At 52.1% G+C, this 271,509-nt stretch overlaps 7 protein-coding genes across 19 annotated transcripts; 4 read left to right on the top strand and 3 right to left on the bottom strand.

Moving 5' to 3' along the window:
* Nucleotides 1-1,474: 1,474 nt before the first annotated feature.
* On the bottom strand, nucleotides 1,475-10,706 carry AKAP17A (A-kinase anchoring protein 17A). Of its 3 annotated transcripts, none has more exons than XM_030837257.2 (6): nucleotides 10,571-10,706; nucleotides 8,193-8,970; nucleotides 7,419-7,567; nucleotides 4,405-4,645; nucleotides 2,460-3,409; nucleotides 1,475-2,210 (listed from the first exon to the last, which is right to left on the bottom strand). In XM_030837257.2, exons 2-6 carry the CDS (start codon nucleotides 8,952-8,954, stop codon nucleotides 2,186-2,188), a joined length of 2,127 nt encoding a protein of 708 aa, XP_030693117.1. In that variant the 5' UTR covers nucleotides 8,955-8,970; nucleotides 10,571-10,706; the 3' UTR covers nucleotides 1,475-2,185. The 3 variants fall into 3 exon arrangements, with proteins under 3 accessions (XP_030693117.1, XP_030693118.1, XP_030693119.1); XM_030837258.2 differs by having other exon boundaries at nucleotides 1,475-2,180; XM_030837259.2 differs by lacking the exon at nucleotides 1,475-2,210 and having other exon boundaries at nucleotides 2,456-3,409.
* Nucleotides 10,707-33,259: 22,553 nt separating this feature from the next.
* Nucleotides 33,260-84,829, top strand: P2RY8 (P2Y receptor family member 8). Its single transcript, XM_030837254.2, has 2 exons — nucleotides 33,260-33,354; nucleotides 83,741-84,829. The coding sequence occupies exon 2, from the start codon at nucleotides 83,768-83,770 to the stop codon at nucleotides 84,827-84,829; it is 1,062 nt and encodes a 353-aa protein (XP_030693114.1). The 5' UTR covers nucleotides 33,260-33,354; nucleotides 83,741-83,767.
* A 6,188-nt stretch (nucleotides 84,830-91,017) lies between these two features.
* ASMTL (acetylserotonin O-methyltransferase like) lies at nucleotides 91,018-119,636 on the top strand. Of its 2 annotated transcripts, XM_060292141.1 has the most exons (14): nucleotides 91,018-91,218; nucleotides 92,756-92,887; nucleotides 94,076-94,123; nucleotides 96,116-96,180; nucleotides 96,893-96,954; nucleotides 98,413-98,521; nucleotides 100,408-100,795; nucleotides 103,702-103,864; nucleotides 107,851-108,038; nucleotides 110,547-110,664; nucleotides 111,459-111,602; nucleotides 114,634-114,756; nucleotides 116,040-116,259; nucleotides 118,385-118,546. In XM_060292141.1, the coding sequence occupies exons 1-14, from the start codon at nucleotides 91,126-91,128 to the stop codon at nucleotides 118,404-118,406; spliced, it is 1,875 nt and encodes a 624-aa protein (XP_060148124.1). In that variant the 5' UTR covers nucleotides 91,018-91,125; the 3' UTR covers nucleotides 118,407-118,546. The 2 variants fall into 2 exon arrangements, with proteins under 2 accessions (XP_060148124.1, XP_030693108.2); XM_030837248.3 differs by lacking the exon at nucleotides 116,040-116,259 and having other exon boundaries at nucleotides 118,385-119,636.
* A 4,086-nt stretch (nucleotides 119,637-123,722) lies between these two features.
* SLC25A6 (solute carrier family 25 member 6) lies at nucleotides 123,723-126,828 on the top strand. Its single transcript, XM_030837243.3, has 4 exons — nucleotides 123,723-123,946; nucleotides 124,567-125,053; nucleotides 125,718-125,858; nucleotides 126,282-126,828. Exons 1-4 carry the CDS (start codon nucleotides 123,836-123,838, stop codon nucleotides 126,437-126,439), a joined length of 897 nt encoding a protein of 298 aa, XP_030693103.1. The 5' UTR covers nucleotides 123,723-123,835; the 3' UTR covers nucleotides 126,440-126,828.
* A 2,040-nt stretch (nucleotides 126,829-128,868) lies between these two features.
* On the bottom strand, nucleotides 128,869-152,834 carry IL3RA (interleukin 3 receptor subunit alpha). The gene is made up of 12 exons (XM_030837233.3): nucleotides 152,763-152,834; nucleotides 150,227-150,325; nucleotides 141,973-142,115; nucleotides 139,838-139,952; nucleotides 138,179-138,311; nucleotides 137,913-138,091; nucleotides 135,719-135,837; nucleotides 133,289-133,315; nucleotides 131,436-131,556; nucleotides 130,704-130,800; nucleotides 129,518-129,599; nucleotides 128,869-129,233 (listed from the first exon to the last, which is right to left on the bottom strand). Exons 2-12 carry the CDS (start codon nucleotides 150,288-150,290, stop codon nucleotides 129,159-129,161), a joined length of 1,155 nt encoding a protein of 384 aa, XP_030693093.2. The 5' UTR covers nucleotides 150,291-150,325; nucleotides 152,763-152,834; the 3' UTR covers nucleotides 128,869-129,158.
* A 4,149-nt stretch (nucleotides 152,835-156,983) lies between these two features.
* Nucleotides 156,984-201,441, bottom strand: CSF2RA (colony stimulating factor 2 receptor subunit alpha). 10 transcript variants are annotated; one of them, XR_009560729.1, is made up of 17 exons: nucleotides 201,359-201,441; nucleotides 194,974-195,081; nucleotides 194,369-194,511; nucleotides 193,235-193,358; nucleotides 189,856-189,985; nucleotides 189,591-189,763; nucleotides 187,198-187,331; nucleotides 186,709-186,738; nucleotides 185,874-186,009; nucleotides 183,998-184,094; nucleotides 182,127-182,208; nucleotides 181,296-181,401; nucleotides 180,815-180,900; nucleotides 179,116-179,286; nucleotides 172,066-172,089; nucleotides 171,267-171,402; nucleotides 156,984-159,613 (listed from the first exon to the last, which is right to left on the bottom strand). XR_009560729.1 is itself a non-coding variant. In XM_030837237.2 (13 exons), the coding sequence occupies exons 1-12, from the start codon at nucleotides 201,393-201,395 to the stop codon at nucleotides 181,303-181,305; spliced, it is 1,293 nt and encodes a 430-aa protein (XP_030693097.1). In that variant the 5' UTR covers nucleotides 201,396-201,441; the 3' UTR covers nucleotides 179,826-180,900; nucleotides 181,296-181,302. The 10 variants fall into 10 exon arrangements, 8 of the variants coding, with proteins under 8 accessions (XP_030693097.1, XP_060148461.1, XP_060148462.1 ...); XR_009560728.1 differs by having other exon boundaries at nucleotides 180,815-181,401; XM_030837237.2 differs by lacking the exons at nucleotides 156,984-159,613; nucleotides 171,267-171,402; nucleotides 172,066-172,089; nucleotides 179,116-179,286 and having other exon boundaries at nucleotides 179,826-180,900.
* Nucleotides 201,442-221,338: 19,897 nt separating this feature from the next.
* Nucleotides 221,339-237,743, top strand: CRLF2 (cytokine receptor like factor 2). Its single transcript, XM_060292082.1, has 8 exons — nucleotides 221,339-221,420; nucleotides 226,457-226,556; nucleotides 228,619-228,782; nucleotides 229,706-229,839; nucleotides 231,753-231,915; nucleotides 232,697-232,802; nucleotides 235,112-235,196; nucleotides 237,477-237,743. Exons 1-8 carry the CDS (start codon nucleotides 221,339-221,341, stop codon nucleotides 237,741-237,743), a joined length of 1,101 nt encoding a protein of 366 aa, XP_060148065.1.
* The last annotated feature ends 33,766 nt before the right edge of the window (nucleotides 237,744-271,509 follow it).

The raw sequence follows: 271,509 nt of genomic DNA, 5'->3' as shown, positions 1-271,509 counted from the left end.
TAGGCACGTTGCCTCTAAAAGTATCTGCTGTGTCACAACAAAAAACTACTGTCCTCTCCTCTGTGGAGCTTGGCTTGAAAAGAGAGAACAATCATGGCTTACGCCAAAACCTTCTTTTCCCCTGACACCCTCGGATGCTGTGTGTGTGTCTACGAGACACATACACGTAACGGACATCTCTTTCCATCAAATTCCTTTCCTCCCCATTTACCACCAAACAGACTTCAGGACAAGGAAAATTATCAAGGTACAGAAGGGCACTGCAAATGACCAAGGAGCCAGTTCTCCAAGGAGACGTGACAATCCTTAACTTGTACGCAACTAATAACACAGTGTCAAACACAAAAGGCACAAACTGTTAGGCCTTTGAGGAGAAAAAGATGCATCTGCTGCTACGGCTGGAGATGTCAATGCCACCCCTGTCTCAGGAACTGACAGACCCAGCAGGCGGAGGACCAGTCGGTAAGGGAGGATTGGCCTGGGCAGCACCGATTATGCCTCTACCTTCTGCTGCGTAGCTCAGTGGTTTTGGAGGTGGAATACGCATGATCAGTGGAACAGGTTTAGAATTCAGATGCCTGACTCTCGTCCACAGCGATACCTCCCCTGACCTCAGAGATGTGTGCTGATCTGACTCTCCCTCACTTCAGAGAAACCTCCTCTGACCTCACGGAGATCTCCCTTGACTTCAGAGACCTCCCCTACATACACACACGATGCCACGTGGCCTGCTCCTCAGTCCTGTACTTGCTCCTTCAAGATTCCCACGTTTCAGGGGGCCTGTCTCATCCAGCAACATATCCTGGGCACCCAGAGTGACACCCAGTCCTCCGACTTTCTCAGAGCTGCTGATGGGGCAAAAAACACTTAATGCCAGGCTGCAGGAATCCTGACACAGCTGCCCGTGTGCACCTCTGAGAGGCATCTCCAATCACTGGGCATCTGAGCACGTCCTGCACGCACACCTCGACTGGTGACAGACCAGACCAATGCCAGCGCAGAGAAGGAAAGTGCAAGTCTATTGTGCCGACCTGAGATCTTGACGATGATGTGACTAGGGTGGAGAAAGCATATAACTGCCCTCCACGTGCTGAGAACATCTGCGTTTGACTTAAAACACAGACAGACGGAGGGATCACTTGCAGCTCGGGGTCCCAGCAGGGGCACTGACACCTACCTGCTACCCCAACTCAAGGTGAGGAGAGAACCACGTGAAGTCTTTTTTTTTTAATGGCACTGTAGCTTTAAAAAGACTGCTTCCGTGAACCTGCTACACTTTTATGTTCCCGGCAAGCAAATTGAAGGAGTCTCAGGACCCGTGTTCTCCTCCAGGGAGTTACTTTACAAAAGTGACAGCATGTGAAATGAATCTTTAGAAACCAGCGATTTCAGATACGCCAAATCACGCTCAGGTCAGTGAGGCAGCCCAAAGAACTTAAAAACGCGAACACACATTAAGTATGGGAAACATTAGTTCATTGGAAAAGGATTTTATTTCACCATAAAAAGGCAAACTGGAATAAACACCATCTCTCCTAAGGCGGACGATAACAGCTATTTTTAAGTATTTCTGAGCTTCACTCAGAGAAGCCAACGATTATAAAATTTAACATGTTTGCAGCATTAAATCTGAAACGCTCCAAGTAAAAATAATTTAGCAAAACGGTTTCTTAAAAAAACCACACAGGCTAACCTTGACTAGGAACCAAAACTAATTTTAATCAACCTTTTTTTTTTTACGCTGAATTACTTGAATTTGTAGAAAAGTGAGCTTCTGGGACCCTCCGTACCACTTCCGCACCTGCCCACACCTAAAAAGACGGCACGTCTGAGTTTCCGCGTTGCAGAACGTACAGCTTCCCCGCCGATGACTTAAATGCACCAGAGCCATTTTCCTTCGGCATCCCACCCAAACTTTGTTCCCAGTCCGTTAAACTTACAAAAGAGGGAAGAAACCAAAAAACAAAAAAACACCCGCAGGGCGAGGCTTCCTCTCTTCCATGCCCCATGGGGCTGTGGCCGCCACACCGGACAGTCCATCCCCGTGACGCGACAGGCAGCTCCCGTGAAGTGACTATGAGAGGCGTCTCCGAGCAGGTGCAGGGATTCGGCGCTGCCAGCCTGTGTGCCCAGGGTGGGGTGGTCTGCAATTCTCACGGCTGGCGGCCTACGTGTTCCTCCTGATTCAGAGAGGACTGCTGACGTTAAAGCTATTGGATCAACAGTTTTAAGGGAAACGAAAGCTCGTCACCGGGGACGATGCCTCTGAACTAGACCCACGGCCACGAGCGAGAGGAGGCTGGAGGCGGTGCCTTCCTCACCAGGGAGCTCCCTGGGTGTGCTGGGGGGGGGGGTGGCGGGGTGGCGTGGGGGGCAGCGAGCAGCAGCAGGACGTGCGCCCCCCCTCCCCCCGTCCTGGTCCTCCGGGACGGCTGCTGCCTGGGCCCTCCGTGCATTACCTGTTCCAGGTGCTGCGGTGCCGGCTGGGGGAGCCCGAGCGCGACCTCTCGCTGCGTCGGTGGCGGCTGCGCTTCCTGCCCGAGCTGCCCCTGCGGTCCCGGTCCCGGCTCCTCTCCCGCCGGCCATGCCGGTCTCTGCTGTGGGACCTCCGCGACCGCTCGTGCTCGTGCTCGTGCTCGTGCTCGCGCTCGGGGCTGGCGCTGCGCCGGCGGGGGCTCCCGTCCTGGTGCGAGCGCTTCCTGTGCGACCTCCGCTCCTTGGGCAGCCTCACGTCCTCCCGGCTGCCCGCCCGCCGCGGCCGGCTGCGCTCCCGCTTGGGCCCGTCATCGCTGCCCCGGTCCCCGCTGGCCCGGCCGCGGCCCCCGCTGGGCTCACGGTTGCACTTGTCTTGCTCGGAGCGCGCGTCCTTCCTGGGCGCGCTCTGCTCGCAGGCGGCGGGCGCGGCCTTGGGCTGCTGGTTGTTGTCGGGGATGCAGGCGAGGACGCCGGGGCACCTCTTCTCGGAAGGGCCGTCGTCGGGGGCGACACGGCGAGGATCCTGCCCCTCCTTGCTCGGGGCCTCGTCCGCGGCACCGCCGTTCATGTTCTGGGCGGGACCCGCGGCCGGCGGCCGGGGCGGGTCCTCGCGCTGGGCGCCGGGCGTGGGCGTGGGCGGGGCGGCGCCCGAGCAGCCGGCCGACACGGTGTGCAGGATGTCCAGTACCGGCTGCAGCAGGTGCGCGTGCGCGGCGCCCAGACCCGCGGGCGCGCGGGCGCCGTCCGCCTTCTTGCTGAGCAGGATGCTGAGCAGACGCTCGCGCAGCTCGCGCTCCCGGCGCTGCAGGCCCAGCGCGCGCTCCTTCTCCTCCTCCACTCGCCGCAGCTCCGCCTCCTGCAGCCGCCGGCGCTCCTCCTGCTGCTGCAGCCGCAGCGTCTCCTCCCGCTGCTCCTGCTGCCGCAGCTTCACGGCCTGCGGGACAGAGGGGGCCGCGCCTGAGCTGGGCTCTGAACCCGCACGGACGCTCCGCGGCGCGCGGCTCTGCAGACGCCGGCCTGGGGGACCCGGCGGGTGGGCGGGCGGGCGGGCGGCCGGCTGGAGCCCGGCCCGCCGCACCTGCCCGCGCCCGGGCGTCCTGCCCAGCCGGCGGAGGAAAGCCCTGACAAAGCTCCTCGCCGCAGCCCCGGGGCGGGCCTTCTGCGCCTGCTGTCGGTGCGAAGGTCGCCGGCCACGGGGAACTGAGATTACGGCGCGGAGGCGCGGGGCCGGGCCTGCTCAGGGTCTTCAATATTCACCATGAAACAAGAACACGCTGCCACAGGTCTCAGCGCGCCCGCCACGCTCCTTCCCGCGGACTGATCACAACTGTAACCAGACAACAGGTTAGGGTCGCCCCGCGCCTGACTCCGTGGCCCGCCTGAGCACCAGGCGCGCCCAGCAAGGTCCGTCCACGCCCCCGGCCCGGCTCGCGGCAGTTACCGGCCTGGCCTCCAGGAGAAGCAGGTGCGGGAACCGGGAGGGCCGTCCGCACAGCGCAGCTGAGACCTGTCAGCTCTGCAGCTGCGGACCGAGGGGGCGCGGCCCGGCTCCAGGCGCCTGGCTTCCCGGGGCCACGGCGAGGACCGCGCATCTTCCGGCCTCCGCCCCGACCCCCGGCAGGCCCCGGCCCAGGGCGGCTGACCTGACGGGGCCTGAGCAGCGCGGCCACAGTGAGCCCCGGGGGTGGGCGGGCGGCCCTTGGCGGGCTCTGCCCACCCCCACTTCCCGCCACCTAACCCCCCCCCCTCCCCGTCAGGCCGGCCCTTGCGAGGCCTGGACGTGGGGAGGCCGACCCACAGCTCCGCAGGCTCCCTCAGCACAGGGCGCGGATGTGGAGCGCCGACCCGGGGACGCCAGAAGCGTCGTCCCGCGCAACGAGCCCCACCCGCGGGCCGGGCGCCGTGTCCCGCAGGCGCGGCAGGTGGTACCTTGGCGCGGCTCAGCAGCTCGGCGATGAGCCGGATGGACTGCAGGTTGCGCTGCGCCAGCAGCAGCTTGCGCTCCTCCAGCCGGATCTTCTCCTGCAGCTTCCGCTGCTCCTCCGCCTGCAGCCTCTCCAGCTTCCGCTGGCCGCGCCGCAGCTCGCGCTCCCGCTGCCTCTGCGCGCGCCTGCGCAGCTTCTCCTCCCGCCGCCTCTCGCGCTCCTGCTCCTCCAGCTCCTTCTGCTTCCTGCGCGAGCGAGACACGGGCTCCGTGAGGCCGCGGGCCGCATGCGCGAGGGCGCGCCATCCACAGGGCACCCGGGTGGCGGCCGCGGGGCTCGGCATCGCGGCGCTTCCTCCCCGGAGAAACCTCAGTCGCATCCGGGGACCCCGAGGAGCGCGGCGCTCAGGGGCTGCGACTTTCTGGCGTCATCCGCGGGACAGTCTCGCTGAGTGCGACCCCAGCCTGGAATCGTGAAGAAAGGGATGGATGGCCAGGGAGGACGCAGCGGCCGCTGAGTTTTGAACAAGAGGCACCCGGATGGCGGAGGGGCGACGACGGACGGACGGGGAAAGGGCTGCGACGCAGAGCGACGAGGCCCCTCCGCTGGCCGCACGCACCCTGAACTTAGAGCCAGCGTGCTGCACCGTCCCCAGCCCCAGCGGCAGCAGAGACACCCGGCCCGGGCTTTCACACCCTGGGAACCCGCGGGCCCTGAGCGGGAGGGAATCGGCAACGTACACAGCCGCAGGAAGGTTCCGGAAGCAGCGAGCTAAGGGCAAGACCAAACACGAGAGACTGTACCGCATGGCCTTTCATAGGAAGTAGTGGAAACGACAAAGGCACGGGGACGCAAACCCGACCCGGTCTGCCTTGGGGTGTACCCCGATCAAGGGGTCCCGAGAGGACGCACTGCCTGGGGAAACCCTGCGAGATCACTGCGTACACACTCCCTGGAGACAGCGACTGTTCCATAAACACCCCCGCACCACACCCGCCAGCCTAGACCCTAACAACATCCTTCCTCGTTCGGAAATGAGGATGCCACCGAAAGCAGGATGGCTCCAGACCCCCAGGGAAGGTCTGAAGACCAACGGATGTGTCCACCCGGCACACCCGCATCTCCTGCGAGCTTTTGTTCGCTGAGTTGCCGGTGGGGCCGGCACAGCAGAGAGGCGAGGTCGCTGCGGGAAGGACCAGACACAGAGGAGACCCCTGAGGCCAGAAGGCGGACTGTCTGCAGAAGAGCCGACATCACTCCCAGGGTGCCAGGCCCGGAGGAGGCGGCGGGAGGACCCAAGCTCATCCGGACGCAGAGGAGGGGGCGGGCTGGGCACCGAGGCCGAGCTAACACGGGGAAGCAGGACAGCTCGAGGGTGCCGGCGTCCAGGAGGCCACACACACCTGAAGGCCTCCCGCAGCAGGTGTCCGTCAAGAGCTGCGGGTCCTAGCTGCCTCACGGGCCTCAAGTGCCCACAGCTCTCAACTGTGGAGCTCATGGCCCACGGCGTGCCACGACCAGGAACGCGACCGCTACTGGGCAGTTGCACTCTGTTCCTATGAACACCGAAGGACCCAGAGACGCGCGCCCGTGATGCGGCACAGACGCCGAGGCTCCGCCTCACAGCCCTGGCCACCACTGCTCACCCTGGGCGCCTCCCAGGCCCACCGCTCATGCCAGGCCAGCCCTGCCACGCTCCGTGGCCACAGCCGAGGCGCCGCCCTGGGGCTGCGAGGCCGGGTCCTCACCAGGACGTGTCCTGCTCTGTGTCCTCCAAGGCCACTCTCAGTCCCGTTTCCCCACCCGCTTTTCCTGCCATAAGGTCAAGCAAATTGCCTTTAACGAGACCTCAGAGCTGCTTTAGGAAGGCCGTGGGGAACTTCTACACCCCCCCAGCTCGGGGGCTTGTGGTCACGGCCCACCTCGAAGAGGGAGGACAAGGCCCGTTTGGGACAAGGGCGGGTGGGTGGTCCGCACGCCACTTGCGCTTCCCGGTTCTGCCTGAGGGGGCCGTGCTGACGCTGTGGCCCGGTTCACTGCACGATCCCAACCGTCCCCGCCAAGGGCCGCCTCCTGAGGGCAGCCACGCAGCGAGCACAGCCTACACTCCCCGGACGCCCGTTCCTCTCTCTGCACCCACGGCCTTACTCCGGGGCTCCTGGCCCCCGACCAACGGCCACACCCTCGTCTGCAGCCCAGGCATCCCCGCCTCCCCGCGGGAGCCACGTGGGGCTGAGCAGAGAACAGCGGCATGGTCTGGACGCACTACCCTGGAACTGGGTTCCGGTGCAGACAAAGGAACTGCTACCCACCGAGATATCTCCGCATCTGTGTTAGTGCTGTCGGTGAAGAAGGGAAAACAAAACAGGAACCCGACAGCCAGGGCAAGAGGTAAGTCAATTCAGGCAACAGATAAACAGACTGGTGAACAATGAACTGCCCAGATCACGCACACCTAAGACTGAACAACACTCTGCAAAACACACGACACCTTGACTGTAACACACACACACACACACACACACATATGCTGGAAAGAAACACCAAGCGCACAGCAGCCGTGATGGACCAAGAAGAATCTTTCCTTGTTTTCTAAAATCCAGGTAGTATCGTTAGTCAGGTTGCTCTTATAACTCATAAAGCAAAAGATAAAAGGGGGAAAGGTCGTCCCCCGAGTTTGCCATTAGACACGTGAACCTCAGTTACTTTACAGACCTAAATGAGGCGTTTTTGCAAAAACCCGCCAACGTCATCAGTTCTCTACTTCACTTAAAAGCAGCTTCAGCCTGAACGCAAAAACCTGCAAAACAGCCAAGACTCCGTGCCTGTGTCAGCAGGACCCGCGCATGGCACTCAGGGAGGCTCGGAGGGGGAAGGCCCGTCCAGGGCACTGGGCAGGGCCACGCGGGTAGGGGGCTTGGCCCCGCCGCCGCCACCGCCGCCGCCGCCCGCACATGCGCACACGGGTGCGCGCACGGGGCCCAGGCGGGAGCCCCGAGCGGCCCGGGCCGCACGCACCTCTCCTCGGCCCTCTGCCTCTCCTCCGCCTCCTTCTCCCGGCGCTTCTGCTCCTCCCGCTGCTGCTCCAGCTCCTGAAGCTTCTGCCGCTCGAGCTGCCGTTTCCTGATGGAGGCGTCGCTCAAGTGTTTGGTCGAATCGAAAGAAACCTTCAGAGGGAGAACGGGGCAGGTTGGGGCGGGTCCGGCGACCGGAGAGCCTCCCTGAGGGCGACAGCCCCGCCCGCGCGAGGCCGGCTCCCCCAGACTCAGCGCAGGGAAGGGGCTCCCGGGACGCCCTCCCCTGCGTGGCCACGGGCCCCGAGCCTCACGGTCAGCGCTCAGGACCCCACTTCTCCCGAGAGGGGAAGGGGACCACGAACCACAGGGACAGCGCCAGGAGCACGAGCGTACCCGGAGGCCCGACGCCCTGCCCCGGTACCGGCGGGAAACGCGCCCCTCTCCCCTCCTGCCACAGGGCCCCGGGGCCCCGAGGCCGGCTGCCGCGCCTCCCCCGCCCAGGCGGCACGGGGCACAGTGCGCGGCCGTAAAAGAACCGTCGCCTCGTTTCAAGGGACGTTTGGGGGCCCGGCTGGAGCTCCTCCCAGGGCGACCGTCACCTTGGCAGCCACGGGAGGACGTTCGGCTCCCTCGCGCGCCCTGAAGACGCAGGCTCTGTGAGAGAAGCACGGGGCCGCCCGCTCCCCTGCCCGCGGCTGCCGTCCTGCAGGGCGCGGCCTGCCGCGGGGACCTTCTCCACGGGGCCCTGCCCGCGCTGCAGGGGCCCCTCCCTCACCTTGATGTTGCAGGCCACGGCCTTGCCGTCCTCGCCCTTGTACATGAGCTTCATGCCGCGCAGGGCGCTCATGGCCTGGATGAAGCCCGCGTACTCGCGGTACTGCACGTAGGCCTCGAAGTTCAGGTGGCCCCCGAAGCTGAAGGTGTGGAAGTTGCGGCCCGTCATCTCCTCGCGGTAGGGGTCCAGCATGGGGATGTCCACGTTGCGGATCTCCCCGAAGCGCTCAAACACCCGGACCAGCACCTCCTCGCTGGGCTTCTCGGAGCCCGACTCCTTCAGGGCGAACCACTTGCAGGGCAGCCCCTCCAGGTGGATGGTGTCGGGCCGCTCGCCTGGCAGCGTCTCGTTCATGTCCTTGGCGTCCCGGAAGAAGGAGTCCCAGTCGTGGCGGGTGGGGAAGTCGATCTTGAACTCGGCGGCGCGCACCTTGAGGATGTCGGAGAAGCCGCTGAGCTTGATGGTCTTGCCGTCCAGGCAGGCCAGGAAGGCCCTGACCAGGCTCTTGTTCTCCACCTCGCCCTCGAAGCGGATAAAGTCCATGGTGCTCTTGGAGATGCGCAGCGCGGAGAACTGGTGGTCGCGCACCATGCCCTTCAGGCGCTCCATCACCTCCCAGTTGGAGATGGACTTGCCCGGCTGCTTCAGCTGCGGGAGCGCCACGCTGATGGTCATTTTCGTGATGGGCTTCAGGTACAGGCCGTAGGGAGGGCACAGCTCCACCGCCTCGGACGTGTCGTGCACGATGGTAGCCGCAGCCATAGCCGGGACCTCGGGCCTGAAAAACAACCGTGCGCGACGGGTCAGGGCCGGGCACCGGGCCGAGGTGTCCCAGGCTGGCCGGTGCCGCGGGCCCGGAGCAGGGAGGCAAGTCTGCTCGCTCTCTGTACGTCAGGCACACGGGCCTCTACAGAGGGAAAGGCCCTCGGCCCGAGACGTTGGTGCTTTTAATGAGATTACACTAAAGCAGGGGAGAAAACGGGCCGACAAAACGTTTAGGCACAGCTGGCAGCCCGACTCCTCCAGCAGCGCTGACCTGCCCCCAGTACCCAGAGGCAGCTCTCCCGGGGCCAGGGCAGTGGGAGCCCAGCTCGGCGGGGTCGGTCGCTGCCCTCAGCGAACACGGGGCAGGCCGGCTCCACCCACCACCTCCACCAGAGGGTGCACACACCTCACGGGGGAGGGAAGGGACGGCCCAGGACAGGCATCTGGCAGGGTCTGTGGAGGAGGTGGCCCTGTGTTTCCACGGAAGAAACAGGAAAGAAGTTTCAGGCTGAAAAAAACAGCCAAGGGCCATCGACTTCAACTTCCCCACTGTGGGCAGAGGCACCCTCTCTGTTCCCAGATAAAGCATAAAAAGTGACCTTTTGGAAACCGGGGGAGGGGAGGGAGCCCCTCCTACCCTCCTCCCCCAGCTCTTCCCACCTGCTGGGAGACGTGCCTGCTTCCAGAAAGCCTGACCCACGGACACCAAGCCCTACAGGTGGCGGCCTCAGCCGGTCTGCCCGCCCACCCGCTAGCTCTCGGAGCTCCCGCCCCAGATCCAGGAGGAACCCCAGGGGTGCGGGCGTCCCAGCTGGAGGAAAGCCACGTGGCAGGGTCAGGGGCACTGCAGAGGAGCTCTGGCCTGGTTTGAGACCTGTGACTCCCCGCTCCACAGGACCCCAAAGGCCGCAGGGAGGGCCCGAACCAGAGCGCCGGACACCCTACCCCCCTCCCCCGCCTGCCTGCCGGGAGCCCTGGTACTCCCAGCTTCCCTGTTGCTTGGCTTCTCCTGCATCCTGGGCGCGACCCCCAGCCCCTTCGCTGCCCGGATACCCCCAGCTAACCCTACGCGGTGCCCAGTACCTCCAGCCCCTCTAACTGTCCCCCCCGCCCCTCAGTTCCCGCCTTCCCTGTCCCGGGCCGCTGCCTGTAACCCCCGCCAACCCCATTAACCTCGGAACCCCCAGCTCCCGGCCCCGCCTCCTTCCCTCTCTGTCACCGGCCCTGCCCTCACCCCCCGCACCGCACCCCCCGGTACCAGTGGCCTCCTGGGAACCCCCGTCTCCCCGGACGCCTTTGGCTCTTCTCCCAGCCCCCAGTGTCCTCGGCCCCAAGATCCCCGCAGACCTCGGCCCCTGCTACCTCGTCACCCCAGGTCCCCCTCCCCCGGCTCCTCACAGACCTAGGCCCTCGATTCCCAGACTCCAGGTCCCCAGGCCTACGACCCCCGCCCCCAGGCCGCCCGCAGACTCCCGACCTCTGGGTCCTCCGCCCCTGGGTCCCTGTTCCCGAGAGCCCCGCAGACCCCGGCCCTCTGATACCACGGCCACTGGGTCCCCGCTCCCAGACCCCCGCCCGGCTCGCGGGCGGAGGCGGCTGCGGGCGGCGCTCACCGGAGCGGGGTTCCGCCTGCGTCCCAGGCCGCCGCCGCCCTGGCCCCAGCTCTCCGCCGGCCCCCGACGACCCTGGCAGGCGCGGCCTCCCCGCCCGGCGTCGCGACCGTCCACCGGAGGCAACCCCAACGCGACCCGCCGCCACCGCCGCCGCCACCGCCGCCGCCGCCCGCCCCTGTGACGCATATCCGCTTCCGGCGCCGATGCCCGCGGAAACGGCCGCGCGGCGGCTCCCTGTTTCTCCTCCAGGCCCTGGTCCCGCCCTCAGAGGCGGGACTTCCGGAGACGACGGGGTGGTGCAGGCCGGGGCCTCCCCTCCCCCCCCCGGGCTTTGCACTGCTCATGCGCGAGCCCACCCCGCCCCCAGGCCGCTACCTGTGTTCAGGTCCAGGCGGAGGCCACACCTGGGGCAGGAGTGTGAGGCCACCTGCCTTAGGACCGGGACCAGGTGTTTGGGCCTAAATTTCTATTATAATTATGCATCACACATAATATGTAATATAATTTCGTTATAAACTATTACCTAATTACATATTATTTTATTTACTATAGGAATTGATTCGTTGCATAACGTTATTATATTATAAGGTAATTACATCTACATATGTAATACAATGTTAGTGTAAACATATAGTATTTTTACATTTTGAATGTTTTACATTTTAACATTTATTTTTCTATAATATTTATTTTTAATATCTGAAAATGACACAAATTACATATCGATTATTTTTACTTACTTGACATATACTTTATGTATTTTATCATTTTAAGGTGAAGCCTAATAATATCTAAAATTTAAATGTAAATAAGTAATAATATGCTTTAGGCGTTATATGCAACGTATTTCATATGTAATGAACTTTTGCATAACTACATGTTACATATATTTTATGCATAATAATATACATATAATTTTATGATATAAATTAACAAATGACAATTTATTAAGCTCCCACTTTGTGCCAGGCGCTGCACAAGGCATGTGATTCTGATGCCCCAAATATGTCACAAGTCCCCACATTGAAAATCCAGGGTTGGGGGCTTCCCTGATGGTGCAGTGGTTAAGAATCCGCCTGCCAATGCAAGGGGAACGGGTTCGAGTCCTGGCCTGGGAAGATCCCACATGCGGCAGAGCAACTAAGCCCTGCGCCACAGCTACTGAGCCTGCGCTCTAGAGCCCATGAGCCGCAATCACTGAGCCCGCGTGCTACAACTACTGAAGTCCGTGCGCCTAGAGCCAGTGCACAGCAACGAAGACCCAACACAGCCAAAAATAAAAATAATAAGTTTATTAAAAAATAAACAACCCAGGGTCGGAGAACAAGAGCACAGACCCTCTGTTTTTCAACACGGAAAGTGCCAAAGCATTTGCTTCAGAAGGGGCGAGAGTGGGTAACTCCACCCTATGTCAGGTGGAGTTTTGAAAAGAGGCTCCTGGGTTTTTGCTGGGTGTCTGCTATGGGTGAGATATGTAGTCGAATTAAATGCTACCCATATAGTCAAATATAATCATGACATCCACCTGACAAGGAGGAAACGGAGGCTCCAGGGTCCCCCAGGTAGGGGGGTCCCTCTTTGAACACAGGCAGGCTTCTCAGTGGGGTATGTATCTTTTCTGCTTTCTTTTGTCTTCTTCTGGAGAACGTAAAGGTGTTTGGTGTTCCCTTGAAAGCCGTTCTCCCAAAGGCTGCTTGCATGTGGATGGCTTGCTTATTTCCCTGGAGAACTGTTAAATTTGGAAACTGCTTTTCCGCTGTGTTCTACCAAGCAATTTGCAAAGTGAATTAAGAAATGAGGTATTCACTTCGGGAGCGGCAAGACTAAGAGATGATTGTAATAATTTGGGAAATGTTCAAGGAAAATCCTTTTACAGTTTTGAGCAAAATGTTCCTCCAGGGGATGTACCCCAGAAACAGAAAAACAAAGTTCCCAATTACCTGTAGCCTGAATCCTTTGTCCTGGCATGGTATATGCGTGGGTATATAAATCCCTCTCGTTGAGCGTGACGGGGACCTGGGAATAGGATGAGATATCGCTCCCATGATTATATGGCAATGGTGAAGGAATTCTGTGGTTGTAATTTAAGTCTATAATCCACTGATTCGAGCTAATGGAAGGAGAGATTATTCTGGATGGGCCTGACCTAATCAGGTGTCGGAGTCAGGGCTAAGACGTCGGAGAGCTTTGAAACAGCAGAGAAACTGCCTGGTTGCCTCGAGGGAGCAAACTGCCTGGTGGAAAAATACCACTTGGCAGGGATTGGCAGGTGGCTTCTGGGAGATGACGGTCTTAATGCCCCAACACAAGAAACTGAAATTCTTCCAACAAGCACTGAGCTTTGAAGAGAGCCCAAGCCCCCAGTGAGACCCCTAGCCCCGGCTGACACCTTGATTTCAGCCCGGTGAACCCTTGAGCAGAGGACGCCATTAGCCCGGGGCCTGGACGCCTGACTTAGGGAAACTGGGAGATGGTAAACATCTGTTGTTTATAGCCTCTACGTTTGGAGCCCTTTGTTACCCAGCCATACATGACTACTACATCTGGAATCAACATATGGATCCTCAGCCCTCCTTAATCACAGAAAAACATGCCTCTTTACCCCACGCAGAAAATGACCTCCTCTCGTGCTTAAATAAGCAGTGATTTTCTTATCATCACTCGATTCAGTTTTTAGGACTGCTGTAACACATTACCCCAGACAGCACAGAAATGTACCCCCTTCAGACCAGAAGCCTGAAATCAAGGTGTGGGCTGGGTGGGTTCCTTCTGAGGGCTCCAAGGAAAGATCTGTCCCAGGTCCGTCTCCTGGCTTTGGGTGGTTTGCTGGCGATCTCCAGTGTCCCTTGGCCTGTGGCAGCTTCCCTGCCATCTCTGCCTCTATCCTCAAAGGATCGTCCTCCCTCTGTGTGTGTGTCTCCGTCTTTTTCTCATAAGGGCCCCGTACACATTAGATTAGACCCACCCTCCTCCGCTGTGCCCTCATCTTCATGTAACTAATTACAGCTGATGCAGAGGTACTCAGGTTCATGCTGGATGTAGGCATTCAATGAGGTACTGCGAGAATTGAGAACAGTAAGCTGGACACCTGTTTCTGAACCCAGAGCTACTCCAATTCTGGCTTCCATCTAGATTCGGATACTTCCCTCCAGGTTAGACACCTTCCCCCCTCTGTATCAGCATTCCTTTCACTTTGAGCCATATCGAGGGACCCTGTTAATCCATTCCTTCGAGAAAAGTGCCTGGTGTTAGTATGGGCATCTATAAATGTATGTATATATGTATGCATACATCTATCTATCTGTTCATCCATCCATCCACCCACCCATCCATCCATTCATCTACCCATCTACCCATCCATCCATTGACCCATCCAGCCACTCATCCAACAACCCATCCATCCATCCATCCATCCATCCACCTATCCATCTGTGTGTCCATTCACCCTCCACCCATCCACCCATACGTCTGTCCATCACCCATCCATCCATGTACCCACCCACCCATCCATCCATTCATCTACGCATCTATCCATCCATCCATTGACCTATCTGTCCTTTCATCCAACAACCCATCCATCCATCCATCCAACCAACCATTTGTCTGGCTATCCATCCATTCATCCACCTGTGTGTCCATTCATCTGTCCATTCATCCTCTACACTCCATCTGTCTGTCTCTTCATCCATCCATCCATCCATCCATCCATTCATCCGTCTATCCACTCATCCACTGGTCTACCCACCCACCCACTCATCAGCCTATCTGTCCACTCACCCATCCATTCACCCATCCTTCCATCCACCCACTCACCCAACTGTCCATCTGCCCATCGATCCACCTACCCATCCAGCCATCCCTCTCTCCATCCACCTCACGGATCCATGCCTCTCAAGACTTTATTCAAAACAACCCCTTTCCACCAGGTGGCGCACCCACCTCCTTAATGAACACTGGCAAGAGCTCCACCATATTAATCCTCTGGTCTGGATGTGAAGCCAAGGTCTGAAGGGTCATCCATCCTCAGCAAAGTAGTCATTTCCCATGAACATTCCCCTATTTATGGAGTCCACCTTCTGCCACTCAGTCTCCTGTTAGATCATTTCTTATTTATTCCAGAACTTTCTACGCAATGTATCATGCCGTAAGCAGCACAATAGAAAGAAAAAGGCACCCCACCATTGAAGACTCTGCAGAAATGCACTCTCACCTCTGCTGGTGCTGGCGGTACAAATTAGCCTGATGTTCAAAAGTAAATTCCACAAAATCTCTCAAGTACCATGTTTAAAGTGCTCACATTCTCTGAGTCTCCAGCCTCAGTGTGGGTAATTCAGACTATAGAATTATTCCCCACAGATATACAAAAGCATATGTGTAAGTTCTGCATACGTGCGCGTGTGGCCACACACACACATATAGTATGCGTATATAAGGTACATATGTGTGTATATACATATATGTGTGTGTGTGTGTATATATATATATATATATATGTAGTCCCTGTAGGTATAAAAGGCATATGTGCAATTAATACTTCTGGCTGCATTAGAAGACCTGACATTGGAAACAGCCCTAACGCACACACACAGGACGCTGGGTAAGCCGTGACAGCAACCTCTATGCTGAGTCAGGCACAGATATACTCACCCACTCACTCTCTGAGTGTTACATGAAGACCTCATGCTGCAGATATGTTACACGCCCCTGCTGTTGTGATGATACGGTGGTACTCAACGGTGACGTCAGACTGTGGGATCAGTAGTTTGGGGTGGGTGACTGCATCACTGTCGAAGATGGAGAAAGGGGATTAGGTTGGGATAAAGGACTCAGGGATTGATCAAGGGTGTCTGGTTGGGTTACAAGGGTCAGGGGTGGTGGGATAAGAATGACTCTGAGGTCCCAGGCTCTGGCCACCGGGTGAGGTCAATGACATGCACTGAGGGGAAACCAACAGAAGAAGGTGCAGTTTGGAAGAGGAAGGAGGCAGGTGGGTCCAGGAGGGTTGACTTAGCTTAGAGGTGCCTGCAGCCTTAAGGGAGCTGTCCTGTAAACTCAGGAGCCCCGGGTGAGTCTAGAGCAGGAAAAACCATGATGTTGGAGGTGCATCCCTGGTACAGGAGAAGATACTGGGCACAATTCAACCATCCACCCCCCAATTCATCCATCCATCCATCCATCCATCCATCATCCATCCATCCGTCATCCATCCATCAGCCATCCATCATCCATCCAGCCACCCATCCATCCATCCATCCATCCATCCGTCATCCGTCCATCACCCATCCATCACCCACCCGTCATCCAGCCAGCCAGCCAGCCACCCATCCATGCATGCACGCATCAATGTGTGACAATATGCACAGAATATTGTCCACTAGGGAAACTCACCTGAGCCTCAGCATCCAGTATTATTGGTACTCAACCACGTGGCTGTCCTTTAGTCTCCAGCCCCCTCCAGACGTTCAGGATACTAATGTTTGTAGTCTCCATCTTCTCCTGGAGTTTGGAACTGATATGGCATGTCCCAAAGTCCCCATCATAAATCGCATCGTTAAAGGGTCCAGCAGCCAACGTCCCCAAGCAGACAAAGACACGCCTATGAAGCAGGACACGGCAGGGGCCTGGAGGTCACCTCTCGAGAGTAGAGGGCAAAGACAGGCCTGTCTCTGGGTCAGGTTAAGTCTTCACTACGCACAAGCAAAGCACAGGAGTGCTACAATTTATGGCAGTGCTTTGAAGGAAGATGAGAAAGGGTGACATAAAGCCTGGGGAGGGCGAGGGTGGGGTCCCCTCATGAGAACAGGGCGAGAGCTTTAAGGGCAGTACAGCAGGGCTTGTGGAAGGTAGTTGAAGGGAACGTGGCCTCCTGGTGCAAAGAGGCACCCTCTGCACAAGCCCAGGCAGGAGTGGCCAAATGTCCTTATGGGACTTTCCCTGGGGGAGATCAGAGAGCCCTCCGGTGGGGTCCCCAGGACAACGAGATCCTGGCGGGTCCAGGAGAGGCTGAACCATACACCAGCCGTCAGCACCCAAGTGGAGGCTGCGGTTATATCTTGCTGCGTTAAGATCGATTTCATCTCCCACTTCCCCTCGCCTGTGTGGTCCATCATACGATCGCAGAGGGACACACAGTGTTTCCTGGAGCAGAAGGTTGGTTTAGCAAGGGCCCTCCCTCCTCACTCTGTGCAAAGATGGACTATATTTTCAGGGTGGTTGTTCCCAGTCTGTAGGCATGAGTAAAGTGTCTTCATGGTTTGGTGCCTTCCCCATTATTTCTCAAGAACGTTCCTTAAATCTCTACATTATTTCCTCCCCAGATCTGCATAATTAGAGCTGGAATTTTTTTTTCTTTTTTTTAGTAAACGGTACCAGCCTCACCTCTCCAAGTCTTTGGAAGGAAAGGTATTATGTGTGTGGTTCTCTCGGAGACTTTCTCCCACCGTCCCTTTCTCTTCCCCCGACTGCACTACAACACGTTAATCATCTGTGAGCTTGGGTTTGCAGATACAGAGACCTAAGGGGTGGTCGACAGGAGACAGACACCACCCCAGTCACTGGAAGTGGTCTGGAGGTGAGGTCACCAGGAGAGATGATCCGTGTCTAGCCCTGTTAATGATGAGATCACAAGAATCAAATACACTCCGTGAGAAAGGACCCAGGGTACCACGACAGGTTACCTAAGGTTGCTTAGGAACAGGGGGAGTGGGGAGATTTCATTGACAACATAGACTGATGAGAAAATGCTGCTTCCTGTGTTGCAGAGTCCGGGAATTCATTAGCTGTTGATGTGCAAGTGATATTTTAAGGAGATATGCTATGGGGGGTGGGGTCTTATATGCTATGGGGGGGCCTTATTTCCTGTGTGAGGAGGAGAAAATCAGATGTTGTGAAGATCAGAGCAGAGGGCAGTCTCGGAGCAGGAGATAAAGGTACAAAACTGAGATAAAGGAGAGTCCCTCCTTTCACAGAAATGACGTCCTCAGGTCTGTCACCAACGTGCGGGCCTTCCCTTTTCTCTTTAGGGTAACTGGGGTGTAATTCAGAACAGAGTGGAAGGTATTTGTCCGGGATGAACAGAACCAGGAAAAAGCATGGGCTCCAGAGCCAACTGTGTAGCGATGGTCAACTGGAAGTTTCCAGTGGCAGGTGACAGCTGGGGGTGGGGGAGGCCCAGGACTGTGGTCCACACCACGAGGTCCCCAACAAGTGAGGGCTGCCAGACAGACTCACAGACAGGGCCCAGTCCTGAGAGGTCGGCGAGAGAAGGACTCATCCTCGGGGACTGGGCTCTCGCCTCCTGGAGCTGGACCCTGAGGGCGACGGCGGGAGTGGGTAAGCGTTGTGTGGACTGAAAAAAATGCAGAACCTAAAAGTTGAGAATTATGTTTTATTTGGTGGACTTGCTGAGGACTTAAGTCCGGGAGGCAGCGTCTCAGAAGGCTCTGAGGCACTGCTTGCAAGAGGTCGGGGAGGGGCCAGGGTATCTAGGGGTTTTTGCAACGAAGACCAGGTGGTCAGAACATTAGAAGGTCCCAGTTAATTAAAGAAAATCAGGCATTTCAAGTGCATGAATTTAGCGCGTTTCTATGTATGGGGAGATGCAAGAGTCTGGGCTCATCGAAATCATTCCTCTGATGTGCACCTTAGCTGTCCGGGGCCAGCATCCTGTTTTTCTCCATCCTGAGTCCCCCCAGGGTGCACCGTTGGGAGTGGCTGTTGTGGCCTCATGGCCGCAACATCCTTTATTTACTGAAAGGGCAGGCAATATTTTTCATTCACGGTTGCAAGAATCCCAGCGACCAGTGAACTGAACGAGGGTCCAGTGTTAGAGCACTGGCCACCTTTGTCCTCTCCATCCACCCACCCATCCTTCCTACATTTCTACTGGCCCAACTTCGATGGATGAATGCTCATCAAAAATATTCTCAAAGTCTCCTTCTTCACCCATCTCATCTTAGGTTGAGAGAATTGCCCCACTTGACAAAATTCTCTTGACCAAGGGACCATCAACCTCTCATAATGTTTTACTTCACCTCATGGGTCCCATCCTTATTTAAAACGCTAATGTTTTGTTCCTTGTGGATTTTTGCATCAATTTTTATTGTTGTCAGTGATCACATGACATGAGCATCGTTACGCTGAAGACTGAATTTGGGGCACAGTAGTTTTCTTTTATTTTGCCCCCCCCAGGACGTGCAATCAACAAACCCAGGGAAACTCTCACCAGTAGTGCTGGGTTTTCCCCCCCACAGCTGGGTTGCCAGCCCTGTTCAGTCACCCAGGTTTGCTCAGAGGTGGGGCTCCCCAAGGTAAGGGGATAGCTCGGGCCGGCTCTTCATTTCCTGCCTTTTTTCTGTTCCATTTGCACCTCATTGCTCACTGGACATCCTGTGGACATGACTGACATGCAGAATTCCAGGGATGTTTAGAGCTGGAGAAAGTGTTACCCGCCGCGTTCCCCTTCTCCCTCTACCCACTGTGGCCAGGACCACCACGCCTGGCTCTCTCCATAAACCAGCCAGTTCCCTAGCATTCACTGTACCACCCTCTGGTCCCAGGCAGCTGCAGAAACGCAAGCTGGCTTTATGATTTTCTTCCTTGCGCACGGAAAGCTGTGAGGGTAAGATTAGCCTGGACGCAGGAACAATGGTATCTGCTCAATCTTCTTGTCGGCAAACCGAAAGCTGAGCACCACCTTCTCACTGGAAGACTTGTCCACGGAAAGTTAGCACCTTCCAGAAGCTCAGAAGAGCGAGCCTTTTTGGTAATGAACACCTACCAGCCTGGGTATGAAACAGACAGCAGCCCCAAGCCTGCCTGCCTCTCCACAAAGGCAGCAGCAAGAACTCAGCCACCTGCCCTGGTCCAACGTCCCGTTTTAGCAAACGTCATCATCGTGTTTCCCTGACACCTTCCAGGGGTGACTGCGTCCCCGGACAAACACCACAGGGTCCGCATCCCAGAAACAGCCTGTCTGTGGGACAGATGTCCCCCCCGTGACCAAGCCTGGACCCCACCGCAGTTTGTCACCCGAACCCGTTGCATTCCATCAGTGTCTACGCAAACCAGCCGACGCCAGTAGATAAAAACAGACAAGACTCCACCTCATAAGGCTGTGGATTCACTCGTGGTGGCTGACCGAATGGCCGCCACTTCTGGGTCTGCGTTTCGGATGCGACGTGGAAAGGAAGAACACGGACTCAGGGCACAGCGCGCCACACGAGCTGGTCCCAGGACCTGCTGGATTTTTGTAAATATTCGCAGGCTCATTCCCGGTGGTTCTATCACGTGGACCACCTGCATGGTCTTGTGACGTTCACTGCCGCAGTGACCATTTGCAGAAGCGCTGGACGGCTGCCCAAGGCGTATTAGGAGTGCAGACAACGGCCCTCCTTCCCCACCCTGGTCCCTAAGAAGCTTAATTTAAAGCCAGGTAGTTTTCTTTACTGCGGTGACCCACAGAACATGTAACTCACCATGTAAAACGTACAGCACATTCACAATGTTGTGTAACCACCACTTCTCTCTGGTTCCAGAACCTTCTCATCCCCCTAAAGGAGACTCTGTCCCCATGAGCTGTCACTCCCCATCCCACTGCCCCAGCCCCTGGTAACCAGGAACCTACTTTCCAACTCTGTGGGTTTGCCTGTTCTAGAAACTTCTTATCAGTGGAATCCCACACTGTGTGTCCTTCTGTGTCTGCTTCTCTCACGCAGCATCCTGTGTTCAAAGTTCATCCATGTTGTAGCCTGTGTCAGAGCTTCAGTCCTTTTCATGGCTGAGTTTTCACCCCAAGGAAAGAAAGTCAGTTATTTTTACTCTAAAGAGAGCAGCAGGGCATTCTTCTGGTTTTTTAAACTGGGTTTGTTTTCAGTAGATGTTCTGGGAACAGGTCAGAGCAGAGAGCATCTGCCTACACACTTTCAACTAGCATGGGCCCGTGGACCTGTGGGGCAGGACGGTACAATCTTTCCAGGTGTAGAAACCTGCCCAGTGCGTTAACTATCACTGGGGACTACCACGGGTTTCAGAGCTATCCCTCTAACCACCCAAAAGAGAAAGGGCCCTTCTTAGGGATGGGAGCTGGGGAATTTTTAGGGACCAGATAGCGTTTGTGCTTCGCTTTGCATCTCTGCATTTCTCTTGGGTCCTGCTGTGATCTGCTCCCTGCAGGCAGGTTTTCTCCATTCTCCATGTGGAGCAAAGAGGCAATCCCTCCACCTCTCAGCATACAAGGGTATCTATTTGTGACGGTTACTGTTATGTACCCACGTGGCTGGGCCACAGTGCCCAGATATGGGGCCATATATTATCCTGGATGTTTCTCTGAAGCTATTTTGTGAGTGAGATGAACTTAGAGTAAAGCAGACTGCCCTCCCCGGTGTGGGCGGGCCTCATCTAATCAGTTGAAGCCCTCAAGCGAATGAAAACCCATCTTCCCTGAGCCAAAAAGGAATTCTGCCAGCAGATGGTCTCTGGGCTTCAGCTCCAACCTCAGCTCTTCCCTGGGGTCTTCAGCCTGAATATCTGAGACTTGCACCCCGACAATTGCGTGAGCCAATTCCTTAAAATGAATCTCTCTCCATACCTATACATCTGATGGGCCCAGTTCAAGTCACGTGTCTCACTTCAGCGTCTGCCCTGATGCCATCGGTAGGTCTAGCCAGAGGTCCTGCCCCCTTTCCAGGGGCAGGATCCTGGAAAGCACTGTCGGGAGATGACAGGACAGCCCTGACTGTTCCTGCTCTGGGAGGTGGGGGCCAATCCTTGGTGTCACCCCGGTGAGCAGGGCAGCATCCTCTGCTTGCCCCCCACCCCCTAATCCCACCCCCTACCTGCTTGTGAGCAGAGACCCTGCCTGAAAGATGCAGACATACAGGGAACCCAGAGAACCGGGGAAGCCCTGCAGGGCGACTGCTGATTGTTCAGAAACACGGTAGACCCCACAGCAGCTGCTCCTTCTGCAGATCCAGCACGAAGATGGGGGACAGGTGGTCAGAGATCCCCGCCTCTTATCTAAGTGCCAGGGGAAGGGTGTCCTTGGGACTGGAGTGATCAGAAAAGTTACGACTAGGAAGGACAGCATGGAGAATTCTTAACAGGCAAATTAAAATCAAGAGCCAGGGCAGTTAAGATGGGAGGCCACCCATCATTAAATCCATCAGGAAGGGTCAAACTCCGGCGGAATAGTGAGGTAAAAGGATTAAAAGATAATTTAATACCGAATATATTATTACATGAATGTGATATAACATATGTATGAGTTACACGAATATATATAAAGTATATGAATATAGTATACATATGGTGTTTGTGTATATACACACATATGGTGTATACATAGATTACATTATCTATGTGCATGCCATATTTATTATTTCATATCTCTACACATAGTATATTTGCAACATAAATTCCATGAAGAAAACCAATAAAGCAGAAACAATAATCAAAAAAAAAAAATAAACAAAAATATCCCTGTACTGAATACAGCTGTGCAAAGCAAAGCACCCCTCCCCCAAGGGAAAAGAGACCCAGAAATTCCTCTTGGTAATTTTTCTTAAATACTGAAGATAAAGAACATCGTCTAGAACCCAAGAAAAATAAACAGATTCTTTACAGAAACAAATCCTCAGTCATCCCCAGAACCAAATACCCAAACATCTGAAGCACCAGGTCTCTCCAGTTTTTTTGGGGGGGGGCGGGGGCAGGGGCTGTCTATCTAGTTTTGACAGGGAAAGGTTTTCCACCCCAAAATCCTGTGCTGGAAAAGGTGTCATCTTGGAAGCACAAAATTGCAGGCATGATTCAAAACATGCTCCTAATGTTCCCTTTTTGGAAAAAAAAAAAAAAATCTCATAAAACTAACTCTGGCCAAAGAAGAGAGGAAGTGAAATCTAAAATTTTAGAGTGGAAAAGCTTTGGTACACAATAATTGGCAGTTTGCCATAAAAAATAAAGAGTTTAACAAAAAACATTTTAAATGTGTAATATATAAAAATACACAATGCATTGGCATAATTACATTGTAATTAATAATTAATGGTAATGGAGTAATATTATACATATTAGTTGTTATGAACTAATATGAACATTATATGTTTTTAACCTTTTTAAAATTGAAGTATAGCTAATTTACAATGCTGTGTTCATTTCTGGTGTACAGCAAACTCATTCAGTTTATATATATATATATATATATATAAAATATATAGTTCCTTGTGCTATACAGTAGGTCCTCGTTGTCTATCTTATATATAGTATATATAGTAGTGTGTATCTGTTAATCCCAAACTCCTAATTTAGAACACAATGTATTTTTAAAGTACAATATAGAAAACACTGACTTTGAAATAAAAGATGTAAAATGTTTCAAGAAATATAGGATCTAGCTCTGGAATACCCGACTGTATTCTCATCCCACAGACTGGGGTCCACAGTGGACTGGGGTCCGCTTTTCATGATAATAATAATTTTTTTAAAAACAGGATTCCGTACAGTTACTTCTCACTGCAAATGCAACTGTCAGCAGGGAAGGGTTGATATTTGCAAAACACTGAAATAATAATTCCTGAACATAATTGAAGCAAGTGTAGCCTGAGAAATGGAGGGCATGAAACAAAGTAATAATCCTTTCAACAGTAAATGCAAAGATGTTCCATTCTAGGAGCCCAGACTGTGTTTTTCTGTTTGTTTGGTTTGTTTTTTGTTTTTGCGGTACGCGGGCCTCTCACTGCTGTGGCCTCTCCCGCTGCGGAGCACAGGCTCCGGACGCGCAGGCGCGGCGGCCATGGCTCACGGACCCAGCCGCTCCGCGGCATGTGGGATCCTCCCGGACCGGGGCACGAACCCGTGTCCCCTGCATCGGCAGGCGGACTCTCAACTACTGCGCCACCAGGGAAGTTTATCTCCATTCCTACCGCCAATTTTCTCCAGTGGGCGTTCTTTTTACAATTAGAAGAAAAGTGATTAAGAAAAACTGAAGCAGAGGCAGCAACAAGGCAATAAAGGTGAAGCCCACAACGGGGGAAGAAAACAATTTTGGAAAGGCACAACTGATGTGAAAGTCTTAGAAAATGGCAGCTATAACTAGAAAGAATCATTTTTTCCACTCGTTGCCCCACGTACTTGGAAAATACCACAAACTTTATACAGCTTCTTTTTTTATGCTTTTATGTTTTTGTTTTTATTTTATATTGGAGTATAGTTGATTGACAATGTTGTGTTAGTTATACAAGTTCTATTTTATTTTTTTAAATAATCTAAAAAGGAGTGGATATATGTCTTTTTATAACAGATTCACTTTGCTGTACACCTGAAACTAACACAACATTGTAAATGAATTATACCCCTATAAACATTTTTAAAAACTGGTTATGCAACGTCTAATGTAACACCATAGATCTTCCCTCCTGGCTTTATTATAGTAAATTAATATAGATACCCTTGTATTTCACTTTGATGACATAAAAGGATACACAACTCCTCCTTCCTTGTATTGAAAAACAGAGAGAGTCCCAGGGAGGTTTCAGAATTCAGAAAGATTCCCTGAAGGATGAGTTTGGACCTGCTTCCCATGGATGAGTGGGGTGAAGTTCGGCTGACCGCAGAGATTGCTGATGTCATGGGTGGGGGGAGCCCCACTTCACGGGGTGTGCAGCCAACTTAGAAAGGTCCCTTTGCCACACGGTGTTGAAGGAATACATCCCATCATCCCAGCATTATTGGATTATCTCCCAATGTTAAAAAAAAAAAAGTATATGGTGTTTGCAGGTGGAATTCCTGACCCAAATGTCCTTCCTAATTGCATTGCAGATCCAACCTCAGGATCAACCCCAAATGTCTCGCCCTTGACATCTTCCTGCTTCCTTACCCCTCCCCACTCCAGCCACACACACGCTCAGGGTCTCCTTCCCCATAAAACATCCTGAGAAATGACACCACGTTATTACAGAAACTAAACAGCACGTATCTTCCCAATAGGGTGACTGTTCCCTGATAGGGAAGAGCCACCCGCAAAACAAGGGGGAGTGTCAGTGCCCTGGTCCCGAAACCGAAGAATCCTTGGAGACCAGGTGTCTTGTCCATAAGGCACCTGGGGGCCTGGGGCTGTTTCTTACACCTTCCCTGCCAACTGGGTCTGATGTGCACCCTCCAGGGGGCTGTGAATCCCGGGAGACGACTGTCCTCTCTGGGGTCACAGCCGCTCCCCAGACGGGGACGGCAGGAGTGTGAGTGAAGTGTGACCCTCCCCGGAGCCAGGTGGGACCAGGCCAGGGCCCCCGGGGGTGGTATGGCCCCGGTCACAGGACAGAAGGGCCGACAGGAGCCCTCCAGTGCATCTGCCACAGCCAGGGTCTCTCTATTCGGCTGGTCTCCAAATCTCCATTCACAGCGATGGTGACCGCACGGAAGCTCAGCGACCCCAAAAGCACGCTGTGCCGGGAGATCAGTGCGGGACAGACCAGGAAGGACAGTGCGGGCAGACTCGCCCTCTTAGGGCAGACTTCTCAGCCTCAGCACTCCTGGCATCTGGGGCTGGAGGACTCTCTGATGCGGGGCGTGCTGGGCTCTGTGGGGTGTGCAGCAGCTTCCCTGGTCTCCACCCACCACGTGCCAGGAGCATCCCCTCCCCTCCGTGCTGACAACCGGGAATGTCTCCAGACGTTGTCATATGTCCCCTGGGGGCAGTCATCCCTGGGTGAGAACCACAGCCGTAGATAGATAGATAGGTAGTAGATAGATATAGAGAGACAGGCAGGTAGATGAGGTTCTTTGCTCAGTTTCTGAGCTGCCGAAAGCCAGGAGTCTGACGAGGAGTCAGGGAGGGGTCCCTCGCTCTGAGCAGTTCTGTCTTCGCCTTGATGAGAGGGAATCAGACAGATGAAGAGTGGCCCAGCACTTGCCCCAGAGGAAAACCCCAAACCGCACAGGAGTGGGTGCTTTCTGTGGGTGGGTCCACAACCCCCGGATTGCCCCAGAATTAACCCATTCACAACCACAAAGCAAGCCCCGGTCCAGGGGAGACTCCGGCGTAACCCCATGGCCCCTCCACCGCAGGTGAGCCCTGGAAGCTGAGGCTTCATGTCAACCTCCAGAACTTCTCTGTGGGACGTAATGGAAATAGTCTTTGCAGAGGTAATTCATGCAATGATCCACATGAGGTCCCCCTGGAGGAGGGTGGCCCTACCTCCAATGCCAGGGTCCTTCTAAGACACAGAAGAGGAGAGACCCAGAGACAGAGGAGAAGCCCCGGGAAGACAGAGGCAGAGACAGGAGGGACGCGGCCACGAGCCCAGGGACGCCTGGAGCCCCCAGAAGCTGGAAGAGGCAAGAAGGACCCTTCCCTGGAGCCTCCGGAGGGAGCACGGCCCTGGGATACCTTGACCTCAGACGTCTGGTCTCCAGGACTGGGGGAAGATGGATTCCAATCATTTTAAGGTGTCCAGCTTATGGTCATTTGTGGCAGCTGCCCCAAGAGACTCACACACCGGTATTATTTAAAACGTGCAAGATTTCGGGTCTTTTGGACATGTAGAGAAATCTGGGGTCTGGAGACCCCAGGCCAGGAGACCCAGAGGGCACGCACGGGCCTGGCAGGTGAGGGTTTGCTCTCTCGGGGCTGTGTCCTTGGCTGGGAGCCCGCACACATCCCGATAGGCCAGCCAAGTGCAGGTGGGCCTTGGGCGTCCCACAGAGCCTGGTGTTTGCTTTTGGTTTCAAGATCAGCATTGCAATGTCCCAAACCCTCATGGGGAGCTCACGCTGATGGGGCCGTATAAACTAAAACTGGGGTGAGTCAAAAGCAGGTTATTTATTTTCCATCCATTGTCAGTTTTACTTTTTGTTTCCAGAGAGCGACCTCCAGGGTCCCATCAGCTCTGTGTGCAGCCTGGCTCTGCTCTGCAGGACCATACGAATGCCAGAGAGACCTTATTGCCGAATCAAACACTCCCCCATCCCAACGGTGGGCTCTGGGCTCTCAGCTCGGGGTGGGAGGGGGCCCAGTGGGAGACCTGAAGGTCCTGGTGCAGCTGACATTCCCATGAACGGAGGCCAGTCCGTCTGATTCTTTTTATTTTTTTTAAATTACAGGGAAATCCACATAGCATACAAGTAATCCCTTTAAAACGCACAGTCCAGAGGCACTTAGCACTTTCACAGTGCTGTGCAACCACAACATTTATCTAGTTTTAGGACATTCTCATCCCCCCCAAAGAAGACTCTGTCCCCATTAAGTCATCCCCCTTCCCCTTCCACAGAAAGCACCACGAACCCACTTTCTGTCTCTGGGGATTTGCCTGTTCTGGACGTCTCCTATCAGTGGAATCACACACTGTGTGTCCTTCTGGGTCTGGCTTCTCTCACTGAGCATCGTGTGTTCAAGGTCCATCCACGTTGTAGCCTGTGTCAGAGCTTCACTCCTTTTCATGGCTGAGTCATATTCTACTGTATGGATGGACCCCGTGCTGTTTATCCAACATCCATCCACCCACCCACCCATCCATCCACCCATCCACCCATCCACCCATCCATCCATCCATCCATCCACCCATCCATCCAAGGATCCATCCATCCATCCATCCACCCACCCACCCATCCATCCATCCATCCACCCACCCATCCATCCATCCACCCATCCATCCACCCATCCATCCATCCATCCATCCATCCATCCATCCATCCATCCATCCAAGGATCCGTCCATCCATCCATCCACCCATCCATCCATTCATCCATCCATCCATCCATCCAAGGATCCGTCCATCCATCCATCCACCCATCCATCCATCCATCCATCCAAGGATCCGTCCATCCATCCATCCACCCATCCATCCATCCATCCATCCATCCAAGGATCCGTCCATCCATCCATCCATCCATCCATCTATCCATCCATCCAAGGATCCGTCCATCCATCCATCCATCCACCCACCCATCCATCCATGGACACTTGGGTTGTTTCCACCTTTGGGCTGTTGTGAATCATGCTGCTTGAACAACACAGAGTCATTGGCTCCTGGGTCCCAGTTAATGGGGCCGAGAGCTTTTTGTGACACCCCCTAAAGCTGGAGGATCACTCACACACCGAGACCGCCCAGCCTGGCCTCACGCCAGGGCTATGGGGAAGTGAACCAGTTTCCCTGGGCCTCCCGTACCCATGAGCTTGTTTTTTCTCTTGAGGTTTTGTCAGTACCAGCCTCTGGAGGGAAACAACCAGCCCAGAAGTTGAGGACCTGATGTTGTGGTGTGAGCTGGAGGGTGTGTCCCTTCCTTTTCCTGTGCATTCACCAGATTCTCAGCACCATTCGGTCCACCCAGGGCTGCACAGAGACCAGGAGGCCGTGGGGCAGGGACCCACCTTCCTGAGAAGCCAATCATGGTTTCTGTAGAACCGGGGCCTCGCTTCATTGCCTCTTGGGGTCGGCTTTGCTCTGAAAGTGGGGGTGGGAACAAAAGTGCAGGCTTGGGACTGTGACCCGGCATGTGGGTCTGCTCTCTGTGGTTTGGATGAGGAAGTGTGGGCAACTGGATTTCCCCCAACACATGCTCAGGGCACTCGCTCAACCCAGATGGCATCAGCGTCTACCCTGGGGGGTCTGACCCTCTCCAGTGGCAGATCACCCTTCTCTTCCTGCACCCCATGTTTGTTTGCTGGAGACAGGACCGCTGTCCCAGCAAGCCAGGATGGAGCGCAGACCCTTCACCTGCTGGAAAGACCCCAAGAGGATGGGTCTTGGGGTTTGGGGGTTTGTGGGGCTTGGGTGGCTGCCACATTGCCATCCTGTCATCCTAAAGTGTTTTTCAGCAACTAAATAATCTCACACCACGTGGAGAATGGACTTCTCTCTCCCCACTCTAACCGAACAGGGCCCTGTAGGGGAACAGATCCCCACCACCACCACCCTGCAATGTCCTCCGCATGCCTTCTCATTTGTAGAAAAGCTTTAGCCTCCGAGGCCGTCCGAGTTCCAAAGAATACATTTAATCAGAGAATGAGAAAATGCAGGAAGAAAGGAAAACAGTCAAGCAAGACAAAATTATAATAGTTGGGCCATAAAACAAAGTCAAGGACTTTAGTTCCTCCTCAAGGGCTGTAGATCATATTCTGAGCTGTATCCTGTGGGCTGTTTTGCAGATACTGAAACCTCCACCAGGTGGGAGAAGTTACCTTCATATGCTGCTCGCCAGCATGGAGACGCCAGACCAGCTGGGACCAGAAGGTTGATGATGTGGACTCCCGATGACCTCGCCACCAACCACTCAGAGGAAGGTCCACCAGCTGATCACACAGCCCACAGCTCCACTCCCTCACTGTCTTTAAAACCCTTTCCCTGAAAGCCATCAGGGAGTTTGGGTCTTCTGAGCACCAGCTGCCTGGACTCCTTGCTTGGTGCCTGCAATGCATGCTGTACTTTCCTTCACCACAACCCAGGGTCAGTAGATTGGCTTCACTGCACGCAGGCGACTGGACCCCAGTTTTGTTCGCTGGGGACAGGATGGGGCACACCTCTCAGATGAAAACCCTAGAAGATGAAGATCAACCAGGGGGGGTCCAGCATCAGGCATGCAGGTGGCTCCAGTGGGGCTGTTTGTCACCCTCCTAATGCCTTTTGGGAATTAAGGGGCACCAGGGGCCATTTGTCATGGAGCCTCTGAACTTCCCAGAGCCGGTACCTTGTCTACACTGCGGCCAGTCCTGGGGTCCGTCTGTGTTAGAGGCAAACCAAGAAGCAAGCTGAGGATGTGGAGAAATCGGAACACTCATGTACAGTGGGTGGGAAGGCGAAATGGAGCAGCCACTGGGGAAAACAGTCAGCAGATCCTCAGGAAGATGAGTCCATTTTCCCCACCAGGCACACACAGACCACGTCCCACCAACACGTGGGGTTCACGAATGGCCCTATGTTAAACCCCCGCGTGTGGCCTCTGCGCAGGGGACTTCGCCGTTCCACCACAGGGGCCACAGAACAGGGCTCCAAAACTCAGCCCTCAGACCTGATCTGGCCCTCAACTTGCTTTTGTAAATAAAGTTTTATTGGAACAGTGCTGGGTCCACCACACTGTTGTGGTGTCAGCACCACATTGTTCATTACAATGGCAGAGTCCAGTGATCTCAGCAGACGCCACATGGGGCTCAAAGCTTAAATATGTACCTGCTTCCCCGCTACAGACAAAATGTTCCAATGTGTGTTCACCACAGGTCTACACTCCAGGGCAGGGTCTCTGACGCCTTCAGCCCATTCTTCAGCCCATCAGGATTCTGAGGTATTGGCTGCATCATTTAAAAAACTTCTTTCTTGGCATGGGTCTGCCTTAGACCTGCATACTTTGGAGCTGATGGGACAGCGGATTCAGGTAAACTCCACCTGGTCTGTTTAGAGATGAGAGAATTGACCTTAGGATGGTGAAGTTAATCACTCAGCATCCTCTGTATGGCCGGGGCAGCATCCTGTAGATAACGATCCCATCCACCATCTCCTGGACCAGGTGGTTCTTTCTCCACACGACTTCATAGGACCTCTCCACCTCACGGCCACACCTGGGCACACCTGAGCCCTGCGGCCCAATCCACCTGCCCCCTTTCCCACGCACGGTGCCCATTTCCCATGAGGAACTCCATCATGGCCCCTCCAACCTGACCACCTCCGCAGGAACCTTGTAACGGTTTCCTGAAATCAGCCATGGACACCAGGGAACAGTTCCTCTCGAATCTGCCTTCCAGTGAGTCAGCCCCCTTAGAGGTTGAACTTTGTCCTCCCCAGCCCCACCTCCCAAAAGTTACTTTGGATTCCTCAGCCTTGATGAGAAAGGATGGTTTTGAAAATGGAAATCATGTGCAAACTCACCAGGTGGAAACTTTAGATATCAGGGGTGATGGGCAGAATTGTGTCCCCCTCCTCAAATTCTTTTTTTTTAATATAAATTTGTTTATTTTATTTATTTATTTTTGGCTGTGTCGGGTCTTCATTGCTGTGTGTGGGCTTTGTCTAGATGCAGCGAGTGGGGGCTTCTCTTGTTGTGGAGCACGAGCTCTAGGCGTGTGGGTTTCAGTAGTTGTGGCACACAGACTCAGCAGTTGTAGCTCGCGGGCTCTAGAGCACAAGCTCAGTAGTTGTGGCGCATGGGCTTAGTTGCTCCACGGCATGTGGGATCTTCCCGGACCAGGACTCAAACCCGTGTCCCCTGCATTGGCAGGCGGATTCTTAACCACGGCGCCACCAGGGAACTCCAGACACAGGGTCTTTATGGAGGTGATCAAGTTAAGATGAGGTCATTAGGTTGGACCTGATCCCATAGGACTGGTGTCCTTATAAGAAGAGGAGATCAGGACACAGACACACACAGAGGGACGACCACGTGAGGACACAGGGAAGAGACGGCCGTCTACACGCCCAGGAGAGAGGCCTCAGGAGGAACCAGCCCTGCCCATGCCTGGATCTCAGATTCCAGCCTCCAGGACTGGGAGACATAAATGTCTAACGTTTAAGCCACCACCCGTCTGTGGTGTTTGTTATGGCAGCTGAGCTGAGCTAACACAGACGCTTTCAAACACAAACCAGAGAATAGCGCACGGAAGCCCATATACCTTCACCCAGTTCCAATCATTACCCACAACTTACTGACCTTTTAAATTCTCCTCTGACACTTATGCCCAGCACATGTGCACCATTGTCCTTTCTTTTCTTCCGTTTTACATTTGGGCCATTTAAAAAGAAACAGGGACTTCCCTGGTGGTGCCCAGAACCGTAGCAGCCCGGGGCCAGGTCCTCTCTGAGGGGCCGACCCACCACCATTAGCTGTGAACTTGCAACATGGGAGAACCACAGTCTATAGAAGGATGATACGTATAAATCGATGGATGGACTGATGGATGGTAGATACAGATAGATGATAGATACACAGTGAGATGCTGGATGGATAGATAGATAGTAGATAGGTAGGTAGATAGATGGATAGTTAATAAGTGGTGATAGATACAATGATGGATGGATAGGTAAGCAGACAGATGGATGGATAGATGGACAGATAGATAATAAGCGGTGATAGATGCAAGGGTGGATGGACGCATGCATGAATGGATGGATGGGTAGGTAGGCAGACTGATGGATGGGTGGGTAGACAGATAGAAGAATGGGTGGAAGGTTATGTGTGTGCATGGGCAGGCAGATAGATAAATAAATGATTGATAGAAAAGTGACTGATACATACATGTGAGATAATAGGTAGATGATACATAAATAGATACAGATAGATGACAAATAGAAACACAGATAATAGACAGATATGACGGATGGATAGATAGATAATAGATATCAAAGACAGAAGACAGATGATAGGTAGATAATATCATCTGATATCTAAAGATCACTGATAGGTAGATAATAGATAAATATAGAGATAGAAAGATGGATGGATGGATGGATGGATATATGTCATCAGGCAGGCGTATTGATGGATAGATATAGATAGATAATAGATGATAGATATAGAGATAGAAGATAAATAAGTAGAGAATTGATAGGTAGATAATAGATCAATATATAGATATAGACGATAGATACATGATAGAAAAATACAATTAAATGATAGATAAACATAGATACAGGTATAGAATGTAAATAGATGATTGATCGACAGACAACAGATGCCTAGGGGTACATACATCCTCCATACTCTGTAAATAGATGATCCTGGATTTCCCCGGGAACAGCGTTTCCATATTCGCGAATTCACCATCCCCATGACTTCCCGGCACACAACCTCTGAGAATCACCACCCTCTTTCCCCCTTCCAAGTGACCCCGGGGCGCCAGGGCTGGACCTTGGTTCGGGGGTGGGGTGTGGGGGTGGGCTTTCGAGCAGCTGCCTCTTTCCGATGACAGCGCGCCTGGCTGTGAAGTCATCATCCTCACCTGCGCACGTGCGCCCCGCCGGCCACCCAGCTCCCTATCTGCCCTAGAGGACGCGGCCCGGGAGGCGTGAACCCCGCTCCATCGGGGGTGGGTGGGTGGATGGGGAACATGTGTCAGGGGCACGCCCCCCCCGGCCCCCCCAGGGCAGTGTCCGGGCAAGGGTCACCGGGCGGGTCACCTTCTGGCTGCAAGACCAAAAGAGGTCGCCAGGCACCCAGCTTTCGCCTGCAAGAGGAAGTCAGTTCGCTTAGCATAATTTTAAAACGTAAAAAAATTTAAAATCCCAGGCATTTATTTGTTCCGTCTGGGAATCCACTTCAGGTCACCGCCAGCTACACCATCGGACTGGGCCCTCCCTCCCGGCCCGGTCTGCAGGCAGCAAACCCTTTCGGAGAGGCAGGGTCTCCCCGCAGCCGCCTCGGGACAGGACGAGCCCTGAGGTCGCAGCTCTGGGGGCCGGCACCCCGCCCCCGGCAGGGCGCGCGCTGATAGGACGGGGACCGGCGGGTTTGGACTACGGGAGCGAGCAGACAAACAGACGTTACACAGGAAATTTCAAAACGGGTTTCCTCTCCACCTGCCCTGGGTCTCCACAGCAGCCTCCGGAGCCCGGCAGGGGGACCTTGGAGGATTTGCAGCCGGCGAGGGTGCAGCCGGCGCGTCATGCCCCGCGCGCACCTAGCCCGAGAGACGGCGGGGATGCTGGCACTGGGGCTGCGCCCCGACACCCACCCCGGCTCCTTCGTGGGCAGCGGGACGCCGCTTCCTGACACCAGGCCCTGAGGCACAGCTGCTGCGTCTTCCGATCCAGTCCCGGCGGCGTCTACACTGCAGACGCGCACCGCTACAGCAGCCCCGGCCGTTCCAGGTGCGTTCAATGCCTGCTCTTTATTGACGTGCGTTGTCTGCAACAGGGAGGGTCGCGGAGGGGGGGGGGTCTTACGGGGTGAGAGCCTGGGAGGCGGGCTGCGTGCGTTCTCGTCTCCGCGGTGCAGACAGAACAGGAAAACCTGTAGAAAGACACGCACGGCCACTTGGCGGGGAGACGCTCGGGACACGCTCTCCTGTGCAAACTCCTTCAGGAAACCGCACCTGCGTACAGGTGAGCGCTGAAGGCGGCCAGGCACGAGGGAGGACGGGAGGCTGAGCCTGGAACGGTTCCGGCCGCTGAGGGCCCCCCGTGAGACCTCAGATCAGCTCTCAGGCCCCGGCTCACCCAGAAACCCGAGTTCTAGGTGCATTTTACAAACCGTCCCAGACGAGCCTGGGAAGCAGGGGCGCCGCACGCGCGGGCTGGCGGCGGCCCCGGGGATTCGCTGCCGTGCACACCAGCCGTCTGCACCCTTCGGATCACGCCCGGCCGAGAGGAATTACGGAGCGTGTGGTTCCGCTTCCAAAGCGAGGTGGGGTTTTTTTCTGCCGTCTGTCATGGTGTCACGTGCGCTCAGCGTGTGCGGTCAGAAGCGGGGCCCCGGACAGGAGCCAGGAGGAACCAAGACCCGGAGGGCCGCCCCCGCATGGCCGCGTAGGAAGCCCTTTGAGCGGCTGGATTTGAAGGGAGCAGCTGGGCCGGACGTGCGCGTGTATTCTCCGTTTAAGATGCTTCCACGGCGCGAGAATGGTGTTTTCATTTGCTGGGGCGTTGCCAAGGCCAGCGTTGGTGGAGGGAGGGGCCTTCAATCCCTGGGCGTTGTCCCTGAGTCCCGGCGACCCACTCCCCCTCCAGGAGGAAGCGGGCCGTGGGAAGAGCCAGGAGGACCCTCCAGACCTGGGCTGTAGTTTCTGAAATATCCCCGCTCAGCCACACGGACTGAGGAGGGCGCAGGGGCAGGACCACCCTCGACAGGCCACCTGAGACCCCCGGGCAACCCTACGGAAGCCTGTGCTGTCACCTTAGGGACAGGGCAGGGGGTGTGGGTAGTGACGGGTTAGCGACAGAATGGCGGTCCCCAGGGTGCGGCTTCTCACCCAGCCCTGTGCCTGTCTGCTCCCCGCCCGTAGGTGTGGCCACCAGCCGGCAGAAGCGGGGGCCTGCCGCCCACACCCCTGTTCTGGCCCGGAGGCAAGGGGCTGGGCGTGCGGGATACGGGGAGCCCCATGCTCCCCTGACACCTCGCCCTGCTCCCTGACCGCTGGCAGCTGTCCAGGCCCCCGGCGCCAGCCACAGACCCACGCGCCCCAGGGCCAACACTGCACCGCGGGGAGGCATGACCTGGCGAATGAGCACACAGAGGGGCTGCAGGGTGGGCTCCCCCAGTGCGTCCCCTGGGGTCAGCACTGGGAACCCCCAGGGAAAATTCTGCAGCCGTGTCCACACCCTCCTGGCTGGACAGACAGACCCATGGATGCAGGGTCTGCCTTATTCTAGGGAAAGCCATGCTTTGAAAGGCAGCTGGTGACTGGGTTTGCTTTTGAGCCATGCAGGGAACTCGGGTGGCCATGTTCCTGCCGGGACCTGGGGGAGGGTATGTACTTGCTGTGACCTCTGGAGGCCACGTCTGTGCCAGGACCTTGGGGGGCCACATCTGTCCTGGGCCCTCGGAAGACTGTGTATCTGCTGTGACCTCAGGAGGCCTCGTCTGTGCCGGGACCTTGGGGGGCTGTGTCCATGCTGGGACCTGGGGGCCACATCAGTGTGGGCGCCTGGGTGAGGGAGCAACGCCTGCCGTTCTGTGCAAGTTTTCCCGCTGGGGGGAAGGTGGCCAGGCCTGAGGGGCTGAAGCTGGCTCTCTCCGTCCCAGGCTCCTTGGCAAAAGGAGGGCAACATGCCAGAGCCAGGGCGTCTGTGGATGGGTGCTGTGAACCAGAACTGTGTGTGCATCGACCCCAATGCACACGCTGCCCGTGGACCGTCTCCTCCAATCCTAACCTCGCCGTCATCATCCCCACATCCCAGGTGGGGAAACTGAGGCTGGAACTCGGCCAAGCACACGGCGCCTCTGAGGGGCCGAATGGGAAACTTGCACTGACTTTTGCCCTCCAGGGCCCTGTTACCTAACTCAGTGTCCAGCCGCTGGCCTGGACAGTTGATGCAGGCAGTGGACTAGGCACCCTGTGCCTGTCGTGGTGCTGAGCACTTCCGGGGAATAGAAAGACCACACAGGGAGATGCAGGCCACGAAGGTTCAGGGCGGGAAGGAATCCAGGAGGCCTTCCTGGAAGAGGAGGCATTTGCCGGGGCTGAGTGGGACAGCTGGGAGAGCAGGGCTGTGGCAGAAAGGATGTCATGAATGGGAGCCGGGGGGGGAATGGGGGGTGTGTTCTGGGTGGAGGGAGGCTTGGGGCGCATTGGACAGAATGGTCCCGGGAGGATGGTGAGACTTTAGCGGCTGGCCCAGAAAAGCTGTGGAAGCTTCCGACATGGCTGGCGATGCTGGACTGTGCTTTGGAAAGAGCTCTGGGCAGGGCCATTGTGCCGGAACAGGGGGGTCAATGGGGTCAACGGTGTCCTGAACGGAAAACAACTTAGGGGTGGAATCTGTGCTTTGCTGACCGATGACGGGGCCAGACAGGAGGTAGGGACCGAGGTGGCGCATGGCTGGGGAGAGGGTGGTGTGGACCAGGCAGGGCAGAGGGGCGGGCCGGGCTGTGTGTGTTCCAGGTGGTGCTGGCCTGACCCCCAGGGAGGCTCATGAATGGGCAGGGGGCTGAGAGTGTGGACCCTGGGCTTTGAGTAGTCATGGGGGTGGCTGGGCGTTGTTTATGGGGGCGCAGCATGAGCATGGGACCCCTGACAGAAGGAGGGGGTGCAGGAAGAGAGGGGCGAGGGGGTCTTGGGGAAGAATCAAGGGTCACATTTACAGGGTCAGGACCCATCTTCTGTGATGTGGCACGAGTGACCCTGGGGCTGGGTGGTCCTGTTGTGCAGTGTGGGATGTGGAACAACCTCCCCGGTCTCCACCCATCAGGTGCCAGGAGCTCCCTCTCCCCCAACCAGAAATGTCCCCAGACATTGTCATATGTCCCCGGGTGGGAGGGCAAAGTCACCCCTGATCACTCACCACTGATAGATGAATAGATGACAGATAAATGACAGGTAAATAGATAGATAAATTAGATGATCGATAAATAGACAGATGATTGATAGATAGATGATACATCAATTGACATGACTGATGGATAGATAGATGAGTAGATGTTAGGTAGATAGACAAATAGATTATAAATAAATTAGGTAGATAATAAATAATTGATAGATAGATGGTAGACAGACTGACAGCTGATAGATGGGTAGATAGACAAGTAGGAGATTTTTGATTCATAGATAAATACATAGAAAATAAATGATAGATACATAGATGATAGATTGACGGATGGATAGATAATAAATTATATAGACAGATAAATACAGATACATACATAATAGAAAAATATAGATAGATGATAGATAAACAGATGATAGTTTGATTAATTGATTGGTAGATAATAGATGGATAGATAGCCAGATAGATAGATAGAAGGCTCTCAACTCACACTACTGGCATTTTAGACAGGATAATTCTCGGGGTGTCCTACACACTGTAGAGTATTAAACAGGATCCCTGGTTTCTACCCACCAGATGTCAGTAGCAGCCCCACAAAGTATGACACCCCCAAACTGCCCCCAGATATTATCAGGTGTCCTTTGGGGGGCAGAATTGCCCCCAATTCAGGACGACCCGGAAAAACACAAGAAGGGTCAAGGGACAGTGCAGCCAGAGGGCTGGGGGGAGAAGCAGGGCCAGGTCCCATCTCCCGGGTCTCAGGGAGAGAACCGGGCTGGGTCAGGGCATCCTGGGCCACTTTCTCCCTTGTCTCAATCTTATCTGTGCGCTCCTGTTCCTATAAGATAATAATTAAAGTTAAAAAGACCCTGTGATAGGCACAGAGATCATGTGTATAGGATAAACAAATATCCCTCTGGCAGGCCACATCCCAGGGCAAATGGGTCAGGATTTAATCCCCACCAGTCCACAGGAAGGGCCCCGGCTTGAGCATGTGTCATCCCCGTCCCGTGGGATTATCTGCCCAAGAACCAAACATGGGCTCCAACAAGTGGCATTTTTCTGACAAACCAGGACCAGTAGCAAGACTCTTTGTAATATCCTGTGCTATAAAGGGAACAGAGGAAGTGGGTGGATTAGGTGATGCAGCTCCCAGCTGCCTGGTCACTCCCTGCCGCAGGCGTTGCCCATCTGCCACTCGCATCTTCTCCTGCGAGTACCCTGCCACTGGAGGCGCCGGTCTCCAGGTTTTTACGTGAAACATGCACGTGTGCCAGCGGTGGGATGGGCAAGGCCATCTCTGCACTCGGGACGGGGCAGACCAGCCAGCAGGCACGTGGTGGGATAGGATCAGAGATAACCCCTCAGGCACAGCCACAGGAAACAAATGGGCTGGGTGCCTGCATGAGCTGTGACCTTGTAGGTGAGGGGCCAGCATAAATCAGCATGAGTTCACTGACGGTTTGTTGGATGATGGATGGGTGGATGGGTGGATGGATGGATGGTAGATGGATGGATGGATGGATTGATGGATGGATGGATGGATGGATTGAAGGATGGATGGATGGATAGACGGGTGGGTGGTTGGATGGATGGATGGGTAGATGGATGATGGGTGGTGGATGGATGATGGATAGATGGGTGGATGGACTGATGGATGGATGGATGGATGGATGGATGGATGGATAGATGGGTGGATGGGTGGAGGGATGGAGGGATGGATGGATGGGTGTGTAGATAGACAGATGGATAGATGGATGATGAATGAGTGGACAGATAAAACAGGAGATGAGACTGGTTCCCCGTGAATTCCCCTGAATTAGTTTCCTGGGACAGCCATACAAATTACCACACACTGGGCGGATTGAGACAACATAATTTTATCCTCTCACGTTCTGGAGGCCGGAACTCCAAGATCAAGGTCTCTGCAGGGCTGCGTTCCCTCCGGGGCTCCAGGGGAGGGTCCTTCCTGACTCTTCCGACCTCTGGAGACTCCAGGCGTCCCTGGCTTACGATCAGCTCCCTCCAATCTCTGCCTCTGTCTTCCCACAGCCTTCTTCTGTCTGTGTGTTTCTGTGTCTCTCTGTGCGTCTTCTAGTCTTACAAGGACGCCAGTCATATTGAATTAAGGCCCACCCTAATGACCTCATCGTAAACATCTTAATTACATCTTCAAAGACTCTATTTCCAAATAAGTCCACATTCTCAGGTATTGGGCTTCAATACATCTCAAACAAATTCTCCACGAAACCCTGTGCTACTCATCCTAACCAGAGGAGGAGAGAGGGTGCGTTGGATGTGTGGAGACCCGGGGCCCCGCTCAGGCGGCCCCCACTCTGAGTCCCTCTCTAGTTCACGGACCCCTGGCCGCAGACTGCCTCATGGGGTCATTGTGAAGACTGTTCAACACTGGTGGCGAGCAAGGCCCTGACAGATGTCATTCTCCTTGGGGAGTTCATCCCAAATCATGCGGGATTCCCAGTAGGGCCATTGTTGGCGCTCAGATGGACTCGTGGAACCCTCATGTTGTCCCTCAGAGAGCACTGTCTAAATCCCTTTACATATGGGGACACTGATGCACCAGGCGGCTTCGTGGCCTTCTCAAAGCCACCCAGGCCGTGGGCTACACTGCCTGCTATCGTTCTGCCTATGACGATGATGATGATTCCTCCATGCACGGGGATTCTGAGCCTTCTGTCTGCTGACAGTACTTAAAGCTAAAATACCCGTCCACTTGGGCGTGCGGGTAGCGTGCTAGCGCTAGGTAGGGGTCGTGTCTGCGCAACGTGGCGAATGCAGCCAACACCACTGAATGATTCCCTTTGAAATGGTGAGTTGTATCTGCGTTTAAAAAAACAGACAGAGGAAAGAAAATAACTGTCCGCTACGTTAGCCCTGCTCTTACTTCCTCATCCCGGGCTATAAACTCTCTGAAGGGGGGTTTGAGCTTCCGAGAGCTCTGGAAGGTTCTGAGTCACACTCACAGGAAGCCGGTAAAGGGGCGTTGCTGAGATCCCCACCACAAGGTGCCTTTCCCCGGCCTCGGCTGGCTGGTTTCCTTCACTGAGCTCACTCGTCTCCCTTCTAAATAAACGCGGCCGTTGCCATTTCTAAACAGTCATGCAAATGATGGATGGCCAGGTTTCTGCACGTGGGGCTCTGTGCAGCCGTGGCTTTGATTCCGGGTTCCTGAGGTGCCTCACAGCCAGGTTCCCTGCTGGCTGCTCTGTAAAAACATCTGTGTCCACGTTGCCAATGATTAAAACGGACCGTGCAAGAGAGATGATGGGGGACCGGAGAGGATATCGGGGACCAGAGACACTGCTGGGGACAGGAGAGAAGATTAGGGGCCAGGAAGATTCCTAAGGAGCAGAGAAAATATCAATGAGCAGAGAGAATATTGGGGATCAGAGATATTATTGGGGGACCAGAGAGAAAATATTGGGCACCAGAGAGATTGTTGGGGGACCAGACAGACTATTGGGGACCAGAGATTACTAGAGGACCAGAGAAAATATTGGGCCTCAGAAAGATTACTGGGGGCAAGAGATTATTGGGGACACGTTGCGAACATTTTGGCCTCATGCCCCACCATCAGGGGATCTCACCTGGGTCTCTGAGACAGCAGAGCACACTTTCCCCTGAGAACATGAAAAGGCCGTGCCCGTGCAGAGTGACCCCAACTTGGAGGATTTGATCTCTGCCCGAGCGCAGCGCACGGATTAGCTACAGACCCTCATTTTCCACCGAAAGTGGTTTCCATTTTACCCAGAGCATCAGAAAACTTCCTTAGTGCCTATCCTTTGTCCTCGGACTCTGGGGGGCGGGGGCCCATCAGCCCCAGGCCACGTGCCGGGGCTTCCCGTAGGGGAGGGACGGGGGCTGGTTGCTCCCCCACGTGAGGGCCGACATCTGTGGTGCTTACAGCTTGTCCTTGGAGGTCTCTGCCTCCCCGGATGTCCAGGTTCACACCCACCAAGCACAAGCCAGCTCCCACTCAACACCGCCACACTCACCTGTCCCCCAGGTGTGCACGGAGCCCCTACGCCACCTCCTCGCCGCTCACCTAGCACCAGCCCACGGTCTCCACGCCATCCCCTTACAGTCTGCGTGTTAGGTGTGCGGTCACCAGCTGTCTCGATTTGCCCGGGAAGCAGGAAGCTCCAGGGGGGTAGAGCTTTGGGGGCTAAAATGGGGACAGTCCTGAGAAATGGAACTAATTGATTACCCTGGTGTAGGGGATTGAAGGACGTCCCCAAGCACACATCCATGTCCTGACCCCCAGAACCCAGGAACGGGACCTTATTTGGAAACAGGGCCTTTCCAGATGTGATGCAGGGAAGGGTCTGAGATGAGGTCCTCCTGGAGGAGGGTGGCCCTACATCCAATGACCGGGTCCTTCTAAGGGGCAGAAGAGGAGAGACCCAGACACAGAGGAGAAGCCCCGGGAAGACGGAGGCAGAGACGGGAGGGATGCGGCCACAAGCCGAGGGACGCCTGGAGCCCCCAGAAGCTGGAAGAGGCAGCAGGGACCCTCCCCCGGAGCCTCTGGAGGGAGTTAGTTTGGGGTCACTTGCTAGAGCAGCCCCAGGACACTCGTATTCTAGACTGTACCCTGGAAGGAGACCTACAAGGCCTGTGACCACCAAGCCTCCTGGCGCGTCCTGTTGATTTTACTCATGTCCTATGATGGGCCCTGAGTGAGAGGGTCCAAAAGGAAGGCTGGAGGAGAAGACCGGCCCTGAGATACTCAGGTGCCCTTGGGAGGGTCCCTGCGCCTCCCGGCCTCAGTTCCCCTCCCTCCCTGTGCACCGTGGTCTTGAGTCTTTCTGCCATTGCTCCTGGCCCCGCCGTCCTACACTCAGTCCTAACGGTAGTGACCGCAGACTGATCCTGAGATGCCCACGCCACCTGGGGGCCATAATGAAGATCGGACCACCAGCCACTCCTGCCCTCCCGCCCAGGATGGCCCGGCCATGGTCAGGGTGACCCCACGCAGGGGATCTATCTAACCGCAGCTCATGGACGCCCACCTGGGTAAACAGGAACATGACTCCATCTCAGAGGCTGACCGTCGGTGACATTGAGGGACACTGGGGCTTCCTCACGTTTCAGGGAACACCCAACAGTGTTGTCATGGAAAATCAGAGTCTGTTGTATCGAATCCAGTGAATTATGACCCAGGCCAGCTTTCTTGTCCTCAGCACTGTGGACATTTGGGGCTAGATGGTGCTCTGATGTGGGGCGTCCTGTGCACTGTGGGGTGCTGAGAAACATCCCTGGTCTCCACCCCCCAGATGGACCCTCTCCCAAGTTGTAACAACCAAAAATGTTTCCAGACATTGTCAAGTGTCTTTCTGGGTGGCCAAGTCACCCCCAGTTATCAACCACTGAGATAGATAGATAGGGAGACAGATGGATAGATGGATGAATATGTAGATGGATAGGTGGATGGATGAAAGGGTGTAGAGAGAAATGATGGATGGATGGTTAGACATAGAGATATGGATGGATGGGTAGGTAGATAAATGGATGCAAATACAGATGGATAGACGGATGGATAGATAGATAGATAAAGAGACAGATGATAGGTAGATACTTAGATGATACATAGACGGATGAATGATAGATACATGATGGATAGATAGATAGTCAGATGATAGATAGATGTCAGATAGATAGGTAGGTAGACAGACAGATAGACAGATAGAGTCTTTCATGCTAGGTCAGGGTTTCTCAGTCTCGGCACTCCTGACATGTGGGGCTGGGTGACCCTCTGATGTGGGGCGTCCTGGGCCCTGTGGGGGGCGGAGCAGCTTCCCTGGTCTCCACCCACCAGCTGCTGGTAGGACCTCCCCCTCCAGACTTGTGACAACTGGAAACAACTCCAGATGTTGCCAAGTGTCCCCTGGGGGACCAGATTGCTGAAAGCCCTCGATGGGTGCTCAGCCTAGTTAAAGCACAATATCAGCTGCATCTCGTGGGCTGACTGCCCCCGGTTTTGAGGGATGCCAGGACTTCTAACAATGACCAGAAAATCAGTGTTAGCTGGACCGAATCCAATGTACTTTGACCATGACCAGCCCTTGGTCCTTCCCCCAAAACCACAGGGAGTCTGTCCGGGGCTCTGCCATGGGACTGAATCAGCGGCTCCCTCTGGCCCTGTGTGAAGCCGTGGTGGTGGGAGGTGAGAACCACGGGGCCACCTCTAGCATCATGACATGGACCATGCATGGTCTGGCCTCACCGTGAGGAGGTGTGTGTGTGGCAGGGACCCGTGTGGCTTTGCATCTTCCATGCAGATCTTGACACAACCCCAGCTGTATGTCTGACCACGGCCACCCCATGACCTAATGACTTAACCTCAATTTCCTCTTCTGTTAAAGAAGAAAAACACCACTTTCTCAGCACAAGGACGCTGTACTAATAAACGAGCCTCTATAGATATAAAACTCCACAAACGAGAGGTGTCCACCCATGAAACAGGTTTACCGGCTATCGATGGTGTGTCCTCAGCTCCTCCGAGCCTCGGTTTAGCAATCCATACAATGGGTATACCGGCACTCTTTGGTGTTGAAAGTTGAATCAGCTCCGTGCCTCCATCCCAGGACACACGGTAGATTAGGCAACGTTGATTATCAGCTCAATGACGATTTTCTGGTGTTGAGGCTTGGTGGGGTCCCAATGTTGGTCCATGAGTGATCGGTCTGTAGATTGTAGACGTCAGATCCTGGAAATTCTCACCCTCCACGATCACGGGATGGCTTCTGGGATAAGCCCAGCTCCCCCATCCAGGATAACCTCCTCCAACTCCCCACTTTCTAAACCTTCCTGGCTCTGCTCAGAGGCAGGTAGTAGGTTGTGCATGAGAAGGGGTCGCCAGTAGCCTCGTGATGGTGGGACAGGGCTCCTTGGACCCACATGGCCTCTGGTTTGAACCTTCCCCAGGACAGATCTTGGCTTTGCCTGACTCCCGGGGCCCCTGAGTCTATGATGCTTCCAGGAAAACTGCATCTTTTGGTCACCCTGTCCCTTCCGCTGCCCCAATTCACGCCGTTGCTTTGAAGTTACCTGGTTCTGCCATTGATTGAGAGTCTTGTCACTGGAGTCCTAGGGGGCATGGCGGGAGGGTAATGTGGGTGTTCTGGTGGGAGGTGGGAGGGTTCTCTTGAAGGCGAGGGTCTCAGAAGTCAGAGAGAGACATGTGTTTTCCCTCTGCACTGGGAGGAATCAGGAAGGTCGTCCAGGGTCTTGCTTCTGTGAACTTTCAGGTATAAGTCAGGGTTCTCCAAACAAACAGACTCAGGTGGGTAATTTTATGTGTCAAGTTGATGGGCCACAAGGTGCCCAGGTATTTGGTTAAGTGTTATTCCAGGTGTGTCTGTGAGGGTGTTTCTGGACAAGATGAGCATTTGAATGAATGGACTGAGGAAAGCAGATGGCCCTCCCCAGGGTGGGTGGGCCTTGTCCCATCCTCCAATCAGCTGGAGACCTGAATAGCACAAAAGGCTGGGTAAGGAAGAAGGAGTTCTCTCTACCTGACCATCTCTGAGATGGACTTTAGTCTTCTCAGAATGAGACTTACATCGTTCACTCTCCTGGGTGTCTGTAAGAGAGTAGATGGCATATCCTGGGACTTCTCACCCTCCGTCATCATGGGACCCAGTTCCTTATTATACACACCCTATTGGCTCTGTTTCTCTGGAGAATGCTAATACAAGAACCAAAAGGATGGATGGATGGATACATAGATAGATCGATCATGGATGGATAGATAGACAAGATAGCTGATAGATACATGATAGATAGATGTATATATCTATATTTATCTATAGATTAGACAGATGATCGATAGATAGATAATAGAAATAGATTGAGCGAGAGGTAGATAGATAGATAGATCATGGATGGATAGATAGAGAAGATATAGGATAGATACATGATCGATGTATACATCTGTAGTTATCTACAGATTAGATAGATAGATAGGAGAGACAGAGAAAGATTTAAGGAACTGTCTCATGTGATTGTGGGGCCTGGCAAGTCCCAATTCTGTAGGGTAGACCAGTAGTCTGGAGACTCAGGGACGAGGTGATGCTGCAGCTTGAGTCTGAAGTGTGTCTGAAGGTAGAATTCCCTCTTCCTCGGGGAACCTCAGTCTCTTTTCTCTAAAAGCCTTCAACCAATTAGATGAGGCCCACCCACATTATGGAGGGTCATCTGCTGTACTCAAAGTCCACCGATTTAAATGTTAATTCCATCTTTAAAAAAAAAATACCTTCACACCAACATCTAGACTGGCATTTGACCACATATCTGGATACTGTAGCCCAGCCACACCGATACACAAAATTCACCATCTTGGTTTGGTAGCAATCCACATGGATAATGTCTGGTCCGTGGGGCCATGCTCAGGGCTGACCCTGCCTCTCACAGCCTGGCCTGGGTCCTGGGGTCAGACCAGCCCCCAAGTCTCCTCTGTGTCCTCCATCAGGCCCCCAGATCTGATATCCACCCTGGGTTTCTATGACTAGCTCCTTACTCCTCAGGCTGGGCCCCCAGGTCTCCTTTCAGTTGCCCCTTCCCAATCCTCTTCTGTAGCTGTGGAACTCACAGGGCCTACCCATGTCCCAGGGAACCACAAGTGTCCAGAAAACAGAAATATCAAGGACTCAAGTGTAACACTCATAAGTCACTGGGCCATGGTGACATGGCTGAGCTTCTGGTCACCATGGCAGCAATGGGGAGAGGTCTCTCAAGGGTCCTTGAGGATCTGGGGTGGGCGACAGCCTCACATTCACCCAACGGGCATCTTTGCTCGCTAAGGAGGTGAGCCCTTTTCTCCTTTCTGTGTGACAAACCTCCCATCTCACTGTAGAGGGGATAAGGGCATGGGGAACCTGTGTTTTGATGTCTTATACAAGTCCTTGTGTGGACGTGTTTTTTTCCTTTCTTTATCCCTCCAACATTTTTTTTTTAAACTATTACTAGAGTGGAGAGAAAGAGCCAACACTGGCTACAAACACAAATACAAACAGTAGTTAACGTTTCTGAACTTCTAGACTTAAGTTCTAAAAGGATGTCAAAACTCAGGACACCATTACATTTAACCATGATGTCAATCACCTCAGAGACAGAAATCTAGCTCCTGAGAAACTGCTTTGTTTTAATAACAGAAAGGCATTTTTTTTTTTTGAAGTTTTTTTTTTTAAGCTTTTTTTTTTTTTTTTTTTTTTTTTTTTTGTGGTACGCGGGCCTCTCACTGTTGTGGCCTCTCCCGTTGCGGAGCACAGGCTCCGGACGCGCAGGCTCAGCGGCCATGGCTCACGGGCGCAGCCGCTCCGTGTTATGTGGGATCTTCCCGGACCGGGGCACGAACCCACGTCCCCTGCATCGGCAGGCGGACGCTCAACCACTGCGCCACCAGGGAAGCCCCAGAAAGGCATTTTGTATGTAAACTGATGGGCAGACCTCTACCAAAGGAAAAGCAACACTTGCAGTTTATGGAGTCCCCAAGAAAGATGTTGAAAAGTCTCTCACTCCAATAGCTGCCCTACACATAGGGTTTGCTTCTCATAAATATTTGAACTGTTTAGGATGTAGGAGTTATCCCCGCAAACTTTATTGAGATGTAAGTGACATATAACATTGTCTGAGTCCCAGGTGCACAACACGATGATTGGGGTACCAGTGTGAGGGAGGAGGGTTTAAGAAGGAAACAAAGATGCTTTGTTCAGTATCAATCAACATGGATTTCTGTTATGAAGTTTAGAAATGGGAAACAATAAAAGAAGCCCATACTTCTTTTGGACCTCAGAAACAGAAGGGAAGTTTTACACATGGAAAACAGGGAGCCTTGTTATGCTGCTGGGCGGGATGTAAATTGCCAACAGCCACTCTGGAGAAGTGTATGGTGTTTCCTGAAACATCTAAAAAACAAAGCAACAGAGCCTAGGGCACTTCCACTTATGGTCCTATAGCTTAGGGAAATTAAAATCAAAAAGACACAGCCACCCCACAGTGGAAGAAATGGAGAAAAATTACAACCCCTTCATTTGCAAACCAGTCTTCTTTATTTTTTTTTTCCTAATCTCACTGAGAACCCTCTGAATTTTGTGGTCAGAGCCAAAGTGAAGAAACCTTTATTTATGCCTTTGGAGATTCATCAGCTGTATCGAGAGAGAGAGGGTCAATCTTTTGACCCCCGCCATGGTGAACGCTGGGAAATTCAGTAAGGGGATAGGCTGTCTGGTCGTGAACACCCCAAGGTAAATGGAAAGGCACCTTGTGGGATACTCATCACTCCGTTCACAGAAAGATAAAGATCTGCTTCGTATGATCTTACCAATTATGCAACGATCAGCCCCCTGGTCTCCACTTGTCACACAGGAAACCTAGCCCTTCTCCACCGTGAGGCCGTGCCTCTGCATGGTAGGAGATGGGGCCTCAGATTCTGTGTCTGCACAGCACAAGTCTCCAAGGGTTCACAGACACAGATAAACAGCGAGAGCCTGAAGCAAAGTTTCATGTAATTCATTCAGTGGGAAACCGACAGAATAACCGTCTACCTAGCTATGCATCCTGCTGATGATGTGTGCATGCCAGAAAATCTCTGCCTTAAATGTGGGAGGGTGTCATGAGCTGAACTGTGTCCCTGGAAAATCCAGTTGTGGACGGCCACATCCCCAAGACCTCAGAATATGACTTTTTTGGAAATAGGGTCTTTGCCGAGGAGGATCTTTTAAGGTCCTTTTGCAGAATAGGGTCTTTTAAGATGAGGTCCCTAATCTAGTAGTGCTGGTGTCCTTAGAAGAAGAGGAAATTAGGACACAGACACACACAGAGGGATGATCCTGTGAGGACACAAGGAGAAGACGGCCGTCTACACGCGCAAGAGAGAGGCCTCAGGAGGGACCAGCCCTGCCCACACTTGGATCGCGGACGTGGAGCCTCCAGGACTGAACGAATAAATGTTTATTGTTTGAGCCGCCCTGTCTGCTTCATTACAGAAGTCACCAGACATTCTACAGCTGGGACTAGTTCCTACTCAGCCTTGAGTCTACGATCACTGTGTCTTTCTTCTCTGCTTCCTGTTCTAACTTGTTATTTCTCAGCAAGAGTGACCAGTCCCACGGAGGAGAGACCGACACCGTTGTCTGCTAGAGGACGCCTTCTGTCCGGAGCCACCCTCGCTGGCCTCCTAATGAAATGTGGCCTGCGCGTGGCTTCCAGGAGGACCTCCTTGTATCCACGGCCCCTGACAGCTGGAGCCTTCTCCGGAGCAGACGGACATGGACCACCCTGTAGAGTTCTCTCTCCCGTCAGCTAGTGAAGCTGGGCACCCCAGGGGACAGAGACCATGGAGAACAGTACGTGGATAGCCCTTGGCCTCAGGCCACCCAGGATTTCCGTATCTGTGCTCTGGACCCCACAGACATAATGATCATCTCCATGCAGCCCCCAAACAGAACATCTCCTGAGTCTGCAGGAAACCTCACATGTTTCAAAGGATGAGACACATTCAGGATACACTCTCTGACCTTCGTGGAATTAGGCTGGAAACCCGTGAGCTAAAAGATGACTGAAGATTCTTCGACTGCTGGACATTTCTGAATAACCCAAGGGCCAAAGGAGGAATCATGATGAAAACAGAAGAGATTTTTCATGAATGATACAGTAGACAGAATAATGTTCCCCGAAGATGTCCAGGTTCTAAGCCCCAGAACCTGTGAATATGTAACCTGACATGGCAAAGGAGCCTTAGCAGATGTGATTAAGTTAAAGATCTTGACATGGGAGATGGTCCTGGATTATCTAAGCTGCCTTAATGTCATCACAAGGATTCTTATAAGAGGGAGGTGTGACTCTCAAAGTCAGAGAAGGAGATGTGATGACAGGAACAGAGAAAAAGATATTTGAAGATGTTCAGAATAGAGAGAATCAGAGAGGAGAGAAGAAGCTATTCTGGCTTTGAAGGTGGAGGAAGGGGCCACTAGCCAAAGAATGGAGGTGCCTCTAGAATCTGGAAAATGCCAGGAAACTGATTCTTCCCCAGGGCTGCCGGAAGGAACAGCCTTGCCAACACTTTGAGCTGGTGAAACTGATTTCAAACTACTGGCCTCCAGGACTGTAAAGAAAATAAAGTTCGGTTGTCTTAAGCTTGTGGCAATTCATTACAGCAGCCACAGAAAACTCACAGAAATGATACTGAAGATACAACAAATCAAAACCTATGGGATGAAACCAAAGCAGGGAAAACAGGCAAATTCATGGCCTTGAATGCATTCACTGGAAAAGCAGAAAGGTTGCAAAGCCATGGCCTAAGATTCCATCTTAAGAATCTAGAAAGAGTTTCTCTTTTTAGATCAAACCCAAAGAAAGTAGAAGGAGCGAAATGATGAAGATAAGACCAGAGATCAGGGCTTCCCTAGTGGCGCAGTGTTAAGAATCTGCCTGCCGATATAGGGGAAACGGGTTCAAGCCCTGGTCCGGGAAGATCCCACATGCTGCAGGGCAACTAAGCCTGTGAGCCACAACTACTGAGCCTGCGTGCCACAACTACTGAAGCCCGCGTGCCTAGAGCCCGTGCTCCACAACAAGAGAAGCCACCACAATGAGAAGCCCGTGCACAGCAACGAAGACCCAATGCAGCCAAAAATAAATTAAAAAAATAAATTTTTTTTTTTAAAAAAAGAAAAGATCAGAGATCAGTATAACAGAAAGAAAAATGTGCACAAGAGAAAAGCCCACAAGAATAGTATCTACACCACGGGGTCCTTTTGAGTTGAACAAGATGCATCTGTTGGATGCTGGCTGATAGTAAAGCCTGATGGACACCCACTCTTTAGAGTGAGAAGTTCCAAAGAAAGCCACACCTAAGTTCTCCAAGGGTACATCACCACCCTGCTTCATGTGACACCCTCCAAAAACGTATGTTTGCCACAAACACAGTGACATTCTGAAGCATCTGCCTTCTGTCTACACCCATTAAAACCAGAAAGAAAAAAATAACAGACAACCCCTGAAACACTTTTGAGACCCAGGCTCAAAGACTAATTTTATTTATTCTAGTGTTTTTATTGTGTTCAGTGTAATACCATATAGTCATCGAGCTTTTTAGTAAATAGTAAAGCTAGTCCTTTGAAGTAATCAGCCTTGTCCCAAGAGCAACTTTTCACTCCCACTCTCTGCTGGAGTTTGAGCTGGTCAGTGGAAAGCAGAAACATTCTCATTAATATTCTCTCCCTCTCCAGATACTGTTCAGCTGGGATGGATGTCCGTCTCCAGCTGTCCAGATCCATGCAGGGTTCCTGAGGCTCTGAGCTGAATGATTCTATGTCCCTTCTGAAAAATGCCCCCAAATCACACTCCCTCACTTAACATTTTCAACATTTCCACATGCATTTACAATCCCATACAAATCAAAATAATTTCATTTAGGAACGCCTTTTTGCACATAGGCCGGCACCCCTTGAGTCCTGGGTTATCCCCTGCCTCTTCCTGCATGAAGGTTTAGGGCAGTGGAGTTTTCATGCTGGGATACCCAGAGCACCAAAGATCGTCTTGGTTTTTAGAACAATCAAGGTCAGATCCTATACAGTCCAAGAGGATGATACTAGTATTGTACAGACCTATGTTGGAAAGTCTTTAATTCATCAGCTCATCCGACTCGTGACAAGCAAAATCGTTTTGTTTTAATCAAGATTCTCTACAGTTCAAGTGCAAGTCCAACATAGAGAACAAACTGGTGGCTGCCAAGGGGGGAGGGATTTGGGGGAGGGATGGAATGGGAGGTGGGAGTCCGCAGATGTAAGCTTTTATATACAGAATGGGTAAACAACAAGATCCTACTGTAGAGCACAGGGAACTATATTCAATATCCTAGAGTAAACCATCATGGAAAAGGATATGAAAAAAAAAGATGAATATATATATATATATATATATATATATGACTGAGTCACGTTGCTGTACAGCAGTAATTAATACAACACTGTAAATCAAGTATACTTCAATTAAAAAAAAACAAATGCAAGTCCAAGAAAATTGTAGAATTCTGGGTGAATATGAAAAAGCAAGCCCTCCCCCAGGACAGATGTAGAACAACAACAAGCAAAGGAGATGCCCACCTTCTTAACATCCAACCCAGGTGTCACAAACCCAGAGGGCCCCACGTCCACACTCCTGGAGGTACCTGTGTTTTGAGGGTTGGGGGGCTGACTCAGACGCAGGTGCTCAGGGCCCCAGGCAGCGGAAGCTCCCCTCCTCCCTCCATGACGTTGCAAAGAATGGAGAGGTGCCAGTTGGACACACCAACTCATTTCAACATGGCGGGATCATCTCATCTCCTTGTGATTTTCAAGATTCATGGGTTAATCTCAGGGAAGAAACTTTTGCACCATCTCCTTCAGATCTGCTACATGTTACCCCAAGACTTAGCAACCACTTACTTGAACAAGTTACAGTCTACTAGGTCTGGTACATGAAGTTCTCATCCTTTATGAGCCTATAAACTGTGCAATACATTCAATGCCTATTAAAAGCTAAAGTGAGACAAATGAACTTATTTATGCGACAGAAAGAGACTCACAGACTTAGAAAACAAACTTACGGTTGCCAAAGGGGAAAGGGAGGGGATAAATTAGGAGTTTGGGATTAAAAGATACAAACTACTATATATAAAATAGATAAACAACAAGGACCAACTGTTATAGCAAAGGGAACTCTATGCAATATGTCGTAATAACCTATAATGGAAAAGAATCTGAAAAAACATAGAGCTATATGTGTATAACTGAATCAGTGTGCTATATACCTAAAATGAACACAACGTTGTAAATCAACTATACTTCAATTTAAAAAAAAAGAAAGAAAATAAATAAATAAATAGAAGCTAAAATGATATACTAGAGATCGGTTCAAGATGGCGGAGTAGAAGGACGTGCTCTCACTCCCTCTTGTGAGAACACTGGAATCACAACTAGCTGCTGAACAATCGTCGACAGGAAGACACTGGAACTCACCAGAAAAGATACCCCACATGCAAAGATAAAGGAGAAGCCACAGTGAGACTGTAGGAGGGGCACAATCACAGCAAAATCAAATCCTGTAACTGCTGGTTGGGTGACTCACAAACTGGAGAACACTTATACCCACAGAAGTCCACCTACTAGAGTGAAGGTTCTGAGCCCCACGTTAGGCTTCCCAACCTGGGGGTCCAGCAATGGGAGGAGGAATTCCTAGAGAATCAGACTTTGAAGGCTAGTGGGAATTGACTGCAGGACTTTGACAGGACTGGGGGAAACAGAGACTCCACTCTTGGAGGGCACACACAAACTAGTGTGCGCATCAGGACCCAGGGGGAAGGAGCAGTGACCCCACAGGAGACTGAACCAGACCTACCTGCTAGTGTTGGAGGGTCTCCTGCAGAGGAGGGGGGTGGCTGTGTCTCACCAAGGGACAAGGACACTGGCAGCAGAAGTTCTGGGAAGTACTCCTCAGCGTGAGCCCTCCCAGAGTCCACCATTAGCCCCACCAAAGAGCCAGTTAGGCTCCAGTGTTGGGTCACCTCAAGCCAAACAACCATCAGGGAGGAAACGCAGCCCCACCCACCGGCAGACAAGCGGATTAAAGTTTTACTGAGCTCTGCCCACCAGAGCAACAGTCAGCTCTACCCACCACCAGTCCCTCCCATCAGGAAACTTACACAAGCCTCTTAGATAGCCTCATCCACCAGAGGGCAGACAGCAGAAGCAAGAAGAACTATAATCCTGCAGCCTGTGGAACGAAAACCACATTCACAGAAACATAGACAAGATGAAAAGGCAGATGGCTACGTACCAGATGAAGGAACAAGATAAAGCCCCAGAAAAACAACTGAATGAAGTGGAGATAGGCAACCTTCCAGAAAAAGAATTCAGAATAACGATAGTGAAGGTGATCCAGGACCTCGGAAAAAGAACGGAGGTGAAGATGGAGAAAATGCAAGAAATGTTTAACAAAGACCTAGAAGAATTAAAGAACAAACAAACAGAGAAGAACAATACAGTAACTGAAATGAAAACTACACTAGAAGGAATCAATAGCAGAATAACTGAGGCAGAAGAACGGATAAGTGACCTGGAAGACAGAATGGTGGAACTCACTGCCACAGAACAGAATAAAGACAAAAGAATGAAAAGAAATGAAGACAGACTAAGAGAACTCAGGGACAACATTAAATGCACCGACATTCACATAATAGGGGTCCCAGAAGGAGAAGAGAGAGAGAAAGGACCAGAGAAAATATTTGAAGAGATTATAGTCGAAAACTTCTCTAACATGGGAAAGGAAATAGCCACCCAAGTCCAGGAAGCGCAGACAGTCCCATACAGGATAAACCCAAGAAGAAACATGCCGAGACACATAGTAATCAAATTGACAAAAATTAAATCAAAGAAACATTATTGAAAGCAATAAGGGAAAAACGACAAACGACATACAAGGGAACTCCCATAAGGTTAACGGCTGATTTCCCAGCAGAAACTCTACAAGCCAGAAGGCAGTGGCACGATATATTTAAAGTGATGAAAGGGAAGAACCTACAACCAAGATTACTCTACCCGGCAAGGGTATCATTCAGATTCGACGGAGAAATCAAAAGCTTTACAGACAAGCAAAAGCTAAGACAATTCAGCACCATCGAACCAGCTCTACAACAAATGCTAAAAGAACTTCTCTAAGTGGGAAACACAAGAGAAGAAAAGGACCTACAAAACCAAACCCATAACAATTAAGAAAACGGTAATAGAAACATACATATCAATAATTACCTTAAAAGTGAATGGATTAAATGCTCCAACCAAAAGACACAGGCTCACTGAATGGATACGAAAACAAGACCCATGTATATGCTGTCTACAAGAGACCCTCTTCAGACACATACAGACTGAAAGTGAGGGGGTGGAAAAAGACATTCCATGCAAATGGAAATCAAAAGAAAGCTGGAGTAGCAATACTCATAACAGTGAAAATAGGCTTTAAAATAAAGACTGTTACAAGAGACAAGGAAGGACACTACATAATGATCAAGGGATCAATCCAAGAAGAAGATATAACAATTTTAAATATATATGCACCCAACATAGGAGCACCTCAGTACATAAGGCAAATGCTAACAGCTATAGAAGAGTAAATCAACAGTAACACAATAATAGTGGGGGACTTTAACACCTCACTTACACCAATGGACAGATCATCCAAACAGAAAATTAATAAGGAAACACAAGCTTTAAATGACACGGTAGATCAGACAGATTTAATTGATATTTATAGGACATTCCATTCAAAAACAGCAGATTACACTTTCTTCTCAAGTGCACACGGTACATTCTCCAGGATAGATCACATCTTGGGTCACAAATCAAGCCTCAGTAAATTTAAGAAAACTGAAATCATATCAAGCATCTTTTCCAACCACAATGCTATGAGATTAGAAATCAATCACAAAGAAAAAAAAAGTAAAAACTACAAACACATAGAAGCTAAGCAGTAAGTTACTAAATAAGCAAGAGATCACTGAAGAAATCAAAGAGGGAATCAAAAAGTACCTAGAGGGCTTCCCTGGTGGCGCAGAGGTTGAGAGTCCACCTGCCGATGCAGGGGACATGGGTTCATGCCCTGGTCTGGGCTGATCCCACATGCCACGGAGCGGCTAGGCCCGTGAGCCATGGCCGCTGAGCCTGCGGGTCCGGAGCCTGTGCTCCGCCACGGGAGAGGCCACAACAGTGAGAGGCCCGCGTACCGCAAAAAAAAAAAAAAAAAAACCCAAAAAACCTAGAGACAAATTACAACGAAAACACAAGAATCCAAAACCTATGGGATGCAGCAAAAGCAGTTCTAAGAGGGAAGTTTACAGCAATACAAGCCTACCTCAAGAAACAAGAAAAATCTCAAACCACCTAACCTCACACCTAAAGGAAATAGAAAGAAGAACAAACAAAACCCAAAGTTCGTAGAAGGAAAGAAATCATAAAGATCAGAGCAGAAATAAGTGAAATAGAAACAAAGAAAACAGTAGCAAAGATCAGTAAAACTAAAAGCTGGTTCTTTGAGAAGATAAACAAAATTGATAAGCCTTTAGCCAGACTCATCAAGAAAAAAGACAGAGAGGACTCAAATCAATAAAATTAGAAATGAAAAAGAAGTTACAACGGACACCACAGAAATACAAAGCATCCTAAGAGACTACTACAAGCAACTCTATGCCAATAAAAAGGACAACCTGGAAGAAATGGACACATTCTTAGAAAGGTATAACCTTCCAAGACTGAACCAGGAAGAAATAGAAAATATGAACAGACCAATCACAAGTAATGAAATTGAAATTGTGATTAAAAATCTTCCAACAAACAAAAGTCCAGGACCAGATGGCTTCACAGGTGAATTCTATCAAACATTTAGAGCAGAGCTAACACCCATCCTTCTCAAACTCTTCCAAAAAATCGCAGAGGAAGGAACACTTCGAAACTCATTCTATAAGGCCACCATCACCCTGATACCAAAACCAGACAAAGATACTACAAAAAAAGAAAATTACAGACCAATGTCGCTGATGAATATAGATGCAAAAATCCTCAACAAAATACTAGCAAACAGAATCCAACAGCATATTAAAAGGATCATATACCATGATCAAGTGGGATTTATCCCAGGGATGCAAGGATTCTTCAATATATGCAAATCAATCAATGTGATACACAATATTAACAAGCTGAAGAATAAAAACTATGTGATCATCGCAATAGATGCAGAAAAACTTTTGATAAAGCTTTATAAATCTTTCTATCACCCATTTATGTTAAAAACTCTCCAGAAAGTGGGCATAGAGGAAGCCTACCTCAACATAATAAAGGCCGTATACGACAAACCCACAGCCAACATCGTTCTCAATGGTGAAAAACTGAAAGCATTTCCTCTAAGATCAGGAACAAGACAAGGATGTTCACTCTCACCACTATTATCCAACATAGTTTTGGAAGTCCTGGCCATGGCAATCAGAGAAGAAAAAGAAATAAAAGGAATACAAATTGGAAAAGAAGAAGTAAAACTGTCACTGTTTGCAGATGACATGATACTATACATAGAATCCTAAAGATGCCACCAGAAAACTACTAGAGCTAATCAATGAATTTGGTAAAGTTGCAGGATACAAAATAAATGTACAGAAATCACTTGCATTCCTATACACTAACAACGAAAGAACAGAAGGAGAATGTAAGGAAACAATCCCATTCACCACTGCAACAAAAAGAATAAAAATACCTAGGAATAAACCTACCTAAGGAGGTAAAAGACCTGTACTCAGAAAACTATAAGACACTGATGAAAGAAATCAAAGATGACACAGATGGAGAGATACACCATGTTCTTGGATTGGAAGAACTAATATTGTGAAAATGACTCTACTACCCAAAGCAATCTACAGATTCAATGCAATCCCTATCAGATTATCAATGGCATTTTTTACAGAACTAGAACAAAAAATCTTAAAATTTGTATGGAGACACAAAAGACCCCGAATAGCCAAAGCAGTCTTGAGGGAAAAAAACGGAGCTGGAGGAATCAGACTCCCTGACTTCAGACTATACTACAAAGCTACAGTCATCAAGGCAATATGGTACTGGCACAGAAACAGAAATATAGATCAATGGAACAGGATAGAAAGCCCAGAGATAAACGCACACACCTATGGTCACCTTATCTTTGATAAGGAGGCAAGAATATACAATGGAGAAAAGACAGCCTCTTCAATAAGTGTTGCTGGGAAAACTGGTCAGCTACATGTAAAGGAATGAAATTAGAACACTCCCTGACACCATACACAAAAATAAACTCAATATGGATTAGAGGCCTAAATGTAAGACAGGACACTATGAAACTCTTACAGGAAAACATAGGAAGAACACACTTTGACATAAGTCACAGCAAGATCTTTTTTGATCCACCTCCTAGAGTAATGGAAATAAAAACAAAAATAAACAAATGGGACCTAATGAAACTTAAAAGCTTTTGCAAAGCAAAGGAACTACAAACAAGACAAAAAGACAACCCTCAGAATGGGAGAAAATATTTGCAAATGAACCAACAGACAAAGGATTAATCTCCAAAATATATAAATGGCTCATGCGGCTCAATATTAAAAAAACAAACACCCCAATCCAAAAATGGGCAGAAGACCTAAATAGACATTTCTCCAAATAACACATACAGATGGCCAAGAAGCACATGAAAAGCTGCTCAACATCACTAATCATTAGAGAAATGCAAATCAAAACTACAATGAGGTACCACATCACACCAGTCAGAATGGGCATCATCAAGAAATCTGCAAACAATAAATGCTGGAGAGGGTGTGGAGAAAAGGGAACCCTGTTGCACTGTTGGTGGGAATGTAAATTGATACAGCCACTGTGGAGAACAGTATGGAGGTTCCTTAAAAAATCAAAAATAGAATTACCGTATGATCCAGCAATCCCACTACTGGGCATGTACCCAGAGAAAACCATAATTCAAAAAGACACATGCACCCCAATGTTCACTGCAGCACTATTTACAATGGCCAGGTCATGGAAGCAACCCAAATGCCCATCGACAGACGAATGGATAAAGAAGATGTGGTACATATATACAATGGAATGTTACTCAGCCATAAAAAGGAACGAAATTGGGTCATTTGTAGAGACGTGGATGGATCTAGAGACTGTCATACAGAGTAGAGTAAGTCAGAAAGAGAAAAACAAATATCATATATTAACGCATATATGTGGAACCTAGAAAAATGGTACAGATGAACCGGTTTGCAGGGCAGAAATAGAGACACAGATGTAGAGAACAAATGTATGGACACCAAGGGGGGAAAGCGGCAGGGTGGTGGTGGTGGTGGGATGAATTGGGCGATTGGGATTGACATGTACACACTGATGTGTATAAAATGGATAACGAATAAGAACCTGCTGTATAAAAAAATAAATAAAAATTCAAAAATTCAAAAAAGTAAAATCAAATGACATACTAGGGGCTTCCCCGGTGGTGCAGTGGTTGAGAGTCCGCCTGCCACTGTGGGGGACACGGGTTCGTGCCCTGGTCTGGGGGGACCCCACATGCCGCGGAGCGGCTGGGCCCGTGAGCCATGGCCGCTGAGCCTGTGTGTCTGGAGCCTGAGCTCCGCAACCGGAGAGGCCCACGTACCGAAAAAAAAAAAAAAAAATGACATACTAGCTGCAGGGTTTTATAAATCCTTAGCTGTACAAATATTCCTTTTCGTTCAGTGTGTAGGAAGATCTTGACTGTAATGCACCTCATTCAGGAAGTAAAATCCCATACATTCTTTTCTAACTTTATTGTTTAATTATTGTGCATCAAGGTCCATGATACACTTCTGTTGCTCTGATCACTTTTCAGCCGAGGACCACTCGCTCGGAAGAGACCTTTTAGCACGTAGGCCCTGATGGTACAGGAAGTGAAACCCGTGTTGATGTGTCAACGCTTACACCTATTTTTGTTGCCGTGAGTTGGATGGGGTGATATACAAAAGATTTTCCGACATAGATTTCGACAATACTAAAATTAGACTCTAAAAATGGTAGAAATGAAAAGACAATTTCACAAAAGGAAAGATGTGAATTTTTGAAAAAAAAAAAATTTAAAGAAGAAAGAAAGGAATACTGTGAAATGCCCCAATCTTTAAATAGAGTTTCTCCATGGGCTATTTCAATGGATGATGGAGTATATAGCACCGATACAGTTAGAATCCACTGCATACCCTCACAATTGTCACCCAGCAGTTGTATTTTGAAATAGCATGGTTCATGATTTGTCAGAAATTGTTTGCATCCTTTAAAACTTAAAATGTTAGCTGTCAACACTGAAATTCTTTTAGCATGCGCAGAGAACGTTGTTCGTGCTACTTCCCTGGGGGCCATAAAAAGGACCACAGACTGGGGGCTTAAAACCGCAGAAATGCATCCTCCCCCATCCTGGAGACCAGATGTCTGAGGTCAAGGTGTCCCAGGGCCGCGCTCCCTCCAGAGGCTCCCGGGGAGGGTCCTTCCCGCCTCTTCCAGCTTCTGGGGGCTCCAGGCGTCCCTCGGCTTGTGGCCGCATCCCTCCCGTCTCTTCCTCCGTCTTCCCGGGGCTTCTCCTCTGTGTCTGTGTCTCTCCTCTTCTGTCTCTTAGAAGGATCCTGTCATTGGATGTAGGGCCACCCTCCTCCAGGAGGACCTCATCTCAGACCCTTCACTGCATCACATCTGGAAAGGCCCTGTTTCCAAATAAGGTCCCGTTCCCAGGTTCCAGGGGTCAGGATGTGGACACGTTTGGGGGGTCACCACTCAGCTCACCCCACCACTGGAGGCTATGAACCCCGCTTTGCTGGGTGGAGGCTACTGATCCAGCCTCACTGCTGAGGGGCCAGCTGGGGACAGGGCTGTCCCACAGCGGGGACCCCCCGGAGGGGCCTTGGGGGTGGGCATGGCAGCTGGCACAGAGGCCCCAGCAGGATGTCTGCAGGGGAAGGGGGCAGGGCCCACTGAGAGTGACAAGAAAGAGGAACTGTGTCCCCAGCGGGGCTCGTCCCCGGCCGACTGTCACCAACACAAGCTCCATGTTACCAGCAGGGAGGGACCGAGGGAGAGGGGCTTAGAAGCAGGGTAAATAAACCCATTCTCTTTGCAAGGTACACATGGGGACATAGTTCCACCCATCACACGTCTGGAAATGGCTTTACTTCCAAATCCAAAAGTGAAAGCTGAACGGAAACTCACAGACACGCGAAGGCCTGCAGCTCCCGGCCAGCAGCGCTACCAACGGCTCCGGGGTCAGACATTTTGCGCTAGTAGGAGTCACCTCCCAACACAGACAAGCCTGGGCCAGACCCAGACACTGGAGGACAGTCCCACACCCTGCCATGTTGCCCTGTGGTCACGGGAAAAGGTCAGGGTTAAAAATCCCCACCTCGATAAACAAGGGGGGGGGCAGTGGAGGGAAGGCCTGGGAGTTTGGGGTTAGCAGGTGCAAACTGTCGTATATGGGATGGATCCACAAGGCCCTCCTGTAGAGCCCAGGGAACTGTATCCCATCTCCTTGGATAAACCATCACGGAAAAGAATATGAAAAAGAAAATGTATATGCAGACATATATACGTATATATGTGTACAGCGGGGTCACTTTCCTATACAGCAGACGTGGGCACAGCATTGGAAATCAACTACAGTCCAATCAAAAAGTAATAATGGAAAAAAAAATCCCCACCTCAACAGGACAGAACAGCCCGGGCTGCAGACGGGGGCCACTTTGGGCCCACACGCCCGTGGCTGCCACCCAGAGGGTGGACCGGCTGCAGCTCACCCTCCTGACGCTGGGGACTCTCCCGGGTTAGTCCTAAAAGTCGCTCCTCCCTGGAAGCCCCTGCAAACCCTGCATCCTGGCTGAGGGAGCTCGGCGGGGCCAGAGACACAGACACACGCAGAGAGTGTCCTCGCCGGGCACACGGGGAGCAATGGACCTTCTGGGGCGGTCGGGGAAGGCTGGGGAGGGGCTGACCCTCAGACCCCCAGCCGCCTTCTGCGGATGCCGTCATGACCCCAAATGCTGCCTCTGAGCCTGGTTGGATCCGGAAACTCCTGAACATACAGCAGCACCCACAGCATTTAGGGTGTCTCCCTCCTGCCTCCCCATCACCCTTAGAAGGACTCTGTGCTGACACGGGGCCACCGAGACAACCCGGGGTCATGTCCCAGCCTCGGCCGCCCCTGACCAGGCAAGGCCCACATGTGCTCGGGCAGCTGCATCCTGTTTCCAGGCTGTGCACCGCTGACCGAGGGCTTACACGGGAATCAGTGCAGAAATTCCCTTTCTCTTCCCTCACCAAATCTGAAAAGCTCCATTTTAGTTTATCTTCTTTTTTATTGTATCTTATTTTAGTTTACTTTTTTTTCTTTTTTCATATTCTTTTCCATGATACGTCATTACAAGATATTGAATATAGTTCCCTGTGCAGGGTCTTGTAGTTTATCTATTTTACAATGTATAGAGGAGTGTGTATCTGCTAATCCCAAACTCCTAATTTATCCCGCCCCCCCCCACGCTGTATTTTACTTTAAAATTTTAAATTTTACCTTGCTTTATTTTATCTTATTTTATTTTGTTTCTGTGGAAAGAACACTTAACATCTACCCTCATAACAGATTCTTAAGTGCATAATACAGTATCGTCATCCGTGGGCCCAGTGCTGTACAGCAGGTCGCTAAAACTTGTTCATCTTCCCAAACCGAGACTCTGTCCCCATTAAACACTGACTCTCCATCCCCCTCCCCCAGGCCCTGGCCCCCACCATCCTACTGTCTGTCTCTATGAATCTGACGGCTCCAGGGAGCTCCTAATAAGTGGAATCACAGAGTATTTGTGTTTTTGCGACTTTATCTCGCTGAGTGTCAGGTCCTCAAGGTTCATCCTCGTAGCCTGTGTCAGAATCTCCTTCCTTTTTCACGCTGTATAATATTCCACAGTATACAAGGACCCCATTCTGTGTATATCCGTTCATCAAACAATTAAAAATAGAGCTACTGTGTAGTCCAGCCATCCCAGGTCTGGCTCTATATCCCAAATAATTGAGATCAGAACCTCAGAGAGAGATCGGCACCCCCATCTTCACAGTGGTAGGACTCACAGCAGCTAAGACGTGGAGACGCCCCAAGGGTCCCTCCAGGATGAACCCGTGTCAAAGTTCTCAACCTCTGAGTAATCCCTGGGTGATACGCGTGCCCTGCGCATCCCGGCTGTCCCTGGGCTCCCGGGCAGGACGGTCAACCCCATTGCTGGTCCTACAAACTTTAGGGAAGCAGGGAGGCTGGACTCCACCCACGGCCATGGGAAATGTCCGTGGTTCCCACGGCCAACAGGGGCACCAGCGTTGGCTTCCAACTTCCCTAAACTCTGTCATGCGGCCCCACCCCCATCCTTCCCCACCCACAAGACCCTCATCCTGTGCCGGCCACTTCCACGGCCGCCTGCTGCTCTCCTGGGCCCGCCGGACACTCTCTCCTCTTGGTCTTCACCGTGGACTCTCAAAAGCGATGGCAACCCAGGAGATGCAGGCTGCTAGCCTTGGGGGGCATCCCTGATCACAGCCCCTTCTCCAGGCAAGATGCCCCGACCATACCGCGCCTCCTTCGCCGGAGGCGTCCACGTCCCATAATCCCCAGAGCCTGAGGGTATGTTTTGGTACTGGGCGCAGGGGGCTGACCTATACCATTCATGAAAAATCGCTTCTGTTTTCATCATGATTCCTCCTTTGGCCCTTGGGTTATTCAGAAATGTCCAGCAGTCGAAGAATCTTCAGTCATCTTTTAGCTCACGGGTTTCCAGCCTAATTCCATGAAGGTCAGAGAGTGTATCCTGAATGTGTCTCATCCTTTGAAACGTGTGAGGTTTCCTGCAGACTCAGGAGATGTTCTGTTTGGGGGCTGTGTGGAGATGATCGTTATGTCTGTGGGGTCCAGAGCACAGATACGGAAATCCTGGGTGGCCTGAGGCCAAGGGCTGTCCACGTACTGTTCTCCATGGTCTCTGTCCCCTGGGGTGCCCGGCTTCAGTAGCTGACGGGAGAGAGAACTCTACAGGGTGGTCCATGTCCGTCTGCTCCGGAGAAGGCTCCAGCTGACAGGGGCCGTGGATACAAGGAGGTCCTCCTGGAAGCCACGCGCAGACCACATTTCATTAGGAGGCCAGCGAGGGTGGCTCCGGACGGAAGGCGTCCTCTAGCAGACAACGGTGTCGGTCTCTCCTCCGTGGGACTGGTCACTCTTGCTGAGAAATAACAAGTTAGAACAGGAAGCAGAGAAGAAAGACACAGTGATCGTAGACTCAAGGCTGAGTAGAAACTAGTCCCAGCTGTAGAATGTCTGGTGACTTCTGTAATGAAGCAGACAGGGCGGCTCAAACAATAAACATTTATTCGTTCAGTCCTGGAGGCTCCACGTCCGCGATCCAAGTGTGGGCAGGGCTGGTCCCTCCTGAGGCCTCTCCCCTGGGTGTGCAGACGGCCGCCTTCTCCCTGTGTCCTCAGAGGGTCGTCCCTCTGTGTGTGTCTATGTCCTGATCTCCTCTTCTTATAAGGACACCAGTGCTATGGGATCAGGACCCACCCTAATGACCTCATTGTACCTTCATCCCCTCTTTAAAGACCCCGTGTCCAAATACAGTCACATCTTGAGGTCCTGGTGGTCAGGATGCCAAGATACGAATTTTTTGGGGGAATACAATTTAGTCCATGGCAGGGGGAACCTCAGAGAATATATCCCACTGCTTGACAACCAGGAGCCCTCTTATCCCAGTGCAATGAGTAGGCTTTTAAATAGTTAATATTAGCAGTTTTTGAAAAATAAACTAATATTAAATATATTCAAAGGACGCCACACTTCAACTCATTACAGTCTCTCAACATAAACTAACAGCTCTTAGGAAGTGATTCCTGAATCTATTTGGGTGAGACTTTTTTTAAAACTTGTTTTTCTAAAAAGACATATTATAAAAATATGTAAAATCCACTCTAGTGACCCATTCCACCACCAACCCCAGGGACCCCACCGTGAAAAAGAGGAACCTTTTCCATCCACGGCGGCTCTGCCCTCGGGCTCCGAGTTTCGTAACCTTTGTGCACTTAATTACATCTGCAGATGACAAGTTACCGTTAGAGGCAGTCTGCTGCGTCCCTGGAGGGTTGGGGACTGTGTCTGTTGCAGGGCTGGTTGGGGGACAGACAGGAGGGTCACCAGCAGAGTGGGGAGCTGTCTTGTTCCGTGTGGACCTTTCTCCGAAGGGGCAACCTCCCGTGCCCCGGAGCGAGGGTCCCCAGCACCCGGCTCAAACAAGCTGCAAGGGGCCTGCTCACCCAACACCGCCACCCTCCCAGCAGCCACCGTAAGTCACGGGACAAGGTGTGGGGGTGGGGGGAAGACAGTACAGCGTCCCCCAGGGGTGAGCCGGGAGGCAGGGGGACGCGTGTCTCCATTTTAACGGTGCCATTTAATTGCGGGCCAAGGGCTCACGTCACATCAGCTCACTTTAGGGCTGTGTTATTTTAACCCGGGCACCCCAAAGTCCTAAAAGTATTTGTGGGGTTTGCCGAGAGAGGACAGAGGCTGCAGGGGAGTCATGAGACTAGGGTGGCGGTGCTGGCAATGGTTGAGACTTCCATGGAAAACCCCCATTCTTCCACATCCTAAGGTGCTATTCTTGTCATTTCTGTTGATATGGAAACTGAGGGTCTGCGTTAATAAGGAACTTGTCCAAGACTCAGATCCAGAGAGCCGCAGAGGTGGGTGCCGGTGGCTGCACGCACGTGGCTACCGTGGAATGTCCAAGCGTTGGCTGAGGCACGAGGTGGGGGCTCCGTGGGCGCCCTCCTCTGGAATTCCGTCCCGAGTGGGGACGCGCTGCTTCCTGGTGGGTGAGTCGTCCCTCTTGGTGGCAAACAATAGAAACTTGGCTCATGCTAGCCGAGGCCAACGTGGAAATTGTCGAATTGGATAATTAGGAGTGTCAGGGCAGCTTCAGGCATGGCTGGATCCAGGGGCTCAAGTGGTTGTCCGCTCCCGTTTTCTCTCTTGTCCCAGATTTCAGCTCCGCCATCCTCTGTCTCCCTGGCAGGCGTTAGTGGCCCTGGAGGAAAGGCCAGTCACTCCATGGAGGGAAAGAGGGTCCCGGCAGCCCCAAACCCCCATCTTTACGGAGCAGAACTCACAGGGAAAGGAGACAGCCTCTCTCTCCCAGAACCTCTAGAGGGTTCTGACTGGCCCTGCCAGGGTCAGATGACCAGCCCTGGACTGATGCCTAAGGACAGAGTGAGGGAGATCCGTGATGTGCCAGGCTTCAGCCACTTCTCACTCTTGTGTGATTGACAGTCCCTCGGACCAGGGGCTCAGAGTGGGACAGGTTCCAGGGGAAGAAGGAATAGTAGACACCAGGTCCCCTGCAGCAGGGGGATGCTAGGGGGGGGTTCTGGACACCAGGTTCACTGCAGGGGGGGACGTGAGGGGGGTTCTGGACGCCAGGTCCACTGCAGGGGGGAGTGACATGGGGGGTTCTGGACACCCTTCCGCTGCAGCAGGGGGATGTGAGGGGGGTTCTGGACACCAGGTTCACTGCAGGGGGGACGTGAGGGGGGTTCTGGACACCAGGTTCACTGCGGGGGGGGGCGGGGGGACATGAGGGGGGTTCTGGACACCAGGTCCACTGCAGGGGGGAGTGACATGGGGGGCTCTGGACACCCCTCCGCTGCAGCAGGGGGATGTGAGCGGGGTTCTGGACACCAGGTTCACTGCGGGGGGGACATGAGGGGGGTTCTGGACACCAGGTCCACTGCAGGGGGGAGTGACATGGGGGGCTCTGGACACCCATCCGCTGCAGCAGGGGGACGTGAGGGGGGTTCTGGACACCAGTTTCACTGCGGGGCGGGCGGGGGGACATGAGCGGTGTTCTGGACACCAGGTTCACTGCAGGGGGGGACGTGAGGGGGGTTCTGGACACCAGGTTCACTGCAGTGGGGGGACAGGAGGGGTGGCTGGTTAACTTGTCCGAAGTCACAGGCCTAGGGCTGGTCACCTTCTACGCCACCCCCTTCCTTCTGTTTGTCCATCACGCCTCCATCTGTCCATTCACTCTGCATTTATGGAGACCGTCCTCGTGTCATCTATTCCCTCACTCTTCATTTATCAGGAACGTCCTTGTGTCCGACTTAAACTCAGGACAGAGCTGTCCATGTCCCACGCAAGGCCCTTCATCCCTCTGTGCGTCGGTTTCCCCATTTGTAAACGGAAACCAGTAGGGGCTTGTCTCCGAGGAAGGGTCTAGGAGGACACGTTTGCACACGTGCAGGATGATTCTTTCCAAGGAGCGGGAGACGCAGCCCGAGGGCTCAGGGAACGGTGGCCCGAGCCTTCCACGTCACCCCCCGGGTGCAGGGCCAGGAAGGATGCTGTCTGTGGCCTTGGTACAGAAGGAAATGAGAACAATGGCAGCCCCTGGGAACCTCGGTCCATCCACGGTGGCTTCCAGGACGAAGCTTTGCGTAATCAGCGAAGATGTTCAGGCCACCCCTTCCTCCTGTTCAGGTCGTGGCTGGGATTCACTCAGCCGTGGGGACCACAGAGCTGAAGACGTGCGCGGTCAACTCCAGATACGCTGGCAGTGACCCGAGGGGTGAGGACGCTGGGGTACAGGGACGAAAGCCTCAGAACTAGGAGTTCACGGGGCAAAGGGCCAACTACACACAGGGAAGCACAGCAGAGGCGTCCTCAGGCTTCTCCCTGCGATTTATGAGGAATTTTTAAAAATTGAGCTATAATTCACACAACATACAATTAACCCTTTTAAAGTCAATAATACAGGGGCACTTAGCACATCCACAATATTGTGCAACCATCACCTCTGTCCAGTTCCAGAAAATTCTCATCCCCCCAAAAGGAGGCCCTGTCCGCACTGAGTAATCAGTCCTCATTCCCAACTCCCTGCGGACTCTGGCAACCAAAAATCTGTTTTTTGTCTCTGTGGATTTGATGATACTGGACATTTCACATAAATGGAATAATAAAATATGTGTCCTCCTGCGTCTGCTTCTCTCACTGAGCATCGTGTGTTCAAGGTCCATCCATGCTGTAGCCTGGGTCAGAGCTTTGCTCCTTTTCGTGGCTGAGTCATATCCCATCATGTGGATGGACCCCATGCTGTGTATGCACCCACCCACCCATCCATCCACCCACCCATCCATCCATCCATCCACCCATCCATCCACCCATCCATCCATCCATCCATCCACCCATCCATCCATCCATCCATCCATCCACTCACCCAACCATCCACCCATCCATCCACCCATCCATCCACCCATCCATCCATCCATCCATCCATCCATCCATCCATCCACCCATCCATCCATCCATCCATCCATCCACTCACCCAACCATCCACCCATCCATCCACCCATCCATCCACCCATCCATCCATCCATCCATCCATCCATCCATCCATCCATCCATCCATCCACTCACCCAACCATCCACCCATCCACCCACCCATCCATCCATCCATCCACCCATCCATCCACCCATCCATCCATCCATCCATCCACCCATCCATCCATCCATCCATCCATCCACTCACCCAACCATCCACCCATCCACTCACCCATCCATCCACCCATGGACACTTGGGCTGTTTCCACCCTTCGTTGTCAATACTATGGCTACGAACATGTGTGTACATGTTTCCACGTGGACATATGCTTTTATTTCTCTTGAGCTTCTACCTAGGAGGATAAGCGCTCGATCACATGGTAACTGTACATTTAACTAATTGAGGAAACACCAGACTGTTTTTACGAGGCGATTTGTAAACAGTGAGGAGTTGAAGGGGACAGGATGAACTCTATCCTCGGTCCAAGTCCCCCGGCTTCCCACCTCATCTGGGGCCACCCTTCACACTGGAATTGTTGGGCCACCCCTCACTCTAGCCTGGCTCTCAGACCCCAGACTTGTATTGAAATGCTGACCATAATAATCGATGTATTAAGTAGTTTGTCCCAGGAAGGACCACATAAATCTATGTGTGTGGGTGACCCCATCAATCTCAGAACGGTCCTTTGCCTTATCACCACCCGTTTCTTGGGTTGAGACATGTCCCCCCAAATTCACATCTGCCCACAGCCTCCAAACAGGACCTTACTTGGAAACAGGTCTCTGCAGATGTGATGCAGTGAAGGGTCTGAGATGAGGTGGCCTCCTGGAGGAGGGTGGCCCTACATCCAATGACAGGGTCCTTCTAAGAGACAGGAGAGGAGAGACACAGACACAGAGGAGAAGCCCCGGGAAGACAGAGGCAGAGGCGGGAGGGACGCGGCCACGAGCCCAGGGACGCCTGGAGCCCCCAGAAGCTGGAAGAGGCGGGAAGGACCCTTCCCTGGAGCCTCTGGAGGCAGCGCGGCCCTGGGGCACCTTGACCTCAGAGGTGTGGTCTCCAGGGTGGGGGAGGATGGATGCGTTAAGTCCCCCATTTGGAGTGTTTTATTCTGGTGGCCCCAGGACACGGACACATATTGACAAGTTTCCACTCTCTCCATGGACACTGGGGATCCAGTCGCCAGCTCGCACTGTCTACTATAAACCAGAGCCCCTGCCTGCACCACTGATGTATCTATCTTTAACTGTCCGGCCCAGCAAGGAATCCCAGGCTCGTGGGCACTGCCACTCCCTGCACCCGTGACTCAGCCTGGAATTAGCCCTTTCCTGAGCCTGAGTTGTCACCCTCGGGCCCTGCATCTCCTTCTGGGGTTGGTGACTCAGCTCTCCTATGGAAAGGTGGTACCCCACTGACCTCATCTCTTCCCCAGTAAACAGCTTCCAAGCCCCACCTGGTTTTCCGTTTACTCATTTCCAGACCTAACCCTTGCGGGGGGAGGGGTGGGTCAATGTGTGACCGTGCATCTCAAAACATGTGCGTTCATTTCGTTTATGAACCAGACACACACGGGTGGTCAATCCTTCTACTAATGCTTAGCAAAGTGCAACGTCTTTCTTATGTTCCAGATGAAAACCAGAATTCAGTTTGCAAGCCCTGAAATGTTCTTCTCAGGCCCCCATGGGTCATCTTGGACCCTCTCTGGAGGATGGGCTTCTTCCTTGGAGACCCTCTCTCCAGGCCGTCTCTGATTCGCCGGGTACCCTCGTAGGTTTTGGTGTGTGGTCTGCTCAGCCCGGAAGACCCCCATCTCTGACCTTCTCCACCTGTGCCTGGGGGCTTGGGGGCAGAGAACCCAAGTGGGAGGCGTGTCTGTGAAGTTTCATGTGTGATGCAGCTGACTGTCCAAGAGGGCTTATTATGGTGACTTCATTTAAAATATCCTTTTTGCAGGGGGGCACAAAGCACTTCCTAAAAAGTCGCCCTGACATGCATCGGTGTCTGTGCTTATCGCCATTTTAGGAGAGCTTTTCCACTTTACCAAGAGAGACGTTTCCACGGCATCTCCAGAGCAGGAAAAAGTATATGTCACACCTCGGGGTTCTGGTCACCAGGGGTCTGAATCGAGACACCAAGGATGGAGCCCCTCTTGGGGTTCAGGCAGGAGCGAGATGACAGCGGTACCTTGGTCCCTTCTCAAAGGTTCCTTAGATGGTTTTCTCCCTGGCACCTGGGCAGGTCACATTGATAGCAGTTGGATGAAAGGAATCACCGCGAATGATTAAACGGTTGTATGGCTAGCCAGTAACCTAGAGAAGGCATTTGAGTGACCACCTTTAAATAGAGGAGAGCTATTAGTAAATCAAGGGTGTACACCTCTCTCTCTGTAGGTCTGTCTCTATCTCTCTGACCCTCTGTCTCTACTGATCTGTTAAGCAAGTCTGTCCACATTGTTCACACAGCTGGCGTTCTGGTTCACCCACGAAAGAAGCGCTTTTGAATCTCACAATACGTGCCACTTGCAAACTCCTATTTCCCAGCAGGGCCCCAGCCAACACCCCCCAGGCCGGCTCTTTTCTCTTCTTTACATTGTCACTTCACGTTCATTACCGCTTAATTAATGCATCCGCGTCAGGTTGCTTCCTGCCTCACAGACGTAGGCTAATTGTGCAGGTGTGACTCAGCCCAGACGGCGGAGAGGCGCAGCTTGAAAATGGAAACAAAACAAACCAAAAACCCCATTGTCATGCAAAAGGAAAGCAGAGGCTTCTTGCTTTGGGCAGAACGTGGTCTCTGGCTACTTTGGTGTTGCCCAGAGCTCGGAGAGCGAGACACAGGAGGCCAAGAACACTGGAGCGTGCAGGAGGTGGATGAAAATCACCTGTGTGTAGACGGCCAGCGGCATGCAAATCACCTGTGATGGACTGTGTGCAGATTGTGTAATCAAAGGGAAAATAAACGGAGGGACGGAGATAAGAGCTCCGCTTGTGTGTTTGCGCTTAGCGGGGAGCGTCCTCGCCCTGCGGTCTGAGGGTTCTGCCGAGAGCACAGAGGGACAGATGCCCTATCTGTCCTCCGTCGCCCACAGCTGCCTCGTCTCTGCTGCTCCGTCCTCACTTTGAAGCTGGCAGAACCTAGCATCCCTTTAGGGGCGAAACAGCGGTAATGGGAGTCTTGTAGCTACAAAGACGGGGAATCTGGAGGGTGTGGAAGCTTGAAGGCATCAGGTCCCACTCAGGAAAGTGTGGTTCCCGCCTCCAAGTGAGCAGACGGCCACAGAGGATGCAAGCACCCTCTTATAACGCCCAGCGTGGAAGAGAGTTCCCATTTCAGATCCTCACTGGCGTGTGGTGGTGGTGTTTGCAGATCTTAGTCATTCTGATAGCTGCCAGATGGTATCTCGATCTCGTGGTGGTAATTTACAATTCCCTGAGAGGCTACCAACGGGGAGCGTCCTTTCCTGTGCCTCGTTGCCATCTGTACATAGTCTCAGATGAAGTGGAGTCTTTGGCCCGTTTTTATATTGGGTTCTTTGTTTTTCTTATTGTTGATTTTTAAGAGCTCTTTGTATATTGTGGATTCCAGTCTTTTTTTTTTTTTTCAGATGTGTCTTTTGCAAATATGTTCTCCCAGTCTATGGCTTGTCTTCTTATTCTATTTACAGGGTCATTTGCAGAGCAGACTTTTTTTTAAATTTTGACAAAGTCCAGCTTATCCGTGATTTCTTTCATGGATTGTGCCTTTGGTGTTGTATCTAAAAATATCTGATTGAAATATGCAATCAGATATTCAGATTGCCATGCCCAAGATCATGTAGGTTTCCTCCTGCATTACGTTGTAGAAGTGTTATAGTTTTGTGTTCTACATGTAGGTCTCTGGTCCATTTTGAGTTAATTACTGTGAAGTGAGCAAGGTCTGTGTCTAGATTCCTTTTTTTTTTTTTTCCATGTGGATGTGAGTTGTTCCAACACCATCTGTTGAAGAGACTCTCTTCACTCCATTGTATTGCCTTTGCTTTTTTGTCAAAGATCAGTTGACCATATTTATGGTGTCTACTTCTGGACTCTCTATTGTGTTCCACTGATAAATTTCTCTATTCTTTCACCAACACCACACTGCCTTAAACAAAAAAATTACCTAGAATATTCCTAAAAGGTCATGATTCTCTTTTTTTAATTGAAGTATAGCTGATGTACAATATTATATGTTACAGGTGTACAATCTAGTGCTTCACAATTTTTAAAGGCTATACTCCGTCTATAGTTATTATAAAATATTGGCTATATCCCCTGTGCTGTACAGTATATCCTTGCAACTTATTTTATTTTTTTTAACTTTTTTAAGGGCTTAGAGAAACTTTACTTCTCTCTGCTGCAGGAAAACCCACCATAGCTTATCTTTTTTTTTTTTTTTTTGTCTTTTTCTATTTATTTATTTATATAGTTGCGGCACCTTCGCTGCGGTGTGTGGGATCTTTAGCTGAGGCATGCATGTGGGATCTAGTTCCCGGACCAGGGATCGAACCCGGGTCCCCTGCATTGGGAGTTCAGGGTCTTATCCACTGCGCCACCAGGGATGTCGCCACCACAGCTTATTTTATACACCGAGGTTTGTACCTTTTGCTCCCCCATCCCTGTATTGCCCCTCCCCGCTTCCCTCTCCCCCCATCTTGCTTCCTGTAGCGTTAGAGTAAGTTTTGAAGTCAGGCAGTGTCAGTCGTTCAATTTTGTTCTTCTCCTTCCATCGTGTGTTGCCTATTCTGGGTTTTTTGCCTCTCCCTATAGACTCCAGAATCATTTGGTCTAAATCCACCTCTTGTAACGCGGTGTTAGGATGGCAGGTGTCTCTGCGGTGCCCCAAACAAGCCCCTTAAGGCAAGGCTTACAGCCCCAGTTGGGGAGACAGTCAGGTTCGGGTGGGTGAGTGAGCCCAGGGACGTCTCAGATACAATTGCTTTACAAGAGTTTGGGATTTTACGTTGTGTTTTCTTGGATCCCACCATGCATTTGCTCGGCAGACACAGAGCCTCTGCAAAGAGCAGACATACTGACAATCCCTGTGTGTGACGGCACACGAGGAATAGTGACAATACAGCCTGGGGCACAGAAAATAACAAACATTGGGCTTCCCTGGCGGTCCAGTGGTTAAGACTCTGCGCCCTCAGTAAAGGGTGCTCAGGTTCGATCGCTGGTCAGGGAGCTAAGATCCCACATGCCTCGCGGCACAGCCAACAAACAAACCAACCAGAATTCCCATCACATATCAACAGCTGCTACTATCATGCTAACAAGACAGAGTTCTGAGTGGGCCAATGGCGGGTCAGTCTTGGTTTCCGAAAAGGAAACGCCAGTGTGAGAGCATGAGAGAGGCACTCAACCTCTGTGGCCGTTATGAAGGTGTGACTTGAAACTTCAGTCAGATGCCACTTATCACCCATCAGATGGAAAAGATGAGACAGGCCGCTGACAGATTTTCGGTGACAACTTGAGGAATGAGTTCCCCACCTCCACCCCCTGCCCTTGTTCTATTTTCTGCAAATTCAAATTGGCACCGTGTGTGGGAAGGGTATTTGGTGATGGCCTTTCTGCTTCAATCTTCTGGAAGACACTGTAGAGAACTGGTAGCATTCCTTCCTTCAGGCTTTGGTAGAATTCATCACGAGCCCATCTGGACCTGGTGCTTCCTGCTTTGGAAGGTTATTAATTATGGATTCAATTTCTCTCATAGATATAGACCTATTCAAATGGCCTATTTCTCCGGGTGCCTTTTGGCATATTACGTCGAGGAAGTCGTCCATGTCATCTAGGTAATCAAATCTGTGGGCATAGAATTGTTCATGTTATCCCTTGAACCTCCTTTTAACGTCCATGGGATCGGTAGTGATGTCCCCTCGTTGATTTCTGATATTCGTAATTTGTGTCTTCTCCCTTTTTTCCTTAGTCAGCCTGACTAGAGGTTTATCGATTTTATTGATCTCTTCAAAGAACCAGCTTTTGATTTCTTTTTTTCTCCTCAGTTGATTTTGTTTTCAATTGCATTGATTTCTGCTCTCACTTTTATTATGTCTTTTCTTCTGCTCGCTTGGGATTTAAAAGACTCTTCTTGTTCTCGTTTTCTAAGGAGGAAGCTTAGAGGGTAGGTTTTAGATCTTTCTTCCTTTCCAACACATGCATGAAATTTAAAAAGTGCACACCCTTTGTTTCAGCAGCACTACTCCTAGGAATCTCTCTTAGAAGACGTTACCACATGCTCGCACAGAAATGCTTGCAGAGGTGTGAGTCAGCACAGGCTGAAGTTCAGGGAATCCCTCCGAACGCCCACAGCCTGGGGAGCAGGGTGAAATACCCACAGAGCATTCCAGCGTGGAAAATGGCAGAGAGGAACTCTATGTAAGTTCGAAGTGGGAACGTTGGGACAGGTGATATGTACAGCATGCAGGTGAAAACTCCTACCTGTGTGGGTGCATGCACATACACGTGTGTGTGTGTCATGTACACCGAGACATGTCTGCAAGGATGCGACACAGCAAACATACCCCAGTGGTCACCTCTGGGCGGGGGGAGCAGGGAGGGGCCTTGTCCTGCAGGGGAAAAGCATGAGGTCAGACACAAATACTGCTGTTTCTTTTTATTCCTTGACCCGGAGCCAAGATGTGCTGCTCTATAATTGGAATGTCTAAACGCTTAAGCAACGTTGTGCCTCTTTGGAGCCTGGAAGCTCAGTAGAGCCCACCTCTGCCCCTTCTTGGGCTGTGGGAACTCAGGAAGCTGCATAGAAGAGACAGCTTTGACCCTGGTCTTGTTGGGATGAGTTGGGGTCCAGTGGGGAAGGACCAACAGGAATGCAAAGGGAGCCCTGTACGGGGGGAGGTGCAGGGTGGGAGGCTTCTGGTATGTACCTCAAACGCATCTTGTCCTCAACCTCCTCCCTGCCCCTCTGCTTCTCCAGCTCCTGCCCTCTCTGGTCAAGCTTCTCTCTTGGCCTATAATTTCTCTGCAGTCTCTCTAGTTCTTAGGATTTCTCTCCCCAAAAGATAGAGAGGTAGAGATATATATATATAGAGAGATCATAGATAGATGATAGATACATGATTCATAGATAGATAGATAAATGATAGATACATGATAGATAAGCAGATAGATGGATAAATAGATGATAGATAGATAGATAGATATAGTAGACAGGTGATAAATGAAGGGATGGATAGATAGATAGGAGAGAGATGATAGGTTGATAGATACTTAGATGATAGATGGATAGCTGGAGGGATCATAGATAAATGATAGGTAAATAGACAGATAGATACGTAGATATATAGATACATAGGTACGTAGGTAGATGGATAGAGAGTCTCTCATGCAAGTCAGTGTTTCTCAGCCTCAGCACTACTGACATCGGGGCTGGATGACTCTCTGATGTGGGGCGTCCTGGGCATTGTGGGGTGTGAAGCAGCATCCCTGGTCTCCACCCGCCAGGTGCCAGGAGCTCCCCCTCTCTCAGCTGTGACAACCAGAAATGTCCTCAGACATTGCTGCATGTCCCCTGGCGGGGATGACAATGTTGACTGGGTGAGAACCCCTGGGGTCCGTCCACTATCTCTTCCCCCCTCAGGACCCCTCATATATCGAGATGACCTGTCAACAAAGACTCTTGCTCCAACAAGTTTCAGTGTGTGAATGGGGACCACGGGACCATGTCTTACTGGCCATGCCAGTAAGTTGGCCCAAAGCTGAATTCTCCTTGAAGCCAGTGTGACTCTGCCTACAAACATACACCTGTACCCCTGTCCCCACCAGGGCTGGACGGGATGCTGTGTCTGGGTCCTGGGGGGTGTCCCCCAGCCCTGTGGGTCTCTGGAATAAGGGGTGCTGGGGGGAAGCTCACCCACTGTGGGCAGGAGACCTGACCAGGAGAGCCTGGAGTATTTCTTTAGTCCTCGGGCGCAGCTCCACGCTGGCTGGAGCTTCCATTCATCCTGGGCTTCAGCAAAGCTCATTTATATGCCCTCCCCCTGAGAGTGTTGGCCAAAAAAGGGGGAGAGGTCACATCAATATATGTTGATGTTGCTTGCCATGAAGTTTTTACATCTTTCGCTATTTCTATCCCTCCTCCCCGCTAGCGACGTCACCCCTGAGGCTGTCGGCTGTGTCTTCGTGTCTCTCTGTTTCCTACGATCTCATCCTTTCAGGCTCCATCTTTTCTTTGAGATCCCTCCCTCTCTTCTATTTTGCAGGATCATTGCTTTGGCTTTCTGAAGTCTGTCAGCTCAATCCTTTCTCTTTTCCCTTGTGCATTTTTCTCTGGGGCTGCTGGGGGGCTTCAACAACACAGATTCAGCGTCTCTCCTTTCCGGAGACCTGAAGTCCGAAGTCAAGGCGTCTGCAGGGTTGGCTCCTCCTGGAAGCTGTCGGGGAGACTCTATTCCACGCCTCCCTCCCAACTTCTGGTGCTTCCTGGCCACCCTTGGCATTTTTTGGATTACAGAAACATCACCTCCGTCTCTGCATCCATTCCCACCTGGCTGTCTCCCTCCTTCTGTGTGTTTGTGTCCAAATGTCCCCTTAAGGACACCGGTCATAGTGGACTCAGGTCCCACCCTGCTCCAGTGAGATCTCAGCTAAATCTAACTAATTACATCTGCAAAGACCCTCCTTGGAACTAAAGTCACATGCTGACCTACAGGGAGTTAGGACTTCAACCTATGAACTTGGGGGGAGACGGAGTTCACCCGCAACAACCACAGAGTTTCCTATGTCTTCTGTGAGTTGCCCATGGTCGACCAGAAAACCCAATGCAGCTTCCTCTGCCGGGCAGCTCCAGAAGCATCAGCCAGGTCCTGGGGTTGCTGGCAAGAAGGGGGTCTTCCACACGAGGCTGGTGGTGAGGGCGCACAGCCTCCTGGCGTCCCGACCCTTGAGGGAACGGCCAGACTTCCTGGGCGTGATGGTTAGATTCCAGACCAGCCTTGTGTTCCCTCCACCTCTGCAGCATGGGTGCCCGGGGTGGGCGGAGGGGGTCTTCTCTCCAAAAACCAAGGCCTCAGCCTTGGTGCTGGAGGGGATGTGGCTAAAACTGGAACCCTCACCCTGGGATGCACTGAGGTCAAAGAGCTCTTAGACATAATCTCCTTGATGCCTGAAGTTGGCTGAGTGGGGGTCTGCAAAAAACATCTCCACGTCCTGGCCTCCAGAGCCTATGAGTGTGATTTGTTTGGAAACAGGGTCTTTGCAGATGTGATGAAATGAAGGATCTGCAATGAGGTTCTCCTGGAACTGGGGTGGCCCTGCATCCCACGACAGGGTCCTTCCACAAGTGTGTCAGGCAGTCGGTGACCCTGAGCTATTCTTTAAAAGCCTACTGATTAGTACTGATTATTGGCACCTATGTAAGGATTCTGGAAAGACAAGTGCATCAAATGTCATGATCAAATTCCAGGAGAAACTCCCCTGTTATGAGCTGAGCTGTTTATCGGGCTCTTGCCCAGTGGGAGGGTGTGGTGAATTGAATGGTGTCCCCCAAGATTCACGACCACCCAGAACCTCGGGAAGGGGTATTATTTGGAAACAGGGTCTTTGCAGATGTGATGAAGTGAAGGGTCTGAGATGAGGTCCTCCTGGAGGAGGGTGGCCCTACGTCCAATGACAGGGTCCTTCTAAGAGACAGAAGGTGAGAGACACAGACACAGAGCAGAAGCCCCATGAAGACAGAGGCAGAGACGGGAGGGATGCGGCCACAAGCCCAGGGACGCCTGGAGCCCCCAGGAGCCGGAAGGGGCGGGAAGGACCCTCCCCTGGAGCCTCTGGAGGGAGCGCGGCCCTGGGGCACCTTGAGCTCAGACGTCTGGTGTCCAGGATGGGGAGGACGGATGCCTGTTATTGCAAAGCCCCCAGCTTGCGGGCATTTGTTAGGACAACCCAGGACACCCCCAGTTACTGACCTAGTTAATATTTACGGGCACACCCCAGTTTATGACATGCTTCACCATCCCTGGGTCACTTGGTACCCTGGCAACCCTCAGAGGATGAGTCTCTATCCCCGATGTGACACAGGAGGACACTTGAGTGTTTGGGTGGGGAGACCCCACGCCACTCGTTTTCCCAGCACTTCCCACATCGCTCAGCTGTTAGTGCAGCGTGGCTCCGTCATCCTGAGTCTGTTGAACAAAATCTGTGGGGCGGGAGCTGTCCCGGGTACGAGAGGAACCAGTGGTCCCTGCAGCGATCAGCCGGGCAGGGCTGCTCAGCCCATGTGCATCTCAGGAGTGAATATTCTACGTACCACGAGGCGCCATCCACTTGGAGGCTCCGACATCACCAGCTCTCCGAAGCCGTGGCCCTTGAACGCTTCGGGGCTGAGGCTCCCGTAGCAGAGCACCACAACCCCAAGAAACCCAGAAGGAAGCCTAGTCCACGCTGCACAGGGCCGGGTCGCGGCTTCCCAGGGTCCAGACCCTCCAGTCCCCGCCACTGTGAGTTTAGCCCCCGCACTCGGGAAACACTGGCTGTGATGGTTGAAAGGATATGGGGGGGCGGTCCCCAAACGGCACTCATCCCTTTGACTCAGGGGTGCTTTTCACCTCCCCACCTGAGTAAGACCCACCTCAACAGAGATGGAAGGACCACTGTACTCAGCATCTCCAAACTTCACGTCGGGAGTGGTCCCAGGTGACCGATAAGCAGTTTGGTTCACAACAAACAAAAAGTGGAAACCCAAGTGTCCATGGATGGATGGATGGACGGGTGGATTGATGGATACACAGCACGGGGTCCATCCACACAGTAGAATATGACTCAGCCATGAAAAGGAGTGAAGCTCTGACACAGGCTACCATGTGGATGGACCTTGAACACACGATGCTCAGTGAGAGAAGCAGACACAGAAAGACACACAGTGTGTGATTCCGTTGATAGGAAACGTCCAGAACAGGCAAATCCACAGACACAGAAGGCAGATTAAGGGCTGGGGGAGGGAGATAGGGAGAGACTCTTAATGGAGATGGGGTCTCCTTTCGGGATAATAAACACTTTCTAGAAACAGATAGAGGCGATGGTCCCAAAACCATGTGAATGTGCTCCGTGCCACCAAACGGTCCACTTTAAACGTGGTCACTCGTGCGACACGTGAATTTGAACTTAATTTGTAAACCTGTATCCATGTGCGCTGGGGCAGGGGAGTGTGGGGTGATGGCCGTGGTGTGCAAGGTTTCTTTTCGAGACAATGAAAATGCTCTGGGATCACGTGATGGGGGTGGGTGCACATCTGCAAATCTATGAAAAACTGCTGCAGTGTGCATTTTTTAAAAAATTTTATTTTATTTACTTATTTTTGGCTGTGTTGGGTCTTCGTTGTTTTGCGCACAGGCTTTCTCTAGTTGTGGCGAGCAGGGGCTACTCTTTGTTGCAGTGCGCGGGCTTCTCATTGCGGTGGCTTCTCTTGTTGCGGAGCACGGGCTCTAGGCGCGCGGGCTCAGTAGTTGTGGCTCGCGGGCTCTAGAGCGCAGGCTCGGTAGTTGTGGCGCACGGGCTTAGTTGCCCTGCAGCATGTGGGATCTTCCCGGACCGTGGCTCGAACCCATGTTCCCTGCGTTGGCAGGCGGGTTCTTAACCACTGCGCCACCAGGGAAGCCCTGAAGTGCCCATTGTAAATGGGGGAACTTGATGATCTATAACTTACAGCTCAATAAGACTATTAAGAAAAAAGAGACCAAGACGGGGGGCGGGGGGCCTGCAGGGGGATGCACGGGAGCCCTGGACACCTGAGACGCAGCTGAGTCTGTGTCTCAGAACAGCCTGCGGTTTCCTGCAGAGAACAAGCCAGAACTTCCCACCCGCCGCCTCCAGGCCGCCTGCTTCGGGCAGCCCTGTGTCCGGTGCCTTTTGCAAGAGCCACCTCTGCTCGCCCAGCGCCTGGGGAGCGTCTGGCGGCCACCAGTGGCTGTTCGTTGCTCGTTTCACAAAATTTCCATCCTGTCACCGCCCAGACCTCCTCCAGGTCCAAACCACAAACGCCGTGGGTTTCAGAGAAGCCGGCATCTGTTAGAGGTGATTTCTTTATTAATCAGCCGTGATCTCTGCAGCCGGCGGCAGGCTGGGCTTCCGGAGCCCCAAGGGGGCTGCCTGCCCTCCCCTGAGATGGTACAGGTGAAAGCACGGGGGGGCCCACGGCGGGGGGAAGGCAGCAGCTACAGGGCTGCAGAGGGTGGCCGGAGCCTCCTGACATCCACATGGGTTTTCTGCAACCCATGCAGGGCAGCCGCGTGTTATGCAAATTCACACTCTTTTGAAGCTCCCACCTGGAGGTTAGGACAGATCAAAACCCCTGGGGGGTGGGGGTGGCATTCATAACTGTTTGAGCAGAAATGGAAAAAGGCCTCCCAAATGCCGCCCCGCCCTCGGAATTCCACTCGAGGGGGATGGGTTCTCTGTCTGAAGCTCTGTCCCTCATCGATCTTCTCAGACCACCCCCCCCATCCCCCGGGGACACACAGCAGCCTCCCAGGTCACCACCCCCGCCCCCCCGCCCCCCCCCCGGTCTTCTGTAAATTATCGGCATCTCTCCCTTCCATGGGTCCCGCTGCAGCACCCACGGGGATCCCAAGAAGTACGGCTCCCTTTTCCTCCTGAAGCCGAGGATGGATGGAGGTGGGTGGCTGTGAGGAGGGGCCCGTACCCACCCCCCGCAATGACCATAGGATGGCACCTGGCCGCGAGCCAGCAGAGCAGAGCGCTTCCCACTCAAAGCGAAACCCCGGCCATTTTTAAGTGGGTTTGCGGAAGCTCGCTGTGCACACACGCACCACAGGTGGCACGGCTCCTGCAGAGGAAGAAAGACCAGGGCAGGAAGGCTTGAAAGGGGAGTTGCAATCAGATCAGAGTCGAAGGCTGGGTCCTGGCCTCGCCGGTGGCTCAAGGACCACGTTTCCCGCTAACAGACATCCAGGGATGGACGCCCCTGTGACCATGTCGGGACAAGTCAAACTGCAGTGCGGATGGGAGCCGTGGGTGTCTTAGGGTCCTGTGCCCGGCTGAGCCCCACGCCCTGATTTCAGGAGCCCCGGCATCGTACACACTCGCGGTCAAATGCAGAAGGGACAGCCTCGGCCAACGGCAAAATAGCAACGTGGTCATCCCCGGCGGGATCTCGAGAAGAGAAGTAAGAGGTACGGTGAGAAACACAGACCTCGAAACCCCAAGCCGATGGCAGAGTCTCCTCTCGTGGGGTGTACGCTGGGCTCCAGGGAAAGACCCCCAGGCTGGCTAAGACCCGGCCAACTTTTACACGACGTGCTGTTTGCACAAGCTTGCAGCTCCGGTTTCCGAGTCCCAAACCCTCGGGGGCAAAGGGCTTCTCCAGGTGACCCCAGCCAGAAGGAAACTCTGGATTCAAGTGGAGCGAGTCAAAACCCAGGTGAACCCATCAGGGAGACCTAAGAGCCAGATGCGGGGTCCTGTGAGGTGCGGTGCAGGGAATACACACCTGTGGCCACCGCCGTGTCACCACCACAGCTCGCATGCAGCCACGGGCTGAGGCCATCAGTATAATGTCTGTCTGGGTCAGTTCGGGCAGCTATCACAGAATATTGCAGACGGGGCAGCTTAAACAACAGACATTTACTTCTCCTAGTCCCGGAGGCCGGATGTCTGGGATCAAGGTGCCAACGGGGTCACGTTGTGGTGAGGACCTCTTCCTGGCTTGCAGACGGCCCCTTACAGGAACATGGCATCCTGGGCAGATCCTCAGCACAACAGCACACCTAACGGTCCCTTACAGCATCCTTAAGCCACGTCCTTGACCCCCACCAGCTGTCCCCACCCCGTGGACTCCAGGTCAGGTGGCCCAACTTAAGTGCCATCTTTGAAAGTGAGAAAACGCACACACCACGCTTCTCTTTCTTCCTTTTGTGTTTGTTTGTGTGTTTTGTTGGGGTGTTTTTGTTGCTGTTTTTCCTACTTTTAAGTGTTAAAGCTCTTTTGTCCGGCATTCGAAGAAAGAGAACTCCGGTGTCCTCCAGGTCGATAGGGCAGCAAAGCCGTCACCCAGACTTTGAAAACCAGCAGAAGTGAACAGTGCGCCGCCTTTGGTTTGCATTTACATAAGAAATTAGAAAGAAAGTGAAACGGGGACCCGCTGTGCCCAGAAGGCGGGGTGTAGGCAGCCCCAGGGATCCCTTGTCCCCGCCGGGCCCAGGCCCGGGCCCTCCCTCTCTGCGGGTCTGAGGGGCCGGCAGTCAGGAGTGGGGTGTGCGGACAGCTGGGTGGACTTCTCTGTCACGGGGCGGGGGGCAGATCAGCGGGAAAAACAGAAGTTCAGGAGTGCGAGGCTCAGGTGCCAGCAGCTCAGAGCCCACTGGCTCCGGAGGGCATCCAGGGCATCTGCCCACACCTCAGTTATGCCCATATTTGCAGGAAGGACCCGGCGTGTTGGGACCTGGCATCGGCATGGCTGCCCGGCCGGGCTCTGGGGCTCTGGCTCCAGACTCTGCTCCGTGAGCTCTGAAGGGCAGGCTTGGTGCTCCCCAGCGGCTCCAGGCAAAGAACAGGGGCTTTCACGCCATGAACGTGGGCAGGAGACCCAGCCACTTGTTCCCAGCTGGTTTTGGATTTAACGTTTCTGAGAAAGCGCGGCGTGAGGACCTGGTGGGAGGTGCCGCCGTGGGCAGGGACCTCCCACCTCTGTTATCCCGAGCGCTCTATGGAAGGGTCTGGAAATGCAAACCCACTGTCTCTTAACAGGAGGGTCAACATAAAGGTAACGAGCATCTCGTCATGGTCCCCCAGCCCCAGGAGGGCCCTCAGGACCATTGGCTCTGTATCATCAGGGCTCTCCGGAGGAACAGAAACCAAAGGATGGAGAGCTATAGAAGTATGTATCTATACACGTGTATATTCAATTGCATGTATGTGTACACATGTACTACTGCACAGATGTGTACGTATATCTATACATAGACATCCTATGATGTGCATATACACACACACATGTATAACCTATGGCATATATACCCTACTGCAGTTATATACATATTTATGTCTACATATATACACATAAATTGTATACACATACTTGTGCAATTGAATATACATGCACATGCGTGCAATTGTATATACATGTGTATATATATACACACACATGCATGGATATGCCATAGGATATATCTCTGTGTGTGTATACACACACACACACACACACACACACATATATTGGGTTGGCCAAAAAGTTTGTTTCGGTTTTCCCATAAGACCGTACAGAAAAACCCGAACGGACTTTTTGGCCAACCCACTGTATGCAGGCAGTAGGGTGTGTACGTGTATATACACGTGTGTATACATGCAATATGATATATATGCGACCAGATACGTGTGTATATACACACACACGTATATACACACCCATACATACAACTATATGCAAGAGGATATATATACACATAAGTGTACACGTGTATACACACACACAAGCCTATATTTGCACATATACGTACCTACAAATGTAGAATACAATATATACAGAAAGATATTTATCTCAAGGAATTGGCTCACACTGATTGTGGGGCTGGTGAGTCTGAAATCCGCAGGGCAGGGGGCGGGGCTAGAGACCCAGGCACCAGCTGACCCTGCTGTCTGGACTCAGAATTCCTTCTTCTCCGGGAAACCTCAGCTCCTAAGACCGTGACCTGATGGGCAGTTTCCCCCACTCCTGTGACACATATTCTGATTGCATCCTCCTTTGCCCACGAAGAGCCCGTCCTATGCTTGGGAAAAGCCCTGGGAGCTCACGGGGGGGGTCAAGACAAGAACAAAGATGCCACACACCCGCCCGACAGCCGTTCCGTCTTCCCCATGGTTTGCAGGGAATGGGCTGCCAGCCGCACGAGGTACCTGGGCCTCTCCATGGGCTCCTGTATTGCTGTGCACTTCCCAGGAGGCAAGGAGGCCGCTGGGGTTCCAAAACCACATCCGGCGGGGATGGCGGGGACGTGGCACCTGGAAGCAGGTGCTTGCAAGACAGACACCGCTCCCTTCAACCGTGGTCCCCGGATCCCTCGGCTGGGAGCAGCCCGGGGGAGGCTCCTCTGTGGGATCATTGGGGAGGAGCAGAGGATGCTCTGTGTGGTCTGGCGGGGGGAACCCCCAGGACCCCCCATCAGGGCTGGAGCCGGGCAGGGGATCCACTCCCCTTTGCAGTTCGGGAACGTGTCACCAGCACACCTCCAAGCCCCTTTTCTATCTTCATGTCCTGCTGGTGCTACCGGTGATGTCACAATAAGAGGATTATTGTGACATCACCGGGGAGGGAGGGAGGGAGGGAAGACGTGGGGATGATGTCTCAGGGGCCCCAACATCCACCACCACCCCCGCCCCAAAGGAGCAGCCACAACGGGTGTTCTGGGATTGGGGTCCCGAACTTGGAAGGGAGTGGGGCTGCGGTGTTGGGGTGATGAGCGGTTATGGGCCAAAGGCAGGAGGCCAGGCACAGGGTGACAGTTACTATCCTGCTGGGACCACGACGCCAGCAGCACAGCACACCTGTGTGGTCGGGGAGGGCAGCCTGCGATACCCAGCACAGCCCTGGGGTGGGGGGACCCTGACTTCACTGTGTGCCAGTGAAGAAATCGGGGCTCAGAGCATCCGAGGGAAGCTACTTTGCAGGTTGGAAACAGAGTCATTCCCTTGGTAACTTTGTAACCTTGTACCTCGGCCTCACCGCCCTGCATCCTCATGGCCCCAGCATTGAAGCCTCCGCACCGTGCCTCACAGCACGCTCCCCATGCTTCCAAGTCACAGGAAGGAAGCAAGTTGCCAGGGGAGGGGCAGGAGTGCAGTGACCCAGGTGCAGCTGGGCTGTGGGCAGTTACAGGAAGAGTCCTGTGTCCTCTGGCCCCAGCAGACTTGAGCCCACACCTGCTGCCTGCAGGGACAGGACACAGGGTCTCCACGTCCTGGTGTGGGGTCTCTTTCCCCCCCCCCACCCGGTGCAGGATGGAGGGGCAGGTTTGTGACCCCCATGCTGGGTCAGGAGCCTGGCAGCCGGTGGTGGGTGTTTTCATATGGTTCCTTGTAGCTTTTGTGGGTGATGCAGCCCTTGAGGATTTAGCATCTATTGGGTCTGGGATACAGGTGGAGGGTGGGAAGAGGGACCAGAAGGGAGGGAGGGCCAGCAGAGGAGGAACCGGGAGCTCCCCGCCCCTCGGGCGCCGGGGACCCTCCCATCTCTCCGTCCCTGTGCGGGCAGACCCCGTTGTCCGCCCCTCTCACCCCTGGCGCCCCTTTTCTCTTCCAGATCGGCCCCCTGACCCCCGACTCCAGGATGGACATGAACGTGACGCGTCCGGACAACGCCACCCTCCTGATGCTGCGGGACCCGGCCATCGCGGTGGTCCTGCCGGTGGTGTACTCACTGGTGGCCCTGATAAGTATCCCTGGCAACTTGTTCTCCCTGTGGGTGCTGTGCCGCCACATCGGACCCAAGACACCCTCGGTCATTTTCATGATCAACCTGAGCGTCACGGACCTGATGCTGGCCTGCGTGCTGCCCTTCCAGATCTACTACCACTGCAACGGCAACCACTGGGTGTTCGGCGAGCTGCTGTGCAACGTGGTGACCGTGGCCTTCTACGCGAACATGTACTCCTCCATCCTCACCATGACCTGCATCAGCGTGGACCGCTTCCTGGGCGTCGTGTACCCGCTGGCCTCCGCCCGCTGGCGCTGCCGCCGCTACGCCGTGGCTGCCTGCGCCGGCACGTGGCTTCTCCTGCTGGCCGCCCTGTCGCCGCTGGCCCGCACGGACCTCACCTACGCCGTGGAGGTGCTGGGCATCGTCACGTGCTTCGACGTGCTCAAGTCCAGCATGCTGCCCAGCGTGGCCATGTGGGCGGTGTTCCTCCTCACCCTGTTCGTCGTGCTCTTCCTCGTTCCCTTCGTGGTCACCGTGGCCTGCTACACGGCCACCATCCTCACGCTGCTGCGCTCGGCCGACCGCCACGGGGAGGCCCGGAGGTCCCGCGCCGTGTGCCTGGCGGCCGTGGTGCTTCTGGCCTTCGTCACCTGCTTCGCGCCCAACAACTTCGTGCTGCTGGTGCACGTGGTCAGTCGGCTCTTCTTCGGCCGCAGCTACTACCACGTGTACAAGCTCACGCTCTGCCTCAGCTGCCTCAACAACTGCCTGGACCCCTTCGTCTACTACTTCGCGTCCCGCGAGTTCCAGCTCCACATGCGGCACTACTTGGGCTACAGGCCCCTGCCCACCGGCAGCCCCGAGGGGCACCTCGAGAGCCTCGCCTCCGGACGCACGCTGTCCGTGCGCTCCGTGGAGGGTCTGGACGCCGCCGGCCGGCCCAGCGTCAAGCGGCAGGAGAGCGTCTTCTGAGCCGGGCGCCCCTCGGGGGTGGGGGCGGGGCAGCCGGGAGAGGGCGGCGCGGTCCTTCCCCCGCCCTGCGACAATCCACCCGCGGTCCCTCCGGGCACTGGGATTTGGCCGCGTGCCCGTGGACAGGCCACCTCGGGCCCCGTGCTCTGGGGGCCCATGGGTCCCTGCGACATCACCTGGTTCCCCCGACATCACCTGGTTCCCCCCACCCCCCGGAGCCAAGCAAACACGGGGGCTCCCCGGCAGGGATCAGGTTCTCCTTAAATATTCCCAAGCCACAGCCCCCAGACCGGAAGGTCGTCCGTCCCGGAGGTGTGGACCGAGGGTCTCTGGGCGGATGACAAGTTTCTGAGTGTTCGCAGCTACAGCTGCACCTCCCTGACCCGCCTCGGGGTTCAGCTTGCCTCAGGGGGCCCCTCCGGCCCGTTCTCTGGCTCCGCCTCCGAGCTGAGAACCCCGGGCCACGGCAAGTCGTCCTGGGGGTCTGGAGAGGCTCCTGGCCTGACCCGTGGGATCCTTGGAGGACCAGGGGAGAGCACTGACCACACGAGCCTGTAGCAGGTCTGCTCAGCACCTGGGACACACCTGTGCCAGCCCCACTACCTGGGCTGCTTTGGGAAGATAAGGGGCCCAGTCCCCGGACTGCCCAGGATGCTAAACCAGCAGGTTCCCGGGAGGCCGGGATTTGCCTGAAAGAACAAACTTTGGGGTGCTTTGCACATCACGAGGAGATGCACAGGACTGAGCTCAGGGCCCTCTTGGGAAAGGAAAACAGCCCTGCAGCCTATAAGATGAGACCTTGGAGGGGCTGGCAGGCGGGGGCTCAGGGACCTCCAGGGTGGCTTGGCTGTGGGGCAGGTGACGTCCCCTCCGTGGGTCAGAGATGCGGATGGGGGTTGTGAGCTGATGTTCTGGAAGCACCTGGTCACATTGGAAGAGAAGCAGACATGTGCACGCTGGGGTGAACGGTGTCTCGCCAAAGTCCATGTCCGCTAGGAACCGCAAAGTGTGACCTATGGGATCAGGGTGGCCCTACATCCAATGACAGGGTCCTTCTAAGGGGCAGAAGAGGAGAGACCCAGACACACAGGAGAAGAACCGGGAAGACAGAGGCAGAGACGGGAGGGACGCGGCCACAAGCCCAGGGAAGCCCAGAGCCCCCAGAAGCTGGAAGAGGCAGGAAGGACCCTCCCCTGGAGCCTCTGGAGGGGGCGCGGCCCTGGGACGCCCTGACCTCAGACGTCTGGTCTCCAGGATGGGGGAAGATGCAGGTCTGTCCGGGGTTTTAGCCTGCAGTTTACGGGAACTTGTTACGGCTGCCCTCAGCCGTCTGGTCTCCGGGCTGGGGGAGGGTGCAGTCTGTCCGGGGTTTTAGCCTGCAGTTTACGGGAACTTGTCACGGCTGCCCCAGGAGACACACACACTCTGAAATTCTGAGGCTGAGCCTCTGGCTTCTGCTTGGGTGGCTGCAGGAGGGCCCATGCCTGGTGCTGGCTCCCAGGGTGGGACCTGCTTTGTGGAATCCAGTCCCTCGGCTTGGAGGTGCAGGCTGGAGGGCCCCTTCACCGTCCTCCGCCCCAGGCCACGCAGCTGGGGCATCTCCACAGAGGACGGTGTCCGAGCCAGCGTCTGTGTTTACAGGGAGCTGCGAGCCACCCTCGGGAGCCTCAGAGGGACAGCCGGACGTGCCCCTGGGGAAGGACTTGAGCCCATGGGTGCAAGGGACGAGAAAAGGGCACGTGTCCGGGACCTGGATGGTCCGTGCATGGCGTGCTGTCCCCCCACTCTTCCCCACTGTCCCAAAGGCGAACCCTAGAAAGGCAGGTCAAGGGAGCAACAGTCTGGGGGTGGAAACCCTGAGCCGGAGAGACAGTGGCACCCACGTCTGGGCGTGGGCCTCCAGCTTCTGATGCTACAAAAGTGTGAAAAACCTCAAACCACCCTCACAGGACGTTTTTCTGCTGCTTTGTGATTAGGCGTCACAGTTTGAATTCAGAGGAAGCCAGTCTAGGTAGTAATACCCTCCCCCAGTGGCTGTCACGTCCCTCCAGCCTTTGGGTCACAGAGGGCTGTGCGAGCCCTTATTTGGTTGACGGCCACTCCGCCATCCAGGGCTGTCGACGCCCCCATGACTTCTGCCTTCTAGGGGCCCCCAGTTCCACCGAAGTTCAGGAGGTCCGACAGGGTCTTTCGAACTGCTGGGAATTTCCATCCAGAACTTCAGGTGACCGTCAGCCTGTCCGAGAGGTCCATCAGATCACCTGAAATCCCAGGGCGGGATTTGCCCCTCTTTCGGCCTTTTAATAATGGTGTGTGTGTGTGTGTGTGTGTTCTCCCCACACACTCCTTCAATCTGTTGCCCTCTTAAGCCTCCCGTAAGAGGATAACACATTCGCATGTACATAGACATGAGCAAAAAACAAGATGTGATTCTGTGATTCAGCTCTTGGGAGGGTGTGGGAGGAAAAACGCAGAGACCCATATCCCTGACTTCTCCCCGTGTGCTGGGCGGACAGGTTTCTCCCTCGGACTCCTGAGACCCCTGCCTGACCAAGACCCTCCCATCTCACGGCCGAGCCGTCCCATGACCCTCCCACCAGGCTCCCTGGAATTTCAAGGATGGCAGAATCATGGTGTTCTGGGCTCCTGGCGTGAACCGGGCCAGCAGAACACGAACGGGGCACGGGTGGAACCCAGGATTGGTTGGGGGGGATGATGGGGCTTTGGCTTTGTTGAAGGAGATCCTAAAATGCTGAAGGTGTAAATGAAAATGGTCCTGGGCGGAGTGCTACGATGGTTGATGCTTGCTCTAAAATATGACAGCAGATACAAGCATGCATATATATACCTGCGTGCACACCCATATATGCACACTTCACACACACGTGTACACGTGCATGCACCCACGTCTCTGTGTGTGCACGCGCGTGTGTGCATTTGTGCCACGCATTTGGGGACTGGATGAACGAAAGCTGCCAGAATGCCGATAGCTCATAATGCTTGAGCCTGGGTGAAGGGAACACGGGGTTTCATTATGTCAGTCTCTTTACTTGAGCCTGTTTTAAAATATCCATGCTCAAAACAGGTGGTTTGTTGGAAACTCTCGCACGGAGACGTTGATTTATTTTTTCTTCCAGCGTCTGATCTGTCTTTGGAAACCTATACGGTTCTGTAATGCCAATGAGATTCCTTAGTGTTGTTAAAATACCTCTAGGGTAGGAGTGGATGTAAATAAACGTGCAGGGCGGGTTCCTAAGTGGGATGAGATTACTGCTGTGGGACTCACCGATAAAGGCCACAACGGTGGCCCGGAGCTGGTGAGTTAGCCAGCAGGGAGTCGAACCCAGCACCTGCCTCAGAGTCCCATCCCACACCCGTGGGGACCCAGCTTTGGCTGGTAACCCCTGCCGGACATCCCTGGCTAAATCCCTAGTTTACAGTGTGTCCCGTGCCAACCACCGTTCCTTTCTTGCCTTCCTCGTCACCTTGTTGATTTTGTCTGTCACCAAGACCCTCCTACAGCGTAAGTCAAAACCATCAAGACATCCGTCAGCCTGCTCCCCTCCTTGTCCACAATCCTGAGAAAGATGGAAGCTGGAACATCTAAGGAAAATGAGAGGATCGCAGACTGGATCCCAGAAGAGCACGGGGAACACGGGCGAGATTCCAACCCTGATCCCTCCTCGGAAACGGACCAGTGTCGGTTCTTCGTTATGGCGGGGATGTTGGGGGTTAACGTGACGGGGAAGGATGGGGGAGGTGGCTGAGGAACCTCAGTACTATACTGACAAGCGCCCTGTACACCTCGAACTTCCTCAGAATAAACCGTCTATTTTTGTAAGCAAGATGTTCAGCTTGTGCAGTGAACTGAACGGGAGCCTTCGGGGCTGGTTCTGGAGGTTCGGGGGGGATTGACCCCATCGGACAGTGATCCTTCATTAAATGTTTTTCCAGTTTGCCTTTGCAATACCTTCTCTGATGTCTTCATCCAGATAAAACTCAGTGACACCAGCATCGACAGAGGAGAACCAGTAAGGGGGCCTCAAGCTCGGCTGGAGGGCGAGCAGTTTGACACCTTTTCTGCTGTGCAATTTGAAAACAAGTATTTATGCCTCCACCCCGACCTTTCGAGCTAAATATTCATTGTCACTTTATCACTGATGACTCAGTGATAAAGATGCTTCCTGACTGGTTGAACTTGTACATTTCCTTGAAATGCCTAGAATTAGAAAGAAGAAGAAGAAAAAGAAGAATGATTTCTAACTCCAGACATTGGAGGGAAACGTAAAGTTCAACCAATCAGGAAATGACTCCCCCCAAATGGGTAAAGTTTGGGGCAGGGTGAGTCCACACGGTGAATCAGAACTCACTGTGGAGGGGCTTCCTGGTGGGTGGTCAGCCTCTGATGGGTTAACCAAGAGGGTGTTAGGGTGGGGACCTGGGGGGCTTGGTGCACAGGGACCTGGTTTGCACGACCATCTGACGCCTTGTCCTGGATCACCCAGCACAGAAGGTTAAGGGGGAAAAAATAGGACATTACGATGCTATCAAAACATACATTAGGGGGCTTCCCTGGTGGCGCAGTGGTTGAGAATCTGCCTGCCAATGCAGGGGAGGCGGGTTCGAGCCCTGGTCTGGGAGGATCCCACATGCCGTGGAGCAACTAGGCCTGTGAGCCAGAACTACTGAGCCTGTGCGTCTGGAGCCTGTGCTCCGCAACGGGAGAGGCCACAGCAGTGAGAGGCCCGTGCACCGCGATGAAGAGTGGCCCCCGCTCGCCGCAACTAGAGAAAGCCCTCGCACGGAAACGAAGACCCAACACAGCCAAATAAATAAATAAAATTAAAAAAAAAACATACATTAGGATGTCATGTTGATATATACCACATACCATGATATACCATATATATATACAGGCACATGTACATCTACGTACACATAGGTATGTATTAGTTTATATATATGTGCGATGTATTAGTCAGGGGTCATTTTGGTTGTCACCGTGGTGGCGAGGGGTGCTCCTGGCACCTGGTGGGGGGACACCAGGGATGCTGCTCCACAGCCCACAGTGCATAGGACGCCCCGTATCAGAGAGTCACCAGCCCCCAATGTCAGTAGTGTGAGGCTGAGAATTCTGACTAGAATGACTCTATCTGTCATCTATCTATTAATTATCTGTGTATCTATCTATGTATCCATCCATCCACCCATCCATCCGTCATATCTATTTGTCTCTATATTAATAAATAATCTATCTCTAGCATTTATCCATCTAGCATTTATCTAACATCTATTTATCTATCTACGATGTATGTATCTGTGGCCATCCATCCATCTAACTGCCCATCCATCCATTGTATCTATCAATCATCTATTCACCTTATCTATCCATCATCTATCTATCTCTATCTATCTATCTATCTATCTATCTATCTATCTATCTATCTATCTATCTATCTATCTATCTATCTATCTATCTATCTATCTATCTATCTATCTATCTACTCTATCTATGTATCATCTATCTATCTATAGCCCTGGCACACAACGAGGGGCGATTCGGTCCCCCAGTGGCTAGGACATGCGCAGACGGTCGGTTATCCCCAACTTGGAGGGCAGCTACTGCCATCTAGTGGACAGAAACCAGACATACTGCTAAATACCCTGCAATCGCCCAGGGCTGCCCCACAAAAATGAATGACCTGCCCCCAAACAGCACTAGCGCTGAGGCTGAGAAGTGCCGCACGCCCACTGCGCCCCGTCGACCCCATCTCCGCCCCCCACCGCGCCCCGGGGACCCCTCATCTCCGTCCCCCACAAGACCCGCGGGGACGCCTCCACCGATTCACACGGACACTCCTTTATTTTCCCCCATCGCCCTCTTAGTGCTCCCAAGGTGCCCCTTGGTCTCCGGGTTCTGAGGACCTGGCGACCGCCCTCGCCCCAGGCCCCCAGCCCGCGCCCAGCTCGCGTCGCCGGCCGCAGGGCGGGGACGGGGCAAGCGTGGGGGCGGGGCTTCGTGGGTGGGGCGGGGCTTCGTTCGGGGCCGGCACGGAAGCGGTCCGGAGCCTCTTCCTCCGTGGTGGGGGGGGGCGGGCCCTGGGTGGGGCTTCGTGGCGGGGCGGGGGGTAGGGGGTGAGGCCTGGGCGGAGCTCCAGTGGCCGGGGCGGGGCTTGGTTGGGGCGGAGCCGGGGCGGGGCCTGGGCCGCGGTGGTAGGCGCCTGTCGCTGGGTGCGCGGCCTGGGGCGTGCGGTTCTAGGCGCGGAGTCGAGCTTGGGTCGGGTCGCGGCGGCACCATGGTGCTGTGCCCGGTGATCGGGAAGCTGCAGCACAAGCGCGTGGTGTTGGCCAGCGCCTCCCCGCGCCGCCAGGAGATCCTCAGCAACGCGGTGAGCGGCCTGCGCCTGGCCTGGGCCGGGGTCTGCAGGGCCGGGGTCTGGGGCGGGCCTAGTGACCCGGGCCTAGTCACCAGGGGCCTAGTGGCCCGGGGGCTAGTGACCAGGACTTAGCTGGGGGCGGGGTGGTGTCTGCAGGGCCGGGGCCTAGTAACTGGGAGTGTCCAGTGATGGGGGGGGCAGGGTCTAGTGGCTGGAGACAGGTGACCGAGGGTCCTAGTGACCTGGGCTTAGTGGGGGTCGGAGGCACGGGGGTCGGTTGGTCTGCAGGGCCGGGGCCTAGTGACTGGGGGGGCCTAGTGTGTGGGGGTGTGTGCAGGCCGGGGCTTCATGCTGGGGCCTCATGACAGGGTCTGAGGTCCAGAGTCTGCAGGGCTGGGGCCTAGTGACTGGGGGTCTGGGGTCTCTGCAAGGCTGGGGCCTTGAGGGAACCAGGGGGCAGGACCCTAGTGACCGTGGTCCAGGCCTGTGGGCCGGGGGGAAGGAGGAGTCTACCTGATCTGGGGGCCAGCGTCTTCCAGCCAGGGCCTGGAGACCTGGTGCCCTGCCGGCCGGGGTCTGTGGGCCTTCAGGCCAAGGCCAGGTCTGTGGGCCTGAGCTGTGTCTGTCCAGGAGCCGGGAGGGAGCAGACAGAGGCTCCAGCGGAGGCTTGGTCTTGGTGGGGAGGCCCTGCCTGGCGGGGGGGAGTGGGCTGGGGTAGGGGTAGGTGCCGGGTAAGGGGTGCTGCCTGTACCTCCGGGGGAGGACGGGCGGGTGCTGTGCTGTGTGGCGTGGGAGGGTAGGGGAGAGGGGAGTGGAGGGGGCCCTGGCAGGACATGGGCGGGGAGAGGAGCGGTAGGTGCAGAGTGAGGGGTGCCGGCTGGGGTTGTACAGAGCCAAGGGGGGCTCACAGTGTGGTCCAGGGGGACCTGGGGGTGCGGGAGGCCCGTGATGGAGGGGAGAGCGCTGGGATGCAGGGAAGGTAAGAGCCAGCTGGGTGCTCCACGGGGTTCCCCGTGGGGATGGGAGTTTTATCCTCTGTGGGTAAGACCCGCAGTCCTGTCCCCCATCCCACTCTGGATGTCGCTGTGTCCATGACCTGTCTTCCACAAGGGCTGCCTGGTCACACGTGTTAGGGGACCAAGTTAAAGCAGCCATGTTCATCCTCGCGCAGCCCTCGTTAGTGGCATTTTTGTGGCATTTCCTGCAGGCGGTGTCATTTCAGTAGTTTGACCTCTGTGGAGGCAAAGCCTTTGGGACTCTCTGGGAGCCCTTTGACCCCTCGGGGCTGCGGGCCCCAGCATCGCAATCAATACAGCCCTGCTGGCCTCTGCATGTGCAGAGGTCTTCCCGCCAGCGCCCCCGGGTCCTCTGCAAGTCCCGCACCCCCTGCGGCCGGGGGCTGGCGCTGGGTCAGCACCCAGTGTCTAGACCAGATAGTCAGGGAAGGTGGGCTGCACGGGGAAAGGCCAGTTCCTGCAGAGCCTGCACATCTGTCAGCATCCTCAGGTTCCTCCCATAAACCCTCCTGACCCCTTCTGTCCTGTTGCAGGGCCTCAGGTTCGAGGTGGTCCCTTCCAGGTTCAAGGAGAAGCTGCATAAGGCCTCATTCGCTACTCCGTACGCATACGCGGTGGAAACAGCCAAGCAGAAGGCCCTGGAGGTGGCCGGCAGGATGCACCAGGCGAGGGCTCCTGCTTCTGCTTCTTCCTGGGTCTCCTGCTAGGAGGGCATCTTCAGGTTTTAAACATACGTGTTATCAATAAGTGCCGTTAGTCTAGCGTCTCTGCGGCTGAGGGTCCTCGTGTTGTGCACTGCTGTTAATTTATGTGATAGTATCACTTATAGAACATAGCTTACCTCCTACTTTGCTAGGATGTAACATATTATTGCAATTCCCATCATAGTATCATTTACGATAAAGAATTGATCTACCTGATCTATTACTAGGTGTTACCATGTCATATGCTATTGTAACTAATATAATAGCATCGTTTATGATATAGAATTAATGTAGTTTATCTGTTACTAAGTGTTACTATATAATATATTGTGATATTTAATATAACAGCATCATTTATGGTACAGAAATAACCTAGCTTATCTACTGCTGTTCCTATATAATATACTATGGTATTTAGTACGTCAGCATCATTTACGATATAGAAACAATGTAGCTTATCTATTACTGTTACCATATAATATACTATGGTATTTAATATAACAACGTCATTTATGATATAGAAACAATACAGCCTCTGCATTACTATGAGTGTTACTATAGAATATATCATTGCAATTAACATAACAGTATGACTTACGATATAGAACTAACTATAGAATTAATGTACCTTATCTATTACTAGGTTTTATTATATAATATACTCTTGTAATTAATGTAATGGTATCATTTATGATATGGAATTAATGTAGCTTCTCTATTGCTGTGTGTTACTATCTAATATACTAATTAATATAATAGTGTCATTTATGATACAGAAGCAGAGTAGCTTACCTGTTACTATGTGTTATAATAATACCTAATCGCAGTTAACATATAGGACCCATATATTCAAGTTAATGCTGTAAGAAGTATTGGTATAAATAAATGAACATTGATGGACTGATTTCCGGCCGTGGAAAGGTTAGAATTTAAGTGCAGCCAGAGCAGAAGGTTGTGTGCAGGTTTCCAGTGAGTGTCTTGGGGTCACGTCTTCCTTGCTTGGTGTGTCGAGGACACTGAAATCTTGCTTTCCAAAGTGAGACTGGATTCGCAAGTAAGCAGCGACGCCGTGTCATGTGCGTCATGGCATGACAACGTGTAAGACGTGCAGAGTCCTCCTTTCTAAAGCTGAGTCTGGATTTCTTGCAGAAGGACCTGCGGGCCCCTGACGTTGTCATCGGAGCAGACACCATCGTGGTGAGTCTGCTTTCTGGCTCTCCGTGTGGCGGGCATGTCCTTGGTAACCGAAATCAAGGCCTCGGCAAGGCTGGTTCTTTCTGGAAGACCTAAGGGAGGATCCGTCCCAGGCCTCTCTCTCTCTTTCCCCCCCTCCCCACCGGCTTCTGGTGGTTTGCCTGAAATCCCAGGTGTCCCTGGGCTTGTGGCCGCATCCCTCCCATCTCTGCCTCCGTCTTCACGTGCCTTCTCCTCTGTGTCCCAGTTTCCTTCTTCTTATAAGGACACCAGTCATCATGGATTAGGGCCCACCTACTGCAGTACGACCTCATCTTAAATTTTCTTACATCTGTAAAGACCCTATTACCAAATAATGTCCTGTTCACAGGGCCGGGCATCAGGACCCCGGCATATGTTTTGGAGGGAAATGGTTCTCGCTAAGATAGGGGTTTTGGCCACTGAGGGTTGGACTTTTTGGTGGGAGGTCACAGTGATTGGTACAGTAGCTCTGCCATGCTGGTGACAGCCCTCCGTCTGGGACCCTCGCTGGCCTGATGACAGGCATCTCCCAGGGATGCTGGGCCTCATTGGCCCAGACCAATGAGGTCTCCAGGCGAGGGACCACCTGTTTGAAAGAGTCTGGAGTTACTGTGTAGAGCAGGGAACTGTACTCAATATCTTGCAGTAACCTGTAATGGAAACGGATCTGAAATACATGTATGTACATATATATATATATGTGTACGTATGACTGAACCCCTTTGCTGTATACCTGAAACTTACACAATATTGCAAATCAACTGTAAAGAGTCCAGGGTTGGAAAATGCCAGATGGGGTGATCCCAGGGTCTGCCTTGCCCTCAACGTGGCATTTGTTTCTGTGCAGCCCAGGTGGATGGGACCTACCTGTGTGCAGGTGAGAATCAGACATCGTTTCTGGTTCATGGTTAAGGCTGCATGGAAGTAAAAGAGTGAACGGTGCAGGTTCTTCAAAATGTTAGTTGAAGAATTACAATATGACCCAGCAGTTGTGTTATGGGCTGAACTGTGTCCCCCAACCCGATTCCTATATTGAAGTCCTAGTGCCCAGGACCTCAGAACATGACTGTATTTGGAGATGGGGTCTTTAAAGAGGGGATGAAGGTAAAATGAGGTCACTAGGGTGGGTTCTGATCCCACAGGACTGGGGTCCTTATAAGAAGGGGAGATCAGGACACAGACACACACAGAGGGATGACCCTTTGAGGACACAGGGAGGAGACTGACGTCTACACGCCCAGGAGAGAGGCCTCAAGAGGAACCAGCCCTGCTGACACCTGGATCTCAGATTCCAGCCTCCAGGACTAGGAGAAATAATGTCTGCTGTTTAAGCTGCCCCGTCTGTACTGCTCTCGGGCAGCCCCAGCTAAGACATCTACGCTTAGGTACATGCCCCAAAGAATTGAAAACAGGTGTCCAGACAAATATTTGTACGTGAATGTTCATAGCATTATTCGCAACAGCCAAAAGGTGTGAACAGCCCAGACATCCCCCCTTTGATGGACGGATGGGGTCCATCCACACAGTAGAATATGACTCAGCCGTGAAAAGGAGTGAAGCCCTGACACAGGCTACAGCGTGGATGGACCTTGAACACACGATGCTCAGTGAGAGAAGCAGACACAGAAGGACACACAGTGTGTGATGCCATTGACAGGAAACGTCCAGAACGGGCAAATCCCCAGAGACAGAGAGCGGGTTGGGGTGTCAGGGGCTGGGGAGGGAGGTGGGGAGTGACAGCTCACGGGGATCGAGTGTTCCAGATGATGAAAAAGTTCTGGAACTCAACAGCGGTCCTCGCCCAGCCCTGGAAATGTACCACACACTTGAGTTCAAAATGGTGAAATTCATGTTATACACATCTCTCCTGCTTTAAAAAAAAAATATATGTGAATCTAAACAGTGGACAGTGCCGCTTGCACAGACCAGCCCAGGGAGCGGAAAAGGACGCTTTCTCTCCCGTTTCTCTTGCAGGCGGTGGGAGCGATGATCCTGGAGAAGCCTGTGGACAAGCAGGACGCCTACCGCATGCTGTCAAGGTGGGTGGGCCTTGGCCGTCCTACGGGGAAGTAGCCCTGCATCCGACAGAGCCTGGGCCCGGTGGAGGGGCCGGGCTTCCTCGGGGTGGGCTGTGGGTGTCCGTGCATCACCTCCCCCGTCTCCCACCGGCAGCCCCTCCAGGTCCAGGTCCGAGGATGGGCCGGTGCCTCGAACGTCCGCTGCGCTGGCTTCGCCCTAACGGGCTCGTCCGGGAGCCCCGTGTCTGCCCCTCCTCACTTTCCTCATCCTGACTCCCCCTGGAGCCCAGTGCCCCCGAGCTCCCGCCATGGGAAGCAGGCCCTGTCCCTCTCAGCGTCCCGGAACCCTGCCCCCGGGCGGGAGCGGGGGCCACACCACTGCCCACCTTCAGGGTGTCTTCCTGGCTCAGCACCCCCGCGTGTCTGCGCCCAAGAGAGTGAAGGGACCCGAGAAAGAGCCACTGAGAGCTGCCAGGACCCGGGTCCTCCCGGCGTGGCCCAGGTGCTCCGTCCTCGCATCCCGTGAGACGGCCCGGCCATCCCCCAGCCCCCACTCCGAGGGCACCGAGCGCCCTCTCGCCTGGACCTGCGCGCTTGCTGCGGGAAGGTTTCCCCGGAGGCCGCGTGGCCAGGGCCGGCAGGTGGACCAGGGGCTCGCGCCCGGTGGTGGCAGGGATGGCGCTGTCTCGGACACCCCACACGGTCGCCTGCTGGGCCCCGTCGTGTCTTGCAGGCTGAACGGGAAGGAGCACAGTGTGTTCACGGGCGTGGCCATCGTCCACTGCTGCAGCAAAGGTACCACGGCCACCTCCGTCCCCGTCCCCACCCCCACCCCCGGAGTCGGGCGTCGTGAAGGGAGCCTGGGGTCCGCGGGGGCGGCTCTGTCTTTGCTCCCCGTGACCCTGCCTTCCCGTCCTGCCTGGGAACGTCAGGGTCCCACGGGGAAATCCTGGGGTGCACCCTGAGCGCCCGATGGAGACGGTGCTGGGGGGCGGGGGCTGTCCTAAAAGCCCGTCCCATGCGACCGGCCCAGACGCTTTCTCTGAGGTTTTTGGTCTGGAAGGTGGAGGAGTTCGGCCCCTGTTGGCGAGGGTTTTCTCTGTGTGTGTTTTGGCCGAGCCCTGTGGCTTGTGGGGTCTTAGTTCTCCGACCGGGGATCAAACCCGTACCCACTGCAGTGGAGGCGCAGAGTCCTAACCACTGGACCGCCAGCGAAGTCCCAACGGGCTTTTTTTTTTTTTTTTTTTTAATGCACAATTTTTAAAGCTGCTTAAAAGATATTTTAGGTCCAGGAAGGACCCTGAGGCTGACTTTGAGCTCTTGGGCTCCCCGAGCACATCCCACAGGTGGGTGACCACGCACCTGTCTGCTAATTAGTGATTGGGTTACTCTTACCGTCTTGGTCTGTCCTGGACTTTAACCTGTGCTCTTTGGGGAGAAAGCACTTGCTGGACAGTGTGGTTCCTTTACCTGGGGCTTGAGACCACAGGCATCCATCCTCCCCCATCCTGGACACCAGACTCCTGAGGTCAAGGTGTCCCAGGGCCGCGCTCCCTCCAGAGGCTCCAGGGGAGGGTCCTTCCTGCCTCTTCCAGCTTCTGGGGGCTCCAGGCATCCCTGGACTCGTGGCCGCCTCCCTCCCATCTCTGCCTCCGTCTTCACGGGTCTTCTTCTCTGTGTCTGTGTCTCTCCTCTTCTGTCTCTTAGAAGGACGCTGTCATTGGATATAGGGCCACCCTCCTCCAGGAGGACCTCATCTCAGACCCTTTGTTCCATCACATCTGCAGAGACCCTGTTTCCTAATAAGGTCCGGTTCTGAGGTTTTCAGAGGGTGTGACGTTTGGGGGGCACCGTTCACGCCAGGACGGCTGGTGTGGAGCGCCCTCACAACTGGCCGCCATGCACAGCCACTGTACTGTGTGCCTGGGGCTTTTCCAGCCCCACAGCCGAAAGCCTCGTGTAGACTGCAGCATCACCCTGTGGTGACTCTGCCCACGACTTAGCACAGACACCAGAGGCCCGTGTCATCCGGCTCTGCAGGCTGCAGCTTTCTCTCCTGCTTTTGCCAATTCTGTTGCCCTCTTTTCTGTTTTATTCTTTCTCTTTGCCCTTGCCTAAAAGGAACCGTTAACGACCGTGTGTGAATCCCACGCAAAGCTCAGGCCAACTTCCCCCAAAGGCAGCGGCTAGAACCTGGGGGCGCGGGGGCCTGGCGCCGGCCACATACCCTCACTGCGGGGTCCTTCCTTGCAGACGGCCGGCTGGACACGGAGGTCTCGGAGTTCTACGAGGAGACCACGGTGAAGTTCTCAGAGCTGTCAGAGGAGCTGCTGTGGGAGTACATCAACAGCGGAGAGCCCATGTGAGTCTCTATTGGGAGCTGCGGCGCCGAGTCCCCACTGTGGGCGGCGGATACACTGGGCGCGCGGCTCAGCCTGTGTTGGGGGCCAGGGCTCCTGACGAGCCCAGTGCCCCGGTGCCTGGAAGGTGCTGGAAGCATGCCTTCCTAGGGGTCCCCGTCCCGTGGATGCTCCTACAGCGCAGCCGGCCCTCCCAGGGCGCCACGCCCGCTCCCATGATGGTTGGGCAGCCGGGGCTGGTCCCTGGAGGGCAGAGGTCACCATGACCCCAATGTCACTGACCGCCCCAAAGTGCGCCGGGTCCGGGCAGCTGTCTTCTCAAGGTCACGGAGGCTCAGCTCGTCCTGCAGCCTCGCTGGCTTCACTCCCCACCCCCGCCGGGGCTGGGCTCGGCGCCAGCTGGTGGCTGGTGGCCTCGCCACGGGTCTGACGGTGCCCCGGGGACCAGCCTCCCCATGTATCTTCAGGAAGCGGCTCACTCAGGGTGCTTGCGAGGGGCCGGGCACCGACAGCCGTGGGGAGGTGAGCACAGAAGCCCTGGGCTCCTGAAACCGAGGGTCCGAGCGTGTGTTCTGCTGGTTAAAGCCGGTCTCAGGCCTGCTCAAGGTAAAGGCAGGGGAGAAGAGTCTCCCTGGGGTATTGATCTTGTGGAAGCAGCCCCAGCAAAGGAACTCCCCGACCGGCCTGTCCTTCTGGCGGGCGTGGGAGCCCCCTTTGCAGGGTAGTAAGGGAGTGCTGTGCGCCCAGCCCTGTTCTCACCATCTTCTGTGATGAGTCCTCACAGGAGCCTCAGATGTGGGGCATCCTAGTCTGCTTGCGGTCCTAAGAAAGCGCTACAGGCAGGGAGCTTGTAAACAAGAGACTTATTTCTCACCGTCCTGGAGGCTGCAGGTCTGAGATCCTGGCGGGGCCAGATTTAGCGTCTGGTGAGGCTGCTTCCTGGTTCATAGATGGTGACTCCTCGCTGTGTCCTCGCCTGGAGGAAGGGGCCAGGGAGCTCCCTGGGGTCTCTTTTAGGAGGACACTAATCCCATCCACGGGCACTGCACTCTCATGACCTCATCACCTCCCCGAGGTCCCACCTCCTGACACCGTCGCGTTGTGGGTTAGGAGTCCGCAGGGCGCCGGGCTCTGGGTGGTGACGGCTGTCAAGAGCGGAGCTGCTGGGTATCGGGGTGTCTGATCAGGACAACACACCAAAACGAGAGGCAGGGTCAGGCCGTTCACCGCTGCAGCTGCAGCGGGACCAAGAGGCCGAACCAGAGGGCATGCCAGCTCCCCCGTCCCCTCTCCCCCAGGAAAGGGCCCGGGCGAGGGTTGGGGGGGGGGTGAGCGCAGGCGTGAGGACCGTGGGGGTGGGTTCACTGCCGGGGGGGCGCCCAGATCACTGCCCCTGTCGCTTTATGGACCCGTGCCTGGCACAGCGGGAGAGGCGGGGGAGTCAGGGCGGAGGGAGGGGCTTCACGGGCCCCTCTTCCCCCGTAAGGAGGTCTCAGCAGTGGCGCCCGGGGAAGACCTGGGCCGAGGACCCACATGAATGGACATCCGAGGGACGGGGATGCAGGTGGCAGGAGAGTACGGCCGGGGGCCTGGGTCCTTGACAGCAATCCCCCTCCCCTCAGAGAGCCTGCTGGTGGCCATGCGCCAGGCCTGGGGTGGGGGGCAGCTTCCTGAGTGGCCGCCAGGTGCCCCTCGTCACGTCCCAGGGGCGGGACCGAGGGGTCACTGGGATCTGGGCCCGGACGCCCCAGTGCACAGCCACCCGGGTCCAAGGTTGGTGGGTTCCCCTGCAGGGGTCCTGGCTGCAGGTCTGCTGACCCCAGGAAGGTCAACGTCGCTGCCATCTTCTCTACCTTCCTTCCCTCCCCGCTGTGGTTCCCTGCCCCAGGGACAAGGCTGGCGGCTACGGGATCCAGGCGCTGGGTGGGATGCTGGTGGAGTACGTGCATGGGGACTTCCTCAACGTCGTGGGCTTCCCCCTGAACCACTTCTGCAAGGAGCTGGCACGGCTGTACTACCCGCCCCGCCCCGAGGACCTGCGGCGGGTCAGGCGCGACTCCATCCCCGCCGTCGACACCTTCGAGAACCTGAGTGACTCGGAGGCAGGTGGCTCAGACCCAGGTCAGAGCGCCAAGGGCGGCCGTGGTGGCGAGCAGGCGGATGGAGACCGGTCACAGGCTCCGCGCGCGCTGGATGCAGCCCTTAACGGGGCGGACAGCCGGCCCCCGTTCCCCACAGGCCTCCTGGAGCTGATGGACGGCTTCAAAGCATCCAAGGTACTTGTGTGGTTCATGACCACATGACCCCAACACAGGGGAGCCCAAAACCGCAGGCATCCATCCTCGCCCATGCTGGGGACCACAGCTCAAGGTGTCCCAGGGCTGCGCTCCCTCCAGAGGCTCCAGGGGAGGGTCCTTCCCGCCTCTTCCAGCTTCTGGGGGCTCCAGGCGTCCCTGGGCTTGTGGCCGCGTCCCTCCCGTCTCTGCCTCTGTCTTCCTGGGGCTTCTCCTCTGTGTCTGTGTCTCTCCCCTTCTGTGTCTGCCATTGGATGTAGGGCCACCCTCCTCCAGGAGGACCTCATCTCAGACCTTTCACTTCCTCACATCTGCAGAGACCCTGTTTCCACATAAGGCCTCATTCCCATATTTTGGGGGTCAGGGCATGCACATATCCTTTTGGGGCCACCGTTGAGCCCATAACTGTGGTCTGTGCCTGGAGGGGGCAGGGCGGGGTCTGTGCGGGTGTTTGAAGGTAAGCAGGCCTCACGTGACCCCAGCGAGGGGCCACATTATGTCCCCAGTCCAGGGAGGTGGGGCTGGAATGCCGGCCGTGCGGCCGCCTCTGGGACCCTGCAGCCCTGCTGGCCGGGCAGCAGGTGGATGGTGGCCCCCAGGACACCAGCTGCCTGCAGGGCAGGCCAGGTCAGTGTGTGTGTCCTCATCGTCCTGTGGCCTCGGGATCCTGGGCAGCCGTCCCAGCCAGAGGGTGTCCTGGGCAGGGGAGGGGGCAGTGCTGGGCCAGCTCGATGCTTCCTGGAACCACCAGGTACCTTTGACCACAGGTTGCCCTGTGCCCACGTGCAAGGCAGCTGTGTGCAGGTGCTTCAGGGAAGCCCCAGGCCCGGGGCCCGATGGGAAGTGGGTTGGGCAGCGGCCCATCCAGCTGGCCTCCACCACCTCTCTGGCTCTTGCGGACGCACTTGTGCACCCGCCCAGCTGTGACACGTTGCCTGGCCCACCCCCTTCCCCACCAGACCCTCTCCTGCAGCTCTGGGCTCCTGGGGGTTGGAGCAGGGGGCGGCCTTGCTCGCGCTAGGGCCCCTCAGGGGTAGCCTCAGTGGCTCGTGGAGAGACAGGACACTGGCTGGGGAAGGACTGGGGGCCTGACCTTCCCCCCCTCCACCCCGGCCACCTTCCTGTCACCTCCTCCTCAGGAGAGGGGACCTGTGTGCCTAGGACAGAAGGTGGTTATGCTGCGTTATAGGTCAGATTCTCTGATCCACCTGGAGATGCTGGTGCAGACAGCGCTGCTGCAGCCCGTCAGGCTGGCGCTCGGTGGAGCTGTGCTGTGCTTCCACGGTCTGTCGCTCTAGCATCTGTCCATCCATCCGTCTATCCATTTCATTTGTCTGTCGTCTATATCATCAGGCTATATATACTGTCATTATCGTCTGTCTGTGTACCTGTCATCTGTCCCTCCACCCTCTGATCTAGGTGTAATCTATATCCGTCGTCTATGTATGTCTATTGTTTACCTGTGTCTGTTGTTACTATCATCTGTCTACCTTCTGTCCATCCATTCATACATCTGTCTCCCTACCTATCATTTATCTCTCCACCAATCTATCAATCATCTCTCCAGCTATGTATCTGTGTTTATATCTATCATCTATCTATACACATCATTATATATATATATCATTATCTGTCTTCTCTGTATCCACCATTAATCTAGCTATCATTTACCTATCTGTTTCTATCTGTTATCTATATTTATCTATCTACATCATCAATGTATTATCTATCTATATAACTATCATCTGTCTATCCATCCCTCTACTTATCTGTGTATAATTTATATCTATTGTCTCTCTATATCTGTTATCATCTGTCTTCTCTCCATTGTTCATCCATCCATTTTCCTATCATTTGTCTGTCTCTATCTGTTTATCTATTTATCTGTCACCTGTCTCTCCACCTGCTTATCTGTCACATCTATCTGTATCTATCGTCTGTGTCTCTATCTGTTTATCTATTTATCTGTCATCTGTCTATCCACCTGCTTATCTGTCATGTCTATCTGTATCTATCGTCTGTGTCTCTATCTCTGTTTATCTATTTATCTGTCATCTGTCTATCCACCTGCTTATCTGTCACGTCTATCTGTATCTATCTTCTGTGTCTATTTTTATTCCTATCTATGTATCCACCCATTTATTTATCATCTCTGGCTATCTGTATATATCATCTACATGTCTATTATTATCACCTGCCTACCTGTCTATCCCTCCATCCACCCATTTACCTATCTATCACCTGTCTGTATCTGTCACCTATCTACATACCTCCCCATCTGTCCATCCACCCTCGTGTGACACGGGTCTCCTTACAAAGGTCTCCCAATGGCTGACCAAGCCGGGGTCTGCTGCGGGTCTTGGAGCAAGTGTCACCCACCCCCGCCCAAGGTCAGTCATGGTAGTTCTGGACGCAGCTCAGGTAGGGCCCTTTCCCGAAGTGCCCCTTTACTCGTCCCTGGAGGTGTTCGCGTTACGACGAGGTGAGAGCTCCAGGGAGGTTTACGGTGTCACGTGAGGGTGTGTCCTGAGCAGCGTGGAGCGTCCGTGCCCTGCGCAGAGGCCCCGTCTCCACGTGGTCTCATCCTGAGGTCCTGGGACTTGGGGCATCGACATAGGAACCTTGGGGGGACACCACACAGCCCCTGACAGCAGCGCTTTGGTCTTTCTCCGCTGGGACAGTTTCTCTGCTTGGTGTTCATCGACTTGGTCTTACCTGGAGCAAACCTTGTACAACCTGGAGCCTAAACCCACTCGCCTCTGCAGAAGTTTCCCTTGATGAGCTCGATGTTTTTGACCATCCTGCCGTCCCTCTTTGGAGTCCCTGGGAATAAAGAGCAATTGATAAGTCACGTTGTACGTCTAACTGTAACTGTTCTTCACGGACAGGTTCTGTTCACGGCTTGCAAGCTCAAACTGTTCGATGTGTTAAAAGACCAAGGCCCCCTGCAGGCCGTGGATGTCGCCCGCAAACTCAGCACCTGCGCGGGCAGGACTGAGCAGCTGCTGGATGTGTGCGCGGCCCTGGGTTTACTGGAGAAGACGTGCAGAGGTGAGGGGCTTCCTGGGTGTCTTTCCAGCAACTGTGCCTGCGAGACCAAGTCACCAGGTGGCAGTGGCTTCTGAGCCGAGGCAGGGAGGACAGACCATGCGTCATCCCTGTGCCCCAAGAATGCCCCAGAGGGTCAGGAGCGGAGGATGGATGGAAGGAGCAAACGCGCGCGCGCGCGTGTGTGCGTGCGTGTGCATGTGTGCGCGCGCATGTGCATGTGTGCGCGCGCGCGTGTGCGTGTGTGGTGTGCGCGTGCGTGTGCGCATGTGTGTGTGCGTGCGTGTGCGTGCGTGTGCGTGTGTGGTGTGCGCGCGTGTGCGTGTGTGCGTGTGCTTGTGTGGTGTGTTAGGAGACAGGCTTCTTTATGGGCTCAGAGGGCCTGTATCAGCCAGGGTTCTCGAGAGAAACAGCCCATAGGGTTTGCATGTGTGCACAGCATAGATAGCAGTTTATTCTTACTTATTTGTTTAGATAGGCAGACAGATGAGGTGGATGGATGGATAGATAGATATCGATTGATAATAGAGATGATAGATAGGTACGTGGATGGATAGCTAGATGATAGATGAACAGATGATACGTGGATGGGTGAATGGACAAGTAGGTAATAGATGGGTGGGTGGATAAATGACGGATAGATGATTGTTTGGTTGATAGGTGGGTACATAGGTATGTAGATAGATAAGCAGATAGATGGATGAAGAGGTAGAGGATAGAAAGATAGCTAGGTTGATAGGTGATACATAAATAGATGACAGGTGGATGGATAAATAAATGGATGGATGGGTAGATAATAGGATAAGTAGATGGATAGATGATAGATAAATAGATGATGGATGGATGGGTGGGTGGATAAATAGGTAGTAGATTGATAGATCAATAGATATAAATTGATAATAGAGATGATAGATAATAGATGGGTGGATAGACAAATGATAGATAAATAGAAGGGTGGATGGATAAATAATAGATGAATAGACAGATGATAAAAAGATAGATAATAGATATAGATACATAGATACATACACAAATGCTAGATGATAAGTAAATAAATAGATACATAGATGGATACATGATGATGGATATAGATGATTAATAGGTGGGAGAGATACATGTAGATGATTGGTAGGTCGTAGATGCTAGGTAGATAGATAGTTTGATAGGTGGATACTTAGGTATGTAAATAGATAAGTAGATGGATGAACAGGTAGGTGATAGAAAGATAATAGAATAGATATGATGGATTAGATAGATAATAGAATAGATATGATGGATTAGATAGATAATAGAATAGATATGATGGATTAGATAGATAATAGAATAGATATGATGGATGCATAGATCAATGAGAGATAGATGATAGAGATAGATGATAGAAAATACATGATAGATGGAGGGATGGGTGAATAGATAATAGATGGGTGGATGGATAAATGATAGATGAACAGAGAGATGATAAAAAGATAAATGATCGGTATATAGAGCATGTATACATGCACAGGTTATAGACGATAAATGAATAGGTGGGTGGTAGATGGATGAATAGGTGATGTTGAAGACAGATGATTACTAGATGAGAGAGATACATGTAGGTGACTGGTAGGTAATAGATGGATAGGTAGATACATAGATAGAAAGACAGATAAACGAAGTAGACGGCATATGTGGTAATTGGACGGATGAAGGGTGACAGTGTGGGTTTGCTGGGTGCACAGAGCTCTCGAAGGTGTTCTCAGAGCAGAGGGTGCTACGGATGGTCCTTGAGCAGATGGAGAGAGGCAGGGGCTCAGAAGACCCCAGAGCAGGAGACACAGCATCCCTTCTGTGGTGAGCAGGGAAGCAGGGTGCTGGCGGAAGCCCCCCAGAGCCACCCCTCATACGAGAGGCGGACAAGTACACGCTAAAGATTTGGGTCGCAGGATGCCGAACATCCCCCCAGCCAGAGCATCTTAGTAATGTTCTCCTCCATTTTTAAAAATATATATTTACTTATTACGTTTGGCTGCGTTGGGTCTTTGTTGCTGCATGCGGGCTTTCTCTAGTTGTGGCGAGCAGGGGCTACTCTTCATTGTGGTGCGCGGGCTTCTCATTGCGGTGGCTTCTCTTGGTGTGGAGCACAGGCTCTAGGCGCACGGGCTTCAGTAGTTGTGGTTCACGGGCTCAGTAGTGGCTCGCGGGCTCTAGAGCACAGGCTCAGTAATTGTGGCACGTGGGCTCAGCAGTTGTGGCGCACGGGCTTAGTTGCTCTGCGGCATGTGGGATCTTCCCAGACCAGGGCTTGAACCCGTGTCCTCTGCATTGGCAGGCAGATTCTTAACCTCTGTGCCACCAGGGAATCCCCTCTCCTCAACTGAAAATAATGACCAAATGTGGAGAAAGGGTCCAAGGTCCGGACTTCCAGTCCCTGCTACCTGGCAGACGCCCTGCAGGGTCCTCAGCTGAGCCCTGCCAGCCACTCCTGTGCCTCTGCACGGGGCCTGGGGTGGGGCGGGCGGGGTGGGTGCTGCCCGTCAGAGGACCCCAGGCCTCAGAACTCAGAGCTCTCGGTCATTAGGGAACACTGCTCAGCGTCTGTGACAACCTAAATGGGAAAAGAATTTGAAAAAGCACAGATACGTGTCTACGTGCAACTGAATCACTCTGAGTGCACCTCAAACCAACACAACATCGCTCACCAACTATACTCCAATATAAAATAAAAAGTTTTTTTTAAATATATATTTATATAATTAAAGATAATAGTCTTTAAAAAAAAACGTGTGAGGACTTCCCTGGCGGTTCAGTGGTTAAGGCTCCACGCTTCCACTGCAGGGGGCCTGGGTTCCACCGCTAACTAAGATCCCGCGTGCCGTGTGGTACCGCCACAAAAAGGAAAAAAAGAAAATTAAGCAGCAGTAAAAATCCAGTTTCTAAAACAAACAAACAAAGACAATATGTAAAGTGCCAAATGGGGCTTCCCTGGTGGCGCAGTGGTTAAGAATCCGCCTGCCGATGCAGGGGACACGGGTTCGAGCCCTGGTCCGGGAAGATCCCACATGCCGCGGAGCAACTAAGCCCATGTGCCACAGCTACTGAGCCTGCGCTCTAGAGCCCGCGAGCCACAACTACTGAAGCCCGTGCGCCTAGAGCCCGTGCTCCGCAACAAGAGAAGCCACCGCAATGAGAAGCCTGCGCACCACAATGAAGAGCAGCCCCCGCTCGCCACAACTAGAGAAAGCCTGCGTGCAGCAACGAAGACCCAACACAGCCAAACATAAATATAATTAATTAATTAATTAAAAAAGAAAATGTCAAATGGACAGTTAGTTTCAATAAACTTTTTAAAAGTTCAGAAAAGGAAAACCGTAGACACCATGCTGTTCTGTCCGTCCGACGACAGACGGTGTTACGTGGGGCTGTGGAGGTACAGGGGGTCTCAGCCACCGTCCCCTCTGCCTGCAGCCTCCAATTCTGCAGGTAGGGGTGTCCCGGAAGGGCCCTTGGGGGCCGGGCCGGATGGACAGCCCGCCAGGAAGTGGGAAGAGAGCGGGCCGCCCCGTACCCCTCAGGGCTCCGGAGAGGCAGACCCCGCGGGATATGGACAGATGGGTCCGTGCCTTTGGGCTCCGGCGCGTCTGAACCCCTGCGGCTGGCCGCTCGGTGCTTCTCTGCTCTCAAGGCCGTCAGCTGATGGGATGAGACCCACCCACGTTACATAGGGTCACCTCCTTTACCCGAAGTCTGCTGACGTGCAGGTGCGAAGCACATGACCAAACCGCGCCCTCTCCCCGACGGGGACGTCTCACTGGGGACTGTAGCCCGGCCAAGTGACCATCCCAGGGGCTTGGAGGGTCACCTCGAGGAAGAGCAACACCCTTGCGTCGTTCTCTGGGCCGCCTCTGGGCGTCCGTGCGCTTGGCACTTAGTCAGATAGACATCCCGATGACGCTGGGCGGTGGCTCGCCCCGTGGTCAGCTGAGCCGTCACACGACGCCCCGTCCTTTCAGGTTACAGCAACACGGAGGTGGCGACCCTGCACCTAGTGTCAGACGGCGAACACTCTCTCCAGGGCGTGGCCGAGTACCATGACGCCCACGTCTGGGGCGTCTTCACACGCCTGGGCCTGGCCGTGCGGGAGGGGGCAGACCAGACCCGCGGGGCTCTGGGGGCGATGGAGGAGGAACGCCTGTCCCAGGTACTGTAACCCCCGTGTTCCTTTTCACGCCCCGTCTGTGCTGCGAAAGGACCAGTGGGCGCGGAAACATCTCAGATTCTGGCCGACGTGGGAATCCCTGCGGGAGGCCGCCGTGGCAGGGAGGGTGCGGCTGGCTGGTCACAGCTCCTGAAAAGAGGGCTTTTCTAAGAAGGGGCTGCCTTGACTCAAGGCACCGTGTTTCCTACGTGGAGTTGCATTGCACGGACTCCTTGTTCTTAGCTCAGCGCAGGGTGTGCAAAGGGCTTCCCAGCCCTTCCCCCGCCCCCTGGCACCCACGACCCCTGTTCACCGTTGTGTGGGAGGGAAGGAGTCTCAGAGGGTCTTGGAGGGTCTTGGGTGATAATCTGAGGGTCTTGGGTGGTCTGGGGGGTCTCGGAGGGTCTTGGAGGGTCTCGGGGGGTCTTGGAAGATCTTGGGTGGTCTTGGAGGGCCTCGAGGGGTCATAGAGGACAGTGTCCTGGGAGATGCTGAGGTCCCCAGGCCCGAAATCTGGGTGAAATGGCAGCAGCACCATCGTGGCCTCAGGCAACGAGTCCGGCCCCCTCGGGCCCCGGTCTGCACCCCCCGCCCCTTGGGATTTCAGCTGACTCCCTGCCCATCCCTCGCCTCCTGACCACCCTCAGGAGCCCTAAGAGTGTCAGGCCCAGGCGGGTCCCCTGCACGCTGTCCTGCCGGCCTCCTTCTCTGCCCCAGGGACTCATTCCCTCCCACCCGGGTGGGGCCCGAGCACACGTGGACCCCATCGGGGAGCTGGGCGGGGAGCCCTGGTCTCTGTAAACGGTCAGATCAGATCATCCTCAGTGAGGTGACAGCTGAGGGGGCAGGGGGTCGTTACCCCCTAAGTCCTCCTGGTTTGGTCCTGTGAGACCCGAGTGGGGAGTCGGCAGTCTCCCAGGAGGAGACCCCCTGCAAACTGGAAATCAGACCCAGAGAGTGCTGTGTCAGGGTGCAGTGGAGCTGCCCTCCTGGCAACGCTCCAGCCTCACCGCCTAGGTGGACACAGTTCAGACCCAGTGCCCCCTCCCACCCTCCTCTACCCAGGCCCCTCCCACCCTGCTCTACCCAGACCCCTCTCGCCCTCGTCTCCTCTACGCCGGACCCTCCCCGCCCTCCTCTACCCCAGGCCCCTCCCACCCTCCTCTACCCCGGACCCCTCCCACCCTCCTCTACCCCAGACCCAAACCACCCCTCCTCTACCCCAGGCCCCTCCCACCCTCCTCTATCCCGGACCCCTCCCACCCTGCTCTACCCAGACCCCTCCCACCCTGCTCTACCCCAGACCCCTCCCACCCTGCTCTACCTAGGCCCCTCCCACCCTGCTCTACCCCGGACCCCTCCCACCCTGCTCTACCCCGGACCCCTCCCACCCTCCTCTACCCCGGACCCCTCCCACCCTCCTCTATCCCGGACCCCTCCTACCCTGCTCTACCCAGACCCCTCTCACCCTGCTCTACCTAGGCCCCTCCCACCCTGCTCTACCCCCGGACCCCTCCCACCCTGCTCTACCCAGGCCCCTCCCACCCTCCTCTACCCCAGGCCCCTCCCACCCTCCTCTACCCCGGACCCCTCCCACCCTCCTCTACCCCAGACCCAAACCACCCCTCCTCTACCCCAGGCCCCTCCCACCCTCCTCTATCCCGGACCCCTCCCACCCTGCTCTACCCAGACCCCTCCCACCCTGCTCTACCCCAGACCCCTCCCACCCTGCTCTACCTAGGCCCCTCCCACCCTGCTCTACCCCGGACCCCTCCCACCCTCCTCTACCCCGGACCCAAACCACCCTCCTCTACCCCGGACCCAAACCACCCCTCCTCTACCTCAGGCCCCTCCCACCCTCCTCTACCCCAGACCCAAACCACCCCTCCTCTACCCCAGGCCCCTCCCACCCTCCTCTATCCCGGACCCCTCCCACCCTGCTCTACCCCGGACCCCTCCCACCCTGCTCTACCCAGGCCCCTCCCACCCTCCTCTACCCCAGGCCCCTCCCACCCTCCTCTACCCCGGACCCCTCCCACCCTGCTCTACCCCGGACCCCTCCCACCCTCCTCTACCCCGGACCCAAACCACCCCTCCTCTACCCCAGACCCCTCCCACCCTGCTCTACCCCAGGCCCCTCTCACCCTCCTCTACCCAGACCCCTCCCACCCTGCTCTACCCAGACCCCTCCCACCCTCCTCTAGCCCGGACCCCTCCCACCCTGCTCTACCCCGGACCCCTCCCACCCTCCTCTACCCCGGACCCAAACCACCCCTCCTCTACCCCAGGCCCCTCCCACCCTGCTCTACCCCAGGCCCCTCCCACCCTCCTCTACCCAGACCCCTCCCACCCTGCTCTACCCAGGCCCCTCCCACCCTCCTCTACCCCAGACCCCTCTCCATGATCCCTTGCTGAGCTCCCCACCCACACGAATGCCGAGTGGAACCTCATCCCGGGTGCAGGACGGCCTGCGCTCCGGGTGGGTCTCCTCAGACCTGCTTCCACCACCAGAGCAGGGAGCTGACGCTGCAGTTCATGAGGGCCAAGCACAGCCTCAGCAAACTGACCGCCCACCACGTGGCCACGGCCTTCGACCTGTCCCGATTCGCCTCTGCCTGCGACCTGGGAGGTACACTCACCACCCCCCCCAGGAGTCGGGTGCAGAGGGCTACGTGCTTTTCTTTTGTATTAAATCTAGGACACCTTACCTGCTAATGAGACTTGCAGAATGGGTTTATCTCTACAAACCATCTGAGGACCTAAATATATCCAGGGTGGGTGCGGGGGCTTGAGCTGATATTCCCAAGTGCTGGGAGGTCCCGGGGATGGCCCAGGACCCCCGTAGAGGTTATGGGACCCTTCCTGGTGGCTGCCAAGTAGGGGAGGGCCTGTGGAGCCCGTCTGCTGCCATTGCGTCAGGTCTAATTATGCCACACACACCCTCCACCCCATCCCAACCAGTCCTTTCCCCAGGACAGTGGACGGAGGAGGAGGAGTTGCCCTGCCCAAGAGGTGTAGTGGGATTGGTGTCCAGGAGGGCTCCTGCGCTGCCAGCTTGCGTTTCCCCACCCTCTGCTCGCCTGTCCTCCTGGTGGTCCAGAGTGGCTGCTGTGGCACCAGCCATTGCGTCGGCATTCCCGCAGCAGAAAGGGGCAGGGAAGAGTACGGCTCCCTAGAGCTTTGCTGCCAGGATTCCCCACGAGTCTGTGCCCACCCCACTCACCTGCTCTGGGCCAGCACCCGCCCACGAGGCCCTGACTTTGAGACACCAGTGATCTCCCCACTGGCTGACCTCATTTCAGGGCACAAGCTCAGGCCGCATCTGAGAGCATCGTTTTGGTTTTGCCAGATCTGAACTCTGGAGACACTCCAAGGGCTTCACACATGCCAGGAGGGTCCAGAGTCTGCCTTTGCTTCCCGCAGGCTGCACGGGCATCCTGGCCCGCGAGCTCGCCCAGGAGTACCCGCGTCTGCAGGTGACGGTGTTTGACCTCCCAGAGGTCACTGAGCTCTCTGGGGGCTTTCAGCGTGGCGGACGACAGACAGAGCGGATCCACTTTGTGCCAGGTTAGCGTGGCTTCGTGTCCGCCGGGCGTCAGCATTTGGGTGACCTTATTTATCTCGTATGCAGAGCGGGTGTGTGTGTGTGTGTGTGTGTGTGTGTGTGTGTGTGTGTGTGTCGGTATACGTGTGTGTGTGTGTATCCATCTTCCTCTGTGTTTCTGTATGTCTGAGTGTGTACATTTCTGTTTGTGTGTTTCTGGGTCTGTGGGTATGTATCTGTGTCTGTGTGTATGTATGTGTATATATGCACATTTCTGTGTGTTTCTGTGTCTATGTACATGTATATGTATGTATCCGTGTGTCTGTGTGTAGCTCTGTCTTTGTGTGTCTGTATCCATGTTCCTGTGTCTGAATATGTTTGTATCTGTGTATCTGTATATCTGTGTGTATTCTCTGTGTGTCTGTATGTGTCTTATATCCATGTTTCTGTGTGTTTCTGTGTCTGTGTGTGTATATATACTGGTGTGTCTGTGTGTCTGTGTGTGTCTCAGTGTCTCTGTGTGTCTGTCTCTATACATGTATGTATCTGTGTGTCGATGTGTTTGTATATGCGTATGTGTCTTTGTGTGTACGTGTATCTTGGTGCGTGTTTGCACATCTGCACACAGGGGCGCATCTGCAAACCCCGAGAACAGGAGTTTGAAGTTCTCAGCGAGGGGAGTAGCCGGGCGGGAGGACAGGTGGGGATGGGCACGGGCCAAGATCAGCGTCTGCAGATGTCGACCAGCGACCCAGGCCTCACAGGGAAGTGACACGGGGGCTACAGCAGGAGGGCCTTGGGGTGGATGTGAGGAAGGACTTCCCGGCGGGGCCGGATTGAAAGGAAACTCTTGGCATCTGGTGACTCATCCACACTGCGGCCGGCCTGAGGGTGGATGTGCTAGACGGGCCTGTGCCCCACGACCACCTGATACTTTCCTACTTAAAAAAAAAAGAGCCAGTCACCCTGCTGTGGACTGAATTGTGTCCCCAAGTGCCTATGTTGAAGCCCCACCCCCAGCATGACTCTTATCTGAAGGTAATTAAGGTGAAGGAGGTCACAAGGGTGGAGTCCTAATCCCGCAAGACTGCGTCCTTAGAAGGGACACCAGGAACATCTATCTATCTATCGTTTATCCATCATCTATCTATCTATGTATGTAGCGTTTGTCTGTCATCTGTCCATCCATCATCTATCTGTATATCGTTTATTTATCTATCATCTATCCATCCATCCACTTAGTCATTTATCAGTGTATCTATCTGTCCATCCATATCTATTTATCCGTCTATCCATCCAACTATTATCTATGTATGTATCATTTGTCTGTCTCTGTCCATCATCTATCTACCTGTGTATCGTTTATCTATCATCTATCCATCCATCCACTTATTCATCTATCAGTGTATCTATCTGTCCATCCATATCTATCTATCCATCCATCATCTGTCTGTCTGTCCGTGCATTATATCTACCATCTAGCTATCTATCCATCCATTCATCCATTTATTCATCTATCATCTATGTAACTATCAATGTAGCTATCTATCCATCTGTCATATCTATCTATCTTTTATCTGTCTTTATATCACTCATCTATCATTTATCTATGTATCATCTATTATTTATCATCTATGCATCCATCCACCTATCATTTATGTCCTATCCTATTTCTCTAATATCTCTTATCTGTCTATATCATGTATGTATCCATCATATCTATTATCTATCATCTATTTATCACATGTCTATATCTATCTCTCCATCCATCATATCTATTATCAATCTATGTATCATCTGTGTATCTATCATTTATCTATTATCTATATCTATCTATTCAATATTTATCAATCTATCAATCATTTGTCTACCCCTCTGTCTTTATATCAATCATATATCTATCATCTATCTACCTCTCTATTATTTATCATCGATCTCTCCGTCCATCCATTCACCTATCACTTATCTGTTCTTTCTATGTATGTATGTATGTATGTATCTATCATCCATCTCTCCCCACTGTGAGGACACAGCGAGTAGGCCACTACCTACAAGCCCAGCAGAGGGTCCTCCGCAGGAACTGACCCTGCCAACACCTTGATCTCGGATGTCCAGCCTCCAGACCATGAGAAATCAGCGTGTGTTGTTGAAGCCCCTGTCGGTGGGACTTTGTTGCTTCTGCCTGAGCTGACAGACACACCCTAGAGCTTCAGACCCAGGAGCAGCACGATGGGAGCTGCGCTGCTGCTTCACCACGTATAGGAAGGGGAACCACGAAAGCAAAAGAGAAGGAAGTGCATACTGCCCACCTCTGTGCAGCTGTCTGGGGCCGCCCCGTGTACGCTTGTCCGCACCCCCGTGTTTACTCTCCCCTCATGCCAATTCGAAGTGTTTGCTTGCTTTCTTGTTTTGTTTTGTGTGTGTAAATGTGAGCTGCATCTAACCCTTTGTGGAACGAGGCAGGGTTAGGAGTCACAAATAGCAAAGGTGCTGTGTCCACAGTTACAGATACACATTTGGTAGATGGCAGGGACAAATGACCCCAAACTGGGGGCTTAAAATGACCCGAATCCATCCTCCTTCAGTTCTGGAGACCAGACCTCTGAGGTCGAGGTGTCCCAGGGCCGCGCTCCCTCCAGAGGCTCCAGGGGAGGGTCCTTCCCGCCTCTTCCAGCTTCTGGGGGCTCCAGGCGTCCCTGGGCTTGTGGCTGCCTAGTTCCCGTCTCTGCCTCCGTCTTCACGGGGCTTCTCCTCTGTGTCTGTGACTCTCCTCTTCTGTGTCTTAGAAGGACATTGGATGTAGGGCCACCCTCATCCAGGAGGACCTCATCTCAGACCCTTCCCTTCATTTCATCTGCAAAGACCCTATTTCCAGAGGGCCCGTCCCCAGGTCAGCCCTTGAATGTCTCTTCTTTGGAGAACACAGATCTCCCCACTGCAGGCAGCGTCTCTTTCGGTTTCATCCCTTGTAGAATGTGGTGCAACTCCTTTCTGTCGGGTGCAGGACCAGTTCCTGTGGCCCTAACGGTTCAATGCCATTTGTTTTTAAACCAGGTGACTTTTTCAAAGACAGCCTCCCGGAAGCAGATCTGTACGTCCTTTCCAGAATCCTGCAGGACTGGCCGGATGACAAACTCCACAAGCTACTGAGCCGGATCTCAAGCAGCTGCAAACCAGGTGAGACCACATCGTGTACTTGCCTTTTTCAACACGTAAAGACAGTTTCCAATGTTAAAAAAAGCATACATTTTATAGAGGAAGCTCCCCGTCCTCCAGCCCGCCGTCTGGTGCTCAGTTTACTGGCTCCCTGAGGACGTACCCGATTCTCGGGTGTCAGTGATGCGTTTCGGAACTTTATGGTGCCAGCGTCTGGGGCTTGGGCTCGTGGACACCCCCCCCCCACCCTAGCCGTGTCCCTCCCCAGGCCCCGCCGGGCTCAGGGTCTCCCTCCTCCGATGATGATGATTTTCCGGGCTGCTCTGTGGTACCCAGCCTCTCCCCACGGCGCTCGGGGCCAACGTGGGTCATCGGGCTCGTGGAGTCGAGGGCAGCAAGCCGCCCGGGCCCCTCCCTGGGTCCCCACGTCCAGCGGCGCAAGACGAGCTCTCTTTCCACGTCCTGCGACCCTGGCGTCTCCCGGGGCACCTCCACTGCCTCTTCTGTGCGGTTATGAAACAAAATATTCAACAATCCGGGGTCATCTTCAACTCCCAGGAAAACGACCCCCATTCCCGATCTTTTATTTGGGACAAAAACCAGAGCGAGGGTCGAGTCCATGCAGGCGGTGTCTACAGGAAGTAACCACGTGGCAGCCGTCCTCGGGCCCCGTCTCCTATAGCCGTGACCTGTTCCCAGGACCCGTGCGGTTCAGTACGACTGCAGCCCCTCCCCTGGGGTCTGAGCCCTGCAAGCTGTGACGAGCATCTCCATCCGGGGTACCCAAAGGGCCGTTTCTTTTTTTTTTTTAGTTAGATTTATTTATTCTTTTTTTAGACTGTAGTTGCTTTACAATGCTTTGTTAGTTTCTGCTGTATAGCAAAGTGAATCAGTTGTATGTATACATATATCCCCTCTTTTATTTTATTTAATTTTATATACACTTTTTGGCTGCATCACGCGGCATGCGGGATCCTAGCTCCCCATCCAGGGATCAAACCCGCACCCCCTGCATTGGAAGCGTGGAGTCCTAACCACTGGACCGCCAGGGAAATGCCTAGGAAAATATTAATAAAAGCGTGGAAGGCTAAGTAAATTTTTTAAATGAGCCAGTTTTAGTCCCCCAAACAACAGTGTAGTTAAGGCATTCTTGTTGGTCCCTGTAGCACAATGAAGAGGGTCCCCCCCCCAAATTCATGTCCACCTAGAATATTACTTGGAAGCAGGGTCTTTGCTGATGTGATGAAGTGAAGGGTCTGACATGAGGTCCTCCTGGATGAGGGTGGCCCTAAATCCAATGACAGGTCCTTCCAAGAGACAGAAGAGAAGAGACACAGACACAGAGAAGCCCCAGGAAGACAGAGGCAGAGACAGGAGGGATGCGGCCACAAGCCCAGGGACGCCTGGAGCCCCCAGAAGCTGGAAGAGGCGGGAAGGACCCTCCCCGGGAGCCTCTGGAGGGAGCGCGGCCCTGGGACACCTTGACCTCAAACGTCTGGTCTCCAGGACTGGGGGAGGATGGAGGTCTGTGGTTTTAAGTAGTTTGTTCCGGCCGCCCCAGGACACCCACGCAGCCTGTGAGATGCAGGTTTTCGTGTGGTCACAGGAGCATCACACGGACATTCGGGGTACCCTGTCCAAGAATGTGGCCCCAGGAGGGCCGGTTCCTGTTTGCTCCCTGCTGTGCCCCAGCCCGAGAACAGAGTCCCCACATAATGGATGGAACACAGTTGAGAAGGAAGGAATCACGAAACAGGGGTGCCCCCGGGGGCGAGGAAGGGCCAGGAGATGTGAGAGCTGGATTCTCACCCGCCTCAGAGACAGGCACTGAACCTGGGGACAGTCAGTTCCAAGTTGCCTTTATGCTGCGAAGGGTTTTGGGGGGCGGGGGTGGGGGGGTGGGCATGGGTGTGTTGGAGCTTAGACCTGCTGGCTAGAACCGCTTGTTAAATGTTCAGCACTCCTGCCAGCCAGCTCATACCAAGCTGTCAGCGTGAAATTGGCAGTGGAGGAAATCCTTAGAGCTCAGAAATTGGCAGGCACGGGGAACCAGGGCTTCCCTCCACCCCCGTAGCTGGGATTGCAAAGGTTGCCTGCACCCTGGGGACAGTGGGGGTCACAGATAAGAACTGAGCGTGACCTCCTGGGAATTCCCTGGCGGTCTAGTGGTTAGGAGTCTGCGCTTTCAGTGCCGAGGGCGCGGGTTCAACCGCTGGTCAGGGAACTAAGATCCTGCCAGCTGCACGGCAAGGCCAAAAAAAAAAAAAAACCCTCAATATAGGGCTTTTGGAGCCGCTGAGTTAATAAACCCGTGTATCCGTGAGTCTGAAAAACATAAAAACTGACAGAACGAGCGCACCATATGATCCCGCTTTTTTTTTTGGCGGTACGCGGGCCTCTCACTGCTGTGGCCTCTCCCGTTGCGGAGCACAGGCTCCGGACGCGCAGGCTCAGCGGCCATGGCTCACGGGCCCAGCCGCTCCGCAGCATGTGGGATCTTCCCAGACCGGGGCACGAACCCGCGTCCCCTGCATCGGCAGGCGGACTCTCAACCACTGCGCCACCAGGGAAGCCCGATCCCAATTCTTTTTATTGAAGTATAGCTGCTGCACAATGTTACACGTTACAGGTGTACAGTATAGTAATTCGCCATGGTCAAAGGTTACAGTCCATTTATAGTTACTATAAAATATGGACTCTATCCCCTGTGCTGTACCATACATCCTTGCAGCTGACTTTATACCTAATAGTGTGGAGCTATGATCCCAGTTTTGTTAACTTCACGTTTACTTAAATGCCTAGAACCCAAATGAGATTTTGCACCAAAATTCTCCCAGTTACCGTCACCGGCAAGCAGAGCTGGGGCTCGGGTGCCACCACCTGCTTTGTGTCTCTTCTCGGGGTCCCCCCCGGTAACCCAAACAAAAGGAAGGAGCAAGCGCGAGCTCCCTCCTGCCCCTCTGCTTTCTGTCCCAAGGCTTGTCTTCTCCCGGCTTGGTTCCCCCTTCTTCACAAGCCCTTCTGAAAATACATACACAGAGAGCTGGACAGATACAGGTGTGTGTACACACGCACACATGCACACTTTCTACTTCTCAAGGCTCTCATGCAGGTTGTCCCCACCGACAGTGCAGCTCCACATATAAACACCACTCTATATGAAACAGAGAACCAACAAGGACCTACTGTACAGCACAGGGAACTCTGCTCCAGTACGTTGGAATAACCTATAATTGAAGAGAATATAAAGAATATATATTTATATACATAATGTATAACGGAATCACTTGTCTGTACACCTAAAACTAACACAACGTTGCAAATCAAGTATAATTCAAAAAAAAAAAAGATAATCTCGCTGAACCAATTAAACGTCAGAAAAAAACAAACCGTGCTCCTGGCACCGTCGTGGCCGGTGCTATCCCTGTGCCACGCAGGTCCGCCAGGGACACTGCTGCCAGGGAAGTCCCGGTGCGGTTCATTATGGCATCAGGGAGGCTGCAGCTGTGTCCCTACATTCAGAATCCCTGCCGTCCGTGTCTTCCTGCAGCGAATCCCTTCAGTGGGGAGCTCGGGGCACCCGCAGCCTGGGTCCTGAGACTCTTTCCCCACCCCGTCTCTCTCTGTCTCTGTGTCTCTGGCTCCCCAGGCGGTGGCCTCCTGGTGGCTGAAGCGGCGGCAGAGGAGGAGGGGGCGTCGCAGAGCCCCCGGCTGCGGACCCTGAGTGCCGGGCAGCCCCGGAGCCCCGACGAGCACCGGCGCCTTCTGCAGCGACACGGCTTCCAGGACGTGCGGGTGGCGCGCGCGGGGGACCTGCTGTGCGTGGTCCTGGGCACCCGAGCTGCGCCCTGAGGGTCACCGGGAACCCGGCGGGGCCCAGCACCCGGAAGTGAAGGGTTCCTGGAGAGCAGGTGTCACCGGACACATTAAAGGAGGCGGAAAGCACGGCTGTCTCCGCGCATCTGTGACGCGCCCGGGTGGTGGGATGCGTGGGCGGGGGGGCCCCGGGGCCGGCGAGGGATGCGCAGGCCAGGCCAGGTCCCCAGGTGATGTCAGCATCTCCCTCGCTCCCTCTTAGCTGGTGACTAGATCTTGGCGGACCTAGACCCTACTTCCCAGTGTTTCACTCCTATTTTCAGTGCGTTTGTCCTCTGCCCTCCCGGCCGCGTGCACCTTCTCTTACCTTCAGGGCGGCGGAACCTACCTCTGCCCCCGTCCATGGTGAAACCGCGTACAGGAGCTCACGCGGTGGGAGGTTTATGGGGTCAAGATGCTTGTTTACTGCAAACGTTCTCCAGGTACCTGGGTGAGGCTGTGTCTCTTCTCTTAATGACTAGGCGAGTACAGTGGTGACTGCATAGCAATGTATACGTTGTCTGTTACGTGTACACCATTATTGTTAGGAAAAAATGCCCCGAATGTCAGATGGGGTCCTTTCAAACAGGCCCCCTGTGAGTGTTGACATTCACCTGTGCTTTCCAGCTAAAACCACCACAGACTCTTAGATACATAACTTCCAAGAAGAGAGACGTATGTATACTTTTCTAGGTGTAAGGATATATTTTAGGGGCTTCCCTGGTGGCGCAGTGGTTAAGAATCCGCCTGCCAACACAGGGGACACGGGTTCGAGCCCTGGTCCGGGAAGATCCCACATGCCATGGAGCAACTAAGCCCGTAGGCCGCAGATACTGAGCCTGCGCTCTAGAGCCCGTGAGCCACAACCACTGAGCCTGTGAGCCACAACCACTGAGCCCGTGTGCCACAAGTACTGAAGCCCATGCACCTAGAGCCTGTGCTCCACAACAAGAGAAGCCACCGCAGTGAGAAGCCTGTACACCGCAATGAAGAGTAGCCCCCGCTCGCCGCAACTACAGAAAGCCTGCGCTCAGCAACGGAGACCCAACAGCCAAAAATAAATAATTTTTTAAAAATCCCTTATAAAAAGAATATATTTTATATATTTAGAGCATATAAACTATGTATGTCATATATAAATGGATAAGTATATATTTGTAACGTATAATATATACACACACACTAGTATATAATTTTGGACGGACTCCAAGTTTTAAAAAATCACAGATTGTGTCTCCATGTGAGACACAGACAGAGGAGGGAGGAAATGAGACACTGGCTATAAAGGGAGCTGTGCCATCCCGATGGAGCGCCGGCAGCTCTCCTGAGTGAGAGGGACAAAGGAGAGGGGTCACGGCCCCTCCATCCGTCTGGCCCCGGGGTGGACCTGCAGCCTCAGTGAAACTGCAGCTAGGGTCGCAGGAGACCGCCCACCGGGTCCCCTCTGCCCGCCGCGTCCCTTCACCTGGGCAGGGCGGTGCTTGGCTGCTGGCAGGGCCACATCCCCCGCGCGGTGGACCCGGGGTGACGCCGACCCTGTTCACTGGGGGCCACTCCCTTCAACCCGCTTCCTACCCGGGAGGAGAGGTGAATCCCTGCAGGTGACCCTGCGTCAGCCAAGGGCACCGTGTTGCAGCAGGGCTGGGTCCCCAATACCAAGCGACGGGTACAGGGCATGTGGAACGCCCGTGCTCTGGCCGGGCAGGGAGCCAGCCGTCTTGACACTGGGTTTGCTAGAAGAAACTGCGCTTGTAACCAGAGGTGTCAGAGCGCCTGCCTCGGCCGGGGGAAGGGGGGTGGTACCCGACCCCCCCTTAGTCCTGGCTACTGGGAGCCCTGCGGGCTGCGGGCAGGGGGGCTGCTACAGGCAGGGCTCTGACCCACGACTGTTCCCGTAAACCAAGGATGCGCCCGAGGGCCACGCCCAGTTGGAAGAGTAACTAACGGGCAGATGACGCTTGTGGAAGCAACGAAGGGCCCATGGCTTCCTTGTACCGCTCCCTCTCCTTGTGTTGGAACAGTTTGCAGTAAGAAAAAAAGATAAGAAACTAAAAGGTGAGAAAAGAAAGTGTGACTTCCACACAACCTGTCTCTTCATTTCTTAGAAATACATGCAAAAGCAGGACTTTTAGGGAAGCTGGCGTAAAACAGCACACGGGCGTGGCTGCCCGCACGTGCCTGTGTCTTTAAATCAACAGGGATTTCTAGGTTGGAATTGCCCTGGACCCGACCCCCGCCTTCCGGGTCACATTCATTCATTCATCCATTCACTCAGGAGATGTCCGAGTGCCCACTGCAGACGGGGCCTGTCTGAATGCATCACTGGGTGACACCTCTGTCCTCTCCACTTGTCTGGGGTGGACGGGCAGTGGGCATAGGGGACGATAAGGATGACACCCGAGACAGCAGCGTGTGGTCCCCCCCAGGTCCCCCCTGCAGGGTCCCTCCACCAGGCAGGCGCCTTCCCTGAGCAGCCCCCCGCCCCTCACCAGACCAGTTCACTTAAAGGCCACGCCCCCCAATGCCACCCTCATCCCTTCTGTGACTCACTCTGAGCCGTCAGTGGAAACCCGATCATCTTTAAGCACCTCCTCCTTTACCTTTCGTTAGGCCAGCCGTTTTTCAGATACCCAGCTTCTAATACTGTCCAGGTCGCAGTAAGACTTTGGGGCAGCGTGAGGAACGGGGGGCCATACCTCGGCCTCCCCACCCCTGCCCCTGGGGATCCTAGGACATAACCCCTTCCTCTCCCCGCCGCAACCCCACCTCTCAGCCCCCTTTTTCCCTTTCCAATCCCCGGTGCGCAGTCTACCTCCTTCACCAGGTACACGGTATTCTTGTGCGTGGTCCTGCCGCCCTCCCGGGTCAGCCTCTCTGAAGCACGAGGGGTGGGTCACCCCCGCTCAGTCCCACCCCGACAGAGGCACATATGCACTGGTTAGACAGATGGGTCTGCGTCTAAGGCCCGCATGAGATGCTTTTTAAAGAGAAACGCGTTCTGAACCCCAGTTAGCAATGGGGAAGAGGTCACAGCCATTCATTCCTCCCAACAGCGAGGTGCTGACCTGCGCGGGGGGTGGGGGGTGGGCGCTGGGAATGCAGGTGGGGCACAGGGAGGGGTGTCCCTTGCCTGGGGGAGGGGAGCGGGTCGCTCAGAGGTTAACCGCTCCCACCGGGGCGGGAGAGGCTCTCCAACAGAAGCGCCTACTTCCAGGGCCTCACAGCCGGAGCCTGCAGGACCAGCTTCGGCTGGTTGGCCCCTGTCGGCCCAGCGGGCAGTGATAACCATCACAGGCTCCCTGCACGCCCAGACAGGTGGCGCCTGCGTACAAATGCAGACAGGAGAGATGCTCTCTTCACCTGGGAGTGCCCAGACGGCGCCAGCACCCTGTCCCTGCCCAGAACCCACGGCCGCCCTGTCCTCTACCCCAAAGCCCTGCGGTTGCTGCCAGCGGGAGCCGGGCAGGGCCCCCCAGCTCTGTTCTTTCCCCCAGTCCCGTGAAGCCTCAGAAAGCGCCAGAACATCAAGCCCCCCCCGACACACACACACACACACACACACACACACACACACACACACACACACACAATCCTCGCCCAGTGCTTGCCCTGAGCCGCCCCACCCTCTGCAGCGGCACCAGCCTCACGTCCCGCCTCTTACCTGCTTCTCCACGGAAGTCATGAGAGGGCAGAGCAAGGCCCTGCAAGGACACCGGGGACCGGGGAAACGAATGGCAGGCTCCGGGTGCCCTGGGCTCTGGTGGGCCCGCCCCTGGCATCCATCCACCCAGCGTCACCGGCTGGAGGGGATGCAGGAAAGCCCCTCATGAAAATATGGGGGGTGGAGCAAAGAGAAAAAAGAGGAAGAGAGAAAGAAGAAACAGGCAGGGAGCGAAATAAATGAAAGGACGCATCCTTGCACCAAGAAAAGGATACTTTGTTGACCTGGGTGCTGAGACACCATTGCACTCACTTAGTGAAAATTCACAGAACAATACACTTACGACTTGTGCCATTTAGTTATAATTCAATAAAAAGTTCACAGCATTTCAAAACACCTAGGTCTCAGACTTCCTGGGGGGGAGGGGGGTAGATGTGCTCCTGCGGGGGAGATATGTGCCTGTCTGCGTGTGTATGCAGGTGTGCGTGCAGGTGTGCGTGGGCATGTGTGGGCACGTGTCTATGCATGGGCACGTGGATGCATGTGTGAGTGAGCGTGTGCAGGCAGCACATGTGCCCCTGTCGCTCTTGGAGCCGCCACGTCGCAGCGCGCGGCATGGCAGAGGGACCCGAGTCTGAGGCCCACTGGGCCCCGGGAGGTCAGGGCCCAGGGAAAGCGGCCGGGTGGGTGGAGAGGGACCCCCGGGACCCCCCAGTGCCCGGCGCGCCCAGTGCACCCGGAGTCTCGGGGTCAGGGTCGGGGGACCCCACGGCAGGGCGGGGTCCTCCGGGGGCGCTCCTACGGGCGGACCCGGGGCCTACCGGGCAGGGGACAGGCAAGCCCTCGAGAAACCGGGCCTGGGGGGCTCGGAGCGGCCTCCTACTCCGGCCCTGACCCCGCGACCTGTCGCTCCTCCCGCGGGGTGATCCCTGGGGTCGCGGCCGGGACTCGGGAGTCTACAGGAGTCATTAAGACGAGTCCGGGGTCGCCGCCGGTCCTCAAAGGTCAGCGGACTTAGACTGGGGGTCGCGGTCGGGACTCGGGAATCACCGGGACGACCCCAAGGGTCCGAGGGTCCGATGCCGGGGCCGGGGCAGGATGAACATCGGGCGTCGGACTCAGCGACCCCTGGCCTTCCCCTTACATAACCGCCGTCTATCGCGTCCCCCTGGCCCGGCGTGACCTTCATAAGGTCAAGGCGGCCGCCGCGCCCCCCAGCCCGCAAGGCGCATGGGCGGGGCCCGGCTCCCTACATGCCCCGGGCGCGGCGAGCGGGAAGGGGAGGGACGTCGGCGGCGGCTCAGCCAATGGGCGCGGCGCTCGAGGGCGAGGGGCGGGGCGCAAGCTGCTCCCGGCAGCCCGTGGGGGCGAGACGAGAGGGAAGGGGCGGGGCTTGTGCGGTGGCGCAGCCAATGGGCTCGGCGCGCGGGGGATCGGGGCGGGGCGTGGGCGCCTTAGCGGCTGCGCGCTGGCCACCCCGTCTTTTCGGTCCCGGCGGCGGCAGCGCAGACCAGCGGTGCCCACGCTCTGGCTCTCCGGGCCTTCCCTCCACTCTCTTCCCGCTGCGTTGCCCGCCTCGCCACCATGACGGAACAGGCCATCTCATTCGCCAAGGACTTCCTGGCCGGAGGCATCGCCGCCGCCATCTCCAAGACGGCCGTGGCCCCGATCGAGCGGGTCAAGCTGCTGCTACAGGTGGGAGCCGGCTACGCACACGCGGACGCCGGGCGAGGTGCGAGGGTCCGGGGCGCGGGGACAACGGGCCGGGCAGGCCGCGTGCACCGGAAGCGGGAGGCTGCGCCGCTTTGTCCGCGCGCCGCCGGCTTCCGGGGATTGCCCGGGCGCGCGTCACGTGGGCGCTATCGCCTGCGCAGAAATGGGGCCGCGGGCGCGTGCGCACTGGGCCTTGCGGCACAGTTCGGGGAACGCATGCGCATGGAGCAGCCGCGTGGACGGGCCCCGCGGGGCGAGGGCCGTGACCTTGGGCGGGTCACGAGGGCAGTCGTCGTGTCCTTCATTGGACTTCCGTTCTTTTCCCCTTTTTATTTCCCTTTTGCTGTTCTGAGTCAGAATAAGCTGTTTTTGTTGCGGGATTGTTAGAAATGTAGCGCTAATGCAAACATCGTTGCTAGTTTGTTGTTTGTAACACTTGTAGGGACCCGTAGTGACCAAAAGATGCTTTTTTTCTGGTAGGACGTTTGGCCAGCTTAAAGGCCCCATGCACATGTTATCTTACGAAGACGACACCTTTCGTTAGGGGTTCTTGGGGGCGTCTGACTTAGGCCCTCGTGTAAAACCCCTGTCTCTGCCCCCAGGTACAGCACGCCAGCAAGCAGATCGCGGCCGACAAACAGTACAAGGGTATCGTGGACTGCATCGTGCGCATCCCCAAAGAGCAGGGTGTGCTGTCCTTCTGGAGGGGCAACCTGGCCAATGTCATCCGCTACTTCCCCACGCAAGCCCTCAACTTCGCCTTTAAGGATAAGTATAAGCAGATCTTCCTGGGGGGCGTGGACAAGCACACGCAGTTCTGGAAGTACTTCGCCGGCAACCTGGCCTCCGGCGGGGCGGCCGGAGCCACCTCGCTCTGCTTCGTCTACCCCCTGGATTTCGCCAGGACCCGGCTGGCGGCTGACGTCGGCAAATCCGGCACGGAGCGGGAGTTCAAAGGCCTGGGAGACTGTCTGGTGAAGATTACCAAGTCTGACGGCATCCGGGGGCTGTACCAGGGCTTCAGCGTCTCTGTGCAGGGCATCATCATCTACCGGGCCGCGTACTTCGGCGTGTATGACACTGCCAAAGGTGAGTGCGCTCTGCTCTCGGGGCTGACTGGACAGGTGCTGGGCGGGGGGCTTCAATAGCATGTCTGTGGACTCCCAGGCCTGGAGGCTGGAATCTGAGATCCAGGTGTGGGCAGGGCTGGTTCCTCCCGAGGCCTCTCTCTTGGGCTTGTAGACGGCTGTTTCCTCCCTGTGTCCTCACAGGGTTGTTCCCTTTGTGTGTCTGTGTCCCAATTTCTTCTTATAAGGACACAAGTTCTATGTGATCTGGACCCACCCTGATGACCTGATTTTTTTTACTTTAATTCTCTCTGTAAAAGCTTTTATTTCCTAGTACAGTTACACTCTGAGGTCCTGGGGTTTGGGGCTTTAGTATATTTTGGGGGAGGACACACTTCACTCCCTGTGAAGTAAGTTACTCTGGTTGTCGGGGCCCAGGCCCGCTGGCACCTTTGCAGTGGAACGGGTGTGAAACCTTCCACTTGCCAAGGCCCGTCTGTTTCCCTCTAGAGAGGCCCCTGCCGCCGGGTACTGGGTTGGTCTCTGGGGCCATCCTCCCAGCCTGCAGGTGGCTTCCCCATCTCTGGCTGGTGTGCTGACCCCAGTGTGACCAGTCTAGCGTCACCTGGTGCTGGGATTCCCCGCGTGGAGATCCCGGGGGCCTCACGCCCACGGTGACCCCGCAGGCATGCTCCCCGACCCTAAGAACACGCACATCGTGGTGAGCTGGATGATCGCGCAGACGGTGACGGCCGTGGCGGGCGTGGTCTCCTACCCCTTCGACACCGTACGGCGGAGGATGATGATGCAGTCGGGGCGCAAAGGAGGTACCGTCTCCGTCCTGCTCCGGGCCGCCTGTGCTCTGGGGGTGGGGCATCGCTGAGTGGCCTGGCGTTCGGCCCTTCGGAGGTGCACAGCCAGCACGTGAGGTGCTCCGTGCCGGGCGGAGGGGGGGGTGCAGCATTTGGTCCCAGAGGGAAGTAGCTGGGCTTCGTGGGGGAGGCCTGGGCCGGGTGCCTGCTCCTTCTCTGCTCTTGATCCTCGGGTGTGCTGGGCCCTAGGGAGGCTGGGGCTCGAGTTTGTGTTCGATCCCACCCAAACTGTGGGTGTCCAGAGCTTCCTTTTCCTGCGGTCGAAACGCCTAGCCACCCAGGTGGTGGCAGCTGGGGCCCCGCGTCGGCACCGTGTCTCTCCGGGGCCTGCTTCGCGCCTGTGGGATCCTGTCCGTGACCCCCGCCCTCTCCCCGCAGCCGACATCATGTACAGGGGCACCTTGGACTGCTGGCGAAAGATCTTCAAGGACGAGGGCGGCAGAGCCTTTTTTAAGGGCGCCTGGTCCAACGTGCTCCGCGGCATGGGCGGCGCCTTCGTGCTGGTCCTGTATGACGAGCTGAAGAAGGTCATCTAGGCGCCCTGCCCACTCGCCACGGCGACCAACACCTCCACATGGAGGAGTACCTGTTACGGACCATCGACCTTCGAGAAATTCCAGTGTCCTCGCGGAGGGCTGGGGCGGCCCCGCAGAGGGCTCCTCGTGACCGTCGGCCCTGGGTCCATGTATTGATTACGGGGGGAGGGTAATCGTGACGTCTTCGTGGGTCCACAGGCGGTGAGGCACCTCTACCCGCCAGACCTAGATTCCAGGTGCTTGTAGGACCGACTCGTGTTTAAGTATTTATTTAAGAAAATCTTGTCTCCATTTGTACTTAAGCACTATTCTCTTTTGCACAGCCGAATATTTAGTTATGTTCTATGTCAGGCGTTCTGCTGCGAAACAATAAAATTAGGACACACGGACGCTGGTTTTGTTTCTGAGTCGAGCGGCCTCGTGGGGTGGGAGCAGGAAACAGCAGGGTCTCAAGCTGGGGAGGGGGAGGCCCTGGCTCCCCAGGGCCATCTGTGGCCTGGCCTGTCCCAGGGGCCGCCCTCGGGTGCTGAGGGGAGCACGCAGATGCGGGGACCCTGGGGCTTCCTAACCTGAAGTTCCCTTGCCCCAGTGCCCGCCCTTCCAGGCCTGTCACTGGGGTTTAACCACAGAGAAGCCCCCCAGGGTGGTAGCAGCTGTGTGTCCCGTGGGCCACCCCTGCCCTGGGCTCACAGGGGAATCCCTTGCAAGGTGAGTGCGTGCACCCTCTCAGGTGTGCCTGACCCCCAGCCCCAGGCAGGCAAGCATCCTTCCCCCCCTTGCAGCCGTATCTGCAGGAAGCCTGATGTCTCCAGCACGGAGAGAACTTGCTTTGAGCGTCTCTCCCAGGCTGGCCCCAGGGTCCTGGTACGTCATCATGGGGGAATGGGGTGTATTCTGGGGCTTGCTCTGGGTGTTCTCAGGGTCCGGGACTGTGCCTGTGGGGTCATCACCAGTCTGAGGCCTCACGGTCACACACACACAGCCGCCCAAGAACAGAACTGTCCCCTGGGTCCACGTGGAGCTTCCAGCACCAAGTGACCTTGAAGAGGTCAGACGGGTCCGCTGCAGGGGCTGGAGAGGGGAAGCCAGCTGCAGGCCACAGCAGGACCGCCTCGAGGGGAAGCCAGCTGCAGGCCACAGCAGGACCGCCCCGAGGCCGGCTGAGTTCATCGGAGAGCAGAGCTTCCATCTCCAGCCCAGGGTGAGGTCGGTCAGAGAAGACGAGCTGGAGCTGGCTTTCCCCAAGGTTACCTTGCTGGAGCTGGGTGGGGGACAGGACCGGCACCGGCCGCCATACGCCCACGTGGGTCCCGCCAGCCCCGGCTCCACAGAGGAGTCCTGAGTGGAGCTGGGTGGGGGACAGGACGGCACGGCCGCCACACACCCACGTGGGTCCCGCCAGCCCCGGCTCCACAGAGGAGTCCTGAATGGAGCTGGGTGGGGACAGGACGGCACCGGCCGCCACACGCCCACGTGGGTCCCGCCAGCCCCGGCTCCACAGAGGAGTCCTGAGTGGAGCTGGGTGGGGGACAGGACGGCACGGCCGCCACACGCCTACGTGGGTCCCGCCAGCCCCGGCTCCACAGAGGAGTCCTGAGTGGAGCTGGGTGGGGGACAGGACGGCACGGCCGCCACACACCCATGTGGGTCCCGCCAGCCCCGGCTCCACAGAGCAGTCCTGAGTGGAGCTGGGTGGGGGACAGGACGGCACCGGCCGCCACACGCCCACGTGGGTCCCGCCAGCCCCGGCTCCACAGAGGAGTCCTGAGGAGCAGCCTGGGCTTCTGACCCGCCTGTGCCCCAGCCCTTGGGGTGGAGTCACTTAGAACTGGGACATCGTCTGTCTGTCTACCCAGACCTGTGCTGACTGCCGGGGTCACACCTGGGACACGGTTCCACCCATGTGCATTTAGGCCCATAGACTGCGCCATCCTGCAGACGCAGCAGGGATGCCTTCCGCAAAGCTAGCAAGTCTGCATCTGCCGTTGGGGTTGAATTCTTTGCTACAGAACTTGACATGTTAAGCATGTAAACAAGGGAACGAAATTAGAGGTCCTCCAGGGAAGCCTTGCCTCTTGGAGACTCGGGTTCCCGTGGGCCAGGCAGTGCACGTGGGCGTACAGGTGGGTGTCTTCACTGCCCACCACGACCATGTCTGGACGCAGGGCCACACCTCTGCGCCTGCGGGCCCCCAAGGCCCACAGGCCACACTGCCCTGACACCCCCTTTCCTGCCGCCTTGACGCCTGTCTCCCGTGTGCCTTCCCTGGGGTCGCACACATAGCCAGGTGAGGGATGTAGACACCACCCCCCCCAGCCCCGCGTTGTCACACAAGTGATTTAAGGGGCTTACAAAGGGGAAATGCAGCAAGAAAACAGTTCAAGACAGAGAAACCAGGCAGGCAGGGCCCCTTAACAGACTTGGGAAGGAGCAAACGAAGTGGGCATGTGGGCGTGCGAGCACCGGCCAAGTCCAGGAGGCTGGAACGTGGGGCTCAGCGGCGCTGGGGGGTGACCCCCACTTCCAGGGGTCACGGATGAGGAAAAAAGCCGTGACATGAGACATGAGCCCAACACGTTTTGTTCTTTCTTCCTCGAGGTGACCCCGTGTCAACTGCACCGGGCTTTTCCATCCCTGACCCCGCTTGAAACATCCACGACCTGCCATGAGCAGGCTGTGCGCCCTCTGCCTGGCGGAAAACCGGGCCTCTGCACCAGCTTCATGTTTCCCCCAGAACCTGCACCTCGGCCACTGGACACTCCTCCTGGCTGTCTTGGTCGGGGTCCCAGGTCATCTGCGGGGTGAGGGAGGCGAGGTGAGTGCAGAGCCACAGTGGGGGCAAGTGCACCCTGGAAAGCCCCAGGGGCAGGGCCAGCGCAGAACACACGTCGGCGGGAGGCTCCCCAGGGGCTCCCGGACCCGCATCTCGGAGTGGCCGGCTGTGTCACAGGACCGGAGCCGGCTCCTCCCCTGCCCATCACATTCCTAGGCCACCCTCCAGGGCCAGCAGTGCCCTGCTCCCTGGGTGGGGCTGCAGGCACCTGGCACCAGATGTGTCCCCGGCGGGAGACCACGTACCGTCCTTCCGTTCTGAAGTTTGCCATTGATATGGTCTTTCATGTGAGGGATGGGAGGGAACAGCTTCTGCATCACCGAGAACCTCGGAGGAGAGAGAGACACCTGTTCTGAAACCCGCACCCACCAGCGGAGGGGAGATGCGGCGTCCACTAGAGCCCCAGCGAGGCCCCGATGTAGTAGGAGTGCAGCCTCCTTTGGGAGGGGTCCCTGCAGGAGACGTGCGGAAATGAGAAAGCGAAGCCCTAGCAGAGCTGCATCTGCTCAGTCAGCTGCACCGTACCCACCTTGGCACCTCTCCCGAGACCCCATCCTATCACCATGGCAACCTTCCCACCCCACAGCCTCCGCGCCGAGCCGGTGGTCCCCTCCCTGGGTCGGCGTCCCATCCGCTCCCAAACCAAGCCCCTGGGCGGGGCGGCTCAGCCTGAAGCGGCTGGGAGGGGTGGGCGTGAAGCCAGCAGCCAGACGAGGCAGGAGCCGGCGCTCGGGGCGGGGCGGGGCGGGGCGGGGCCTGTGCCGGGCGCACCCTTTCGGCTCAGCACGCAGGCCTGTGGAAGGGACCGCAACCGGCCTGGCTGACGCTGCCGCGCGCCTGCTGCCTGCCAGGCTGGGGAGGGGTCCCGGAGCCCCGTCCGGAGGAGCTACCTTTTCTAGGGTCGTTTTTACGGCTGCCCCAGGGAACCAAGACGGCCGCCCAAGAGAGAGCCCGGCCAGCCCCCCTTGGGAGACAGGAAGATGCCTGGTGCTCAGAGGGGCCTGGAACCTCAACCTCCCTTTGCGTCTCAGCTCAGGCTCTTGGCACCCAAAGAAAAATATTCTTTCTAATCACTAGAAAGATTATTTCTAGTCGGCGTCGGGGTGAGGTGTGAGGGAGCGAACAGCGCGGGCATGTGGGGACCAGCAGACCCCCCACACAGGTGCTGGGGAGGGAGGGGCCCGCAGGGTGCTGCACGGGGGACCCGGCTCCTTGGGTTCCGCGGGCGGCAGGGACCAGGTGGCAGAAACCAGGTTCTGGTTGGCAAAAGACCGCTGGGGCGACGAGAGGCGGTGGCTTGCGACTGGCGGGGGAGCGTCCCGCAGCGCAGACGCACGGGTGCACGGGGCGGGGCGGGGGCGGCGGAGAGTGCCTGGCCTGCGGATCGCACTCCAGAAAACGACCGCGCAAACCAGGGGCCCGCGGGCTCACCTGCAAAACCGGAGCACGAGCCCCATAGCCAGCAGCGTCCCCAGCGCGATCAGCAAAGACGTCAGCCAGACGGGGAGGCGCGCGCCCTCCTCACACACTACGGAAGAGGGGCGGGACGCGTCGGGCAGGTCCCGGGAGGTCCGGGGTCAGCACCTCCACGGGGGCTCGGGGAGGAGGTGGCCGGCACGGGGGTCGGGAGGCGCGTGCAGGAGCGCCGTCCACCTGGGGACAGCGGCCACCTGCGCACCGGGCCGGGCCCCTCGGGAATCCCTCCCAAGTCGCCAGAATCCCGATGCCCCCCGACCACCGACCGACACTTGGAGTTGGGGGCTGGTAGCGCCGACCCCTCAGATCAATTCGGGTCGCGGGCGGGGGGGGGGACGGGGGGTCAGCCACGCCCATCGGGAGGGGCGGGGCCGAGGTTGGTCTGTTCCCCACCTCCCTCCCTCCCTGCCACGCTGCGTCCTGGGTGCGCGCTGCCCTAGTTCTTGAATTTAATATATGGATTAAACATCATGGATTTTTCGCCTCAATTTCGATTCTTTTTTTAAACTGCATTAAAAGGTTTGTCTTGTAACTCAGAGTGTTGGCGATAGCCGTCTCCGCGCGCCTGGCGCAGCGCCATGGGACAGCTTGGACACACCATCACAGACGGCAGGGAGGCGGTCACAAACCCAGGGACGTCGGGAGCCCCCAGAAGCTGGAAGAGACAGGAGGGACCCTCCCACTCACCGAAGTGTTGGGGGACACTCCACGGACCCCAAGGTTTGTAATGGGAGAAGGTGGCATCCCTGGCCCTTACTTGCACCGTGTAGGTCCCAGGATTGTTCAGCTCCAAGAAGGCTTTATAGATCTGCAGTTTAAAAGAAAGTAGAGGGGAAAAAAAAAAAAAAAAGAAAGTAGAGGGGAAAGTCCATTCGCAGTCCGTGGCAGAAGAATGGGGCCTTCAAGGGGTTGAGTGGGTCCTCCCCACATTCACGTGTTGGGGTCCTAACACTCAGCGTCTCAGAAGACGACTTTATTTGGAAATAGGGTTGATGCAGATGTGATGAGTTAAGAGGAGGTTGGATAGGGTACAGTGGACCCCTAGCCACTATGACTGGTGTCTTTATAAAGAGGGGAAACTCGGAGACAGACACGTGCATACACACAGGGAGACACCTTGTGGATATGGAAGGGATACGGCCACAAGCCTGGGGATGCCTGGAGCCCCCAGAAGCTGGAAGAGGCAGGAAGGACCCTCCCCTGGAGCCTCTGGAGGGAGCGCGGCCCTGGGACACCTTGACCTCAGACGTCTGGTCTCCAGAACTGGGGGAGGGTGAATGTCTGTGGTTCTCAGTCACCCAGTCTACGGCTGCCCCAGGGAACTAAGACGGCCACCCAAGAGAGAGCCTGGCCAGCCCCCCTTGGGAGACAGGAAGATGCCTGGTGCTCAGAGGGGCCGGGAACCGCAAGCTCCCTTTGCGTCTCAGCCCAGGTTCTTGGCATCTAAATAAAAATATTCTTTCTAATCACTAGAAGGTCAGTATTCGTGGTGGCCACCGCCAGTGAGGTCAAGGAGAGTGGTGGCATCTTGGGTGTCAGGCAGAATGGAGCCTGTAGAACATTCAGTGGGGTCCCCCCAAGAAGAGTCGTACCCCCAGAACCTGGGACCTTATTTGGAAACAGGGTCTCTGCAGAGGTGATGCAGTGAAGGGTCTGAGATGAGGTCCTCCTGGGGGAGGGTGGCCCTACATTCAATGACAGGGTCCTTCTAAGACACAGAAGAGGAGAGACACAGACACAGAGGAGAAGCCCCGGGAAGACAGAGGCAGAGACGGGAGGGATGCGGCCACAAGCCCAGGGACGCCTGGAGCCCCCAGAAGCTGGAAGAGGTGGGAAGGACCCTCCCCTGGAGCCTCCGGAGGGAACTCGGCCCTGGGACACTTTTATCTCACTCAGACGTCTGGTCCTCAGGACTGAGGGAGAATGAAGGTCTGTTGCCCACACTGTGTGGTCCTCTGTATATACACACACACATATATCTAGTATTGATTTGAATCATATCCCCTAAAACAATAGATAAGTCCATATTCTAACAGCTGGTACCCGTGAATGGGATCTTACACGGACAAAGGGTCTTTGCAGATGTGATGAGGTGAAGGGTCTGAGATGTGGTCCTCCTGGAGGAAGGTGGCCCTACATCCAATGACAGTGTCCTTCTAAGACACAGAAGAGGAGAGACACAGACACAGAGGAGAAGCCCCGAGAAGACAGAGGCAGAGACGGGAGGAAGGGGCAGAGACAGAGACAGAGAGAGACAAAGGAGAGACGGGGGCCATGGGGTCTGTGGCCGGTAGTTGCGGTACAGAAGCAGCTGCCTCCGCAGGTTGGAGGCAGTTAGGTAGTGAATTAGGGCGTGGTGACACTCCCACCGAATCCTGAGGGATTTGGGGGCCGGGGGGTGGACCTTTAGGGCAGCACCAGGCAGGTGATGGCATCCGGTCTATGGACCGGGGAGCTTCATCTCAGAGTCACTGGACAGTAATAGACATAAGGAGCCTGGCTTGGGATGCCAGACTGGGGCGGGGGCGGGGGACACTCACCTCCTGTTTGTAGGCGAGCTCCGTACCCTGTAAGAGAAAAGCAGAGCATGGGTGCCTGACCCCATCCCCAGGAAGGGCCTTCATTTGTCAGAGCATTTTCACGTTTACAGAAAAGTCGAGGATAAAATAATCAGTCATTGGGTAGAAATAATAAATAGAGTACTTCTGTACACAAAAATAATAAATAGAGGTAATGAGTATAACATATCGATGAACTAAACGGTACCTGGGGGAGGGATAAATCAGGAGTTCGGGATTAACAGACACACACTACTCTCTATATATAATAGATAAGTAACAAGGACCTACTGTAGAGCACAGGGAACTCTACTCACTATCTTGTAATAACTTACGATGGAAAAGAATCTGAAATATATATATATAACTGAATATATACAGTTAATATGTGTACGTAACTGAATCACTTTGCTGTGACCTGAAACTAACACAACATTGTAAATCAACTATGTTTCAATTAAAAACAAAAAGTTTTTTAAGTACCTAGTCTTTTATGAAAAAAATAAAAGTGATAGACTTGATTTTTTTGAGCCGTTTTGGTTAACAGAACAATTGACCATACGCTAGTTGAGTCTAAATAATAAATATAGTACATAAGTCAGTAGACAACAATAGTAAACGTAAGTAAATTGTAGAGTATAAAATACCAACTACCTCAGAAATATTTGGTCTTTTTAATCAGTAGACGACTTTTTTTGAGTGGTTTTGGGTTTACAGAAAACTTGAAGATAAGCAGTAATTGAGTATAAATCACAGGTATATAAATACATTGACATAATGAATAAATATAAGTAAATAACTGAGTATAAAAATACCAATGAGCTCAAAACTACTTATTTTCTTTTAATTTATGGACTAATTTTTTGAGCAGTTCTAGGTTTATAGAGTTGAGTATGAAGTAATCAGAACATGAATATAACTAATAAATACAAACAGGTAAATACACATAAAAGATAAATATAAGTAAATAATTGAGTATAAGATGCTGATTAGTGCAAAAATATTTGGTCTTTTAAATTAATAGATTTTTTGAGTAGTATTAAGGTTGTGGAAAAATTGAGTATAAGCAGTGATTGAACATAGATAATAAATAAATGTAATAAATATAAGTAAATAATTGAGTATAAAATACTGATGGACTCAAAGTGCTCGGTCTTTTTTTAATTAATAGATTTTTTGGAATAGTTTTGTGTTTATAGAAAAATTGAGTAAACAGCAAGGTCCTACTGTAGAGCACAGGGAACTATATTCAATATCCCGTGACAAACCGTCATGGAAAAGAATCTGAAAAAGAATGTATATATGGGTATAACTGAATCACTTCGCTGTATAGCAGAAATTAACACAACAGAGTAAATCAACTATACTTCAATAAAATAAAAAATGAGTACAAGCAGTTATTGACTATAAATACATAAACAATAAATAATTACAAGTAGACAATTAAGTACAAAATACCACCTAGCTCAAAAATAGCTGGCCCTTTTTTTTTTAATCTATTGACTCCATTTTTTTGAGCAGTCTTAGGCTTATGAAAAAGTTGAGTGTAAAGTATAAATAAATGTAACACGTACAGAAAAATAAACATAGTCAATAACTATGTCAGTCACTGAGTATAGAATACCGGTGATCTCCAGCATATTTTTTTAACAGTAGCTTTATTCAGGTATGATTTGCATACAGCAAAGCACACCAGCAGAGCATATAATCTGCTGACTTTGGCAAACGTGTGCGTGAAACCGGCACAATACAGGAAACGTGTCCATCACCCCCAAATTCCCTCCAGCTTCTCCTCCATATGCCCTCCTCCCTGCGCCCCTGCCCCAGCCCTCAGATCTGTCCCTACAGAGCATCCTGCGTTTTCCTGTGTAAATCGTTTCTTTTATGACACTTTCAAACATACACAAGGGACCCTCCAGTTCTTGGTGGCTAGGATTCTGCTGCGTGGCTATATTTTGTTCATCCCTTCCCTAGGGTTGTGTCCTGTTTAGGGACCATTATACACGTAGGTGCTACAAACACTTAGGTCCCATCTTTGGGGGGCTACTCGTTTCATTTCTCGCAGGGGAATTGCAGGCTCTGTGACATACGGTCAGACAGAGTTTCACCAGGTGGCTGTTTCAACCTTTTGCTCTTTTTCTGTAGGGTTATCTTCTGCGTGTTGACAGGTAAACATCCCTCCTCTACCCCAAACCTGACGAAAGTATGCAAGCATTCCCTTCCATATTCCGATTCCTTTCCAACGTCAGCGGTGTCACTCAAACGGCCAAACACTTGGAGTTTTGCTAAAGCTCATTTATTTTACAGTTCCTCTGTTTTTTTTTTTGTTTTGAATGTTTCACCTACCCCCAAAGCCCCGGAGTCCAGGGGGATGTAAGAGTATAAGAGATGCCCACCCTGGAAACCGCTTACCTTCTGTATCTGCAGTTCATACTTGAAGTCATCATTAAGGTGACTCCTCACTTGCCACTGCATGAACGAGTAGCTTTGGTTACACCACCTGCTAGTGATGTTGGGAGCAGCTAATACCTCTAGGGAGAAAAAAAACCACTTTTATGAGTAAAGCACATCAAAAAAGAATTTCTCCCCCCCCCCCCCGCCCGGAGATACTTTTAAAAGAGGCCTCCTACAAGCTGGGGGGGTGGGGGGGGGAAAGAGAGGAAAATGTCATTCCAAGGTTAAAAAGTATCAAGAGACAGAGACAAGTGAGAGAAAACTGTTGGGATGATTAGGGTCACGGAGCCTGCGGACCAGTTCAGACACTGGCCCGGGGGGACCCCTCACCCACTCGGAGGCCCTTGCAAAGCTTTCTTCCCGTCTGTGCAGGGACACCCCTCAGAGCAGCGATGTTCTTTTCCCTCTCGGCGATTCCAGTCCCTGGGGCTACGCTTCTCCAGCAGGGGGAGCAAAGCGCGGTCCAGCTGCAAGGTCCCGCCCTCCTGCCCACTGGACCAATCGGCTCTGCTCAGACCCCACCTCCAGGGCAGCTGGCCCCTCCCCGAGCTGCTCGGGGCCAGTCCTGCCCCCAAGACTTTGGCCGCCAATCCCACTCCCAAAAGTTCACCCGGAATCTTCTGCCCCCGCCTTGGACTCTGACCGGGACCCACCCCCTGCTTCCTTCTCACCTGCCACCCCCAGCGTGGGACCCAGCTCCTCCAGGACCCTCGGGCCCCCTCTGTGGGCTGTCCCAGGGCTCCGCCCTTTGCCCTCCGTGGGGTGTTGTGCGTCCCTGATTCCGGCTCCATCAGTTTCCTGAGGGACGGCGTCTAGGTCTACAGGTCTGACCCCCCGCCAGGACCCCACTGGTGTCTGCCCAGGCTCACCATGGGGTGGTCCCCAGTCCCGGGTCCCTCCACTGATGTGCACTCAAACCTCCGGCCACCTCCACTCCCACCGCCACACGGGCTGGCACCACCCCGCCACCCCTGCTGGGAACCAGGCCGTGGACACCCCACGTGGACAGCAGGGCTGGGGCCGGAGCACAGTGCGGAGTTGCGGGCGGGGCTACACGTGTAGGGCTGCACTCGCCCAGGGGCGCGTGGTGTGTGAGGGACGTGGCATCAGAGTGAGGTTGGCTCCGGGCCGGGGGGACACCACAGACAAAGGCAGGAGGCCCATCCCGGCTTCTGAACCGGAGGCCCCCATCTTCTCCCCTTTTGCACCCACCTCTCCGCTCATATGCTTCCCTGCTACACGTGGACCAGCCAGGGTGGTGACGGGCCAGGTTTCATGGGGCTTGAAGCTGTCCTAGTTTGGGGGGCAGTGGGGTCTAATTTAAAGTAAAAAGTATTGACAGAGCTTTGCTAAGATGGGTTTTGTGTCCTGAAAACCTGCCGTCGATAGATTCAAACAAAAAGAATAACTATTTTTGAGCTATTTTTGAACACAGGGCCTGGAGAGGGGCGACCGGTGTGAGACCCCCAGCCTCACGGTGCAGCTGTCCTCGGTGGATGGGGGGCACAGCGCCATCTGCTTGGTGTGTTCTGCAAATGCTTCCTTAGGTCCAGGGAACACAGAGCAGCTGCTGTGAGCTAGGTGTCTGTGTCTCCCCAGATTCACGTACAGAAGCCCTGACGTCCAGTGGGACGGTTTAGAGGCAGGGCCTTTGGGACACAATCCGGGGTTAGATGAGGTCCTGAAGGTGAGGCCCCCATGATGGGATCAGTACCCTTATAATCAGAGCAAGGGGGTGTGGGATGAATTGGGAGATCGGGACGGACATACGTACACTAAGATGTGTAACACAGATACCTAATGAGAACCTGCCGTACAGCACAGGGAACTCTACTTCGCGTTACAGCAGAAACTAACACAACACTGTAAAACAACTCTACCCCAATAAGAAATAAGAATAAAAAAGAAGTGGGGGAAGAGGCACCAGAGTTCGCTCTCCACTGTGTGAGGACACAGCAAACACGCAAGCCAGGAAGAGGGTCTCGCCAGGAACTGACGTGCCCACGCCCCGACCTCCGACTCCCAGCCCCCAGGACTCTGGGAGAGGAGTGTGTCATCTAAGCGCCCAGCCTCGGGTATTCGGTTTCAGGACGGCAAGCAGCATCTCCACGGAAGTACGGCACACGAAGCAGGGTCACATTTTCTTACTCACCGATTTTGGCTAGTCTATCACTCGTTTCAGAGCAGGGGATTTTGGAACCACTGCCGGTACCGTTCACCAGGAAACGCGTCTGATCCTTGGATAACACAGAGATGTTGTGAAAACGGCACTGGACGTTTGTCCCTTGCTCATCTGCTCTGTACTGGGAGCACGGCCACTTCTCATAGGAGCTGTGAGGGGTGCGGCTGCGTCATGAGCGGCCCTGAAGCCCCCGCTCCAGCCCGGGGGAGCCCCGGCGAGCCCAAGGTCACACCTACTCCAGGTTCTCCAGGTAGAGATGGTACTGCACGTCCCTCGGGGCCTCCCGGCCCACCGCCCAGCTGCACGTCAGGAAATCCACGTCGTGAACCCAGCAGGTCAGGTTTTCTGCAGCCGCCCTGGGATTCCCTTCTGGGCTTGCAAAGAAGAGGGAAAGAAAACCAAAACTGAGTCCTGGATAAACACCAAGGTCCTACTGTAGAGCCCAGGGAACTATATTCAATATCCTGGGATAAACCATCATGGAAAAGAATATGAAAAAGAATATTTATGTATAACTGAGTCACTTTGCTGGGCAGCAGAAATTAACACAACGTTGTAAATCAACTATACGTCAATAAAATTAAAAAAAAATTTTTTTAAGTGAGTCTCTTTTTAGTGATCCTTGTGAATTCTCACGCGGTTCTAAGAAATAATAGAGGGGCTTCCCTGGTGGCGCAGTGGTTGAGAGTCCGCCTGCCGATGCAGGGGACGCGGGTTCGTGCCCCGGTCCGGGAAGATCCCGCATGCCGCGGAGCGGCTGGGCCCGTGAGCCATGGCCGCTGAGCCTGCGCGTCCGGAGCCTGTGCTCCGCAACGGGAGAGGCCACAACAGTGAGAGGCCCGCGTACCGCCAAAAAAAAAAAAGAAAAAAGAAAAGAAATAATAGACACATCCATGCAGCGCTTACCGTTTCTGCAGTGGTAACAACTCCCCTCCCTGCAAGGCTCCCCGCCCATGGCCCGCCCCCCGTGACCCTATATACCCTTACCGGACCCCTCCTGCCCCCAACCCTGCCCACCCAACCCTAAGCCTAAGAAACGCCCAACAGTCTTCTGGAACTTTCTTTCTTTCTCTTACTAGCTACTCCTCAGCTAAAGTCCGTTGCCATCAGAACCCTACTTTTAAGAAGTGACATATTTTGGATGAAACCTGGATCAGCTAGAGTCACGGAAGACATTTTTGTTTTTTTTGGCAGTACGCGGGCCCCTCACTGTTGTGGCCTCTCCCGTTGCGGAGCACAGGCTCCGGACGCGCAGGCGCAGCGGCCATGGCTCACGGGCCCAGCCGCTCCGCGGCATGTGGGATCTTCCCGGACCGGGGCACGAACCCGCGTCCCCTGCATCGGCAGGCGGACTCTCAACCACTGCGCCACCAGGGAAGAGCCTTTTTTTTTTTTTTTTAATGAAAGAGGAAAAGAAAAATCCAACAACATAAACTGTATTTCCAACAATTTGGAGCCAGAGTTTATCTTCCTCGTTTCCCCATTCTCAGAAGAGCACAGTTTTGTGATATTCCAACTCCCTGACAAAGAGCGCAGGAGGTGTTCAGACTTGCTACTGGTGTTCTCTCTGTCCAAACCGTATATGGGATCAGACAATCTGTTTGCTTGGCATGAGGAAAATGATAAAACTCTGTTCTCAAACTAAAAAGACAAAACAAAACAAAAAAGCAAAAACACAAAAACCAACAACAACAAAACCGCTCTGTGTTTCTACAGCTCCGTTCATTCAGGCAGGTGCCGTGTGTGAAATTGCGTGAGACCCTCCGAGATGGTCTTTTTCCCACGAAGCTATGTCCCTGGAGACCCATCCAAGGTAAAAGCCATTATTTTGGTATTCAGAGCACTAACGGATGATTGAAAGCAAAGAACACCCTGAAAGAGCATCTTCCCCTTACCTTGACTAGGATACTGAATCCACGTGGAGAATGGCTGACCTTTGGTCACCCTGATGCTGTAGTTTGTAGCTTGGCATGACAAGTCAGGAATACTGCAATACGTCCTTTTCCGTGCCTGAGAGAGACAGAGCAATCTATTATTGCTCTGTCCCTAATTATTATTACCAATCATAATTAGGGGAGAACTAATAAAACACTGAGACTTTAGATTTAAAAAAGAAAGAAAGAAAACTATAGGTTTTCTTTAGTTTTCCTCAACATCCAAAGCCAGAGTCTCAGTATGCAGAGAGAGAGAGGGAGAGAGGGAGATGAAAATGAGGAAATCACTCACCAAAAGGAAAAAAGTATCCTAGAAGGTTCTGAGACAGAGTTGGCAGAATGCCTTGATATTTTGAGAAGATATTTAGCCATTTGGCCAAGAAGGTGATGGTAAAGTAGTGATGGACAAACTGGGCAAACAGATAAAACCTTAAGGAAATGGAAATGATTAAATTTAGGAGAAACAAACATTTGTGTAAGACAGGAAAGAAAAATCCCCATTAACCACATGGCTCAGGTGTGAATAGTGTTTATATGGTTATAATAAACTGAATATTTGTCGAGAGAGGAGAGAGTGTGAGCTGGGGATGGCAACTGCTGGGGAGGTGAGTTGTGCATAGGAAATAGAGAGTGAAGCCTCCCGTCCCTTAGGAGAAAAATCAACACATTTTGGCTAAACGGAATGAATCAAGAATTTGTGTTATAGAGAGATGCAGAGGTCTAGAACAACAGCATCAGGTGTAAAAAGGTAAGAAGTGATGTCTCACTGAAAAGTTGCTATTTTGTTATAACGAACCCCGTACGACTATTTTCCTCTTTAAACTCTGTGCAGGTATTGCTTTGATTTGAAAACAAAAAACAGAAAACAGGAAAAGAGGGCTTCCCTGGTGGCGCAGAGGTTAAGAATCCGCCTGCTGATGCAGGGGACACGGGTTCGAGCCCTGGTCCGGGAAGATCCCACATGCCGCGAGCAACTAAGCCCGTGCGCCACAACTACTGAGCCCACGTGCCACAACTACTGAAGCCCGTGTGCCTAGGGCCGTGCTCCGCAAGAAGAGAAGCCATCGCAATGAGAAGCCCATGCACTGCAACGAAGAGTAGCCCCCGCTCGCCGCAACTAGAGAAAGCCCGCGCACAGCAACGAAGACCCAACGCAGCCAAAAGTAAATAAATTAATTAATTTAAAAAATTTTCTCGGTTCTTCTGCAACATTTGTTCTTGCAGATAGAGTTTAGGGTCAACTGGCCGAGCTCCATTAAAATCCCATAGGGGTTTGTCATGAACTGGATTGTGCCCTACCCCCCCCCCCCCGCAAAAAAAAACCCCTCATATATTGAAATCCAAGCCCTTAATGGAAATGTATTTGGCGTTGGGGGTCCTTAAAGAGGGGATGAAAGTAAAATGAGATCATTAGGGTGGGTCCTGATCCCATAGGACTGCTGTCCTTATAAGAAGAGGAGATCAGGACACAGACACACACAGAGGGACGACCACGTGAGGACACAGGGAGGAGACGGCCGTCTACACGCGCAGGAGAGAGGCTTCGGGAGGGACCAGCCCTGCCCATGCCGGGATCTCAGATTCCAGCCTCCAGGACTGGGAGACACATGTCTGTTGTTTACGCCGCCCCGTGTGCAGCAGCAGCCCAAGCGGACTAACATAGGGTGTGATTGGATTGTACTCAGTTGAGAGTCATTTGAGGGAACCAACGTTCTTCCCAAGGACGCGGACAGGTGCGTCCTTCTCATGAAACATGCTCAGCGGTTGGCATTCTCACCACGGCCTCTGCCCATGAGACGTGTCACAGTTCTCACGCCCTCCGAACCCTCTGATACAGGAGGGGATTTGAGTGGGGGGCAGGGGATGGTGGAGGGGGACAGCGTTTCCCGAGGTCTCACTTTCAACTGGGCTTGGTTCTCTACCTGCAGTATCTCAGCCCATTTCCACACCAACCCTCTCCGGTGGGTACCATTCTGGATGTCTTACAGATCAGGAGCCCCAAGCCGCAGTGCCCGTAAAGGACCCCACATTCCACAGCTGAGCCCAGGAGTAGAACCCGTGTCTCTGTGATGCTATGTACAGGGAAGACGGTTTACCTTAGTGAAAGCTTTTGAATTGATGAAACACATAATTTCGGAAACGTTTCCATGGAGGTCCCAGGTCAATCTTTTTCTTTCTGGCTCCATCCTTAGGTTCTTAATTGGTGGGTCTGGATCGGAAATGTCTATAGGGTAAGGGTCTGGAGAGAGGCACACAGCGCTTAAACTTTGTCCTACTCAGTTACCCCTTGGGAAGCTGAGTTCCACACGGAGAAGTGGTTGCCTGAAGCAGGCAGAGGCCCCGAATCTGTAGTACCTTAGCGAGCTCACCAGCTCACCCTCCCAACAATGGGGGGAGAGAGTCAGAAAAGCAGATCACTGCTGCCGTCCGCGTTGATGGGAAATGTACCTTTCTTAAGCATGTATGTCAAAGAAGGTCGTTTTCACTGAAAACCAATTCAGGCTGAGAGAGTTGGCTCAGTGTCTGCTCTACAGACTGAGAATTCGGAATGCTTTGCAAGTTGCAATAGAAATTTTAATGTAGGGACTTCCCTGGCGGTCCCGTGGTTAAGACTTCGCCTTCCAATGCAGGGGGTGCGGGTTCGATCCCTGGTTGGGGAGCTGAGATGCCACATGCCTCGGGGCCAAAAAACCCAAACATAAAACAGAAGAAGTATTGTAACAAATTCAATAAAGACTTTAAAAGTGGTCCACATCAGAAAATCTTTAAAAAAAAAAGAAATTTTAATGTGATATATTAAAAATATATAAACTTATATACAAGTATATATAATGGAATATATATTTTCATAAAGTAGGAGACCTGATCTTTACACAATGATATTTATGTTCTTACACAGAGTGCCAGAGGAATTCTCATCTTCTTGGAAAACCACTCAAAATGCGTACATCTAAATACATTTTGAAGTGCAATCAAAGCACATATATATTCGTATGATGCTGTCAATGGGGACGGAGGTCAGAGTTTGCAGACCAAAGGATTCCACGTGTTTTATCAGTGACTTGCTTCATGAAGCAATCACATAGGACCAACAACTCAAAGCTATAAAGGTCCATCAGACATTTCTTCAGCTGTTATCTGTGACCCCTCATTTAGAGGATTTCGCAGAAATGATTATAAACCGCAAGCACTGTGATCAGTTATCAGGATCAACAACCTTAGTTTGACAAGCAAGACCAAATCCTATGAATATCCTGGTTTCTGGCATTACGGTCTCCCAACCTATAAGGATAATTTATTCCTTAAAACACAACTTCCCTAGGGAAATTTCTTACAAGTGAAAATGTAATTTTTAATGGATTCTTATGCCTCAGAATTTATATTCACTTCTTCCAAAACAACAGTAAATATCATTAAAACAGCTATGAGTGATGCAGTAGAAAATATGAGTTTTAGCGTATTTTTATTACATTTAAGTTTGTTTTTAGTTTTTATAGCTTTATTTACAACTTTAATTATTTTATTTTATTTTATTTATTTATTTTTTTTTGCGGTACATGGGCCTGTCACTGTTGTGACCTCTCTCGTTGCGGAGCACAGGCTCCAGACGTGCAGGCTCAGCGGCCATGGCTCACGGGCCCAGCTGCTCCGCGGCATGTGGGATCCTCCCGGACCGGGGCATGAACCCGCATCCCCTGCATCGGCAGGTGGACCCTCAACCACTGCGCCACCAGGGAAGCCCACAACTTTAATTATTTTAAAATTAAAATTTGAAAATAATCTTCATAATCTAACATGAAATGTACTTATATAAAATTATATATATTTATATAAATAAGTCCATATATATTTAAATCACATGACGAGGGAGTTTTCTGTCACTATGTTTTCCATAAAATCTACCTGTGCTCCCTTAGAGTGGTTATTATCTACCCAATTACAGTTGTGCTCACAAATAAAAAAGAACTTTAATGCCAACAGAAGAAAGTAAAAGCAAATCTGTAAAGACAAAATGAAACAAAATCAATGCAAATACACATAAGAGTGTTTACTGCAATATACTCGTGACCCTCCAGTACTCTGAAAGAAAAGGGACATAGTGTTCTCAACACTAGAGCTTTTGAAAAACTATAGATGGTGGGAAATACTCTTCCAGTCATGGTAAAGTAGTCTCAGATGTATCTCTCACCATGAGTCCCTAGAAAATGGCCAAATATATAAAGCAACTATTTTTAGACTTTCTGAAAACGAAGACAAACAATTCTGAGAGTGTATTTTGGGGTGGGAGACATTCACAATCCAATGGGACAAGGTGGAGATTCCTTGCTGAACACTGAGAAGTCAGTAAAGACCCCAGAAGAGTCAGGCCTTTGTTGTCGGAGAGAAAAAGCTAAAGGTGACCCACCTTGAAAAACTTCAAAACAAGGCGACCCACCAATAAAGGAACGGCCTGCTGAAACAAAACTCACCATCTTTAAAGAAGGCAACCAAAGGAGACCCTCACCAACCCATCCCTCACAATATCCAGCACCCAATAAAAAATGACTAGACACGCAGAGAAGCAGGAATGTGTTGGCTGTGACCAGAAGAAATGTCGGGTCATAGAAATCGTCCCCTGAGTGGCTGACGATGAAATTAACAGAGACGTCCATTAAAGCAGCCACTATAAATGTGTTAGAGGACTTGAAGGAAAACATGAACACTATGCAGTGAGGAATGGAAGATATAAAGGAGGAACCAAACAGAATTTTTAGAGGTAGAACATATAGCATCTGAGATGAGAAAATTCACTTGGATGAACTGGAAGACAATGGCAATGATCTACGCTGAAGCCCCCAAAGAAAAATATTTGAAGAAATTGTGGCCAAACATTTCCTAACTTAATGAAAATTATAAACCTACAGGCCAGGAAGCTCAAAAACCCTACCTAGGATACACAGACACACAGGTACCAACAAACACAAACGCTAAGACACATCATCCTCAAATGCCTTTTTAAAAAGTGGAATCAAGAAAATCTTACAAAACCAACGGAAAAAAGGCACCACACCTATCAGAGAACAAAGCTAAGAATTTCTGCTGATTTCTCTTTAGAAACAATGGGAGACAGAAGGTGACAGAACGACTTCTCCCCATGCTGCAAGAAAACAATACAAATCCTGGTCAACCTAGAATCTATATCTTAGCGATAAATGGAAGGTGAAATATGAAGACTTTTTATAGTGACAAAAAGTGAAAGGTTTTTTTTTTGTATTTTTGTATTTGTTTGTTTTTTTGCCAGAAGAGCAGGTCTGTAAGAAATGTTTTCAAAAAAGGCTTGTGTGGCTGAAGGAGAAATCAGCAGATGGACACTCACGAAGGAATGTGGAACCAAGGTGAGCAGAGATGCAACAAAAGCATACCAGAAATAGTAGGAATGTAGGCAAACTGGAAAGCTTTCCCATTTTTTTAAGGTTTTAAAAAGATAATTCTTTAAAAGAAAATATTGTATTGTGTATTGTGGGCTTATAGAGACGTAGAAGTACATGTGTGACATGGCATAAAGGATGAAGCAGGAAGTAAATGTATACTGTTGTGAGATTCCTATGTTCTGTGTGAAGTAGAATAACATTATTTGAAGAGAGTATGTACTGAATGAATCATCCCAGAGGAACCACACAAGCCATGGAACAAAGAGGGCTAGCCCAAAAGCCAACGGTAGAGAAAAACACAAAAACAAGAAAAGCACTAAAAAGTAACTGAAAAGAAGTCAGGAAAGGAGGGGCGACAAAAAGAAAAAAAAGAAAAACTGAAAAAAAAAAAAACCCAGCAAACAAGTAGCAAAATGGTAGAATTAAAGTCAATCATCTTAATAAGTTCATTGCATGCAAATGGTCTAAACACTCCAGTGAGAAGGAAAGGTTTTCAGACTAGACTTTAAAAGTACCCCACAGTACGCTGTCTGCAAGAAAGGTACTTTAAATATAGTTTAAATGGCAATAATAGGAAAGCATATTTTATGCAAGCTCCAATTGTATAAAACCTAGGATTTTATCCCAGGATTTTATTTCCGGGGGTAAGAAGGGACCATTTCAAGCGATTAAATGGCCAATTCATCCTAATATATGTGTTCTCAACAGTCATTTTGAAAATACATGAGGCATAAGCACCACCTCCCTGTCTAATAGAACAGATAGACAGAATACGGGAGGGATATACAGGACTTGAACAAAATATCAACAATTTGACCTAACTGACATTGTGGGGACATTCTAACCAATGACGGCAGGGTGCACATTTGTTTTTTGTTTTTTTTTTGTCGGGGGGCGAGCCGCACGGCTTGCGGGATCTTAGTTCCCTGACCGGGGCTGGAACCCGCGTCCCCTGCAGTGGAAGTGCAGAGTCCGAACCACTGGACCACCAGGGAAGTCCCAGGATGCACATTTTTATGAACTACAGACAGAAGATTCATCAAAATAGACCGTGTACTGGCACGGGAAGTGTCAGTCCTTTTAAAAAGGTTTAAATCATTCACTGTGTATATATTCTCTGACTACAATTCTCTCTTGATTAAATTCAAGATCAGTCTTTTAAAATCTGGAACACACCAGATATTTGCAAACAAAACGACATACTGATAAATTACCATGTGCGTCTTAGAAGAAATCACAGGAAATGTAGAAAATATTTTGAACTGAATGAAAATGAAAGAAAAAAAAAGTGCGACGCAGCTACAGCAATGCTTACAGGGAAATTTATAACATTACATGTTTAGGTTAGGAATAGAGTTTAAATTCAAGAATCAGTTTCCACATGAAGACGTTAGAGAAAGAAGAACAAATTAAACTGAAAAGAAATTAAGCCTAAAGCAAAATCCCTAAAAAAAAATAAAGGGAACAAAAAAAAATCAGTGAAAAAGAAAATGGAAAAACTATATAGATTGTCAAGGAAACCAAAAGCTGGTGCTATACAAGAGACAATATAATGGAAAAACCTCTCTCTTGCTACACTGATCAAGAAAAAAACAAAAAAAGACCAATTTTAGGAATGAAAGAGGGGACGCTGATACACATCCTGAAAGACGTTGAAAGAAGAATTGGGGGTAATTTGAACAAAAGTTATGCCAATACCTTCAACGATGTATGACATGAACCAACTTCTTGAAAGACACACATTAGCAGTACTGACATAAGTGGCAAACCTGAATAACCCTGTAAGTATTAAAGGAATAGAATATATAATGAAAAAGCTTCCCCGAAAGAAAGCATCAGGCACAGATGGCTTTGCGGCTGAATTCCACCAGCAATTTAAAAAAGAAATAGTAACAACGTGCGGAAACTTTCCGAAAACAGAGGAAAGGCGGGAAACATATTCTGACTCACTTTATGAGGCCAGCGTTATCCTGATACCAAAATCAAAGCATTAGAAGTAAACTGAAACCGAAAACGCCTTATACTCCTGGACACCAAATTCCTTCACAGAATACTAGCCCAGAAAATCAGGTAAAGTACAAAAGTGGTAACACCTCCTGACCCAACGGATTTACTCCAGGAATATTATAAGGCTATTTTAACCATCGCTATAATGGGCCCCTTTAACAGAAAACTGGTGATCGTATCCATAGAAGCCGGAAAACCTTTTGACCATGTTTAACACCCCTTTGAGACGAAAAACTCTCAGCAAACTAGACAGGGACGAAAACGTCCTTCCCCTGATAAATCTGTGAAAATCCTGGCCCTAATTCAGACTCAGTAGGGAAGGACTAACCACTTCTCCGTACGATTCGAACAAGACAAGGTGTCTGGTTTCAACGCTTCTATTCCACCGTGTCCTGTACCCACGGCCTCTCTAATGCACTTTGACCAACGTTGTAGTTTTAGGGCGCTTTGGGGGGAAATGTTAGAACGGTACAACACGCTCCCTGCTTCCTTCAGCGTTTGGCTCCTAGAAAGCTACTCACTTCCTGCCTGTGGTCAGTGACCCCAGAATGCCCATGGGCCTGAAGCCACCACAAAGGTGGCAGCGGCCTCAGCCCCGTACAAGTGGGGTAAAGACGGGGGGCGGGAGTGGGAGCCTCAGGCGTGGAGAAAGCCCCCTCCCCTCCCAGACCTCCTGCATCTCCCGGCCCCTCTGGTCACCAGGTGCGGCCATGTGACTGACTTGGAGTCCAGGAAATGGACAGAAGCAATGTATGGTCCTTTTAGCTCAGACCTGTAAAAACTCCCGTGTGATCCGTCTACAAGCTCCTCCAAGGAGATGATGGAGCTTCCCAGGTCCATCCGTATGTAAGGGTCCCGGGTCTGTACATGGAACAGAGCCCCCTGGGATGGAGTGAACTGTGTCCTTTCCCCAGCCCTCCCCAAATCATGCTGGAGTCCTAACCTCAGAACGGGACCTTAGCTGGAAATAGGGTGAGTGCAGATGTAATTAATTAAGATGAGGTCCCGCTGCCATACTGTGGCCCTAACCCAATCCGACTGGTGTCCTTATTAAGAGGGGAAATTTGGGTACAGGTGCACACCCGGGGAGAACCCCCTGTGAAGACAGGAGGGAGGCAGCCACAAGCCCAGGGACGCCTGGAGCCCCCAAAAGCTGGTAGAGGCGGGAAGGACCCTCCCCGGGAGCCTCTGGAGGGAGCGTGGCCCTGGGACACCTTGACCTCAGACGTCTGGTCTCCAGGACTGGGATAAATAAATGTATGTCACTCAAGTCCTCCAGACTATGGTATTTTGTTAAGGCAGCCTGAGCTGAGTAAGCCAGCAGTCCCCAGAAGAATGATACCTATGCCCTAACACACACACACACACACACACACACACACACACACACACTCTCACACCATCTGAACTCCACTACTCTTTGAGGAAGGAACGAACTTCTCATGGTTAGGCAATGCTGTGGCCAACACAGCGGCACAGGGCGCGGCGCCTGATGCAAGCACCCAGCGTCCGTGGTGAGGGGGTGCACTCTGCTCCCGTTGCCTGAAGCGCTGCTCCACATGTGCGTGTTGTGTGAGCTGGACAGGAGGCTTGCTCACTGTCCCGGGTCCACCGGTCACTCAGCGAAGCCCTGATGGGAGGGGCTTCTCTGCAGACCCTCCCCAAGGCAGCATGCCCGCCTGGAGGGCACCATATCTCTTGTACTCCTGTAAGCATCCAGGTCTTTGCACCCCGAGTTGGGCGCCCTCACTACTGGGCGCCCTGGAAACGTAGACTCTCCGGGGCCGAGGGCATGGCTCCCCTGGGGGTTCTGCTGCCTGGTGGTGGGCGCTCTCCACCAGCAGCAGACTGGCTCTGCACCCTGCCCCACCTGGGATATTCTCTCCCAGCCACACCTGTCACCCGAAGTCAGCCGGACACTGACAGTCAGAGGTGGGCACGGCAGCTTAAGAACCTACATCACTGTCTTTTCACCTCCTTATCGTGTGTCACGGTCGAACTTCACTATCACGTCGCGAATTGTTTCCTACCCAACACCACCGTGCTTGAAGATGGTGGGAACTTCCTGGACGCCACGGAGACCCTGGTTTGCACCCTACCCCCCATAAATCTCCGTTACAAATGTGAGAAAAACAGGATGGAGTTGCCCCAAAAGCATCTTACTCGTTGCTCATCTGCCTGTCCAAGCTCCAGATGACGCATCTCTCATGACACCTGGATTTTTATCTCCCGGTCCCGGAGGCCAGGATGCTATAGGATTGGTTCTTCCCACAGACTCAGAGGGAGAATCCGTTCCAGCTGGAGAACCTCTGCAGCTTCTGGGAGCTGCCCTGCCCCAGTCCTAGGCGTTCCTGCACTTGTGACTGCATCACCCCAATCTCTCCTCTATCGCCACCTGGCTTCTCCCTGTGTCCATGCCTGGGTCCAAATCTCCCCTCCTCATAAGGACACCCATTGTTCTGGACGGGGATCCACCCACGTGACCTCATCTTAACTCAGGGACGTCTGTAAAGACCCTATTTCCAAATAACTCCGGTTGACACGTTCTGTTCGTTAGGACTTCAGCGCATGAATCTGGCGAGGACCCAGTTCAGCCCATCACCCTAATGTTTGCACGGGGTTCTTCCGACCCAGAGAGAGGGTGACAATACATCCAAGCACACTGCCGGGTCCCAGCGCCGTAGCTACACCCAGAGCTCTGGACGTAGTGTCTTGACCATATCAGGATGAACATCCTGTCTGTGAGGTACCAGTTTTGCAAGATGAACCCGCTGGGGTGACTGAGGGGAAGGCTACGTGGGAAGTGTCTGCACTATCTCTCATGGCAGCCGAGTGACTCGACCGTGACCCCAACGTAAACAGTTTCACTGAAAAGCAACACAGCCCCAGGGACCCACAGACCACACGCGGCTTTTCCTCCGGCTTTTCCTACCGTGGTCCGGTGGCAGCAGGCTGGAGACGGGCACCAGGAAGACCGCCAGCCAGACGAAAGCCATGGCCAAGGCAGCTCCCACAGGAGGGCGGGCACCAGCTGGAAGAGAAGAGACAGTGGCCGTGTGGGGTGGCGGCAGGGAGGAGGCTGAGCCCCCAGGGCTGTCTTGCTCCGAGCGCAGGGAGCTGCTTCCGGGAGGAGAGCCTCCCGTGCGTGAGCACGTGTGTGTGCATGTGTGCACGTGTGTGCATGTGTGCGTGTGTGTGTGCACGTGTGTATGCACCCGTGTATACCACATGCCTGTGTGCATGTGTATGCATGTGTCTGCACGTATTACTTGTGTTTATGTGTCTGTGCACTGTGTGTGCACATGTGTGCACGTGTGTATCTGTGTGCATATCTCTGCATCTTGTATATGTATCTGTGTGCGCTGCATGTCTCTATATGCATATGCACGCATGTGTGTGCACACATTACATGTGTTTGTGTGTCTCTGTGTGTGCTGTGTGTGCATGCATGTGTCTCTGTGTGTGTGCACACATTACACAGGTCTCTGTGTGTCTTGTGTGCGTGTATGTCTGTGTGCATGCATGTGTGCATGTGTGCATTGCGCACACACATTACACAGGTCTGTGTGTGCATGTGTACATGCATTCCTGTGTGTATGCAGGTCTGCACATATGTGTCTGTGTGCGTGCGTGTGTGTGTGCGTGCGTGTGTGTGTGTGTGTGTGTGTGTCAGCCTCTCTAAAAAGCTCCCGCCCTGGGGTTTGAGCTCACCCTTGGCTCCAGCCCCATCCCGGAACCCAGAAATCACCTTCCACGCAGCACCAGGAAACACTGGGCTCACAGAACAGTTGAAGGAAGTTTAGTTAAGAGCATGAAGTACAACGCAGTTTCCTGAACAGACCGAGTTACGGTCACTAAATCCCGTGCTGTCTCATCATTCCTGCCAGAGCTTTTCCCCAGGTCCCCATGAAGCCCCCCTCTGAAGGCCGGCTCTCCTAGACCCTCCCCCGGGGGTCCACCTTCTGCACCTTCCGGGCCCCAGCGGCAGGGTCTCCCGATGGACCCCACCCATCCCCCCCCCCCACCTGAGTCACTCATGCAAATGCCCTTGGCGCCTGGAGGCCGACCTGGGGCTGCCACCCAAGCAGAGCCTTGGACCCTCATCTGCCTCGGGGGGCCACACCCTCAGCAGGGCCTCAGGCTCTCTGTGCCAGTCAGGGTCGCCCAAAGACCTGACCGCCACTCCCCGCCATCCCACCTGGAGCGTCTTGGCTGGGATTGGGGGGGGCCCAGGACGCACCCTACCTCCTTCAGGGCCTGTCCAGCAGCCCCATCATGAGACCCAACCCGGACTCCATCCATCTGGGGTCTCACCTGCTCCCCCATCCAGGTCTGGGGCTCCCACAAGATTCCCCAGGACTGACCTGGTCCCCCAAAAGTGCCAACTTTCACACAGATTTGACACCAGAAGCCGACACCCAGGGTCCTTCTTGCCAAACTGGGTGGAGGGAAGCCCGAGAGACCCCTTCCCAGGACAAGGCAACGGGTCAGATCCGGAACTGCCCATCACGGGGAGGTGTCCCGGGACAGACGCCAAACCATCTATCTGTGGTACAGGGATGAGGGTGAGGAGGGCCAGGCGTCGGGCACAAAGCTTCAGGGGAGGTGCCTCCCAGCCGGGCCTCACGATCCAGAGGAGTAAACGCCGCGCTCACAAAAGGCCCAGACGTGGATCCACGGGGAGAAGAATATTGGATGAGCACGGCCTCGGGCTCCTCTTTGATCGATGAAGACGGGCCCCCGTGGGCGTCGAGGCAGGGGTGGGTGTCTGTTCCTGGCGTCTGCTCAGGTGAGCCGAGCCCCACAGGTACACACGGCTCCAGCCCCGCGACACTGAGCCCACCCACAGGCATCTCTCCTTGCTCGGAGAAGCTCACGTCCTTTAAACACCCACATTGCATGAGGGTCATCGACGTATCCTGCTGCCCCCAGATCGCAAAGAGAAGAGGCGTCCCTGGGCAGAGTCAAGCCCCCAGAGGCGGGGGATGGGGCCAGGCTCAGCAGGACCGGGGCGAGGGAAGGGGCCTTGGGGCTCTGCACCCCGGCAGCTCGCCTGCCTGCGTCTGGGGGCAAGTGTGAGCCTGCAGGAGTCGGGGGCACTGTGATTAGGGGGAAGCCTCTCGTCCGGGGAGAGCCACTCCGAACCGTGCATCCATTCGGCCAACGCACAGGACCCGGCGCAAGACACAGAGGTGGTCAAGACCCCCGGGCACCCAGCCTAGTACAGGGTGGCACCGCGGTCGGATCCCGTAACCGGGGTCCGTGACACACTCGGCATCCTTGGGCATAAAGGCTTTGAATCCGTTGTGTGTTGCCCCGGATGACACATCTCAGCGGCCACGAGCCACGTTCAAGTCCTGGGGGTCCCGCCCCCGCCCCCGGGGCTGGCGGTCAGTACTGAGTCTCCAGGGACAGCAGTCGAGGCCGCTGCCTGCCTCCCGCCCCCAAGCCCGGCCCCGGGGTCTTACCTGGGATGCAGGCACCCTCTCCTGGTGCTGGTCTAGCTGGCCTGGGGGTGGGCCCCAAGCTCTCCTGGCTTCTCAGCTGTGTTGCAGGCAGCCTCCCGAAAGAGAAAGAACCTTGTTTCTTCTCTCATCAGTGTTTTTATAGCCTCCGGGGTCAGCCCCACCCCTAAAAACTAAGCCCCAGTGAGCCGGGGAGGCGGGGAGAATGCATTGAGGGTGTGACCAGGTCCAGGAGCGCTCTGCACCCCTCAGCTCAGAATTACGGTCTGGGGTCAGGAACAGGACTGCAGCTGTGTGCTCTCCTGGAAGGAACACCCTTGCTTTCAAAGTCTGCTTTTCCCGTTCTCACTTCTGTTTGCAGGTTCCTCTTTGTCACAATCCTAGTGGCTTCCCGCCATTCACCCGGCTTGGGCAGTTTCCCGGAGCCGTGTCCTGGGTAAAGCTGGTCAGCGTGAATGGCCGGGGCCCTGGCCCCTTCCTTCGAGGTCCCATTGGAATGACCGCTCGTGCCCAAGGGGACAGGGAGGTGACCCCGGGCCCCCGACGCGCTGGCTGCACGGGACTCACGCAGCTCTCAGCCTGGTCCCTACCAACGTGCTCCCAGGTGACCTTCCCTCACCCGGGCCCTCCTGGGCATCCCTTGCCTTCGCCCTACACCTGGCATCTGCCTGTCGCCGCTCCCAAGCCCCAGCCCCACGTGTCCGTCCCTCCACCCTCTCCCTTGAGGCAGGTCCTCTTGTCTCCTCCAGTGTTTCCTGTCTACTCCACAGCCCCAGTGCACACCCACCTGGACTCTCAGAGCCCGGGTTATTCAGAAACAGGGCTGTCACAGGTGTAGTGGATTAAGGTAACACAGACTCCACCTGCAACCGGCTGGTCCCTATGTCCCATGGGACTGCTGTCCTTATGAGAAGGTGGCCCCCGGGAGACAGGGACCCAGGGAGGACACAGCCACACAAGGACAGAGGTGGGAGCCGCCTGGCGCCCCCAGAAGCTGGAAGAGCCGGGAAGGACCCTCCCCTGGAGCCTCTGGAGGGAGCGCAGCCCCGGGGCATGTTGAGCTCGGACGTCTGGTCCCCGGGGCTGGGGGAGGGTGCAGGCCTGTGGATTTAAGCCGAGCAGCCTGGGGTCCTTTGTGACGGCCGCCCACTTCCCGTAGAGCACGAGTCTCGGTGGCTGACCAGCGCCTCTGACAGACAAAAGCCACGTCTCCCCAAGGGAAGGACCAGACGCCCATCCCCTCATCCCTGTTCAAGGCTGGTGAGCATCTTGCTAAGACCTGAGGCGACTGTGAAAGGCACGCTAGGCAGTGCCCACTCTTGGTGGACACCTCATGTCTGCCCAGGGTCCCTCTTCGTCTGGGACTGAAGCACAGCGATGCCGGGGCAGGGGGTGTCTAGGCAGATGCAGTGCGGGGCAGGGGTGGGCACAGATGACAAAGCTGAGGAATGACAGTCCAGAGTGGACTTCACCCACGGGGCTGAGCCCAGGCTGGACCCCTTTCCTGGCAGTGCGCCCCCAGATGCTGAGGGGTGACGTTCAGATGTGGGTTCTGACTCCTGGGTCTGGGGCGGATGCCCCACGACCCTTCTTTCTTTTCTTTCTCTTTCTCTCCCTCTCTCCCTCCCTCCTCTCCTTCCTGCCCTTTTAGTTTTCCCCGAAAAGCCCAAAACCCCAGTAGAAAAGGAAGACACAACAGAAAAGCACCGCAGGGCCTCCAGGCCACAGGACAGGTGCTCATTAGCTCAGCAGATCCAAAAAAGCTGAGCCCTGACTGTCCGTGGGGATACTCAGCCCCAAGGCAGCCCAAACGTGCGGGCACGGCACAGACCCCGGGAACCTTGCCAACCGGAGGCCCTGGGCGTGCGTACGTGGGGTGACAAGAGGACAAACAGGGGCCACTGGTGTCAAGTCTGTTCCATGAAGGCCACACCCCCAAATCCCCCCGCAGCCCCGCCGGTGCCGCTATAACCCCGGGGAAGACTTGAGGTTTAGTGTTTGGGGGGGGGGGGTCTCCGGATGGGGGGTGGGACCAGGTGAGGCAGAGGATGGTGGCGCTACCCAGAGGAGGCGACAGAGGCCCAGGGGCGCATGCGTGCTGAGCCGTCTCCCTCCATGGGACCACAGACCCCTCGGCCGCCCACTCCGGGGCCCCCGGCTCCGCCCCCATCAGCGGTTTAGTGCCGTCAGACAAGCAATGACTAATTTCAGAAAAGCCCCCACACACCCGGGGGCTGGCGGCGTGGGGAGTGTGCGTTGTGTGCCTGGAATCCAGCCCTCCATGTGGGGAAGGAGCTACGGGGAACAGAAATGGGGAACCGGGAAAGGGGGTGGGCAAGGCCAGGGCACGGAGCAGCTGGGCTGGGAGAGACCAGAATAGCAGCCTGTCCAGCCAGCGCCTAGCACCTGCCACGCGACCCGGGGGCATGGCCGGCTCGGCGAGGAGGGCGGGGTCGGCAGCACCTCCGCCCCAGGAAACCCGCGGCCCCCTGGACGGCAGACGACAGCCCAAGGCCGCATGCCCGTTGGGAGACCGGCCGCCGGGGGGCTCCTAGGGACCTGCCGAGGGGCGGGACGCCCCCCCGCGGGATGCAGTGGATCAGTTCCCGGGGGGCTGCTTCCCTGTGGCCATGGTCACCGCCCAGCAACACAGCCCCTAAACCCCCTTCCCACGCGGCCTCCGGCTGGGCCCGCGTACCCAGAACGCAGGCCACGGCACAGAGCTTCGACCGGCCCGTGGACATAAAAGTGATGGGCTCCCACCCTTATCATCCAGGCGCCCGGGCTTCCCATCCTCCCAACAACGTTTATGAGACAGGGTTTGGCCATGAGATGACGCTTTTTGGCTACATGTCCTTCAAACACCACAGTAAAATGCTAACAATACTAGTGACTGTGATTCTATGATGAAATAGTTGCAGGACCACCTTAAATCAAAGTAGGCTCACATATTTAAGAGAATATATGTACACAGTGCTATATATAGGATGGATAACCAACAAGGACCTACCGTGTAGCACAGGGAACTCTATTCAATATCTTGTAATAGGAAACGAATCTGGAAAAGAATATATATGTGTAACTGAATCACTTTGCTGCACACCTGAAACTAACACAACACTGGTAATCAACTATACTCCAATATAAAATAAAAAGTTTAAAAGTAAATAATAGGGACTTCCCTGGTGGCGCAGTGGTTGAGAATCCGCCTGCCAATGCAGGGGACATGGGTTCGAGCCCTGGTCCAGGAAGATCCCACATGCCGTGGAGCAACTAAGCCCGTGTGCCACAACTGCTGAGCCTGCGCACTAGAGCCCTTGAGCCACAACTACTGAAGCCCACACGCCTAGAGCCCGAGCTCTGCGACAAGAGAAGCCACCGCAATGAGAAGCCCGCGTACCGCAAAGAAGAGCAGCCCCCACTCGCCGCAACTAGAGAAAGCCCGCGCACAGCAATGAAGACCCAACGCAGCCAAAAATAAATAAATAAATTTTTTTAAAGTAAATAACAACTAAATAAAAGACTACATGTATATAGTATATTATAATCATACAGGTGCATTAATGTATGACTTACATGGTGTACATTATTAATGTTTGCATCAATGTTACATAGCGTTCATGTCTATGAATTAACCTTGGTGTATAAGTGCATTCGTATACATTAAATATTAAAGATGTGTTTATTTATTTAAGGGAAAACGTTCCGTCTGTCTGTCTGTCGCTACAGACACACGCGTGTTCCCGGCGGGGTTCAGCCCGTCTCCCTGGGGCCTGCGTCTCACACACCCTGTTGGGTCCAGCGGGTCCATCCTGAGGGCAGAACCTGACCTTCCTGGGGCCACCATATCCAGCCCCTGGGGGGCCCCGGACCCACTTCAAATCTATTCTGGTTTAGACGCCAACATCCACTCCTGCTCTGAAGCGTTTCAGGAACCTCTCTCTCACGGGGAGACTTGTATCTAGTCTTCCGTCCCGAAAAACGTGCAGAGAGAAATTCTTGTCTCCAGGGAGTCCCCCCTCCCCCTCCCCGCGCTCTGCCTCTAAACCGGAAGTCCCTCGATTTTGCACGACCTTCGGGGAAGCCAGGGCGGGGAGTGGCGGGGGGAGCGGGGGGTGTGTCTCAGGCAGGAGGCTCCAAACCGCAGCTCACGACCTGGGGTTGTTAGACCTGCGCGGTCTCCTAGGAGTTTCGACTCGCCCAGGAAACAACAAGAGTCGGAAGTCGATGCAAAACGCAAGAGGTTTATTGAAGGCCGGTGCACCGGGGTTCCTTGGTCCTCACGCAGGAGGTCGAAGAAGGAACCCTTTTGGGCGCGAATATGTCAGTTTTATAGGTTCCCACTTCCCCGTATGTAAATTATAGATTTGGTTGTGTTCTCCTGCTGATTGGTCCCGGCTTAGGCTCGGACCAGAGAGGGAACTTGTCCCCAGCTGCCTGATTGGTCTTTAACAGACACCTTTTTTACATTTTGTTATCTCCCTCCTTCTCCCCAGCTGTCTGATTGGTCTTTGACAGACACCTTTTTTACATTTTGTTATCTCCCCTCCTTCTCGGAAGGGGGCCGGACATCCTGGAAATTCACCCATTGTCTAAGAAGCCCCTATTGTCTGGAGAGTTCTTAATCATTAGCTGGAACAATGTCCCTCGAGTCCCACATTCCCCCCTTTTTCTTGTGACTATTGATTCCAATCATGGAATCTCAACCTTCTGTTCGTAAACTTTGGTACTGTTGTCTTAACATTAGAACTTGTACAGTACTGATACGTTCTCTAATAAATGCTATCAAGCGATTTAGAACACATGGTCCAAAAGTTAAAATCAACAATAAAACAATAAGAGGTCCCAACAGAGTAGAGATTAAGGTGGTAAACCAGGGGGACTTATCAAACCATGATTGAAACCATCCTTTTTCGTTCTCTCTCTCCCTTTGCCTTTTATCTAAGCGTTCCCTTAGTTTATCCATGGTTTTGGTGATGGTTCCTGAATGATCAATATAAAAGCAACATTCTTCTTTTAGAGCGGCGCATAATCCCCCTTCCTTAAGAAACAGCAAATCTAGGCTGCAACACCATTTCTGAAAGTGAGGTGAGTGATTCCTTTAGTTGAGTTATGGAACTTTCTAATGCTCGAAGGTCGATGTCTACAGCCTATCTTAAACTTGCATAATACTGGGGTTGTTGTATGAGGGCTGTGGTTCCTGTTCCTATCCCGGCAGATATTCCTAGTCCTAGAAGGACAGCCAATGTGAGGGTTACAGGTTCTCTTTTGTTTTTTGTTTTTCCTACATATTCATCTAAAAAGGATGAGTCTGAATGGTAGATAAGTCTAGGGACTAATTGCACTAACACACAAAAGTCAGCTGAAGTATTAAGAACCTCTAAAGAGACATAAGGGGTGAGCCCCGTGTTACATGTCCACCATCCATCTTGAGGAGGTACAAGATATCCTGAGCCTGAAGGGAGGCTAAAATCATGACAAAGGTGTCTATGGGACTGGGGAGGTGTTCCTATACAAGTACCATTTCCAAAAACCGAGGACAGGGTTAATTTACTGTTCCCTTCTTGCTTCCATCGACATTGGTCTGAGGAAGTAGAATTAGTATAGTTGGAGCTATATCCTATAGCATCATAATAAGGGGGAGGGGCAGCATAGCAAAGCCAACATGATTTTGTAGCCTCTGGGTTTGTAGCATTGAGAACCGTAAAGGCTGCCTGCACCAAAGAAAGCATCCTATCCTGAGGAGTCCCAGGCTTAACTGTGGGTTCTTTGGATCCAGAGGTTTCATTAGCCTCATTCTTTGTTGACGTAGTTGAAGGGGCCGGGGGAAGCAAAGGGGGGCCAAGTATGGGATTTGGGCCTATTGATATAGGAGCAGGAGTCTCAATCTTTAGCTTAAGGGTCATTAATATTCCTAAATCATATCCCCTCATGTAAAATCTAACGCCCCAAGAATGACCATTTATCCATTTTTTATCTCTTTTTCCGGGATTACTAAAGGAAATTTTAAGGGGATGACACCATCCTGAACATTTACTCCGGTGTCCGGTATCCTCATTATGAGAATAATTAGCCGTTACAGTAATAAAATCCCAAGTTGAGGTGGGTTTCCAATTAGTATCCCCGGTAGTTTCACATCCCCAGCTTTTGCAATAAAAGTTTTCAGTTCCACCACATTTATAATTCAGAGATCAAGGGCGGTGGAACCCGGGGCATACGTAGAAAGTGAGGATACCAAGCATCATTCTTTTGCCTGCATTTTTGCAACCCGGCCCAAATCAATCAGTTTCCGAAACTTTGGAAGGGGCAGTGTTCATATCATGAGAATCTTCTGTATCCCAATAAGGTGCTCCTATAGCCAATTTACAAACATCAGGAAAAAGATCTGGCCACCAGGTCCAGGGGGGTGCAGTATGACTAATGGACCAGGTTACATCTCCAGTCTGAGAAATTACCTGCCAATTTAAACGTTGGGGGAGGTGAGGGCTAAAATCACTTACAGTCAGTAAAGGCAGTAAAACCAAAATTATAAGTCTTAGCTTCGTAGAAGCTTGAGTTTGAGCGGGTTGTCGGTTCTTTGGGCCCGCCATCCTGATGATGCCGTCGCTGGTGCAGCCTTCACATGTGAAGCATGGATCCAGGCAGCGATGCCGTCCACTTTTATGGCCGTTGGGGTGGTGAGGAGGACGGTGTATGGTCCTTTCCATCGAGGTTCCAACGTCTGGGTTCGATGCCGACGGACGTATACGGAGTCTCCGACTTGGAAAGGATGAGTTTCTCCCGGTGTTCCCGGTTGGTAGGCCTTGGCGAGTTGGGACCATATTTCTTTCTGGACCAATTGGAGTCCCAGTAGCCTAGCATATAAGTCAGTGTTATTTTGACAATCAGGTTTTATTTCTTTTCCTAAAGTGAGGAGGGGAGGCGGGGCACCATATAATATTTCAAAAGGAGTAAGATGGTATCGGGAAGGTGTATTTCTAACCCGGAATAGGGCCAAAGGAAGGAGCACCGTCCAATCGGTACCGCCAGTCTCCAAGGACAATTTAGTTAGGGTCTCTTTTAGAGTCCTATTCATTCTTTCTACCTGACCTAAACTTTGGGGTCTATAGGCACAATGTAATTTCCAATCAGTCCCCAAATATCTGGCCACATCCTGACTTACCTGGGCGACAAAGGCTGGACCATTATCAGACCCTATTACCTTTGATGCTCCAAATCGAGGAAAAATTTCTTCTAAAATCTTCTTGGCTACTACAGCAGCTGTTTCTTTCTTTGTTGGGAAAGCCTCTATCCATCCTGAAAAAGTGTCTACAAAAACTAAAAGGTATTTATTACCGTACCTTCCAGGACGCACTTCGGTAAAGTCCACTTCCCAGTAAGTTCCTGGGCGGTCCCCCCTGAGTCTCTTTCCAGTTTCAAGTTTCCCTTTGTGAGCATTTACCTGTTGACATGGGACGCATTCCTGCACAATTTGTTCAGCTAATTTTGTCATTCCAGGGGTTTCGTACCCGGCTTTTTGTAACAAGGCTACCATCTTTTTAGTCCCCAAATGTGTCCATCTGTGCATCTGTTGTAACATGGATTCTGCTTGCTGAGGGGACAAAGTTCCTTTTGTTGTGGCCGGGATGATTTCTTCATCGCGGCCTGGTTTTTCAGGAACTTTATCTGACAGTCCTAGAATGACTTCTCCCGATGCTATTTCTCGGGCCACTTGGTCAGCCATATTATTTCCCCTAATTATTGGGGTATTTCCTTTTTGATGTCCAGGGCAGTGGATGATACTGACTTTAGTAGGAAGCATGAGTGCAGTCAACAAAGCCACGATTTCGTCTTTGTTTTTAATTTCTTTGCCACCTGAAGTTAGTAGCCCTCTCTGTTGGTAAATGGCACCGTGGATATGAGCGGTAGCAAACGCATATCTACTGTCTGTGTAGATGTTTACTTTTTTATTCTCTGCCATCTCTAATGCCCTCGTCAGGGCAATTAATTCAGCTCGTTGGGCTGAGGTCCCTTGTGGTAGCGCCGCTGCCCATGTGACTTGTTTTCCGTCTACTATGGCTGCCCCAGTTCGACGCTTACCTTCCTCCAGGAAACTGCTCCCATCCGTGAACCAGGTGAAATCAGCATCAGGGAGGGGCAGGTCCATCAGATCTGGCCTACTGCCGTGTGCTGCGGCTAGTACTTCCTGACATTCATGTATGATGGTGGAGCCTTCCAAGTCAGGATCAGGTAGCAAGGTGGCTGGATTGAGTCCTGTGGCTGGAGCAAACTTGATGCGATCTGAGTTTAGCAACAGGGTTTGGTAATGAGTCATCCTGGCATTAGTTAGCCACCTATCCGGTGGTTGACGGACTACATTTTCCAGGGCATGAGGAGCTGTTATCGTTAGATTTTGTCCTAAAGTTAGTTTGTCAGCATCTTTGACTAGAACGGCCACTGCAGCGATTATCTTTAAACAGGTGGGCCATCCTGATGCCACAGGGTCCAATTTTTTTGACAAATAAGCAACTGGGCGATTCCAGGGACCCAATTTCTGAGTCAATACTCCTTTTGCAATGCCCTTATTTTCGGCCACATATATATGAAAAGGTTTGGTTACATCTGGCAGTCCTAGGGCTGGAGCTGAAAGTAAAGCTCGTTTGATTTGGTCAAAAGCCCGTTGTTCCTTATCGCCCCAAACGAAAGGAGTGCTGTTTTTGGTTAGGGGGTACAATGGGGCTGCCAGCTCAGCAAACCCTGGAATCCATAGTCTACAGAATCCGGCCGTCCCCCAAAATTCTCTAACTGCCTGGCGTTTTGGGGAGCCGGAATTTGGGCCACCGTATCCTTTCTGCTCTCCGTGAGCCATCTTTGCCCCCCTTTTAATAGATACCCCAGGTAACTGACCTGTTGTTGGCATATTTGTGCTTTCTTGGCTGAGGCTCTATATCCCAGGGTTCCAAGTTCCGTTAACAGTTTTTCAGTACCCTTGATACAATCTTCTTGGGTCTCAGCAGCTAATAAAATATCATCAACGTATTGGAGTAATGTTACCTGGGGATTTGATTCTCTATATAATGCCAAATCCTGATGGAGGGCTTCATCAAAGATGGTCGGGGAGTTCTTAAATCCCTGAGGTAGCTGTGTCCATGTCAGCTGACCAGACATTCCCGATGTTGGATCTTTCCATTCGAAGGCAAAGTAGGGTTGGCTCAGGGGAGAGAGTCTTAAACAAAAAAAAGCATCTTTAAGGTCCAAAACAGTATACCACGTATGTTGAGGTGGAAGAGTGCTCAGGAGGTTGTAAGGGTTTGGAACTGTGGGGTGGAGGTCTGCCACCCATTTGTTTACCTCTCGTAGATCCTGCACCGGCCGATAATCATTTGTTCCTGGTTTCTTTACCGGCAGGAGAGGGGTGTTCCATGCTGATTGACATCTTATTAAGATGCCCAAGTCTAGTAGCCTCTGTATATGGGGACGGATACCGTCTTTGGCTTCTCTACTCATGGGGTATTGACGGACCGTTATTGGGGTGGCAGTTGCCTTGAGTTCCACTAGCACCGGGGGCTGATTTTTGGCCATCCCCATTCCGGCAGTTTCTGCCCAGGCTTGAGGGAACCGAGTTACCCAATCAGTAACATTAACTCGTGAGGATGAAGGCTGCTCGTATAATTTATATTCATCTTCTAATTTCATAGTCAATATTTGAAGTAACCTTCCCTTATTATCAGTTATGGTGGGACCTTCTGGCTGAAAGTGGATTTGAGCCCCTACTTTGGAGAGTAAATCTCTTCCCAGCAAAGGATAGGGGCATTCCGGAATAATCAAAAATGAATGGGTTACTCGTCCAATCCCAAGATCTACTGTCCTTCGTGTGGTCCATGAATATTGTTTATTCCCAGTGGCTCCTTGTACCCATGACCTTTTAGCTGAGATAGGACCTTTTGAGAGGAGAAGGACGGAGTGCTGGGCTCCGGTATCTACCAAAAATTGAACAGGTTCCCCCTCCACTTTAAGAGTTACCCGGGGCTCGGGGAGAGGGTTCGAGCCCTGATTTTCCTAGTCTTCTTTCAATGTTAAGATTTTGTTTTTGGTTGGCCTTCCTCCATTCTTTTTCTTAGGGCATTCTCTCGCCCAATGTCCTTTTTCTTTACAGTAGGCACATTGGTCCTTGTCTAATGGCCGCCTTCTGTCTGCCGTTCGCCCTTCCTGCCTATTTCTATCCCCTATATTTCTTCCTCCAACCACAGTGGCCAGTATCTTACTTAAATTCCTCTCCTGTCTCTTATCCCGTCTTATTTCATGGGCTTCCTGCTCTTTCTGCTTTCTTTCTTCCTTCTCTTCCTCTGTTTCTCTTTTGTTATATACTTTATCTGCCTCTTTTACTAACTCCTGAAGCGAAAATCCCTGCAAGCCATCTAGCCTCTGTAATTTCTTCTTAATATCAGGGGCCGCTTGATCTATGAAAGCCATTGCTATAGTAGCCCTATGTCCCTCCGAAGTTGGATCATAAGGGGTAAAGCGTCTAAAGGCTTCCATTAAACGTTCCAGGAACACAGTTGGCGATTCCTGGGGCCCCTGAGTTACTTCCCTTACCTTAGCCAAATTAGTGGGCCGTCTGGCCGCTCCATGGAGACCCGCCACCAGAGCCTGGCGATACATTTTCAGGCGCTCCCTACCTTCCGGGGCATTGAAATCCCAGTTTGGCCTGACGAGTGGGAAACCAGCATCAATCTCGTTAGGCAGCTGGGTAGGTTGCCCATTGGCGCCTAATACATTTTTTCTGGCTTCTAAAAGAACCCGTTGCCTCTCCTCAGTCGTTAGGAGAGTCTGGAGCAGCTGCTGACAATCATCCCATGTGGGCTGGTGGGAGAAAACAAGAGATTCTATTAAAGCGGTAAGGGCCTGTGGATTTTCGGAAAAAGTTGGGTTATGCATTTTCCAATTATAAAGATCTGCAGAGGAAAAGGGCCAATATTGGAGAGGTCTATTCCCTTGGCCATCGGGGGGGCCATATTCTCTAAGAGGTAGGGCAGTGGAGTCCGGGGAGATAGCCCTCCGGCTCCTAGTGCCCACTGAGGGATCCCTTTCTTCTTCCATCATGGATGGTTCCCTTGGTGCCGAGGGCAGTGGAGCTGGGGGTCCTCTAGGTGGTAGGGGATTCGGGGCCGGAGGATAAGGGGGTGGGGAATCCAAAAGAAGCAAATCGGACTGCGGGTCAGGATAAATCGCCTTCGGTAGATCTGGGGCGTCGGGTAGCTTCTCCGTGTTGGGGTTTTTCTTTAAGGCTAATATCTCCGACGCTGCTGATGTATGCGCGGACGTACCTGTTGAGGAAACAAAGGGCCGGACCCACGGAGGTGGGGAGAGAATTAAATCTTCCCAGACCAAGACATATGGTACTTGGTCTGGATGTCCGTGGGGATCTATATTAAATATCTTAGACTTCAGCAGCTTAATCTTGTCTAATAAAAAGGATCCTTCGGGGGGCCATCCTATCTGAAATGTTGGCCATTCAGAGGCACACACAGTCTGCCACTTTCCTTTCTTTACCTCTACCGAAAAATTATGGGCTCTGGCCCGAACTTCGGTCCAATAGCTTAGGGTAAGGGAAAGAGGAGTCGTCATAGTTTGTCCCATTGTCGTCCGTCAGAGAAGAAGAATAGACCACAATACAGAAACAGTTAAAACTCCACGAAACACATATACGTATGGGCCACCGCGAGCTCGCTTCAAAACCGAAACTTCTTCAGATGGCAGTTATCACCAAGGGAACTGCCGAAACCGAGTGAAGGGGAGACAGAGTTTGCCTCTCCTTCCAGATGAGCCACCAGGGCGTCCCCTAGGGCTCATGGACGCCGGCTATTAGCACGTCTGCCTAGCCAGAGGTCCGATACAGATTCCATAATAAGCCGATTCTTACGGCTTTCCTCCTATAATGGCCCACAAAGAACAAGGGACAAGCAGACAATCAAGCTCGAGCTTACCTGGTACCTCCAACTCCCGATGTTCTTGTGGTCCGGGGCGAGTGGAATCCCGGACGAGCCCCCAAATGTTAGACCTGCGCGGTCTCCTAGGAGTTTCGACTCGCCCAGGAAACAACAAGAGTCGGAAGTCGATGCAAAACGCAAGAGGTTTATTGAAGGCCGGTGCACCGGGGTTCCTTGGTCCTCACGCAGGAGGTCGAAGAAGGAACCCTTTTGGGCGCGAATATGTCAGTTTTATAGGTTCCCACTTCCCCGTATGTAAATTATAGATTTGGTTGTGTTCTGCTGATTGGTCCCGGCTTAGGCTCGGACCAGAGAGGGAACTTGTCCCCAGCTGCCTGATTGGTCTTTGACAGACACCTTTTTTACATTTTGTTATCTCCCCTCCTTCTCGGAAGGGGGCCGGACATCCTGGAAATTCACCCATTGTCTAAGAAGCCCCTATTGTCTGGAGAGTTCTTAATCATTAGCTGGAACAATGTCCCTCGAGTCCCACAGGGTCACCCCACCCCGCCCCCCTGAGCTGCGCCGCACCTCCCTCGCTGGCCGAGGCCGAGCTCTGCAAAGCTGCAAAAGGGCGTGGTGGGGTGCACGTCGGGACCTGCAGTCCTGCCGGTCTGAGAGCCCAGGGCAAGAGCGAGAAGTGAACATCACAGGCTGAGGGGACTTCCCTGGCCGTCCAGTGGCTAAGACTCCGCGCTCTCCATGCAGGGGGCCCGGGTTCGATCCCTGTTCAAGGAACTAAGATCCCACACGCGTGCCGCAACTAAGACCCGACGCAGCCAAATAAATAAATAAATATTTTCTTAAAAAAGAAAGAAAAATAAAGAAATTCGCAGGCTGAGGCACAGGGTACCCCGTGCGCTCTGAGGTCCCCAGAGACCCTCCAGGGCCACTTCCCGGCACAAGGCTGGGCCGTGCCCTCGGGGTCAGGCCGGGCTGGTCTCCGGGATTCTCCCGAGGGGAGGGGCTGCTCTCATGACCTTTCCCAACAAAAGCACTTCCGCCGTGGTGGCGGAGCGTCTTCCTGGAGGAGGGGACACGCCTTGCTGTAAGATTCCTGGCCTGGCGCTCCGGTCACGGACACGGCGCGGGTGAGCTGTACCCTCTGCGTTCTCGGGGAACCTGCAGACCTGTCCTCCCAGCTGCTGCTTCTGGGGGCCCCGGCACTTAGGGACCACCAGCGCCCTGTCCGCTGGGGGTGGTAATCTTTGCTGCACTTTTTAATAACTCTCCAAGTTCACATCCCTTAGAGCCTCAGAACGGGACCTTAGTAGGAAACAGGGCCATTGCAGATGGGATAAAGTCAAAGATCTGAGCTGAGGTCCTCCTGGAGGAGGGTAGCCCTACATCCAATGACAGGGTCCTTCTAAGACACAGAAGGCGAGAGACCCAGACACAGAGGAGAAGCCCCGTGAAGACAGAGGCAGAGACGGGAGGGACGCGGCCACGAGCCCAGGGACGCCTGGAGCCCCCAGGAGCTGGAAGAGGCGGGAAGGACCCTCCCCTGGAGCCTCTGGAGGGAGCGCAGCCCTGGGACACCTTGACCTCAGGCTTCTGGTCTCCAGGACTGGGGGGACGATGGATGCCTGTGGTTTTAGGCCCTCAGTGTGTGGTTGTTAGAGCCGCCCTGGACTCTGCTGTAAGAAATAACACTCTTTTTCTCTCACCGTGCACCCCTACCCCCTCCCTCTGGCCTCCTGAAACCTGCCCGGGTCCCCGGCCCCATGCCAGGGAAGCTTACCCTTCCCATAGGGTGCCTGTCCCACCGGTGCACAGGTCCGCTCTGGAACCTGCCGGTGGCCAGCCCAGGCTTGGGCTGACTTGCCAGGTTCTGATTTTTATTGTAAACCCATCCGTGTACATAAGAGTGTGCCGGGGCCAAGCCCATCCGTAGCCGGAGCTGATGCTCCCACGAGAAGCCCGTCTTTCCAGGTCCAGGTTGTCTCAGGTGGCGTCGTGGCCAGAGGCTCTCTGGGGTGATGACACAGGGTATCTCGGGGTCACGGGTTCCTCGGCCACAGCGATAGCGAGTGTTTCCTCCACTTAGACCTCATCTTTTCTATTTTCTCTGAAGCACCGCACGTCTTTTGAAAGAGACGCCTTCTTAGCTCTGGCCCAACCCCAAACATGGAAGTTTCTAAATGAAATCTTCCTTATCAGTGGCCGCAGCCTTTCGTGAAACGCCCGTTTCTTTGTAGTGTTGTCTTCGGTTGGGCTCAGGGCGTCCCAGGAAATCGGAGCGGGCGTCTCCCTCTGTGTCTGGGGCGCGACTCTGCTGTTTGCTTCCCTGGCCAACAGCCTGAGCGAGCCCCGCCTGGGAGATGGGTCTCTTCTGCGTGTGGACGGAACCCAGCCTGGATGTTTAATGTGGGGTTGTAGAGACACGCCACCGAAGAGAACTGTCCTCAGCTGGGCGTTTTCCATCCTCGTCCTGTCTGTACTCCCTTTGTCCTTCTTCCCCCCGTGGCTGGAAGATGGGCAGGGAGATAGGTGTCTTTGTTGTTCATATCGAGTTTTGGGGATGCCCCATGTTGGCCACCTTGGGGGGAAGTTTGTGATTATTTTCCTCAATGCCTTCGCTCATTCTTTCTTTTTTTTTTTTAATAAATTTATTTATTTATTTTTGTCTGCGTTGGGTCTTCGTTGCTGCGAGTGGGCTTTCTCTAGTTGCAGCGAGCGGGGGCTACTCTTCGTTGTGGTGTGCGGGCTTCTCACTGCGGTGGCTTCTCTTGTTGAGGAGCACGGGCTCTAGGCGCACGGGCTCTAGGCGCACGGGCTTCAGTAGTTGTGGCTCACGGGCTCTAGGCTCCGCCACATGTGGGATCTTCCCGGACCAGGGCTCGAACCCGTGTCCCCTTCATTGGCAGGCAGATTCTTAACCACTGCGCCACCAGGGAAGTCCTGTCACTTTTTAATTTTACTAAAAATACACCACGAATATCTTTCCTTAGGCGCAGAAATGAATCTACGTCTCCTTACAATTTCTGCACAGCCCACACCATTGCATTCATACAAGTCCGTGAATAAACATCCAGGCGATTTTTCGTTTTCTTTACTTATCATAAACGGTTTTCCCTGAAAGGGAGAGAGGTCACACCCGGACAGGGGAGGGTCAGGGCGGAGCACAGATGCCAGCTTCGAAGTCTGCACGTGGTAGTGTGACAGCAAGGATGGGGCCGTCTGTCCTAAGTCGGAGGCTGTCTGTCTGCCCCCCAAGAGGCGGCGAAAACCCATTCCTCCACCTGGGTTGCAGGCATCTCGGAGATGAAGATGCCCGTGATGTGTTCGTTCTTTTCTTTCTTAAAAACGGCTTTACTGACGTTTAACTCGCGAGCTGCAGAATTCATGCTAAGCGCACAGTTTGACGGCATTCAGCACATTCCCAGTGTTGTGCAACCATCACCTCTGTCTGGTGCCAAAGCCACTATCATCCCCCCAGACGGAGGCCCTGGGGGCCCTACACATTCCCAAGCCCCCCAGGACTCCCCAAGTCTCTCCAGGTGTCCCCCAGGGCTGCATGCTATAGGAGAACCCCAAGACGCTCCATCAGTGATTCTGGTCCTTGTGTATGCAATGGTCCACAGACGTCCGCAGCGGACATGGGATGCCCCCACCTTCCTCCACACGCCCGCAGCCCCTTGGCTGGGTGGTCTCCTAGGGATGCCCGTGCCCCAGGCACTCCAGGTGGTCACCTGGCATTCAACACATGCTGCACAGGCGTGGCGAGCCAGCCGGCAAAGGGGACAGAGCCTGCATCTGCAGCCAGGGCTGATGCCACCGCCCTGAGTCGACCCCTCGGGCCAGACACCACCCCCCTCGGGGCCTGGGAAGCTGAGAAACTGGGGCCGGGAAATGGGCGGGTTGCTCACCGCTGCCCCCGTGTGGTGGCTGTGACCATAGCCAGCCTCCATCGCCCGTGCCTGGACGGTCACCCAGCAGGTGGTTCCGAATTGTGACACCAGGGACAGCCCCTAACCGGTACTGAGCTCACAGTCGCTTTGCCCGGCGGCGTCCTCAGGACCCGTCTTCCAGACACGCGTGTGCTCTCTGCAGAGACCCCTGGCTTTGCCTCTTTCTTGAAAGCCTCTTCTTTTTAATCAATAAACTAATTTATTCATTTTTTATTGGCGTATAATTGGCTTACCATGGTGTGTTAGTTTCTGCTGTACAGTGAAGTGATTCAGCTCTATGTATACCTGTATCCCCTCCCTCTTGGACCTTCCTTCCATCCCCCTCCCCCATCCCGCCCACCTAGGTCATCACAGAGCACCGGAGCTGAGCTCCCTGTGCTATAACGCAGGTTCCCACTAGCTATCTGTTACCCACGGTAGCGTATTTATGTCAATCCTAATCTCTTTTTAAAGTTTATTCTTTGGAGCACAAAATAATGACTGCCTTTTGCGGGAAGCGTAAAGCCCGCAAGCACACGGGAAAGTCAAACTCCCCCCGACCCGGCCATCAGGAGAGAACCAGTGCGGACATTGGGCCACGTATGGGGCTCAGGCAGCAGACGGGCCATCCCTTTAGCAGCCGCCCCCTGCCCTCATTCCCCTCCCTCCGCCCTAAGCAACCTCAAATCTGCTTTTTGAATCTGGGTTTCTGGCCATTCTGCGTGCACGGGGTGACAGGCGTGGGCCCTTTTGTGTGTGGCCTCCGTCATGCTGTTCTCGAGGTTTTTTGGGGGGTGGGGGTGGGGGGCGGGTGTTGCCTTTTACAGAGGAATTTCAGGCCCATGCTGGACAAAACCGCTGCCCTCACCACCAGCCCGATCAGGACCACAAGGAAGTTCTTCTCTGGGAAACCTGATGGGACAGAGGCGCAGAGGGTCAGGAGTGACCGGGTGGTCAGGTTTGCACACGTCGGCTACCAACCCGGTATCAGACTGTGGGGCGGGGGAAGCAGGGCTGAGCAGAGGAGAAGAGAACTTCCAGACACAGGGGCCTGAGGAACGTGGGAATCTTGGCAGTGAAGAATCGATTCTTCTGCGATCCTGTCCCACCCCACCCCACCCCTTTTCACTGTCCCCATATTTCCCACCCTGCTGCTCACAAGACAGGACCCACCAATTACATTTCCACGAGGGCACAGCTAATACCACACAATGCCTTCCTTCTCAATGGATATTAACTTTCAATACTGCACTACATAACCAAAGGAATGAATGTGTAATTGTGAAATGTCAAGGATGAGAGAAAGGTGTGTGTGTGTGTGTGTGTGTGTGTGTGTGTGTTGTTTTCGTTTTAATTGCAAATGAGGCTTTTCTGGGGGAACTCTGACTTGACTCGTGTAGCCTGGACCCCTTCTTCAAGCCATGAACCCACTGCCTATGGGGAAGGAGGCTCAGACATGGATTTGGTAGCTCCTCTCTGGGGAAGGGGTGGGGCAGCCCTTCTTTTAGGCATTCAGCAGGTGCATACTTAGAGCTCATGCCCTGTTGGCTGCTAATGAATCCCGAGGGAGCCCTGGAGGGAGGGACTGGGTGGATCCCGACCTTGTGGGTTTTCTGCTGGTCCTACAGGGCAGGCACGAGGCTGCATGAGGTGCCCTGTGGGTCTGCCAACCTTGAGCTTACGGGGCCAACCCTTGGCATTTCCTGCCAGGAACCAAGCCAGCCGTGCTGACAGATGGCAGCTGTCAGATTTTCAGGCAACTCACTTTGTGATACCCCTCCCGGCCCCCTGAAGGAGGGAGGCACTCTGGAGGTCAGAGCCCCCTCATGTGGGGAGAGAAGTGGGGACACCCTGGCTGACCCCACGAGGGTGACATCCCTGGGGTGGGGGGTGACGGGCAGCCAGAGCCTCAGAGACCTCCCAGTGAGACCGAGGCAGGAGTGACCCACAGCAGCGTGTGTTCCTGTGGTTGCAGCTGGGTGGGGGGTGGGGCCCTCCCCATAGGGTTACCCCAGAAACATGGGAGGGCGCGTAGGGCCGCAGGACAGGCTGCAGGTTGTGTGTTTAATCAGAGAGCTTGCGGGACCCACCCTGGGGCCCCTCTGCTGGGAGGGGCCCTGCAGTTGGCTCAGTGGACCCCCGTAAAGATGTGTCCCCATCCTATACCCTGGGAACCGGGACCTTATTTGGAAAGAGAGTCTCTGCAGATGTGATGCAGTGAAGGGTGTGACGAGGTCCTCCTGGAGGAGGGTGGCCCTATATCCGATGACAGGGTCCTTCTAAGAGACAGAAGATTCCTTCCTACCAACCAACCTCTGTACTGTTACTATTCTATAGGAGAATGGTTTCCAGGAACACATAATCTTTTAACAGTTCAATTATTAATGTGCAAGTTTTTAATTTATAGAACAAGCATTAAAATTGAACTTACAGTTACCTCCTCGCAAAATGGAGATTCAATGAGATAATGCATATACCTGACTGTTTTGTAAGCTCTTAATGAAGGTGAAACTATTTGAAATAAAAGAGAAACTGACCCCCCCCCCCAAAAAGAAGGAGGGTCAAGCAGCAGGATTCAGAGGAAGGGCCCCTGCTTCCCTCCCCCCTGGCCAGGCATCGGTGGCCTCGGGTGTTCCCGGGAGACTCACCGAAGTGCTGCGTGGAGCTCCATTCACTCCAGATTTTATAGGACACGCGCTTCACACGCATGCGGGCGGTGTGCTCTCCCATCACGGCAGAATCGGGCATTCGCTACTCATTTTTATCACCTCCTCTTTGGAAAACCTTTAAAAGAAAAGAGGATCTTGTGATGGACTTTGGTGACAAACGCCAGGCTGGGAACAGGGCAAAGGCAGAGCGTGTGCACATCGCAGGAGAGCATCCTGACACCCGGCGGACACCTGGGACCCGCTTCCTCGGTCCATATTCCCCTCCCTCCCCGCAATGGCAGGGCCCTAAGGGGCTTTGCCGTCTTGCACCTGGGTCTCACAGCTGTCCGTCTGTGCCCACATCTCGGGCAGGGTCCCCATGCCCTTGGGAAGTGAGGTTGGGGTTATTCTGATTCTTTCTACACAGAGGACAGATCCTTCACTTCATCACATCTGCAAAGGCCCTGCTTCCAAATGAAGTCCCATTCTGTGGTTCTGGGTGGACATGACTTTAAGGGGGGCGCTTTCAGGTCGCTACACTGTGTACTGAGAAGGTGTCAGTAGCTCCATTGGGAAGAAGGACGTTGCTCTCTCCTCGGGGCGGGTGACAACAGGCTCCTTGAGCTGAGTCAGAGGCATTTGGGAAATCACAGCTTCACCATCGGAGACAAAGCCCGGTGACCCCTAAAGGGGCTCAGTGGGACCCGGGGCTGAGCTGTGCTGGCTGCCCGCTGAGGGCTCAACTTTGAGCATCTAAAACCCAAGCAGGGAGGCTGCAGAGAAAGGAAGGGGTACTTACGGGGTCTCGCTTAGAGAGGCTGCCCTGTAGACAGAACAAAGGAAAGATGGTAAGTGGCTCTCTTCTCAGCCTTGTCTGCAAATGTGGGAACCCCCTCGGAACCCCAGGATGGGTATGAAATTATTTTAAGCAGAAGATATTTGGGATTCAACAGATGCAGGAAAAATAAGGCTTCTCGGAGTTTCTCTTATCAGACTGAAAGCAAAAACTTCTGGGAGTGAAACATGCCATAAATTCCCTCTGGGACACTTCACTCCCAGGAAAGGGTTGAAACCATCATAAATTCTGTCTCCAGGGAAGTTTTATGGCCTTGAAGACAGTACCACTGTACTGGCATAAACAAACATTCTCACAGACTTTCTTATGCACCATTTGTTCTCCTAGAAATCCATCTGTCTTTCCTAAAGATACCCATCTGTAGGAAATTCCCTGGCGGGCCAGTGCGCTTTCCCTGCTGTGGACCCGGGTTTGAAAGCAAGCCATTTTTTTTTTTTCCCATTGAAGCCTCTTCTCCCTTCTTTCCTTTCCCCTATTCATTTAGGAGGAAAAGTTCCTAAGTTCAGCTATTTCAAAGTGAGTTCTTTTGTGCACTCCGTACGGATAGGAATCAACGTTGCCTTTTTTGACGGGGCCCCTGCTCTAACGGGACTTGCTTTCCGAAGAAAGCAAATGTGGATGAAAACCCTAAAGGTAAGAGCTAACAGTACAAACCCCTCAGAATAAAAAAAAAAGCGGAATCTTTACAACTTTGGGCGAGGCAAGCCAGTTTGCTAGGTACTACAATGTCTTTTGTCTTTCAATGACAAAAGAAAACAAGATAAGTGAACGTCTTCAAAAAGGAATGAGCAGGGCTTCCCTGCTGGCGCAGTGGTTGAGAGTCCGCCTGCCGATGCAGGGAACACGGGTTCGTGCCCCGGTCCGGGAAGATCCCACATGCCGCGGAGCGGCTGGGCCCGTGAGCCATGGCCGCTGAGCCTGCGCGTCCGGAGCCTGTGCTCTGCAACGGGAGAGGCCACAACAGTGAGAGGCCTGCGTACCGCAAAAAAAAAAAAAAAAAAAAAACCAAAAGAAAACAAAGATAAAGTTGCTAATTTCCTGACACTTTCAGACCAGAGGAGGATTTTAGAACCTAGAGCCACTAGCCAGATGAAGGAGATGGGTGTTTTCTTCCTGGATGTTTGGACATTTTAGACCGGTGCCCCCCCGGGGCCTTGAGGAAACATTTCTGGACTGTGGGACAGCATTTAACGTGACGACCCCAGCGAGGCCTCATGTGTAATTCACTGTACGTCTGTTCGTCGTCAGTGACAAGATAAGAAAACAAAACCTCTTTGGGGGGGGTCACAGGAACTCTTGTCAAACCTGCACCTTCATCAGAGAGCTTGAACGACGTTCGTTACGGGGTACCATCTGCTATAGGTTTTAGACACACTTGAACACACTGAATGTACAGTAAGATGAATTTGCGGGGTAGGGGATGTTTAGGGTGTTACGAAAATTTAACTTCGCCCACAGGTATGATATAGGATTCAAAAAGGCTCTTGTTATAAATTAAACCAGCAAAGTTGTAACCAAATTCCCAGGGAGGGAAGAGCCCATAAGACGGTATCACTGAGCTGAGAAATCATTCTTTCTTTTCAGCTAAAAGCTACTGACAGGGACTTCCCTGGCGGTGCAGTGGTTAGGACTCTGTGCTTCCACTGCAGGGGGTGCAGTTTCCATCCCTGGTCGGGGAACTAAGATCCTGCAAGCCATGCGGTGCAGCCTCAATAAATAAATAAATAAAGCTGCTTTTTGGAATCACGCGGACGTTTTGATATCTAAGGGTAGGCATTCTATCAAAGCTCATATATATATAGAAACAAGCAGCGGGAAGGTTACGAAAAAGATCATAACGAGAGCTGCTAAGGATGCTGACGACCCAGCACCCTCAAGCGCTGTTTGTGGGGATCTAAAATAGTGCAGCTGCCTTGGAGAACAGTCTGCCATTAACCTGCTCGAGCTGCCATAGCAAATACCATTAGTCGAGGGGTTTAAACCACAGACGTTTATTTCCCACAGTTCTGGGGCTGAATGTCTAAGATCAGGGCACTGGCATGGCTGGGATTCTGGAGAAAACCTTCTTCTTGTCCTTCGGACAGCCACCTTCTCACTGGGACCTCACGTGATGGAGAGAGGGGCTCTGGTGCATCTTCTTCTCTTTTAAGGACACTAATCTCATCATGGGGGCCCCACCCTCATGACCTCATCTAACCCTAATTAATCACCTCCCAAAAGCCTCACCTCCTAACACCATCCCATGGGGGGTCAGAGCTTCAGCATATAAATGTTGGGGAGCACACAGCAAAAAGCAGGCAGTTCTTAGACCTTATAAAGCCAGACATACAGTTCCTATGCGGCTCGCGAATTTCACTCTCAGGAATTTACCCCAAATAAAGGAAGAATCCCTTCCACAGAAAGACTTGTACCCAAATGTCATACAGCGGCTTGATTTTTTTGTCACCCCAAACTGGGAATGACCAAAGCGTCCATCAATGGGAAAATGCACCTAGCAACTGTGATACAGACGTGCGCTGGGTTGGAGTGAGATTCATCTATGAAAAGCACCGAGCTCCCCGTATACTCAAGGGCGTGGACCAATCTCAAAACACGCTGAGCTAAAAGAAAGCCAGACCACAGGATTCATACCGTGGGCTTCCCTCTCTAGGAAACTCGGGAGATGGTGCATCTCATCTACAGGGGCTGGGGTGTCCCCTGGCTGAGGGAGGGACAGGGAATCCAGAGGCAAGCATTCCACATCGTGCTTGTGACACGGGTTTGTCCACTTGCTAAACCGCACGAGGCTGCACGAAGGATGTTCAAATCATCCCTCCGTCCGGCAGATTTTCCAGAAGACCTTAGAGTTGTTAGCTAGGAGATGTTGAATTAGGAGAGATGTGACTGCCCCCTCCCCACTCACCACACCCCTCCCGGGATTAGAGAAGGAGATCCCAGCCCTGGTAGATGTTTGTGCTGCCCTCAGCAATGGGGTCCCCGGCTGCCCTGAACTTTTAGGACCGCACAGGGTGATGCGGGGTGGGAAAGACCCAGTGCGCAGTGTCACCACGCAGAGTACTAACCCCACGGGCTGGCTGGTCCCAGGGACCCTGAGGGCTGCATCGCCCTGAAAGCTCAGGGATGGAACACCTTGAGGGCACCCTGGGGAGAGACAGGCCCTGCCCCTGCAGGATGGCCTGTGGGTCAGTGAGTCAACAAGTCCACGTCCCGTTTCCCCCTCTGACCTGGACGCCCACGATGGACCGGGGTCCCTGGCGTGGACCCCAGAGGCACCAGGCTTCACCCGCGGCCGGGGTCTGTCCCCTGTGTCTCAATGAGAGGGGCGGCCTCCCCGGGACCCTCAGGTCCTGCAGGTCAGCCACTGCCCGCTGGGGACTCCACTGAGAAAGACAGAGACAGAGAGACGCCGCCGGAAATAGTGCAAGTTGGCGGTGACTCAGTTTGTACTGCGGTCTGTCCGCAAATGACATTTCCTGAACTGTCACTACTCTGTGTTCCTTCCGTGTTTCATCACCTAAAACAGAGAGTCTGCCGAGACACGGCTTTCCTTCCAGAGACCCTGATACGCTTTGCAGATATTCGCCTTTTATTTTCCTGCTGTTCCCCTAGCCTCTCCCCCCTGGCCCTTTAATATTATGATCATCCTCGTTACTAACGGACAAGTTTTTCAGCAGGTTTCGGTTTTCGGAGACGCTCAGCAGAAGGCACGGAGTTCCCATGGACCCCTCTCCCACCCTCTCCCAGGTTCCCCTGTTACCCTCCTATTATGGAATATCCTGCGTTGGGTGGTGCATCTGTTACCATGGATACGTTGATACTGATAACATTGTTCTTAGCCGGGATGTCGTGTAGCCACACAGAACCGGTTCCCTGTCGGAACCAGGGCTTCCAAAGCCCCAGAACCCACTTTTCTATTTCTTTTTTTTCGCATATGAAACAGAGAAGTGGCAGCTGCCACGGGGAGAGGATTGGGCTCCAGACTCTACCCTCATCCCGCTTTCCTTGCCCTCCTTCCGCACCCCCAACCCATCTATGAATTGCTTTTTGTGTTTCAGCAAGAAGTGGGGCCCTTTACTAATGAACTCAGCCGTGTTCCTTCCTTAGGGGGTTTACAACCATCCGGTGTTTTGTGGTTTGTGAGCAGTGACTGTGCTGGTGACAGAGGAGGGTCCGTTCGTCTGATCTGGGTGGCCGGGCTGGACTTGAAGATTTGAGCTGGCGGGGTGGGGAAGGGGCTTCTGGGTTTGCTCCCTGAGTCCCTGAGGTGGGTGGTCACGGGTCCCTGGTCCTGGACACCCTCCCCCCATGTGAGATGCCCCGGCAGGTCTTGTCTTGTAGGGCTGGACCCCTGTGTCCCTGTGGGGGGGGTGATGCCTGGTCCCGGAGACTACTGGGCCCCTCCTCCTGTGGGTGGGTTCCCGCAGCACCCCAGCTTCTCCATCCCAGGGAGGCCTCAGCCCCCAGAGCACTGGGGTCCCCGGTGCAGCCCTGAGGAGGAATCAGTGTGCTGGGGTGAGGCAGGAAAGTGCATCCTCAGGGCTCTAAGAAAGTCAGGAAAATCCTGGCTTTATTCCGGGCTCTTCCCTCCCCACCCCATACTAGCCCCTCCAGACCCAGTACAGACAAAAGTCTCAGCACAAGCCCCTCCCCTTCCACCCTCCCCTCCCCAAGCCTCAGGGCTCTGTTCAGGGACTTTGTGGGCCGCCCTGTGGAGGGAGGAAGCAAGCACTGTCTTCAATCCCATTTCACAGATGCGGCCCAGAGAGGGCAAGCAGGCTGCCCAAAGTCACACAGCCTTGACGGCATATCCCCTGTGCGCACTTGGGGACTGTTGCCTGGAGTTCCGAGTTGGCACTCAGCGAAACAAAGAAAGCATTGCTCTCTGAGCAGGTACGGCAAACACCCAAAGACCCTGCAGGGCGGGTATGGCCCAGTCACTCAGTGCCTGTGGGGATGTGCAGAGGGGTCCCCAGAACGGGGTGGAGGTCATTTATGACACTGGGGGATCCACGTAGCGCGATGCCGTCGTGAGCAGATTCTCAGCCTCACACTGTTGGGGAAACATAATTAACCCCAAGCCTCCTGCGAACCCAGGAAACCTCCCCACAATGACTGGAGGGGAAGAACACAGTTTTATCACTGAAGGAGCCCAAAACCAGGAAGGGACGCCCATCACAGGCTGAGACCTGGCAGGGACCGGCAAAGTCCCACCTTCTCGCACAGCCCGGAGGGGACGACCAACCCCAGCCTCCTTGTCGGGATAAACAGTCACTCTTTCCTGAAGCAACAGGTCTTGACTGCCCCGCGGGCCGCGCAGCGTTTGCCCTAAACCCCCTGGCTTATAGGGGCCCATCTACGGTAACCAGCTGCCTCTCTCCGGAGAAAGAAAACACACGTCTCCCAGCTTTAGCGCCAGTAGGTACGTGTGCAACTTGGAGCGAGGTCGTCCTTGCCCTGATGTCACAGAAGAGAGAGTTTAAGTTATCTTTCTTGGCCTCCCACCTTCTGAGATGACCCACACTCTGTCTGTGGTGTGTGTTTCTCTCTAAATAAAGAAAAACAAATATCATATAATATCACTTCCATGTTGAATTTAGAAAAATGGTACAGATGGACTTATTTGCAGAGTAAAAACAGAGTTACGAGATGTAGAGAACAAACGTATGGTTACCAAGGGGGGGTGGGGGTGGGTGGGATGAACTGGGCGATTGGGACGGACATCGGTACACACTACTATGTATAAAATAGGTAACTAAGGAGAACCTGCTGTAGAGCACAGGGAACTCCCCTCAGTGCTCTGCGGTGACCCGAATGGGAAGGAAATCCAAAAAGGAGGGGATAGGGGTATATGTATAACTGATACACTTAGCTGCACAGCAGAAACTCACACAACAATGTAAAGCAACTCTACTCCAGTAAAAATTAATTTTAAAAATAAATAAAATTATTTTCCTTCATTTTAATTTGTGTCTGTCCTTACAAATCTCATTTACCTGACCTTCACCTCAGAGAGGGCATGCACTGGGGTTACCGGCCAAAAGCGGCCTGTGTTTGGAGGGCCTGTGAGCTAAGAATAAATTGTTACATTTTTAAAGGTTGTTAAAAAAAAAGGAGAGAGAGAGACCAGATCTGGTTGACAGATGCGCGTGGCCTGCGGAGCCTGGAATGTCTGGTTTTCACAGGAGCGAACGTTTGCGGACGCTTGGGGAAAGTGGATGGAGGTAGGGCTGTGGGTGCAGGTTGGGGGCACTTTGGGGCAGGGCTGGGGGTTAGGGGTGCACACAGTCGGGAAGGAGCCTCTTTAGAGGGGCGTGTGGGCAGAACTGTGTTCCTTCCAAAGCGGTAAGTCCACCTCTGGACGCCCCAGAACCTCAGAAAGTGACTTAATTTGGAAACAGGGACTCTGCAGAGGTGATGGAGGGAAGGGTCTGAGATGAGGTCCTCCTGGATGAGGGTGGCCCTACATCCAGTGACAGGGTCCTTCTAAGACACAGAAGAGGAGGGACCCAGACACAGAGAAGCCACGTGCAGACAGGGGCAGAGACGGGAGGGAGGCGGCCACAAGCCCAGGGACGCCTGGAGCCCCCAGAAGCTGGAAGAGGCAGGAAGCACCCTCCCCTGGAGCCCCTGCAGGGAGCGCGGCCCTGGGACACCTTGACCTCAGACGTCTGGTCCCCAGGATGGGGGAGGACGGATGCCTGTGGTGTTTAGCCCCCCGGTCTGCGTCATTTGCTGCTGCCGCCCCAGGACACCGTCCATGCTTCCCCCCAACCCCGGCCCTCCCGCCTGTACATCCAGACCCAGATTCTCCTCCAAAGGTCCCCATTTCCCGCCACGCAGCCATCACTGCCCCTGCTCCCTGGTCCCCGGCAGTGTGGAGACCCCTCGCCCTGCCCGGAATCCCCTCTCCGGCCTCCACGAGAGCCAGCACTGGCTCAGCTTTAGTTTTTCCCGGGAGAACCCTTTCCCCCCAGCACGGGGCTGAGAGCTCACCGTCAACTACGAGGTGCTTCCGAGTCCTCTGCCCCGGATCACGTCACTCACACGCCGTCCACGTCCTTCCCTGCTGTCCAATGGTCGGCTGCCTCAGCAGGAGGAGCGCTCCGCTGGGGCGGGACTTTTCTTCTGTCTCCGCCTTCCAGGGCCCCTTGGTACCCCGTGATCCTAGGACAGAGCCCGGGGCGTGAATCTGTGCCCGGTCAGTCTCTGCTGACCCAGTGCCTCAACTCTCTATATAAGGAGGCAACTTAGGCAACTACACAGCTGCCCCGAGGGGGCTCCCCAGGAAGCACATGCTCACCCTTTGGCCTCCCACGGGGAGAGGATGCCGGGGAGACGGCTGGTGTCACTGGGACCAATCCCACCACCCCAGCTGTGCCAGCCTCACACATCCTGTTGGGCAATGCTGTGGCCTGAAAGTTCCTGAAAGTCTGCCTCTGCAGCCGCTGACCCCTCGTGTGAGCACAGGGGCACCATTGTGCAAACCACACAGTCACCGGGAGGGTCCAGGCCGGGCCTCCCGGGTGGCAGAGACGGGAGCGTCGGGGAGATGATGGGCTGGGACGTTGCAGCCGATCACCACTGGGGCCACAGAGGATACGGGGGCATTAGGTCCTGAGTGCCTGGGGCATCAGTCCAAGAACTCGTTTTTTTCCCATTAGAATGACCTTAGTTTCTTTTTTAATTTTTATTTTATATGGGATTCTAGTTGATTTACAATGTTGTGTTGGTTTCAGGTGTACGACAAAGTGATTCAGTTAAATATATATATATTTTTTCAGATTATTTTCCACTCCAAGTTATTACAAGATATTGAATATTGTTCCCTGTGTTACAAAGTAAATCGTTGTCGCTTCTCGATTTTATGTATAGTAGTTTGTATCTCTTAATCCCAAACTCCTGATTTATCCCCTCCCCCACTTCCTTTCTCCTTTGGTAATCATCACTTCGGCATCTAAAAAATAAATGAATTTATATACAAAGCAGAAACAGACTCGCAGACACAAATAACTCATTTCTCTTGAGATGTGACATCCGTGCAGTAGGATGCTCAGCTGCTCTGCCTTTCATGCGGGTGTGTGCGGTCTGCTGGGCCATCTTCCAACGCCTACAACCGGCTCCCCAAGACTCCAGACCTCACTCCCTGCAGACCCCCAGGTGGGAGCCCCGGGCAGCCCGGACTTCGGAACGACTGGCTATAAATCAGGGCTTCCCATGACCCGCCTCCTCAGGCTTGATACTTTGCTAAAACTGCTCACGGGACTCAGGCAAAGACGGGAATTGAAAACAAAGACTTTGCTGGCTTACGATAAAGCATGTAACTCAGCTGGTTTTGACTTAGGATCCAAGTCAGGTGGGAGGGATGCACAGGGCAGGTATGGGGAGGGGGCACAGAGCCCAGTGGGCCAGGTGCGAACTCGGAGGAGTGAGGGCGGCTCTGAGCTCGCCCATCACAGCCGCTCAACCAAGCTTCCCTCCTTGGGCTCCGTGGGGTGGACAGAAAAATGTCCCCAAAGAGGTCCACATCCTAATGCCTGGACCCTATAAAAATGTTGCCTTCTGACAGAAGGGACTTTACAGGTGTGATTAAGTCCCGGATGTCGATCTCGAGATGGGGACATGGTCCTGGATTACCAGGTGGGTGTGACATCACCCACAAGCATCCCTGTAAGAAGCAGGCAGGAGGGCTTACAAGCTATAATGAGTAGGCGTCCGCTGTGTCGACTCGGCAATTGTGGTCCTGTTACAGCAGCCACTGGAAAGTCATTCCTTTCTGAACTGCAGCCAGTAGAGAAAGAAGGAGGATGTCAATTTTCTGCCAGTGGAGGCGGGCGGCGGCACAGACCCTCATCCCAGCCCCAGCGGCCAGCAGCAGCTCCGACCCCTCCCTGTGAGGAAGGGGTGGTGTTTCCCTGGAGCGGCTGGAAGGCGCATTACGTGGTCAGGGTCCACGGGCCTCGAAACATCCCTCCAACTACAAAGCATCTTTGCAAAACATCACATTAGTTTTCAGAGTAAAAAACCAAAACAAAACAGAACAGAAAGGTAGAAAAATGCTCAAAACAATTTAAAAAAGCTACATTCACAACAATTAAGCAAAACATTGAAAAAACATTAAAAGAAATTGTAAAAAAAACCCAACGACTTCCAGAAAGTGCCGGGGATGCAGACACCTGGAGCTCACGCATTCGCTGGGGCTTCTGTGACTTCTTCCACGGCTAAGACCTCTTCCTTGTCACCTTTTCCCGCGTCATGTGCAAATTTCTCCCAGAGGATCTGCTGGGGAGAAGGATGGGGGTGTCAGGAGCCCCGCGAGCAGTGGCCATGGGGGGTTTAGCTAGAAATCCGAGACGGCTCTCTGCGTCAGATCTTGTAGCTGGCAGATGAGCTTGTGGGAGGGACATCTGAGCCTAGGGTACCACATATGCTAGGGCCACCCGGAGCTCAGGGGTAGCGGGACGTGTCTCATGCTGGCCCCCTAGGGTGGGCGGGCCCCTGGAGGTCCCAGGGACCCGGAGAGGGTGTGGGTCGGTGCTCCTGAGAGGAGAGCTGCCCAGTTCAAGAATGCAGGTGAGCAAGCTGACAGCTGGGGGATATGATGCCAGACAGCGGAGTAGGCAGACGTAGCGCCCGCCGTACGGAGAGGCAGATGTGATGGGTGCACCCAAGGGGGGTGTCACGTAGGGGGCGTCTCCCTTGTCCCTTGTCCTTTTTCATCCTCTCTGGGAGCTGTCCGTTCCCGGAGATCTGGTCTGACCCCTTTCACTCTGTCTCTACCTCTCTCTTTCTCCCTCCCCGTCTTCCTTCTCTCCTTCTCCCCGCACCCCATTTCCCCAGACACAGCTCGCAGGTAAAACCCCAGTCCCTGACCGCTGCAGAAGGCCAGGGAGCAGGACACGGGATGGCAGCCACACCCTGTGGACCCCTTTGGGTGGACACAGTTGAGATTCTGGGGTCATTGTCCCCTCTCCTCCATCCTGGCTTGCCCCCCACCCCATATGTACCTGGTGGTCGATTTGATGGCTATCGCTCAATTTATCTTTGATCCGTGGAATTGGCGGGAATAACCTGTTCATCCCTAGGAACCTGGTGAGACAAGAAACGTGTGAAAAAAAGACCTAGACGCCCACTTTCCTTCTTGCGCCCGAAGGGGACGTGTTGTCATGTCACGTGCAAACACGCCGTGCAGGCTCATTTCTTCAGAACAATTTCCTTTAAGAATCACAGAAGGACCAACTCCAGGCTTAGACCATGGAGAAAATGGAAGACTCTGTGAGGGTCTTTCTGGAACCTTCACTCACTCCCTTGGACACAGGGATGGGAGTGAGGGGCATGTCCAGTCTCCGGCAGCTTGGAGGAGTCTGGAGTCTCTTGTGTTTAAAGACCAGGAGGCTTGTCCAACCTTGAAGCCCACGGTTCCAGATTGGGCCACCTTTGTCATGCCTTTTCAATGCTATCTCTTAACCAGCATATTCCGTGGTCCCGCAGCACCCCAGTCCGCTGCATGTTCACAGGGGCGTTTTCTTTCTCACCACACGAATGGTACCTCCAGTCCTGTGACATCATCAGGAGAGCTTGTGCTGAGTTGAAAGATAGTCTCCAAAGATATATTCACCTCCTGACCCCTGAAACCTGGGGGCGGGAGTTTATGTGGAAACGAGGTCTCTGCAGATGTGATGAAGTGAAGGGTCTGAGATGAGGTCCCCCTGGATGAGGGTGGCCCTACATCCAATGACGGGGTCCTTCTAAGACACAGAAGAGGAGAGACACAGACACAGAGGAGAAGCCCCAGGAAGACAGAGGCAGAGACGGGAGGGAGGCGGCCACGAGCCCAGGGACGCCTGGAGCCCCCAGAAGCTGGAAGAGGCGGGAAGGACCCTCCTCTGGAGCCTCTGGAGTGAACGTGACCCTGAGACACCTTGACCTCAGAGGTGTGCTCTCCAGGATGGGGGAGGATGGATGCCTGTGGCTTTAAGCCTCTGGCTTGTGGTCACTGGTTCCAGCAGCTACAGGAAACTCACACATCTTTTCTTTAAGATAAGTCTTCTGTGTAAGGCACGAGATCTGTCCCTGTCACCACAGCCAGTGGCCGGGGTGCCCAAACGCCTCTTTGCTCCCAGGTCCAGTGTCCCTCACAGTTGCTTTCACAGGGCAGACCAGTGTCTCGCCTGGTCCCAGGGGACATTTAGCACAGGACGCCCGACCAGGACAGGGGCATCAGGACAGGGGCCGCAGGTGGACGCCCACAGCATCCCCACATCCTGCAGGAGGGTCTCCAGGTGCAAAATCTCTCCATGCTTTGCAGAGGGCGTCATGCCGTACGCATGCAGGTTTAGTCTGCATGCTCATTGCAAAGCATTTGCCCGGTGGCCACAGACCCTGTGTGATGCCTGGGTCACACAACAGGAAAGATGACTGCGGAGGTGCCCGTGGACAGGCTGACTGCAGTGGTCTGGGAGCCGGGGCTGAATGACTTGTGCTGGGGGAAATGAAAATCAGAGGAGGAGAGACCTTCTGGGAACTCCAGAAGCTCCAAGGGGCTGAGGGCAGGCAGAGCTCTGAGCACAGCAGGGCTGTGAGGGGCGCCCGGCAGGAGTCTGGGGGCAGGAAAGACCCTTGTTGGTCTCCTGCCACTGACGGACGCAGCCTCAGAGCTGTTTCTCTCCTGTGTGTTTTTCCATCTCTCCAACTTCCTTCCCTTTTTCCAGACAAGTTTTCCTCCAGAAAACCCACACGCCAATTGGCTGCTAGGACTGCCTGGGATGTTTGCAGGCTGCCCTCTCTTTTTTGCCAGCCGATTGGGGCTGCCTTTGGAATAAACACCGGCCCCCTCCGCTGACCACGGGGATGCCCACCTAGGACGACCTGAGGTTACCTTTTGAAAAGGCAGCTGATGGTCAGGCCACAGACGAAGGTCCCCAGGACCACCAGCAGGTAGACGTGCACCAGGCTGGATTCTGGTTCCGCAGAGCCTGGGGAGAGAGAGGGGAACACGCCAAGTACGCCGGGGGCCGGGGCATGAGCGATCGCCACCCAGCCAGCTTATGTCCTCACTAGCTCACGGAGGAGGAAACATGCCCAGAGCAGGACGGACGTCTAAGGAAAGGACCCAGTCCTGCAACTTCCACAAAAAGATATTCGTGAGACAACACGACCCCGGGATCACGTCCAAAACGCATAAAGCGATTTTAAGACACAGCAACCCAAAGACCGAGAATTCAATTTAGAAACGGACCAAAAAAGGATGAATACACATTTCCAGGCATACGGTTTTAAACAAAATGGCGTCCCATCTCTTCTTAAGCTCTAATTTCGCGTGTCATTTAGGATAAGTGCTCTTTACAGCACATTATTTTTCTAATAAGGCACATTTTGTCAGTGAGTATTTAACAAGCCAATGAGAAATCCCAATTCTACCAGGATCCTCATAACCTGATGGAGGGGCCGCCATTGTGAGATTTTTCAGTAGGAACAGATAAAATGTGACCTATTACACAAAGCTGTCGTTGTTTATTTTAAGCGATACGTTAATTGTCAAAAGCGCGTATTCCGGAGGGGAAATGAAACCAGAAAAAGCCACACGGATGTCAGCCAAGTCTGTTTAGAACTCTGTTCCGGGAAAAGTCTATTCTTTTTGTCTATTCTTATTTTTTTGGTGGTGGGGGCATATTTTAAACCCATTTGTAAAGTGGGTTGTCAGTGTTTTTGTTCTTGGCGTCTCAGAATACTTTATATGCTCTGGAGGCTTGGCCCTTATCAAATGATTTGAAATATTTCCTCCCTTTTCATGGGTTGTCTTTTCACTGTCTTGAGCGTGTCCTTTGATGCACAAGAGTTTTCATTTTTGATGAAGTCCGCTTTACCAATTTGTTTCTTTCATCATTCCTGCTTTTGGTGTCACGGCTAAGAACCCGCTGACAAGTGCAACATGGCAAATCAATTCCTTACGGTACTCAGCTGTCGCTTCCAGCTTATGAAATATCGCTGAATCCTTATTTCATTTCATAAATTCGACACCGGCAGGTATCAAAGGCATTGATCTTGGATCAGAAAAAAACAACCACAAAAAAAAAACGTATGCATACTGTGCTTGCTAAAACACTGAAGGTGTTTGAGACTGGATGGAAGGGAAGGTAGACTCTTAAGTATCAGATTGGCTTTAGGGCCAAACCATTATATTCCTGCCAGCTGACCAAAGTTAGAAGGAGGAAGGTAGTAAAATCTGTCAGGCTAGGGCTTCCCTGGTGGCGCAGTAGTTGGGAGTCCGCCTACCGAGGCAGGGGACGCGGGTTCGTGCCCCGGTCCGGGAAGATCCCACATGCCGCGGAGCGGCTGGGCCCGTGAGCCATGGCCACTGAGCCTGCGCGTCCGGAGCCTGTGCTCCACAACGGGAGGGGCCCCAACAGTAAGAGGCCCGCGTACCGCAAAAAAAAAAAACAAAAAACCAAAATCTGTCAGGTTAGCCCTCCCCCGATTAGAAAGAAACAGAGCCAGTTTGGATGTGAGCTGTATCCCGATCAGAGGTGGACCGTGAGGGCTGTTTGGTGTGACCAGGAGGGATGGGTCATTTCCTGGTGGGGCGGAGGCTTAGGAAGGCTCTTAGTTATTCTTAAAGGGTCCCTCTCACGAGCCCTTGCTGTTGCCAGGGGAACAGTGTTGCGGGGGCCGGTGGACAGGAACCCCTCCCAGAATGGCTCAGAGATGAATTCAGGATGCCAGGATCTGTCTGGTGATGATCTCGGGACACGTACCAAACTCAGTTGGCTGACTCCAGGCACCCCAGTGGGCTTTCCGGGCATCTGCCGTCCTGATCTTCACAGTATGTTTGGCTCTGAACCCCGGTCTCGGAAAGCTGTATTTATTCCCCGAGTCACCAGACACCACAATCTTTGGAGAAAACAGAAAGTTAGACAGAGTTGTTGCCTGTGTTGAGAAACAGAATGCGGGTGTCTTTTCAGTTGCCCAACTGAAGTGAAAGATTCAAAGCCACACTCTCCCAATCTGGGCATGAATGTGGTATTTTACGTCCTGAGAACTTGGGAGGAATGCTTAAGGGAATAATGAAAATGAGTGATTCTGCCATTTTCCGAGTAACCACTCCTGGAGTTGCTAGGATCGTAAGTATAGATGGAGAAATGATTCAAGAGCTACAGTGGGTATGAACCCGCCCATGGATGGATAATGCCCCTGTAAATGATGTTAAGAGGACCAAGTTCGACTTCCTCATTGGACAGAGGAGGATACTGAGGTCAGAGTGGTGGTGAAACTTAGAAAAGATCAACAAAAATTACTTTGATGATCAACCTTGAGAGGAATTTTGGAAGAAGACATCATCCCCTTGACACTCCAAGGAATATTTCCTTGACCAACATGGATAGAAGAGGGAGACCCCATCCAGGGGCCTACTGGGGGGGTGCCCCTATATCACTGACTGGACGGTACTCTAGGAAACCTCCATCCTCTGGTTTTTACCCCGTCCCCATCCTGGCCACCGCTGGACGAAGTTTGCAGTTGGCATGTGTCCATTGCCCAACATCGTACGCTTAAGCTACAAGGGTGATATTTTGGGTCAGAGTTGTAACTCACCAGTTGATTTCCACTGCTTCCGGTATTACTCTAGAAAAAAAAAATCCAGACCAAAATAGAATGTTTATTTCTCTCCATTTTGAAGGTTTTTCATGGGTCTCATCCAATCTCCCCCTTTGAGCACAGTCAGGAAAAACGAAAACAGTCAGGGTCCAACAAAGGGTTGAGCTCCTACTGTCCCCCCTAACCTGCAGTGGCCCCCAAATAGAAGGATGGAACATGCCCACAGGAGGGAGGGTGCCCCTGCTCATGGCTCCTTCTAGAACCTCGGCTGGTTATGGATCCTGATAAGAATTCAGGTGGGCTTGGAGCATAGGTTCCTCCTTGTCTACACTGGGTCCAGGTGGGCTTGGAGCAGACCCTGAATTTTCCCAGATGTTCACCCATTCTGAGCCCACCTCATGTGCCCCAGGTTCTCATGGTGGGTCATGGGGGTGGCTGCCAAGCTTCTTGAGGTGTGGTGCCCTGCTTGGAGCAGTGTCCACTCACCTGTCTCTGGATGTCCAGCTGGTACTGGAACTCCCTGATGGACAATGTTTTTCGGGTCCTGGGCTTTTCCCACCGGATGAAGCAGTGTGATTCGTTGCAGTGCACGGTGATATTGTTGGGTGGGTTGTATTGCTCTGTAATGAGAACCCAGCAGACACCTCTAATCCAGAATGCTTCCCCTGGACCACAGAGAGGAGACCCAGTTCTGCCTTCACAACATTGATGGTGCCTCACCAAGGTCACCGGGAGGCAGGGGTGGGTCTGAGTGTCGTCTCTTGGGGAAGATATCAATCATCAGGCCGCCATGTGCAGAAGGGAGGAAGTTGCGGTTCAACAAGACCTGGGGAGACTTTCCTGGTGGCGCAGTGGTTAAGAATCCACCTGCTGATGCAGGGGACATGGGTTCGAGCCCTGTTCTGGGAAGATCCCACATGCCGCAGAGCAACTAAGCCAGTGAGCCACAATTACTGAGCCTGTGCTCTAGAGCCTGTGAGCCACAACTGCTGAAGCCCATGCACCACAACTACTGAAGCCCGCGCGCCTAGAGCCCGTGCTCCACAACAAGAGAAGCCACCACAATGAGAGGCCCGTGCGCCATAACAAAGACTAGCCCTCGCAACTAGAGGAAGCCCACGCGCAGCAATGAAGACCCAACGCAGCCAAAAATAAATAAAATTTTAAAAAAAAGAAGACCTGGGGAGGTAGGTGGTGATGGGTTTGGAGGGCAGGAGAGAGGCTGGTTTGAAATGACTTTAGCCTTAAGAGGCCTGGACTATCCTATGGGATCAGGGAGCCTGCAGGTAGAAAGAGGGGCTGGCGTTCAAGAGAAGACATTGTTTGGCATACGGGAGTATCTTCAAGAGACCAGCCTGGAGCAGAGCGCTAGAAAGAAGAGAAAGAGCTGGCAAAAAAAAAAGAAGAAGAAGAAGTAAATTCACAGCGGTCCAGGATGGGTGGAGGGGCTTGGACTGTCACATTCTAAGGAGAGAAAGAGGAGGTGGCATCTGGGTAGATTCAACTGGGTGTGCACTTGTCCTTGTAGCAGGTTACCCAAAGGGAGGGAAGGAGGGAAAGATGGGGGCTTGGAGGAATTGGGTCCACATGGAGCTAGCAAAGTCATGGTTTCCAAATGGGGGAGTTGATGCATGTTTGAAAAGGTCAAGGAACTTCAGTGTCCTTCATCGGTGAACAGATATCCAAACAGTGATCCCATGACGGTGCATGCCAGCAATCAACAGCATGGGAGTTCTGTATCTGACTGCATTTTGATGGGCATCTGTTCCATTCTAAAAGCTGAGACTCAATTCTGTTGTTGGAATCTTTGAAGGTCTGTTTGGACAGCTTGGCTGTGTGAAGCTTCTCTTGTGACTGTGAATCTCATGGACTCCACTTCCACATTGAGTAGATCTGATCGTCTTTAAATTTAGAGATGAGATGCTCTATCCCTAGGATACTTACACTGGATTTTCCAGCTCAGAAAAAAGTAAGGGATATAACTCCTCTGGCCTATTGTTGTGATCGGGACTTAGGATTCTGCACCCAGTTCTAATGTGTGGGACTTCCCTCCGACCCCCAACACCACCAAGCAATTCTCTGACACCAGCTGGGTGTCCTACAATTCAACTCAGTTCTGACACTATCTACCTGGAGGTAGCGTCAGATTCCATAGGTGAAGGGCTCAGTCCTCCCACTTCAAATGTCAATCCCAAGTCCAGGTCATCACCTGTGCTTCCAACTGACCTGCTATAGATCAAAGATTCCCCTGACCTCCTCCGTGGGTTTGATTCATTTGCAAGAGAAGCTCTCAGAACTCAGGAAACATTTTACTTACTAGATCACTATTTTACAATAAAAGGACATAACTCAGGAACAGCCAGACAGAAGAGATGCATAGGGCAAGGCATGGGCAAAGGGTGTGGAGCTACCATGCCTGCTCTTCTCGGGTGGCTGTCTCTCTAATTTGTGGACATGTTTGACTGAGTAATTAAGGATCTTGAGATGAGGTCATTCTGGATAAGATGAGCTCTAAATCCAATGACTGGTGTCTGTATAAAAGGAAGGAAGGGAGATTTGTGATATACCAGGAAGATGGACATGTGGACAGAGATTGAAATGATGCAACCATAAGCCAAGGACTCCTGGCCATCACCAGAAGCTAGGAAAGAGGCATGGGAGCAGAAGTTCTTTCAGACAGTCCGGAAGGAACCAACCCTGCCAATGCCTTGATTTTGGATTTCTGACCTCCAGAACTGCAAGACAATACATTTCCATTGTTTCAAGCCTCCCAGTTTGTGGTCCTTTGTTACAGCATCTCCAGGAAACTTACGCAGATTTCAACGCAAATTCTGTCGGACCTACTAGGCAGTGGTTAAATCACAGGTGGTTGCTCTCACCTATTTCTTTTAACAGCAAAACCGAATCGAAGAACTGGATTCCTGCTTCTTGGCTGGTACCGTTAACCAGGAAGTAACTGTACGAAGTTAATCCCGAGAGGTCTTGGAGGTGACATCCCACGTGGGTTCCTGAGTCTTTTAGGTAATGAGGACATTCTCTTTCGATTTTTTTCCTGTAAGATTCCAAAGTGTTCAGAGAACAATCAGGGCATATTTCGTTCTTCACTGTATTTCTCAGGGTTGTCTACATGAGGTCAACACTTACTTTGAGTCTCTTATATACAAAAAATATTGAACGTCATTGGGCGCTGCTTGGCCCTTGGCCCAGGTGCAGTTCATGAAGTCCGCATTGTAGATAAGACAGGAGAAGTTTTGGGCAGCTGTGCCCTCCCCACCTGGGAAGAGACAGAAACAAAATAATTTGTACATGGAGTTTAAAGGGGGATGGACCGGATAGCTTCATGGTTCAAAGAAGAATCAATACCAATTCTTCTCAAACTCTTCCCAAAAAGAGAAGAGGGAACACTTCTAAACTCATTTTCTGAGGTCAGCGTCACTCATCACTCTGATACCAAAGCCAGACAAAGACACAAGAAAAGAAAATTACAGGCCAATATCCCTAATAAGCATAGATGTAAAAATCTCCAACAAAATGTTAGCAAACCACATCCAACAGCATGTTAAAAGTCAAATTTATCCCTTGAATGTAAGAATGATTCAACATATGCAAATCAATCAACGTGGTGCACCACATTAACAGAGTGAAAGAGATAAACTACATAATCATCTCAATAGATGCAGAAAAAGTGTTTGACAAAATTCAACATCCATTCAGGATAAAAACTCTCAACAAAATAGGTATAAAAAGGATTTACTTCAGCACAATGAAGGGCAAATATGAAAATCCCACAGCTAATGTCATACTCAATGGAGAAAAACTGAAAGCGTTTCCTCTAAGGTCCTGTACAAGACAAGGATGCCCACTCTCACCACTCCTATTTAACATAGTACCTGAAGTCCTAGCCAGAGCAATTAGACAAGAAAAAGAAATAAAGTTATTCAAATCAGAAAGGAAGAAGTAAGATGATCTCTGTTTGCAGATGATATGATCATATACGTAGAAAACCCTAAGACTAAACAAAAAAAAAAATATTGAAACTAATACATTTAGTAAAGTTGCAGGATACAAAATCAACATACACAAATCAGTGGCATTTCCACACAGTAACAATGACATAGCTGAAACAGAAATTAAGAAAAAAAATCTCATTTACAATAGCCACAAAAAGAGTAAAGTACCTAGGAAGACACTTAACCAAGGAGGTGAAAGGCTTGTAAGTTCAGTGTTGCAAGACATTGATGAGGGAAATGAAAAAAGACACAGATAAATGGAAAGACACCCTGTGTTAATGGACTGAAAGAATTAATAGTGTTAAAATGTCCATACTACCCAAAGTGATCTATAGATCAATGTGACTCCTATCAAAACCCCAATGACATTCTTTAAAGAAAAAGAAAAAACAGTCCTAAAATTCGTATGGAACCACAAGACTCCAAATAGCGAAAACCATCTTGAGCAAGAAGAACAAAGCTGGAAGCTTCATGTTGCCTGATCCCAAGATATATTACAAAGCTACAGTAAGTAAAACTGTACTATGATGGCATAAAAGTAGATGTAGAGATAACTGAAACAGAGTAAAGAGCCCAGAAATAAATTCCCACACTTATGGTGTACTGATATTTGATAAACCTGCCAAGAACACACCAGGGAGAAAGGATTAGTGTCTTTACTGAATGATGATGGGACAACTGCCTATCCACATGCAGAAGAATGAAATTGGGTCCTTATCCCACACCACATACAGAAATCAAGTCAAAATGGATTAAAGACTTAAATATAAGACCTGAAACTGTAAAACTCCTAGAAGAAAGCATAGGGAAAGAACATCTTGACATTTGTCCCAGCAATGATTTTTTGGATTTAACACCAAAAGCACAGGCAACAAAAACAAAAGTAGAAAACTAGAATTGGATCAAACTAAACACTTCTGCACAGCAAAGGAAACAATCAACACAGCGGAAAGCCAACCTATGGAATGGGAGAAAATATTTGCAAACCATATGTATCTGATAAGGAGTTAATATCCAAAATATATAAAGAGTTCAAGCAACCCAAGAGCAAAAAACAAATAATCTGATTAAAAACAGTCAGAGGATCTGAATAGACGTTTTTCCAAAGAAGACATCCAAATGTCCAACAGGTACCTAAAAAGATGCTCAACATCACTAATTGTCAGGGAAATGCAAATTAAAACCACAATGAGGTATCACCTCACACCTGTCAGAACGGCTCTCATCAAAAAGACAAGAAATAACAAGTGTTGGCAAGGATGTGGAGAAAAGGGAACCCTTGTGCCCTGTTGGTGGGGATGTAAATTGGTGCAGCCACCATGGGAAACAGTGTGGCGATTCCCCCCAAAATTAAAAATGGAACTATCATATGATCCAGTGATCCTTTTTTTTTTTTTTTTTTTTTTTTTTTTTTTGGTACACAGGCCTCTCACTGTCGTGGCCTCTCCTGTTGCGGAGCACAGGCTCCGGACGCGCAGGCTCAGTGGCCATGGCTCATGGGCCCAGCTGCTCCGTGGCATGTGGGATCTTCCCGGACCGGGGCACGAACCCGCGTCCCCTGCATCGGCAGGTGGACTGTCAACCACTGCGCCACCAGGGAAGCCCTCCAGCGATCCTTTTTATGAGTGTATGTTCCATGGAAATAAAATCTGGATCTCGAAGAGATATCTGCACCCCCATCTTCACTGCAGAATTATTCACAGAAGCCAAGATATGGAAATAAACTAAGTGTCTGTGTGGACAGATGAATGAATAAAGAAGATGTGATACACATACACAAACACACACACAAGGAGGAATATTAGTCAGCCATGAAAGGGAGGAAATTCTGCCATTTGCAACAACATGGATGGACCTGGGGGGTATTATGCTAAGTGAAATAAATCCGACAGAGACAAATACTATATGATTCACTTACATGTGGAATCTAACGAAAACTCATAGAAACAGAATAGAATGGGGGTTCCAGGGGCTAGGGAGGGTGGGGGAAATGGGGAGATGTTTGTCAAAAGGTACCAATATCCAGCTGTAAGATGAGTAAGTTCCAGGGACCTAACGCATAACATAGTGACTATAGTTAAAATACTGGATCGTTCACTTGAAAGTCACTAAGAGAGTAGATCTCCAGGGTTTTCACCACAAAACAAACAAACAAACAAAACTACTTGACAGGATGGATACGTTAATAGCTCAATTGTGGTAATCATTTCACAAAGTATACGTGCATCAAGACACCAAATGTGGGGATTCCCTGGGGGTCCAGTGGTTAGGACTCTGCGCTCTCACTGCTGAGGGCCCAGGTTCAATCCCTGGTTTGGGAGCTAAGATCCCACAAGCTGCGCAGCATGGCCCAAAAGATAAAAAAACAAAAAACAAAAAAGCCACCAAATGTACCTCTTAAATACGTGCAATTCCTATGTGTCAATTCTATCCCCACACAGCAGGAAAAAGTGGGGGACTGTACCCTGATGCTCATGTGGGAAGGAGAAGAATCGCCACCATGTTTTCCCTACCTGGGTTCAGGTAGACCAGTGTTTCTGAAATTCGTCTTTGGTTGATATTTACTTCGACAGTGAGCGTGACTCCCCCATGGAGAGAACAGTCCTGAAAGGTGCACTGACATTCCTTGTCTTTGACCTGAAAAGATGTCACCAGCCAGTGAATTAAGAATCAGTCTTCTTTCGTTACATCCTGGTTGTTTGCTCCTACCCTGACCCTGTGATGACATCCACCTCCCTCTGTGACATCTCCCCCAGGTACCTTCTTTGGCAAGACGCCAACTAGCAGCCTTCATAAGGTCAGAATAGAGCTCGCCTTTTCTTTTTATTTTATTTTATTTATTTATGTTTGGCCGCGTTGGGTCTTCGTTGCCGTGTGCAAGCTTTCTCTAGTTGCAGCGAGCAGGGGTTACTCTTCATTGCGGTGTGTGGGCTTCTCATGGCAGTGGCTTCTCTTGTTGTGGAGCACAGGCCCTAGGAGCGAGGGCTTCAGCAGTTGTGGCGTGCAGGCTCAGTAGTTGTGGTGAACAGGCTCTAGAGCACAGGCTCAGTAGTTGTGGCGCACAGGCTTAGTTGCTCTGCGGCACGTGGGATCTTCCTGGACCAGGGATCAAACCCATCTCCCCTGCATTGGCAGGCGGATTCTTAACCACTGTGCCACCAGGGGAAGTCCCAGAGCTCACCTTTTAATATGAGAGCCCTCATCCCTTTAAACTGTATGGGAACTTCACACCCTCTTTTATGGGATTGACTTTTCTTGTCCTATCTCATACCCACCCTTCTCTCACAGGTGTCACGTTTACATTGTATCCAAGTCAGTCTGTTTACTTTATTTCCATTGAACAGGCAGAGCTAATGTTATTTCTCTCTCAGGATTAAGTCTTGCAGGTGGATCAACTGAGCAAAAGGCTGCCATTGCAGGCAGCCAGGAGCCCCCAGGCTAATTGGAATAGGGATGCCTGAGAGAGGAATGGGGTCCTCTCAGGGAATCAGCCCTCTGGACGCATCTTGGACACAGCAGCACTTTCCTGGTGCACTTCGAACCATGAGTCTGTGATGTGTCCCAGTGTCACGCGTATGTTTTTTATTTGTCCTGCTTGACGAGAGCTCTACAAAGAACAGTGATCGAGCACATCCAATCCAGCTTACCTTTTTTTTAATCTGTCCCTTCTCCCTGTGAATCAACACACATTCCCCGTAGGTAGCGTTTTCCTGGCAGTCCCAAGTTAATTTTGTCGTCTTTGGGTCAAACTTCATGTTTAGACTGGAGTTCTGTTCCACGGTTGGAAGATCTGAAACATACAGCCTCAGGAGTCAGAAACTACTCTTCTCCCGTCTCCATTCTCCCTTAACCAATGCATCTCACATCTTGTGAGCAGAGATCAGGGCTGGGAATCACTGTGCCCCTACCCCTCTCACATCCTCATCACCCCCTACCCCTTTCCCACCTCTCCTTCCTGCCCTTTCTGCAAGGGGAGATGTCCACTGTGGAAATAAACGAAGACAGGAAGCAGCAAAGGCTATTTATCCAGATCCTGCCATAGTAAAGGGAGTCGGCCACCATCACCTGTGTCTGCAGAATGGGTGGGGGGGAATTCACATCACCAGCAGGGGGAGCACAACAGGAGGTGTGATGCCGGTTGACCATTGCATATGAGGATAAAATGAAATGAGATGCAGGCATTGGGATGTTTCCCCCAGAACCCAGGGTCATGGGAATGGGAGCAACGGGGAGAGGGGAAGCACATTCATACGTTTCTCCCATTGGTCCTGGGTCAGGAAGAGTGAGGGTACCAGCAGCATGGAGAGTAGAACGGCCATCACCAGGGCACACGGGGGGCTGACCGAGGGACGTGAAAGTGCTGGGGGAAGAGAAAATCAGCTTTCATGGGGGTCTGGACATGGAGACCAGGGGTGTTTCCCTGGCGGGATGTCCAGGGAAAAAACACAGGACTCTCTCCAGGGTGATGGTCAGCATGGTGACCTGGCCAGCCTGGGTCACTGTTGGCTACAGGGGGTCCTCAGGCTTCAGTAAGCCTCAGAGATGGCCCCAGAACCAAGAGCCTGTCCTCAAGCCTGAGCACCACGTCCAGCCTTCCCTGTTACCGCCTGAATCACTTTGGGCAAGTTGCCCACCTGCCTGGTCTGTAACATGGTGGCAGGGCTTGGGAGGCTGGGGGATAACTCCCAAGTCAAAGGCAATGAAAGGCCATGTACCGCGCCCGAGGATGGGGTTCCTTCATGCAGTGGGAGACCCTTGGGAGACCCTCCACCTGACCCTTCAGCATCCTTTCTCCAGAGCCTGAGGACGAGGGTCCCTCCATGCAGTGCATTTGGGGAAACCCAAACCCTGAGTCTCCAACGTGGTTATCAGAGTCTGTGGATGGGAATCCCTCTGGGCAGTGTCTTTCTCGCTGCCCTGAGAGACTGTAAGCCCCCAGCCATAGCTGTTTCTCTATCCCCAGAAATGCATCCCCAGCATATGGGTATCAGGGCGCTGGATACACATTTTACAAATTGAGTGGATTATTTCTCCAGAGCAGACTGTGCTAAAAGCAGGTATAGCCCCTGGAGCAGCTGCTGAAGTTGGGAACAGAATAGCAGGGATGGTCTATGTAAAGAAAATATAAGCCATTTATATACATTATTATATAATTCCCCTGTGCATTAATTATAAAATCTATCTCTTCATTTATAATAGAGATCTTCATATAAAATTGTAAATATAACGTGAAATATATAGAAATAATCCATGTTTGTGTGAATATGAACAATTTTATAAATAATATTGATACATAAGGACATTCTGTGACTTATTTATATTATCTTTATGCCAGGAGACTCTCTCTCTGACAAGCTTGCTTCACACTTTGATCCCTTTGTTATTCACACCCGATGAGGGAAGTTGATAAATGAGCAGAAAGACAGACACAAAATCAGACAGACGTCACGAGTTTGTAGGCGCTGAGCCTGACGTGGATGTACAGTTCCCCACAGAGCGTGGAAACCGGGGAGCTTTTCCTGCCCCCCAAGAAAACTGTGTTACTTTCCTTGTGCTCCTGTAACAAATTCCCACAAACTTGGCATTTTCTGTTTTGATTTTTTTATAAATTTATTTTAATTTATTTATTATTTTTGGTTGTGTTGGGTCTTTGTTGCTGCATGCGGGCTTTTCTCTAGTTGCAGCGAGCGGGGGCTACTCTTCGTTGTGGTGCACGGGGGTTTCTCACTGCGGTGGCTTCTCTTGTGGCGGAGCTCAGGCTCTAGGTGCGTGGGCTTCAGGAGTTGTGGCGCACAGGCCGTTTAGTTGCTCCGCGGCATGTGGGATCTTCCCGGACCAGGGCTCGAACCCGCGTCCCCTGCATTGGCGGGCGGATTCTTAACCACTGCGCCGCCAGGGAAGCCCCAGACTTGGCATTTTAAAAACTCCGCACTTCATCTCTTGCAGTGCTGCAGATCAGAAGTCTGACAGGGTCCCTTTGGGGTAAAATCAAGGAATTGGCAGAGAGCTGCTTCCCTGTGAAAACTCCACAGGGGAACGCGTTTCCTTGGCTTTTCCAGCTTCCGGAAGCCACCTCCTTCCTGGGTGCATGGTCCCCCTCCATCTTCAAAGTGCATTACTCCAGCCTCTTCATCATCACAGCACTGCCTCTCTCTTATAAGGACACTTGTGATGACACTGAGCTCAACCAGATAATCCAGAATAATCCACCATCTCAATACTTTTCACTTAGTCCTGTCTATCATGTAAGGTAACGTATCAAAGTTTCTAGGGATTAGGACGTGGGTGTTTTGGGGGACGTTTTCTGTCGACCATACGGGGACCAGGACTTGGAATTCGTGGCTCAGGTGACCCATGAATCCATGGTTGCCACATCACGGTGATTATAAGATGCTTTGGGGGGCTTCCCTGGTGGCGCAGTGGTTAAGAATCTGCCCATCAATGCAGGGGAAGCGGGTTCGAGCCCTGGTCCGAGAGATCCCACATGCCGCAGAGCAACTAAGCCCGTGTGCCACAACTACTGAGTCTGCGCTCTAGAGCCCGCGAGCCACAACTACTGAGCCTGCGCTCTAGAGCCCGCGAGCCACAACTACTGAAGCCCTCGCGCCTAGAGCCCGTGCTCCGCAACAAGAGAAGACACCGCAGTGAGAAATCTGCTCACCGCAACGAAGAGCAGCCCCCGCTCGCGACGATTAGAGAAAGCCCGTGCGCAGCAAGGAAGCCCCAATGCAGCCAAAAATAAATAAATAAATTTTTTTTTTTTTTTTACAAAAAAGATGCTTTGGGGAAAATTACAGCCCCTTTGCTTTGTGTCTCATTGCTCTGACTCTCTCTTACTAATCAGACTGGACTTGGGGAGAGTGGAACAGGAAATACGTGTTCAGGTTTCCTTTATGATATTAACACATTTTTTGAGATCTTAAAATATTTTTTAAAACTTGAGTGTTGCAACAATTGAAAAGCGTCATTAGGAACAAAACAGAAAAATAGGAACAGTCAGTACACAGAGAGACAAGGAGGAACTTTCAGTGCACGTGACTGGGTAAAGGAACCAATCTGAAAAGGGCTTGTAGTGCATGATTCCAGCTCGACGACAGTCTGGACAAAGCAAAACCGTGCAGACAGCAAAAGCATCAATGGTTGCCAGGGGTTAAGAGAGGAAGAGGGATGAAGAAGTGGAGCACAGGGGATTTTTAGGGCAATGAAACTACTCTGCATGACACTATATATAATGATGGATACAGGTCATCATGCGTTTGTCCACACCCATGAAATGTGCAACACCAAGACTGACCCCTAATGCAAATTATGAACTTGAGTCAAGAATCCTGCGTCCAACTTGCTCCATCGATTGTAAGACATGCGCCACACTGATGAATGGTGTCCGTCGCGGGAACTATCTGTAGGGGAAGTGGGTACGTAGGACTCCCCTTACTTTCCACCTAATGTTTCTGTAAACCCACAACTGCCTTACACAAAGTCAATTAACATTACCAAAAAATAGTACTGCAAAAGCACCATGCTCTATTCCGATAAAGCCACACCCCACAGAAGACACCTGGTCTTCCGGCTGGGTCTGGGGTGGCACCTGCGACTCTGCTCACCGTTTCCCCAACAGTGTCTTTGGTTGTGGTGATTCATTATCTGGTGTTGCTGTGACTTGGAAAGTGGCCTTTCCTTCTCTGGCGCTGAGTTCTGCCAGTGCGCACCTCACCTCTCTGCGCTCCCAGAAGCCCATCCTTCTAACGCTTCATCCTCTCCTGGAGGGCCCTCTCTCTCTGCATTTTATGGTGCACGATCATATTTTCTGTAATTTCCTTGCATTTATGGAGTCTATTGGTCTAAACGCAGCCTCTGTCTCTTGGTGTTTTAGTTGACTGGGGGCTGCCCTAAGAAAGGACCACAAGTTTTCTTCCCTCCCTCCCTCCCCCCTCCCTCCTGGCCTTCCTTCCTCCTGGCATTTCCCTAATTCATTCCTTCTCTATCCAATCCTGTCCTGCCTCTGCTTTTTTTCCCACTATGCCCAGCACGCCGACCCCTTGGACCTCCTTCTCCACATTCTCGTATCTCCCTCCTGGGCTCCAGCCCCACCAAGGGGGCTCCTCCATCTTCCGCCAAGGCTCTCAGACCTACAGGACCCGCCATCAGCGGACCGCTGGCCCAGCTCCTCCGTGGCCTGTGTCACCCTGGGTGACTTTGGCATCCATTGTACAAGGGGGACCTCCCGACTTCCGTGAGCCATCTCCACCAGCAAAGACCCCTTCACCCCAGCTGCCTTCACACGCCCAGTCCCCCTGGCCCGTTATCATCTGGACCCTGCCCCCGCTCGGAGACGTGTTCAGGAGTGTCCCGAGCCTGCTGGCGCTCCACAGGCACCGGACACCCTCTCCTCACACCCCAGCTGCCTCTGCTAAGAAGCCGCCAGCACCTCTGCGTTTAATTCGCTGTTTCCATGATCGCGCCTCCTTTCCCACCTCCTCTGTTGAAGGCTGGACTGGCTCATCTATTGGAGCCGGGAAGGAAGGAAGGAAGGAAGGGAGGGAGGGAGGGAGGAGGGAAGGAAAGGAGGGAGGAGGGAGAAAGGAAATAGATTCCCTGAACCTTCACCATCTCCTCCTGGCTGGGTCCCAACAATGGAGGACCCCACCCACTCCCTTTTTCAGGTGTGCATACCTGGGCCACCGCACACCTGGAGACAAGCACCCAGCCTCAGATTCCTGCCCCCAACTCCCCCCCGCTCCCTGGGACCTCACTTGCTATCAGAGAGGAAATAAAAACCACAGAGCCGACCTGTTCCAAGTTCCCCACCCGCCTGACATCTCCTGCCCTTCTCCCACGATGGGAAAGCGCCCAGCTTCCTCCACGTGCGAACGGGACCCCGGACCAGCCAGCTTTCCTCTGGGTCTTGTCCCCGTCCTCTGTGCTGGGGCCGGGGCACCCAGAGGCTCCGAGAGAGGACCTTCCTGGGTCAGTGCACGCCCGCAGCGACTCTTGCCTTGATTTTCACATCCGCAATTTGTGCACTGCCCTTGCGGTTGGAGCTGAGCCTCACTTAACAGGGCGGGGGATGGGCCGCGGAAGGGCCACGGCCCGGAGCACCTTAGTCCTCAGCGGTTACAGCACCTGCGCCCATCACCTGGCCCTCTGTCCCGTCAGCTTCCTGGGTGCACTTTTCTCCTCCTTAGTGCGTCGCATCGTACCTGCCTTGGGAAGCGGGATGGACACGCAGCGGGTACCCAAGGATACACACTATCTTAGACTGATCGACACCCTACAGCACAGTTCCCCATTCAGCTTCCCTGAACCGAAACTGCCTTCGCTTCTTGCTCATTGTGATGGGGCAAAACCAGAAACTTCTGTAAACCTGACTTAAAAAAAACAGCCAAGTTCTCACACACCACAGAGGGACACAGAAATCCACCCAAAGGTCGCTGCTTTAGATCAGCGGTCCATCGCAGCCCCCGGCTCTTGGTCGAGGATGGCGAGAAACCTCCAGAGGACAGTTCACGCAGAGCATGAGATCATCAGTGCTATGATGCACCATGTGCAGACAGAGCCTGGTTTAATGCTCACCCCCGTCCTACGAGGCAGCTCCTGGTACCCTCACAGAAGTGGCCGGACGGCCAAAGCCCAGTGAAATCTCATTCTTTCATTTGTTGCCTTGATTGTTTTTAAAGTCGCGGCAAAATTCACATGGTATAAAATTCGCCCTTTAAAACGTACAGCTCAGCAGCACTTAGGACATTCATAATGTTGTGTATCCCACCACCTCTGTCTGGTTCCAGAACCTTCTCACCCCTCCAGAAGGAGACCCCGTCCGCATGAGCTGTCACTCCCCAGCCCACGCCCCCAGCCCCCAGACACCATGAACCCACTTTCTGTCTCTGTGGAGTTGCCCGTCTGCTTGTTCCCTGTAAATGGAATCGTGCCCTATTTTGCCTTTTGTACCCACTTTCCCTCTTCTTCTGGTTTTCACCAGGCTGGGTTTTCTTTCCTCTTTTAAAGATTTCAGCTTTACACAGATGTCAGCTGGAAAGAAGGCGCTGAGACCTTGTCTCAGAACAACATCTCTCAAATTCGAGGCACACAGGAAACACCTTGCAGGGGCGTGGGTCCACGGGGGACCCTGGCACAAGCTGGCATTTTGATCTCGCTGTGGTTCTGGGGTGCCACGTATCACCATGATCGGGCAACACACAGACACAGAATGCAACGCCACCCTCTTCAGCAGCACCTGTAACCTGGGCAGGCCACCCGCTCTGCAGGACACACAGCTCCACGAAGGCGTCCCACCCGAGCCTTTGGGCTAAATCCAAGCCATGTCCCAGGCACAGGCTTGTACAGAGAACTCCACACACACTCACTGCAAGCTGGCTGGGTCCCTGGGACTCACTCAGACCTTACAATGCAGCTTCACGTGCTACGAGACGTACCCATCACCAGTAACCATCTTCACCTGGGTGCCCTTCACCCAGCAGTTTTTATTGCCCACCCTCAAGTTCTCGCCCACCTGGAGTGCCAGCTGCCCGGAGCAGCAACAGAGGCAGGAAAAGGTCCCCTAGTGACTTGACACTTTGGAGGACCCCAGGATCAAGGGGACCGGACTAGCCCACCGTACCACGCTCGCCCCTGCCAACCTGTGTTCCTCCATGCTGCTGCCTGACGCTCCCACATCTGGCCGCTCTGACAACTACGTCTCTTCCTCGTCCGAAAGCAAGTGCCCAGATTGCGCGACGAGAACATTTCAGCTCAATATCTTCCTCTTTTTTTTTCCTCCTTGATTCCCTCCCCCATCTGTGGTGTTTCTCATTACAAGGAATTGGGAAACCTTCGTGGTGGAGTTGCCCCCCTTCACCATAGATACAGAGAAGGTCACCCTCCTTAAAGTCCAAGCAGTGGCTCAGGAGGCTGCCCAGACCAGCTACCAGGTGGGCCTCTCGTGTCACTGCCCATTTTCATCCTTGACGTGGAGAAGGTCATCCTCCTAACGGTTGGACCAGAGAGATCACCAGGTCTGCTCAGAGTGGACACCATGGTGGGTCTTCATGTCTTCGGTGGAGAACACCCCCTTGCTCACATTCACAACCAACCCAGTTCTGTTCAGTTCAATTCATCAGAACTTTGCTGAGTATCCCAGGGATTTAAAACCAGCCAGAGTGGGTAGGAAGTGGCTTTCCAGCTCATGATGGGGCAAGGCTGAACAGAAGGGTCATGGGGGCTGGGGACACAAACGCAGCACTGGATGTCCCCAAGGAGGGTCTGTCACATGAGGTGGTGGACAAGAGTGGGTGTGGGGTTTCATGGGGACTACATCCTGGGTGTGAGGGAGAGATGTTGTCTCCCAAGCTCGCTGGGGCTCCGGGGCTTCAGAAATGCAGGGATGCTGGTACAGATCAGAGTTAGGGCAAAAGAGGAGGTGCTGGCAAAGGGGATGGAGCTGGGGGAAGGCTCAGTCCTGCCATGTTTAAGTGGCCTCCCTGATGAGCCCCGAAGGGGAGGCGGCCATCAGGGAGTTGGATGTAGGGCTCGGCCTCAAGGGAGAGATCTGAAAATCTGAGCTCCCTTCCGGGCAGGACTCCTCTTCCTGATTCTTACAGGATTTGAGTGGCGGCAGAATGAACATACTTGGGTAGTAAAGGGTTACCTCAGCAGCCCTGGGTGGTCCACACCCTGCCCACTGCAAAGAAAGGTCTGACCCTTGACCAGCTCCTGGCAGGTCGCCTATGAACCCTTGGAACATCCTGCCTTGTTTGCCTAGAGTCTTGGGTCACATCCAGTGGTCTGTGCTCCAATGTAAGTTATGATGGGACTGTGGGTCACGCCGTATCCAGACCTCGGGAGGGGCTGAGTAACTCAGGTCAGCCGTGTGGACGCTCCGTGCTACGTGACTGACCCCAATACAAAGCCTGGACGCCACGGCTGGCTGAACTTTCCCGTTGACACATACCCCATGCCTGTCATCAGGTATCATTGCTGGGAGAAGTAAGCCCTGTCCAGACAAACCCGCAGGGAGCCGACACTGAGACGCCTAGTCCCTCCTGGACCCTGCTCCCTGCATCTTTTGCCTTTGATGACTTCAGTCTGTATCCCTTTGCCGTATGAAACCAGAGCTGTGTGTATAACGGTCTTGCTGATTTCCGTAGGTCCTTCTAGTGAATTGTAGAACCTGAGGGTGGTCTCAAGGACCCCGACACACTACCTGTTTACCGTCGTACAGGCCGCTATGTCTGGTCAGGCATGACACACACAAGAGAAGGTGAATAACTAAAGGTCTGGACAAGCGACACCGTGATGTTTCTCGGGACCCCCTGGTGTTCATCTTTTTTTTTAATTAATTTTTATTAGAGTAGAGTTGCTTTACACTGTTGTGTTAGTTTCTGCTGTACAGCAGAGTGAATCAGCTGTATGTATACATATATCCCCTCTTTTTTGGATTTCCTTCCCATGTAGGTCACCACAGAGCACCGAGTAGGGTTCTCTGCGCTATGCAGTAGGTTCTCATTAGTTATCTATTTTATACATAGTAGTGTATAGATGTCCATCCCAATCTCCCAATTCATCCCACCACCCACCTCTCCCCCTTGGTATGCATACACCTGTTCTCTACGTCTGTGTCTCTATTTCTGCTTTGCCAGTAAGTTCATCCGTATCATCTTTCTAGACTCCACATATCTGTGTTTCTCTTTCTTAGTTCACTCTGTAGGACACTCTCTCGGTCTGCTTTTCATCTTCTGTGCTTTTCCCTGGCTTTTTCAGATTCGCTCAGAGTTCCCACCAGGGTGTGGACAAGGGGAAGGAGAGTAAAGGAGATGCTGCCTGGTCTTGGGTGTCTTGTAAGGGTCCTTCTGGGACAGGCTGGGGAGAGCATGCAGGGTGGGGCGGGGGCGTGGGCGCCAGAGTCCTCTCTAGCGACCACGAATTTCACAGGGCTTCTCACCATTAGACTGTCACTTTAGCACAATGCACTGTGTGTTCTCGTTTTCACTTTCTCTATTTGGGGCTTGGGTGTTTTGTTTTGTTTTATTCTGACACAATACATTTTACCCTTTATTAGAGGGTAAGTGTAACCTTTGTCATAAGTCACATTCTGAGAGCTGAATGTGGGCCTGGATGGGCACACTCCAGCCTTCCAGGAACTCACAAAGGAGGAGGAAAGGTTAAACTGTTCCCAACAGCTCCGGCCCTCCGGTCCAGTACTGCTCCGGGCATCAGGATGGGGTGGGTTGGAAGCACCCCAGGGCCCGGGGACGGGCCACCAGGGCTGGGGACTCAGCGGCCATCACTCGTGCCAAGGAAGCATGAGCCCTCACTCCTTCTTTTTTTCGAGAATATTTTGGGTCTTCTGGATTCCTTGCATTTCTGTGTGAATTTTAGGATCAGCTGGTCCATTTCTGCAAAAAAAGGCAACTGGGCTTTTTGAAGGGATTGCATTAACTCTGAAGACCACGTGTGCGATTTCAGAGTGTCTTAAGAAGATGAAGGCTTCTGATGGAACACAGGATACCTTTCTATTTATTGGGGTCTTCTCGTCCCTTTCAGCAAAGCTTCGCAGGTTTCAGTGTATAGATCTTCCACTCTTTGGTTCAACTGATGTTATTATTTATTTATGGGTAAAACGACTCGACAGTAAACACGGATGTCCTCTGCTCTTTCGGATGCTCTTGTACACGGGCTTGTTTTCTTAACGTCACGTTTGGATGGCCCATTGCACACGGGTGTTGACGTGTGCAGCTCGTATCCTGCAGCCAAGCTGAATCTGTTTATTGGTTCGAGGAGTTCTTTAGTGGATTCCTTAAGATGGTCTATATATAATAGCCGTCTGCAAATACATAGAGTTCTACTTCTCTTTTCCGATCTGCATGTTTTGAAAAGATTTTTTTTTTATTGAAGTATAGTTGGTTTACAATGTTGTGTTAGTTTTGGGTGTACAGCAAAGGGATTCGGCTATTATATATACATATTCTTTTTCAGGTTCTTTTCCCTTACCGGTTACTACAAAATATTGAGTACAGTTCCCTGTGCTGTACAGTAGGTCCTTGTTGGCTATTGCATCTGTTAAGGCAAGTTCACGTGCCTGACGCACAGTGAGGCCAAACAAGGTCACACAAGGAGACGAGGTGCCTCGTGCCCTGAAAAGCCCCGAGCTCCCCGAAGGTTCTGGCAAAGCACTTTTACGAGCCAGGTGAGGGAGGGGTGTCGCAGGGTATGTGATCAGCTTGTGCACAGTTGTCTGACCCGCGGATGGTGAGGCAGCAGGGTGGTGTCACAGCGGTCAACGTTATCAGTGCTCAGGCTCCCGGAGGCCTGGGGCTGTGTGCGCATGCTCTCCAAGGAGTTAACATCCACCATTTCGTAGGGAGGTTTTCACATCTGCAAAAGAACTTGGGGAGGGCTTCCCTGGTGGCGCAGTGGTTGGGAATCCGCCTGCCGATGCAGGGGACACGGATTCGTGCCCCGGTCCGGGAAGATCCCACGTGCCGCAGAGCGGCTGGGCCCGTGAGCCGTGGCCGCTGGGTACGCGCGTCCGGAGCCTGTGCTCCGCAACGGGAGAGGCCACAGCAGTGAGAGGCCCGCGTTCCAAAAAAAAAAAAAAATTCAAAGAAAACCCCGCCCCGCAAAGCGGCTTTTCCTAAAGCACGTTTGGGGCAGCCAGTCCGGAGTCACAGCTGTAACAGAAATGATGACGCGCCGAGTGTCTACGTTGGGATGGTTTTTACTGACGTCACTCCCTGCAGCAGGTCCCCTGACACTGGTTAATCAACGGGGCCACGGCGATGACTCACGGGCCTGCAGCCAGTTCTGCCCACACCCTGGCTGTGAGACACCCACACCCACTGAAGCCCGACGCTCCCCCCATAAGAACACTGAGGTGCCAGGCGCTGGTGGGGAGCCTGTGTCCATCGCATCACCTGGCAACAGGATCCCGAGGTGTGCCTTCAACAGGGACGGATGCTGGGGGTGTACTTACCACCCAGTGTGGACGCTCCCCTTCCCCCCACCGACATTGGGGAGCTTCATGGGGCCCCCAGCTCGCAAAGCGCTTCCCGCATCTAAAGCCCAGTTGCTGATACACAGAGCCGGAGATCACAGTCGTGACAGCAGACGGGTGAGGACCCGTCTTCCGCCTTCCTTTTCCTCGTCAAACCCGCCTTCCTGCAGGATTAAATTCTGCTTTACGCTATTTCACACCAGACCCGCCCTCGGGCCCGTGGAATGTGCTCTTTAGACAGGTTTGCTGATGTTCCCAATGGGGAGGTGGGAATTTTGCTTTCCTACCCCCAGGAGACACTTGGTGATGTCTGGGGACATTTCTGGTTGTCACAGCTGGGAGAGGGGGTGCTCCTGGCACGTGGTGGGTGGAGACCAGGGATGCTGCTTCACAGCCCACAGGGCACAGGACGCCTCACATTGGAGAGTCACCCAGCCCCAAATGTCAGTAATGCTGAGGCTTAGAACCCTGACTTAGCCTCAGAGACTTTATCTGTCATCTATCCATGTATCTGTGTGTCTATCTAGCCATCATCTAGCCATCATTCATCTATCACCTCTATCGATCATGCATCTATCCATTTATCAGGCTGTCACTTCTCTGTCTGTGGCAGTGGTTCCAAACCAGAGATGACTTTGCCCGCAGGGGACAAATAACAATGTCTGGAGACATTTTGGCTGTGACAGCTATGGGGGAGGGGAGCTCCCGGCACCTGCTGGGTGGAGACCAGGGAAGCTGCTGCACACCCCGCAGTGCCCAGGACGCCCCGCATCAGAGAGTCCTCCCGCCGCAGATGCCCGTGGGGTGAGGCTGAGAAGCCCGCCCCAGGTGCTGGGTGAGTCTATCCGTTTGCCGACACCTGCCCCGCCCCCCCCAGTCACGCTTTTCCTGCTTCCCCAGACTCTCCTCCTGGGCAGAGAAGGGGGGTGGGAAAAGCAAGTCAGCCACTCTTCCAGAGAAAAACAGATGTGAGGGCAGGAGCTGCGTAGAAGCAGGACCTCTGTGAGTGAACGTTCTGGGGAGGGTGTAGCCCGGCAGTTGTAGCATCTCTGTTCCCAGAAGTGGGAGCAGGTACTTGGAGGCACATTTCCAAATAGCTCCACCTCGTCCGAACTTCCAGAAGGAGTGTCTTCAGGCCACAAGAAGGCTGGGCTGGGCTGCTTTTCTTCTTTTTTTTTTAGGCTCCGGACGTGCAGGCTCAGCGGCCATGGCTCACGGGCCCAGCCGCTCCGCGGCATGTGGGATCCTCCCGGACCGGGGCACGAACCCGCGTCCCCTGCATCGGCAGGCGGACCCTCAACCACTGCGCCACCAGGGAAGCCCTGGGCTGCTCTTCTTAAATGCCTAGGTTTGTGTTGTTTAGTTTTTATTTTAGTTTTATTTATTTTATTATTGTGATGATTTTTTTTTTTATTGTGATGATTTTTGACACGCGGCATGTGAGATCTTAGTTCCCTGACAAGGGATCGAACCCGTGCCCCCTGCAGTGGAAGTGCGGAGTCCTAACCACTAGACTATCGGGGAAGCCCCTATTTTATTATTTTTTTTAATTGTAATATAGTTGACTACCAATATTGTATGCGTTTCAGGTGTAGGGCAAAGTGATTCGGTTATACATATGTTTTTTTTTCAGATTCATTTCCATTATAGGTTATTACAAGATGCTGAGTCTAGTTCCCTGTGCTATCCAGTAGGTCCTTGTTGGTTATCTATTTTGTATATAGTAGTGTGTATCTGCTAATCTCAAACTCCTGATTTATCCCTCCCCCACCCCCTTTTGCCTTTGGTAACCATAAGTTTGTTTTCTATGGCTAGGAGTATTTCTGTTTTGTAAATAAATTCATTTGTATCATTTTTTTAGATTTCACATATAAGTGATGTCATATGGTATTTGTCTTTCTTTTTCTGACTTACTTCACTCAGTATGATCATCTCTAGGTCCATCCATGTTGCCTCAAATGGCATTATTTCATACTTTTTCATGGCTGAGTAATATTCCGTTGTGTATAGGTACCACATCTTCTTTATCCACTCCTCTGTCGATGGGTTGTTTCCATGTCTTGGCTACTGTAAATAGTGCTACAGTGAACATTGGGGTGTGTGTGGACCTTAAACTTTTGCAACTGCTTTTCCTTATGCAGGTAAATCGGGCCACCCCAGGAGCAGGGAGCACCCATCACTAACCTGGCTTCAGGAATTGGCAGACAACTTTATGTGTCTCCTCGTGTAGACTAGGGTTCTACCTGGAAGGTGAGACTTGCTCAGAGAAGAAATAAAATGGTAGGATGAGTTCCTGAGGTTTTCCCTGAAGGAATGAGCATAGTGTCCACCATCTCCTTGGCTGTCTAGATGACAGATACAAAGGTGACACTGATTAAGGTGTTCTGGAAACTTCCACCCCACCCTGACCAGCAAGGCAAAGGAGGATTCGGCCAGGACCAGTGCACTGGAAGAACCCTGCCAGGACCAATGCACTGGAAGAACCCTGGGGCCTCACTTGCATCTCCGGCCCCTGTTTACCTCTCGACCAAGATTCTTCCTTGCCTTGGTCTCTTCTCAGGTGTGCTGAAGCAAGGAGAAGCTTCTTCCTCTCCCTGGAAGACGCACCCGAGACACAGAACATGTCAGATTGCACAGAGCACACAGAATCCTTCCCTTCTGCCCTCACTCCATGGAGCGTGGTGGGCCTTTGCCGTTACACTTGCTCCTCAGGCCAGCAGCCAGCACGCCCCCATAGCATCTCCTGCACCTTGAAGATCAGCTGACCAGTGTCCTGGGAGCACATCGCTGCTCCGTCATCACATGGCTTCTCCTATGAGCGTCTCTGTGTCTTCTCTTCTTATAATGACACCGGTTATACTGGATTAAAGACCCACCCTCAGAAGCAACCTCAATGTCCATCGACAGACAAATGGATAAAGAAGATACGGTATGTATATACAAGGGAATATTACCCAGCCATGAAAAAGAATGCAATGATGCCATTGGCAGCGACATGGATGGACCTAGAGGTGATCATACTAAGTGAAGTCAGACACAGACAAATATCATACGATATCACTTATACACGGAATCTAAAGAAGATGATACAAAGGAACTTATCTACAAAACAGAAGCACACTCCCAGACCTAGAAAACAAACTTACGGGCACCAAAGGGGAAAGGGAGGGGAGGGATGAATTAGGAGTTTGGGATTAACAGATACACACCACTGTACACAAACTAGATAAACAACAGGACCTACTGTACAGCACGGGGAACTCTACTCAATATCTTATATAAAATATAAAAAAACAAGGAATTACCATATAGCACAGGGAACTATTCATATCTTGCAATAACCTATAATGGAAAATAATCTGAAAAAGATACATATATATAAAGTTTAAGGTCGGTAGACATAAGCAAGACCCGTTCTTAAAAACGTTAAGACTCTTCATCCCAGCCTTCTGCCCTATTTTACAGAAAGAACTGAAAACCCTCACCAGAGGTGAAAAGAACAAGAAAATACATCGAGCAACATGGCAAGACAGAGTCAAAACCACGTAGCGCATACTTTGGACCGAAGAAAGCCAGGGCAGGACCCAGAGGACAGCGTCCCCTGCCCAGCCCGTTAGGAGAACGTGCTGGACACACAGTCAGAAATCCCCAAACAAAACCAACTGGGACCCACACCCTCCAGGATGCCTGATGGAAGATGTGACCTCCTTGCTTTCAGGTCCTGCCTTTGAGCTACATTTCGCTCCAGCATCCTGAGAGGCAGGACTTAAGCCTGCTGCTGGCCCATGACTCTGGGTCCCTTGGAGGGGTCGCTCCTGGGGGACGGCTCGGACACTGCGCAGTGGTCCTGGGCCACCTCGGAGCTGCCCTCATGAGACATTCCGGGGCTCCAGACGTCCCTCCTCGCCCCGGGGCCTCCCGGGTGTTGGACTGTGCACCCCAGGCTCTCAGCTCGGCCTCCCTCCCCACTCCCACCCCCGACCACCACGATGCCCAATTCAAACTTCAGTTTCACTTTTGAGCCCAGCGCTCCTGCACCTGGTTTGCAAAGAGCGCTACTGACCCCTAGTGACCAAAACTTCCCAATGAAAGCACAAACCCCAGGACACGATGCTAGCTAGCCAGCCGGGCTCCTAGCCCAGTGAAGTAAAGAGCTTTCAGCACAGACCTACCCTCCCAAGTTCCGCCCAGCAGGACCTGAGTGCAAAGGCCTTCCTTGTAGCTCAGGAGTTGCTGAGTCAGAAGGTGCAGGAAGTCCTGGATGCTTCGGTGGCTGGGTGGGTGGTCAGAGCTGCTCTGGCCAATGTCCCCTGGTGTGGGTTTAATTGTCCCCCCGAAGATATACTGAAATCTGACTCCCTGGTACCTGTGACTTTGACAGCACTGGGAAATAGGGTTTTTGCAGATGTAATGAGTTGCGATGAGATCCCTAGGGTGGGTCCTTCATCCGACTGGACCAGCGTCCTTAAAAGAAGAGACAAATTCAGGTACGGATGCGTCTTAGAATTCCAGTGGAAGGACACTGCTGACCTTTACGTCCGGTGTTCCCTCTGCACCCCTCCATGCAAGGGTGGACAGCTCAGACCCCAGGGCGACCCCCCTGAATCTTTCTTGCCCAGCTGTCTCGTTGCTGCCCTCCCTTCATTGGAAAGGTCTCTCTAGTTTGGGGATCAGCGAAAATATAGGGTGTTTTTTTAGGGGGTTGCATCTTTTGAAATACTTACCTGTCACCCCTTAATTATTCAACCCCAAAGTCTTCCAGGGGACGCTGAGAACTGGGCTTCTACTGGGAATCGGTCTGTTTCTGATGACACTCACCCCGCCATGGGTAGACCCTGGTCCCTGTGGACGGAGGGCTCAGGGGTTCAGGGTGAAGTTTGGGGGCAGGCACTCTGGGCAACACCTTCAGGAGGAGCATCATATTTAGGGTGCTCTTGGCCCCAAGAAATGGTAAATGCTGTCAAGCTGCCCGCCAGGGAGCAGGGTGGCATCCTGTCCTGGGGTTTGCGCCTTGATTGGGAAGTTTTGGTCACTAGGGGTCAGTAGCGCTCTCTGCAAACCCGGTCCAGGCGCGCTGGGGTCTGAAGAGCGGCGGGCAGTGAAGGGGGCCTCCCTCGTCACAGGACTCAGAAACCCATCTTTGGCAAAGCAGGGGCGGTGCCCCATCGTGGATGGCTCGGCGTAAGCAGTGGGGGATTGGGAAGTGCCCCTGCCTCGTGGGAGAGGTACCACTGGGCACAGGGGTCATGCTGGACCGGTGGGCTTCTCAGAAGCCTCAGATTCTCTTTCGAATGCAGTAACGATTCTTCCCGGGGGTGCCCTGTGAGGCAACCCAGAAGAGAAATCGTTGGCCGTTCCGTTTTCGGGTTTCCAACCCCAGCCAGACACCACGCCGCAAGGGGCTGGTACGTGACAACCTGAGTGCCCAGAGGGAAGCTCTCGCCCAAATCTGGAGCCCGGGAGAGGCCACCGGGCCCAACCAAGGAGGCCTCCTTTCATTTGCATTTTTTCTTCCACTCCAGGCACTACCTCACCTGCAGGGGGGCTGCAGAACAGGCTCGGTAACAGTTTTGGGTTTTTTGGTTTTTTAATTTAAATAGGAGAATAGCATGCTTATCTCCCGGGCTTATCTCCATTGTTGCTGCAGTTTCGGAAACTCCCTCCCAGCCCCCTGGGCTGTGTGGAGCTGCTGTTCCTGGAAAAGCAGGTAACCCGTGGGCAGAGGTCAGATGCACGAGAGATTGCGGGGTGACGGGGGAGGGGTTCACAATGGAGAGAGCGCCCCGCACCCCTCAAGAGTGCGAAGGTCTGAGAGGCGCGGTGACGGCCTCGGCAGGTGCGCGGCTGTGTCGGGGGGTCTGCGTGGCCCTTCGCTCTGTGCCCTCCGGCTGCGCCCCGCCCCCAGCTCACACACCCGCGGCCTCTTTTTATCACTGGGCTGTGATAAGGTGTTTGTTGTTGGCTTCCTCTTGTGTTTCTTGTTTTTGAATCTTGTCGCGGGAGAAGGAACAAAGATAAATTTTCAGCCTTCTTGCACTTTCGATCCTGCGTCTGCTGGGCACAGGCAGCTTTAGGGTTACCCGATTTCTGACGATGCCCGGGCTCACTCCAGAGACCACCCCCCCATCACCTCAGATATCCATCCCTAACCCCAGAGACCCTCAGGCTCACCCCACATTTCTATCAGTCACCCCAGGGGTTCCCCCATTCACCCCAAATTTCCATCCCTTATCCACAGTCCCTGAGGCTTGCTGACAACTTCCAGGATGGGAGAGATGGAGCTTTTCTACGGGGAGAGGGCTGTGTGTCAGCAACTCAGCGTTAGTCTCTGCTTGAAAAATCTCGGTCTAGAGCCTGGGGTAGGGATGCTGCTGACACTCACTGTGGGTGGAAAATAAAACTATTCTCCACAAGGTGCTGAGGTCTAAGCGGAATTGAGAGACCACCACTCACTTTGCCCTCAATCCTTCTTTCCCTCCATCCCCTAAACCTTTTAAGACCTCCCTTTTCCAGGGGACCAGCAGAGCAGGGATCGAGGGGTCCCGGGACCAGAAGTGTCAGCATCCCACGGGGCAGGTTAAAAACGCAGAGCCTCAGGTCCCAGCCAGGTCCACTGCTCGGAACCTGCATCTTCCCCAGACCTCCTCTCCGCGTGATTCAGACGCACCTCACTGTTCGAGAATCTCTGCTTATCCCAAATTAGCTTTGGCATCTCCTGAATTCTGTATTTCCTGCCCAGCTTCTTTGCAGAGTTTCTCTTTCTGTGAAACCAAAGCGGAGGGTAGATTCCTGTGTCCTAGACGTGGCTGCAGAGACGCACTCTGCTGCTTCATGATCCCCGGTGGTGGAGTATTAACCGCTTACTGTGTTCCCCGAGAGGGCTGCTCTGTGGGATTTCAAGGTCCTTCCTGGGGGACAGTGAAACGCTTCTGAGATGTGGACAAAGCATTGACAGAGAATGTCAGGGACTGCTTTGTCTGCTCACTAAAAAAGAAAAATAGGAACCGGAGGAGGCAAAACCAGAAAAATCCACGTCTCCCTTTGCCCGACACACATATTGGGTTCTTTGGATGAACACAGCTAAGCCGTGTACACACCCTTAATTGCGTTTTCCACCCGGGGTGCTTCCATGTAAATGAAATGGACGAGAGAGCTGGCAGCCCAAGTACCCGAAGCCACAGGGATGCGGGTACCAGGGCTGCAGGCGTTTTGGGTGAGGGGGCAGAAATGCATCAGCAGCAAATTCAGTGGGATTGCCCCCATTTTCCACCTGCCGTCCTATCTGAGGCACAATCTGCCTCAGATTGTGCAACGTGCAAAGGTCACGTTTTCTCCCCCAGTCTCGGGGCATCATTGCACGCCCCCCCCCCCCGTTAAGGGATCAAGGGAGCACTTGATCCCAAGGTAATTTCTGCAGCCTTTCTAGGCGCTTAACTCTGGTTAATAACCGCGGCGTTTCATGGTTCATACCTGCTTAGATGCACCTGGGTCGTGGGCTCCAAGGAGCTCGAAGGAGCTTGCAGCTGCCGGGCCCTGCAAACTGTCCCAGGACCAAGCTGGGGAGGGCTGTGTGTGTGTGTTGGGGGGGGGGGGCGGGTAGTAGGAACACAGCCTCCCAACTTTTCCAAACCAGGAGAGCAAAAGTTTGTAGGGCCGCCCCGAGATTCCAGAAAGCCCTTTCTGAGCCCGTCGATTAAGTTCTCCGTGTGCTTCCAAAGGTTACAAAAGCGGATTTCACTAAGTCAGCCTCGGGGGGCGATCCCCTGGAGGGCTGTTTCTTGGGGTAAGATAGCCATTTTCAGGGTAAAGAATTTCGGTGTCAGGAGGCCGACACTCAGTTTACAGTTATTGCATCTTCGGCTGTAATTTCAATCACTTCTATACACGAACGTTGAAATGTACTCCGAAGTGTGTCTCCTGATCTTTTGGAGGAAGGGCTTACGGTTTTATTTTTTTTCGTGCCCACTTATAATGCTGATAAAGTAGGCGAGAAGGCAAAGGGCCAAGACGTCTCTGTGGCCACTAGGAACCTGCCTAATGCTGACAGAGGAATATCATGGGTGTTGGCTGCCACGTCAGGGAGAAGGAAGGACCCACATAAGGATCAAAACAACAGCGGAGGCAAGATGTGATTTCCTGGGAAAAGGAATGTGCATTTTCAGGCATTTCAGAGCATCAAACTGCTCACTTGCCAGGGGCAGGTCCAAGCAGTGAACATGCGACAGGAAAGCAGACGTGAATTTGGAACAGAGCAAGGGAGCACAAGCAGGGGCTCATTTCGAAACGCTGACCGATTCCCAAATATCCCGGCGTCCGGGAATGAGGTCTGAAACGCTGAGGCACAGGCTGCTGGGTACGGCTCTATTGCATCTTTCCACGGACAGGCTTTGGGCTCGCTGCTCTGCATTTTCACACATGCTCCTGGCACGTGTGCCCTGACACAGAGATGCGTGTGCCCTGACACAGAGATGCGTGTGCCCTGACACAGACATGCGTGGCCACCATTGACCCCTGGCCCCTCCCATCATGGGCCAGTGAGTCAGGACCCTGGGTGGTAGGGATATTCATAGACGACACACCACTGGGCTGGCTCTTGACCACAGAGTTAGACACGGCTGTGACTGGAGAGTAGTCCACACATCCCACACACGCCCACAAAGGCATCCCCGCCCAGCTCCCTGTGGCCAATCCCGAAAGACATTTGCCGCAAAAGGGAAGCAGGAGCCACGAAAAGTGGGAGTGGAACGATACCGTGGCTGAATGTGGCTTAATGTCACACAAAGCTCAGTGCCAAATAAGGGGCAATTGTGCCTCAGGCGTGACCTATAAAGTCACTTTTCCGCTGTGTTACAAACGTCAGAGACTTCAGGGTTGCCGGCTTTTCCTACTGTTGGCCCTTCCTTCCAACGTTGGGTCCTTCCTCTAAAAGAAAACTCTTTTTATATTTCAGAGGCAGAACGTATACTTGTAAAAATTTATTTTTAATTGTGATAAAAACACACAACATCAAATTTCCCATCTTAACCATTTTTACATGCACAATTCAGGGGCACCAAGTACATTCACCTTGTGTGACCATCCCCACCGTCCGTCTCCAGAACTTGTTCATCTTCCCAAACTGAGAATCTGTCCCCATGAAACACTCAATCCCCATCACCCTCCCCCAGCTCCTGGACCCACCATCTACTTTCTCTTTTTAAATTTATTTATTTATGTTTGGCTGCGTTGGGTCTTCGTTGCTGCGCGTGGGCTTTCTCTAGCTGCGGCGAGCGGGGGCTACTCTTCCTTGCGGTGCGCGGGCTTCTCACTGCAGTGGCTTCTCTTGTTGCAGAGCATGGACTCTAGGTGTGTGGGCTTCAGTAGTTGTGGCGCGCGGGCTTCAGTAGTTGTGGTGCACGGGCTCTAGAGCACAGGCTCAGTAGTTGTGGCGCATGGGGGCTTAGTTGCTGGGATCTTCCCGGATGATTTTAACCTGAAGACAGTTGAAATTCGACAGATGCAGGGGAAAAAAAACACCTCTTCTTGGAGCTTCCCTGTCTGAACAAAAGTAGCAGTTTCTGAGAAATAGGGCTCCACAAATTTCCCTTCAGGGAGGATCTGCTCCCAGAAGGGAAAAGGTAATAAAATCCACCCCCAGCCCCTTCTCCAGGGGAGTTTATGGCCAGGAAGGAGGTGGAAAGAGCACTCATATCTGTGCACACAAACATTATCCCACATTTTCTGATCTCCTGTTCGTTCACCTGAAAACCCACTTATCTTTTCAAAAGACGTTTGTTTTCCCCTAAGTGTCCTTTCTCCACCTCCCCATAACCTGCTAAGTTAGGTACATAAACCCCAAATTCTAACCATCCCTTTGAGTTACTGATCATTGCGTTTCTCCCCCGTGTATGCACGCTGCACGTGTAACTTCTGCTTTCTTCTTCCCTCTTCGCCGATCTTCTGTCAGTTTAATTTGCAGGGGCCTAGGGAAAGAACCTAAGAGGATAGAGAAAAAAGATTTTTTTTTTTCGCCCTTCCCCTACAGTTTCACCTTCCCCCACTTGGATGTTTCCATCCCTGTAAGAGTCAATCCTCTTTCTTAGCCCAGAATCCTATAGAACCCTGTGCTCCGCCAGCGCCTGCCCCTCCTGTCCCCCTCCCTGTGATGGATTTATTCCCTTTCCCGTATTTCTGTTCAGCCACGTGAATGACCTCTGTGGAGGGTCACCCACCATCTTGAACCTGAGGGCTCATTGCCAGGACCTCAGGCTACCGAAGCATCTAGGAGCTCATGAGAGAATGAGGCTCGTTTAACCTGGAAACCAAGGTAGCGTTGGCCATCCTCAGTTATCTGAACGGGGCGCACACAGAGATGGGTTTTCTGTGTGGTCAGAGGACAGGCTGGGTCGGGGGAACAGGTGGACTTCCTGTGCATTGCAGCCGTTCGGACACGAGACGGAATGTTCTGTCCATAACAAGCTTGCTGTCCCTACCAGACTTAGGGTGACATCTGTATGAGTTTCCTGGTACAACTGTAACAAACACCACAGATGGCAAGCAGGTTGGGGGGGATTGGCGGGGGGGGGGGGGCTTACTGTCTGACAGTTCTGGACGCCGGAAGTGCCAAATCAAAGTGTCAGCAGGGTGGGTTCCTTTTGAGGGCCATGAGGGTAAATCTTTTCAACGTCCTCTCTGCTAATTCTAGGAGCCTCGGGGGTTTCTTGGCTTGTAGATGGCCATCTTCTCCCTGTGTCTTTACATGCTCCTCCCTTTGTATGTTTGTTGGCATGCCCAAGGTCCCGTTTTAGCAGGACACAAGTCATATTGGATTAGGGCCTACTCAAAATTTCATCTTAACTTGACCATCTGCAAAGACCCTATTTCCAAATAAGGTCATAGGCATAGGTTCTGGGGGTTAGAGCTTCAATATGTATTTAGGGGGAAATTCAATCCACAATAACATCTTTCAGGGACCTTGAGAACCCAGACTGGATGATTCTTCCATGATTCTACCCACCCATCTGTCCATTCATCATTCACCCTTCCAGCCAGCCAGCCAGCCATCCATTCATCCACCCATATGTTCCTCCATTTGTCCCTCTGTCAGCTTTCAGGATTATACACTTTCTGCGTGTCAGACACAGGGTGGACACCATATGCACCCGGGATGTGTAGACACAGACCAACAGAGTCCTACTAAGCCCATCATCATTGCATGACTATGCCAACACGTTACATTTAATTAGGCCTCCACTTAGCTAGTGTTGAACTCGTAATTTCATTTATGAGACTTTATCACATCACACATAAAGACCTTTTCCTTAGCCGAATTGTATTTCCTCGTTCTAGGAGAAGTCCAGGAGAACTGCTCTGGTTCCCCCATTTTTGCCCATGTCATTGGTCACTTCCTCCACCCCTTCCTGGTATTTCTGTGCAAAGCCAGGCTGCGTTTGGGGATAGGTGGGATGGAGCAGGGCAAGACAGGAGGCTGGGATGGGCTACAAAAACGTCAGCTCTTCCAAGACTCACTTGTTTATGAAGGGAACGTTACTCAGCAGAGGCAGGCCCTTGTACTCAACGTTGTAACTCTCTGGCCAAGAACACACCATGCAATTAAGAAGTGAGTTTTCTTTGGCTTGTGATATAAGTAAGCATTGTGCACTGGTCCATGCTCTACACCGATGGTGTCTGCTGGCCCGTCCTCAGACAGAGCTGTTAACGTAACCACATGCGGACAAGGCATCCTTCTCCCAGATCCAGATGCGTAGGCCCCCTGAGTTCCACTCACGCCCCCTCCGAAGCCAATCCCTCCGTTTCCAAGGTTCTGGATCAGTACAGCTGCCCATCTTCAAATCTCTCCTCAAACAAATGAAATAGCAAAGAGCTTCCCACATGGTTCTGTGCTGTAAAAATGCCGCTGTGCTACGTTCATCGCTCCCAGACCTCTGCTGTCTGCTGAGCGGGGAAACCCTTCTGTCATGCAATAGTTCTCAATACACAGTAAACCCCGACACGCTTTCACTGAGATTAAAGATTGCTTTCGCTGAGAGCAAAGCACGCAGCTCACGGCTTTCAGCTGCCCCCCCCCCCCAACCCGTGCCTTTTTGACATTACATCCAGCAGCGCCGGGCAGATTCAGGAACAGACCAGTGCCAGAGTAGAGGTGAGAGGTCGTGTCACGCTGCACATTCTGACACGATTCGGTGTGGCAGAAGCTGGACATTTAAGGCTGGTGGAACCAACACTGTGGTTCATTATCATTGCTGCGAACCCATCATATCTTGACTTCATGTAAGAAAGAGCTGTCTTTTATGGAAATCACGTGGAACCTGATCAGACAGAGATCGCTATTGCGGAGAAATCTGGATGGGTGTGAATTCTTTCCAGCTCCTCCCAAGGGGGTTCGTTGTCGCTTGAGTCTGGGCTGGCCCGTGGCTTGCTTTGGCCAATCAAAGACAGCGGAAGTGACCGGACCTTGTGGAACGTTCCATGCAGTCAAGTCTTCCGGTCAGGGAAGGGACCAGTCAGGCTGTCAGCTACTACTCAGTCCAGAGGCCAGGTGTGTGAGCAAAGCTTCTAGAACATTCCCACTCAATCAGTCCTCCCGCTGACGATGGATCCAGCCGACACTGAAGCTTCTGAGCATCTGAGTCCCAACCAGTCTGTGAATCGGGAGGCACGACAAGCTGCTGTCCATGGGTGCCTCTGAGCTTTGGGGTGTTTGGGGCTACAGCCACAGGTCACCCAAATCGTTCCCACACGCAGGGGGAGTGGGCAGAACAGAAGAAAGCACAGGAACACTGACGTTTCCAGCTCCATTCACACCCACGTCTTATAACCTCCCTCCTCTTTGCTTTTCTCGCTGCTGACTCACCCTGCACCTCTGATACGGAGAAGAGCGCACGGCACAGTACCCGTTTGTGGCTTTGAGCGCAGAGGGCGGACAGTGGGAAGGAGACGGCGTGCGGTTTGATGTGTCATCTCCACGAGACATGGCCGTGGCCTCCGAGATTCACGTGCAGTTTGTTTCCATTCTGGAATCCAGAAGGGAGGGGACGGCTCGCCTGCCCATTTTCTCCCCCCCCCGCCCCCGCCCCGCCCCGCCCAGGTTTATGCGCCCGCGAAGGGCAGGACCAGAGAACGCAAAACCTTCCCGCGCAGTTCACCGAGGTAGCACAACCCCGGCCATCATGCTTTTCCCACCGGGTCACCCTTCTCGGAGCGGTCCAGCGTCTCAGAGCCGTAAAACATGGGGGGACAGCCTGTCACAGTTTTCCAGGGAGTGCGAGAGAGCACCGCGGCTTCCGAGCCTCTCTTTGTGCCTCTTGGGTCCTCCCGAAGGGCAAACACTCTTTCACGTCATTGACCCGGGGAGCTGTGAGAACCCATCTTCGGGGACCACTCATCTCTGTTCCCATAAAATCCTAATCTCACAGGATCCCCATCCCTACTGCAGAAGCACCACGGTGAGGCTTGGCTTTCTTCTCCGACCTCAGAGTGGCCTCCCAGGCCTTTTCTCCCCGTGTGGTCTGCCTGAGTATTTCCTTTTGTAGGTAAAATTTCTGAAATGAACAGTTCCTTCAGGGCAAGGTCTGCTCTGGAAAAGAGCTAGAAGCTCTAGCTGCCCTGGATGGCGGGAAGGAGGGAGCAGTGGGGGGAGATGAAGGGATAAGGGGCCCCCCCACCAAAGGGAAGCTGGGGGATGCCTGGAGCCCTTTGGCTGTCCTGGCTGGGGGCGGGGGGATGGGGGGAGGGGAGCTCCTGGCACCTGGTGGGTGGAGACCAGGGAAGCTGCTCCGCCCCCCACAGGGCCCAGGATGCCCCACATCAGAGCGTCGCCCAGCCCCGATGTCAGGAGTGCTGAGGCTGAGAAGCCCTGAGCTAGCATGAGAGGCTTTCTATCAATTATCTATCATCTATCATCTATCTATCTATCTATCATCTACCTACCATCTATCTCACTATCATCTATCTACTTATCTATCATCAATCTGTCATCAAGGTACATGAGTATATATGCATGTCTGTGTCTGTCAATCTATCATCTATCACACTAAGGTGTCCACGTCGTAATCCCTGGGTAGTAGACAGACTAATGTCCCCAAAGATGTCCACGTCCTAATTCCTGGCAACTGCAAATATGTCACCTGACAGGACAAAAGACCTTTTGCAGGGCTTCCCTGGTGGCACGGTGGTTGAGAGTCCGCCTGCCGATGCAGGGGACACGGGTTCGTGCCCCGGTCCGGAAGGATCCCACATGCCGCGGAGTGGCTGGGCCCGTGAGCCATGGCCGCTGAGCCTGCGCGTCCGGAGCCTGTGCTCCGCGACGGGAGAGGCCACAACAGTGAGAGGCCCGCGTACCGCAAAAAAAAAAAAAAAAAAGACCTTTTGCTGATGTGATTAAGAATCTGGAGATGGGGACTTCCCCGGTGGTCCAGTGGTTAAGACTCTGTGCTTTCACTGCAGGGGGCCTGGGTTCAATCCCTGGTCAGGGAACTAAGATCCTGCAAGCCGCCACGGCACGGCCAAAAAAAAGAATCTGGAAATGGAAAGAGTGTCCTGAGTTATCCAGGTGGGCACAAGGGCCCTTACTTGCAAGAAGGAAGCAGAAGGTTCAGAGTCAGAGAAGCAGAGGTTGGTGTCACGTGGGGACATGAGCTGAGGAAGGTGGGCGCCTCTAGAAGCTGGAAAGGCAAGAAGACGGATTCTCCCCGGAGCCTCCGGAAGGAGCCAGCCCTGCCCGCACCTGGATTTCAGCCCAGGGACAGCAGTGTTGGACCTCTGACCTCCAGAAGGATGCCCACGGTGGAAGCACCCCTGATCTGGCGCCAGGAAGACCCGAGTCTCAGCCTGCCCTGCAACACGCCACTGGAAGTCAATCGGCCGCTGTCTGCTTCTGGGAAACTGAGTTCTTAACTCTACAATGGAGCAATTGGTGTTTACTCTGCCCATCTCCCGCTGCCCACAGATTCTGTCAGTGCATATCTGTGAAGCGGCTTTGTAGTTTTGACATGATTTTACAACCACAGTTATCACGGTGGGTGTTATGTTGCGTTAGAGTCACCCACTCCCGGGGGCACATTTGGAGGCAGACATGGGGGCCATAAACTGGCCACTGGGGATCAATCCAGGCTTGCTTCTGTGGGAAAAAGCCCACCTACAAATCTCCCTGGTAACATCTGGGAAACGATTCTCCTTGGGATTCTGCACGTCCCCAAACTTTGTCCTTTATGGATACCATGCTGTCCCCTGCTTGCTTGAGGCCATTGGGAGGGGGACCAAGCGTCCCTGCTTCTGGGTGAGCAGCCAGGAAGCCTCAGCAAGACGAGGGCTGCAGGACCGCGCTTGGACCTCGACCTCCAAACGCAGGATTCTCACAACCCAGCAGAGGGTGAGAATCCTGGGTGCAGATCATATCTGATACTGTTTCAAGTGAGATGTATCCGGCGGGGCTGCAAAAGTGCTCGGCGGGGCTGAAAAAATGATCCTGCACTTTTTTTTTTTGACAAGAGTCATCTGTTAAAATAAAGCATGGCTGTTTCCTGTAGTCATTTCCCGAGTTTCTTTTCCACATTTTAAAGACGGGGTGACCTGTGTACGATGAGCTGAGGCGCTGACCTTCTGCTCACTGCTTTCTCCTCCTTCAAGCATGAGGCGTATCCTTCTGCCCTGGGCAGCCTCAGCTCTCTTCCTGCTGGGACATCTGATGGCTTCAGAAGAAACGGAGCTGAGTAAGTCAACGCTGGCGAACGTAGCCATTTGTCTGCCTGAAATGCCCTTTCTTTGAACATCTCAGCTCTCTTCTTTTTATGGTGTCTTTTGCAACTGCAGTGTTTTCTTTGTCAAAGTGACAAGGGCTTACACAGGTTCCTGAGTCTCGGGCAAAGCTCCATTTGCCTGTTGCAAAGGACCCACTCTTTTTTTTTTAAATTATTTTTTAAAATTAATTAATTCATTTATTTATGGCTATGTTGGGTCTTCGTTTCTGTGCGAGGGCTTTCTCTAGTTGTGGCAAGCGGGGGCCACTCTTCATCGCAGTGGGTGAGCCTCTCACTATCGCGGCCTCTCTTGTTGCGGAGCGCAGCCTCAGTAGTTGTGGCTCACGGGCCCAGTTGCTCCGCGGCATGTGGGATCCTCCCAGACCAGGGCTCGAACCCGTGTCCCCTGCATCGGCAGGTGGAATCTCAACCACTGCGCCACCAGGGAAGCCCCAGGACCCACTCTTGACTGAGCTCAGGATTAGGTCTGAAGGGAAAAGAATCAATAGAAGAGCTCTTGTCTGCAGAACTGAGAATCTCGGCTGCTTTGCTGTTCTGTCTGCCTCCAAAGAGGTGAAAGGCTTTTGTCTGAATTAACATTTCCCTTCCCGTGGTGAGATCATGCCGCCACAGTGCCCCCAAGAAAGACAAGAGCCTCCCCAGTCACCCGTTGTCCGCGGGTCACCCTTGAATCCCATCCCACGGCTGGCCGCGCCTTCTGAGAACGATGATCAGCGTCACCTTTGCCCTCTGTCCGCAGAGCCTGGTTCCTGGGGCTTTTCCAGAGAATTGTTTCCAGGCTGCATGATCACCTTACAAGCTTTGTCAAAAGGCAGCAACAGGAGGGGGCGGACGGGAGGTATCTGGTCCCCTCTTGCACTAGACAGCTTCGATTTGCTTTCCAGCTCAAGGGAGGCCCGGATGGGAGCAGGTGGTGGCACGTTCGTGACATGTAGCTTCTGAACTGTCCCCAGGCGTCACCCCGTGCTTGACCGTCCACGTCCGAGCTGGCCTCTCGCCTACCTGGTTTGGAAGGGTCCCTAGGGGCCTTCTTTGCTGCAGCCCTGGGGTTGCAAACTGGGTATCAAGTGGACACAGTGAGGAGGGTGAGAGAGCCTGGATGTGGGGTGTCCCCAGGGCTGGCACCCACATGATTCCCTAGCTCTGTGTGATGCCCGGTGCTCTGTTTCCACGTGGCCGAACCGAGGACTCCGTCTGCCAGCGACAGAAGGCAGAGGGAGGAGAGATTTGGCTGCGATCGGAGCTCCCTGTGGTCACAGATTCCTTGAGACCCATAGCTTCCTTCTGACAGCCCCCCTCTACCTGCCACCACTGCGCACGTGGAGTTTGAGTGAAGAAAGAGCCCTTTAGACCAGTTCTAGATTCTGACCCACTTGAAGCACATCCGTGGGCAGAAGTAGGGGTTAAGGTCGTGGATGCACAGAGGGTCCCACCCGAGGCGGTTCTCATCCCTCTGTGAAGCCGGGCTCACTCAGAACCTTTGTAGGAACTTCCTGGAAAATGCAGAACTTGCTTGACGAAAGGCCTTTGTGGTTTGCCTGCTTTTCTTTTGCCCGAGGTCATCACAGGTGTGTGAACACCTGCGGTCCCACTGGGCACAGTCTTAGAAAAGCCTCGCCCCATCCCACCCGAGGTCCCGGAGCTGCGCAGGGAGGTCCCTCCGGGGCCATTTCCATGCCGTCGATCCATTTTGAACCAACAGATTCAGACTTCACGACTCCATTGGGGATTCAGATCATATTTCCACATAAGGCTACTGTGTTTCTGTTGGGGCTAGTGATAATACGCCTTTGCCCCGAACACGCCTAACCCTCGTGAACGCTTGTGAACCGGCGTCAAAAGAAGCACGAGGAAATCGACACCCAGAGACACCCCCCCACCCCCACCCTTGCCTTGGTGCAGACAACCTTTGTCACCAGGGCTGTCCTGGTACACTTTGCCATTTACACCTTCATCTCTTAAAATTTCCGAATAAGTTCATAATATCCCATAAAATCAGCACACACTTTCTAAGCAACAACGGGTCCTGCTGGCCCTGAGCTCTCTCCGTTCGGGAGCCGACATTCAGGTGGGAACAGTGAAGTCACAGGAATGAGATGGTATCTCTCAGGGGCAATGGTGCCACCAGGATGGTTAACCACCGATGGCCCAGGTTGGCGGTAATTTCTGGAGAGATGGAGGTGTTTCTGATGGTACTGGAGAAATAGAATCAAAACTGGCATTTCTCGCCAACCCAGAATTCTTCTCCACCAAGGTAGAGATAAGAGAGACACGGTTTCATGACTGAACAAGCATTGAACAAGCCTGCGCTCTGATGCACATGCCTTTTGAGAAAGAGGTTGACAGGACACAAACCCTCTTCTAGAGCAAGGTGGACACCAGCCACTGCACCCGCATTCTCAAACGGGAGGACGTCCCGGCACCATTTGTAACCATAATTCTTCCTAAACTCACCTTCCAGGTGGAGGGACCACCTGGGTCAGATCACTGGCTTTCTCCAAGGGAAAAATTAACTCCTGTCTTTATGACTGAAGGTGCTTTTACGACCTGGAGCCAGACTCTTAGCCCCTCACGGAAATGGGGCTCCACACCGTTCATGTTTGCTCTTCAAGGAGTTGGCTCCCTTGAGAAGGTTGTGCCTAGGTCCCAAATCTGGAAAAAGCTCACTAACTTCGAAAAGTCTCTACATATATTTCAGAGGGATGAAGAAAAAACGTACACATTTTATTTATTTATTTTTAATATATTATGAGGGCTTCCCTGGTGGCGCAGTGGTTGAGAGTCCGCCTGCCGATGCAGGGGACACGGGTTCGTGCCCCGGTCCGGCAAGATCCCACAGGCCACGGAGCGGCTGGGCCCGTGAGCCATGGCCGCTGAGCCTGCGCGTCCGGAGCCTGTGCTCCGCAACGGGAGAGGCCAGAACAGTGAGAGGTCCGCGTACGGCAAAAAAAAAAAACAAAACAAAAAACATATATATATACACACATATATATATATGTGTGTATATATATATATATATATATATATATATATATATATACACATAATGAGTTTTGGGACTGCCCTGGTGGCGCAGTGGTTAAGAACCCACCTGCCAGTGCAGGGCACACGGATTCGAGCCCTGGTCCAGGAGGATCCCACATGCCGCGGAGCAACTAAGCCCGTGTGCCACAACTACTGAAGCCTGTGTCCCTAGAGCCCGTGCTCCGCAGCAAGAGAAGTCACCACAGTGAGAAGCCCGTGCACTGGAATCAAGTGTAGCCGCCACTCGCCGCAACTAGAGAAAGCCCGCGTGCAGCTACGATGACCCAACGCAGCCAATAAATAAATAAAACAAATAAATAAATAAATTTATAAAAAATATATATTATGAGTTTTAAAATTGAGATAGAGTTGATTTATAATATTATATATGTTTCAGGTATACAACATAGGGATTCATAATTTTTTAAAAATTATACTCCATGTAGAGTTATTATGAAATATTGGCTATATCCCCTGTGTTATACAATATATCCTTGTAGCTTATTTATTTTCTATGTAATAGTTTGTACCTCTTAATCCTCTACCCCTATCTTGCCACTCGCCCCCTTCCCTCTCCCCACTTGTAACCGCTAGTTTGTTTTTGTATCTGTGAGTCTGCTTCTGTTTTGTTACATTCACTAGTTTGTGTCATATTTTAGATCCCACATTTAAGTGATATCATGTGATATTTGTCTTTCTCTGGCTTACTTCACTCAGTATGATCAGCTCTAGGTCCATCCATGTTGCTGCCAATGGCATTATTTCCTTCTTTTTTATGGCTGAGTGGTATTCCACTGTACATATGCACCACATCTTCTTTGTCCATTCCTCTGTTGATGGACGTTTAAGTTGCTTCCATGTCTTGGCTATTGCAGGTAGTGCTGCTATGAACATGGACGTGCATGTGTCTTTTCAAATTAGAGTTTTTGTTTTTTTGCGATAAATGCCCAGGAGTGGAATCACTGGTTTCTATGGCAGCTCTATTTTTATCTTTTAGAGAAACTGCCGTAGGGTTTTCCACAGTGGCTGCACCAATTTGCATCCCTACCAACAGTGTACCAGGGCTCCCTTTTCTCCACACCCTCACCAACATTTATTATTTGTGGTCTTTTTGATGATGGCCATTCTGACAGGTGTGGAGCCTAAGTAGCGTGTAAAGCAAACATTGAAGGACTCACTTGACCTTGAGCTTTTCCTCGACTCGTCATGTGTGGTGTTCTGAGTAAGACAGTGACTTTGGTGGATGGGGGACAGTGTCCAGTTCCTCTCTGTGTGCCCACAAAACATGGTGCCTCTGGACACACAGTCAGCACTCACCGTTTACTCTTCACACTAACCGGTAATCATTACCTCTTGCCAACGAGAGAAGAAAGTCCGCTGTAATCTTGCACTGACTGTTGTCTCTCAAAGTGATTGAGTTTTCTCACCGACCTTCATAGATCCTGCAGTCTTACTGACATAAGTCATGACCGGTTTGTTTGTGAGAATCTTGGCTTTCTCTGTCCCTTTAAAGCACTCTATCATTCTTGTATTATAAGTATGAAACACGTAACAGACTCTGGACACATAGTAAGAATATAAAATATCTTGTTGATAATTACAGATAGATGACATAGGTAACAGATAGATGATGACAAGATAGATGATAGGTAGATAGACGATATAGATGATAGATACATAAATAGATAGTAGATAAATAATAGCTAGATGATGATGGATAGATACATAGATAGATAATAGAGATAGATAATAGAGGTAGATAGATAGATGGATAGATAGATATAGATATCATGTTGAAATGATAATATTCTGGATATATAGGGTTAAATAAAATATATCATCAAATTTTTTTAAAAAGCACTATATCATTCTTATAACATGAGTGCTGACATCATTTTACAAATTTCAAGCTCTTTCCAGCATTGCCTCGAAGTCTACTCTATGTGTGTCTTTTTACCCAGGAGAAACATTGCAGCTTCAAATCATCAACTTCAATTTCGAAACTGTGAAGGTTACATGGAACGCAAGTGAATACCCCGGGACTAATTTGACATTCCTCCAAAAGTAAGTGCCCTGAGGAAGGGAAAACCATGCCCATGGCTAAAATATTTCCTCTTCTAAGATGTCAACAGCTGGGAGGCCCAGGACGCGAGCGTGTGAAGGATCAGAAGGTGCAAGTGTGCATGTGTGTGCTCTCTAGCTCTCAGGCCTCACCACAGCTGTAGCCACAGCTTCCAGACCTTCTAACGGAGTGATGACTGACTCATGCTCGAAACCACCTAGATTCTTTTTTTTTTAAATAGATATTTGATTATATCTTTTTTCTTTTTTTTAATGAATGAATTAATTTATGTTTGGCTGCGTTGGGTCTTCCTTGCTGCGCACAGGCTTTCTCTAGTTGCGGCGAGCAGGGGCTACTCTTTGTTGCGGTGCGCGGGCTTCTCATTGCGGTGGCTTCTCTTGTTGCAGAGCACGGGCTCTAGGCATGTGGGCTTCAGTAGTTGTGGTTCGCGGGCTCTAGAGCGCAGGCTCAGTAGTTGTGGCGCACGGGCTTAGTTGCTCCGGGGCATGTGGGATCTTCCCGGACCAGGGCTCGAACCCGTGTCCCCTGCATTGGTAGGCAGATTCTTAACCACAAGGGAAGTCCCGCATCCATTTCTTTAATCATAAAGGAGATAATTCTTCGTCTCATCACTGCTTGGGTTTGAGATCTTAAGGATGGAGTATAAGCTGGTCTCACACTCAGTCCTATAGGCTTCTTCTTAATATTGCAGGGAAGCCTCAAAGATATACCCAATCTTGGGACATCCCTATTAAAAATGTCTCCTGGAAGAGATAGTTAGGGAGTTTGGGATTGACATGTACACACTGCTACATTTAAAAAGGATAACCAGGGACTTCCCTGGTGGCGCAGTGGTTAAGAATCCGCCTGCCAATGCAGGGGACACGGGTTTGAGCCCCGGTCCAGGAAGATCCCACATGCCCCGGAGCAACTAAGCCTGTGCGCCACAACTACTGAGCCTGCGCTCTAGAGCCCGCGAGCCACAATTACTGAGCTCGTGAGCCGCAACTACTGAAGCCCACGTGCCTAGAGCCCGTGCTCCACAACAAGAGAAGCCACTGCAATGAGAAGCCCGCACACCGCAACGAAGAGTAGCCACCGCTCACCGCAACTAGAGAAAAGCCCACGCGCAGCAACAAAGACCCAATGCAGCCAAAAGTAAATAAATAAATTTTATTTTTAAAAAAAATGATAACCAACAAGGACCTACTGTATAATACAGGGAAGTCTGCTCAATGTTATGTGGCAGCCTGGATGGGAGGGGAGACTGGATACATGTATATGCGTGGCTGATTCACTTTGCTGTGCACCTGAAGCTATCACAACACTGTTAATCAGCTCTACTCCAATAGAAAATAAAAATGCCTCTTTGAGTCAAGGGCTGGGTTACTCTGCAGGTCAATTACTTTCCTAGGGCGGCCGCAACAAAGTACCCAAAACTGGGCAGCTTAAAACAAGGAAAATTCATCCTCCCCCATCCTGGAGACCAGATGTCTGAGGTCAAGGTGTCCCAGGACCGCGCTCCCTCCTGAGGCTCCAGGGGAGGCTCCTTCCTGCCCCTTCCAGCTTCCGGGGGCTCCAGGCGTCCCTGGGCTTGTGGCTGCATCCCTCCCGTCTCTGCCTCTGTCTTCCCGGGGCTTCTCCTCTGTGTCTGTGTCTCTCGTCTTCTGTCTCTTAGAAGGACCCTGTCATGGGGTGTAGGGCCACCATCATCCAGGAGGACCTCATCTCAGACCCCTCACTTCATCACCTCTGCAAAGATCCTATTTCCTAATGAGGTCCTGTTCCCAGGTTCCGGGGTTAGTATCGATACGTAGGCATGCCATTTGGAGGGCCACAATTCGAGCCCTACAAGATCCATTCAAGGGGGGTAAACATTTGAGAGAGGGGTACTTTTCTGTTTCGACAGGTCTTGCTGTAGTTTTGTAAGGGGAGGGGGTCATTGAAGCGAGTGACGTGGTACCCAATCTGAGTCAGTGACAGAGTCATGGAGCGAAGGAACGGCCCTTAAGTTGTTATTTTTAAGATGCTACATAGCTGAATTTTTCTCTTTTTAAATCACAGGTTAAGCAGCAATGAGGCCTACAGACCGTGCTCCAAGTACACCCTTCAACAAGGTTACACTGCCGGGTGCCTCTTGGAAGTAGAGAAAGATGAAGTTCTATATTTTTCCATCAGGAATGGAACACACCCTCTTCTCAGCAAGAGTCTGTGGATCAGCAGTTACCGTACGTGCTTTAGTACCTTGAGGGTTGACTGTCCATTTTGGATTAGGATACATCATACAAAGGTAGTGAAACCCTCTCTCCAAAGATTCATGTTTTGGTCTGGATTTCTGTGAGGCAGAGTTTCTTTTTTTCCCCCCCTGTTTTGAGGGATGGGATGTCACAGGTCCATCTCAGAATCCCATGAGAGCTATGGACCCCCTCCTGAAAACAACCCCTCATAGACATTGGATAAGTCTCCTCGGGCTGCCATAAAAAATGATCAGAAATTGGGTTGCTTAAAGTAAACATTATCTTCCAGTTCTGGACACCAGAAATTCTACAGTCGAGATGTGGGTGGGGTTGGTTCCTTCTGGAAGTTCTGAGGGAGAATCTGTCCAAGCCTCTCCCAATTCTTGGGAGCTGCTCGTAACCTTGGGCGTCCCTGGGCTTGGGGCCGCCTCCTCCCGTCTCTGCATCCGTCTTCATGTGGCTTCTCCTCTGTGTCTGTGTCTCTTCTCTTCTGATAAGGATGCCAGTCATACTGGATTAGGGCTCACGCTACTCCAGGATGACCTCATCTTATCTTAAACAATTACACCTGTAATGATCCTCTTCCCAAAGATTCTGAGGTACTAGGGTCCAGGACTTCAAAGTGTCTTTTTCTGGTGGGACACAATTCATCCCATAACAGATACAGAAAAGATTTTCAAGCAATTTCAGAGAGCTCTTTCCACGAGACACCTAAGGGTCCTTGGAGAGCTGGCTAAAAATTCTATTGTTAATGTACTAAAGACAAGGAAACCCCACATCTCATAAGGTATCAGAGGAAGGATTGGAACAGTCAGAGGAAAGTGAATCCAAGCCCAGCTACCACTGTAATTTCAGAGATGTGGAATGTTTATCTTGGCAGAGGCGTTAGTCATTGTGCTATTTCTCCTTCTTAGTGAAACCCAGATCCCTGAGTGATCTGAGCTTCCAGTGGCATCAGGGAGCAGTGACAGTGACTTGCTCTGACCTGTGGTACAAAGGCCTCGTGTATGAAATCCAGCACAAGAGCACCTTTGACGCCGAGTGGCAGGTGAGGGCAGGGACGTCTTCTCGGGCCAGGTGTACGTAAGTATCCCCAAGATGCGAACAGTGGAGAAGCTGGAGAGACACAGAGACAAAGATACTGAGATTGATTTTAAGGACTTGGTCATGTGATTGTGGAGCCCGGTGTATGTGACAGAAGCAGGGGGCACTCATCCAAAAAGGGAGAAGACGGACAAATGGCTGGAATCAGTAGAATAGAATCACTGCTCATCAAAGAAATACACATTAAAATGGAGGGATACTTGGCTTCCCTGGTGGCGCAGTGGTTAAGAATCTGCCTGCCAATGCAGGGAATATGGGATCGAGCCCAGGTCAGGGAAGATTCCACGTGCCATGGAGCAACTAAGCCCGGGAGCCACAACTACTGAGCCCACGTGCCGCATCTACTGAAGCCCACGTGCCTAGAGCCCGTGCTCCGCAACAAGAGAAGCCACCGCAATGAGAAGCCCGCCCACCACAACAAAGAGTAGCCCCCACTCGCCGCAACTAGAGGAAGCCCGTGCGTAGCAACGAAGACCCAACACAGCCAAAAATAAATAATATAAATAAATTAAAATTAAAAAAAAAATAGAGGGATACTGGAGTTCTCCTAAATAGCTGATCATAAAATGTGATCATTTTTAATGATGTTGAACACCAGGAAACTTTAAGACCTCCGTCCTTGTTGTGATCAATTAATTCCCTTTGCAGAAATCAATCCTCAGGGAATAATTCAAAATGTGGATGAGGCTCTATGCACGAAGACGTCTATCGAAGCATTATCTACAATAAATACACGGACTTAGGGACCACCTATGTGGCATACAGCAGGTGAATAGTCAAACAAATTATGGTGCATTTATAATAAAATATTTAAGAGCCATCAAAAGGTATTTTGAAGAATATTTAGTGATAAAAAGCAATGTGTACATTAAATATTGTGTTCAATGAATACCGTACCCCCGGAAGGAGAGAAATGGTATCAATTTGTTAATGGTGATTGTATTTTGGAGCTAGGATAAAGACGGGTTTTAAGTGTCTTATTTTGCCTTTGTGTGTGTGTATGTGTGTGTGTGTGTGTGTGTGTGTGTGTTTTCTAAAGTCTCAAATGTAAGCATGCATTACTTTTCTTTCTTTTTAAATTAATTAATTAATTTATTTTGGGGCTGTGTTGGGTCTTTGTTGCTGCGTGCGGGGTTTCTCTAGTTGCGGCGAGCGGAGGCTACTCTTTGTTGCGGTGCACGGGCTTCTCATTGCGGTGGCTTCTCTTGTTGCGGAGCATGGGCTCTAGGCGCACGGGTTTCAGTAGTTGTGGCACGTGGGCTCAGTAGTTGTGGCTTGCGGGCTCTAGAGCGCAGGCTCAGTAGCTGTGGCGCACGGGCTTAGTTGCTCCGTGGCATGTGGGATCTTCCCAGACCAGGGCTCGAACCCATGTCCCCTGCATTGGCAGGCGGATTCTTAACCACTGTGCCACCAGGGAAGCCACAGCATACATTACTTTTATATTCATAAAAAAAGTTACTTGGGAAATATAGCCAATATTTTATAATAACTGTAAATGAAGTCTAACCCTTAAAAATTGTGAACCACTATATTGTACACCCGTAACATATAATACTGTACAGCAACTATACTTCTATTTTAAAAAATTACTTTTTTTTTTAAAAGAAAGAACTTAGTAATTCTTCAAAAGCGTCTGTCATCATGTTTGTCATAACGAATTTTTTTTCCTTTTTGGAGGGAGGTGTAGAGGTGCTGCCACATTTGTTTTTGCTGCTGTTTGGAGGATAAACATCTGGGCAGAGAGAGGAAGTGAAACAAGAGAGGGAAATCCTGCAAGAGGGAATCTTGTGTGAATCCCTGGTAGAAGATGAAAAGTCTGGGTCAATCATGGGTCATCGTGTCTGTTTTTCCCTCTAGTCCAAGGAGGCAAAAACCTGCAATGTCACGCTCGACAGTTTGGATGATGAGAAGTGTTATTTCTTTCGGGCCAGAGTGAAAACGCTGGAGTCCAGCTACGGCTCTGACACATACCCAAGTGACTGGTCAGAGGTGATACGCCAGCAGAGGGGCAAGCTAACAGGTAATGTCACACAGCATCGCTGCACAACATGGTCCAGCACCCTACGTTGGGGGGAGGGTGGAATGGGGCACCTGAAAACACGGATGACCCCAAGTCCTGCTCCAGAGGTCACGGTGGAAGAATTCCTCTTCTAGATTCCATCATTATTGGACTAATTTTCATTTTTACTTCATAGCAAGAATAATGTGTCATTTATGAATGTGGTTCCATGGATATAGATACAGATGCATAGAGAGATCTATAGATAAATAGGTGATAGATGGATAGATTGATAGATGATAGATGATGATAGATAGATGACAGATATAAATAGGTGATAGATAGATGACATATATAGATAGATAGACATAGATGGATGATAGGTGATAGATAGCTAGATAGATGGATAGGTAAGTAGACAGATATATATCGTAGATAGATAAGTAGATAGGCAGGTAGGTAAATAGATAGATGATAGATGATAGATAGATAGATGATAGACAGATAGGTAGATAGATGATAGATAGATAGATAGATGATATAGATATGGATAGACCAAAGAAAGCCCTGATATCCTCAAATACCCCTGGCAGTGAGTTAAATATACACTCCCTCCTTCCTGATGTTTGCCTGTCCAGTGTCACCATCTCTCTTTCCAGGACATTTCACACCAAAATCAAGATTTGCTGACCCTGACATTTACAGAGGAAAAAACAATGTGGGTGGCTGGGTTTGGAGTGTGATCTAGTATTATGTTGAAATTATCTTGATAACTTACAGCCCTCATTCTGTTTTGCTTTAGATTTGTGCCAGGAAAAGAGCCTTTTCCCAAATTTTATTTTATTTGCTGGCATGGTCACCTTCCTGATAGCCTCCCTTCTCCTTCTGCCTTTATGGAAACTACGGAGGTAAGGATGACCCTGACAGAATCCTCAGACACATGGGCTTTGGTTCCAATATGTCCCTGAACTGGGAGGGAAAAAAAGAATTGTCTGATATGATTATTTAGCTGAATATCACTTTCTCTATAATACACACTTTGCCAGTGGTATATGACAAGAAAATTGAGAGGGAAATAATGCCAAAGGTGCAGAGATATCTGCAGAATTCATTGACAAATATTCTCTTGGAGACAGTAGGATATAAGAATGCTCATTCCTATGAGAGCGTTACCTTGCTTCAAACACACGCCCCATTGAGCTGTGTCCTCCTGTCATGTTACAATGACAGGTACTTAAAACACTTTTAATTTTTATTGAGATTTATTAAATGAGACAATTTGGTGAGTGAGGTGAGAAGAACTGGACAAGAAGAAAGCTTGTCTGCTTTGTAAATCCATTTACAGATACAGCAAAACAATATTCTTTGAGACCACAGAAAGCATTTCAAAAATATGATATTAAATATTTCTCCCCATTAACCTTCCGTGCAATAATTTAACAACCGCTATTTCCATCTTTCTTTAAACGTACTTGTGCCCGGGCCTTTTACTTCTTGATGATGTTTGAAGGCACTGATGCCCAGGGCCGTGGGTGCCATCTTTGTTTCTTAGGATGAGGTTTCCATAGCAACGACTGGAGTGATGCATAGAGAAACGTGGACCGCCATTCTGGACAACTCAGGCTGGGTCTGAGCTAGGCTAAGTTAGACAAGTTCAAGGACGTCCCGTCATGGTTGGATACAGCTTCTCTTGATTCTTGCAAATCGCCCCATTTTTTCTTCAGTCTGCTCTTCTCTTTTTGACCAGCTCAAACAGATGCCTGCAATATGGTTCTCTGCAAGGGAGTAGATGAAGCAATCAGATAAGCGTGTTGACAGGTGACATGTCTGATGTTTTTAATACAAAACTGAAATCATCCCTGAGGGAATCTGAGGGGTACACTTCTTGGAAAAAACTAACACTTGTCCTGTCTTCAAGGAAGTCCCTGTTCACGACGAGTGGTGAAATCAACTGTATTATTTTCCTGGGGTTGCCATAACAAAGCACCCCAGACGGGGGGGGGCGGGGCTCAAACAACAGACGTTTATTTCTCCCAGTACTGGAGGCTTGAATCTGAGGTCCAGGTGCGGGCAGGGCTGGTTCCTCCTGAGGCTTCTCTCTCCTGGGTGTGTAGACAGCCCTCTCCTCTCTGTGTCCTCACACGGTTGTCCCTCTCTGTGCATCTGTGTACTAATCTCCTCTTCTTTTAAGGACACCAGTCACACAGGGTTAGCATCTTATTAGATGAAAACCTCTTAGGTTCTGTAACTGGGGGCCTGCGAATTAAACTGACCAAAGACAGAGTAACGTAAGAAAATGCATGTTTCTTTACTGATGTAATGTTCTTAAGCATGTGGAGATTCGTAGAAAGGAAGTGAACACCTAACAAGGCAGTTAATTCGGGGGCTTCTGTACCATTTTAACAAAAGGTGATAATTTGTGGAGAAGTGGAAAAGGAAGACAAATGAAAAGGGAGTTTGGATGTGGGTAACTAGTGGGAGGGTGACTAAGAAATGTGTGGGGGAAACTACAGGCAGATAAACGTTGTCTGTGTGGAAGCATCTTGGTGCCTCTCAGTGACTCGTCCATTTCCAGGTAAAGGGGGGGGGGCACCTTTACAAATGGAATTTTTTTTTTTTTGTAAAGAGGGAAATTTGTGGTCTGCTTTTAGGTGGGTGGGGGAGGGCAGAGGGCTTCTCCTACCTCTGCTGTTTCTCAAGTGCCTTCACCTCCAAATACACAATATCCCCAAGTGGCATATTTTGGGGTGGTGTATCCTGTTCACATTCATACCCCATGTCTATGACCTCATTTCACCTTAATTACCTCCTAAGAAGTACGACCTCCAGATACGGTCAGATTGAGGGGTTAGGGTTTCAAGTTATGAATTTGGGGAGGTGGGGACACAATTCAGTCCACAGTGTCAACAGAAGTAGTGATTCCTGGGTAATAAGCATTGCTCTTTGGCAGAGACGGGCTCCATGCCCCTAATATCACATTCTTGGTGAGGGCTTCTCGTGGATGCTGGGAGCAGGGTACCTGCGAGGGTAGGAGCGGGGCACATGTTTTGAAACTGGGGTCGCAGTTCCGCCAAGGTGTGCAGCCTCTGGGGTCACAGTCTGCAGCCATCCCGGGCCCCTCATGGCGGGGCGGTGGGTGGGGTCTGTCCGCCTGGACGTCCACAGCCCTGCTCAGGGGCGCCAGCCTGTCTGACCAGACCCTCCATGTCCATTTCAGGGTTAAGAAGGTTCTCATGCCCAGCGTGCCGGATCCCAGATTCACCTTCTCGGGGCTCTTTGAGTCTCACCAAGGTAACTTCCAGGTAAGCGTCATGTCCTTGGGCCTGAGAAACAGGCTTGCTTTGTGCCGTCCTGCTACCCCCCTGTGCACCACGTAAAACCCCGCTTCTATTCCAGCAGCCTCTTTAAATGCCTGGGAGCCCTTTTGCATTTGAAAGCAGCAGCACGTTCTTTTCTCTTTGGGTCAGAGAGAGCAGATCCAAGGGCCTCCGAGGGTGGCTTCTCTTGAAATCAGCCCCGGAGATCAGTGGCCCCCACTACGGGATTTTCCAGCCTAATCACTTTCTGATCTTATCAGGAAGTTGTGTTCTTAATCTGTTCTCTCTGCAGAGCTGACAACAAAACCTACACTTCCTTTTTCAAACTTTATGGTTGTTGTTTCATTCACACGACAAATGCTTAAGGAGTTGGGAGGAATGAGACGGAGGGGATCAGCACCGCGTCCCCAGGAGATTGCCAGCAGTGGACACCCAGGCGTAGACTTTACGGGACCATGGGATCAGAGTTATGCCAGTTCCCTGCGGCTGCCACAAACGGCGGGGTTCAAAACATCACACATTCATCCTCCCCCATCCTGGAGACCAGACATGTGAGGTCCAGGTGTCCCAGGGCCGCGCTCCCTCCAGAGGCTCCAGGGGAGGGTCCTTTCTGCCCCTTCCAGCTTCTGGGGGCTCCAGGCGTCCCTGAGCTTGTGGCCGCCTCCCTCCCGTCTCTGCCTTTGTCTTGGGGCTTCTCCTCTGTGTCTGTGTCTCTCCTCTTCTGTCTCTTAGAAGGACCCTGTCATTGGATGTAGGGCCACCCTCCTCCAGGAGGACCTCGTCTCAGACCCTTCACTTCATCACATCTGCAAGGACCCTATTTCCAAATAAAATCCCATTCCCAGGTTCTGAGGGTTAGCACTGGGGCATATCTTTATTTTGGAAGGGATGCACTATTTAACCTTCCAGAGGAGCAAGAAGGTGAATTTTAAAACTACTTATAGGTGTAGGAGAGGGAAAGAAATGGAAAGAAAACCCACAAAAACATGCCTCTATCCTGTTAAGTTCTGTCCCTGATACCTGCAAATTAAATGGACCAAAAAAAAAAAAAAAGATTAAGAAGAGAAAAGGTTTATTTTGTATGCACATGACAACAAGTGAAAACAAAGGGTGATAGAGTGTGGAGGAGACACCAAGTAAAAGAAAAGGGGTTGGGGACTTGGGGGTGGCAGGCAAGATATGAGAAGGTGACTAGGAAATGCATGAGAAATAAGGGTTCTTTAGTAAGATTTTATGCGGACTCAAGTTCTCCCAGGTGCTAAGTGTTGTCTCTGGAGTTGGAAGGGTCAGGGTGACCTTTTACAAATGTACATTTCCTTGCCAAAAGGGACAGTTATGCCCTGCTTCTAGGGAGGATAAACGGAGAGCAAAGAATCCTCTCTGCAGCGGTGCATTCTCCATTGCCTGCAGCTGAAAAAGCGGCATATTTAGGGGTGTCCCAGTTCCTTTCAAGGGAGAAGAGAGGGGGTTACAGCAGAGTTTAGGACAGGAAATCTGAAGCTTTTCAATACTTGGGGCTAGAAGAAGGAGATGGGGGAGGCTGGGCCGGGGAAGGGAGATGTTATAGGGAACAGAGGAGTCACCCGGTGGAATACGGTCCCCTGGAGCACCGTATTCCAGATGTGCTCCCAGCCAGCATCAGGAAATCCCAGGGCACCTGTTAGGATTCAGCATCTGGGCCCCCTGGACCTGCTGAGTGACAGTCCTCCTTCTGAAAAGTCACTCCCATCTCAGAGAACATACCTGCGGGGTGGGGGCGCGGGGAGGAATCTGTGTTTCCTGTTTTGGGTTCCGGAAAAGCCCCTCAGGCGGTCCTCATGTGTGAGGAGTGACCACAGGCCAGCCGCTTTGAGGCTGATGACAAAAGGCAGGTCTGGGGCTTCCCTGGTGGCGCAGTGGTTGAGAGTCCGCCTGCCGATTGAGGGGACACGGGTCCGTGCCCCGGTCCGGGAAGATCCCACGTGCCGCGGAGCGGCTGGGCCCGTGAGCCATGGCCGCTGAGCCTGCGCGTCCGGAGCCTGTGCTCCACAACGGCAGAGGCCGCAGCAGTGATAAGCCCGCGTACCGCAAAAAAAAAAAAAAAAAAAAAAAAAAGGCGGGTCTGAAACCACAAGCTCTATGCCAAGATACTAAACATGAGAGCTTTTTTGTTCTGCTGGGGGTGGCATCACCTCCGGAGGGAGGCTGCCAGGGTCCCGGGGATGCACGGGCCCCGAGGGGAGGGGTTTGCCGCACGGAGCCTGAGTCAGTGTTTCATCCTGGCAGGAGTGGATCAAGGACACGCAGAACGTGGCTCATGTGAATAAGATGGAAGACGGGGAGTGGGAGTCTCTCCCGGAAGAGGCCGTGGTGGTCCAGCTGGCCGAGATGCCCAAGACAGTGGTGACGAGCCCTGTGTACCGGCAGACAGCGGAGGAAGAGGCCACCGGGGAGCCCGGCCAGCTCCCTCGCCAGCCCCCCCAGGGCGGCGAGGTGGTCTCTCTCGGGGATGTTACGTTTGTGATGAGTGACAACTCATACGTGATGTTCTGAGGGGGTGCAAACTCAAAAGCCAACATCAAAATCTACGTTAACATTGTAGGAACCCAGGACAGCATCTCAGGGGCTAAAAACCGCTGTGAAGGGAACTCCCCGGAACCGAGGATGCTGGTGTCTGGGGTCACCCAACATCCCACCCATCTAACCAATGCATCCCATGCATGTCGATATCCAAGGGCTTGAAGGCGGATTCCCTATAGGCGGCAGACCGTTGGGTGGGCTTGTTCTTGCTGTCACCTGGCACATTGTCACGGTTCACTTAAATCGTAAGGAAGGACAGCCCGCGGCCTGAGCCCACCTTCCTTCGCACGTGCCCACCCAGTCCTGCCCTTTCGCCATTACTGCTCGCACCTGAGTGGTTCCTCAGGTCTTTTGCTACGCGGCACCTGTACCCAGCAGGTGAGGCACGGCACCCCCAGGTACAAAAGGGATTCTGCGTTACCAACCACAACCAGCCACCCAGCTCTTGATCCAAAAGGGAAAAACCCTCTTTGCAAGCATTGAGGCATTTTACTAAGCAGACTGTTTTAATTCCTGAGTCCACACTCAGGACATCACTCCTAAGAGACATTTGAATGTAAAAACCCTGCATGAGCATTTGAGACATTCCCCGCTGAGTGTGCATTATTATTATTATTTTTTATATTGAAATAAAAAGAAAAAAAAGTGTTGGCCTGAGAACTACGGTGAGATGTAAACATCTTGCTGATATGTGTGGAGATAGTGGACAATGTTAGTTTGATGCCCTCAAGCTTCACGTACAGGATGTGTCTAGATTTCTAGATTATTGAGATCTAGTTGTTTTTTTCTTTGTTTTTTTTTTTTTCAGGCTGGCACTGAGTTTATCTTGTCTCTCTCTGCAGGGTGCAGTAAATAAACTTGATCAGATATACCTGGAGTGTGTGTGTGTGTGTGTGTGTGTGTGGTGTTGGGGATTTATAATTTAACAAAATCTCTCCCCACCCCAGAAAATTCCTCCACAAAGATAGAAATGGAAAGAAAACACTTTTATTAGTGAACAAACACCAAGCCAGGCAGCCCGCTAACGGTTGGCAAACATAGAAGGACTCTCACCCTGTTTCTGAGCTCAGCAACCCGGTCCCATTCTCAAGACAACATTGCTAATTGTCTCCTCTCTGTAGGATGTAGGTGTTGCAATTTGGGGCCAGGTTTCCAGCTGCAGTAAGGCCACTCTCTTCCCTGGAAGCTGGGAGGTGGGCCTTATGTGATTGTTCCCCTTTGGGAAGGTCATTCCTGGGTCAGAGCTGTGGTGCAGGGTTGGAAGTGGGAGAGCAGGAACCCCAGAAGTCACCTTTCCCCGAGGAAGATTTCATGGTGGGCTGCACGCCTGGACCTGGGACCTTGTTTCTGGGCTGTGAGGGGCTTTTATTTATTTTTTTAAAGTAATTAATTAATTTATTTATGTTTGGCTGCGTTGGGTCTTTGTTGCTGCGCGCAGGCTTTCTCTAGTTGTGGTGAGTGGGGGCTACTCTTCATTGCGGTGTGAGGGCTTCTCATTGCGGTGGCTTCTTTTGCTGCAGAGCACGGGCTCTAGGCGCACTGGCTTCAGTAGGTGTGGCACATGGGCTTAGTAGTTGTGGCCCGCGGGCTCTAGAGCACAGGCTCAGTAGTTGTGGCGCACGGGCTTAGTTGCTCCACGGCATGTGGGATCTTCCCGGACCAGGGCTCGAACCCGTGTCCCCTGCATTGGCAGGCGAATTCCCAACCACTGCACCACCAGGGAAGCCCCACCCTGGGGCTTTAATTGTGTCTCCACCATTGAATCTTTCGTGTCCTGGTCCATGTTTCTTTGCTCCAGAGTCCTCGAGTTGGGAATCATGCAGTGTTTCTCTTCTCCTCACTCACTGGGGTGAAAAGAGGGGGTCTCACACACTGGAGCCCCCCGGAAGGCTTGTGTCCCCCTGCCCAGAGGTTCTGATTCAGCAGGTGCCTCTGCAGTCAGAGCAGCTGCGCTTCTACAAGCCTCCCCAGGAGTGGCTGGAGGGGAGATGGCATGGCCGGTGTGTGCACCACACTCTGAGGAGGGTGTACAGCAAGATGCCGACTGAATCCTGGAAGACAGAGGAGGGCTAGTCTGTGCTGCTTGGACGCTGAAGCCCCCTTCTCGGGAGCAAGGTGCCGGCACTGACCAGGGAAGCAGCCCTCCGTCTCCCGGGGACCTGAGGCTACAGGTGACCCTCCCCTGGGGTCACAGAGCCGAGATGTGTGGTCATGTGGAATCCCCTGCCTATACGTTCCAGGTGGGCACGAGGCCCTCTGCTTCAGACCAGGCTTTTCTGGGGGAAGTGCGTGGAGGTTTCCAGAATCTAGTCCCATCAGCGGGGTAAGCATTCGATTTTCCTGAGAGTTGCCTCCATGTGGGTTTTATTCGTGACGCAGGAAACAAGTTGGCTCCACAATCATCACTGAGGTGGACAGATGTTGCATTCATCAGCTAGGGCTGCTGTGACAAGTAACCCAGACCGGGCGGGGGGTTGGGCTTAGACAACAGACATTTGCCTCTCCCAGTCCTGGAGGCTAGAATGTGAGATCCAGGCGTGGGCAGGGCTGGTCCCTCCTGAGGCCTCTCTCCTGGGCGGGCCCGTCTTCTCCCTGCGTCTCCAGTGGTCATCCCTCTGTGTGTGTCAGTGCCCTTATCTCCTCTTCTTATAAGGACACCAGTGCTATGGGATCAGGACCCACCCTAGTGACCTCATTTTCCCTTCATCACTTCTTTAAAGACCTTATCTCTGAATACAGCCAATTCTGAAGTCCTGGGGTTTAGGGCTTCAGCATAGGAATCTGGGGGGAGACACAATGCAGACTGGAACTATCTAACCAGGTCAGCCTGTGGTCCACCTACCTGCCCGCATCCTTGGCCTGACCCCACTGGCCCAGGAAAGCCTCTCTGTCTACCTGGTATGGCAAGAATTCAGGCCAATATGCTTCACTCCTCCCTCTGGGCAAGCAGTGGAGCCTTGGGAGGGACAGACAGCCAGGCCCTTCAGGCTAGACGCTGCCTGGTCTCCTGAGAGGGGACGGTACAGCTCAGCACCAAGGTCTGGGTGGGATTTCATTGCAGCCACTGGAAAACCAGAGGAAAACCCCACTTCTCTTGTCTCCACATTCAAGAAGTCTTATCTGTCCAGTCACCCAGGAATCCCTTTTCCAGAAAGGCCCTGAGATGCTCCAGCGCAGGCTTGGGAGCTGGAAAGGCTCGTACCAAGATCAACATATTATATGTACACTCGAGGTGGTGGGTATTTTTTAAAAACCTTCTTTTCTCTTACCTTCGAATGTTCTGCTATCCCTGTTGACATTTTCCCCTCTTGATTTTGCTGATCGGAAAACAACCTTGGATTTGGATGAAAGAATGCCAGTTTCCACTGGATGACAGTGTGGCTTTAACAGTCGAGGTGGGATAAGCGGGGCTTGGGCAGTAATGACGGAAAGAATCTAGAAAATGATGTTACGTGGTGATAAAATATGAAATATACTGGACGGTCCATCCAGCAAGTCCACTCTTCTGGGCTTTTACGTAAAGAATAAATAGTCAGGATCTCGAAGAGACATCTGCATCTCCATGTTTATAGCAGCTCTATTTACAAGAGCCGAGATACATAAACAGCCTAAGTGTCCATTGACAGAGGAAGGGGTAAAGAGAATGTGATATCTACCCATCTATCTATCTAGCTATCTATCTATCATCTGTCTACCTATCTTTTATTTATCATCTATATCATCTATCTACCTACCTTTTATCATCTATATCTATCTATACTATCATCTATCATCTATCTACCTACCTATCTTTTATCATCTATATCTATCTATACTATCATCTATCGTCTATCATCTATCTACCTATCATCTATCTACCTATCATTTATCATCTGTATCTATCATCTATCTGTCTACCTACCTATCTAACATCTATCTATCATTTATCATCTATATCTATCTATATCATCGCTCTCTCTCTCTCTCCCTCTCTCTCTCTCTCTCTATATAGATGTATAAATAATGGAATAAAAAAAATAAATAAATAATGGAATATTAGCCACAAAAGGAAGGAAATAATGCCATTTGCAGCAACACGGATGCACTTGGAGAGCATATGATGCTCAGTGAATTAAGTCAGACAGAGAGAGACAAATACTCTATGTTATCACTTACGTGTGTAACCTAAAACAAACCAAAAAACCCCAACAAGTTCACAGATACAGAGAACAGATTGATGGTTGCCAGAGGCAGGGGGTGAGAGGTGTGTGAAACGCCTGGAAGAAAAAGAAAAGAAATATATGTTCTCTGCCTTGGTTCCAGTCACAGAGCTCCTAAAACCCTCGGGATGTCCTGAGGGATGGGGGGGTGGGGGGTGGGAGAAGCACTTCTTTTGTTATTCATAATAAGTCCTTTTCAACCCAACAGGGGCCCCTGGAGGCCTTCAGGATGGGGGCTGGTTGCCAGGGGAACCAACACCTCATAACTTACCACGTGGGTCCCTAACATTTGGCTGAAGTGTGGCCAGTCTGGTGGGGCTGTCCCTTACCCTGAGGGGTCTGCGCTAACACCGGGGAACTCAGGGTCACCAAGGATGCTGGGACACCGCCTGCTGTCCACAATGAATCGGAGAAGCTCTCCGTGAGGAAGACACAACCTCCCTGGCGTGAGAAGCGCTGTGAGCACAGAAACAAGTGCTTTCTCTGGGGGAGTCTCAGAGAATGGTACCTCCATCCTCCACTTCCAGGGCACGGGGAACCTCCGCCCACACTCTGAGCAAATTGTGAGACGTTTCCTTCTCTGCGGCACAAATGTATCCCAGGCATTGCCTTTCCCAGGAGGGCAGGAATACAACAGTGTGTCATTTTGTATCATTTTTTTAAAGAACAGAAATAGACCCACCCACAGACATAGAAAACAAATTTCGGCTTACCAAAGGGGGAAGGGGGAAGGGATAAATTAGGAGCTTGGGAATAACAGATAGGTACTACTCTATTTAAAATAGACACACAACAAGGTCCTACTGTACAGCACAGCGAAATATGCCCAGTATCTTGTAATCACGTAAAATGGAAAAGAATCTGGAAAAAATGTCACTGAATCACTATGCTGTACCCCTGAACCTAACACATTGTCAATCAACTATGGTTCAGTTTTAAAAAATAGCGTGTCCTATGCAGTTCTGAGTAGGTACAGTTTTGGGGGTTCATCTGGGGAGATCCCACGGGTCTTCCTTTCTTGCTCCTTTGCACAGGGCAGGTGACAAAGCTCCCTGGCTGGGGTTTCGGGGCCTCCTGGTCCGGCAGAGAGGAGTGTGCTCTCCTGCGGGTTTCCACACTGGCTTCCGTGGGCTTGTCCAAGGTTGCACCTGGTCCTGCCTGTGGCTGCCCTTCCATGGGGACACCTGCGGCTGTGGCCGTGCTGCAGTCCTGTCTGTGGCCGCTGGGCACTCCTGGCGCTGCGGCAGAGCCCCGCCCTGCATCGTGCACTGGGGATCCACGTCCCTCAGCTGGGGTCTGTGCCCCCCTGGATGAAGGAACAGTGTCCACTTTCCCCGGTGCTTCTGGGCCACCCGCGAAGGCCGCTTTGGGCTCTGTGTACCCACTGGCCATCTGGAGACACTCCTGCCTGCTGCACCCCACAGAGGGGTGGGGAACTTCAGGACTGTGGGCTCCCAGGGGTCACAGCTAAGAACTCTCAGCTCCCCCAGACAAAGGTGCCAGCTGATGCCAGCCCACCGGTGGTCATGATGAGCCTCAGGGACACAAACCCCTAAACTCATGGGAAGAAGTTGTGAATGACTCTGTCCGTGAGAAAAAAACACAACCTAAAAGTTGAGAGTTATGTTTTAGTCGGGGCATTCCTGAGGACTCAAGACTGGAATACAGCTTTCCAGATGGCTCTGAAGGGCTGTTTCAAAGAGGTCAGGGAGCAGCCTGGATATATGAGTTTTACAAAAGCAAACAAACACACCCCCCCCAGGTGGCCGAACATCAAAAGATTACTCCTAATTAAAGAAAACCAGACATCTCAAGTAAATGAGTGTAGCGCTTTCCTATGTACGGGAAGATGCAGGAGTCTGGGCTCACGGAAATCATTCCTCTGATAGGTATCTTAACTCTCTAGGGCCAGGATCCTGATTTTCTCCATCCTGAGTCCCCTCGGGGGCACCGTTGGGGGCAGCTGCAGTAGCTGAGGGCTTGGCAGCCGAAAGGTCGTTTGTTTACTGAAATGGCAGGCGACATTCTTTCTCCACAATGGTTACCTGCCTCTTTCCATGCAGAAGGCCCGTATCTTCCACTAGGACATAGACACACACGGACGGAAGACCACAGGAGGACACAGAGGAGAAGCCCCGGGAAGACAGAGGCAGAGACGGGAGGGACGCGGCCACAAGCCCAGGGACGCCTGGAGCCCCCAGAAGCTGGAAGAGGCGGGAAGGACCCTCCCCTGGAGCCTCTGGAGGGAGCGCAGTCCTGGGCCACCTTGACCTCAGACGTCTGGTCCCCAGGGCTGGGGGAGGGTGCACTTCCTGGTTGAAGCCCCCCCGTCTGGGGTACTTTGTTACAACGGCCCCCGGAGACTCACCCACTGAGAACACCCCTGCATTCATTCCGAGTCCCACCTCACCATGTGCATAAATCCATTCTCCGACAGCAAGAAACAAGATTCCCATCAGCCCCGTTGAATCCATTGATTAGCTTAAGCCCAGAACCCCAGAAAGCAAGTTCACGAAGCACACACCCCACGCTTGAATTATCGTTGTCTTATGTGTGTTCAGAATTTAGCCGTGAAAACACACGCCCAGAAATCCCACAGGACACATCAGTCCTCATTTTAATGAAACGTTCTGTCTGCATTTGGAAGCAGAATCTCTTGTATCCTATCACCCGTGAAGCTGTGAGTGTCAGAGGCTGTGTGTGGGTGGTTCTGTGATACAGGGCAAATAATTTGGTTTTTCATAGAAAAAAACAAAAACAAAAATTCCAGACATCTGCCAGGACTAGCAAGGGGCCTCTGGTTATTATGGAAAAAGACATCGTAAAAATGTCTATGTTTTGTTAACATCACCGCTTACTATATTTTCACATTTTCTTCAATTAAACAAATCCCCTAAGAGGCATATTTGAAGGCTCCACAGGCAGGCTCTGCCTGCCTGCCACGAAAACCCATGAATTTAAGAGGTGTTGAGCTTCATGAATGCAGAGGCTCCCAGTCTTCAGTCAAAATCACATTTTTTACCGAGTTCGTCGACGCAAAACCAATTTAAGACACACATGCTCACATATTCACGTTCTAAAACCCCCAGATCATAGCGCAGGCATTCTTGCAAATAGTTAAATTTTATAACAGGCAAGCGAGTGAGTCCCCCCCGTGTGACTGCTGACCCTGCTTTCTTGGGTTAACCTTCCCAGGGCTGCAAGACCCAGAACTTAGGTTCTCTGGGTGGGACCTTATAACTGAGATCGACCGCAGACAGATTATCAGGAGAAAAACTGAAGTTTATTAGCAGAGCATCTCGGTTCCACTTGGGGGTACCCAGAGGCAAGTAATTCCAAGGGGTGGTTATATATACCTTTTTGAAGCTAAACAAAGGAGAACAGATTTGAGGGTTCTGGGGGAGAAGGCAAATTGTGGGGAGCTGACTAGGAAACTATGGTGAAAGAGGGTATTTATCAGGGCTTGTTACATAGATTAAGTGGATCCTTCTGTAGCGATAAGAGTTCTGAAGCGGCCTCTTCTTCCAGGTATGGGAGACAGATACATCTTTACAAATGAGCATTTCCTTTATACGTGGAAATCTCCTTACTTATCTGGAGTCGACTGGCTCTGTGTGGCTTTTAGGGACCTCCACAGGCCAAAGCGGCATACTTGGGGGTGGCGTGTTTTGAGTAACCGGAAAGGATTGTTAGAATTTTGGGGCTTCGAGGTGAAAGGGAAGCTGGCCAGAAAAGCACGGAGGGGAAAACAAGTAACTTTTTGGAAAGAGAAGTGGGTTTTCCGAGCACAAACAGGAGATGAGAAAGTTTGTGATGATGTCTGTATGGGTATGAGTGATGTTTCCATCTCCTTCTGGGGACAAAAACTCCCCTGGAGAAGGGATTTGGGGGGAGGTTTTTAATTTTTAGTTTTTTTTGGGGGGAGGGGAGGTTTTCTGGTGTTCTGAATTCTGGGAATAGATCCACCTTGATGAGGAATTTATGGAGCCTTATTTCCTAGCAGTTGCCCCTTTGGGTCAGAGAAAGGAAGCTCTAGAAAGTTGTTTTTTCTTCCCAGCATCTGTTGAATCTCAAATGTCGTCAGCTTAAACTATTTTTCAGGCCAACTCTGAGTCCCCACGGAGTGAAAGGACACAAAAAAGAGGCGAGAAACTCAAGCCAACGATTAAGCAAAATACGTGTTTAGGTATCTTTATGCTTAATGGGTCCGGCCACACAGACGTGAAAACCAACGGACCTTCCTGTGGAACCCTGTTTTCTCCTGCGCAGCAAGGCAGGGTCGCTAGACTGATGGCGCCTGGGGCGAGGGGGGTTGGTGAACCAGGATAATGCTGTAAATCAGCACATTTCTTTGACAGGCACAAGGGGCATGTGTCCTGACACCATGCCAAAAAATCCCCCAAATACAGTAAAAATAATTCTGTCAATACTACAGTGACAGGATAGCATTAAAAAAAAAAAAATAAACACGCACACACCTGGAGAATTCTAGGAGGGTGCAGTTCACGGCATAAGCAAGACATACTTTAGAAACACAATGGAGACGTCAGGAAGGGCCTAGGGGAAAATCCCGGCAGGAAGTGAGTTTTCACCCTACCTCCCTGGGGTGCCTGGAGCCCTCTGGCTGGCGGAACTCGATCTGAGGAGTCTTTTCTTGCTTATTTTGTCCTTTCACACTTTCGTATAAACAAATCGCCCTTCCCCGAGGTGGTGCCTCAGTCCTCCTATCTGAGTTTCTGAGCGCTCTACGGTTTAATAGTCACACAGAGGTTTATATAATCCACCTGGATGGAGATGCTGAGTCAGGTGGGAGCGAGGGACGCCTTTTTAGCTATTCCGAGGCAGCCGGTCCTGACGTGTCTACAGCGCCCCCTGCTGTCCCCTAAGGTCTGTAACCCAGGACCCCGTCCTGGACTCTCTTGGGGTTTGCGGGGTTCATTCCAGACCCTGCCCCGTGGCCGGTTGACTTGATTTTGCAGCTCTATTAATAAACGTGGCATCTGGCTGTCTGATACACTGTGTTTCTTTTCTCTCCGTCTGCCCCCCTCCATCCCCTCTGTTTGGAGAATCTGAGCCCTTTCGAATTCCCACACAACCTTTATAAACAGCTTGTCAATAACAACGGAAAAAAAAAAACTTGTTGAAATTCTAATTGGACTTGGGTGGGATCTCCAGATGATGATGGGAAGACAATCAATCTCTTGCAAATACAGAGCGTCTGAACCTGTAAGGGAGACAGGCTGGGACCTGGGACCCTCTGCTGGGACCTGGGACTCTTTGCTGCAGGGCGGCGATGCTTGCATCTGGACGCAACAAAATACAAAGAAACTCTATGGGACCAAAAATAACTGCGTGCATGCGCAGTCGGGACAAATCCTGGACCTAAAAGATACAAAGAGACCAAAAAACCCAGTTGCCGCTTTTGAAGAGCGTGGAGCGAAAGCAGGGTCCTGAGGATGCCCCCTGCACTCAACACCACCTAAGGGGTGGGCAGACCACCTAAGCCTCCCCTCCTGCCCGACCCCTGGACCCACCCGTACCCTCACCCCGTGTAAGGAGCCAGCTCACCGCCCTCGCGCTCACCCTGCTGCATCAGGGGCCCAAATAAAGCCTGGCCTGAATTTTTTGTCTGTCCTCTGATCAATTTCTGTTGATTGAGGCGGCCAAGAGCCCTGGTTGGTAACCTAAGTATATCACCCGATTCCATTTGCAGTAACGTTTTGGAAATTTTTCCGATCAGAAGAGTTTTACCTCTTTGGTTGGAATTTTTCCTAAGCTCCTAGATTTGATGCTCTCCTAAATGACATCTTTCCTTTAATGTTAAAAAAAATTTTTTTTTGCTACTAGGTAGAAACAAGTGATTTTTGTATATTGGTATTGTGTTGGGCTCTTGCCAGATAAACTCTCCTAGGCATTCATTCATCTTTAGATTACTTTGAATTTTCTAGGTCATAATTATTTAGCTGCAGATAATTATTTTATTTCTTCTTTCTTTCTTTTTTTTTCGGGGGGGGGCACTCCTGCAGCTTGTGGGATCTTTTTTCCCTAACCAGGGATTGAACCCTTGTCCCGTGCAGTGGAAGCGCAGAGTCCTAACAACTGGACAGCCAAGGAATTCCCTATTTCTTCTGTTCTAATGCTGACACCACGATTTCTATTTCCTCTCCTGGTTATGTTTCTATCTGCTGTTTGTTCATTCTTTCTCTCTGTTGGCCTCACTGGGGGTTTATCGACTTTGTCAGTTTTGTTGTAAAACCACGTTTTCGCTTTGGTTGTATTTCCCCCTATTTTTATTATTTTATTATTTATTTATTTATTGGCTGTGTTGGGTCTTCGTTGCTGCGCACGGGCTTTCTCTAGTTGCGGCGAGCGGGGGCTACTCTTGTTGTGGACCATGGGCTCTAGGCATGCGGGCTTCAGTAGCTGTGGCACACGAGCTCAGTCGTTGTGGCTCGTGGGCTCTAGAGCACAGGCTCAGTAGTTGTGGCGCACGGGCTTCGTTGCTCTGCGGCATGTGGGATCTTCCCGGATCAGGGCTCAAACCCGTGTCCCCTGCACTGGCAGGCAGATTCTTAACCACTGCGCCACCAGGGAAGCCCTCCCCCCGTATTTAAAAAATCTTTATAATTTCCTTTCCAATACTTTCTCTGAATTTATTTTACTGCGTTTTTCCCTTCTAACTCCTGTGCTATCTTTTTGTCATTGGTCTCTAGTGCAATTTTATTGTTTTCAGAGAATACACTTTTTTGGGTTTTAGCTTTTTTAAGCCTTCTTGAGAGTCACTTTATGACTTGGTGTATGAGTTGTCAGAGAAGAAAGCCTTTACCTCTGCCCTCCTAAGTGCCACAGCTGGGCCTGCGAAATAAACTGACAACAGGCGGAGTAGCGGGAGGAAAGGTACACAGACCTATTAAGGTTTAACATTACATTACGCGCACGAGGGCCTCACAGGAGGAGAGGTGAGAAGCCGAGACGTTTGAGACGTTACAGACCATCTTAACAAGGGAGGGGAGGGGGTGTGGGCCTCTCAGGCAGACTGAAACGTTCTCAGGAAAGATGGCTCAGCCCTTAGGAGAACAGACGGTCCGAATGGCTATCATCGAAAAATCTACAAACAGTAAATGCTGGAGAGGGTGTGGAGAAAAGGGAACCCTCTCGCGCTGTTGGTGGGAATGTAAATTGATACAGCCACTATGGAGAACAGTATGGAGGTTCCTTAAAAAAGTAAAAATAGAATTATTATATGACCCAGCAATCCCACTACTGGGCATATACCCAGAAAAAACCATAATTCAAAAAGAGTCATGTACCACAATGTTCATTGCAGCTCTATTTACAATAGCCAGGATATGGAAGCAACCTAAGTGTCCATCAACAGATGAATGGATAAAGAAGGTGTGGTACATGTATGCAATGGAATATTACTCAGCCATAAAAAAGAATGAAATCATGCCATTTGCAGCTACATGGATGGACCTAGAGATGATCATACTGAGTGAAGTAAGTCAGACAGAGAAAGACAAATACCATATGATATTGCTTATATGTGGAACCTAAAATAAGGGTGCAAATGAAACTATTTACAAGACAAATAGACTCACAGATGTAGAAAACAAACTTACGGTTACCAGGGGATGGGGGGGCGGGATAGATTGGGAGATTGGGATTGACATATATACACTACGGCATGTAAAATAGATAACTAGTAAGAACCTGCTGTAGAGCACAGGGAACTCTACTCACTGCTCTGTAGTGACCTAAATGGGGAAGGAATCTAAAAAAGCGTGGATATATGTATACATATGTAACTGGTTCACGTTGCTGTACAGCAGAAACTAAGACAACGTTGTAAATCAACTATACTCTAATAAAAATTAATTAAAAAAAAAGAACACATGGCAGGTATGACCATTTGTGACAATGTCCCTCTGGATGTGGAGCTGATGTGGAACCTCCTTTCCCGGGACAAGAGTCAATATTCCTGATTGATGACACTCCCTGGAGGGGATTGATGACAACCGGGTTCCTTTTGGAAGAACATTAAGTATCTACGTTCAGAGAAAGACCCTCCCGGCATCTGCCGGTTTTCTAGTGACGTCCACTCAAAATAATCAGTGTACCAAAGCGACACATTTTGGGGCCATGTGTCCTAACCTCCTTCATGGTCAGTCGTCATACATTCTTCCGTGTCCTGGAAGAGAATGTACATTCTAAAGGTGCTGGGAGTTCTTAAGACAACGGCCAACACAAAAGGCCCCCGGTTTTCAGCCCCAGGAGGTCTTGACCCGGATACCGTGGTGGGTCATGAATGTAGGTGGCCAGGTCAGGGAGGGTCAGCTAAAGGCTTCAGGGACAGCCCCTGGCCAGCCTGAAGCCACTGGCAGAGGACAAGCGAGAACTTAATAGAGATGAAGGTAACAGCCTCATTTCCTGGTCTGCAAACCAATCGCAGGGCTGCAGACCTGGGAAAACCTGCTTCATCGGCAGGTCAGGACAGGACCCCAGGGTTTCTCGTTGATCTCAAGATGACAAAGGTGGTTCTGATTGACTGCAGTGCGGGTGCTTCTCAACTGCTGGGTGTGGCTGCCCTGGAAACCAGGAAGGGTAGAAGGTCCTTGTGCAGGGTGGCCAGGTCTTTATAACTAAAGTCCTCTAGGGGACTTCCCTGGTGTTCCAGTGGTTAAGACTCTGTGCTTCCACTGCAGGGGGCACAGTTCCCATCCCTGGCCAGGGAACTAAGATCCTGTATGCCATGTGGTGCAGACAAAAACAAAAAACAAAAAACAAAAAACGTCCTCTGGATGGCAGCCCAGGACCTAAAGGGTGGGTTTCCTTAGCTGGATTTACCCCAGTAGTGGAACTGCCCCCTCAAACCTTACAGACTCAGAAATATGATTGCACCAGAATTCCCAAAGCCAGCCTGTTCTCTTAAGGCCCGACTCACATTAGCTCAACTCACATAGACTTGAAGCAGACGCCCTTGTGGTCATCTACTGGTTTACAGAGACAGTAGCTCAGCCTCTGGCATGGAAGAGTCTTCACCCTCCAGACGCTGGGCAACAGAGAAGCCCAAATGATAACCAAAGTCATCTGAGAAGTTTGGCACTAAGATTTAAGGATCTGAGAGGTCCTTGTTCAGGGGTCTGTATATGGCTTCTCAACTTACCTGTTAGGGCCACCTGGATTCTCACCGCTGGAGTCCCTTCCTGCAGTGCTGCCTGCCACCAGCATCCCAGGGCTCCTTTCCTAGATACACGCAAAGGGGAGCCCTTCACTGCGGGCCAACTTCAGACTCACAAGAGTAGCGATTTCAAGGAAGCTCAAAACTTAGCTTTCCTTTGTATTTGTGGAGGCAGAAATTTGAAGAGGGGAACAAGGAAGGAAAAAAGAGCCAAGATGAATATGGGAGAGGAGAGAAAGTGAGGGAATGTTGGATCCAGCCTCTCTGTATCATCTTTCCCTCTATTAATACTGTCAGGGAGGAAAACCTTTTCCTCTACCCTCTTACTTCGGTCCCTGGCGCGTGCAAATTAAACCGGCAAAAGACAGATTAGCAAGAGAATAAAACATTACATGATGCATATATGCACAGGACTTCACAGAGAAATCTGACTCATGGAGGGGGTTAGAATTTCAGACTTTCTATACCCTATTCATAGGGAATGAGGAGGAAAAAGAGAGTGTTTCTGGGAGAACAAATGGCTTCTTGGAAATGGGGAGAGAAGGGGCACTTATGGAAAAACAGATGACTCTTTGGGAAGATAAATGTGCCCTTAGGAGAACAGATGGGAGATACAATATTTGTGTAACAATGTCTGTGTGGGTGTGGTACCAACCTCATCGCCGAGGAAACAAGATTACAGTTGCTTCCACAGAGTGGGTTTATGACAACTGGCTGTTGGCAGAGGCTCTGCGTTCAGACAGATAAAGAATTTCAGGAGCTCAAATGCCTTCGGCTCAAAATAATTTTATGCCACAGTGGCTAATTCTGGACCCCTTCCCTATCAGCACAGTAACCCCCACTATGTATTAATCAATACATTTTCATCACATGAATATTCACATCAATTGTTCGATTCTACCTGCAGCCCACAGCTTTCAAAAGAAGGTTCTAACAGCTCACCTTGGACATTCTCACCCTCATCTACACGGTTGCCCTCCCCAGGAAGGGATGTGTCTGCACAGCACTGAACTAGCGTGGTGTACGGTCACCAACCAGCTCCACACTAGAGGGACGTCCTCTTTCCCTGAGGATGAAGGGGAAAAGGGAACGTTTGGCATTACCACAAATGCTCACCGAATCTGTGCAGAATTTGCACATGAGATCACATTTGCACATGTTAGATTCCAAGGTCTGGTGACCCAGCGGGACAGGTGATGGTCCATTGGGTGAAGCCATGCCCAGTGCATCCTAACCTTTTCTAATTCATTCTCCTGGGGGGCACGTTTCCTTGCTTCCGGACCCGGAGCCCATCCCACTCTCCACCTGCAGCCCTCTCCCCTTGGAGGGGAGAGACCGTTTCTCCATCCTGGTTCCAGTTGTGGCTCTGGGTACCAGCCTTCCACGGTGAGCCCTGATCCTGTGGGCGCCTGGGAGCACAGCCCTTGTTTCCTTTGCCCTCTGTCCCCAGGGGCGGGTCGCCACATGTGCAAAACATCTTTTTTTTGCTGTCCCCAACCGTCGCCAATGCTCATTTTCTCCATTCTGCCGGATTCCTCGCCGGAAGCTGGCTTTTGGTTGTAGCTGCAAATCCAGCCCCTCTTTGCAGCATCTGGGCACTGCTTTGCTTTCAACGTTCTTTCCAGGGCCAGGGGCGAATATCCCTGACTGCTGTCCTGCCTTGTGTTCCCTGGGCGTCGTAAATAGTGTGAATAAATCCCTTTTCTGAAAGGAATGCACCTGGCTCTTCACTTCCTGGCACGTACCTGCCTTTACTGCCTGCTTATCTCCCCAGAAGGTCAGCGTCTCCCCAAGTTCCATCCTGACGTGTTACTTCCTCTGAGCTGCTTGATGAGAATCACGTGCCTTCATGATGGAAAATACGCTGTTGAGGGCGCCACCCCGCCCCCCTTTTATTTTTCTGTCCGTTTTCAGAAATGATGAAGGGGAATTTGCAAACCGATGTTTTGTGATCTGAACACACACGCTCCCCTCCCCCCGCAGACCCTGGTGCCCTGCACAGCATCTCAAATGCTGAATTTCCCAGCATTCCCGAGGTGGGAAGTGTGGACAGGACACCCAAAGACGGCAGCCGAGGTTTGAGACGCCTGTTTATAGAGAGCCAATAGCCTCGTTTGTTAGGGAGCCTGCTTCTGGGGGTGAGAAGGACGGTGTCAGACGTGATGTAAAGGCTTCGCTTTTCTGATTATCATTCGTTTACACAAAAAGCCTCCTCTTCGAAGCCGGGCCATTCACCCGGTATTTATTTAGGCAAAAAAACCAAAAAAACCCCCCAAAACCCATAAGATTAGATATATTTTGTCCATTCTTCATTTCTACCTGAATGCATAGAATTAGATAGTTTTAATTCTACAATTCATTTTTGCCTAAATACACAAGATTATATATAGTTTATTACACCATTTCTGTCTAGATGCATAAGGTTACATAGAGTTTATTCTACTATTTATTTCTACCTAAATGCATAAGGTTAGATAGTTTATTCTACTATCCATTTCTGCCTAAATGCATAAAATTAGATATTATTTATTCTGCTATTTATTTCTGCCTAAATGTATACGTTTCCATACAGTTTATTCTATTTATTTCTGCCCAAATGCATAAGATTAGATATAGTTTATTCTATCATCTATTTCTGCCTAAATGCCTAAAATTTGATATTGTTTATTCTGCTATTTCTTTCTGCCTAAATGCATAAGGTTCCATACAGCCTGTTGTACTTTCTATTTCTACAGTTATGTCCGTAATCCTGCAAAAGGCTGCTGTGAAGCGTCTGGTGCAAAATTGTCATCAGGTCACTTCTGCCCGGCTAGCACAGCCCCCGGAAGTAGGCCTTGTTGGTACCAATGTGTCTTGCCGATGTCGTGGGCCTTGAGGTGGCAGAGCGATGCCTGAGGCACGACCTCAGATGCTCACAAGCTCAGTTTGGGTGGCTGAGCTCTGATCACACAGTAAAAAGGGCACTGGTCCTTGCCTTCCCCTCTGTCTGCAGACCCACACTTGGGAGAGTGTGAGCTCTTTCTCTGCAGAACCCCCCTCTGCGATCCTACACTGGGTCCTGAGTTCACCCACGCACTTAATTCTATGTCTAATGAGACCTGCCTTCCGAACAAATGCCTGTGCTCTCCTAAAGCGGCCCCCAGCAGGTAAACTGGCCCCCAAATAGAAAACCATTACCTTCCGATGACACAGTCTTCGCTACGAACAATAAGACCGTATCTGTGGCTTCACCCCGTGCAAAATCAAAACAAACCCATTCACAAGTATTATGGCCCCTCCTAGAACAGACATGCACTGATTCTTTTTTTAATTGAAGTACAGTTGATTTACAATGTTGTGCTAGTTTCAGGTGTACAGCAAAGTGATTCAGTGATATATACACATATATATATATTCTTTTACAGATTCCTTTCCCATATAGGTTATCATAGAATATTGAGTAGAGTTCCCTGTGCTCTACAGTAGGTCCTTATCTATTATATATATAGCAGTGTGTATCTGCTAATCCCAAACTCCCAGTGTATCCCCCCCACCAACTTTTCCCCTTTGGTAACCATAAGCTCATTCTCTATGTCTGTGAGTCTGTTTTTATTTTGTAAATAAGTTCGTTTGTGTCATAATTTTAGATTCCACATAGAAGTGATATCATGCGGTATTTGTCTTTCTCTGTCTGACTTACTTCACTTAGTATGATCATCTCTAGGTCCATCCATGTTGCTGCAAATGGCATGATTGCATTCTTTTTTTATGGCTGAGTAATATATTTTTTTGCTGGTGTTTTATGGATATGGTTCCAGCTGTCCCCTCTGTCTTTAAAATAAATTTTTCTTAAAAAAGAAAAGCACTTTTCTGCTTCTGGGAAACGGGAGGTGTGGGAAGTTCCACTGATCACGGCAGCGTTACCCATAATTCTGTGCCCAGCCCTTCGTAAGCAAGCTGAACTCTCACCGGCCTTAGGGAACGTCCAGCTCCAAGAGCAGAGCCAGATGGCAGGATTCCCTCGTTTCTGGAGAAACAGGGACAAAGGAAATCACCCGTTTCGCTTATGAAAGAAGACATACAGGGTGCGTGAGACATCCCTGTGACAGGTAACATAGTGTTCTCGCTTTTAACGAAAAACAGCTCTTCCTGGAAGGAGGCCTGGAAGAGCTCTCACAAGGACTCAAGATTTGGCTTCATCAGGTGGTGTTTCCAGACCTGCGCGCACAGGGTTCCGACTGGTAATTAAATTCATCTAAAGAGTAAACAGGTTGAATGCACTGGGACTTGGCATCCCCCCCAGGCTTGGAGAAATGATGCCTATTCCAGGGCAACCGTGAAGGACTACAGTGGCGTTTGTGAGGGTCTTTTAAGTCTGGGGATGCGTGAGACATTCCTGCAGCCAGCTGCCTGCTCTTTGGGAAGCGACAGGGGGCCAATGGCCGCATCTGGCCCTAAATCACCCTGGGTCTGGTTGCAGAACAAAGGCAAGTCTTCTACTAGAGGGGACTGTTTTCTGGTTCCCTGGGACCATTCACCACAGGGCAGCACACATACGTATGATGGTGTGGGATTAAGCAAGCGTCCTAAGAAGAATTGCACACACACAAAAATGAAAAGAACTGTGTGTCTTCTCATGCCTCTGCCCGGCCATTGCAGGTCTTACAAAACACCCCTGCCAAGATTCATAAACTCAGAACAATGATTTGTATGAGGTTTTAACCATGGGTCACGTCCGTGGAACCATGGATACAACTTCAGAGACTTAGTTTGAAGGATACTTTAAACTGGGGTGTGGTGATCCAACGATGCGTAAAATGCAGGATGCTCAGGTGGTGGCGTCAAACTTAAAATCCGGTGAAAAATGGAAACCGCTTCTGAGTGGCTTCCACGGGCTCGGTACCCATCCTTTTCCACTCTCACCGGAAGTCGTGGAGGCAGTGCCTGCTTCTTGTGGCGGAGGCAGAGCTAGGTGCCGGCTACCTTTACAGGATAATGCATTTCCCCACCTCCTTCCTGGAAAGGGAGGGATGCTAAGAGAGAGTCCAGTTTTTCCAGGACCTGGAAATGATTATACTAAGTGAAGTAAGTCAGAAAGAGAAAGACAAACATCATATGATATCACTTACATGTGGAATCTAAAGAGTGAGACGGATACATATACCCCTATGTTCATGGCAGCAGTATTCACAATAGCCAAGACATGGAAGCAACCTAAGTGTCCAAGGACAGATGAATAGATAAAGGAGGTGTGGTACATATATACAATGGAATATTACTCAGCCAGGAAAAAGAATGAACTAATGTCATTTGCAGCAACATGGATGGACCTAGAAATTATCCTGCTAAGTGAAGTAAGTCAGACAGAGATAGACAAACATCATATGATATCACTTCTATGTGGAATCTAAAAAAAAACGGATACAAATGAACTTATTAACAAAACAGAAACAGACTCATGGACTTTCGAGAACTTGAACTTATGGTTATGGGGTGGGGGGGAGGTGGGTGGGGGAGGGATAAATTAGGAGTTTGGGATTGAAAGGTACACACTGTTATATTTAAAATGGATAACCAACAAGGACCTCCTGTCGAGCACAGGGAACTCTGCTCAATATTCTGTAACAACCTAAATGGGAAAAGAATGTGAAAAAAGAACAGATACATGTATATGTAGAACTGAATCACTTTGCTGTACACCTGAAAGTAACACAACATTGTAGATCAACTCTACTCCAATATAAAATAAAAATTAAAAAAAGTAAGTTAATACATGGAAAACACTTAGATACATGTATATGTTAAAAAAAGAAAGAAAGAAAGAAAAAAGAGAAATCCAGCTTGTGGCCTCAGTTTCCCACATGGCCGTATCCCAGACATGAATGCGCCCTGGTGCCTTTAGCACCCTATGGTCTGGGCAGGCGAGGGCTGCTCACAGATTTGATCCACGTTATGAAGGATGAGGGCTGAGGTGGCTGCATCTCCGAATACGGTGATGAGCCCACGGGGGACGGGTCACTGGGGACCAGTATTTGTAAGCATTCCCTCTGAGGGGCACGAGGTCCCCTTTGCCTTCTCACGAAGAGGGACACTCATGGGTGGCCGTCAACACAGTTCTGTCCCTGCGGACGAGCACCTCTTCCTCCGGATGTCGGGGAAATTCAACCTCCTATTGCCAAGCGTCTTTATCCCCGAAAGCTGGGCTGGGGAGATGAATGAATCACTTCCTTTTCATCTCTGACAGAGAAAGCTCCAAACTAAGGGTCTACAAAAGATGCTCAGCCCTCTGCCGGAGACCAAGACACGGGGAGAATATGCAAAACTGCAGAAACTCTCGGAGTTTCCTTGTATTTGTCTGGAATACCCACCTGGACCCCTCTGGAAATACCTCCCGTTTTTCCTTGAGTTTCAGGGTCGACTCCACAGGCAAGATGGAGGTGGGAGGTGTTTCTTCTCAGACCCAATCCTTGGACCACACTCCCAAACCGCCACTGGGGGGCAGCAGATGTCCGCGGCTTCTCAAAACAGCCTTATGCGGGTAAAAAAATCTAAGAAAAATGCAAGCTCCGCTGAGAGCCCACTGTACACATCTCACGCCCCCAAACTCCACGGCGGGTGTGAAAGATGGACCCTCCCCCCACCCCATGGGTAACCAAGCCATCCCAAACGAACCCAATCTCTTCCTCAAAATCGACCCCGTTAGGACGGGACCGTTGTAGCAGTCGACAGCCCAGGGACACCGGACCGGGGCAAAGATGTCTAAACTGGGCGTTCCTGGTTCAGCTCAATGTCATCGAAGGGAAACCGGTGGTTTGTCCGTGGCTCTCAGGTAGCTGGCATTTGGCAATCGGCTCCAAAGATGTCCTGGAACACTTGGAACACTGCAGCGTCAGGTTAAATGTGGGATTGAAGAGAAGCAGAGAGCCAGGGACCTTCCTGTCTCTGTCTAAATAAGTAGTTTAGAAATCATTGTGGGGTAAGGAGGGCCTGCATCTGGAGAAGAAAAAGGGACGGGGGTTGGGGACCCTTCACAGTTGGGAGAGCGTTTGCTGTTCCCCCACCCGGGTTTCCTCGGGTGATGGCTTATCCAGGTCTCAACGGGTACAGCATTGGAGTCACTTGTTTTCAGGAAGATGAAGTTATAAGAGGTGGAGGCATTTTATTTTGTTCCCCAAGCCCCAGACAGCCCCAGAGCATGGAGGATCCCCCAATCCTGCAGACAGACCCAGGGCCTGGAGGGTCCCCCCATCCTGCCGACAGCCCCAGGACATGTAGGATCCCCAATACTGCAGACAGATCCAGGGCATGGAGGGTCCCCAATCCTGCAGATAGATACAGGGCATGGAGGGTCCCCCAATTTTACAGACAGACCCAGGGCATGGAGGGGCCCCTATCCAGCAGACAGCCCCAGGACATGTAGGGTCCCCAATACTGCAGACAGCTCCAGAGCATGGAGGGCAGCCACGTGCACCTGGGCAGATGGACACTTTCTAATTCTGACCTGTGCCCTGGTGACCTCTCCCCTTTCCCCTCCAAGTGCCCTTGGCCGGGAGAGCTTCTGGGGCAAAGGCATCGCCACCTCTGATGGGCAGGTGGGCACTGCAATTAGGAGAGGTTTGATTTTACTGGTCAGTGTGTCCAGCTGGCTCTAGGCATGCATTAGGGTGTAAACGGTTTTGTTAGCATGATTCAAACTGGGCACCTTTGTTTGGGACCACGGTCAGCTCAGGGGCGAAAAAAGCCACCAAGGGTCCAGAACCTTCACCAGGGTGTTTGTCCAGATCCCTGACCCTCAGGGGCCATCCCCGATGTTTTTCTTCCAGGCTGAAGCAAAACCCAAAATTGACAGCTGTCCTTACCTGGATCCGGAGCCCATAGGAGGCCACATGCGAGACGCTCAAGCAGGGGCCGTCCCTATGCTGACTCTGCAGGTGGGATTTATGATTATATAATTTCTTAACGTCCAAACTATTTCCAGTTAAAATGTTGCAGATTTTCTCCTGGTATTTTTGAGTTGATGGGTCTGGTGAAAATGATGTGATTACATTTCTGATATCTCCTAGTTTCCATTTTAGCCTACTTATTTCTGAACATGTCCTGTTTTCTTGGCATAGGAAGAAGCAGCGTCTGAGCCAGCCCAGACGTTGCCAGGACATACAGAGGGGATGTGCGGAGCAGGTGTGATGCCGCGGCAGGATCTAGCTGGGTGCTTGGGTCGCGGTGATGCCAGGGCTGAGGTCAGGACTTTTTTTTTCTCTAGATAACAGGGCTTTGTGAAAATTCAAACCAGAACAAGCTGAATTCCTAAAGGTTAGCTGCAGACGTCAAGGTTTTCAATCAAAACAATGCTTGAGTTGACGACTCCAGCCTAAATTCTTCTCAAGGCCAAATTCTCACAGGAAAAAAGATGGTTTATATTATTCTTAAGTGGAATTTTATTACATCCTGAGGGCAACACGTATTTAAGTGTTTGTTCATTTTATAGCCAAGGATATACAATGAAAGTCAATGAAAAATAAAAGAATCAAATGAATTTTTTTTTTTTTTTTTTTTTTTTTTGCGGTACGCGGGCCTCTCACTGTTGTGGCCTCTCCCGTTGCGGAGCAACAGGCTCCGGACGCGCAGGCTCAGCGGCCACGGCTCACGGGCCCAGCCGCTCCACGGCATGTGGGATCTTCCCGGACCGGGGCACGAACCCGTGTCCCCTGCATCGGCAGGCGGACTCTCAACCACTGCGCCACCAGGGAAGCCCCAAATGATTTTTTTAAAAAATTATTTATTTATTTTTGGCTGCGTTGGGTCTTCGTTGCTGCACGCGGGCTTTCTCTAACTGCGGCAAGCGGGGCTACTCTTGGTTGCGGTGCGCGGGCTTCTCATTGCCGTGGCTTCTCTTGTTGCGGAGCATGGGCTCTAGGCGCGTGGGCTTCAGTAGTTGCGGCGCACGGGCTTAGTTGCTCCGGTGCATGTGGGATCTTCCCGGACCAGGGCTCGAACCTGTGTCCCCTGCATCGGCAGGCAGACTCTCAATCACTGCGCCACCAGGGAAGCCCCAAATGAATTTTTGAATGTAACAGTCTTCTTTTGTTGTGGTAAAATATATGTAGTGTAAAATTTACCATCTTAATCACTGTTAAGTGCACGGTTCTGTGGCATTATGGACCTTTACTCTGCTATGCAACCATCACCACAATCATCTCAGAACATTTTCATCACCCAAACTGAAACTCTGTCCCCATTAACACTTTTTTTTTTTTTAATCATGAAGAACCGTATCCAGGAAGGAAAAATTTCCATGAGATCTTAGTGGCTGGTGGAGTTTAAAATATGTCCAACATATAGTCATGAAAGATTCTTGGAGGAATGCAGCCTTCATGGGTAAGAAGCATTCAGGGTGAGATTAGAGCTTTCAGTGAACTAAATACCTCACTACGAAGAATAAACTCAGGTCAATAGAATTCGCTTTCTATTTAGCTTTCTAATAAAAACGCTCACATTCTGTTCCCTTGGATACTGTAAATCATCTCTATAAAGCAGCTAAAGGGGCTTTTAGATTCTCATGGGTAGAGAGTCAGTCATGCATGATGTCAAGAGGAAAACAGCAAATGCTTGGGCAGGTGTGGGAGTGGCTGAAGGTGATATGTGACTTGTAAGTCTTGGAAGTCAAGGTGGACACTTAACTGTGGGAGGGGGCAGAGAAGAAAAAAGTTCACAGCCTACAAACTGGCCAGTGATGGACACTCAGAATCTTAACTTCACCCTGAAGAACGGCCTCCCGCCATGTTTTGTCACGTACCTGGCATGTCTGCTGGGGCTCACCCAGGATGACGGTGATGCTATTTCATGTGCCTCTTGGAACCTGTGTCCCTTGTTCCTTAGGACCAAAGGCATCGCTGAGCCATTGAGTGTGAGCTGATCCCCCCAAGAAAGGCAGTGCCCCCTCTTTCTCCAGGGAGCTGCGGGCATCCCATGTTGTGGGCCAGAAGAGGCACGTAGTGTGCTTCTCCATGGCCATCTCCTAGGGGTGGAGTGTGACCAGGGCTCAGCTCTATTTTGCAGGATGGAAGGTCCTTGGGGGGGGGGCGGGGAGCAGGGGGAAGGGAACAGAGATGGGGGAGAAAGGAGAAACCTTGACACCTCAGCTGGAGGAGGCTCTGAATCCAGGCTGTAGGTGAGAATCACCCAGAGAGATTCAAAACGTGCGGCTGGATGGGAGGGAGGCCAAGGTGCCTGTGGGGCTGTAATTCCTATTCCCTGATTTCCGTTGTGTAGTTATTGGCCGGCTCTGGTGGGGAACTAGGGGCAGGCGTCACTCCGGAAGGCAGGACCCTCCTGCTGCAGCCCATGGAGCTCCAAGTCCTGTACCGGTGAAAAGTCCTGGTGGGGCACTGATTCCGTTCAGCATGAGTCTGCAGAAAATCCATGCCTTCCTTGAGCCCCACCAGCTCCCTGCTGCAGTGGCGCAGAAAGAGAGCACAGTCGTGCACGGCCGGCTGCCTGTCCTCCGTCCCTGTCCTTGCAGACACAGTAGCCCTTTTAGGGCCCCCTGCCCTCCCCCAGGGCAGACAAACCGCCACTGTTACCGCGCTCCGCATCCGGAGAAGGAGTGGCCAGCAGAGACTCTTAGCAGCCAGCCAGGCTTCATAATTCATGAGTTGACCACCAAGGGGAGAAGCCCGGGATGGCATTGGCTAAATAGTTTATTGTTTGGGGGAGAAAATAAATAAAAGAAGCGTTCTATGGTTGGCTTTTTCCTCCCTCTTAAAAAAAGCCAAAGTTGGAGACTATTAATGAAAGGGAAGCTTTCTTTCACGAAGCTTTGGTCAGACTTGACTTTTCTACCAATCCTGATAGACGGTGATCTGTTAAGTGGGAAATTCGCCCTGGGCATGTGGATCGTGTTGGGGAGAGAAGAATTATTTCCCAGATGGACATCGGGAGGCAAAGATGGACCGAGTCTCACTGTGGTTAAGAGGCCAACCACCCTGCCGTGTTTTCTCGGTGCAAAAATTTAATTTTGGACCCAGAAGCAGGGAGAAAGAGCCGAGCCCTTCCCTTTCTTGGGCTCTAAATGCTACAGGTATTCGGGGCTGCAGTTGTGACCCACTGGTCAAGCATTTTGCGGCACAAGGAGGCACCAGGGGTGGGGTGCCTTCCACACACCCACAACAGACAACTCTCTACAATTCTCGAATGGGGAAATACTCACCTCCTGGGGAAACCTAGCAAAATCTGAAGACATTTTCAGTTGTCATGACTGGTGGAGGGGGTGCTCCTGGCACGTGGTGGGTGGAGACCAGGGAAGCTGCTCCGCCCCCCACAGGGCCCAGGACGCCCCACATCAGAGGGTCACCCAGCCCCAGATGTCAGTGGGGTGAGGCTGAGAACCTCTGGCCAATTCACAAGAGAGTCTCTTCCTTACTATTTCTATCTATCTATCTACCTTGTCTATCTATCTATCATCTATTTATGCATATATCTGTAACAATCATCTGTCTATTTATCTATCTATTCATCTAGCCATCCATCCATCGATCCATTTGTCTATCTATCTATCTCTTCTATCATCTGTGTATTATTTATGTATTTATCTCTAACAATCCTAAATGACAGGGTCCTTCTAAGAGACAGAAGAGGAGAGACACAGACACAGAGGAGAAGCCCTGGGAAGACAGAGGCAGAGACGGGAGGGACACGGCCACAAGCCCAGGGATGCCTGGAGCCCCCAGAAGCTGGAAGGGGCGGGAAGGACCCTCCCCTGGGGCCTCCAAAGGGAGCTCAGCCCTGGGACACCTTCACCTCAGACGTCTTGTCTCCAGGATGGGGGAGGGTGGATGTCTTTGGATTTAAGCCCCAGTTTGTGGCCGTTTGCCGTGGCCGCCCCAGGAAGCTGCAGCCACAGGCCGTTCCTCAGAGACTGATTCTACCAGTTCAGACACAGCATGGAATTTGGCCAAGGACCCCCTTGAAAACAGTATAGGCCACTAACCAGCTGACAAACATCACTGCCGCCTGTGTTCCTGGCTAAATTCTCCGAACTTTTCTGCAAACACTGATTCTCCTTGGTGTCCAGAGATGGTAAACGTTTATTAGAGAATGTTGCTTTCCCCTTGGGGTCCATCTCACTCTCATGGGCAGGCCCCCCGTGCGTGAAGACCAGCACACGCTCTGAGTGTTCTTGGCATGACAGCGGGAGAATGGCTTGAGTTGGGTGGTCAATTCCCTGACTCCTTGTTGCCTCAGAGAAAAGAGTCTCACTCAGGTACTAAGCCCCATAGCCCTGCCTTCCCCAGAGCTCCGTCTATCCCTGAATGATGGAGTTATGTAAAAATGCCACATCTGAAACCCTTTCTTCTCAAAAGATAACCACGAAGGGATGGATATGCAATTTTATTCTCAGACTGAATTCTTGTGTGTGTGTGTGTGTGTGTGTGTGTGTGTGTGTGTTTTCCGGCCACACCTCGTGGCTTGTGGGATCTTAGTTCCCTGACCAGGGATCAAACCCTGTCCCTCAGCAGTGAAAACACCGAGTCTTAACCACTGGACCGCCTGAATTCTTCTCCTCAGACTGAATTCTTCTACTTGTCTTTCTTCCCCATTTGATCTTTAAACCAATGACCATAATCCTCTTTGCCGATTTGGCAGAGTCCCTGCCTCTGGTTTTCTGTTTTGTAAATGTGAGAATGTCCTGTAATGTTTGTCGTGCCCCGACCCCCTCGTGTCTCCTCTTTGTTTCATCCAAGTGTTTGATATTAGGGGTGCCAAGGAAGAAATCTAATAAAACACAGTCAGGCCAGAAAGTGATGTGGAAAAGAGTATGGTAATTCCTGCAAAAGAATTAAACAGAATGACCCTATGCTTCACCACTTCCTCTTTTTTTATATTCGAAAGAATCCTAAAGAGACACTTTGAAGCAGATATCCGTACACCTGTGTTTATAGCAGTGTTATTCACAATAGCTAAAATGTGGAAGCAACCCAAGTGTCCATGGGTGGATGGATGGATGGACGGATGGGTGGATAAACAGCACGGGGTCCACCCATATAGGGGAATATGACTCAGCCGTGAAAAGGAGTGAAGCTCTGACAGAGGTTACAATGTGGACGGACCTTGAACACACGATGCTCAGTGAGAGAGGCAGACACAGAAGGAGAAACACTGTATAATTCCACTCGTAGGAGGTCCCTGGAATAGTCAGATTCATAAAGACAGAAAGTAGAGGGTGGGGGCCAGGGGCTGGGGAGGTGGATGGGAAGTGCGTGTTTAATGGGGACAGCGTCTCAGTTTGGGCAGATGGAAGTTATAGGGCTGGATGACTCGGACGGTTGTACAACAGGCTGTACTTCACACCACTGAGCTGTGCACTTAAACACAGCAAAGATGGTAAAATCGATGCTATAACTATTTCCCCACCATTTTACAAAAAGAAGTGCACTTGAAAAAAACCCGATTTTATTAAAATTGAACATCCCGGAGCGCACCTACTGCAGGAGCAGGTTGGATACTCGTGCACCCACTTCACCCTTGAGCAGCCTGATAATTCATGCACAGAGGGTTTGACAGCCTTGGGGGAGTAAAATCGGTTTCCAAGGGGGCCGTTCCAGTCTGTCCTGCCCGTCGGCTTCCACGACCGTTAACTTCCAGGGGCACAGAGGAAACCCCACAGGAGCTCACGCATGAACAAACGGGACGCAGACATGGCGCCCGGCCTTCCGCTCTTGAGCCCAACCCTTCTTCCCTTCCCACTTCCGGGATAATCTGGAAGAAGCAGGTGGTCCCACCATCCTGCAAAGAGCACTGTTTTCTGGTCCCCTCCCCACGAGGGATGGGTGGGGTGCCTGGCCCGGACGTGGGCACACACGGGCACCCGAGCTTCCCAGAAACTTTCTGTAGCTTCTCTTTCCATGCAAACGTGGGAGAAAGGGCTAGGCAATCAGGAACGCAGATGACGAAGCACTTCAAACACACACACAGCCCAGCGGCTTTCCCCTCCCGGGCAGGGAGTGTGGGCAGAGCCCCAAGGTGTTCCGTATTGAGGCAATCAGCCTCAGACGTTCCAAGGGTCCGTCCAGGGTTGGGGCAGGGGCCGGCGGGGTGACACGCATTCCTGCAGAGCGCCACATGAAAGTCCCACAGATCAGGGCCGTACATTACACAGATGTGACCCAGAAATGTCGGAGGCCTCTTTTGCCTGCACTGTATCCGATTAGCACCTCATCAGGCCTCGATCTGCCAACAGATGCTAACAAGCGCGCAGCGGGCCCGGTCGTCTGGGGACCTCTCTGTCTCCCATTAGGAACAAATGCAGTTGAATAGGTTGAAAGAGGCAAAGCGTAGGACTGGGCTAATATATCACCTTCGTGGAAAACAAAAGCGGTCTGGGAAAGCAGGTTTATAGCGGGAGGCTGGCCATGCCCCACCAAAGATGGGTGAGGTCGTCAGCTCCGAAGAGCTCAAAGGAGGGTGCCCCGCAGCGTGGAAGGATCCACTCACTTCCCCACTCACTCGGTTCCGTCCACGGGCGTTGGGTCCTCATCGTGGGCCCGGCGGCTTGCAGTCAACAGAACAAAGACCCTCCTTCTCGTGAAACTGATACCGTTGTAGGGGCGATAGGCACCCTCCATAACAAATAAGGAGATTGTACGGTGTGTTAAAACCGGTGTAAGGGCTATGGAAATACGGTTCGAAGGACGGGGTGTGTGTGTAAGCTGTTTGCTCGTGAAATAGGGGGCCTCTGGGAAAAGGGGTGAGTTGGAAAGTGGCCGGATTCCTGGGTAAGAATATTCCAGAAGAGAGAGCAGGTGCAGGCAGAGGGATAGGAGGAAGATGTAAACAGAGTTGGGTGGGAGGTTTCTGGAAGCCAAGGGTCCACTTTGCTGCTGGGTCCAGGAAGGAATTGTCCTGGTGACTGAAAAAAAGCACAACCTAAAAGTTAAGAATTTTTTTTTTAAATTTTACTTTTATTTAAACTTACTTATTTTATTTATTTATTTTCGGCCGCGTTGGGTTTTCGTTGCTACGTGCGGGCTTTTTCTCTAGTTGTGGCCAGCGGGGGCTGCTCTTTGTTGCGGTGCACGGGTTTCTCCTTGCGGTGGCTTCTCTTGTTGTGGAGCACGGGCTCTAGGCGCGTGGGCTTCAGTAGCTGTGGCACGTGGGCTCAGCAGTTGTGGCTCGCGGGATCTAGAGTGCAGGTTCAGTAGTTGTGGCGCGTGGGCTTAGTTGCTCCGCGGAAGAATTTTGTTTTATTGGGCAGAACTTCTGAGGACTCAAATCCTGGAGACAGCCACTCAGAAGGCTCTGAAGGACAGCTCCAAAGAGGTAAGGGAGGGGCCAAAATATCTAGGGGTTTTTGCAACAAACACCAGGTAGTCTGAACATCAAAACATGACTGTTAATTAAAGAAAACCAGACATCTCAAGTAAATGATTTTAGTGCTTTCTAGGTACGGGAAGATGCAAGCGTCTGGGTTCACTGAAATCACTCCTTTGATCTGCACCTCAGCTACCTGGGGCCAGTTTCCTGTTTTTCTCCATCCTGAGTCCCCTCAGGGGGCACAGCTGGGGGCGGCTGCAGTGGCTGAGGGCTTGGTGGCTGCAACATCCTTTGTTTACTAATATGGCAGGCGACATCCTTCTCCACAGTCCCAAGGCATTATCAGGGGTCTTGATAAGAGCTGTGAGGCTCTGTGTGTGTGTGTGTGTGTGTGTGTTTCCACAGACGAAACGTGTGGAATTGTGTAAAATAAATTACAATAGACTAAAACAATGGACACCCATGTAATTCACTTACTTTCATTGAGTCTCATTTAGTTGTCCCAACTCTATGGAGAGTGAGAGGGAATAAAAGCTTTCCTTATTGTATGAAACAGGAAGGGTCACACGGTTTATTAAATCAACACACAAAGCGAGATCAGAACTGTGCCCTGATGGATATCACTGGACACAAACTACTGGGAAATCCTAAACAGAGAACTTGGTAAAGCATAGCCCTCACATCTCAGATGCATGTCCATGACGTCCACCCCCATCAGAGAACACTCCTGGAGGACCCCAGGTACAGGATCTGAGGACAGCATCACCCGACATCTCAAATGCAGGTCCATGACGTCCCACCCCCAACAGAGAGCACTCCTGGAGGACCCCAGGTACAGGATCTGGGGACAGCATCACCCCACCTCTCAGGAGCAGGTCTTTGAAGTCCAACTCTCTATGGACCACTCTCTGGGGACCCCAGATATGCAATCCTGGGTACAGCATCACCGCAGCATCTCAGGGTTAGGTCTCCCAAGACCTTTGCTATCACTGGGGACTCTTCCATACATCACTTCATTTAAATCTCATTACACCTCTCTCAGGAAGGCACTCTCTCTCCTTATTCCATATTCCTAGATGTGGACATGGGAGCTGGAATGATTAGGAACTTGCCCAAGACAACAGTTTGTGAATTATGGAGGACAACTGGTCAAAACTGGGTGGTCTGACCATGCCCACACACTCATCTCTCTTGTCATTCTGTCCCATATTGTCTTCACGTAATCTAATGTGCTGATTTTGTTATAATTTTTAAAAAATTGTATAACTTCCCAGCATCCTCCATGTTAGGAGGAAAGCTCATTCCTTGACATGTCTGATACACATTTTACACATTAGCATTTAAAGTTAGCTAAGAAATTCCATCTGTGGGTAAAAACAGACATTTGTGGAGGGTGTGATCTCCTGCAGGTATTAAGCCAGGAGCTGGGAGTATGAAGATGGTTGGCTTGAATCCTGCCTTTGGTAGCATGATGGGGGCCCCCCTATTGCTTGTCAGGGGTCCCCAAAGATGTGAGCCAGGTGGGAGAAATGGGAGAATTCCACGAGGTAGGGACCTTGCCCCTGGTCCTGGGAAGACCTTACCTCTTGGACATGCTGGAGCTGATGGCCCGGGACGATGTGCATTCAGCCAGTGTGTATTAAGTGCTGTCTGTGTACCAGATGCTGAGCACCCAAGGTGGGCCATCTTCTCTCCCACTGCTTTGAGCCAATCTTAACACAATATGCCACAGTCTGATGCAGCAGGCAGACAAACCCAAAACCACAGCGCTGAGCACACGCTAGACATTTGATCTTCCTGCCCACCTTCCCTTCCACTGAGCAGGGGGACAGCCACCCGTTTCCCTGGGGGCATGACCTATGGAAGGGTTTGTGCTAAAAGTGGTCCATGCCCCCCAGAGCCGGCCCCGATTCCCACAAGCCCCGACCTCAGCCGTTGGGATGCTCCTGCCTGAGGTCTGAACACTGGGGAGGTGACAGAGAGGGCAGGAGAGCTGTCTCTCCAGCAGGACCACCTGCCTCTGGTCAGGTCCAGGACAATTGCTGGCCAGCCCACTCCTCCATGAGCTACTCATGGGTCTCCTGAAAAGAGTGCTGGGGTTGTTTTCTGCTGTGTGCATGCACGTATTGTGTGGATGTGTGTGATCCACGTGTGTGATTTCCACCCATTCCCGCATTTGAAAGCACCGAAGACTCTTGGTCCTGGGAGCTAAGACCCCCAAGAAGTCGCCTTCGCAAGGATTCAACGAGTTAGTGATGAGTCCCTCTCCAACCCCGCCGTTCACTTCTGTCTCAGTGAACTTCTCTAAATCTTAGCCTGAACTCGCCCTGTCTGTGACAACAGCACAAAAATAATGTATCAGGGTTGGGTCATGGATTGTAACAAATGGACTCTATCAACACACAATACTAATCGCAGGGGAACCTGCCTTTAGGTACATGGGGAATCTGAACAATATTCCTAACTTTTCTGTAAATCTAAAACTGTTAAAAGCTAAAACTTGAAAAATAAAGTTTAATAGAGTTTAGTCGTATGTATTATATATGTACGTATTATGCACATACACATTGTATGTATACATATACATTATAAAGTTTAACATATATACACACACCTAAGTTTAGTGTATAGGTTTAGTTTATACACACATTATAAACTTTAGTAGATATATGTATACATACATGTGATGGTTAATTTTAATTATTTATTTATTTTTAAATAGATCTTTATTGGAGTATAATTGCTTCACAAGACTGTGTTAGTTTCTGCTGCACAACAAAGTGAACCAGCCATATGCACACACATGTCCCCAGATCCCCTCCCTCTTGAGCCTCCCTCCCACCCTCCTATCCCGCCCCTCTAGGTCATCACCAGGACATGGAAGCAACTTAAGCGTCTGTCGACAGATGAATAGACAAAGAAGATGTGGCACATATATACGATGGAATATTACTCAATCATAGAAAGAAAGGAAATGGAGTTATTTGTAGTGAGGTGGAAGGGCCTAGAGTCTGTCATACAGAGTGAAGGAAGTCAGAAAGAGAAAAACAAATACCGTATGCTAACGCATATATATGGAATCTAAAAAAAAAAAACACAATGGCACTGATGAACCCAGTTGCAGGGCAGGAATAAAGAGGTAGACATAGAAAATGGACTGGAGGACATGGGTGGGAGGGTGATGGTTAATTTTGTGTGTCAGCATGACTGGGCCACAGGGTGCCCAGGTATCTTGTTAAACGTGATCTCTGGGTGTGTTTGTTATAGTGTCTCTGGGTGAGATAAGTCTTTAAATCAATGGACTGAGGAAAGCAGATTGCTCTCCCAAGGGTAGGTGGGCCCTGTCTAATCAGTTGAAGGCCTGTATAGAACAAAAAGGTAAAGGAAGGGAGAATTTGTTTTCTCTGCCGGACTGTGTGAGTTGGAACATTGGTTTTTCTCCTGCCCTTTGACTGGGGCGTACACCATCCACTTTCCTGGGTCTCCAGCTTCCCAATGGTGGATGGTGGGACTTCCCAGCCTCTAATCATGTGAGTCAACTTCTTATAATAAATCACTTTCTATACATATATGATATAGCCTATTGGTTCTGTTTCTCTGGAGAACCCTGACTAATACTATATATCTCTATCTCTATGTATCTATCGATCTGACATCTATCAATCTACCTATCATCTATCTACCTATCTATCTATCTATCCTTCTATCTATTTGTATATATATATATACACACACACACATATATTCAACTTGAACATTATAAAGTTTAGTATATATGTGTATATATGCATATGTATCTATACATATGTATGTACTAAACTTTAAAATATACATGATATATAATGTATACAATATGCACATATCTATCATATGCATGCATATGTAGATATATGTATATCTGTTTGTCTATCATCAATTATCTATCAATAATCTATCATCTCTCTTGTCCATCCATCCATCCATCCAATCTTTTTCTATCTATCAGTACATCCACTCCCAAAGGTTTAAATAAATCCCAAATGACAGAACCACCATCCAAGTCTCTCTGGCCAGTGTTAGCTGTATGCGTCCACCATGACCGGTGTACAGATCACCCAACAGCTCGGCCAAATCCTCCCTGGATGCCCCCGTCCACAAAGGACCCTGCGTCTTCTGCCATCTGAGAACGGGTATTTTCCACACCGCTGTGGTTTTCTGCCATTACGGTAGAACAGCATCATTGTCAGTTTCGAGGGGTGGAGATCGCTGAAGCGCTTGTCCTGTATGACATTACTGATATTTTTGTTACCTTTTTTTTTTTTTTGCGGTATGCGGGCCTCTCACTGTTGTGGCCTCACCCATTGCGGAGCACAGACTCCGGACGCGCAGGCTTAGTGGCCATGGCTCACGTGCCCAGCCGCTCCGTGGCATGTGCGATCTTCCCGGACCGGGGCACGAACGAGTGTCCCCTGCATCGGCAGGCGGACTCTCAACCACTGCGCCACCAGGGAAGCCCTTTTGTTACCTTGTAAAACATGAGACCTGTATGTGATATATAATATGAGATCAGAACAGTGTTTTTTTTTTTTTCTCTCTTGCCAGTGGTCAAACACTCTAAGCAGATGGATGTGGTACCACAGAGGGAAACGGGGCCCCAGAAGCCAGGCGCTCCGTTTCAGATGGTCTCTGGCGTGTGCTTGCCATGTGTGTCTGAGGCTGGGCAGAGCCCTGCGTTTGCAGGGAGGATGGGGTCCCCTTGTGTATTGGTTAAGTGTGGATATCACTTAAACTTGATCCGTCGCAGAAGAGGAAAAATGCCCTTCATCAAGAGTCCTCGTGAACAGGGGCCGTATGAAGTTTCTTTCCTTTGTCCTTTTCCTAACTCCAGATTTTTAATTACAAATGCACAAAAGAAAAGGAAATTAAACCCTAACCCCAACCCTACAGCCCAGAACATTAAGTCGACGAAACTCATAAAAATGATGCAAATCAGAAACAAGGGTGTTGCTTCCCAGGGTCTCAAGTCTTCCAGGGCTAAACCTATACGCCAGGAGAAGGGTTTTCCACTCACAGTGGAATTACCTCTGCTGGT

Source organism: Globicephala melas, chromosome X (genome assembly GCF_963455315.2).
Source record: "Globicephala melas chromosome X, mGloMel1.2, whole genome shotgun sequence".
NCBI lineage: Eukaryota > Metazoa > Chordata > Mammalia > Artiodactyla > Delphinidae > Globicephala > Globicephala melas.
This window is presented reverse-complemented; position numbering and strand designations above follow the sequence as displayed.

Bases quoted from the DNA above. Each gene is read 5' to 3' on its own strand.
- IL3RA (XM_030837233.3), bottom strand. From the start codon at position 150,290: ATGGCTTTCGTCTGGCTGGCGGTCTTCCTGGTGCCCGTCTCCAGCCTG. The intron at 142,116-150,226 runs GTAGGAAAAGCC...GCCTCTCTCCAG, and splicing joins CCTGCTGCCACCGGACCACG to ACCCTTACCCTATAGACATT. The intron at 129,600-130,703 runs GTGAGCCCGCGG...CTCTCCTCCGAG, and splicing joins CTCGTGCTCCGGTTTTGCAG to GTTCTCGGTGATGCAGAAGC.
- SLC25A6 (XM_030837243.3), top strand. From the start codon at position 123,836: ATGACGGAACAGGCCATCTCATTCGCCAAGGACTTCCTGGCCGGAGGC. The intron at 123,947-124,566 runs GTGGGAGCCGGC...CTCTGCCCCCAG, and splicing joins GGGTCAAGCTGCTGCTACAG to GTACAGCACGCCAGCAAGCA. The intron at 125,054-125,717 runs GTGAGTGCGCTC...GTGACCCCGCAG, and splicing joins CGTGTATGACACTGCCAAAG to GCATGCTCCCCGACCCTAAG.
- CSF2RA (XM_030837237.2), bottom strand. From the start codon at position 201,395: ATGTGGGAGCGTCAGGCAGCAGCATGGAGGAACACAG. The intron at 189,986-193,234 runs GTAGGGAAAACA...GTCTCTTCCCAG, and splicing joins ACTGGTCTACCTGAACCCAG to GTGGGGAGGGCACAGCTGCC. The intron at 186,739-187,197 runs GTGAGTGGACAC...TTTTTTTTCTAG, and splicing joins AGCTGGACATCCAGAGACAG to AGTAATACCGGAAGCAGTGG.
- AKAP17A (XM_030837257.2), bottom strand. From the start codon at position 8,954: ATGGCTGCGGCTACCATCGTGCACGACACGTCCGAGGCGGTGGAGCTG. The intron at 3,410-4,404 runs GTACCACCTGCC...TCTGTCCCGCAG, and splicing joins AGCTGCTGAGCCGCGCCAAG to GCCGTGAAGCTGCGGCAGCA. The intron at 2,211-2,459 runs GTAATGCACGGA...TTGATCCAATAG, and splicing joins CACCGCAGCACCTGGAACAG to CTTTAACGTCAGCAGTCCTC.
- ASMTL (XM_060292141.1), top strand. From the start codon at position 91,126: ATGGTGCTGTGCCCGGTGATCGGGAAGCTGCAGCACAAGCGCGTGGTG. The intron at 96,181-96,892 runs GTGGGTGGGCCT...CGTGTCTTGCAG, and splicing joins GCCTACCGCATGCTGTCAAG to GCTGAACGGGAAGGAGCACA. The intron at 100,796-103,701 runs GTACTTGTGTGG...CTTCACGGACAG, and splicing joins ACGGCTTCAAAGCATCCAAG to GTTCTGTTCACGGCTTGCAA.
- P2RY8 (XM_030837254.2), top strand. From the start codon at position 83,768: ATGGACATGAACGTGACGCGTCCGGACAACGCCACCCTCCTGATGCTG.
- CRLF2 (XM_060292082.1), top strand. From the start codon at position 221,339: ATGAGGCGTATCCTTCTGCCCTGGGCAGCCTCAGCTCTCTTCCTGCTG. The intron at 229,840-231,752 runs GTGAGGGCAGGG...TTTTCCCTCTAG, and splicing joins CCTTTGACGCCGAGTGGCAG to TCCAAGGAGGCAAAAACCTG. The intron at 231,916-232,696 runs GTAATGTCACAC...GTTTTGCTTTAG, and splicing joins GCAGAGGGGCAAGCTAACAG to ATTTGTGCCAGGAAAAGAGC.